The sequence below is a fragment of the Lepisma saccharinum genome, chromosome 2 (genome assembly GCF_977018435.1).
Source record: "Lepisma saccharinum chromosome 2, izLepSacc3.1, whole genome shotgun sequence".
NCBI lineage: Eukaryota > Metazoa > Arthropoda > Insecta > Zygentoma > Lepismatidae > Lepisma > Lepisma saccharinum.
The window spans coordinates 84995031-85249690 of NC_139230.1; the positions used below are offsets into that span (position 1 = coordinate 84995031).

General features: G+C 37.6%; 2 protein-coding genes across 2 annotated transcripts; one reads left to right on the top strand and one right to left on the bottom strand.

Annotated features, from left to right (window-relative positions):
* Positions 1-16263: 16263 nt before the first annotated feature.
* On the top strand, positions 16264-17658 carry LOC145982865 (uncharacterized). The gene has a single exon (XM_083116222.1). The coding sequence runs from the start codon at positions 16264-16266 to the stop codon at positions 17656-17658; it is 1395 nt and encodes a 464-aa protein (XP_082972348.1).
* Positions 17659-47297: 29639 nt separating this feature from the next.
* wls (Wnt ligand secretion mediator) lies at positions 47298-173372 on the bottom strand. Its single transcript, XM_083117468.1, has 11 exons — positions 173171-173372; positions 152560-152729; positions 136841-136946; positions 118393-118514; positions 116873-117016; positions 101469-101646; positions 86228-86355; positions 68212-68373; positions 62667-62894; positions 58361-58511; positions 47298-55893 (listed from the first exon to the last, which is right to left on the bottom strand). Exons 1-11 carry the CDS (start codon positions 173274-173276, stop codon positions 55787-55789), a joined length of 1602 nt encoding a protein of 533 aa, XP_082973594.1. The 5' UTR covers positions 173277-173372; the 3' UTR covers positions 47298-55786.
* Positions 173373-254660: the final 81288 nt, after the last annotated feature.

Below are 254660 nucleotides of genomic sequence, written 5' to 3' on the forward strand. Positions count from 1 at the left end.
TATATATATATATATATATATATAAAGGAGAAAAATCAAACAGGCCAGAAACGACTCGTTCCAAACATGTACAAGGGCAAAGTGAAACTATAATGAATGACTGATTTGTAATACAAATTCCGATGTGAGTACGTACTTTTCAATAGCACCAGTGAAATACGAAAATAATCTCATCTCACAGGAACGATAGTAGAGCATTTTGTGCAATATCGATTTAATGCCAGAATATAATCTATATCAAGGTATTTAATGCTCTAGTAATAATCACAAAACTGTAATATCTGCATTATGCCTAATTTAAAATAACATTTTCTTCTGATTTTACAATTGCAAAGAATTATGAACTTCCTTTGTAAGGAAAAAATGCGTGCTGCGTTGAAAATGTAGACACTTCGAAGCGATATTCTCACAGAAATTATATCGGAAGGTATTTCCTGAACATATAAATAAATCATACATTCTGCATCACTCTTGCATATTGCAAACGTTTTGCTTTTGATGGATTAAGCAACAAGTATTTAAATATAAGACTTACCTTTCCGTTTTTTCCGATGTTTCCTTCTTCCAACATTTACTGGATTGGAATAGATTTAATGTGAGATCCCCGAATTTTGTGCAAGTTCTGGACAACGTTCTGTTATCTTCTTTCACAGAATCAGGTCAGAAAACCGGTTTCGTAAGTTGTATAAAACTCTTCGGTTTTCTCGTACTTTCATAATTTTGAACGCCTTGTAATAGTAGTGCAGCATTTCCAATAAATTCAAGCTTCATGTATTTAAAGTGTAAAGTCCTAACAGTCTACCAAACAATAGTTTGCGTGTTTACTGAGAATGTACAAATTTGTATAGATTAGGAAAGTTTACTAGTTTGCATATTTTACAAGTGCAAAGCCAATCATTTATTTGTGGGTAAGATTGATTGATTTTCAGAGAAATCATAATCTGTCCGGATAATGTTACGAATATTTGATTCAATAACCTACTGAAGTCCAAATCATATTTAACATGCACTGTAAAGATAGATCTGAATCTGAGCTGATTTAGTGAATCAAACCTTTAATAATTCTGTTATAACAGGACCACTACGTTAACAATGATGGTGTAGTTTAGATTAATTATATTCACATCCACTTACACAACATCTCTAAGTTGTTTTCATTTTATTATTAACTCAACTTGTCTCAGGTTGTATCAATGTAATGAATTTTTTTTTTTCATCTTCGTTAAGTTCATAGTCTCATACAACCATATTAACAATATTTTTATTTGCTCATTTTGCAGATGAACATTTGAGAATCCATTTGATATGTCTTCTAAGAATACCTTGAAATTTGTAAAAAGGACAACAGATTTCACAAACAATGGCAACCCAATACCGTGGAAGTTTGTGGATATGCTTCTATGGAATGAAAATCGTCTTTGTGGATTGTTTGACCTATACGCAATTTGGAGAATGGTGATGGTTTCCAAGATATCAAGAGTCCGAAATATACTCAAGAAATTATGTTGCAAGACTTCTTAATATCAGGTTGCAAGTAGTCAGCAATTGGGAACGGTATATTAGAGAAACTGAAAATAATGGGAATGGTATAACGTGCTTGTCTTGTCTGTCAAGTTATAGCACACACATTCCTTGAAATTTTTGCTAGTTCCAATTTTTAAGGGTATTTGCCCATCATTGCTTTCTGAATGGGATGATGATTACAAGACAGCAAGAAGCATACGTATCTATTAAAGAACGACATAATGTTTTGCAGGATGAGCAAAAAGGAGAATGAAGTTACATTGAAACAAAAATGTTAATGTGAATTTATACGTATATCCCGAATATATAGTTTTTGTAGTCCTTTCATGCAATGATTTTTGAATGATTTGAATTTTATTCTAACGGTAATTATTACCATATTGTATCTTAGAAAACTTCTCTTACAATTCTTATCTGAGTAATGCTGAACTCTAAGATATCAACAGTGTTTGGAAAGTTACTTTTCAAAAGTACAAGGGTCGTTCAAGGTTGACCGGGATTTTCGTACGTAAAAAATCGATGAATAGCCGGATCATGATGAAACGTGCGGGTGACGTAATGTATTCCTTCGCGAGTAACTAGCGCCCGGCATGACGTATTTCGCGCATGCGCAGCAGTTGCAGCGAACATGGCGGCAAACAGTGTGTCTGTGGCTGTGGAGCAGCGGTGTTTAATCAAATTTCTCGTGAAGGAGAAAGTGAAACCAGCTGAGATTTTCAGACGATTGCAAGCACAGTATGGTGAACAAACGATGTCGCGGACAAGAGTGTACGAATGGTGTGAGCAGTTTCGCGAAGGACGGGAGCTGGTGACAAATGAAGCGCATGGACACATTCGCCCGACTGCAGTCACACCAGTGAATAACCCACGTGTTGAGCAAATGATTCTTGAGAACCGGCGAGTAACAGTGCGGGATATTGCTGCCGAGGTGACTATCAGTGTCGGGAGTGTTGAGAAAATCATTCACGACCACTTACGCTTCCGCAAAATCTGTGCAAGGTGGGTTCCCCGCCAGCTGACATTCGATGAGAAGTGGACACGCAGGACGGTCTGTGAACAGCTTCTGAATCGGTTTCGAGCAGAAGGTGATGAATTGTTGCAATCCATCATCACGTGTGATGAAACATTGTTGCACAATTCAACCCCAGAGACCAAAAGACGCAGCATGGAGTGGCGGCATAAAGGTTCCCCGCCCCCCAATAAAAGCAAAACGCAGCCGTCCGCTGGAAAGATCATGGCAAGTGCCTTCTGGGACATGAAGGGCGTTATCCCTGTGGATTTTCTGGACAAAGGGAGCACGATTAATGCCCAGTATTACTCCACTTTGTTGAGTGGTGCTGTACGAAAGTCCATTCGCAAGAAAAGACCTGGGATGTTGTCTGGAAATGTCATTCTTCTCCATGACAATGCCCGCCCTTACACGGCCAATGTGACAACAACAACTCTGGCCGACATGCGCTGGGAAGTTCTGCCCCATCCCCCCTACAGTTCGGATTTAGCCCCCAGTGATTATCATTTGTTTGCACCCCTTAAAGACCATCTGGGAGGGAAGAAATTCACGACAGACGAAGCACTGCGGAGCGATGTCCTCCAGTGGCTACGACAACAACCAAGTTCTTTCTACGCCAAAGGAATTCGGGAGCTGCCAGAACGATGGCAACGGTGCCTCGGCGCGCACGGAGAATACTTTGAAAAACTGACATAGTTTGGTGTTTCTTCTGCTACCTATTTCCTCTGCAGAAATAAAAGTCCCGGTCAACCTTGAACGACCCTTGTAATTCAAAGTTAATCACTTGAGAAATTAATTCAGTTATAATTACTGTTGCTTTAAAAAGTATCTAATTTAGTTACTATTATAATACAATAATTGTAATTATTACTTTATTCTAGATTAGTTGTATATTTTAAGACATGGTTCAGAACGTGAAATGCAAGCGCACTATTAATTTCATCACAGATGATCACCAACAACTTGGCATTAAGTTTCATATATAATTATAACTGCTGGTCTCCGTGTTGGAGTGGTTAGAACAGCGAGTTACGACGCTAGGAGTCTCTGGTTTGAATCCCGGCATGGATATTCTTTGTATGTGATCCTTCATAAGTTTCATCATATTATCACTCGTTCTCATCTTTGCGATTAGACAAAAATGGCAGAAAAGCGCAGTAAAATAAACTAAATCAATCAACCATATAATTATAACTAAGTTAATATATTTTATATGTAAATGCAGAGGAAATAAAATCCACATATTTTACTTAAAGATGAAAAAATAATATTTTGTTGTATTTTTGTTGAGCAAACAATATATTATTCAGAATTACTGTTGAACTGTGCTATACCAAGGGGGATTGTTGGAGATTATATAGTCTTTTGTCGAAATTATTCTAATTAAAATACGCTTGGAAGAGATACATTCTGGTCCTTGGCAATAATTAAGATTGTGATCATTGTCTCAGGATTTCAATCCATTGTTTCAGGCGAGGATATGATTCAACAAATTGTAAAAATGGAACAAAGGAAAATTCCTTTCTATGCGAAAAAAGTAGTAATTGTACACTTCTGTTCAGATCAATTGGTACATACTTCAACTGTTCGACCCTATAAAGAGTGACACTTTATGTGAACAGGAGTGTACAACTAACTTTCAATTTAGTTACTATTTAGGTGGAAAAATAACTGAATTTCAGGTACTAATTTCATAAAGTAAGTAGTTTACAGTTACTGTTATACGAAAATGTTACTGTTACTTCTAAAGACAGCTGCAGAACAAACCAGTATAATTCGTGAAGAACTGTGAAACAGGACTTTGGACATTGTGCGGAGACAACCTGTGTAAAATTGTACTTAAGTATTATGAAACGAACAAATAATCACTCTGCTTCTCGTTTACCTTTATTCCCGGTTTTCAAATAAAAGCCTCCCCGATGGCGTAGTGGCAACGTCGTCGCCTTGTACTCAAGAGGTTCGATACATGGTGGAGGTGCATTACACAGTGGTTCGGATCCCACTTTAAACTGTAGGTCCAGTCCTGATTAGCCTATATGTGCATAAAAAGGACTTAAAACATCAATTCAAGGTTTTCAAATAAATAATTTTCTTATAGTATAGTAATTTGAGCTTTAATTTCCATTGTAACACTGTTAAGCCTTGTTTCCATGTTAATATAACATTAAAATGCTGACCAAGGAAAACTTTTATAGTATAAAAAAATATGCATAAAAACGTAACGTTACCGCCCTCAATTGTGAATATTCGTCTGAAGAAGACCCTGTTAGAGGATGGAAACGTTACGTTTTTATGTATATATTTTTTTATACTATAAAAGTATAAAAAGTCATGATTTTAATGTTTTTTGAATTTTCATCTTCAGTTTTCTTACAATATTGCGAATAAGTACTTTTGCAGGTTTTAATATATTATAAAATATTATAAACTAAAAGATTGTTTGGTCTTATCGTCATCCTTAGAAAATGGAACACTTTTTTGTATCAATTGGAATTCTTCAAGGAAAATACATTAAGAAACTGAAATTTACGGCCTTATGGAAAAATTAACATTACTACTTTTAAGCATTTTTCAACAATATTTATAATTGAAAAAATTGAAAATGTGCTTTACATTTAATTTTATTTTACTAATACAGGGTGCAGAAAATGACGTTTCAACAATGAAAGCATGGTGCGTTGCGTTGCGTTCTACCCAAGAATATTTTGAACGGTCACTCCATACACAAGAAAGGAACTTCGCTGGAGGAAACGAACGAAAACAAGTCTCTGCGCAAGTAGTGACGCGAGACGGCTCTACCAATGAACACGTGAGAGGGAACGGGATTGCGTGGAACGGGTGAAAGCGGCTGTAGTTACTTTACTAGCTTTCGCAGCATCGTGCACTGCTTCGCTCTGCCCACTCGACCCCCCCCCCCCTTCTGCCGCTATGTGCAGCCTTGCTGCAGCAGAGATAGTCGGGACAGAGTATAAAGTCTCCAATCAATGGAAGAAAGTACTGTAATACAAAATGAAGTGTACAGTCAACGCAGGCACGTATCCAGAAATTCCTTTCGAGGTAGGCTGAACAATATATTTTTAAGGGGTATAGATATAAACTCACAAGTGTATGTTTAAGGCCAGCGGTGCCCTTTGGTGGCAAAACGGGGGGGGGGGGGGAGGGCAAGGAAAGTTTACTTTCTCTCGGCAGACAAGGCCTAGCATTAAGAGGCCATAGTGTGGAGGCAAATAAATGGGAAGCAACTGTCCCCTAAATAGTAGCCACCGTTTAAGGCTGCCATTTTTATCACAACGTGTTTGTCCGTTTCTTCTCATCAGGCATCAAAACATCTTTGTTGTCTGAGTGTTTTCACGAAGCTGTTACACAATGGATGGACAATCCACTCGACAATGCGAGATTCAAACCGTGGGCTGCGAACTGGACGCAGACAGTTTTCGAATATTTCTCCCTGATTCGAGCCTGAACACCACTATTGTGTCTTGTCTTCCCATGTTTGCAGCTCTTATACAAGCTGAAACCCACCAAATTGTGCATATTCAGGCCTAAGCACTCGTAAGTGTTCGAAATTGTCCGTCACAGCTTCCGCAGTCTTGTCATATATCGGCACGAAACAAAGGAAGTCTTCTCGAATACAGCTGGATCGAGAAACAATTAATGCACAGTGAAAACCCTTCCGTTCCCAACACATCTTATCTTCCAATATGATAAAATGCTCACTCATTTATCTCCAGTGGCGTGCCCAAGGGATTGAGTGTTGGTGGGGGTCATAACCCTCCTTTGGCCAAGTATTTCTAAAAAAATGAAGGTATAAAGCAGAGAAAGATGGTAAAATGAGGACTGACTAACGAAAAGAGTATACGTACTCCCCCTCCGTTCGAAAATCCTGGGTATGCCAGTATAGCAACGGCACGATATACCAGAGACCCTAGTTCGGGTCCTGGCAGAGCCTGAAAATTCCGCTAAAATATCTACATATGCAACATCTTCCTGCTTTCTCTTCTTGACATTAATAAAATTTTCGGCTGTCCCTTTGTAGTAGTTAAGTGTTTGAGTGTGTGTCAAACCCAGTTGGTGATGATGATATGTTGTTTTAAGTCCACTTTATGCACAGTAAGGCTAATCGGGACTGGACCTACAGTTTAAAGTGGGATCCGAACCACTTGTGCCTCCACCGGGTATCGAACCCGGGACCCCTTGATTACAAGGCGACGACGCTACAACTGCACCATCGGGGAGACCCCACAAACCCAGTTGGCTTAAATAAAAGTCCCTTTTATCCCATGAAAGTCTTGGACTGCATACACGAAATTTGGCCCGGGCACAAATAAAATTACAGTTGATCTGTGCAACTTATTTATGTCTTAATAAACCGTTCCAATATCCGGTACTCGTGAAATGTTCACTTTAGAGACCTTCGATCTCTTAGGCTCATGCCCCGAACTAGCACTACACTGAGGCTCCTAGTCGGCAATATCTTCAACTTTGGACACGAACTGGAACTAGAAGTAGACTTCCGTAGTTTACAGGAAATTGCGTCACTAGTCCTCTTCATTTTCGAATTACTAACAGATTCTGTTGTACTGATCAAACGGGAAATTGAAACCGGGTATTTATTTATGTCTTCATTATATTCTAGAATGTTCCGCAGATAAAACGTATCGTTAATGTTACCAGTAGTTCGACTCCACCTCTTACTTAAGAATGTTTCTTTTTCCGCTTTCCAAAGAATAAATAATACAAAGAATCGTCCTTCTCGTGGCAGGCTTTGTTGTGCAGCTTCTAAATGAGGACAAATCTTTACACAATGATCGCGCTCGCTGCGACAACAACAATGAAAGCGCAATAAAAGTTTACGTGCAATATTGTCAACAAAAGGGTTATAGAACATTCTCCGTCTTGCCTCGATAATTATTTCTCTCCTTAAATTATCGTCGTATTTTTCAAGAAACCAAAAACCTAATTTATCTATTGTAAACTGAAAGATTTCCCGGTGGGGGGAGGGTCGACACCCCCCCCTGATCCCCACCTTGGATACGTGCTATTATCAATAACAGGGTTATAGAACATTCTCCCTCTTGCCTCGATAATTATTTCTCTCCATCGTCACATTATTCAAGAAGCCAAAAACCTAATTTTATCAAGTGTAAACTGAAAGATTTCCCTGGGGAGGGGCTCGACCTCCCTGATCCCCATCTTGGATACATGCTATTATTAATAAAATAGTTATAGAACATTTTCTGTCTTGCCTAGATAATTATTACTCTCCTCAAATTATCGTCAGACTATTCAAGAAGCCAAAAACCTACTTTATCTAGTGTAAACTGAAATATTTCCTGAGGGTGGGCTCGAACCCCCTTATCCCCACCTTGAATACGTGCTATTATCAATTATAGGGTTATAGAAAAATTTATCTTGCCTCGATAATTATTTCTCTTCTTAAATTTTCGTCACATTATTTTATTTCACCCACAAGAAACCAAAAAGACCCATTTTATCTAGTGTAAACCCAAAACTTACGTGGGGGCTCGAGGCCCCCCATTGGATACGTGCCTGAGTCAACGCAGCATTTGTTTCAAACGAATTCACAAAATGTTTTCAATTATTTCAATTACTGTCCTCACTTGGCCAGTTTCGTGTTTGAATAAACTACACTTATAATTGTATTTTCTTCTCTGCGTTCTAAATATTAAGACAAATACTGAATATAATACAACGGATTTTATATTAATATTTAACTACACTTATTATTGCATTTTCTTCTCTGCGTTCTAAATATTAAAAAAAAATACTTAATATAAAACAACGGATTTTATATTAATATTTCGACTATTACTACCTTCCACTGAAGATATATTGCTTATTTCTCTAATAATAAACATATAACTAAAATCTTATGATTATCAATTTCCCTGATTTACTACTATTTCTTTTTAATCCACTAACTCACCTCTAACCAATATGGCTTCATCTCACATCGAGTACCCTTATCGACCAACCTGTATGTATCTGCCTTGATTACGCGGAGATCTGGCAACATGGCCCTCGGTTGCCATGGCAAACGGTGCTGCCATCTGTTATCGAAAAATTACCACAAAATTGCCTTTAGTACGGCCTTAAAACATCGTAACAATTAGTCACGGTGCTTATTTGTGACGGTTCACTGCTGGTCCAAATACATGTGATAATACGTATCGATTACCCAGTATGCATGGAAGTGATGCTGTTGTGTCCTGAATTTGACTTGCTTGCTTATTTTAAAACCTTGAAATTTCTGCCACACCGAAAGTTATTAAAATTGTAGAACATATAGATGAAATGGACATAAAAGATATAAACTGACCATAATTTTACTTGAAAATAACGTTAAAGGAAAGGGGGGGGGGGTTGCTGCCTCTGCGTGCGCCCCTTAAAAAAATAGTCTCGAGTGATTTGTCAATTAAAGTTAATTAATTATAATCAACACTGTCACAAGATAATTATTGAAATTGCCGTAGATTGTGATTAAATTGTTCTAAATAGCATTAAATTTATCTAAAACTCGCTCAAGTTATGAAGAATAACAGAGGAAATAACCCTTGGTGTTATATATAAAGATGCAGTGATTCTAATAGTGTTGCCGTTTATAAGCATTCTTTCGTGCATGTATTAATGCTCCCTTTGCGTGGACGCAAGATCTTGTCATAAAGACAGTTCTCGGAATTTGAACATTAAAATTGGCAACACTTTTAAAATCTGGCACCATTGTGCCACCTAAAGAATTTCCTGAATTGTGTTTTCGTCCCGTGTCTTGCTGTTGAGAAAGTACATGTCTCCCGAGACTGAAATTATCCGCTTGTCGGTACGTAATCCGATGCGCGGAGAGCAAGGAATATAGCGCGGAGAGCGCGAGTTCTGCCTTTTGAACGAAGGCAGGTTTTTCGTTCCGTGGCTGCGCCGACAATTCCCGAAGATGCCCGATCGTTCCCGTCCCAGTGCGGGCGGAAAGTTGGCTAGGAGGAGAGAAAAAAATCTCGCGGGAGGGCAAGGTGGGAAATTCGCTTCGTCGCCGCCGTGCTGAGGTTTGATTGTCGGTTTTAGATTGCTGCTTTCGGCTACACACGCAGAAATTTTAAACCTGTTTATACTCCAGTAGCGTACGCAGGATTTCATCAAGGGGGGTGTTATTTCGAAAACTTTCTACAAATTCACATTACCATTGTTTTATTATACTTTAATTAATAATAATAATAATAATTATAATTAATTAATTAGTTTAATTACTACTAATGCAGCTGCTATTTATGAAAGAAAAAGAACAAAATTACATTTCTTTTGTTTCTTTGTTACAAAATAATTGTCTAGTCAACGGTTATTTGTATATGATAAGTGAGACATTTTAAGTGTGAAGAAAATCCATAAAAACAAGCAAATATATTAAATGTACTGAAATAATCGAAATATGAAACTCATTCAAGGAGCCGCGCTGATCTCGTCTGACAACTTCGTGGGATATCCGGGTTCGATTCCCGGAATTGGTTGGAATTTATCCAGCTTTGTCTCCGCACCTCATAGCAATGGGTACCTGAGAGCAACCCTGGGGGGGATGAAGGCTGCCGGAGCATGGTGCTGATCACATCACCTGCAAAATAGTTCGAGATCGAGAATCTTTGCGGTCCACCACACCACTACGTGTGCCTTCATGGCACGGTGCTATATGCACGGGGGAATTTACATTACCTTTACCTATGGAACTCGCCCAGGATGATGATGAAGCGCGAGAATACAAGTTGCTAAATTCCACTGAGTTTATGTTTTCGTTCAAAAGTAAGTTTATAGACATTCCAACACATTTATCACTTCTAGGTGATTCACAAAGCACTTCTTCAACATTATTTAATGATGTGGATGTAGACTCAGCATCACTTGAGAGTTCACAAGGGGATGTGAAATCAGTACCGGGAAGAACGTTTGCAATAAGGTCGGCACACTGCGACGAAGCAAGGAATTTTCACAATTCTCGCGAGAGTCACTGCGCGAGTTTTTGCAAAAAAATTGCAAAATTGAACTTTGCGGCCGCTTAGATTGTGTTTGGAATGTTGTGTTTTTCTTCATGCTGCATGGGAGTAATAATTCAAATTATTATTATTATTATTATTATTATTATTATTACTGTCGCAGATCTTTGACGGTGATAAATTAGCCATTTTTAATCTTTTTTCTACAGCATTTTCCATATTTCAAAAGCTCAAGGGGGGGGTTTAAACCCGGTAACCCCCCCCCCTTCCGTACGCCACTGTTATACTCAATGCCTGTCTTTTAAATTGAAACGTTTTAAACTTTTGATTCCGGCGACGTTGCGTGTCTCGAGGCGAGTGATAAAGCTTCAACCCGGAGCCATGGTTTATTTAACAATTACCAGGTAGGCAGTCTATGTAGGACGAAGATGTTCTTAAGACGGGAGATTTTCTTTCAGTCTGAAAGGTCGTCTTAAGTGTCGTGATTGATAAAACTAATTTTTATTTTTACTGGGGAAGAATTATTATTGCTATTCTCTCTGTTACAAGAATTATTTTGGATTTCATCGTGTGAAGCGGGTGATTCCTTGCTGGGGATAGGTACTTGGGCACTTGCTATTTTGCTTGCACGGGTGGGGGGGATGGGAAGTGAAGTGGTTTGCGTGTATTGTACACATGTGCTGGGGTTGGATTCCCTTACTAAAACTTCTTCATTGCATTGTACAGTGTCTCTCAAAAGTTTTAGGACAACGACATTTTAAACTAGGCAACCCAATTTACACAAGGTGTTGGTGGGTTGCGTGTAGAGTTAGGCTCAATTTCAGGGTTGCCACATGCACAATAAATATTTATAAAATACGCGAAAGAAATAAAAACAAGTATTAGTGTATAAAAAGTATTAAAAATATCAATATTATATCGCAAGTGACAAAATTCTTTCTGAAAGAAAAATAATAGGTTTTCTAGCATTTCATCGCTGATGAGTCTACAGAAAGGAGAAGAGGTGAGAGAAAACGAGAGGTGACAAATGACAGGAGAAAGAGAAAGCGAGAGGAGAAGAGGAAAAGTAGAGGAGAGAAGAAAGAGAGGATAGACGAGGAGAGGAGATGTAGTGAGGAGAATGGAAAAAGATTCTAGGAGAGATGAGGAAAATGGAGCAAAGAAGAGAAAAGAGAAGGAAAACGAGATGAGAGAAGAGTGGAGAGTAGAGTAAAGGAGAGAAAAAGAGAAGAACGAAAAGAAGAGGAGAAAAGTGCGTGGAGTCGGAAATCTAAGACAGGAAAGGAGATACGAGGAGTGGAGATGAGTGGGATGGAGATAAGATGCGAGAAAAGTAGGGAAGGCGATATGAGATAAAAGCAGAGCAGAAGGAGGGGAAAGAAGAAGGAGAAGGAGAAGAGAAGAACAGAAGGGACTGAAGAGAAGAGGTAGTTGCAGAAAATATCGTCTCAACGTCAAGAATTGATGCATTGGTCAAATTATCGACATGAAACATTCAATAACATTTTGAAATGTATTGGAGAATGTATTAAATCGGTGCGAAATGCCTTTTGGCTTAGTTCAGAGCAAGGTAAAATCTTCCATGTAAGATCTTTGATTTTACCTGCGATTATACCACTAAAACATGAATGTAATTTTAATATTTATAAGAATTATCCAATTTTTGTCCAATTCTCGGTTCGTTGAAATGGAGATTTTGTAATTTAATATTTCCCCTCCCCCCATCGTTAATTCCAAACTGAATCATTCCGTCTCACAAGGGGTGAACAATGAACACAATGGGATAGGTCTAAAACTTACGAGAATGTTCTGCCACCGGAAGGGTTTGAACCTACGACCATCAGATTGACAGTTCTGAACGTTAAACACTACACTACAAGCTTTCGCTCCTGAAAGTAAGTAGAAGGAGCTGACCAATGTGAAATGTAGATGCAACTCTCCTCCTACATGTAATGTGCAAACAATACTTGTTTGTAACAAAGAAAACGAAGGTAGTACGACTCGGAGAAAACATTTCATGGAGAATTGCACATGATGAGAACTTTTCATTCGATATTTGCGGAGGTATCCTTGCATTGAACTCGAGTGGGAAAAGGGGTAAAATTAGTATGTCCTAAATTGCCACAAATATAAATAGTTATTTCATTAATATTTGTCAATGTCTTTAAAGCAGTACACAATTATCGTTAAAGTATTATAATTCACGATCTTATACTTAAAAATATCCCTTTGAACCTGTGTCAATTCATTTATTTGTTTATTTTTTTATAAATTCCATTTGCAGAACAATGTAGCTACTATACACTGCTATTACAATTAATGTTACCATGCTCTTGTTTGTAATAAAAGGAGAATTAAAAAAAGAACACCTCCTAAGGAGGATCGAACCTGGGACCACAATCAATGCTTTCAAGAACTCTAACCACTACATCACGCCCTTACTTTCGATTGAAACAACAATTTTTAAGTATTCTGTCTCTCCAATATTGTAAATGAAGTTGGGTATACATGTGGTTGAACTTTTACTTTAATTTTGGATTGCTTTCTTGTAGTATAGCAGATATATTCGAGAAATAATTTTCGAAGTGATGAAGAAAAACGAGAATATTGGTAGTTGTGAAAATGCGAGTTATTTCTTCTAACTTATTATTGTGATTAGACATTATTAATGAAAAATATCTAGAGGCTTGAACATTGCAGGACGATGTTCTTTTCCTGTGATACTGCAACAGACGAAATGCTTGTTTACTGAGGCAAGTCTGGTGTTCAGAACAGTCTTATGAAATGTATTTGCTGTTGCGTAAGGTAACACGAAATAATTACACCGTTGGCGAACTACCAAATCTGCGCAACGTTAGACGTAAACAGGCGGAAAATTTTATTCTTCACACTTGACAGTATTAGTCAAGAGAGACTCGTGGGACACTGTGTTAAGGTGCTGGAGTAAATCCTTCTTATTTTTCTTCCTCGAAGGACAACAATTTCTATAGTAGAGCAACAGTAGTTCCGCTCTTTCTTATTTCTTTTAAATTCTTCCACATTCCTTTCATTGGGTTAAATATAAATAAAAGTATTGCTTGCATTTCTGTCATTGACGTAGACCAGGCCAGTACGCAGGATTTCTTTGAGGGAGTGGCCAGACCATAATATATATGTGTGTGTGTGTGTGTGTGTGTGTGGGTGTGTGTGTGTGTGTGTGTGTGTGTGTGTGTATAGATAGATAGATAGATAGATAAGAGAGAGAGAGAGACAGATATTACAAAATAGTTCAAATAGTGCGATCGCGATTCAAAAGTCATGATAATTCTATGTTTAGAAAATAATATATTTATAAATTAAATGTTGCGTAAAAGGAATTATTATTACAATAAAGAACATGTCTAATTGTGAGTTAAGAAAACAACAATAACAAAGAGACATTCTCGCATCACGATTGCAGTTCGAAAAAGTCGGGCCAGGGATTGAAAGTAGCGCACTGTCCTGACTAAATCGGTGAATCGGACGTCTGCTAGCCTTGCATTATAAAACTAAAACCATCCAATATGCAGCCTGAAGACTTTTCCGCAAGAAACAGATTCATTTATGTAAGAACAAAATTGAAATGTTTACACATTTCTAAAATCGACGATGTTATTTTCGTAGTTATTGATAGGTTCTAGTGTTGCCCACGGGACGAGACGGGACAGGCTTTTAAAAATTCGAGACGAGACGAGATTGACCATGTGTCATAAGACAAACGAATATTTTCGAGACGAGACAGCATTTCCACGAGGCTCCACGAGACGAGACAGGCCAAAGTCTCGTCTCGTGGGCAACACTGATAGGTTCACATTTAAATATTTCAGGGTTCGAGGGGGGTATGGCCCCCATGCCCCCCCCCCTGGATACTTGCCTGACGTTAGTGACGTAGACAGTGGGACAGAAATTTTGGAGAATCTTTGTATTAAATTTATTATTTACATCCACCTTATGCTCAGATAGGTTTATTGACAATCGTGAACTTTTCGTTTAATAGATAATATTTGGTTTTAAACGACGGGAGAACATTGGTCTAATTTTCTTTCTTGCTCTTTTGTGAGAATATATACTTCTACAATAGCAAACGCGTTCGGAAACGGTGAAAAAAAAATGACTGGGTTTTCAAAGGCAGACAACCTTGATAGCGTAGCTTGCTCGCGTTCAAGTGACTCACTCACGCTATTCAAGGCCGCTTCTTATCGCAAAACATTGTCCGTCGATGCACCCAGCAAGTTACGAGTGAGCAGAGTCGAATTTTAAAGAGAATCTGAAGAATGATAGATTTCATCAGAGGCGGCTAGGTGGGCACTATACTGGATCCGCGCTTAGAAGGAACTGTACCGTAAACAAATGCACGTGTATGAATACAGTGTTGCCAACCAATAACTACAGAATATAGCGAAAAGCGAATTCTTACAGTGTGTAGGGTTCTACATTATATTGTAGAAATGCTTTTTATGACTTAAAAGGAACTGTACTGTAAACAAATGCACGTGTATGAATACAGTGTTGCCAACCAATAACTGCAGCATATAGCGAAAAGCGAATTCTCACAGTGTGTAGGGTTCTACATTATATTGTAGAAATGCTTTTTATGGATAATCTCCATAATCACAATGTGGACATGTCATACCCTATTTGTTGCTAGTTTTCATAGAATAAAGAATACAAATTTTCCTCCTCACTTCCCTCACAATAAAAGCCATTTTTTGAATGGCCAGTTCCTTCCGAGTGTTATCTTTGTATATCCGTAGGTTTATGAAATATATATATGTAGTATAAACATATTCACATAACTAGAGTAGTTTTGCATACATTTTTAGAGTTTTCCAAATTTCACGTAAATTGGACAAAAATTGTAAGAGAATTTGAAAAAAAATCCAATATCGTGGATCTGCGATTTTCTCTTTTTATGCTATCAAAAAATGAAATAGACCCTGTCTTGCAATGGACGTAGAGAATAGGTGTGCAGAATTTCGACTAATTTACTCAAAAATCGTAAGAGGTATGACGAATCGAAAATTACCAACGAAATGGATGTTCAGCCACTATATTTCTTCCATTTTTCAAAATTTTGAAAATCTAGCATCATATTTGCAAACAGCGACGTAGAGAACGTTCGATTGATTGATTGATTTAATTTATTTTACTTCGCGTTTTATGCCTCTTGGCTAATTTGCGAAGATGGGGATGAGTGATGAAATTATGAAAGTGATGAATGGACATTCACAAACAACCAAGCCCGACCGGGATTCGAACCCGGGACCCTTGGCGTCGCAGCGCGATGTGATAACCACTCGGCCACAGGGTCGGGCAGAGAACGTTCGAATAGGAACATCTGCAACAATACCACAAGGATTAACACTGCTGTTAAAGAATATCTGAAAGCCATTATTGTCACCAATGCAGGGCCAAAATGTTCAAAACAGCTAATTTTAGCAAAAGAATAGGCGGATTGGCAACACTTCTCGTTGAGTCTGCTTGAACAACAGACCCTGCCATGCGCAACAAAATATAGTCCACTTTCTAACTTGTAAAAATAGAACATTCCTTCAACACAATTGTAATTATCGTACTCTAGAATTATCATAACCAATATTTAGTATGTAAATGAACTCCAGGTTGTCATAAATACACAAGACGTGACAATTTTTACTCTGGGTACAACACGCATGCGTAAAGGCTGGGCAGGCGGGAGGGAATTTCAGTTTGTGCGAGATGGATGTTGGCTACGTTAAACACTGCAGCGGGAAACCGTTGAAGAGCGGCGAGAAACAAATTGTATTGAATGTGTTCGCAAAGTTTTGCGAGAAATATCCCACTATGCTTATCCAGGACGTGATGAAATTGACATCTGAGTTTACTGGTGTGTCTGTTAAGAGTGTAAAATCTGCGCGCAGTGAGGTTCTAAATAAGGGCATTTTAACAACACCAGGGAAAAAGCGTCAACGTCAAAAGCCTGTGTTACAAGTTCAGTGTGATGAGTTTGCGAGAAGTGCCATCTGTCGTAAGGTTCATCACTTTTTTGAGAGGAACGAAGCGCCAACAATAAATAAAGTGTTGGTGAGTGTGAATAGTGATCCGGATCTGCCGAACCTTAAGAAAACAAGTTTCCACAAACTTCTGAAAGAAATCGGCTTCGAGTTTGTGCAACGCAACAGAAAAAATATTATTGTTGACCGAGAAGACATATTGTTGTGGCGTCGGAACTACCTGAGGAAAATACGCGAATACAGGGGGGAGGGGCGAAAGTTGTATTTCCTTGATGAAACGTGGGTGAATGAAGGTCATACTGTTTCTAAGGTGTGGGTAGATTCTGCTGTAAAATCTAAAAAACAGGCTTTCCTCTCAGGATTAACCACAGGACTAAGAAACCCGACCGGCAAAGGCAGACGCCTTATTGTATTGCATATTGGAAGTGAAGATGGATTTTTAGAGGGTGGGGAATTCATTATGGAATCTAAAAAAACTGTAGATTACCATGAAGAAATGACAGGTGACGTTTTTAAAAACTGGTTAAAGAAAATTTTACCTCTCCTTTCACAGAACAGTGTGATCATATTAGATAATGCATCCTATCACTGTGTTAAGTTGGAACGTATTCCTAACAAGCAGTGGCTTAAACATGATATTATTGAATGGATGGATGCAAAAGGTATGGAACGCAGGCCAAACATGGTGAAAGATGAACTCATAAACGAGATAAAAGAGGCGAACATTCACCACGTTTATGATAAGTTTGTTGTGGATTCAATGGCTGAGCAGGAAGGCCACACGGTGTTAAGACTCCCTCCTTATCATTGTGTCCTGAATCCTATAGAGCACGTTTGGAGCCAGGTAAAGGGTCATGTTGCTCGGAACAATAAAACATTCAAATTGAATGACGTCAGAACTTTGCTTCATGATGGTATTAGGCTGGTAACTGCTGAAATGTGGAAATCGTTTATACGCCATGTGGAGAAAGAAGAGGAACGCTTCTGGGAATCAGATTACATGTGCGACACGGTTGTTGACCGACTTGTTATCAATCCAGCTGATAGCAGTAGCGGCGGCACCAGCAGTGAAGGGGAGGAATCTATGGAAGGAATCGACTTTCTATCTGACTCTGCTTAGGCAAGTAAAATACTTTTATATCTTCAAATTATATTCTTAAGTACAGAAGTTCAGCTTATCTTGTGAATAGTTATAGTTTTCCTTTTTATTTAATTTATCGTAGCTTGTAACATTGCTTTCGCGCCAACTTTCTCTCACACGTGGTGGAAGCAGCAGAAGCTTTACGATCATCCAATCGCTGAAGCCTGGCGGAGTAATACCTTTGCCCTTGTGTTTACAGTGCAGTCCCTTCTAAGCGCGGAAAAAGTATAGCTCAACATGCAATAGTTTAAGTGATAATTTCTGACAACCAAGAAACCTTATTGAATAAGTATTGGGATAGTAATACGCGTACCCGCTCCTTTTTAACAATGTAAGCTCGAAGACAATCTGTATTCCATTTGTTTGTATTGGCAACTTGGTCAACCTGAGGTTATTATAAGGAACTACAGGGTCATCCGTTTGGGATGTCAGAAAAGTAAAACGCTATTAACTAGAAACTATGAACATTTATTGGTTGTAAACGGTACAGACATGTGTAAGAGAGTCGGGAGTTTATGTCACAGCACATTAGCACTCAACGTGTCCACCATCGCGCATGCGGCACAAATCATACCGGGAATCCATAACGTGCCACGTGGCACGCAGCATTTCTGGAGTGATTTGCTGAAAGGCAGCTGTAATCATCCTCCGTAGGTCAGCAAGATTCTGTGGTCTTTGTGCATACACGATTGACTTGACGTAGCCCCATACAAAAAAAATCTGGAGGGGTTAGGTCAGGGCTATTGGGAGGCCATGGGATAGTTCCACCACGGCCTCTATACATGCCATCTGCTGATTGCACTATGAACTACTGCTGCGTTGTCTCGCGGAAGTCATTGTTGCAAACTCCCATCTTTGCCATGTACATTACCGCAAATTGCATCGATACATATATATTAACATAAAAGCTACAGCGTTATACCTTTCTGACATCCCAAACGGATGACCCTGTATTTCCTAGATGTTCATGTAACCGTTATAAAATTACAAATAAAATATATTCACAAGCTTAGATATACTAACAACGAAGAAATAAATTCAGAGTTAATTTTCAAATGCATGTGTATAGAGTAATTCTAGAAGTACAGAGCTATATCCGAGTACTGAACTTCTTTTTGCAGGATAACGTTTACAATATTGACGCGACAGAATAATTAAGAACTGTTTCTCCAAGGGAAGCAAAGGGCGTAGTGTATTGGTTAGAGTTCTTGAAAGCATTGATTGTGGTCCCAGGTTCGATCCTCCTTAGGAGGTGTTCTTTTTTTAATTCTCCTTTTATTACAAACAAGAGCATGGTAACATTAATTGTAATAGCAGTGTATAGTAGCTACATTGTTCTGCAAATGGAATTTATAAAAAAATAAACAAATAAATGAATTGACACAGGTTCAAAGGGATATTTTTAAGTATAAGATCGTGAATTATAATACTTTAACGATAATTGTGTACTGCTTTAAAGACATTGACAAATATTAATGAAATAACTATTTATATTTGTGGCAATTTAGGACATACTAATTTTACCCCTTTTCCCACTCGAGTTCAATGCAAGGATACCTCCGCAAATATCGAATGAAAAGTTCTCATCATGTGCAATTCTCCATGAAATGTTTTCTCCGAGTCGTACTACCTTCGTTTTCTTTGTTACAAACAAGTATTGTTTGCACATTACATGTAGGAGGAGAGTTGCATCTACATTTCACATTGGTCAGCTCCTTCTACTTACTTTCAGGAGCGAAAGCTTGTAGTGTAGTGTTTAACGTTCAGAACTGTCAATCTGATGGTCGTAGGTTCAAACCCTTCCGGTGGCAGAACATTCTCGTAAGTTTTAGACCTATCCCATTGTGTTCATTGTTCACCCCTTGTGAGACGGAATGATTCAGTTTGGAATTAACGATGGGGGGAGGGGAAATATAAATTACAAAATCTCCATTTCAACGAACCGAGAATTGGACAAAAATTGGATAATTCTTATAAATATTAAAATTACATTCATGTTTTAGTGGTATAATCGCAGGTAAAATCAAAGATCTTACATGGAAGATTTTACCTTGCTCTGAACTAAGCCAAAAGGCATTTCGCACCGATTTAATACATTCTCCAATACATTTCAAAATGTTATTGAATGTTTCATGTCGATAATTTGACCAATGCATCAATTCTTGACGTTGAGACGATATTTTCTGCAACTACCTCTTCTCTTCAGTCCCTTCTGTTCTTCTCTTCTCCTTCTCCTTCTTCTTTCCCCTCCTTCTGCTCTGCTTTTATCTCATATCGCCTTCCCTACTTTTCTCGCATCTTATCTCCATCCCACTCATCTCCACTCCTCGTATCTCCTTTCCTGTCTTAGATTTCCGACTCCACGCACTTTTCTCCTCTTCTTTTCGTTCTTCTCTTTTTCTCTCCTTTACTCTACTCTCCACTCTTCTCTCATCTCGTTTTCCTTCTCTTTTCTCTTCTTTGCTCCATTTTCCTCATCTCTCCTAGAATCTTTTTCCATTCTCCTCACTACATCTCCTCTCCTCGTCTATCCTCTCTTTCTTCTCTCCTCTACTTTTCCTCTTCTCCTCTCGCTTTCTCTTTCTCCTGTCATTTGTCACCTCTCGTTTTCTCTCACCTCTTCTCCTTTCTGTAGACTCATCAGCGATGAAATGCTAGAAAACCTATTATTTTTCTTTCAGAAAGAATTTTGTCACTTGCGATATAATATTGATATTTTTAATACTTTTTATACACTAATACTTGTTTTTATTTCTTTCGCGTATTTTATAAATATTTATTGTGCATGTGGCAACCCTGAAATTGAGCCTAACTCTACACGCAACCCACCAACACCTTGTGTAAATTGGGTTGCCTAGTTTAAAATGTCGTTGTCCTAAACTTTTGAGAGACACTGTACAAGGGGTAACTGGATTCGCTACTATTTTCGCATATGAATTGATCTGAATTTGCTCTAATAATCGCCGTTAGTGTCGGCGAGTTTTCTTTTTGTCCTGACTGTACAAAAGAAAGGGGAGGGGGTACATTGACATAAAGCTGGACTGAAAGTTCCAGAGTTGTATTTACGTTTTCGTACAAATGTTCTACTAAAGAAAAGTCATTATTTAGGTTGGTTAAATCTATGTCTTCGTTACTTTCCTTCTTCGTTAAAACAGGCCTGGTGCTTCTGCAATGAAAATAGCATGTTATCATAAATAAAATGAGGCAAAAGATGAAAACGGCTAAAATTAATCCCATCAAGATATTATGGGGATATTTAAAAGATTCTTTTAACAATTCTAGGAATGATAAGGCTTCAACATCTAACAGAAAACAATTTATGATTAATAAAAATCCTAAAATTTGCATTGTTACTTGGTAACTGAGCTGTTTCGCTACTAACTAAATGTTATTGCGGCCGCCTTACTTTTGTACCTAAACTTTACAGTTCGATGTTTACGAAGTATTGGTACGGGTTTATGGGGAGGTGAAAAACTTATTTGAGCTCGCCCATCTGAAAAGTAAAAGAAAAAATGTTCTATAGTTATGCGATGATTACTAATGTCACAAAAAATTGAGAATGTGTTCTCTCTTGTCATTTTTAGATATGCTTAGCACACTATGTTGGTTGTAAAATTATAACTAAAAACAATAGTGGTTTAAACTTCATCAAACTTTTCTATTTTTGGGTCGTCACTCAAAATCGAAAATTCGTATTGTTAACGCCTGCGATTATTGTCGTTTCTTTCTCGTATTCTTGTTTTCCATGGAAAATACATTATAAATACCTTGGCGCTTCTTCTTCTTTCCTCTTTTCCTGTAAACTAGAGAATTTTGTGACATAATCTTATGCTGGTGCTTTTTATACCGCTGGGGGTGTATTTCATTGCATTTAGAGTAATTTGATTACCTTTTGGTAAATAAAAGCCGCACAAAAAAAAAATATTTTAAGCACTTTTGAGGTTATAATTTGAGACCTGTTGTTCGAGCGTTATTCTTCTTATCTTAATGAACTGCTTCTTCCTGTATATTCTCGTCTTCCTCTTTTTCTTCAACGTTCTCGTTCTCTTCGCCTGATTCGTCATCCGGGGGGTAATACTTCTTTAGGCGTTGAATCGCTATAGAGTCAATAATGGTTTTGCCTAGTTTATTTTTAAACTGGATCCTGTATGTATTGGGATTTTCCTGTTCAAGGATCGTCCCTGGCCCCTTGAAAAGTCCACTGAAGCACTTAGCGGTCCCGATTCTTTGATTGGCATCGCATATCAACACCTTGTCTCCTGGAGCGAAATGGATATTCTTCCTTTTCCTGTCATAGTATTTTTTTAAGAATCTGGCGTCTCTTCTGTAGATTTTCGGCTGCTGCTGTTCTGGCTTTTTCCAGTACTCGAAATCGAACTTCGTTTGCTACGTTCTGGCATGGGCTGTTGTTATGTAAAGCCTGTTCCCATGGTAATCTTGATTCAAAGCCGTGCAACAAGTAGAATGAAGAAAAACGAAAGTTTTGATTTTTCGTGACGTTATAGCTGTATACACTTGGTTGTAAGTAGTCCGACCAATTCGTGTAATTTGAGCTAACATAGTGCTTTATCATACTTTGTAAAGCGACATTATTTACCTCCTGTAGGCCTAATAAATTATGCTGTGCAACAGGAGCAAACTTGACCTTTATACCCAATTTGTCATTTAATTCCTGGAATAGTTTTGAGGTGAAACCGGATCCTCTGTCCGTATATATCTCACTTACAGTACCATAGCGTAGTATTATTTCGTCGCATAAAAATCCTGCTGCTGTACTAGCTGATGTATCCGCTACAGCCGTTGCTATCATGTATCGGGTGCCAAAATCTGTGGCGGCGATAATATAACGGTGGCGTAATTCTCCCGATGCTCGAAAAGTTCCTGAAAAATCTATTGCAATGCTCTGGAATGGCCTTTGTGGCGGAAATGTACACAATTCTCCATAAGATTCGTTTATTTTGCTGATAAGTGATGCATTCTCTTATCTTCTTTTGGATGAATCGCTTCTTATCCGGGAAATACACTCTTCCTAGAGCGGTGCTGTATGTTTTGCTAAAACCTAAATGTGCTCCTCCAATTGACGAACTGTGCATGGTTTCGATGATTTGGTCTCGCAATGATTTTGGAATACACAAGAGCTTCTTTGTACTGCCACCTAGTCTGTGCTGTCTGTACAATAGTCCGTCTTCCAATAAATGAAGATAGGCTTGTCTTTGAACTGAGGGGGGTTCGTTCCCCTCCTCCCCATTTTCCTGGTCTTCCAAAACTCTGATTATTGGGCCGAAAAAGGAGTCATCGCGCTGGTGTTTGGCCACATCTACAGTGTCGTCCCAATGTAGTAGTGTCCTGGGTTCGGGCGGCTGTTCTTCAGTGTCGTTTTCTTCAGGCCTGGTTCTACACTCCCTGCTTAGTGGGTCCGCTATGTTCTGCGTTGTCTTCATGTAGTTAGGAGTAAATTAAAACTCTTCCAGCAAAATTTTCCACCTAATTAATTTCGAACTGAGATTTGTAGTTGATTTAATGTATGTTATAGCTTGGTTGTCTGTGTGAAGATCGACGTGAGATCCTATCAAAAAGAAACGAAAGGATTTGAAAGCGTATAAAATAGCTGTCAATTCCTGTTCGATGACACTTAGTTTTTTCTCGCTTTCACTAAGTACTCTGCTACAATAGCAGACTGGCTGGTATTCTCCTTGTGCATTAGGCTGCATGAGCACGCCACTGACCGCATGTGAACTCGCATCCGTAAACACTTTGGTATTCTTTTCCGCACTGTAAGGAAGTAGGACAGGAGCTGAAATTAATGCTTCTTATAGTTTTTCAAAAGCTGCTTGTTGTTCCGGGCCTGACGTGAACGTTTTGCCTTTGCCGACCAATTTCTGTAAGGGCATAGCGATGTCTGAAAAATGTTTGATGTATTTCCTTACGTATGAACATAGTAAAAGGAACATTCTAATTTTCTTGGTAGTAGTTGGAGTCCTGTAGTTTTTTATTGATGATATTATCTTATCTGAAATTCGATATCCCTGGCGTCCCACATTGTGGCCAAGCGCTACTACCTTGCTGTAGGCAAAACTACACTTCTCGTAATTTAACTTTAAACCTGCCTTCTGTAAGCAAATGAACATTTGTTCTAGTCATTAGCGTTTCTTCAAACGTGGTAGAAAATGTAAATAAGTCATCTACATAAAAGGCGAAATTACTTGTATCTAAGCCGAAGCACGCGAGCTGTACACATCTTGTCATTGCGGCTGGTGACGTAACGTGACCCATGGGACAGACGTTCATGACAAATTGACCTTTGGATAGTATAGTGAAAGCGGTATACTGCTTGGAATCGTCCGATAATGGTATCTGAAAGTAGCCCGATTTTAAATCTGCCGTACAGTAATACCGTTTGCTACCCATATTGTGAAGAATTTCGGAAATATTCGGTAACGCTATGGCATCGAACACAGACCTTGCATTAAGAGCCCTAAGGTCCTGCACCATTCTATATTTATCGTTCTTCTTCTTAACAAGTATGACGGGAGAGTTAAAAGGTGACGTAGCAGGACTTATAACGCAATTTTTCAAAAGAGTGTATATTTGTTCATTTATTTTTGAGTGCAAGTGTACTGGAATTGGGTATGCTGGAACATGAAATTCGGAATCGTCTTTAAGTCTTATTTTATGGGTGTAATTTGTGGCACCTGATCTGCCCAAGCAAAAACATTTCTGTAATTTTCTAATAACTTTAAAAGTTTCTGCTTCTGATGAGGCTCCAGTGCTGGATTTATATCCAGTTTACTTATGTCTGGCATTGTACTGGGTTCGGTTCCGGATTCTCTGACTACATTAACCTGAGCACTTTCATCATTTCATTTCTTTCCTCACTTGAATTGGGGCTTTCCCAATTTTCAGCTGTACAAATGCGTGCCCCTTTTTTGATCATGACATTATAATTATTAGGCTTCGTGATCCAAATTAAAGATGATTCTGTATTCATGACAGCTCTGAGCACTAATAACCCTGTTTTTGCCTGTAATTGCTAATCTGGTTCTAGAAAGCTTAATTTCTTGTCATTTTAATTTACAAGTTCTACTGGTACACACAAGTGAGTCCTGGGTTTGAGTCTAATTTTCTTAAAAGCGATATATTCCGGCAATAGAGCAGTACTCATCAGATTCGCAACTTTTACAGACACATCGAAGATTTTCTTGTCTTCAGTTCTAATCTGGTTTCGCGGAGGCGTTCCAAATCGCCGTAAAGTGAGTCGATTTTCATTAAAATCTAATGTTGCCTTTTGGCCCCTTAAAAAATCATTGCCCAGTATGATCCCGTGTTCAAAATTTGGAACAACGCGAAAAGCATGTTTAAAATTGTGACCATTTATGGAAAAGGTGATGATAACAATTTGTATTATGGCGAGATGATGATTTGACACCCCCCGAATCGCTGTGGAAATTTTGAAATGTTTTGCCTCTGGACGTATACCCTTATCGCTGCAAACACTGATTTCCGATCCACTATCCACAAGAAATCTTCGATTCTGCCCACTTACACGTGCATTTTTGTATATTAGATCTTGTTGGGGAAAGATAGAGACCGTTATTTGTTTGCTATTGGCCACTACGCATTCGTCTCTGTAATGCGAAGTTACGATTGGTTTAAATTGTCCCTATTTTGCAAAAACGTATCTTCTGTGTGATTTGGATAATCACACACCCTGCAGCGCAGCGTTTCAGCTGTGGCATGTATGTTCCGCCGGAAGGAAAAAATAAACTCTCCTTCTGAGTGTCGCATGCAATTTCTTGCAGTTTACGTTGCCTCATTAAATATTGAGCCTTCTCGAACGCTTTTAAATCTGTGAGCAATTCGGGCACCCTTGTTATATGTTTGCATTATGTAATCAGGTAACAAACCCTGATTATATGTTTTATATGCTTATGCATTGGCATATTAGGATTTAATTTTACAAGCAGTAGTTGTTTGTCTCTAACATAATTAGGAACTGGCTCGTTCTCACGATGTAGTCTGTATCTAATTTGCTCCTCTAATTGGAGTTTGTCTAACGACCCAGTGAATTCCTCGCGAAGTTTTGGTCTTTACAATGTCATAAGTCCTATTTTGATTTTCCTGTACTTGAGACCAAACTTCATGCCATCTTAAAGCTGGTCCACCCAACAAAGCTGGTAACATTTCTAATTTCTTTGCGTTGTCCCAGCCACTTAAAATGGCTAGGCTCTCAAATTTGTTCAAAAATTTAGAAATATCTTCAACTGCTACACCCTGAAATTGCATACTTTCTAGCATCATAGGGTGAACAAAGTGTGAAAGAGCCATGTTTCTAATTGGGTTTGGGGATAAATTACGATCTAAGGTTCTTGTCTCAGGGCTGATTCCGGGAGACACAATTGGGGGTGAGTTATCTTTGTATTTATAAAATTTCTGTTCTAAAAGCTTGGTGCGTTGTGTGTTTCATCCGTTCTTGTCCTGATTAAGCGTAACTGAGCAAGCGTAAATAAATTTAAAAAATGTATGGCTGAAATCCTGGTTCTAGATTCTTAATTTTCATTTATTTCAAATTGAAATGAATGAAAATTCCAGCACCTCCATCCACGTAACGAACTGTGAGGTTCGCGGGATCTTACTAAGAATCTTAACCATTATGCTTGGGTGATGTAGCTTTGTCATTCATTCATCCTCACTGGTGAGCACTCGCACTTGGCAGATAACTTGATGGTAATGGGCGAGAGGTTACTTTTGACGTGAAATGGCACAACACTAAGAATTTGGGTTTATATCTTCTAGTTTAGATCAACATAGTTAGTCAACTTTTCGGAATGCCAAGCAGTCGGGAAATACCGAGTAGTGATTTTAAAAAGTCGTCAATTCTCGACGTTTTCTGCATTGTAAATGTCTGGAACGTATCGGAAATTGTTAGTTTTTGTACCAGAAGTGCAAAAACAAGCACTTAAGATGGAAATTACGTGTAGAATTAGATATTTCAAGAGCTTTGGGAAATTTCGAACATATCGCGTCCCAAAAATTTCCCGAATTTATCGGGAAATTGAGAATTTTCCCCGGTCCGAATGTCGGGATTTAAAGAATTTCCCATCCCGACCCAAAAAATTCTGTTCCGCACACTCCTATCATGCAGTATGGTAAACCTTATCTCCAAAGGGAAATAAACTGTCCTTGCCGCCACTGTACTCATAAAAATGAGTATTTTTTCTTTAACGACTTTAACTATAATTTACTGGGAAAAGGTTGACTTTTTTTGTTTAAAACCTGTTTTTTTTTAACTCATGCTTAAAACTATGTTTAAAACAAAAAACAGTTTGTTTTGTTCTTTTTTTTATAAAAAGAGACAAATTTTGCCAACCCTGATTTCCAGCTTCCTCCAGTCTCAAACTTACAGGACGGTAGGAAACAAGGAACTGAGAAGTTTCGATTTCTAGAATAAAGCCCGCATAACACGGAACTGGATTTCCAGTACCTACCTGGATTTCCATGCCCTAAGTTGGCGCTGGACTTGCTATCAATTTGCTAGTTTTCGCCTCACACGATACTTATCAGCGTACTTGTCGATAGACTTTTGTTCCCATGCGAGGGAAGTTGTAATGGCGGCCACGTGAGAAGTAAACAATGTATCACTTCACACTTTTAAAAGCCGATAACTTTTCAACCTGAGAGGAATAACGTTTCGTATAAAAAGGTTATTAGATAGAAAACAATGGCGCTGCTTAAATACATACTTTACAACGTTTATGGTACACGTATGGAAGCATATTTTAGTTGTTTCAAATGTAAACACCGCGCACTCGGCATAGATGGTATAATGCCCCTATCACACGGAACTGGATTTCTATTTGGAATGCTCTAGTTGACGCTGGACTGGCTACCCATTTGCTAGTTTTCGCCTCACACGGTACTTGTTATACCGTACTTGTCGATAGTCTTTCGTTCCCATAATGGCGACCGCGCGAGATGTAAACAACGTATCCCTTCACACTTTTGAAATACGATAACTATCCAACCGAGAGGAATATCTCATCGCATTAAATGGTTTTAGGTAGAGAAGAACGGCGCTGATAAAATACGTACTTTACAACGTTTAATATACACGTATGGAAGAATATTTTAGCTTTTTCAATTGTAAACATGCCTTTCGTGTTGTATGCACTCGGAAGCCACAGACAAAAAAAGGCTACTTTACAAACTCACAGAATATCTTCACATGGCCAAACTTTGCTCTGATTGGCTGTTCCACAGAATCTAGTCGAAGAAGTTAGTAGCAATTAGAACATGTCCTATTCCTCAAAACCAGTCAAGCAGTCAGCCAGGCGGCCATGATTACTACCCAGAAAGTCAGTTCATCGCCAACTAGGGCATTCCAACTAGAAATCCAGTTCCGTGTGATAGGGGCTTAACTCAACGCGCCTTTCATGCTATATACGTTATAAATTGCTGGAGTAACACTCGGAAACCACAAACAAAAACGCTCCTTTGCACACTCACAGATTATCTTCACGTGGCGAAACTTTGCTTTGATTGGCTGTTCCACAGAATCCAGTCGAGGAAAGCAAGTAGCAATTAGAACATGTCCTATTCCTCCAAACCAGTCAAGCAGTCAGCCAGGCGGCCATGATTGCTACCTAGAAAGTTAGTTCAGCGGCAACTAGGGCATTCCAACTAGAAATCCAGTTCCGTGTGATAGGGGCTTAAAGCACGGGTCTTTCTTGTCGCACAACAATTTGCTACCTTGCACATACATAGATAGCCTGCCTAACCTAACAACGTAGGCATTTAGCCTAAAATTAAAAAGCTTTTCCCGTGACGTCAGAACATAAGATTGCTCAAGTGTTGTGAGATAAGTGAGACCCGTAAAGCACGGATTAATTGACAGAGATTCAATGAAAAAACAGGGTTGCCAAACAAAAAAATTATCACAGACTATAAAATATCAACCACCAAAATGTGTTTTAAACACTTGTAAAAAAACATGTTTAAAACACTTTGTTTTAAACGTGTAAAAAACAAAGCCGTGTGTTTTAAACGTTTAAAAAAAGTGTTTTAAACATGCCAACCCTGATTATAGCGTTTCTGATTCTAAGATTTTAAAAAGTTTCAATGGCTAATAGTATCAAATAACAAGACGGTCGCCAACAAGGAAAACAGTCACAAGCTTCTGATTCACTCAGGCCTCAGGCGTAAAACACACGAACTGAAAATGATGTGCATAGCTACTGTCTATGCTAAGTATATATAAGGAACGGGTTTTCCCGGTTGAGCTAAGTAGGATTTACTCGATTTTAGTCTCGATTGTATTGTACCGTTTAGTAAGACTAAATCGAAATTTTCTGATTCTAAGAAAAATATTAAATCACTAAATATAACAAGTAAATAAGTTTAGAAACGCTAATGCTTCAATGCAATTACTGTTTCAATTCCAAGATAGATAAAGTATAAAAAAGTATACACAACGGGAATACTATGACAATTTTCTAGGGGTGTGCGGGACAGAATTTTTTGGGTCGGGACGGGAAAAATTCGTAATTTCCCGACGAAGTCGGTAAATTTTCGGGATGGGAAATGTTCAAAATTTCCCGAACCTCTGGAAATCTCGAATTCTACACGTGATTTTCACTTTAAGTGATTGTTTTCGCATTTCTGGTACAAAAACGAACAATTTTCGACAAGTTCTAGACATTTACAATGCAGAAAGCGTAGAGAATTAACGACTTTTAAAAATGACCATTCGGTATTTCCCTACTGCTCGGGATCCCGAGAATTCATTTCCCGAACTCGGGATGGGGACGGCAAATTTTTTTCCCATCCTGGTCTCGACTTTTCGGGGTCCCGCACACCCCTTTTCTAATATTAGAAACATATCCTATTTATGTTCATTGTTGGATAACAGGTTCTGCATCAGCTCTAGATATGTATTAGATATCCAGAATTGTATGCATTTTGGATATCCAGTTTTGGACAAGATCTGGATATGTTTTGGATATCCAGAATTGGATGTCTTTTGGATATTCAGTTTTGAAAGAGATCTGGCCACATATTGGATATTCGGAATTGGACAATGTTTCTTACGCACGTTTAGGCTGTGTATTAGATATCAAGAATTTGTCGAGTTTTAGATGTCCAGTTCTGGATATCCTATACACGTCCAATGGAGTTCTGGATATCCTATACACGTTCAATGGATATCCAGAAATGGATATCTAATGCACATCCAATGGATATCCATAATATCCATGGATCTGATCTGGACATGTGGATATCCAATGGATATCCCTGGGAGAAACTCATAATAAGTACCAGCGGCAGGCTTCTGTACACATTGATATGTATAAAATTGTAAAGGAATCTGTGGATTTTTTTATTATATCTGCTTTGTATTTAAGAGCATAACTGGCTTCATATTCAACAACTGGGATTCTTAGCTCCATAGTCTGAATAATGCATTTGCCTTCATCAGGTAGGGTATTGGGCAGAGCTTCCCCTGTAGAGTTTAATGTGCTGTACCTCATCAAAGCATTATTATCATTGGCAGCTCTTCTAAATGTGATTCTTAAACCACCCTTCCACATAATATCTTTGTAATCTGAGAAGAATCCTGGCAACAGGCGCATAGGGAACAGCACTGTGTGGCTCTTGGATAATATTTTATCACCAGCCTCAAATCCACCTATTTTGTAGTAAGAAGCCTCGGTTTTGGATAATTTTAGTGTGGCCAAAGCTGTGGAGGTAATGCCGGGATAATCCACTCTGTTTATAACAACACCATGCTTTCTGATTTCAATTTCAGAGAACAGATGCGGCACAAAATTATCCACCAATCTTATATTTGAATTTGCCGGATAATCTGTTCCATCGAGCTTTGCAACATCAAATTTGATGTATAGATCTGCTCTGTGAGGGTGTGTAAAGCCATCCCCTACATCAAGATCAACCTCAATCTCTGTGTTGGGTTGATTTAAATTTGCAAATGTCCTCCTGTTTGGGGGGAATGATTGTAGCTCATAACTCTCAATATTTTCCATTTTTTTTGTATGTATTTTTATTTAAATATTAATCTCTATGATTGCAGTTGTTGTGGCTCCAGCAAAATCAACTAATTCTTCATTTTCATTAGTGACCATCAATTCAATATTATCTATTCTATTATGGCACACAGGAAAATATAATGTTGGGGATGGAGTGTAGATGATTGGCTCCATAAATTCAGAATTAGGTTTGAATGTTGCAATGATGCCAGTTTGTTTGTGAGTGCCTATGCCATTTGATTTGGTGATCATACCCTCAGCCACATTACAGTGAATATTCAGAGTCTCTATGGCTAAGAATAGCAGTGTGTTTGATGGCCGGTTCAAGTTTTGTGTTGTTCTCAAAGCCTAACAGCTCTCCTATAGTACCCAGATCCACTGTCTCTGTAGCAGATACAATCTCTACTCTGTGAGTGACAGAATTTTGAGTTAATGCTATACCTCTGGGTAATTGAGCATTTAGAGTGGACAGATTATATTGCCCTGGAGTGATGACAATTTTTTGATCCCCTACTGCAATTGTGTTGTTGTGGTGAGTAATATTAGGGATCAAGTACATGCCATAAAATGCTCTGAGAGCTATTGTTTTGGGATACACTATATCATCATGTAATTTGAGTTTCAATATTGAATTTTGGCTGGTGAGATGGAATACCCCCATGATGTTTCAGATACCACAAGGCCTTTTGAAAATTTTCAATTGATGGTTTATTTATTTGAGACATATATCTAAGAACAGATAAACACAAATGTCCACAATTAACATCTTTGAAATTTTGAACACGGGCATTATTGTAATAAAGATTAGCTGATTTTAGATATTTTATTAAATTTTCAGGTGGAACACCTCCAAATGAATCAAACACAAATGCCTCATTGTTTAAATATTTAAGATAACAAATCCAGTGAGTGCCCTGATTTTTGTACTTATCCAAATTAACAATGCCACACTCTTTGTTGAGTGGTTGTTCTGGCAAAGAATCAGACATGTACACACCTCTAAAATTTTTGATGCCCAGTGGCTTGATTAAAGCTTCAATATCTTGGTTTGTAAGCGGCTCTTGTTTTTTTAAACTTATTCATGGCTCTCTTAACACCTTTGCCTTGTTTCTCCATGGCCAGGTTATGGCGCTTCAATTCATCTAATTCTGCCCTATTTTTCTTGCCATCTATTACTGTTTTTGCTATGGCAGCTGATCCCCCAGCCAAGCTCCCAACAGCCCCGAGTGCTGCTAAGATGGCCGGGATAGTAAATATGAAACCCCCCACATGTGATTTTTTTCTGGATTGTTGTAATTTTTTTTAATTGGGGGGTACTAAGCAACAATTTCATACCATGGCCCTTGGCAATACAAGAATTTTTTTTTCTTGCGCTGCTTTTTGGTTAAAAGGCTGTCAATAGTTTTAAGAGATTTAAGACCTGCATAAGGTATTTGATACATAACACCCTTGGCCTTCATCCTAGGTTTATTATATACATATTCACAGCCCCCACCCCAGTTTTTGTTTGGTGTTCATAGCTATGGTGGTTCCCAATGCTGCTATTTTTTCACTTAAAGAAGCATCTTTGCTTACAAATCTACCAAATGCAGCCTCTTCTAATTTTTTGTCTGCAACATGTCTCTTGTCTAGATCAGAATGTGTGTTGTATGCTATGTCATGGTCTCTACAAGCAGCATCTAGGGGATTAACACCAGGGTCCCCTCTGTTTAATCTATGGTCCAATTTTGTACCGGGACCACAATACTGATAGCCTGGAATGTGTAGTTCAAATGGCAGCTTGTTTATAATGTCATTAACTAACCCCCGACCCTCAGAAATATTCCAAAATTTAGGTGGTAGAGTATTAATAATTTTTATAAGATATCCAATCCCCTTAGTGTCATTCACTATAAAATTAGACAATTTTGTGCTTATCATGTCCATAATTCCAACCTTTTCATTGTAAAAATTGTGGTTGCCAGCATTTTCCTCCCCAGCTATCACCAATAACCTATCTACAAGTTTCCTGACATCATCAACCCACACAAATTCTTTAGGCAGGGTGTTGTGTTGTTTGATTCCACTGCCTGTCTTGATTTGTGACCATATGGGCTTGATTAAGTTGTTGTATTTTGCTCCACTGCTAGACTTGACTCTTTTTTGTGTGGGATCATTGTTCTGGTATAGAGCATCTGATTTTATTAATATTTCTTTGTAATGTTCATAATCTTGATCTGTATAGCTGCCAGGCCTTTTCCTAGTCATCAGTTCCCACAATCCAGGTGTGCCGAGATACTTAACAAAAGCACCTCTTTCTCCAAGATGAGATTCTGAATATACAATTATATCATCTCCCATAAATGTTACTCTGAAATTGCAAATTCTATGTATGATGCTACCATCACGCTCTGTGTCAGCATATAAGCCAAAGACCTCATCTTTGTTGTCTTTAGGTGTGCTTAAATATTTTTGAGCAAGAAGACCCAATTCAATAGGATCCTGAGTAGCTTCAATTCTTCGAGGAGCAACAGGACTAGGTGTATGAATACTGGAAAGTGGGGTGATTGGATAATCTAATATGTTCCTTGCAGCTACAGGTACAAGCTCTGTGATCAAATTTTGATTTTGCTCTGTAACAGTTTTGATATTTTTACCTAATTCACTAATAGCATCAATAATAGGCTGTTCTGTTTGTTTGTGTTGTTCATAAATTCCTCGGTTCTGTGATTTCCATCCCTTAAATCTTTTTACAAGATAATCTCTTAATTTAAGATCATCAATGATTGGCCTTTTCATGGTTATTTATATATGTTTCAATGTCTAGAAAATTGTTGATTTTATTTCTGTATTTGCCACTATTGGGTTTTGTTGTCATATCAATTGTGACAAACCCATAACTGTCCTGGTTCCAGCACCTACTGCAAAACTTGGAAAAATCATTGTAGCTCAAGTCCCCACCTACATATTCATCATGTATGTGTTTGAGGTTGGTATGATCTTGATGAAACACACATATAAAATTGCTGTTGTCTCGGATCAGCTGCTTCGGTATTTTAGAAAAAGTCTGTGCCAGGTAGAAGCAATCAATGTTTTTGTGTCGGCCCTGTGTAAAGAAATTTCTAACCTTGTTTTGATTATCCAGTATAATGTCATCAAACACAACAACAGAGTTATCAAGACATTCATGGAGTGGCTTAACATCTGATTCAAAAGTGGCAATATCCAATCCATCATATAGTTTCATCAGCTGCTGATATTTTAATTGTTCCAAGCTCTTAGAGAAAACATACAAGTGCCTGTTTTTCCAGTCTAACCAGTTAGGTGCCAATAAAAAATTATCAATCATTAGTGTAGTTTTACCACAAGCCGATGGCCCAACAATAAGACATCTAATATTTTCAGGCAGCAACTTGCCATTTCTCTTAATCTGCTGTTCAGGTTCTGGCAGCCTTTTTATAACATCCCAGGTGCTCATATTATCACTTTGTCTGCATCGATCCAGCTGTGTTCTGGGAGTCCTAGCCATTTGACAAATAACTTGTTGCCTTTTCTGCGGATGATTTTTTCTATGAGATATGTGTCAGGCTGTTTAGTTTTGCTGAGTTCTTCTTCATAGAATCTGCCTTTGAGAATTTCTCCTCGGTGATCTTTTATTATATATGTGTTAAGGGTCCCAGGTTTAACTTGAACCACTGTAAATAATTCAGTGCTCCAGTTTCTTGTAAAGCCTCTTTTGAATAAGTGCTTATATTTGCTGATTCTTACTTGATCACCCACCTTGTATTTGGCCTTTCTTGTTGTTGGCTGGTATCTAGGATAATAAACAGTCCTGATCAATTTTTGCTCATCAGATGGAGTTACTTCAGAGGGTTTCATGTTGATTGTGGAATGGACCGAGTTGTTATATTTATGTAGAAGTTCTGGAAGAATATTAAGCCATTTATAATTACCTTGAAGTGTAAATTGTTTATACATAAGATTTTTTAGGGTTTTGTTGAATCTCTCTACAATTGAGGCTTTGAGATCACTGTAACTCGAGTAATGTTTTATTGACTGGCTTTTAATAAATTGTTGGAACACAGAATTATAAAATTCTTTGCCATTATCTGTTTGCAAATAGCGCGGTGATCTTCCACTCTGATTGATGATTGTCCTGATGGCTTCTGTAACACATTTTCCAGTCTTGGATTTGAGTGGCACAGCCCAGGAAAATTTTGAAAATGTGTCTATTACAGTAAGTAGATACTTGTAGCCCTTGTTGATTTTGTCTAAGTTTTTCAGCTGTCCACTTGCCATCTCAATCAAGTCGCTCTGCCATAAATCATCTATGCCTTTTGTGACTACTGGCAGTCTCTTAAAATTATGTCTGGCTTGTCTGTGTAATTCATCAACAATAATTTGTCTAGACATAATATGTAAACAAGAATATTGCAACTATAGGGTGTTCAGCAGCTGATAATGCAGGATTTTCTAAATATAATTTGTCCCCTATTTGTATTTTAAATTCCAGAGAGCCATCATCTTCAGCATAGGCTGTTTCTAATGTATTGGGGGTCTGTAAAATCATCTAACTCTACACTGGTGATTTTTGGTTTGTTGTCAGCATTTGTTATTGATAAGGTAGGGTAGTGGTGTGCCTGTGGTTGAAGCCAATATTTGATCTTGATTGGTCTAAGTGTGCCCCCAACAAAAAACTGGTAATAAAATTGTGCAGGGGACAGCATATATATTTTGCCACCTGGTGTAAATGGTGAATCATATTCTTTGTTGGGGATGCTGTACAATTCAAGAATTACTGTATGTTTTGGATTCTCGATTATGCCTGTTATTTCTTTTTCTGCTGTAAGCAATCTGCTTGTTACAGATTCAAGATGCTCATTGATGGTCCTAACAACATCATCATGGCCTGGCTTGATTTTTATGTCCACAATAAGTTTCTTGTATTGTTGCACAATCTCTTGAAGCTGGGTGGCAAAAACAGACAGAGCATTTGCTTGATTGGATTCCATGGTCCCTAGCTGTTGCTTGATATTAGCTACAATTTGTTGCAAATTTTCAATAACTGCCAATTTTGAATTTTGAGCAGTAAGATCATGGACCTGTCTTCTGATATCCTCAAACAGGGCATGCAGTTCATTAATATGTTGATTAGTTGGTAGAGTGGCCACTGTTTGAGTGAGTTGTTTGATCTCTGTCTGGATATTCTTGATATCTTCTGATTTCAATATGCGATTCACTGCCCTCTTAATATTTTTAAGTTCCTGTGATGTAGGCAGATTTGATACAGTATTTTGCAAAGATTCAAGTGCCAATTTCATATTATTTAATTCAGAAGCATCAGCCACATTTTGCATAGCATTTTGGAGCAGGGCTATATCTGCCTGAGTGGGTGTTGATTGTTGTAAAATTTCAAGCTTTGTTTGGATATCATCAATCAAGTGATGAAAATGAGATAGCTCAGATTCAGTGTTGAGGTTTTCAAGCTTTGTGATCTGTTCCTGGACACTAACAAGGGTATCTACAATACCGGGCAGGCGGGATTCTAGAGATTCTTGTATATTTGTCAAATCACTTTGCACTGCTGCTATTGTACCCTCAAGATGGGTTATGGTACTTTGAATTTTTCCAAAATCTTCATATGTTTCAAGTTGCAGCTTAATGTTTGCAACACTCCGAGTTATTGCACTCAAAGCATCAGAAGATGGCAAGTTGTTCATAAAATTTTCAAGTGTCTCAATTTTTTCTTTAACCTCGGCTATGGAATTGTTCAGAGGGTCCAGATTAGGTATCTGTAATGATTGAATCTGTTCCTTTAGAGTGGAAATCACTAGATCAAAATCTTCTTGTGATTTTATGCTTTTGACAATTGTTTGGAGCTGTGTCTGGACATTATTTATCTGCTCTTCCAATTGCTGTTTCAATTGCTCAGAGTTGGTGGCCTGGGTCTTAAATTTGGCTTGAAGAGCTGCTACAGCTTCTTCTAAATTTTGAAAATTATCTAATGTGGCCAGGTCAGTATATTTCTGAAGCAATAACTTGAGTTCAGAATCAATTTTAAGAAGAGGGTCCATGCATTGTGATTGCAAATTTGTAATTTCTAATTGAAGACTGGCATTGAGTGTGGTTTGTAAAGCTTGTAAATCACTTCTTAATTTCTTGACTCTGACATCAAGCATCAAAATCTCATCACTGTGATCTTCATGTCTTGTATGGCCAAATATATCATTAGGCATTTTTGTTTTAGTGGTTATTTATTATTTAATATCTAATTCTTAATTCTATAAAAAAGGGTATAAGCTTGTCATAGGATCCAGGGACCTCAATATATAAGCAGTCACCAGCAGAAACAGTATATACAGTGCCAGAAATCATGTTTGAGTGCTTAATTCTATAAATATTTCTCCCTACTGAAATCTTGACATCACCCTCAGGGGTTGTAATAAATTGCAATTGACCACCTACAGGTAATTGGTAATGATTTAAATTATTGTTAAATATGTACAATGTTTTACCCGTTTCATCATCAACATCTGTAAGTATGCTGTTCAGATGAATAATTAACAAAGCACTTAGTTTAGATATCATATCAGAAGAGGGTTGTGGTGTTGGCAGGTCCATAATAGCCTGTTTTTTGAACCCAAATAAGTTCATAGGCATGTTTATTTATTTCAAATCATGCTCTGTAATTGGGCATTGATTGCTACTTCTCAAATCACAATGCCCCCATGGTAGAGTATGTATGCCACATGATAAAATACATCTCTTATCATCATGTGGGTCCAGAGCCACTTTTCTTACAATATTGCTAGTCAACAAGTGATCCACACTCTGAATTCTGGATTCTGATGTTCTGATTGTGCTACATGATTTGAGACAATTTTTGTAATCCTCAAATTCAAGCTCTTTGTCAACAGTTACTCTGCCAATGCCCTTGGCCTTTTTGGCAACAACACCACTACATGTTTCAAAACTGTACATCTTGGCCCTTAACCCAGCAAATGCCACAATAACATCACCAAGTGTCTCATCTTTTAACTTGCCAGGCACCTTTTTGTTGTGGGGTTGAATTTTTGAATGTTCACTGGTATCAAAATATTCAAGCAATGCAGGCTGTGCAATATCTTGATAAACATCTTCTGTTTGAATATCAAGAACAAAACTATCAGTGTCCATGTACATCAATTTTACACAATCACCATAAAAAGGTTTCAGCACATCATAATACAATTTTAACATGTGTAATTTGGCCAATTCCAATATCACAGCCCCCACATAAATAGGCTTATCAAATTTGATCTTTGTTTTTTTCATGTTGAAAAGTGCCATATTTTCATCATAAATTCTTCTGTAATTGAAGTTGGGCTTTGCAATCAATTTTTTGCTCCGGCTGGGGTCAGTAATTATTTTAACATCAATATGTTTTCTGACATTTTCAATTGTTTTGCCATACACTGAATTGACCATCAATTTAAACAAGGTCTTATCAAATTGGCTCATTGCAGATGTTCGAAGCTCTGTGTTTGTATCAATATATGGCTTCAACCATGTTGAGTGCCTGAACCTCAAAACTTTTCCAACTTTGATCACTTGAACACCATGATGCATCAGGAACTGGAGGTTTTTGTAATATATGACATAATCCTGTTTCGGCTCTAGAGTCATCATCAATTTCTTGTGTTTAGAGCCAGGTGAGCACTCAACCTCGGGAATTGGGGGCAGATCAGAAAATGTGTTGTGTAAATCATCAGGAATTGTCAGATCAACCTCTAAGAACAGGCCATAGTTACTGTCATCAAAGTCCTTAAGATCTTCAATATTGAAATTTTCAACCCACTCAAGCCCTGCATATGGCAATTTATCCATCATAGCATAACCATAGAGGCTGTTGGCATCTACATACAGTATATAATTTGATGGCAGTGCTGGATCATAATCAGGAATATATTTGTTATTTGCTCTGGCATATCTCTGAGAACATTGCACCATGCCTCCTCTTATACATTGCTCCATAAACAAGTACATATCTTGATCTTGGATCAGATCCAATTGCATTTTAGTGTTCAAAAACATTGCAGACCATGCTAGGCCCGGAGCACTGTAAAAATACATTGGATCCAGCTTATAATTTTGCATGGAAGATTTTCTGAATGCCTGCAGTATATCAGCTAAGAGGGTCACATCAAGTTTCAAATATGCCATGTGATAATCACCAAATGTCTGGCATTTTAAATTTTTCCACATCAACTGGGCATGGTGATAATCATCATCAGTGATTCCAGATCCTCTGATTTTGCTGTAAAACTGTTGTTTTGGTGGCAGAGCACACTCATCAAATTTAGAAAAATCTGTAACATAGTCATATGGATATACACCCTTCCGCCTAATTAATTTCAGGTCCTGATTTGGAAACAAAGCACATGTGATTTTGAATTGATCATCAGATAATTGAGTGGCCAGTGTAGCCAGGCTAGCCGATAAAATTCTGTATGAATCAAGAAATCTTAAGTGAATAGGAACACCATTAACTTTAATTATTTTGCTAATAGCAATATATTTCTCATCATTTTCAGCTAAAATATTTAAATTCTGCTTGTCAAACCCCTCGTACCTGATCAAATGATGAAAATCATAATTGGATGCTCCATGGCAAAATATGGGGACAAATTTTGGTCTCTGGATCTTAATATTACAGCTATTACACAGGGCCATTAAGAATTTACCATCTGTATGAGAATGGTGATGAACCTTGATATTTGCATCTGAAAATTCAGAATCACATACCGGGCATTTTTCTGCATTGTTGAAATCTTCAATCTGTTTCTCTGTTAAAGGCAACATGGGTTTTGATTTTAATAAGACATTAGATGCTATGTCATGGCACTCATTTTCTATTCTATGTGCAAATTCTTTGATGGCATCTGCTCCCATGTATAAATATTCTTTACTAACAACACCATCCTGTACAACCACATAATAAAAGCTGGAAGGTTCATGTAACTGGTATGGTGTAACTGAAGATTCCTCAGGGTCTGGGCTGCAGAATGCAAGAGGTTTGAGGTTTGATTCAAAATCACAGACTATATATGCTGGGTGTTCCAACAAGGCTTCAAACTTTTTGAATTTTGCATTTTCACTTGGCATTGGCATCACCATATGAACAGGTTTAGGTTGCCACAGTATTTCAGATGCTCAATTAACTTGTTTTTAGCAATTTCTGCATTTTCTTCCCGAACCCCTTTCACCATTTTTTGACCATCAAATACAGACAAACATCTTCTGCACAACTTGAATATTCTATTGGATTTGCCTTGTTGTGTTCTCACTAAAGCTTCAAGACTGTGTATCAGAGTGTAATGATATGTGCCATCCCCTTCAATTAAGAGCAGATCAATCGGAATAGCAGAATCATCATCAAATGTACTGATTCTGAGAGGATCTATCAAGCAATTGCCACGGCCAGTGGAACAAGTAAATACATTAATAGATAATTTTTTACCATTAATATCCCGGGCCTTTTTTTCAAATTTATCAATATTCTGAACAGACATTGGATATTCTAAACCCTCCATTGCTTCATTAAAAATGTGTTCATGCTGTTTATAATAAGTTATTCTCTGAGGATTCCTTAAAACTGGAAACAAAGCAGCTAAAATACACCACAAAAAGCATTTCTGGTCGGTATTTTCAATATTGACCACGGCTCTTTTGTTTTTAATATTGAGAGGTAATGGCAGATATGTAGATCCTTGTAATGGGCTGAATTCAGAAATATTAATATATAACTTGTGTGGAGATCCGCAAAAGGCTCCATCCAGACTCTTTTGCTGCAAATTCAGAGTGTTTAATATTCAATTGATCTATCAAATTGCTTATTATTTTGTCTGAATTTGCATTTGAGTATACAGGTACAGTTTCTGTTATGTGGGGCTGTGTAAATTTTGTGCCATTTGGCTTCTTATATTGTGTAAACAATTTGAGGGACAGCTTATAAGACCCATTTTGTGCATTTAGAATTGCCTGCACATCTGGATTTATACTGTTCAAAAAATTCTTAATACCACATTTTTGCTCTGATACAAACCGGTAATCCCTTAATTGGCCGTTAAAACTGCTATGGATGGGTTCATAGCGTGGCTGCTTTGCCGGTGAAGCATTAACAGGTGTTTCATGCTTCCTTTTCAGACCAGATGTAGATGGTTGTGGGGGCAATGTTGATGACTGTGCAGAGCAAGTATCTTTATGTGTATATGTGAAGTATTGCATGCAATATTCTCTATGGCATTTTGGGCATATTTTTGTGGGAGTTCTGTATTTGTCTGGATTACAAATCTTTTGATGCTTAGCCCAATTGGGGCTGGATATATTCTTATTGCATTGATTACAATGTTTTTGATTTGGCATTTTTGTTGTTGTTTATTATATACAATTTCTTGGGGTTCAAATCAAAATTCTATGCTTAATAAAAAAATATCAGTTGGGTTCAGCAGTGTGTTTTGTATATTTAGTGTGTGTATGTATGTATGTGTGTTAATATTTTTGGCTTTGGTATTTATAAAAAATTTCTTGGGAATCAAATCAAAATTCTATGCTTAATAAAAAATATCAGTTGGGTTCAGTGCAGACAAAAAAACTGCATAGCTCTATGTCAATTAGTTCTTGAGATATTAATTATTTTGTATTTAGGAACCACTTTGGCCCCCCTGCCAAAAATTGGCTTTTATTGTATCAGTGTATATTGTTTCTATGACCTTACTTGGGTTATTCCGCCAAATTATATGCTTCAAGTCTCCTATACTTTGGTGGAGCCTGTTCAGGTTCTATCCCTCGCGATGTGGGTTCCACTGCCGATCCAGCAATGGTGAAGAATCTGCACTGTGCTCTGGCTTATATAGATTTATAGAGCCAATAGAAACCCTGCTTATTTAAACCAATCAGAAAACACCACATCATCACATTATGTCATAACCAATTAATCAGAAAACAACACATGCCTAATAATTTGTTGCAAAACATGATGCAATATAAATAAACCAGAAATAGGCCACAAGTGGACCGGAAGTAGGCAAACCGGAAGTGGACCGGAAGTGAACCGGAAGTAAATATGTGTGGGTGTAGGTGGGTGTGGGTGTGTGTGTGTGGGGGGGGGTAGCTCTTATGAGCATCTTGGCTTAGTTTTAAGTGTAGCCAAAAAAAATATCAAGAGGGGCTTATTTTTAACAAATTTATGGACAACAATCTGGCAGATGTGCCTTTTATAAGTGTAGGCAAATCAATCTGAGGGGGGTCATACTTTCCGGAAAATTCCCGAGGGTATTTTTACAAAAATCTTGGATTAGACGGGGTTCCACACTTGAGCAAAAAGCTCATATGGGCATGTTGAGCTAGTTTTAAGTGTAGGCAAATCTGCCTGAGGGGGGTTCATACTTTCCTGAGTTTATAATAGGTCAAATCATACTATTTGCAATTTTCATACATCCTTCCTCCTCTCAGTCTACTTCTACATTCACACCGTTTGGGAGTTCACAAACACCTTTTTTCATTTCCATTCTTTCACTACATTTGCACTGCTACCCGAGTGATTCCTAAATTTTCTTCGATTTATTTATTTATTTAGTAGCACCCTTTCACACATTTTCGCTATCCCCACTGAGCTTCTTTGCTCTCTTTGCCCAGACCACTGTAGAGTACGGACGTGTCTTTCGAGTGGTGCTATTTGCGATGTTACCGGGTGACAGCTCTTAAGATTGGGATGGAGCTTGCTGTGTGGAGAGCACGTGTGAGGCGATGGAACGACCGTAGATGCTGAAGTGCTAGGAAATCATTCGACGTGTACACATTTGTGCCATCCTGCTTACCATGCTGCTAGTGATAGGCGGTGTGAAGTTGAACCTGGGTCCAAACTCTAGGGCAAGCTTAAAGCTCTGGACAGTGTACCGTCGTCTATCCAAAATATTAATGACAAATTGGGAACACTACAAGAGGTGTACGAGAAGACTGCGAATATCGAGATGGGGTTAGCATCAATTGGAAGGAGGCTAGAGGAGCTCGAGAGAGAGAACCACTCTCTCCGGGAGGAGAATGAAGATCTGTGGCGTACACTTTGTGCAACGGAGTGAATCATCGGTCAGTCAAAAAGGAACAACCTCATTTTCGATGGCGTGGAAGAAGCGGGCCGTGAGACCTGGCAGCAGTGCGAGGACAAAATCAGGAAGCTGGTGAGGGAGAAGATAGGGGGGTCTAGAGCTCGAGCACGAGGCTGTCGAGAGAGCTCACAGGCTTAATTACAGAGTGCCAGGCTGCAGACCCATTATAGTGAAGCTGCACCATTAAAAAAAGAAGGAGCAGATATTGGCGAATCGGAGGAAACTACACGGCACATCCGTGTACATAAGAGAAGATTTTTCGCCTAGAATTGCGCATCAGCGACAAGTGCTCACCGGACACATGTTAGAAGCCAGGAGGAAAGTGAGACGCACTACTATCATACGACAAGCTGATTGTATACGAATATGTGTACAAGACAAATGATGATGGCTCGGACATTATTTGTGTGGGACAACGGATAGGACACGATGATCTGCGTGGTGCTGACGGAGAGGGGAGGAGATATGGCAACAGCGCAAACGGAAGGGACAATGGAGCCTCCGGAAGTGACAGGGTGTCTTGTGGACAAGAGGACAACGGCATGGGAGAAAGGCACCTCCAGGAGACAAACTCCGTCGGGGGTAGTGGTGCTTGAGTGAACCGGAAAGCACAAGAACATTTCCAGGAATTCAACTCAAGAAGAGATCCCATGTTGCCGAGTTGAAGCAGAGGAGGCCTGCAGTGACCTTTGTACCCAGCTGCAAACGAGGGGAGCATCAGGCAGGCATCAGATTTTTAGTGCCTATAAATCCGCACCTGGAGGAGGAAAGGGCCCAACGAGAACAACAAGTGCATCCTAGGAATTCAGTTTTAGGATTGAGTATTAAATTTAAGGTGTGATTTTAAGCTCTTGATAAAATGTTAAATCTTAGATTGTCAACGGATTTCTGTAGTGGAGAGAGAGTTCGTACATTAAATTTTGGAGATCGTATTTAGCAATATGGTATCCACCCGTTTTCAACCCCGAACGTGCCAAAAGAGAAGCTGGAAAAGACTAAATATTTCTGGATCCTAAGAAAGTATTGACACGCCATTAAATTCATATTCTTGAAAGCCTGCAAAGAAAAGGATGCAAATTTTTTTTTGCTCGCAATATTATATCTTGCGAGAATGCCTGTTTGGCACCTTACTGAAGTGAATGTGAAGTTTTATACTCCATCTGCAGTAAAGGACTGTAAGTGATATTCTCGATATACATCGCCGTATTATATTATCGGCCTGGGCTTAAGAATTTCTAGCTAGCGTTCTGTAATGTCTCGTGAAACAATAATTGAATCGGTCATACGGCTGGAGCATGGTATTTGGTTTGACAAGGTTGAATTTCCTATCTTTATCTTAAGTTGTGTAACAATTTGTTAAATACTCAAATTGTGAGTTTTACGTATAAACCCACTCACAAACAATATTTATATGAATATTTACATAATTTAATTTATTACATTTAACCAATCAACGTGCTAGCTTTAAGTTTTCTTTTGAAAATCAATTAATTAAAAAATATGGACAGTTGAACATGGTATTTCATTGAAATAGACATCAATTATTACGTATTCATCCAAACTATTTTGGGGGATTATGATGAACGATCTTAGGGGTGGTCTTGAGTGATGGGCACCCCTGTTTAGAGAGGAGGGGCAGATTAAGCATAGTGTTCAGTAAGGCTAAGAAAAAAGTTACTTTCGGTAGGCACACTGTCGTAATTAAATACTTTGTGGTGATTACGGTATGGTTTGAGGGCACGAATGATATGATTTGGGGGGGATGCACCATTGGCCTTGGGGGGGGGGATGGGAACCTATGGAACACCCATCCCGGGAATCGAACCCGGATCTCCCGCATGGCAGTCAGACAAGCTACTGACTACACCACTGCAGCATACATACTACATATTACTATATATATTGTATGTTTGTATGTATGTATGCATGTATGTGTGTATGTATGTGGGAGCAAGAAATGAAATTACTGTTGATCTGTTTAATTAATAATGTGCATTACAGCACAAAGGTGATTTTGACATTTCAAGAAGTGTGAAGCCCCATCTCGGAAGAACTTCGAACTGTATTCTTATTATATGCTGGTTGTGCAACAATTGCGACAGATAAGGTTCACAGAGTGACATTCTAGAACATTTTCTTTGCAAACTGATAATACACATCCCACTAGTGCGGGATGCTTCCACAACATAAGCAATTTCAACAGGAGTCCACAGCACCATAATTCAGTGGAACAATAAAATGAAAAAGAACTAATATTAACTCCAAAACTCAAGATTCCAAATACATTGCATTTGAAAAATGTTAGAATATTCCTACTGTCTGAAATTACAAAATAAAATGTGTCCCATCAATACGGTCCATCCTGTATAGTGTGTTGTTGGGGAGGGCCGAGGGACCAAATATGGGGCAAGCTGGACTTCAACTCAAACGAGTGTGCCAGTTTCTGTGAACAGAAGTGTACAATCAATTGGTACATTTAATTTGATTTTTTTTTTCATATATAGCTATTTTGACTTTGTTGCACATTTATTGTACCAGTTAATTTTGAATGTCAGGACTTACATGACAATTGTGAATCTCATTTTGTTCATGCAGTGGCGTAACAAAATTGTCAGGTATGCACATGCCTTCAAAAACCATATTTGGGTCACCTATGCACAGTCAGATTCTTCCAAAAAAATGAAGTGATTACTTTGAATGTCTCGTTCGAGCTACAGTTACATTATAATAATTATACAAATTGAACCTCTACCTGCGAGTTTTCATAGATTACAACTTATCCTTATTCTTTTTCCATGTACCTTCTCTGTGTAATTTCCACCTTAATGTCATAAATTTTGATCATTGTTCATTTCTTATGCATATTTACCTCACCATGACAAAGTAAAATTTCATTTATTTTTCACCAACCAATGCTGTTATTAAATTTCAACAATGGGAGGAACTGACCCAAATCACTGACGAGTAATTTTTAAATGCCATTTGCTCAGCTTGTATGAGGTTATAACCAATTCGATATTATTATATACAGGGTGTTTCAGAGCAACCCAGACACTACCTTTTTCTCGAGAACGGGAGATCGTATCAAGTTGAAACAAAAAATGCACGACTAAGTTGGGCTCAAAGAATCCGTAGAAAGTATTTGCAACAGCCACCGAAAGCCACCCTTTTTGGTTTTAGTGGGGAGCACATGCCCCGTTCGTGCGATTTTCAAATGGGAAGGGTATGTTTGGAATGCAGATTCGGAAAGGCGGGGAAAAAAATATGATTGTCATATGAAACATTTGTCTGTACCACCTACCGTTTTCCGTGTAGAAAATGGTTTTGCAAAAAAAGGAAGGTGAGCCAAATCGAGTATACCGAGCTTAACAATTAAGATAAGTGCAGCACCATAACAGTTTCAGAAAGTGCAGGACACAAGCTTCCCAACGATATGCCACATGATGACAGCGGGACTAAAAAAGGATGAAACCACGTGACCCAAAAAAGGGGGTCTAAAGTAAGGGAAGAACTCGAAAATTTCAAATAGCAAGGGGGGTCGAGTAATACCTCGTTTTAAAGGTCACAGAAAAGGTGAAAAGGATGCGAACATGATTTTGTAATCCACGGACCAGTTTCAAAATGGCGACTAAAAGAATTCCGACCGCTGAAGTTGGTGTTCCAAAGTGAGGAATTACATACGTTAATAGCAAAACACAAACAATCGGAAATATTTTCTTTTACTTGCAGTTGTGCAGCCAGGAGGGGGGAGGTACTTCCTGTGGTCAAATATGTAGTGCATGATTTTTTATTTTTAAAAAAACAATTGGGTTACATTTATATACGCACACATATTTTTAAAAAAATACTGTTTTGGAGAATTGATTAAGGGATAGTAAATAGTTCTTTTTTGGACTTAAGTAGGTTAGGCTTCATTCCCAAAGTCATCATCATCTTTGCTACGCGAGGCCAAGATTTAATGGAAAGTCATGCACATTCGCCTACTATCATTGGCTAGTCTTACAGCCACATGTATGCCATTATTATTGAAAAAAATATGATTTACATTAACATTAAGCTCGGAAAATAACATCTTGCAAATGACATTTCAACAATGAAAGCACGGTGTGTTGCGTTCCATGGCGACTGAAATTGCAGCTAGTGAGGAGTGGAATCTCTACCACCTCCCCCTCCCATGATCCCACCATGTGACACAATGCAATAACAAAACAACAATCAGCAGGTTTTATTCCCCAGAAAAGAGAAGTTTCAGCAACAAACTCCAGCAGTGTATGGACCAAAATGGGCACCATTTGCAAGATGTTATTTTCCGCACTTAATGTTGGCGATTTTTTATATAATAATAATGGCATAAATATGGCTGTAAGGCTAGAACATGAATAAAGACTAACTCTTTTTATTTACTGTGTTATAATAAGGGCACTTACAATTATGTTTCATAAAACACAAAGTATACAGTTAATCGAAGTTTATTTCACCATTACACACAAATGACACTACTGAACTGACAATTAGTGTAAAAATATTTTATCACAAAACAACAGTAAAATGTAATTATACATTAAAAGTAAAATAAAAATTATACAATTGTATCAAATATATAGAACAACTATTCCTAATGTTATGTTTTATAAATGACATCCTACTTAGAAAAGATTCCACTGCCTTTTACTATCACAAGCAGTTTTTACTTTCTTTAAAACATATATAAAGTATTTGTTTAAAAGACTTTTGTGTTACATATTAAACATTCTTAAGACTGGAGTCAGGAATAGAAAGCACCACTTGAAGAAGTCTTAATTGATATGAAAAATATGTTTAATTATTTACACTAGTTCATGCTTACAATGTTTTTCATTAATTACTTTACTGTTCATCTTATATGATGAGATGTAGGTCTGATCTAATTGGCATGAAATGTCATAACATGTAATTTATATTGATATTTGTTATTATTGCAAACAAGAGCAAGAAAAGAACAAGGAACAACATAAACAATTACATATGTAAGTTTAGGATGACAACTCCTTCAATATTTATTTGTCTCTCAATGGAATTCCTAAAAATCTTGCAAGCTTTGACCATGAAAACATTTCCCTAATTTTACAATACTTCAATTTTTTTATGTATAAAATTTCAGACACATGAATGCCAATATTTTAATGACACTTTCATTTCACAGTGAGAGCCAAATGCAGGTTTCTGCTGTTCCTCCTTCAGAGTTACTTGAAAATCAAAATAAGGAATACAATGGAATCACTATTTAGACACGAAACCTCCATCACATTCATATATACATGGATTGGGAGTTAATGTTAGATGTATATAAAATGTTAGGTCATCCTTACACACATCTGTTGATTTCAAAAGCCTTGATTTGGTTTTCATTTATACATTTAAAAAAGGCTGCTCCTACGGGAAATTTCCAACATTGTGCAAAATATAGTACAGTTGAAATATGCTTATACATTTTGAATATGAATGTTTAGATCAACATATTTATAACATATATTATTATATTTTAACATGCAGCTATTACAAAGGTAGAATTAAAACTGATTTAAAATATTTGAAAGGGCATTTCTCAATATGCAAAGGCTAATTCATTTCTTTTAAGGACATATACTAGAAATAATGGAAAACAACATTGCTACAATAAAATTATGCGGTGACAATTTTAAAAGGAGCGGGTAAAAGCAATATAATTGGAACCGCAATTAACAGACCCAGCCTCTAATCAATTGGGGGTGAAGACAGCCAGATCATGTACTGATCACATCACCTCCATTGTGGCAGAGATCAAGAATGTGAGAGACCTCATCCCGTCCAACACACACCCTATGTGTAACCATGACATAGTGAAGTGCACATTTACCATTGGAAATGGAAGACAACAATATAATTAATAATGTTTTAACAGATTAATTGTATCCAGAGCTGTTCAGCATGATATAATGACTCAATACAGATCTTGATCCATCATTTCAAGTACTATGCTAATTTTTCCATACACTAGAGAAACTATGCCACATTCACACATAAATTTTGTTTGTGTAATATTTTATTTAAAGAATAGATCCAGAAATATATGTTGATGCAATTAGTTAATGGTCCACCAGATGTTAAAATCCGTAAATTAAGTAAATTATAATGCAATTCATGCAACTTTAACTACTATAAATATGAATAGTATAGAAAAAATAACTAAATATAAAAAGTTTCAAGCAATTTCTTCTAATATTCTTGGTCTACCATATCCACCATCTTTCAAAAGCACATATACCTTATTTATAATTCCATTTTATCTTATTAGGTTATTGTACATACAGAAGAACTGTAACTTATCAGTTCTGCATCACTAAACAAGGATGACAATTTTCTGGTCCCTGTCTTACAGATATTAACTTGGGTTTTATGGACCAACATAAGTCAAAGATAAATTATGTTAAATGAAAGAAGTATAAGGATTCCACAAAAATATTTGAAAATTACAGAAACCTAGTGAATTCTTGGATAAAATTTGGATGTAGAAACAAAAAATATGTATGAATAGTCATAAATGCCACAGTACTTGCTTCAGAACAACAGCTCTATTGTTGAATGATACACTTGATACTTGTATAATTACCCAGACTTGTTTCTGGATTCATTTATTTACACAAGCAAACAATTACATTATCAAAATCTTGCAATGCATATTTTTTGTAACAGCTCGAGAGTTCATAATTGATTTCTTGAAAACTATTAGAATTTACTTGGGACATTTGGAATTTTAAAGTCCCCGAATGGGAAAACTTATATTTTATTGCGATTCCATGATGCCATTATAGCAGAATATTGCTCAGATATTATTCAGGATTTAATTTTTAAAGGAGGCCATTTTGGCAAAGCATGCACGAGACCTTGGTAAAGCATGCATTTTCACCAGGTGTACATTCTTAAAACGCATTAATTCTCATTGCACTTTAGCATCTACATAATACTGATTTTGTGCACAACTGTAATGCAACATTTTTCTTCCTGTTTTGTTTTCTGCATAGTAGTCCAAATTTTCATTTTAAATTTACATATATTTATTAGAAACATTACCTTCACATAGATATTTTACACCATTCACAATGTTTCTTAAATTTCATGTTAGACTAACAAGAAATACAAACTTCGTATAACATTTTATTAAAAAAGAAAAAAAAAAGTTTTATTTTTTCAAATCTATTTGAAAGCATTAAAGTTTGCACTTTCAAATGTACAGTTACGTGCACAAAATATTGCAGGTGGAGTCACGGAGTTAAGTTAGTTTCAATTTTTTGGGAGAAAATAGGCAAAATTTCGACATCCTCAACAAAAAAAAAAGAAAGAAAATTTTAACACAAAAATTATCTTTTAGTGGCCCCCACAAATGACTAAACATGGATGGAAAAAGTAAGATGTAGCACTGCTCTATGTCTACAATCGTTGAAAGACATGATAAATCTAGTTGGATGAAATATCCTTAAAAAATGCAATACTAAGGAAACAGTTTAGCTGCTTTATTCTCTGAAGAGAGACATTGTATTATTGTGACAACTGACTGATGAACAAATGAAAATCGTGGTGGCACCATTTTCAATATCACTCTACACCGCACTGGCCCGGCATTAGGTTACGAATCAAGGAATGTTGAAGATACAATGCAAGGAATACAGTCTTACATTTCCATGTAAGTGTGCGAGCAAGAAAATTTACGTGGAGAGATGAATGTCAGTCCTGGAAGATTTAATCAGTACTCTCTATGGCTACCAGACACCTGAATAATTTACATGCTGATGCCGAGGAAGCCAAAGAGCGGTTTCTACCATTGAGGTTATGCAAGCTAGACACTTGCTTAGAATAAAAAAGATTGGGGCACGTTAACTTTCTTCCTGAATTACCGCAGGGCAAGAAAAAATGGCTTGCAGCTGTAGTGTGCATTTATATGTACCTGCATTCTTCAAAATTACATTAAAAATGCATTGCAAAATGTAGGGAAAAGGGCAATTTTGAGCTATAAAACAGCACTGGTATTCTGGTACATACTTCCTTTTACAGGTGTAAATATTGCTTCTTGTAGGTACATCTGTGTTCTGCAAATGTATTTTCATGGCCTGGTGATAATTAGGGGACAAGCATGGCAGGGCCACTTTTCAGAATTATTTCACGAAAAGCAATATTTTGATATTCCACTTCTAGCTCTCGCCAAGTAGCTCTGCTTATTAGTATTACATTTTTTTTTTAAGAACTATTGGACAATTTTCAACAAGAATTTATCTGAATATAGATAGATAAAAGAATGATACACCTCTCAATTTTTCTATTCATTTTGGGGGCCACAGTGAATAACAGGATGAGAACTTTTAATGTGAAACTTTCACATCCTATGAAAGCCCAACTTGACCTCTACTTATTTGATAAATACAGTGGAACCTTGATGTTACATTTTTCAGGAGACCATGGTGAAAACTTGAAATGCAGGAAAATGTAAAATCCAGGAACGTAAAATTGGGGGTTGACTGTAGCTCTTTTATGATTTGTTTACATCTGCATATTATAGAAACATGAGCTTGAAAACTTCCCATCCTGAGAAGATCCCATCCACTAAAAGTAAATGTATTCTACAGAGCAAGTGGCATGAGAAGGCATTTCATTTCTCATGGCATGAAATTAACTTTTAAATAAAATGATAATGGAACCACAAAACAAATACACAAATAAATGTCATCATATTAACAGTTAGTGTACTTAAATATATTTTCGTATGCAACATGAAAATTTTATGAGATTTCTCTCACTCTCTCTCTTACACACACACACATGCATACATAATTACCTGCCAACCTCTTAAAGTGAAAAATTACCTTCTGGACATGGTAAAGAAATCTTAAACCTCAAGAAAGGAACATAAGCCATATTTTAAAATACCAGTACAGAACACTTAACAGCAATTAAAATATTCCCACACATATCAAACATAACACTCATTAGAAGTCCTGTGTGATCAACATATTATGTATTTAATAAAGAACTGCATGCCCAATAAAAAGTAAACTCAGAAAAGTAACTGTAAATATAAGACTGCTGTATAAAGAAAACACGAAGACATAAATGAAATCCTACTGGCCTATAAAAGAATAATACCAACAATAAGTACTTCATTCTTTCCTATTTCATATTTGCACGTCAAAAATAATATGAACCTATGAATAAAATGCCATGGGAGTGTTCGTTTTGACAAAATCTCCATACATTTATGACAAACATTAAGCATAAATTTGATACAACCTTGAAATTCTTGTAATGCTAAAAGATTTTAACTAATCAATAAAGAATTTAAAACTAAAATTCCATATCTAAAACTTTGAATAATACCTTAATGAGGACAACATTATTGCCTTTATTGTCATAGATTGAAATTTAAATTTAGAAACTTAGAACAGTATGCCAAAACAAGTTTCTGGAGAAAAAAAACTTTATGCCGCATATCAGAATGCACAATTACCACTATATATTTTGTATAATTTTCACTGAATTACTCACAAATAATGTTCTTGAAATTGTGATCTAGATGTTTGGTGACCAAATGTTATTAAATGCATAAGAAGTCCACAGATTGACTGGTAATTGTTCAATTATGAGATAACGTGCATAGATAATACATATTTCAAGAGACTTACTGAATTTCTGCATTTGTACTGAACTTCTATGCTAACAAAAGTTGAGCTGATTTTGTTATTACTGGGTTGCTAATATAAGAGCTTTTAGATGTATAATATAAAATGCACGGAAAAATAAGAAGCAGAAACAACATAAGAAATAGAAATACGCATGTAACTGTTCAACCATGGCAAAATTTAACAAATTTTAGTTTCTATAATTATTGTATTCTACAGAATATTAAAATGCTACCTGATATTACTGAAATATCTATTTTGTCAATTAGATCTTTAGGATAAATAGTTTTTACTATGCAACTTAAGATCTCACCTTGGGCTATTTTCTATAGCAAGTTGGAAAGCATCACTAGAATATGCCAAGATAGGCATGATCCTTCGTTCACCTTTCATTTAATTACTAAAATGTGTTATTACTATGATGCATTGATTTTACATAATGTACATAGTCCTTAAACCCAAATCAAAACGAGAGAATAAAATACTACACAATGTAGTTGTTTAGATCTTAATGCTTACCCCCCCCCCCCTTAGAAATGGAACCATAAACAATCACCATTGAAAATGTAGCAATGGGCACAATGGAAAGTTCACAAGAGACGAAGTATCTAGTATATCTCATCATGTTCTGGAATTATATATAGAAGTCATTTTCCTAGCCCAAAAAACTGAACACTATGTCACAAAATAAAATGAATTTTTCAGAATCACCTGGCGATACTATATTAGGGGTCACACACAGCAAAATGTTGCTTTAATTCCAAATTATGTAAATATGACTGTACAGTTTTAAATTAATTCTGAGCTTGAGGTTTCTTTTAAGTCAACTTGATGCACAGATAGGCTAATTTGAACTTGATCTCCAGTTCAAAGTGGGATCTGAACCATTGTGTACCTTTACCAGGTATCAAACATAGGATCTCTTGGCTAAAAAGCAATGATGTTACCACTATGTTTAAATGAATTCTGAATGACTGAAATGTGTCCCGATTAGAATCAAATCTGACACAACAAGGCAAATTGTTAAACACAAGCAAGGTATAAATACATGTATGTAAAGAAAGGTCTTTTTTTGGAAATATGATCAATGCTGAGACTTTTTCAACATAAAGGGAAAGATGAGCACATGAAATTCCCGTAATAGTAGCGGATGAGGAATATAAGACAATTTCAACTGTAGCCACCTGAACTGGAATAAAGAGTAAAGAGAGCAAATCAACTATTGTATGCTGCCTTTAATTACTTCTGACAGTGCAATACCATCAACCCACCCTTTGTCATTCTATTTGATATCACTCACTCCTAAGCTGGATGGCATCAACCAGATTTCTATCTCTTATGCAGAACAACTATGTCAGCAACATATTGTTCTGCGAGTTATATATAATGTGAGTACATTGTACTCCTGAAGTTTGAGCTGAAGATAATTTCATATTGTTTGTGCTTTTTCTTCAGATAAATGAAAATTACTACATACATACACATTAATATGACAATGATTTATTTGAAGTTCTGTACTAGAGAAATAGAACAGTTGAAGGTGTGGAAATAAATAAGCTACATCCATCTATTATGTCAACTCTACACATCAGGCAGTTGGTATTATTATTATTATTACAAGCAATTATCAGTTGAACTGTTACATTTAATCACTGATCCTATCATGAATCCTGCTAATACAGACTTTCAACATGTCATGTTTATATTTATAATTCTAAACAAATATTTATGCACTTGCTTTGGCATTCTGTGGCACTGTTTCCAAATCAAACCTAATACAATTTTGTATTAATAATTCACACACATTATAAAAGAATGAGATCATTACATTTCATAAAAAATAAAAATAAAAGTAAAGTGCTCCCCTGTGCTATGCACCATGCCATGAAGGCGTATAGGGAGTGTGGGGTTAGGGCCCCGCACTTTCTTGATCAGGGCCGAAAGTGGGGGTGATGTGATCAGCACCATGCCTTTACCCTTTAGTTTCCTCCAGGTACCCACTTTATATGATGCTGGGTGGGTGCCAGAGCCACTTGAACAGATGCAAAAATCTTGGTTCTCCCCCGCTAGGGATCAAACCCGGGTCTCTCCCATGGTAGTCAGATGCCCTAACGACTGAGCTACCGCGGCTAGTGGATTGGAGCATCTTTTGAAAGCTGTAGGATCTTCTTTCTTACTCTATGGTGATACTCTTCATTTAGCAGCATATCATGGCTTTGGTTACCATTGTTTACAAATATAAATATAAAAGATGATACAGGAAAAACGCCATTTGATTTGGCTGCTGCAAAAGGACACAAACAGTGTGTACAATTGTTGCTTTGATGTGGTGCCTTAGTTTATGTGCATGATAATGTAACTCAGAGAACACCAGTTCATGCTGCTGTGATAGATGGTCATAAAGACTGTTTGCTTTCATTGCTACAGAATTCTGAAGTGTAGTGTAGATTTTAACTGCAACTCAGCACTTTTGCTTCTGGATAAAATTGGTGACGTCAAAGTTGTAAATATGATGAATTCTGAACTGAAAACGCCTCTGCACCTTGCAGCAAGGACTGGCATGGTAACAGTGATCCAAGTGTTGCTACAGAAGGGTGCCTTGGTACTTGCTGTGGACTCCCACAGAATGACACCTGCTTTATCCTGCGTACCAAATCATGATGTCGCCCAATGTTTAGCTATTATTTTATCAGTTCATTACATTTCATGAAGATGCAATTTGAATTTTTTCAATGAACATGATCAATATACTACAAAATAAGCTTAACACATCAAAACAGCCACTATAATTTAAAAGTTACATTTCACTTAGAACTATATGTATGTACAGTCTGATCAACATTAAAATAGCAAGTTGACACAAGTCTTAGATCTATTTCATTGATATTTTAAGTTGCTGCAAAAAACAAAGCAGTCTTCTTAAATTTACAAGTAGAAATACAAAAATAAAATGCTTGATTAAAGAATGCTGCTCTTACAAGACAATCCATCTCAACTATAAACAGGAGTTACAAAATAATACTGAATTAAAAATCATTACAGAATACAGCATTATTACAAATTGAATTCTATTGAAAAATATAATCATAAGAAAATAATGTTTAAATAAACATCTAAGAAGACATTTGACATCTTGTAAATTCAATACATTAAGATATACATGCAGAAAAAGAGCTACAAAATCATTAAACATACAAAATCATGGCCGATTAATACTTCATTTTCTAGAGATTCTGATGAAAATGTCTGATATTGTTTAATCTATAGCAGACTTCCGTGTGAATGAAGTAAGGGAAGAAATTTCACTTGGTTCTGTAGGTAGGCGACTAAATTCGATTTCTTCATTTAAGCAACTGTGGTGTTCTGTGAATGAAAATAAAATGTTTATTTCTACTTTTTTGTCCATGTTACTGCACTCTTCTGCTATAACAATAAAACATAGTTACAGAGCGTAATGTGGGTAATGCTTGATGTCCTATGTGCTTTGACCTTGATAAAAGAAGTATTTGTCAGGAATAAAATTAATGTAACCTTACATTAATAAAGGTTTATGACTTTCATTAGTTCCTTATCACCTTTCCCCCTAAAATTAGCATTCTGAAGAAAATCACTCTGACTTGAGCCATCCATTAATTTCTAGAATTTCCTGTAGAATGAACTGTTGATGAAAAATATTTAAAAATATATCAACAGATGAAGCTTCATAATACAGAAAACCCAGGCAAACATCTCTCCAGTTTTCATGTTAGAAGTGATCAAAGTTAGGGTTGTGTGACATTTAAAAACCACTGTTATAAAGCAATTATTTGAAATAAAGAAATGAATCTGTATGTAGAACAAAATGAATTTTGAAAAAAAAAAAACACACACTATGGATGCAAATGACATTTTAAGTAGCATATTACATATGCTACCACAGAAACTTTCAAAGAAAAATGCCACAATTAAGTTGTAAGAATAATTTACTTTCCTTTCATAATAAATACTGGAGAATTCTAAAACATCAACCACTGTGTTGCCTTACCAGCAACTTTAAATGGGAATATGGAAGTTCTCATGCCACAGGAAATTGATAATTTTGCAAGTGAATTGTTGTGTGACAATAGTGTAAGTAAGATGCAAGACTTATTTTTGTTCAGTAAGTTTCGGCTTTATTTATTTATTGTTAATTTAGGTTAGGTATTTTCAGTTAGTTTTTTTTTTTTTTTTCAGCAGCAGCTCTCACCTGTTTGAACAGTTTCATATGTCGTTAATGAAATTTCAGGAAGTAATTTTCCATTATTTCCAGAACCTGAAGTGGAAAATGTTAACTTGGGGGAAGTTTGGATAAGCCTTTGGGTTAGCTGGTCACATGCCAATGTTATGGCTCCTGTGTGATGGTAGGTGAGCAATTAATCTTGCCAGAACCGCAACACAAAACATTCCAATAGAAGGTGAAAAATTGTGCAAAAAAAAAAAATAAAAAAAAAATGTAAGGTTTCATGTAGCTGTAGGAATTATTCTACATATAAGTGTAGAGCTATATGGTGTTCTTGAGCTAAAATTTTGGAAAAAGTGCATGTTACACACACAAATATGGTAAGTTTGGACACAATATAAAAATAATAAAACTCCACTCTCAATTTCCAAGTGAAAACTTTCCTGGCTTTGTCAGCTAACAGAATGGCACTAGTTTGCCAGGCATGTCATCCACTCATGAAAGCTATATAGCTGACCTGAAAGTGGGGGAGGAACAAATGAAAGGTTTGTTCATGTTTTATTCCGCTTCCTTCTCATCTTGCTGTGCAGCAAGCTTGAGTACAGTTAGTGAAAGCAGAGCAGATCTGATGATATGCTGTAGCTCTTGCCAGTTCAATGACAGTCAATTTGTATAATTGGTAATGCAAACACCCAGCCTTGCTTACCTTGCCCTGCACTGATCTAATTTGGTAATATTTCACATAAAGATTCACTTTGTGAATAAAATTCATGAACATTTAATCACTGGGAATGCCATTACTTGCAAAATAGTTACATTCGTTCTTCACATTTTATGTTTTCATGCATTGCGACCCTATCTATCATATATTATAGAATATATGACTTGACGTCAGATGTAATACTATTTAGAAACTTAATTTAAAGTTTATATGTCCATTCAGATTGAACAAATAACCTCTTACATATAACTGAACGCTCCAATAGCAATAAACTTCAAAATACCAAGAGTTCTATGAGGGTGGATCAAATTAAAACAGAACAGTGGGTGTATTGGGTTATATTTATGTGTGTGTGTGGCAACAAACCTGTGTAGAGGTAGAGCAGGAGGTAAGGAAGTAAACTCCTACTGCATAACTCACTCACCCTAGATAGTCGCACGTGAGCACGTGATATGCATAGGTGGTCGGCCAACAGTATCGTCTGAGCAGCAATCAAGGCCTCTTGTCCTCTGAAGTGGTTTTGCTGCATGACAACGAGTGGTCACATATGTCAGCTGTTACAAAGAACACGTTGGCGACGTTTGGGTGGACAGTGTTGGAACACCCACCGTATAGCCCTAATCTAGCACCATGTGACTTCCTATCTTTGGTCCTTTGGAAAAGGCATTGAAGGGTCAGTGCTTCCACTCAGACAATGAAGTCATGGACAATGTTCACAACTGGTTCCGATCTCAGCCAAAGGAGTTCTAGGAGCAGGGCATTCACCACTTGGTGAAACAGTGGGACAAGTGCATGTGTAACTTTGGAGATTACATTTGAAATAAACCTTGTTGATTTCATTCTGTGGTCCCTGTTCAGTTTTCATTTGATCCACCCTAATACAATAAACAGAAAAATAACTAAATAATTACCTGATTCAGATGGCCATTGTTTGTGTGATGGTGCATAAAGAACTATGAGGGCAAAGATGTAAATATTCCACATTCCATACACTCCAGTGAAAAAAGCAGATGTGTATTCTAGTTCAATGTCATCGTCCCATTTCCACCGACCTTCTGACACCTGTAATCATAATATATGCATATTATATACATATTAATTGGCCTCTTAGTGTAAAATACACCATGCTCATATAAGAAAAAAAAAATAGGTTGCATCGCAAACTTTAGCAATATATAATAAAAATCTACATCATGGTACAACAAAAACTAAGTTCATATCTTCCCTTCTCTCAAATTATTTTCACAATAGTTTCATCTATAAGCTTAGTTAATTCTACTCAAAATATGGTATTTGAGATTTAAAATAATAAATAGGTTTACAAGGTAACTGCATGTAATTCAATATCTACAATAGCTACCTATTTTTCAGGTGAAAATTTTTCTCTTGTTGACTGAATTAAATCCAGCATACATTGCTTGCTTTCAGTATGCTCCAATTGTTTCAGTGCAAGCAGACAGGAGCTTCTCCAAATGTTTACTAGCAGACATCAGATAATCATTTTGCATGAAAATCTCTGGCAACTGTTTATTGCTCATTTTAATTCAGATATATTGTGAAAAGTCCCCAATTTTGTTTTAAAAAACAATACACAATAACATTATTTTGTGTAAATTGATTTTTTTAAAACTGTACAGATTTGCCAGTTCTGCAAAAATCTGCGTGCTTCTTGCAAGGAGTGTCCAGGAGGAATTACCTACCTTCTCGAACACATTACAGTAAATTTAAACATTTTGCACTGTTATCCATTCAACTGCTGTCTAAAATGAACTTTACCTGTATGAACTTCTAATAAGGAAATGTTAAAAATATATACAGGTATTGCTCATTTTTTAGTAATTGTAGGTCATTAAATGCCTTGCTCTACACATGTTGTGCAATTGGCACAACTCACTCTTGTGAGAAGTGTGAATCACTGCCCTTCAGTTGCTTGCTACACACCATGAGGTCAGGTTGGGCGTTGGTCATTGGAAAGTCAACTGCATCATTGAAATATCCACACACACTAGCAGCAAAGTAATGCAGAATATGTTTTATTATGTCTAGAAAGTCTTATCACTGGAAGTCTGAAGTGTATTCTATTTTTGATACTAAGTTTAGTTACCTTTCTCCACTTTCTTTTATGAAGAAATGGAACATAGGCACAATTAAAGGGTAAAGCAGCATTCGGCAGCCAATACTCTTGACAGTGAAGGCTGTACAATAAGGAATGTAACTAAAAACTAAAGATGTCTCAGTCAACCAGGTACAGGAAATGAAGTAGGAAATGTCATGTCACAAACAAAGCTGAAGATAAGTGCAATAAAACAACTGCAAGGAGATTTTTAAAAGGAGACATGGCACAGTCCTAGGACTGTGAAGCACCATAGGGAGGCCAACCTATGGGCAGGGTTGTTGTGAAGAAACTTTTGTTGAGAACTGTCTACAAATGGAAAAAGACTCAAAGGAGTTGTTTTCCACAAATGTGAATGACAGACTGGAAACATGTGTTGTGGACTGACAAATCCAAGTTCAAAATATTTGGTCAAAGGTCTCAGCCTATAGTCATGCATCGCCAACATAAAAAAATGCATTCTGTCTGTGTTGTTTCAACAGTTATGCCTGGTGGTGGCTCAGTAATTCTCTGTGGATATTTCTCATTCAGTGAAGTTGGGGAACTGCACAAAATAAAGAGCATCGTCAGACAGGAGGACTGTATCCTTTCCAGTTGTGAGCTTCCATCGTGTAGGTGTTATTGGATGTGGGTTATTTTGCAACAAAACAATAACCCTCAATACATGTTGAAGTTCTGTGAAGAAAAAAGCAGGAGAGCTCTAACTTAACACATTGGGGTCTCACAACGGGCATAGCCTGCAGGGCACTTAAAGTCGATGTGGACGAACAGCGGGCATAGCCCATCCTGCAGTATGCAATCGCTTTGCCGATTAACTACGGGCCATGTTCGTACTTCGTCTCATGTGCGTGTTCATTCAAGCCGCTCTGTTGAAATTCCGACCACTAGGTGACTCATGTGCTATTTTTATCTCGCACCTGGGACTGTTTGTGTTCGGGTTGATGTACGTTGCATTGTTCAGAATGGCGTTGTTAGATCCAGAATGCATAGCGGAAATTCCGCCCCAGAGTTCGAAGTTAGCGACGATTTTGATGATGCAGATGAATTTGAAGATTTGGAAGGTAGGTTATATTCGTAATAATTAATTGTTGACAATATAAACAGTGTTGCAAACTCTAGTATTTTATGAATGAAGTGAGAAGAGGTAATTTTTTGGGTCTATTCATCTTGCCTCTTGCTTGATTCTCCTACATGCACTGATGTATTTTTAGTTTTTCCATTTATTATTTTGTATAGTGTATGTCAAATGAAAATGTATTTTATTTATTTAGTTTATTTATTTGTTTCATTTTTACAGATGACGCAGAACCAACTGGTACATCGACTGGTCCTGTCCTGCAGCCACTTTTTCATACAAAAGCTAATTACCTGTAATTTGTAATTATTTTTTGTTATGTGCACATAAGAAGTATTCTTATGCAAGATTCAAAAGATGTATTGATAGTTTATGTAGTTAATTATTGAAATTTTCAGATTACGAACTTAAAATATCTCTATATTAACATTTGTTACAATGTACTTTTTTCTTCTTCACAAAACATTGCTGAAAAAGATATTCAAAAATGTCTGAAAATGAAAATAAAATTTAACACATTTTTGTTCATTGAAAAGAGGAAGTTTTGTAGATTTAAGAAATGTGTGGTAGATAAAAACAAATTAAAAATATTTTTTCTACGATTTTTTGAAAAACAACGAAAAACCACAGTCCAGAGGTAAAAATGCTGTATTATGACGCCAGACCCGAATGTGTTAAACCCCACAGAGCTTCCGTGCGAAGAACTAGATCATGTGCAGAGAAAATGTCCAACAGTATGGAATATTCTTCACACTGCCCAAAGTGAAAGTACTTCACAAGTTTTGGTAAAACTAGTCGAGAAAATGCCACGGGTCATCAATAGCATGATTTCCATGAATCAGTTATCTTCCTCCTTATCTTGTTGTGCAGCTGCACGGTGGTGGTGTGAAGTTGTGTTGCAACCCTTGGAAGTTTGATGCATGACAGCTGTGATGTAGATTGGAGGGTGTGGAAACAGAAATGCTATCTGATATTCATATCTTACATCACAAATCTGCAATGCAAATACGCAGCCTCAATTGTGGTGTTTCTGATTTATTTTTGTAATATTTTAAAAAAAAATACTTTCACTTTGTGTTACTTTACAAAATAAAATTCATGTATATTTCATTACTAGAAATGCCATTACTTGCAGGGTCCTGAAAATTGCAATGATTCTTCACATTTCATGTTTTGATATATCGTGAAAATCCAATGTCCTTATGAATCGGTATCAGAAAGTATCAGTTGGAATTTAATCATGGGTACCTTTCAATATTTGTGTGTCTTTTGGAGTCCTCTCAGTATCAGTGGGAATTGGTAAGAGTATCGGCAGTGGTATGTTAATGGTTCAATGTGGTACCTACTCAGCCCTATTAAAAAGTGTATTTTTTTCTTCCATTTAGCAAGAATGAATTACAGCTCTAGATTTAATATCGAGATCTTGTGTATTTTAAGTCAGATTATTTATGTATCTCTGTGAAAAATCATATGAAAATCTGGAATAGATATTTCAAAAATTGAAAATTTTAAGAACTTGTGCACACTTGAAAATAATAATTGCAATTTGCAAATGATGTTGAACAAATGGACAGATGATAGTATCATATGAACATGTCCTGAGTCATGCACATAGTAAGATAATTATGTGGAAATCAACTTCCCAAAGAAGTGCAGGTTGATAGGACACATACTGGGACAAGAGGCAATAATGAAAACCATAACTAAAGCAAGTACAGAAGGGAAAAGGGGTTAGGACACATTGGTAGGTCTGGTATCAATTATCACCAAACTAATTGCAAACAATATAAATTATGAGAGTTACAGAGAAATAAAGATCTTAGCAGAAAACCAAAAGAAATGGAGTAGCGCAACAGGATAGAAAATGATGATAGAAACCTGTACCATGGTCTTCCTTCCATAAAGAGAAAAGAGAAAAAAGAAGTGAAGAAAGGCCAGAGAAAAAACCACGGAGGAAGAAGTATGTTTTTGATCAAAACCAACCTCATAGTTAAGCACTTACGAAGAAACCATGGCAATGTTTTCTTACCTGTCCAAGAATGAACCCGATAACTGTCATTGCTGCACACACTAATGTAGCCAACATCAAAAATTTGAATCTGTATATAACACCTTCATAATGCTGCCTTCGCATACTGGACATACTTGGCAAAGCTGCTCTTTTTGTGCTGATGTTGCAGAAAACCTTCCAAATCATGTATGACAGGAAGAAAAAGTATACACCTGCAGATATACCAGCCAAAATGATGAATGATAACTATACAAAATTAAGGAATAATTCTATATACAGTTGATGAACATACACAACATAATTAAAAGTACTCCCCTCTATTTGTTACTGAAAATATTTTTTTTTGGACATTTTCTTACCACTAGAGCATGGATTTCTATGCACTAAAAACTGCACAAAATAGGCATGCCAAAAAAACAACAATAAAACTGATGGGAGGGGAGGCAAGATTGATTGATTTTTAAGTCCACTTTATGCACAGGAAGGCTAATTGGGCCTGGGCCTACAGTTTCAAGTGGGATCCAAACCACTGCACCATGTGCCTCCACTGGGTATCAAACCTGGCGGGGAGGCAAGATAATGGGCCTTTAGCATATAGGCAGTCCTTTTTGGGAACACTATCTCAGAATGGCTGGTCACAATAATAACCAATACCACGTGATGTGACCTAACACATAATTTCTCCAAAAACAAATATCATATTTCAATTCTGTCTTGTTAATTTATATATACACAAAGGTATGACTCACTCAAATTTTTATTTATTTCTTTTCACTTATTCATTTTTAAGTCAATATTTTTTTCAGAAAGTATATAGTCTTATGGAAATCATAATATATGAATAGATCATAACTTTTTGATTGCTTGCCAATATGTTTTACTTATTATATACATGCTACAACAGAAAAAAATGGGTAAAAAATGTTAGCAAGGTACATACTGTATTTTACAGATATAATTGAACATGTAAACAAAGTATTTTCTTTAAAATTTTATAAATATGAACTATGACACTTGAAATTGTTTCTGTGGATAGAAAATTACATATTACATTCACATTGACTGATCTCGGTCACTGAAGGATTATTTTGTATAGAGTATTGATTGATTTGCTTTATTTTACTTCACTTTTTGTGCCACTTTTGGTTAATTTGCGAAGATGGGGATGAGTGATGACATGATGAAATTGATGAATGGGCACTCACAAACATCCATGCTCACACTGGGATTTGAACCTGGGATCCCTGGAGTCATAACATGATGTGCTAACCACGCCGCCATGGGGGCCAGCTTGTATACAGTAAGATGCCATTTGAGCTTACATGGTGCCAGATGTGATTGGGTTTCCAAAGACGAATGAAGGAAGATTTTGCTTGGCAACAAGACACTGCTAGCACTTATCTTTGCAGGTGAGCCATGAGAAACCAAATACAGATATTTTATCATTAGCAACCCTTTCTCAAAATAGAAAAGTGGTGGGAGGGGGGTCATTTGGTGTGTTCGTGTAAAGGAAAGAAAAAGATTGGTTTTGGAAAAAAATCTCTTCTGCTGAAAGTTTATGGCATGCAGATCCCTGAAGTGGAGTTTTGACATTTTCAGAGGGGCAGAGCTAGGAGCAGAGCTGGGGAGGGGAGAGAACCTTGTCTTTGTTCTGCATGTGGGAACAACTTTTTCAGTTGGCAAGTTCTTTGAAGAGCCTTTTCCTGAAATATGAAGAACACATTGAAGGAACACAAAATTTTACAAGGTATGGGTCACAAATATAGTTTGGTTCAATCCCGTCATGTGCATCAGCATCAGATGTTCTAGCTCAGAAGCCACTTTGTGAATTAGTTTCAAACTGGCAACTTAAAAATTACTCATAATTGAAAGATATTAATAAAAATAACAAATAAAAAAAGTGGGATGTTAGTAATATGTCATCAAACATGGTCATCTCTTATGCTTCCCTGCAAATTTCAAGTGTTCACTTTTCATAGGACAAATGCTAAAAATCCAGAAAAGAATTTCTCTGCTTGGAAATATTACTTTTTTCTTTTCTAGCTGCAGATCCTTTATTTTTGACCATCTGGCAATGAAAATTTGGTCAGTTTTAGTTATGTGTAACACCTACAAGACCTGGCAGTTTTCTTGTCCTGTCCAAAAATTGATCAGAAGCCAGCGAGATATGCCCAAATTCCAAAATTTCCTGAAAAAATTAATTTAAAAATGCCACTTAATTTTCCCAAAATATGTGGATGGTACTAATATGTCATCCAATTATCCACAACGGTATTTTGTTATGTTTCAATGTAGATTTCAAGTGGTCAGTAATCATAGGACTGATGATGAAAGCAAATTCCCAAAACATCATATATGAGCTTGGATTTGATTGATTTTGTTTATTTTACATTGCTTTTCTGCCACTTTTGGCTAATTGAAAAGGTGAAGCTGAGTGATGATATGGAATTGATGAAGGGACATTCACAAAGAATTGCTTGCCCTTTATTATTGACGGACTGGCAATAAAATTGGTCAATTGTAGGTACATATATGTACTATAACACGGAACTGTTTTTTTTTTTCCCCTGTGAGACAACTGGAGGCTCAGCAGGACAATTTACAAAAATTCATGAAAAAATTAAACTTTTATAATTACTAAAATTCTCCAGTTTTTTTAAAAAAACATGGGACACTACTATATGACGCACAGTTTTAGAAGCGATACCGGGCGGAGCTACAGAGAGCGTGTCATTGGCGACCAGCCAATAGCAGTTAGGAAACTGCGGCACGCAAGTTAGATGCAGTGTTCTGTATTTTTCTTGCATGCAAGAAGTTTTCATAAAACTCGCCACTTTAAGGTTCATCATACGATGGGGCACGACATTTTGAATCTGTCTGTCCAAGTCCCATGAATTTCCCTCGCCTACAGCCGGAGTTATCATTTGTTGAAGAAACACGGGGAAAAAATGTCTCTCTACACACACACAATGACCCTTTCGTTTTCCTTCCGTGTTCAGTCGTTGCTACCATGTTGATCCCACTGAGTTGTGTCTTGGTAAAGCTATGGGTGTCAAATTTGGCTGAATATATACAATGGCCCTTCATTGTCGTGGGCTTTCACGAACATTGCGAGTCTGAGTCACTTTCAGTTCAGCATTTTCGTAACAAGGACGGTGTAAGATAATTTTACTCGTAGGCCACGAAGAACAGTTGTGAGAGGATTCAATACAGCCCTTATTGATTGATTTGATTTATTTTACTTTGCTTTTCTGCCACTTATGGCTAATCGCAAAGATGAGGATGGGTGATGATATGATAAATTTGATGAATGGATACTTACAAACACCCATTCCCAGTCGGAATTCGAATCCGGGACCTCTGGCATCGTAGCGCACTGTGCAATACAGCCCTTATGTTCGATAGTTGTGCAAGAGTGTGTATTCCAATGAGTGTTATTTAATATTGTTGCGCCGGCCCCTATGGTGGAGTGGTTAGCATATCGCGCTACGACGCTAGGGGTCCCGGATTTGAACCCCGGCCTGGACATAGATTCATCAATTTCATTACATCATCACTCATTCCCATCTTCGCAATTAGCCAAAAGTGACAGAAAAGTGAATTAAAATAAAGCAAAACAAATCAAATTATTAATGTCGCTCTCGAAACCTAGTACTAGCAGTACAGGAAGCAAGGGTAAAATATTATGTTCACAAGACAGAAATCTTATTTTTGAAGCAGTGGCGGCAATTGGGTTCCAAAGTGCCAGAATTGGGGCAAAGAAAATATATTTCCCTTTGTAGATAAGGTTTAGCATAGTGCGGGCACCAAAGTGGCGAGAAACTGCCCCCCCCCCCCCCCCAATCGCCACCACTGTTTTGAAATGTATTCTTACTTCAAGGAATTGGTGTCAGAAGAAGTGCATGCTGAAACAGTGTTTTCTCTTAGTCGAGAACTTACAGCTAAAGCGTGTGGTGTATGGTGCATACTGTGTTGCGTATTATAAAACAGGTTAAAGTATCTACCACAGAAATCGGTGAACCCCTATTCAAATCTCCTTGGGAAACCTGCCAGAAATCAGAAACGAGAGCGATGATGATGATGGCCTTGCAGTTCCTCTACAATAAATAAAATACCATCAAACTTCTTTCAGGTATGAGTTTCTATTATATGCCGCAGTGCTATGATATGATACAATCCTGTGTAGAATTCTTTACTATATATTTCATTGTAGCCTACTCATATATCACGTGCATGCATTATATATAAAAAAGTTGAATATTGGACAACAAATTATTTGTGTTTCTCTTCCGCTAGCAGTTGGTTTGGCAACAGCGTGACAGCACTGGCTGCGTATTGGCTGAACTCATGTTCCTTCTGAAAGCGTATGCCGTATAACATGATATGGCCATATTAACCTGCTGAACAAGAATTTCTATAAAATTTATTTTCTTCTATTTTGAAGAAGAATTTCTATAAAATTTATTTTCTTTTATTTTTAACTTTTATTATTTGGAGGGAAAATGTATTAACTTCAATTCTCATGAGTGTCTTGTGGATCAGTAAAAAAAAACTACCTCTATGCAATAATTAATTTTCCTTCTCTTTTTATCAGCACTGCACATTTGAAAGGTGAGCACTTGAAAACCTCCCATCCTGAGGGGTTTATTATTGGGAGAGCTTCCAGTCTGCTAAAGATTAAAACATAAAATGCACTACAGTATAATAGGCATTAACTTTTAACCTTTAGCAGATGGAGCATTGCCTCCTCTTGTTTTTGGAGCAAATCAATTCAAAACTGAATGTCAAATACTCCTCAAAATGTATTTCTACTCAGTAAAACAATGAGAAGTATGTAAAGCATGGTTAAATAATATGCTCCATGATGTCTATTTAATTTCTTATAGTGACATTACAGCTACAAATAATGTTATAATTTTTCTGAAGATATAATCAGATAAATGGGCATTATGTCAAGTGGTTTACATGTGGGAAAGTATGTACCTAAAATATTAACCCCTTTTTTCCTGTAGTTACCAGAAAACCTTTCCCAAGTATGACCTAATTACTGAGTGCACTATAAAAGGGGTACACATCCTCCTTTGGGAGGAGAAACCGATGAGAAGGCAAGCAGGCTGCCAAGTAGGTCAGGGATCCAAGCAGAGTCATGAGAGGGTGACTGCTGCCGGCTGCGGAGAGTTCACTGCAGGGCCGTCAGAAGCCATGGGGCCCAAGCTGGGCCCTGTCCAGAGGCGAGACCCTTCAGGCCACCCAGTGGGACCAGCACCCAGCAGCCAACCATTCCAGCATCGAGATAAGTACCTGCCCTTTTAAGGTGATATTCCATCTGCCCCTAACTTATCCCATTTATAGTCAACTGGAGTGATGTAATTAACAACAGGTCAACGGGTCCTACCCTCCAAGAGAGGGGGTGAAATCTGGTACGACTAAGGTTTTAACCTCCCCCCCCCCCCATTGTGTTTCCAGGCACCAGCCCTGGGACAGAACCTTAGCTCGTAACACTGTTGCTAGCATCAAGAATTGTAATTTTGCAAATTTAACCTTACAACTATAAAAAGGATACTGCCAAGTTTGTTCCTATATCAGTAACCCAAATGGAATAGAATGGGTTTCTTAGTTGTATCCCACGTTCACACATGTCAAAAACAAACAGTAACATGCACCCAGCTGCAACAGCACTCAGATGTTTCCAGTATGCTTTCAGCGTGTTTCGTTCAAGATCATCCTGAAATGAAGAGACAGTATACATTAATTAATTTACTTATTTAGATAATTAACAAAAAACAGAAAGAGAAAGAATTAAAAACACAGGAAGCGAAAGATACTTTTCCAGAGAAGCCTCTTGTTTTGTTTCCAGTAACTGCATCATTCTGTATGAGAAGACAAGTGTTGTACTTTGTATATTTGGTTATTTTACATAGTTTTTCCAACATCTTTAGATTATTGTGCAAATAATGTTTTATGTTTTTGCATTGCAAATAGAATTGTTTTCTCTTTTAATTTTGAAGGACCACTGCCTACATTAACAGAGGTTACGGCATTCAGGATGGAGATGGTAGTGTCTCACCTACTTTGTTCCTGGCCAATGCTGGTGCGTGATTTTAGACTTTGTCATCTGCTGGAGATGTTCTGGTTTTCATTGTCTGGCAGTGTTGTAGGGTGGTGATTGGCAGGATGGGCTGTCTGCTGCATTGTATTGCTTGGTGCAGAGGTGGAAGGGGGTTGTATGGAAGGTCCACACTTTTCTTGCTGTCTGGTATTTTTTTGAAGTCCCTTATAAACCAGTGTCAACTTAGGCAATGGAAAAGCACACCCAACCTTGAACCCTGTACTCAAAAAAATCCAAGACAGCAACAAAAAATGCAGACATCTCATACAACACCCTTCCACCTACCCATGGAGCATGAACCATGATGCCAGATGGCAGAGCAGATGACACAAGCCAAGAAACACATACCAGCACTTCCAGATGGGAGAAAATGGAATACCACTGCAGGGAACTAAGCAGTGATGCAGTACCATCTCCATTCCAGATGCCATAACCTCTATAAATGAAGGCCAGCAAAATTAATCAGAAAAAAAAACAACAATTCTATTTGCAACACGAAAACACAAAACATTACTTGTGCAATATTAAAACTGTGTTTACTGCACCAACCATGAAATCTTTAGGTTAGTAGGGCTGTTCATTGCCGATAGCGGCACCACCCCTGATATGTCCCTAAATAATTTTGTTCGTCATTTGGTTGCCCTAAGCTTTACATTGGAGTGCGATGGGATGGCTATTCAATGAAGGTAAGAATTTTTCTCATGTAAATCGATAATAAAAATTGGTTTAGCAAAGCTTGAACATTATGTAGCTAGTCATAAGTTTCTGAAAATTACATTCTCCTGAACCTAAGAATTAATATATTAAAGCACAATGGCAAAGTTGTGCAAATGGGCTAAATATTGTATGTTTGTGCACAAAGAGCACTAAACTTGACGTAATTTGGGTCATCCCTAGCTGCCATGGTTTCATAATACAAAAATTTAGATTTTTACACTACGCTTTATGTTTTTGTTTTTTTCTGGTTGCGAAAATGTGTAATTCAATGGCAGGAATAGGAATCAGAGAAACTCCCAAAATTATAAAGAAAAATGTATTAAGTGCATAAGTACATGATATTTATTATTATATACTATGACACTATGGCCTATCTAATAACTTAATATGAACGTATGTTTTCATTGTATTAAGCAGGCATTTTCCCCTCATATTTTTGTCCTTTGTTTTCTTTTTCTGGCAACAAAAATTTTAAAAAACCGTAGTGGTTGCGAGACATGAAACAGAAGATAAAATATTATTTGTAATAACAATTCTTCTCAATAAATGTGTGTGGGTAAAACAAAGGACCGTATTTACTAGCCACATTAAAAAGTATGATATGATGTGAAAAAAAGTCAAGTTATTAATAACAACTATAAAAATAAAAGTACAGTCGCATGGAATTATTATGTATTATTCTTTACCGGATTCACAACAATAAAGCACTTCAATTGTGAAAATTGCAAGTGACGTTAACAAGCTCTGTTCAAATTTTAAGGCTTTCTTGAGTTCTGATATCTTTTCTGTTGTTGACAATCGACTTTTCAAAAATCTTAGTTTTACAGCACTGATTATTATTCATCTATCATGTTCAACATAATTTCTGAGGTTAAGATAAAATTAAACTTGCAAATTAATGTATTAGCAGCACAATAAGTATCAAATTCCCCATGTATTTAAATGGGAGAATAATTGTCCATCAAAAGTGTGGGGACACAACAGGGGTGCTGCCACCTACAATAGTTTGCTTTGGCCAGGCCCATTGGGGAAATAAGAATGAGTGATGTTAGATGAAATACAATTAAACATCCATGTCTTCCTGGATTCAAACTCTACTATGAAGAGTAGTACACCACCATGTATGTCCTGTTAATAGCTCACGCTCTAATTGACACAAAAATCAATGGACAAATTATGCGCTTCCCACATGAATTGAACATAGGCAGTGGACACACACACCACACCTGGATTCCTTTACTGCAGACCACAAAACAACAGTGCACCTAGCAGCATGCCACAAAGCTAAAATCAACAGCTTACTAAACCTTTACAAGTGCCTGAGAGGATGTTGGCAGTGGCCAGCAAAATTAATAGATAAAAAAAAAACAATTCCGCCAATAAGTACTTCATTTCAGTATATATATTTGTATCATGCCTTTATTTCTCCAAAGCATGAATTAGTAATTTTAATTAAGCAAAATTAGAAAGATACACAATGACACATCTGAATGTTCCTTCTCTTTAACGCTAGAACACTACCGTGTTCCAATATTACAGTATAACTACCCCTACGTAAATTTTATGTACATGAAGAAATCTATTTTTAAAACAACCTCTACATCATGAAAACAAATTTTAGAGAAAGCTCATCAGAATCACAACGGAATAGTTAAAATGAAGTTGTTATTGCATGCAAGATATTGGTGGCCTGGCATAGACAAGTGCATTGAAGATCATGTAAAATCATGCAACGTATGTAATGCCGTACAACCCGATACCAAAAAGAAAGAATACAAAGATTGGAATGAAGTAACTAAGCCGTGGGAGAGAGTACACATGGAAAAGTGTTGCTTCTCGTTGTTTTTGATGCATTTACTAAATGTGCAGAATGTGAAGTTGTATCATCTACATCATTCAAAGATATAAAAGGATTCATGTTGAGGCTAATTTCAAGATATAATCAGCCATACACGTAAGTTACGGATAATGGTCTGCCTTTCCAATCTGCAGAATACAAGAAATATTGTGAAGATCAAGGGATTGCATTGATTCATTCACCAGCTTATCATCCGGCCAGTAATGGACAGACTGAGAGACACATTTGAATTATTAAAAGTGCTCTAAGATGCAAATTATACGAAACTCGAAGAGATGACAAGCATTTTGATTTGAATAGTGCTTTGCTAGATGTGCTACGTAGTATTCAAATGGATCCAAACACCGTTAATTTGAAATCTCCTGCTAAAATGATGTATGCATTTGAGCCAAGGCTGAAAGATGATATAGATCCGTTACAGGATGTTCATGACGAAAACAAACGTGAGGATACCACAGGAAGTGTCAAAGTTTGTGAAACTTGTCAACTGAGATTCCAGTGGTGCATCCTATGTTCAAGGTGAAGTTGTCCAGAGAGCAGGGACTTATACTTGGTATGTTACAGTTGGTAAAGATGTTAAGTGGATGCATGGAAACCAAATAGTAGAGGAGTATAGTTCAAAATGAGAAAGGAACTAGTAGTAATAAAACAGGCAATAAGAATAAGGATGCATCTCCAGAAATCCACGAAGGAAGATTTTCAGACGAGAATCATGCGTTTAAGGAATACAAGAGAGGAGGCAATCATGAAGTGTTGGAAGAATCTGCAAGAGGGAACATGAATTTGGATAGACATGAAGCAGAATTCACACTGAAGCGACACTTGTTTCTTTGCTCAATTCGCATTTTCGTACCGATATAATTACTGTGGCTCAGTCGGTAACGCATCTCACTACCATGCTCAAGGTCCCGGGTTCGATCCCCAGCCGGTTCAAATCTGGGAACTTTTCTAACGTTGGAAGTGGCCCCGGCACCCACCCAGCATCGAATGACATGGGTACCTGAGGGGTAAAGGCAGTCAGGGGCATGATGCTGATCACATCACCCCCACTCATGACCGGATCACGAAAGTGTGGGGCGTTACCCCCATACTCCCTACACGCCTTCATGGCATGGTGCTAAGCACAGGGGAGCACTTTACTTTTTTTTTTTTTTACTTTTTTATAATTGCATTAATCACTTTATTAGTCCCTCGAAAAAATGTAAAAAGACACACTGTTACATGTAAATCGCCTTTTAAAATTTGTGCAAGTTATTGAAACTCGGGAGAGGCATGTTGTGCATGAGAAACGGAGAAATAATATGCACTGACCTCAAACTGTATACGCTATACTTTCCAGCCTGGATAAAGCGAAGACAAACACTAGAGAAATGGTTCTCAAGCTTCATGAAACTATGTCCCGCTATTTTCTTTCTGCTTTTTTTTTTTAAAAAAAAGTCAATGCCCTTAGCCCAATAATTTTCCTCGTAAATACCTTTCCAGTATTTAAGATTTTATGCATGAATTAACATGTACTGATGAAATTAAATATTGATAAATAAATTCTGGCATAATCAAAAAGAGTAATAATACGTAGTTGGATTATGTGTAGGATTATTGACAAATATAAAAATATGGATGATGAAGCAGTAACGTCATCTCCTTGTAATTAAGTGATCCTGGGTTCGATACCCGGTGGAGGCACATAGTGGTGTGGGTCCCACTTTAAACTTTAGGTCCAGTCCTGATTAGTCTATTTCTGCATAAAATGGACTTAAAAAATGAAAACTCACAACTGAACTATGATATTGGGATTGTGTTATTTGTCAACCAATTTCATCAGAACCTTTCGCAGCTCAGTATAGTTGATACGAGAGCATGGCAGTTGAGAAACAATGCATTAGAGTACCTTACCATGTTGACTGATCTATTTTGGATTAAAGTGCTCATGTGCTGGCTTTTAAAAATAAAAGCAGTCATGCCCTAAATGGCCAAAACATGGACTCACTAAATGATGTTGAAGGCAAATTACAGCCGATAACTGTATCAAAAAGCTTGATAAAGCAAAAAGAACATTGTGTTTAAATCTTAAAACATTGTATATATCGATTACTTTAATATATCAACAAATTAGAGGTTCAAAGATGTTGTTACGGCCTCCGGTTTGGATCTCTTAAAATAGCTCATTGGGGTGAAGTATTCACTATGCATATGCGAACAACAAACTGAGGCAACACTATGCACAGTATTGAGAAAACGGCAGAGTCCGCAAGTGACATGTGCAGCTTGTCGTGTCTCTTCAGTTCGAAAGATTCAATTGATTACTGAGTGTTCGCTTGTCTTTTTGGTGTGAATTCTCCCTTAAGGAGAAGTCAGAGGCAAAGAAAACCCCTGACAAATTAGATTTGAGTGATTATGGTAAAAAGAAGTAGATAAAATACATTAATTTTGTGCATGCAAAATTTCATCGACGCGGGGGAATGTTGTGTGTGGTCTGCGTATGTAAATCAACTGTACAGTTTATAAGACCTTCGGGATTGTTAATATGTTTGTGGTATCAAATTGTGTTTTGTCTTCTAAACATAGAGTTTGTTGTAAATTCTTAAGCGGTAGTTTGACGTTAAATAAATAATGTTGGATTATGTGGTGCATATCTTTTGAAATCAACTCGACACCTTGAGTGCAATCTGCGTGTGTTTGAATACACAGCAGGAAGTAGGGGCAAAGACCCAAATTTCAAAATCAGGGTGGCTACAAACAGAAATGAAATTCCCTGACTTTTCTAGGTTTTCCAGGACACATTTTGCATTTTTTTGCTGACATTTTTGAACTAAATCCACGTATTTGTACATGGAAAATAAACTCATACAGCTTTCAGGTATAGACTGTATTAAGTATCTATATTAGCTTACAACAAATTTACTTAATTTTTCTGATTTATATTTGTTCTGAAAAATAGTGATTTGAAAAATTATTACAATTCACAAGCTAGGGAGGGACTTTTACAGGGCTTTTCTCATTTGCAAGCAGGCTTAAATAAAATATTTGATTACTTTTAAAGTTATGACTAAATGAGATTAGAGTAAATTAGTTGTTTTTAATCCTGTGCAGGGTTGCTAGTCCCCCATCAGGTGTCTCCCTAGGTGGCGGATAAGGGAACGCTCTCTAGATATGGAGGGTACTGGGTAACCGGGACGGACCAAAACTAGCAAAAGAAGGGCAGACCAGGCTCAAGAGCTGTGGTGAAAGCAACTGGACTAATGGAAGGAAACCCTAATCAAATGACATGGGGAGATGGCCCCATAGCCTTGGTAGGCGACCATCTAGGGGAGTAAACCCCAACAGAAAAACCCCGCCAAGGGTTAAATGGTTGAGCGTTAGGCTGACAACTTCACCTCGTAAAAAATCAACTTGTTAAGAAACCTGCACATCAGCCTCGGATAAGGATGGGAAACACAGATGACGAAACAGGCAAGAACAAGGTATATGATTGGTCCATAGCAACATGGAACGTCCAAACAATGTTAATACCAGGTAAAATGCAAGAAATTGCCAATGTAATCACACATGTGCAAAATTGATATTGTAGCACTGCAAGAAATCAGATGGCAGGGGCATGGTAAAATAGACAAAAAATACTACAGTGTATACTATAATGGAACAACAGTGAAAACAGGACAATGTGGAACAGGGTTCATAATAACAAAAAAACTAAGAGATAGAGTTTTATCATTCGAACCAATTAATGAGAGGATATGTAAAATAAGAATTAAGGGTAAATTCCAAAATATTAGTATACTGTCAGTACATGCTCCAACTAATGAAAAATAAGATGTAGAACACTCCTATGATCAACTAGAAAGAACAATAGAAAATATAGCAAAATATGATATCATAATAATTGCAGGTGATTACAACGCAAAAATAGGAGTGAGAAATAGTGATACAGATATAATTGGTAACCATTCCCTACACAAAAGCAGTAATGAAAATGGCTTACTTCTGACACAATTTGCAATAAGAAATAGGTTGGTAATTAAAAGCACCTACTTTCCACATAAGAAGATACATTTGGGCACATGGAAATCACCAGACGATAATACAGTAAATCAAATAGATCATGTTTTAATACAAGGCGTATTCGTAAAGTAAGTACCATTTGCAAATATTGCCGCAGTAATGATGCAGTCGCGACCGTGCGAGTTCTCGCTGAAATCCTTCATCCATTAGCTAGCCACAGGCATGCGTGGGAGCAGATCATGCTTTTTCTTCGTAGTTTTCTGAAGGTTTGAAATGTTCAAGAAAATCAATCGGCCCGCCGACTGTGAAATCCGGTTTGTGATTTGTTTTCTCAATGCAAGAATGGTTGAATTCTTGCCTAGAGGACAGACCACCAACAAAGATGCCTGCTGTGACACATTAATCCGGCTGCTTCGTGCAATTCAAAACAAAAGACGTGGAATGCTTAGCGAAGGCATTGTGTTGCTTCACGACAATGCTCGTCCGCATACAGCTCGACAAACTCAAAATGTCATCATGTCATTCGGCTGGGAACAAGGCAGACATTTATTTTATTATAAAAAATAAACTAAACTTAACGTTTCAACCTTCTAGCAAGGTCTTCTTCAGACTCTGCACCAAGTACAAATGTAACAAGGTACAAAATAGGACGATATATATACACAAAAATTACTCCCCTCCAGACTATTAGAAAGTTGTTCTGGAACATTCTAGCAGGTGGCTTTCCCTTGTCAACTGTACTTTTCACCAGAAAGGCTAAATATTTTCTTCCATCTGGAATGTGGTTGGACACTTTATCTCACGCTCTTTTTCCTTCATTCTTCTCTCCTCTTTCTCTCTTGTCCTTTCCACTCTTCCTAACACCTTCTTCCATTCTTTGTTTATCTTCAGTCTCCCATTCCAGTTCATTGTGTCTTCTTCACCTTTCTTCTCTATTTCCTTGGTCTCCTTCCATTTTCTCACTAGTATTCTCTTCTCCCTTCCTATCTGCTTAGCCTCAACCCACTCTATGTCATGTCCTGTTTCTCTCGTGTGTTTAAATATCGCAGATGGACAGAATACTTCCAAGAACTATACAATGAAATGTACAGAGAAGAACAAACAGAAGATAATGACAAACAAAATACAGAAGGAACACCAACAAGAGAAGAAATTGAGAAGATAATAAAAAATCTAAAAAACAATAAATCACCAGGAAAAGATGAAATAACAGCAGAAATACTAAAATATTCTGGACCAAATATGATAGAAGAAATATACAAACTGATAAAAACAAATCTGGCAAGAACAACACATACCAGAAGCATGGAATAATGGAATATTGTGCCCAATACACAAGAAAGGTGACAAAACAGAATGTAGTAATTATAGAGGTATCATGTTACTTAATACAACTTACAAATTATTGACTAGCATTATACATAGAAGATTAACAGCAATAATAGAAAACATAATAGGAGAATACCAAGCAGGCTTTAGACAAGGAAGAAGCACCATAGATCAATTATTCACAATAAGACAAATAATGGAAAAACATTATGAACATAATACAAATCTCTACATGTTATTCATAGACTTTCGTAGTGCTTTTGATAGTATTAAAAGGTATAAATTAATGCAAACTATGACAGAATTACAAATACCTAAGAAATTGATTAGACTAACAAACATGACACTGCAACGCACATATTTCAAGGTCAAAATATGGAGCGATATTGGTGAACTAACAGAATATAATACAGGAGTAAAACAAGGAGATGGACTACCTACATGCTTCTTTAACATAGCACTACATGGAATAATAAGCAAAATAGACAAAAGAGGAACAATATTTACGAAACTTAGCCAAATTAATGCACATGCCGACCACGTAGTTATAACATCCAGAACAGAAGAAGAATTAAAGAGAACATACAGAATATTAGAAGAAGCAGCAAATAAAATTGGGTTACAGACAAACATGAACAAGACCAAATTCATACTACTGACACCAAAACAAGGTAAAAAACGTTACCACCAATTTACAATAGATGACAATAAATTCAAAGCAGTAACAAACTTCAAGTATCTTGGAATGACGATAAATGACCAAAATAATATGCATGATACAAATAGAGAAAAAATAAATGCAGGGAACAAAGCATGTTATGCCAATGTACAATTACTAAGAAGCAAGTTCATTAGCAGATATACAAAACTATTGATTTACAAGACACTTATAAGACCGGTAATAACTTACAGTGCTGAGGTATGGACAATGAGTTTAAAAGATGAACAACAATTAAGGAAAACAGAAAGAAGAAAAATATATGGATCAATCAAGGATGGAGATAAATTTTGAAGAGATAAATTCCATCTTAAACCAAGAGGATATAGTAAGATTTATTAAAGCCAGAAGAATTAGTTGGATGGGTCACATAGAACGTATGAATAAGGATAGAATGCCGCGAAGAATCGTGTATGAGAGAATGTATTCCACAAGAAGAAGAGGCAGACCCAAACTAAGATGGTGGGATAGTGTCATACAAGATCTACAAAGAATGGGAGTCCATGGATGGAAGGAGAAGATATTGGACTGAGATGCTTGGAGGCTGATAGCACAGGAGGCCAAAGCTCACCTAGAACTGTAGAGCCAGTTGGTAAGGTAAGTAAGTTGTTTTTAATGAAGAAATTTTGTAATTTCTCATTCTTCTAAGCCTTTCTCATTATTAAATGTTGATATTTCGCCTGCTGTTTCACCACAAGTTTCTTTGTAAGTAAAAGTTTCAACAGCGGTTCACTGCCATAAAGATGGGTCCCGTGCCAGGAGTTAGCTAGGTTAATTGATTTGCTTTATTTTGCTTCACTTTTTGTGCCACATTTGGCTAATTTACAACGATGGGGATGAGTGATGACGTGATGAAATTGATGGAACATCCAGGCTGGGATTTGAACCAGTGACCCCTGGTTTTGTAGCACGATGTGCTCTCCACTCTGCCATGGGGGCCGGCAGGAGTTGGCTGGCTGAACTCTATGAGAAAGATGGTAGTTCTCATATACCGACTGTGTGCTGTAATCAGATTTTTGCACACTCAGAAGCAGATGCCAGCAGAGATCCACCAGAACTTGTGAGAGGTGTAAGGACTGGATGCCATACAGTCAGATGATGGTGCAGACAATTCATGGAAGGCAGATCCATTGTGCATGACCCCACACACCTGACCGCAAGTGGGCTCTTTTGCATCACTTTAAGTGGGAGCCCCGACCTTACATGCTATGACTTCTCTTCTTTCAGCTGAAGCAGTTTATGGCATGTCATACGTTTTGACAGTAACACTGCTGTACAGACGGTTCCGCTTTTTGGAAGCAGACACATGATATGGGCATACAAAATTTAGTGTCACACTACAACAAATACCTGAAGAACGGTGGTGAATATGTCAAAAAGTAAGTTATGGGTCACAGTAATTAAGACAATAAAATGTCAATTATTACCAAAGTTTGTGCTTTAAATTATGGCTAATTGGAATGTACATTCTGGACCGTCCTCAGATAAAGCTTCAGCCTGTTAAATTCAATAACAATAGACGAAAAGTGAACATTCTGTAGAGCAGGCAGAGGAACATTGATTATCCTGACGAAAATTATATGTTTTTAGGATTAAGAGCCTGAAAGTTTGCCCAACAAAATGTCGTACTACATCCGACAAAAAAAATCGGATGCATAAGAGTGCCATGAATGCGTTTTTATGCCGGAGTGAGATATTTTGTCGCAATTCGACATTAGTCAGATTCAGGGATGGCGCACAGTGCAATTGCCCACCCAGAAATTACTCTGCCCACCAGATTGCCCACCCAAACATAATCATGAATAAACATAGGCCCATATTATTTATTGCCTCAGTAAATATGTGTATTCTGATTTGAATTCATGAATATTTTTCTTACGAATGCTGTCGATTGTATAAATGTTCCCAAATCCCACAGTCAGCATCCCTGTCCTTCGACACAAAATAATAGTTCACAGAGTTACGTTACGAAAATTGTAGTAAATGTTACGATGCTTAAAACATGCAAAATGAAATCAGTTTTAGCTTTACTTTCAACTTCCTTCATTTTATTATCAGTAAGCAAAGCAGAAAGTATTTTCAATAAATTTAAAACACTAGACAGAATTTGTGATTCAGTCAATACTTGCGTGGATAGAAGCAGTACCTTATCAATCAAGGGACAAGAAGCTGTAGTCAGGATGCAGGTTTTCTTGAGGTCGTGACAAAAATTATCCACAAGCAAACAAATAAATGAAATTTTTTTCTCGCATTGCTCCCTATTAGCATATGAAAACTTAAAAACTGTTTCATTCACCTAATAAAATATAGCAAACGCTCTTCTTCGATGAATGGTACAATGCATATTTACCTATGTAACAGAGCAAGAGCCAGCAGAAAATGAAGTACACCTTGAATTGTTGAAAGAGACTGCGAGACCAAGTAAGGGAAAGAGAAAAACAAAATGCATTCATTTTTGATTAATTGATTTTTTATATTTTATTTCGCTTCTCTGCCACTTTTGACTAATTGCAAAGATGAGGTTGTGTGAATTGATTAAAGGACACTCACAAGGAACACCCATGCCAATGCCGGGATTCTAGCATGAAACCCCTGGCTTCGTAGCACGTTCGTTGTGCTAGCCAGTTCGCCACGGAGTTCGGCACAAACACTTTCTTATTGCAAATTTAGAGATTAGATGAAATGATACAGGTATATTCAGGGGGCTTGAAGAGGACCTGATAGGGTTGGGTTTTACAGAATTTTTCAGCCTTTTTCTGATGAGAGAAATAGAGAATGATGTTCAGAAAATCAATTAAGAGGATGAACTGAAGAACGGAGTGAGGGAAGGTTTGGGGAGTAACATGGCAAGAGAAAGAATGGCAGACATAACTAAATAAGAAGATATGGATGGAGAATGGAAAAGAAATACGAAGAAAATCAGTAGCTACAAAGGTAGGAGAATGTTTTTGAAACTAATATAATGTCCACTATACCTGCCCACCCTAATTTATCAATATATAGCTGCTGCCCAACCGATCAAAAGTTTCTAGCACCACCCCTGGTCAGATTTAAGTGTATCTTGAAGCTTTCCTGGCGACGAATGATGAAATGACTGTCAGGCTATTGCCGAGAGAATCTTTTCATTAGTCAGATATATCCGACAAAAATCATATGCATCAATGGAGCCTAAATATCCGGCTGATGAAATGCCATTCCACAGCATACGACAAAAAATTCAGGTTGGATAAAAACCCTCATTCGTTTCAATGTTCCTTCAGTATGTTGGTGTTGGACATCTGTCAGATGGTGCCAGAGTGGGTGCACCCTTCTGGTCGACAGGTCTGACCCCTTATAGCTCCCATAGACAAGGAAAAAAATATGTCAATACATTTTAAATGTGACATTTAGAGGTTCACCAAATGTGTCTGCCTCTCTGGAGATTTCTTCTCCCCCAACTTCTTCCATCACTTGTTTCTGGCACCGTGGTTGTGTCCAATACATAATAGAAATCTACAAGTTTACACCAAAGGCTGGCAAGATGATTTCCCATTTAAGTGCAGCACTTATTACGACCATCAAAATCAAATGTGTGGCAGGTTCATTGCAACACATTGCATCTACAGTTCAACAAACAAACATTTGTCAATCAAGACAAAATTCCATGACTTTTTTTGACCTTTCCAATTCCCGGACTTTTCCAGGTCTGTTGCCACCCTGGAAGTTTTCCGTGATTATGCAAAATTTTTGAACCCCGTAATTTTCGGTATTTTTCAAAGTTGTGGCACGTGCATTACATATCCTCATAGAGTGGTCTTTTGTTGTGTGTGCCACGAAGTTTGGTCCATCCAGCATCCATAGGGCTGATGCTAAAAGCAAAATTCCAGACATTGTCATGAAGCTGGCAACACTGCCACTTTATATAATGTTTTTATTTTTACTCAAAAAGTATTAGTCTGATGTCAACAAAACTTTGCACAGTAGTAGAAATGTACCACTGCTACAGGACACATTTTTTTCATTCACTTTGGTCTATTGAAGGGGGCACAGGGGCCATTGTTTTTAAAATTCAATTTTCTTCTTCTTCATTTAACACTAATTATTGGGAGGCACAATGTTTTACACAAATTTTACCTCCACTAAAATTGCTCTCGTTTGAAAGAAAACAAATCCAATTTCATCTGTTTATGTCAATTAGTCCTCGAGTTAACGATATGTTTTGTACTTTGTGGTAAGTTTGAAAAGCCCGCGCTTGAAATGGCTCCAGTGTAAATATAAATACAGGCACCCGAGAAGTCTGGTGGATAAAGGTTAAAAGTTTTTCTCAGCCACTTGTGGTGCAGTATGGAGTAGAATTGCTGTCTGTGGAGTTGTTCCTGTCATTTCCACCTCTAACATTGCTATTATCTCCAAACATTTTTACAAGTTATTGTAATGCTCTAACACATTGACTGCCACAATAAAACAATGGGGCCATGATGTTTTATTATGAGAATATAATAAAAACATTAAAAGCAATATGTTTCTTGATGATTAGATGATAAATTGTTATTTTTTATTATTTTATTTTATGTGCATGCATCATATGCAACTCATGCAGTGTTAGAATAAATTATTATGCTGTACCCCATGTGTTATATTTGGCTCGCAGCATTTTTTTTCCGGAGCATTGAATCTTTTGTTATTTATAAAATGACTCTGCCATATACTATTGTATCTATATCGTTCAAGTAGCGTGGCCAGCAATAATTCAAGGCGAAACGCACAATCGGAAAAACTTGAAAACAGTGCATGAGTGAAAATGTTGTTTGTTTACTTCTTTAAGTAAAACTTAAGAGGCAAAAATAAATATGAAAGAAGTTAATGAATGTACATCTATTTATTTTAATCACACTTTTTAAATTGTTTGTATTAATTATAACATTAACAACATCACTAAATAAGATTTTCATGAACCATCTGCAAAAGTTTGTCCACGGGGGTCACTCTTCACGTAACATGTGTGTTATAGTGTTATAGCATGGTACTGTGAGTTGTCTGTGCACCATGAGGCTTCCAAGGTAGTAAAGAGAGACACGAGTAAAATACACTTTACGAGGCTCCAGGGCATAAAACTGGTGAGAGTTAATACAACTCATGTGCCAGTTAACGTGTTAATGGTGCAAACTTCCCAACTGCACAATTTTTTGTCAAAATATTAACGAAAATCTAATGGGGCACTTATTATAACAGACTTGTGAGTGCACACACATTCACATATCATAATTGAACAAAATGTTAAGTCATAAATTGTTCAATTATAATACATAATATGAAAATTTTAAATTATACAGAGAAGCATGCTTTACAGATTATCATTTTCTTACAATCTACAAAACACAATACTTGTTCATGCACACCAACTATTTTACAAATTTTACGAAATACATCAGAGAAAAGTGAATGAGATAGAAGTGTAACACATATTTTAATGATATATTCCAGGCTAGTTTTGAAAAATAAACAGCCTTACCTGTATCTATATCATTCCGCAATATCATGAAAAGAAAAACAAATTTCCCAATTAGATCGATATACAAAAAAAATAATTCTTTCCAACAATGGAAATCTATAAATTCAAAAGCAAATATGAAAAAAATTACTACATGTCAAATTAATATGAGAATAAAATACCACAAAACCTCATTATATAAACAATGAATCTTATTATATTCGAGGAGCCTTCAGTCAAGAATATCTTATCAATTTCAGTGTTAAGATCTCGCACAATAACCGGAATAAAAGCTAACCAAACAATACAATATTATAATGAGGAGGACTGCATATATTACATGGGTATGCAACATAATTATTTTCAAATCAACTACAATCACACCATGCAATGTTAATTGGACATCATCAATTGTTTAGTGCTTCTGCTACTTATGACAATTGCAACACTGCATTTTGAGAAGTATGTAGCTCAAAGAATCAGTCTACATAGGTATGGTTCATCCAGTGTAGAATTCAAGCAAAGATGGTCCCTTTTCAGAAAGTAGAAATACTAACTTCAATGGACCAAAAAGTAGTATAGATTTCCAGGGAAACACCGTGAAATGGTTGTTTAGCATATCAAATTTATAGTAAAATCACAGATCTGTCATAGATTCAATTCCCCAAAAGAAATTGTTTACCTTAAAATGAGACAAGAGGTGCTCTCTCTCTTGAAACTTAGTGTTACAATAGGTATAAGTACAGGGTGTCCCATGAATGGCGGAACTGGGAATTAAGAGTGGCGTTACTTTGTAACCAAAACCTGTACATACATAAGTCATACACCAAATGTTAGCCCTGTCCAAGTAGATATTTTGAAACATAGAAACAACAAACGGGGTGCAGTGTTGTTCATGCAGTGTTGCCAAATGTAAGTGAAAGTGTAAATTTATTTTTCCACAAAGCATGGAAAATTGCATGTCAAACATTTGTATGGAAATTTGGATGTCAATTTCCACCTTGGGTAGGTGGACTATTTCGCCATCTATAGTTCAGAGAAGAAAACCGATCGTTTTCGCGTATAGCCAATCCTGAAATGCCTTGTAAAGGCGTACTGGTCCAAATGAGTGTTTTAAAAAAAATATGAGGTACAGTGGCAACACTGTTGATGTTTGAAGGCAACAAAAGGTGTGTTTAGTGATGGTCTATGACATGGAAATACTGGAAACAGGAAAAAAAGAAAATGAAAATTATGGTGAAAAAAGTGTTACTTACCTACTCCTGGCAACCATGCAATGCACGTAACAGGCAGTGTAGCTTTACAAAAGATGTTGAAAATGACAACCATTTTCCCTGAGGCATTCATCAACACGTTTTATCATGGAAGCAACTTTATGCAAGGTTGATTGGTTTATATTGTTAATGGCTGTGCAAATGTTTATTTTTAGATCATCAAGTGTTCTTGGGTTATTAATGTAAACTGTTTGTTTCAAATAACCCCACAGAAAAAAATCTGGAGACGTCAGATCCGGGGAGTGACTGGGCCATAAGTTTTTGCTTATAATGTGATCGCCAAAAAAGTCTGCCAACATGTCTAAAGTTTCATTAGATGTGGGACATGTTGCGAAGTCTTGTTGAAACCAACAATCACGTTCATCACGTTCCAACAGAGAAATAAACTTTGTGATAAGGTCACGATAAACTATTCCGTCAACTGTTGTGTTGAAAAAGAATGGACCGATTATTTTTCTCCGCGAAATCGCGCACCACACACCGATCTTTTGTGGATGAAGTGATTGTTCATGTAACAAATGGGGATTGTTACAGTGTCGAGAATTTTGACTGTTGACATATCTATTTAAGTGGAACCATGCTTCATCCGTGAAAAAAACCTTATCCAAAATATTCACACCATTGTCTCTAATAAAATTTCTAAACCACTGGCAGTATCTTACACGTGCACCTTTGTCTGCTTCCATCAGTTCTTGCACAGCCTGTACCTTGTATGCACGTAGGTGCAATTGTTTTAACGCTCGGTGAGTTGTTGTTTTTGATACACCTGACTGTGCAGCAAGTTTACGAACAGATTTCCTGGGAGATTGTGATATTCTCTGCTCCACATCTTGCAGCACACCTTGTGTCAAAACTGGTGGTTGTCTGTGGTAGGGTTTGTCATTAACTGATCCTGTTTCACGAAATCTGGAAACAAGTCGATATATCGTCGAATTTTCTGGAACACTGTTATTCAGATATTTCTTGCGAAACACAGTTTTTACACTAGCGTACGATTTTGAACAAAAATAATGGTCCACAATGAACCTCCTCTCTTCCAAAGAGTACTTCATTTCACAGAACAATTCTAATCTTCCCCTACGAACAATGCGAAATGCACGGCTCAAACAGTTCTGAGTACACAACTAACTGATTCTTTTGTTCTCGTTCGGTGGGCGCTCTTATCGCATTGCATGGTTGCCAGGAGTAGGTAAGTAACACTTTTTTCACCATAATTTTCATTTTCTTTTTTTCCTGTTTCCAGTATTTCCATGTCATAGACCATCACTAAACACACCTTTTGTTGCCTTCAAACATCAACAGTGTTGCCACTGTACCTCATATTTTTTTTAAAACACCCATTTGGACCGGTACGCCTTTACAAGGCATTTCAGGATTGGCTATACGCGAAAACGATCGGTTTTCTTCTCTGAACTATAGATGGCGAAATAGTCCACCTACCCAAGGTGGAAATTGACATCCAAATTTCCATACAAATGTTTGACATGCAATTTTCCATGCTTTGTGGAAAAATAAATTTACACTTTCACTTACATTTGGCAACACTGCATGAACAACACTGCACCCCCTTTGTTGTTTCTATGTTTAAAAATATCTACTTGGACAGGGCTAACATTTGGTGTATGACTTTTGTATGTACAGGTTTCGGTTACAAAGTAACGCCACTCTTAATTCCCAGTTGCGCTGTTCGTGGGACACCCTGTAGTATAAGCACTAGACAATGGATAATGTCTCAAGCCAATAAAAAGTCATTGTCACCAACATTCAGATAGCTATTACAGTCACAATTCTTGCAATTTAGGATAGTGAAGCATACAAAAATATCTCGTGACACCATACAATGGTTAGAAAAAATAAAATCAAGATTCCACTGTACATCATGGCACTACAATCCATTATTGAATCTTGGCCAACTAACCCTATGATGTCACCATGGGTCTTGATTACCGGTTATCATTCTCCAATTTCTACGCTGAAGTGTCTGTGTATCTTCATCTACCCATCTTAACCTTGACTGATATCTTTGTCTCTATGCACCTGATTATCAAATAATATTCTCTTAGAAAATTCATGCATATATCACAATATCATGTACATTTACTTACCATTAAATGTTCTCCAGCAAAGACAAGCCAAAAGGATAATAATGCAGCATAGAATATGCCTTGTCGAATATCTCCCAGAAGTAACATATAGGGCATGTCAAAAGCCAGTGTCAAATACTCGAGAGGCACTGAAAAAGAAAATTAAAAATTAACTTTGACATCAACATTACAATCTGCCCACAAATAAAATTATTTCATTAACAAAACTGGAATTTAAATACAAATACAAACATAAACACCACAAATTGAAGTCAAAGAAGCATTTCACATCCATGTAGGGTTGACTTCCAGTGGATTCTTTTCATTTCTGTCATGGATGCTTAGTAAAAGTGTCTCTGTGGGGCTCACCTAGTATAGTGGAACCACAGGCAAAAGCCTGCACAATACACTCTTGAGCATTAAACTCCCATGTGGAAGGGAGGGGCAGAGTGGAGCATGCTACCTTTTGGCCAGAGTTGAACCGAAAGAGGGGAAGGTTCTTTTCCCTGTGGTTGCTCTACAGTAGAGGAAAGTACCTAAATATGGAAGAGTACGATATCTCTCCTGTATGGCACTATAACCTGGGTTTGGGGGACAGGAAACAATAAACAAGCTGTACGGTAGTGCATAGATATTCAGCCTGTTATGAAACATGTGTGGAATTTGCAATTGATGTATTATCGGAGGTGAGTTGTTTTTGATGTAGTTCTTTTTTCTAATGTAATATACAAGTAATGATGGTTATTTTGATATAAAGGTGTGTGTTTGTAGTAGGGATGGCCAAACGGATCCGGCCAGATCCAAAAGTTACAGATCTGGATCCAGGTCCAAAAGTTTCGGATCTGGATCCATATCCGAAAGTTCCGGCCGGATCCGGATCCGAGAGTTTCGTATGTGAATCCCATCCCATTATAATATTACCACACCTTAAAAGGTATTATGATCTTCGATTACAAAGAAATTTTTCATTAGTTAGTCCTACAATAATTTTTTTCAAGTGTTGTTCCTAAAATACTTTGCTACCCATCGGCTAACACACTCGTGCACAAAAATAATCTTACTTGTTTAACATAAAATGTCAGATGTGATTTTGTAAATGCCATTGAAACGAATATGTATTCATTCGAATGTATTGGAAATGGAAACACAAATAAATGTGAGACATTTCATTCCAGGATGAAACCTTTAACACATTACAAGATAGAAATGTTATACAAAAATTATACAATTTTTCTACAGTTACAGTTTTACAAATTAAAATAAAACATTATAATATATGCAGTGTTATATAATTGCAAAGTGTAAGACTAACAAGGGAGGATATCTAAGTGTCCCCCTCCAATTTCCATGAAACTTGGCAGGTGTATAGTGGGGCCCAATGGAAGAAATAAGTGTTTTTTTGTTTCAGCTAAAAAACGGTTTTAGGGGGCAAAAACCCCTCAAATGTCAAGATGAGGACAAATTGAAGTGAGGATCTGACCCCTGTGTCCCCCTCCGATTTCCATGATACTTGGCAGGTGTGTGTATAAACAGGCCCAAAGGAAGAAATGTGTGTTTTTTTGTTTCGGCTAAAAAACTGTTTTAGGGGGGCAACCTCCCCTCAAATGTCAAGATGAGGACAAATTGAAGTGGGGATGTGACCCCTGAGTTCCCCTCAAATTTCCATGAAATGTGGCAGGTGTATAGAGGGGCCCAAAGGAAGAAATACGTGTTTTTTTGTTTCAGCTAAAAACTGTTTTAGGGGGCAAAATCCCCTCAAATGTCAAGATGAGGACAAATTGAAGTAAGGATCTGACCCCTGTGTCCCCCTCCGATTTTCATGAAACTTCGTAGGTGTATAGAGGGGCCCAAAGGAGGAAATACGTGTTTTTTTTTGTTTTGGTTAAAAAAACTGTTTTAGGGGGCAAAACCCACCTCAAATGTCAAGATGAGGACAAATTGACGTGGGAATCATCTGACCCCGCCAGGATCCGGATCTGGCCATCCCTAGTTTGTAGTGTAGGCATTGTGAAGTTTGAATGACTCAGTCATTAGCTTAAGTCCAACTTTTGTGGATATGAAAACAAACATGGCCAGGTTCATAATATGGAATACCATAGAGGGTATTCCTTACCATTATTTTCGTTATCTTTTTACAGATGAGTAAGAAATTACAGGTATGGAATAAACAAAATATAATGGATGCAATTAAAGAATTAATTTTAAAAAAATGGTGTTCCTAAAGGACGCAAATGTATCCAGAAAAACTTTATTTCATTTAGTTGAATCAAACCAGACAAACCACAGGATGTGGTATTGCAGAAGCCAGAAAGGAAACCATTTTTTTTCATCTGAGTTGGAGGAACAATTGTTGCAGGATCTTGTTACGGGCAGCCAAAGTTTTCGGTTGGCACCTCTGGAACACCTCTTGCCCTGTCCCATCTACCTCTGATGCTTGTGCTCCAACCTCTGCCCACCATGATTTCACTTCAAAGTTACCTACACCTACTACATCTGGCAAAGAAAATAACTCCATTGACAGTTTCTCTTGTGCCATTTGTCCCAAAAATTTGGAGGGTTCAAATCCCCCTGTGTAAATCCTGTAGCAGGGTTCACACGTGAATCTGAAATGTATTTTCCCTGAGTTTTCCAGAATCTTCGATATTCTTCCAGAGTAGTCAATACACAGTGCAATATTGTTTTATTTTGCAATAGCATCAATTTCCCCTCATAGCCATAACACCACCACCTTATTATTATTATTATTATTATTATTATTAGAGATGAGATGGACTAGCTGATTGATTTACTGACTGACTGATTTAAAATCTTTGGGTGCTTCAGCTTGTGTGGCCATTTTGCACCTTCTAAGGATATGGGGAAATCCCCTTATCTAAAATTTTTAAAAAGTTAAAAAGGGTGTAAAGAGACCTTTGAGAAAGGTTAAAAAAACATGTTGTAAAGGGACTTCCACAGGACAAACATGAAATTTAAAAAAGCAAGGTTAGTCTAAAAACTTCATCAGAAACAGTGTAAAAGGCCCGATCTTCTCAAAAAGATAAAAACGTTTGGTCTGTCATCATCTCCCAACATGGATGGATAAATCGTTGGGGCTGTCTGAGAAAACTAAACACTTAAAACAACGTTACAGGTATGGCACAGCAAATGACAATGTGTGAGATGGTTGTGTCTGATTCGAAGCAGAGTTAAGATGACTTCTTCTCCACAGGAGGGATGGGATAAGGAATGGCAAACATCAGTGATGGGCCTGATAGCATGAAGCTTGTTCCCTGTTACCTCATCCCACTCTACCTGCCACATGTCAAGAAGAGAACAATGATAAACATTCTGCAGGTCCCTAGCTGGCAGAAGATGGACAAGAATGTCGCCATCTGCATCAGCAGACTTGGCGGTAGTCCTTCATTCTCCTTGATGCCTACATGACTGGGGACCAGCAGAAGCAGACTAATTGTTGCTCTACAATACCAGGTGTGCCGGTTAATAATTCTTAATTATGTTAACATTAAGCAGATAACATATGAACTAAAGCCACACCAATAAAAAATATGTTAAATTTGTGTATTCTACTCCATTGATATGATTGAAAGTAATTTCCGTCTCTTCCCTAGGCACCTGTAAGTGAGAAACAATAGATTTTTCTGCAAAGTTGTCAAAATAGTATGTAAAATGTAGGGGGAGCTTCGTATATCAGACCAAATTTTATTTGATGTGGGACCAATTTATTTCTGCTATATCAATAGAGGAATATCAGTTTGAGATTTTCAGCAGCTTGGCATATGAATATAAAAGTGCAATTCATTTTTCCTTTTCGTGAAAAAAAAATGTAACTATCAAATTTATTGCTTTATTCGGATTATTTATGAAATACATGTCATTTTATGACATACTGGAGAACAAGTTACTTTTGTAACTAGTTGTATATCCTTATCAGTAAAAACATTCATTTAAGTACTATACATCCAGAATGTAAGTGCACGGTGGCTGTGGTCACTGCAGGAGCTAATGCTTAGGAATGAAAAATTGTTTGGATCTTGTAACAATGACACTTCGAATTTACACAACAGATGAGATATGACACATTAGAGTCGACAGGTGAGAATAAGTTAACACAGAAGTCTAAGTCCGAGTTCCATATATTACAGTCTATTCCAGCTTGTAAAGTAAAATAGACGGAAAGAGCAGGTAGGTTAATAATAAACTTTCACACACTTGTGACTATTAAGACAAAACTTCAAATCTGCTAATTCAATAAGAAAGGAGGAAAAGTGATAAGAAGCTGGCTCAGTTGTCTGAAAATTGCAGATTCGAATCTCTTGCAGAACAGATATATTTTTTTCTTTCTTTGGGGGTGAGGGGTAGTAGGATTTGTCAACATTTATTAGACAAAATATGAAAACTATTCTTTTGGTACCTCTAATTACTCATTGGAGTCACTTTGGATTTGTTTTTCCACATAACTTCTCTAATACATGGTTTCCACACACCTGGAAAACCTGCAGAACCTGGAAATTTTAGGGAATTATCAAAAATAAAACTCTTGGGAATCTCAGGGAAAATCATCTAATTGCTCAAACAGTCCCAATGAAGTGCATCTGAAGGACTAGAATATGCCCCTGTCTGTTGATAATAACATTTACAATAGACACCAATAGTTAGAACTTCAGTAATTTGATTTACATAAACTGCTTTGAAGATATAGGCTTTATATATGTGTTTATTTTGCATTACAGATTAATTATTATTGTGTCCAACTGTAAACTTCATTTCTCAAAAGCGTGAAAATATTTGGCACAAAGTTCAGATTGTTTAACTCAGAATTATGGTACACAGGCATCTCTTACATGGTTCGGTGTCTATTTATGTCTGTTAACACATACTTCCGAGTTTTGTCTTGACAAAGATTTTTCCTTGCCATAGATTTGTATGTATGAGTATGGAAATGATTTGATTATGGCATTCCTAGATATAAACCAGGCATATGATAGCATGGACAGAACAAAGATTTGGAAGGCTCTACGGGAGAAAGGAGTTGAAGAAGAGATAGAGTGTAGAGTGCAGAGCACATACAAGGCCAACCAGAGCTATGTGAAGACACCAGTGGGAAGAACAGAGTGGTTCAGTATAAGTAATGGACTAAAACAGGGAAGTGCTCTCTTCCCACTGCTATTCATAATTACAATGGATGCAATTAACAAAGAGGTGGGGAAGAAGATAGGAGAGGAAGAGATGAAGACCCCACAAATATCTGCAACCTTAGTCCTTAATTATATTCACACAGGCATGCCATTTTATTCTTGAATTAGTTTTGTTGTTAGTATCAGAAAGTGATCTTATCCTTAGTCCATTGATTTAAAAAAAGCATATTATTCGGTCAAAAGAGATAAATTATATAATATATTAGTAGAGTTTGGAATACCTAAGAAGCTTGTTAGTATGATAAAAGTATGCACCAGTGAAACAGAAAGTAAAATTTGTGTGGGTATTAACGTGTCTGACAAATTTACAATTCATGATGGGTTAAAACAAGGAGATGCATTATCTCCATTGCTCTTTAATTTTGCCTTAGAATATGCTGTTAGGAAGGTAAAAGAAACTAACGAAGGACTAAAATTAAATGGTATGACTCAGTTGTTAGCATATGCAGATGATGAAGACTTATTAGGGGATGATATAAATACAATTAAGAATATAGCTAAAATATTTTTCAAAACTGCTAAAGAGATAGGTTTGGAAGTTAACAAAGAGAAAACTAAATATATGCTTACAGGCCGAAACCAAGTGTTAGGTAATAACCAAAATTTAATTATTGATAACTCGTTTGAACCAGTTTCCAAATTCAAATACTTAGGAGTAATATTAACAAATGAAAATGATATTAAAGAGAAAATAAAAAAAACAGGCTTAATTCAGGAAATGCATGTTACTTCTCTCTTCATAAACTTTTGTCTTATCGTTTAATATCTAAGAAACTAAAAGTTAATATATACAAAACAGTAATTTTGCCTGTAGTATTACGTATATGGGTGCGAAACTTGGTCCCTTACATTGAAAGAGGAACATAAATTGAGAGTATTTGAAAATAAAATCCTTAGGAAAATATTTGGACCTAAAAGGGATGAGGAGACAGGTGAGTGGAGAAGGTTACATAATTTGTATTCATGTCCAGATATTATTAGAATCATTAAATCAAGAAGACTTAGGTTGGCAGGCCATGTGGCACGAATGGATGAGGAAAGAAAAGTTTACAGGATTCTTGTTGGGAAACCTGATGGCAAGAGACCTGTAGGAAGGCCAAGACGAAGATGGAGGGACAACGTTGAGATGGATTTAAAGGAAATCGGTAGGGATGGAAAAGAGTATATAGATCTTGCTCAAGATAGGGACAGATGGAAGGCCTTTGTTGCTGCAGCCATGAACCTTCGGGTTTAAGAAGGCTAGAGAGTTAGTTAGTTAGTATCAGAAAGTGAACGGATATGACATTTTTAAAGATAACCAAAAATCAACTGGTTCTTTCACCTCCTCAATGAGTGTGTGTTACAAAGTGATTCAATGAGTTTAGTCTTAAATGATACGCATTTACTTTACAAAACCATGACATACGAATTGTATGATAGGTAAGGACACTGAAATTTTGCAAATGCATTAAACGCGAAATTACTTTAAGTGTGCATAATTATGTTTTGAGTCGCGTGGATGTGAGTTATGACCATTTTCGGCTCCAATTTATTCACAAAGTTCTGCGAAATACAAATCAAGATGTGAAATTAAATTAAAAGTGTCGAAGTTCACAAAATAACATCAAAATTCAGTTATCAAAACAAACAAAAAAACAACAACATTATCTTCTTTCATAATAAAACATTGGAATGTTATTTTGCTCGTGAAAGTTCAACATTTCATTACAGGTGACAAAGACTGCGTAAAGTAGTTTTACATCATCCAAAGTGCGACGCCGCACAGTTCAAACGGTGTTGGTGATTAAGTATTTAGCCTCTTTCTTCTCAGTTCGTTCATTTTTCCATTCCTGCAACTCAGGCTATATCGCGCCAACGGAATGCGTAAATATGTTGCTGTCATGCATAAAATACTGAAATTAGTTTTCTGCTGTTAATGTTATGTTCTTGTAGCTAAAACGCAAATGTTATAGTAGTATTTTTTTTTTCAGCCAAAGTTTGAGGTCCAGGAAGTTCCAATCAAAGGCCTACAGAAGGTCGTGTGTAGTCTGTCTCTCCATTACGCGACAAACAAAAATACGAGTTTCAAGGATTTTTGTGTCCGTGCTTCTTGTGCGCTCGTTCATAGTTTCTTTGGCGAATTACAATGCCCAAAGTTATTTCAGTATTTGAACATGCTCGAGAGTTCAAGGAAGAAGGATTCTATGTCTCAGACAAGTTTAAAAAAAATACTGATGTGCCAATACTGCAATCAACGAATTGACTGGTCACGGCGAGATACATGCGTAAAACAATGCACTAGTAGCAATGCACACAAAGAGAAAAATGCTTCAGAAGTCAAAATTGGTAACAAGAGGAAGGCAACTCTGACAGAATGTGTGGATAGACCAGGTCCATCAAAAGCAGCTAAATCGGATAAGAAGGACTTCGTGCTATCAATCACAAACAATGGTTGGATGAACATGTTGAAAGTAGGTAAAACAATTTTCATTTTTTAAATCCTTTTTTCTTTTCTTGGGTTTTCCGACGAAGATGAACTCACCTTTGCACTTTTTTTTCTTTTCTTTTTTGCGAGGTGGTATGGGGAGAGTGGCGACATAGTTTTCGAGGTGCAAAAATGAATAGTGAGGAAACTATACATGTCTGATATTGGGACAAAACATTGTTTTTCAAGCGTTTACGTCATGATTTTTTTGATCCTTTCTTTCTGTGTTACCTGGTGGTGTGTGGAACATATAAGCAAAGACTTTACCTCAAGTGCAATTAGGTTAGGTTAGGTATATCAGGCTTTGTTGGCATAGTAATGTAAATTATGCACACATGAATTACCATGACTTAGCAAACTAGACCTGCCTGATCTAACCTAACCTAATGGTATGTAAGGTAAATAGTGTGTGTATACTTGAAAACCTATATATTTTCTTTCTTTATTTTGAAGGGTGCTGTTGAGAATATTCCATTTCAGCTTAGTAAAATACTTCATGTTGAAGCAGTCATTTCTATTTTTTAATTATTTTTTTTTCAGGTGCTGGTGATTTACCAAAACGTACAACTCTCAGGCAGCTATATGTACCTGAGGAGGATGCTGATGATAAAAGCAAAATTAAGAGGGAAAAGGTTGCTGTATACTGTGATGAAACAACAGACCAAAAAGGACAATGTGTGTTCATAATTTTGTTCAAAACTTTTGTGTTGAGAACCTGAACTATTTGTTCTGGTGTGAAAGTGTTAAATAGTGCAACAGCAACAGAATGTGCATGAACATTAATGGATTGCTTCCACAAATATGAAATAGCTTACAAGGACAGTGTGTGCATTGTTAGTGACAGTGCACGTTATATGACGAAGTGTGTAGACTCCCTGAAGGTGTTGCTCTCTCAGGAATTTATTCACGTTCAATGTTGGGACCATAAACTGAACCTTGTACAGTCACAGTGGGCTTCAGCATTACCTGAACTGAATGAGTGTATTTCCAAATGTATGCTAGCTTTTAAAAATACTATCAAAAGAAAACATAATTATGTTACTTTCTTAAGGGAGAAGTATCCTAATGGTAAAAAATCTCCCAATATGTTTCCATCCCCAGTTTTAACAAGATGAAATTCCTGGTATCATGCTGTTAAATATATTGAAGTATATCTTACAGATTTGGTTCAATACTTTTGCTCACTTTATGGTGAAAGTTCTAGTGCAATTGATCATTTCAGGAATCTTAACTCACACTGAAATTCCATAGAATGCCAAGCCATTTTTTGGAAGAACATTTTCAGCAGTTTGCTGCAACCATTACAGAATTTGAAACATTCAAGAAGCCAATGTGTCACAGACTTGTGAGTGAGGATGGCAAGTTAAAAAATACAGCCCAGTTTGTGGCTGATGGTGTGTTAGGAGAAAGAACATCAAAGGTTCTAAAGAAAAATTCTACGCTGAAAGCAGCAGCTCTAAAAGGGCAATTTAAGATGTTAGGCAACAAGGCTTGTACAAAATTAAATGACTTGCTCCGCGAAGATCCAGGAAAGAATTTTTTAGAAAATGTTAATATTTTATTCAGTATGTGAAACGTTGCAAGAAATATTGTCAATGAGGACTTGCATGACATTTGCAAGAATGTGCCTATTCTATTGGGTTCGTGCGAATGAAAAGTCCGCTTTGACATCTGGTGGGAAACTCACCTCAACAACACAACACAGGAATTGACTGAGGTCACAGGTCTAACGTCATAAACTCTGTATACATCCAGCAAATAGGCTGGAGCACCCAGACAGTCAGGAGGCAGTGTGTTGCTGAACAGGGCTGTCTGAAAGTGCACCATGGAGAACACACAATTGTCTTTACAAATTCAAACTGGGACATTCTGCTCAGCAAGCCGCCAAAAACAATAACAGTGCATTTTGGCCAGGAATGGTAAATGAACGAACCATTCACCTCTGGTTTGCCATCGTGATCAGCGTCCAGGGCAGTTTCCGAAACCACCTTTCCACCCACGGAAGGCATTGTTGCTGATTTGGTGGTCTATGGTGGGTGTGATCCATCATGTATTTCTCAAGCGAGGTGAAACCATCAATGCAGATCGTTCCAGTGCTGAACTCCATGGAATGCACTGCAAACCTCTCAAGAAGCATCCAGCAATGATCCACAGACATGCTGTCCTCGTGTTGAACGACAACGCTCATCCACATGTCGCGCAAAGGATGGTGCAGGCTCTCCATGAGTTACAATATGAAACCCTTTCTCATTCAGCATATTCTCCTGACCTCTCTTCCACTGACTCTTCCAGCATTTCGATCACTTCCTGACAGGGAAGACCTTCGCTGATGATCAGGCGGTGCAACATGCCGTTGTGATCTTTGCGTCGCAGACCCCGGACTTCTTTCGCCATGGAATCCAATTGTTGGCTGAGCGATGACAAAAGTGTGTGGCTGCAGACGGCGACTATTTTGATTAACCAGGTACTGTAGTTTTGATTTTTTTGGCCTTTGGCAATCATGCACCTGGGCCAGACATTTCATTCGCACCAACCCAATAAAAGCATGTTCACAATTATATTTTTCGAGAGGGTACAAAGCTTTTCAGGATATGGTAAAGAGTGATATGAAAGAGGCACGTGCATCTTTGAATTTAATTAATATGCTGCTAGCACTTAAAGAAGATCACGAAAGCTTTGTGTCACTAGTTGTGCAAGTGTTAGGGTTTCCTGTTAGTTATGTTGACTGTGAGCATGCTTTTTCAGCTTATGGTAATATAATGACTGTTCATAACATAATGGCAGAATATTACACTAAATTACAGATTACTTCTTGGTAAAATTAACACTAGTCTTTATTACTGATACACTGATATGCCGATACCTTCAGAGTAACAATTAATATGTCCCATCTCTAATAATAATAACCAGAGGTCCCAGATTCAAATCCTGGCCTCAGCGTGCATGTTGCTTGTGAGTGTCCCTTCATCAATATCACCATTATCACTTGTCCTTCTCATTGTGATTAGCCAACAGTGGCAGAAAAGCAATTATAAATAACAAAAAACATATCAAATCAGATCTAATAATATTAATAATAAACAGAAGTTGAGGGTGGTATGATTGCAAGGGGAAATGTAGGCTATTGTACAATAAATTTAAAATAGTATTGCACTGTGTATTGAGTAATCTGGAAAGAAATGGAAGATTCTGGAAATCTCAGGGAAAACACATTTCAAGTTCACATTGGAACCCTGTAAAACTACATTAGTTCCTACAGAAACAGATACTGGTGGAAATTGTAGCCTTGTTTTTCCCAGAATTGTTACTTTTATAACAGAATGTCAGGTGAAAGTAAGATGCGAGATGGACTGTTTACAAAAAGTAGAAGCCATAGCAGTCTTCTATGTTCCTATGCCTTCTTTACAAATTCATGGGCATGCCACTACTAGAGGCATGCATATTTCGTTTTTGACGAAAAAACGAAATTTGAAAAAAACATATTGTAGTGTTAATTTTTCATGTTTTTGAAAGGTGTGAGATGCTTTTTGTGACCATATTTTGTCACGAAATAATGCGAAATGAACTGCAAAAAGCGAAATTAACTCTTAAACACGAAATTCAGGGTTTATTCACAGACGCGACACCTTCTGAGGTCTGAATTATCCTGAGAGTTATGCAATTCCCGGAAAATTGATTAATTCTGCTGTTAATATTGGAGAAGCAAAATTGGACCCCTTTACACAGAAATAAACTTAATACTATGATAACTACATAAATGTGCTATTAGAAGTGAAATGTTAATTCTGTGGAATAAGTGTAGTTTCTAAATCAAATTTAGGATTATATTCACCATTTTAAAACCAATATGTCTTTTTATATACCACTTTTCATCCACTTACACAGGCCTGCGATGAAAAAAATACAAGGGAAGTGATAGGTGAACTTTATGTATTTTGTGGTGCGTGGAATATCTTCCCTACCTGCCTGACCATCATTCTACCATGGTGAAACGATACCCCTCTGTGACTCCCCCACATCGACGTCCCTCCCTCCTTGCCGCAATCGCTCTCGGCCAATAGCGTCGCGCAAATCCTTATCTTGGTTCGCCTACTGCGCAGGAATGCTCGCTAAGCCAGCGTAATCGGCAGTCACCTTCCAGTTGTGTCCAGCTTTATCTGGATTGATCCTGAATGTGTTATTCGTAAGACTGAATTCTCGCGACTTGTCTGGAGGCAGCAGAAACGATATAAAACAGATGTCCTCATGAGGGACTCAGTTTATCGCTCTTTAACCCAGCAGATCATGTACTTACCACGTTCGTAGTAAGATAAAAGACATGGAAATTTGTAAGTTCATCTCAATTTGTCTTTCATGTGTAGTGTTGTGCGTGCGCTGATACAGTGACAAGTGGAAACTGCATCACAAAAACAATTGTAACTGGTGCTTTCCTCTGTGTGTTTCATGAACCATGGCTTTGAGTTCGAGACGTTGTGAAAATGTGCCAGATAACTTTTGTTACATATGCGGCGAATATAGTGTTCTTAAACATCGCATGAGGAGCATTACAAACTATGTAAGAAAACTTTATCTTGCGTATTTTGGCATGAAACTCTGAGACCAGGACAAATCGTGGGCTCCTCATAAAGTGTGTGTGCAGTGTCTCAATGATCTACGCTTATGGCTCAACGGAAAGAAGACTGCTTTACTCTTTGGAATTCCTATGACATGGAGGGAGCCAAGAAACCGCTGTGATGATTGTTACTTTTGTGCCTGCCATGTCCATGTCTATGTGGAATAACCGAAAAAATCACAAGCTAATCTCTTATCCTGAGAACATTCTATCGGATGTTTATCGATGTCTATCGGAAAATTACAAGGATCATGACTATAAAGCAAATGTTATGAATATGCTGGATAAATTTCAAGCGTTGCGTTGCTCCATGAGTGTCAAACTACATTTCCTTCACTCACATGTGGACTATTTCCCCGAAAATTTAGGAGCAGTCAGCGAAGAACAGGGTGAAAGGTTCCACCAAGATATTAAAGATATGGAGCGCAAATATCAAGGACGATGGGACAAGAACGTGCTCGCCGACTACTGTTGGATGTTAACACGAGAGAGGCCTGAGATTGCGCATAAAAGAAGAACGTCAAAAAGAAGTTTCAAAGGCAAAAGGGTATATACGTAAATATAAACTTTCTTTGTGTTTGGTTTTGTTGTTTGTTCAGTTTACAATTTGTGTCAAACGTTCATGTACACATACATTGATTTGATTGATTTGTTGTTTTAAGTCCACTTTATGCACAGGAAGGCTAATTGGGACTGGACCTACAGTTTAAAGTGGAATCCGAACCACTGTGCCATGTGCCTCCACCGGGTATCAAACCCGGGACCCATTGATTACAAGGCGACGACGTTGCCTCTACGCCATCGGGGAGGCCCGTACACATACATTGCTCCTTGTGGTTAATCATCTATTATATGTACGTTACCTTAATAAACACAAATGAACATAATACGTTGGTGCTTTTTTTCTAGAAACTTCACCATAATGGGATGTTAAAAGTGTAAACTCAAGGGAACTTTGTGTTTTTCTCTCGACCAGAGGCGGCTCATGCGATCTGGCAACAGTGGTTTTCTTCCATTTAAACCTATAAATAAAATCAATTGCTAATAAATCAATTTGCATCACCAAGCATCGATTTTACATAGAATTAAATGGATCAAAACCACTGTTGCCAGATAGTGCATGCAAAATTGTTCGCGAAAATTCCTTTTCACATAGGATTTTAGCAAAAATATCGATATCGATTGTACAAAAAATTCTGACGTGATGAAAAAAATGGAGGTCATTTTCGAAATCAGCACACCCAATAACATAAAACTCAGCGAACACGTCTCTTGTATTTTTCAACAGCTTCAATTTCGCAGGCCTGTGTTATTTATTACACATTCGAGAACAATCGCTTTCTTTAAATAATATTTTACTCAATACCAAATTACTTTAAATTAAATAAGGTATAAATGAAACAAGTGTGTAATTTAAAGCTTGTGTTTATATAGAATGGTTTCTAAATGGAATTGTTCAAGATCGCTTCAAAAATACAATTTTAATTGAATTTCCACTTTGTAATGTAAAAAGCAGAAAGAGAAAACAGAGTATCAAATGTCACATTATTATTCAATACAAGCTGTTCAAAATGGTTCAGATGTTAACATAACTTGTGCATGAATAATAGACAATGGCGTAAAGAAGTCCTGGTTAACCTTACAGTGTTGATACAGTGTTTTGAAAAATAATAAATATTTGATTAATTCCTACATCCAGGATTCAAGAATAATTCTATTAGTAATATTTATTTGCACATTGATAGAAAAATTATTGAACATACTATGTTTATTATGTACAGTAAGTAATTTTTTTTAAAAATATAAACTTAGGGGAACGAACTTGAAACAATCTCAAATATAGAAGACCAAAATAGTACACACTTTCAGTTAATGTGACAGCAGACTTCATCTAAGAGCACTCGGATTCTGCTTCACATATATAGGATGATATTCCAACATGTATTAGTTCTTTATCATAAGAAATTTGAGATGCTTCAAAAATTTATGTATGTGAAATCATTTAATAAAAAAAATCACAAGTATAACTTGAGCATTAGATATTTTTCTAGTTATGTAAAATAAAATAAATAGTTACTTGTTGAGGTGCAGGTTCAAACACACGCATGTTGAACCTTGCATTATCAAGTGAAGCGAACAACTACTTCCTCTTAGGGGAGGGGGAGGGGTCATCAAACATGCATCCTTCAGATCGTGAATTTGTGGCACTAATCACTCACCTACAGTTTCTACTTTACAGGATAGCAAATCATGTTACATTCTTTGAGTGTTTCCTCATTGGTGAAGGGTATTCTTTCCCTGTTTCTCTTTCAGATGTGATTCATTATGAGACTGCTATAACCTTGCACTTTATGCTGCCTACAAAGATCTTTCCAGCAGACATCATTTAGACATCACCTCCAGGAAAGGCAATATGTATATGACTTTCCATACAATTGAAGTGGGAATAATTTTCACTCACACCACCATCAACTGACCATTTACTTCTTGGATATAAAGTTGTTGTTTTCATTTAACTGAATGCAGGGGTGGGCAAATAAGACATTTTGCAAATACCAATAAAGTACAGATATAAATTTAATGCAAATATTCCATGAACAAGTTATGTTTCAATAGGTTTTGCCTTAGAAAGAGAAACATTTGCTTCACAAAAGCTGATTATATGAATTATACTATTATATTAATTGATGAAAAAATAACAGTGGCAGAATTTAGCTGTAAAATTACAGGATATTTATAGAAACACTAGTTTGGTAAAATTTCAGCAGTTTTACCAGTAAACCAACACACTAATTTTTTCATGCAGATATCAATTAATTAGTTGCATCACTAATTAAATATAAATTCAAATTACAAAAAAAATATGTAAGAACCAAATATAAATTGTTTAGTACTATTAACAAAAGACAATTAAGTGCATGATAAGTGATTACAGATACTTTTATCTAGCTACATCTGAATGAATAAAAGTTACTACTCTGTTATACTCACAATTTAATAATGTTAAAGCACTACCCAGAAACATCAGCATGTATTCAAGAAGTGCTGGAGGCCTTGGAAGTTGATGGACACGATTCCAAAACCAAATCATTATTGCAACTATAAATGGGAAGAAAACTGTCTTCAATGACACCCAAACCTTAGTAAAACCTCCATTCTGAATAATGGCCTGCAAAATAAAAACAATTTAAACTAAGCTAAAATTTGATAATATTACTTGAAAATATGTTTTTATTCAACATGCTAAACTCTGCTCTCATTTACATACTAGACTACATTAATAATGCCACTGTTGAAATATATATACTCCTATGATACTTGTCTGAACACTATATACTTTGTTGAATACCTTAAGGTATATTCCAATCTGTTCCCAATTCCTTAATCAGTGTCCAAAATATCATGCTAACATTAAAAAAAATAGGAAATAGAAGGGTCATATACATACTTAAAGCACAAGTAGGATAACCAAACCAGAACTTAGTTTCAAGTTTAACCTTGAGCTGCTCGAACCGTTTTACACATACAAGTCTTTATTGCCAGAAATTTTCAGGCACGTTTTTATTCAAACATGCAGTGATGTACAAAAATATCACATGACAAATATTTATCATAGACAATTGGGGATCATTGTAAAATTTTGGAATCCCCTTCTCATTAAGCACAGTCAGAAGGAGAAGACAAAGTAAAAAATCTCAATTTTACACAAAAATTTCTCTTCATCCAACACCCGTGGCTCACAAAATAAACCAAAATGAATAGAAAAATTCTAAAATGTAGCAATGTTATGAGCCTACAATCATGCTATGTTGAAAACTGAGTGGCTCAGGAGTAAAACCTGATAATCCATTTCAATTAAAATTTGAGATAACTTTAAGCTGTGCGTCAAGTTAACTTTGCAGCAGGTTTTTGCATATGTAGATCCAAAAGCGCATGTACAATAGAGTTCCGCTGAGAAGGGTTCTATTACGACATAACTGCATACTTTCAAGAAAACAGTTATTTAATTTGTAAAATACATACAAATTAATACATCCATTAGCAGGTATGGACTTGATTGGTTGCAATCGCTGTGCAGACAAACTTGGATCCACAGATTCACCAACTGGAATGTCTATTGCGCTGAAAAATTGCTGAAGCTCAAGCGAGACTGAACACGTTGCAGAGAGCGTGGAATCTGTGATACCAGTATTGCACATCCCACTATTTTAACCCTATCTTTATCGTGACTCATACTCATGCTATACAGCAGCGAGAACGGCTGAATCGGCCTCCTGTTCAGCACATGGTTTAACCTGAGTGAAATATTGGACATCATCCGAAGGGAAAATTCCTTCAAAGTCAATCAAGTTGTTTTAAATGCATATTCCTCCTTACAGCAACAAGATCCAAATAAAACAGGGTGTGAGGTGATTTGCCGTCACTGTGTGCATGAACAGTATCATGGGTATTGAATGATTTGCAGTTTGAGTTTAGAAAGAGGAAACGATTGTTTGTTGTTTGACGACAAAATAATCTCCATGGTAATAAAAGATATCGATGTGAGAAGAAGCATGTTTATTATTTGGACATGACGCGCGTCAACTCAGGGGGAGGGGTGGGGGTGTACATTGAATCAAGCATGGAAGGATACCAGCTTGCAAAACCACCACCAGGGCTGAAGCAACTGAAGAGACAGGGGAAGGGTGAGGCTTCATGTTTAACCCACTTGCGGCAATGAAGGCATTGTTAAAGGTGCATGTTTACTGTTCCATGCAAAGAAAAGGGAAGGGTTTTTATCAGCAAGAAATGGACGAACCAAGATTTGAATAATGGTTTAGTGAAGTGATTCATAAATTGAAACCAGAGTTATAGCAGCAGACAATGCACTACATTGTGTATATATCACCAATAACAAATTAAGCTTTTTTTGGTGGTATAAGTTGAAGTGCATGTGTCTTATAGTAGTGGATGTATTGTGAACAAACCAACAAAGTTTTTCATAAATTTATTTATTTCTAACCAAAAAACAATAATTTGTCATTAAATTCAAGAGGGGCCTATCGTTGTTTATTCCTTTGTTGGTTTTTTTTTTTGCTCTAAATACACACACATGCTCTCATGTTTCGAAGATATTTTGTGATTTATATTAAGTAGGACACATTACATAATCTATGCACAGAAAGAACTTTAAAAATTTTATGTTTCAGGAGGCAAAAAGAAGCAAAAAATACATTCTGCTTGACATGCGTGCGGGTTTTGATGTGTTGTGCAGTTGGCAACACTGCAGATTTTCTCAGTGTCTGCGATGTAAGCAGCTCAGCGGTTGAGGCAAGACTGGCACGGAAGATTCTGAGCTCAGTTCTCGCGTGGATTGATACATAAAACCTGCTGCAAAGTTAGCTTGACATGCTTAGGCATTGCTGCTGCACAGTCTCATGTTGCTTACACCTTAGTGAACAAAGTATATTCAGTAGGGGCAGGGCAATTGTTAAAAACACACAGGAACATATGTGTGCATAAGCCACAACACAATGGCCTAACTTTCAACTGTGTTCTTCATACTTTCATGAGTTATCAAGTTTTACTCCCAAACTGCTCAATTATCCAATAAATATTAACTTGTATTATTCATACTAAAACAAGCAGGATTGGTGAGGACAATTACTTGTAGTTGAGCAGTATTCTAGAAACTTGCATTCCACAATCTTGTTCGATTTTAGGTGTATACATAATGAAATCTCGAATTTACATTTTTCTGGGGACCAAGCTGAAAAAACTTAAAATGTGGGAAAAATTTACAATATACTGTACTTTATTGGAACCATTAAGATTGGTTGCATAATGTGGAAACCTAAAATCAGGGAACATATACGTGTTCTACTGTTTTTATTGCGTTAAGTAGGGGTCTTACAAGGGAAGAAGTTTTTACAACTTGTGTATTTTTGCAGGGTCGAGGGGTAACCCAGGGTAAGGTGAAGTGAACATATAACCTTCCCCTTGCCAAGACCACAGTGCATGTTCAAAGAAAACCATCCTTCTCAAGGTGGCCCTGATTTCACTAAACACTGTGGATCTAGACTGGGAAGTTGATAAAAATCCCTGAAGATTGGCAGCAGTTTCTTCAGTACTGGCCTACAGTCCAAGAAGACATCAGTCCAAAAGGGTCTAGAACCAGATAGTCAGAGGCAGAGTTGGAGCAACAGAATGACTGACACTGTGAGGGAGTAAACCCTCCAAACTGGCAGGCCAGAAAGCCATAAGAAGGCAGCCCTTTTATGCGGCTAGCCTGCATGTAGGGTTAATAACCCATGTGGCATTGAAATTCATTGTTATTCAGAGAACACAAAAGGTAGATGCCGGGCAGATTAAATGGAAATGACAAGGCAAGAAAAGGAAAATGATTAGCATGGAATATAACCCCTCTGGCAGGTAAAGAATGTGAGATAATATAAGAAATGGAAAAATACAAGATTAAAATCCTATGCATTAGCAAGCCCAAAAGGAAAAGTTCAGGAGATATGCTGGTGAATAAGGGAACCCTTAACATAATCAGGAGTAGATAAGAAAGCAAGAGCAAAGGAAGGTGTGGGTATAATATCTGAAGAAGAATGTACTAAGAAAATAGTAAATTGGGAATCAATTACATCAAGAATATTAAGAGCAGATATGGAAATGGAGAAGATATCACTTATACAGATATATGGACCTACAGAGGATGCAAATTAATGTGAAAAATGTCTTTTCTATGTCAACCTACAAGAAAATATGAATAAGGCTAAGGATTTTGCGAGACATGTGACCATTATGGGAGACATGAATGACAGAAATGGAAATGAACCAAAGAAGGGGAACGAGTGTATGGGAAAGTATACAGCAGAAACAGTGAAAAATAGCAATGGAGAACAACAATGATTGAATATTGTGGAGAAGGAATGATTGAATATTGTATAGACATTAATTTATTTACAGGAAATACATATAAAATAGTACATAAAATAACATTTGTAGCAGAAAGAAGAAGGGCAAGAAGTGCAATGGATTATTTCACCTACACTAAAAATACAAGATATGAAATTCAAGATGTCAGAGTGTACAGAAGTGAACAAAGCATGGAACATAAATTACTAATAATGAAAACAAGATTCCAGGAACCTAAACGAATACAAAAAGTAAAGTAAAGAGAGAGAGAGTTATATATCCAGAACCAAGATAAAGATGAATTAGAAGAAATATACTAAAAAGAGTACTGATCAAGGCAGCTACAGAAGTTTGTGGTTTAACAACCATAGGAGAAGAAAAGATCACGATGGTAGAATAAAAAAATAGTTAAAAGAAGTAACGAGCATGGAAGAGGTACATGTAAAATAAAATAAAACAGAGGAGAAATTGAATGAGTATGTTCAGAGAAGAAATGAAGCAAAGCAAGCAGTTCGATAAGCAAAGAAAGAATCATGGTAAGGGTTTGAGATAGAAATAGAGAAAAACTACCAAGGGGAATAGTCTAGTTCTGGCAGACAGTAAAACCAATGAAAGGAAAATATGGGAAGAGAATAAGAAATAGAAGATGAATCAGGAAAGATACACACAGAAACTGAAGATATTTTGAAGACATGGAGTAAGTATTATGAATACACATTTAGAGATTAAAATGAGATGAATGAAGATGCAATAGAGAGTGCAAATGTAGAACAGGATGGAAGAGATTAAATACGAATGCAAAAAGTAGAGGATGCAATAAAGAGAGTAAAATTTGGAGGAAAGAAAGTTGTAGAATGGTTGTGGAAGATTTGTAATGAAGCATGGAAGAGAATTAAAATACTCAAAGATTGGGAAAGAAACATGATCATACCAATCCACAAAAAGGGCAGCACAGTAAAATGTGAAAATTATAGAGCAATCTGTCTATCATCAGTAGCTCTAAAAATATACACAAGAATATTAGAAAGAAGGCTAAGAGATGAAGTAGAGGGGGCGTTAGAAGAAAAAAAGCAGCCTTCAGAAGAGGAAGACAAACAAGATTACATTCTCATTCTATGAAAAGTTATAGATAAATTCCTGAGCAGTGAAAAGGAACTGTTTGTAGACCTTTTGGATTTAAAGGCAGCTTCAATACAGTACCACGACAACAACTATCGTCAGCATTACAGAAAATAGAAGCCTCAGAGAAACTAGTAAGAAAAATAGTGTCTATAAGACAGTTTAAGGAATAGTGAGAATAGGAGGTGAGAAACCAAAAGAATATGATATGAATAAACGAGTTAAACAAGGAGATAGACTCATAAACAATGTAGAAAAAGAACTTGAAAATATAAGGTTGGGAATAGGAAACTGGAACCAGATTACATACAAACACTTCTGTATGCAGATGATACAGATTTTAATAACATCAACCAAACAGGAACTACAAGATACAGTAATTGATTGGACCAGCTCAATCCAAGATAGACAAATGATAGTGAACCCAAAGAAGAGTAAAGTAATGCAATGCTATCAAAACAAAGAAATGAAGAGAGATTGGAAATAAAATGGCAAGGTGAACAGCTAGAACAAGTGAATAGATATGAATATTTGGGAACAATAAGAACTGCTGATGGAAAAGTAGAAGAAGAAATAAATAACAGAGTTCTAAAAACAAACAACATATATTACCAAATAAGTAATATAATAGCAGAAAATACCACATTAAGGATTCATAAAACTATAATTATACCAACATCGCTCCATGGCATGGAAAGCTTAATGCTCCAAAATAAGCATAAAAGTAGATTAACAGCAACAGAGATGAAATACCTCAGAACAGTGGTAGGAAGAACCAGACAAGATAGAATCAGGAACACTAAAATTAGGGAACAGCTTCAAGTAGAATCAATTGAAGAGGTAATAGAGAGAACAACACTAGGCTGGTATGTACATGTCATCAGAATGGAAGAAGAAAAAAACAAGTAATGGAAGCCAGACCCGAAGGAAGGAGAAGAAGAGGAAGACCTCGAATAGAATGGGAACAATACCTGTCAGAGATGGTTACTGAAAGAGGGAAAACACTCTTGGAAGTTAAGAGAATGGCATGAGATAGGAAGAGTTTTAATACATGGCTGAAGGACACTTGACACCTAACGAGTGAAAAAAGTCGCTAATCTCCTCTCACAAGAGATAATTAATTTTTTTAGTAGTAGTCAGCCCTAATTTTGCCATCTTTTCCTGCCTACAACGTTCTTTTTTTAGGAATACTTGGCCAAGGGGGAAGGGAGTTTGATTCCCCACCCCCTCTGGGCACACCACTGTGCAGGGCTTTTCACGAAGGAGCCTTCTTAATGCAGCTATCTGCATACAAAATAGTGCTCGTGTGTCCCTTAAAATACAATAATCTTCCCCCTTTCTTTCTGTGACTTGGTTCAGGAATAAGCAAGCTGCTGTCTAAAAAACATGAATGCTGGAGTCCAGCTTTTCTTGTCTTCAACAAGTGCTTTCCTTTCTTTAAAACGCACAGAACATTCTATTCACCACCTGTGCACTGGTGACAGTCTGTCTGGAGGGAGGCTGCTACTGGCGCCAGTGTTATGTCTAGCTCTTCCAAAGCAGTCCCTTGCCTATATCGCTTCTGACAGCAATAACTCATCCAACAACTTATTTTCATTCTTGTCTTGCCTTCTGATAAACAAAACTCTTATCTTGCAGATAACACAAGATTAATCCATTTGAACACTAGAGTCAGTGGCGTGACCAGGATTTTCGCTTCTAGTGACTGCCCTATGGATGCTGGATGGACCAAATTTAAAGGGAAGCACCACTCTATGAGAATATGTAATGCTCGTGCCGCTTCTTTGAAAGAAAGGAAGGGGGGAAAAAATGCAGCGTTTGGAAATTTTTGGGTAATTACAGAATTTTGGTTTCTAGCGTTGGCCCTATGGATGCTGGATGGACTAAACTTTGAGGGAAGCACAACAAAAGACCACTCTATGAGGATATGTAATGCTCGTGCCGCAACTTTTGAAAGAAAAAAAAAAAACAAGAAAAAAAAACTGAAATTACGACGTTTGGGAATTTTGGGTAATTATGGAATTTCGCTTCTAGCGTCGGCCCTATGGACGCTGGATAGACCAAATTTTGAGGGAAACATAACAAAAGACCACTCTATGAGGAAACATAATGCTCCTGTCACAACTTTCAAAATAAATAATAGTACAACAGAATCATGTCATTCAGAAATTTTGCGTAATTACAGAATTTTGCTTCTGGCGTCGGCCCTATGGATGCTGGATGGACCAAATTTTGAGAGAAGGACAACAAAAGACCACTCTCTGAGCATTTGTAATGCTCCTGCCGCAACTTTGAAAAAAGATTGAAATTACGGCATTCAGAAATTTTGCGTAATATGGAAAAATTCGAAATTTGGGATTTTGCCCCCACTTCCCCCTTGGACTCTTTAATTGTCGGAATTTACTTAAAATGTTGCTTTTGTTCATTCTTACATTTAGAATTTAAACTTTAAAAAAAGATGCAGTGGTTGAGCAGTTATAGCCTTTTATCTTCAATTTATCCCATAGTAACAAAAGGGAAAAATTGCTTATTTCAAATGCCGTTTGCAGAAATAAAAAGCCACACTGCTGATAAAAATATATAAATGACTTACGTGAGTGAGTAGAAATGGTTCAAAACGACGTTTCAGAAGTCTGTACTACTTCCTTCATCAGGTAAAAATAAAAAAACTTTAGGTGCCAAACAAGGTACCGCGTTGTCAAATCATAAGTTGAGGATAAAAACTTCGAAGAAAACCTTCACTGGTTAAAAAAGTTAAAAACAAAAACCACACAACTAAAACAAATAAAAATTGACGACCTATTATAGCCCCCTAGTGACTCCCCTCAGAGTTGGGTAGAACACATGGACTGGGAGCGCTCCTGTGCTGCGTTGAAGGGGATAATTTTTCCCCTCCAAAGTTCCCCTCTATGATCGTTTACGTCACCATTCCAACGTGAACTCCCTCTCTTCTTCGACGGCCCTCACAACCTCAGGAGTGACATGAAAACCCATTTTAGTGTCGGTATTTACCGCTTTATCCCACTTTTCAAGAAAAGCGATCCACCCTTCCTCCAGATTACCATCATCTCTGTTAAGCTTATTCCTTTTCCGGTGCATATAAATGCAGCTTCATAAACGTTCCTGTTTAATTTATTCTCCTCCTTCCTAATTACTTCTCTTTTTATAATCCTATGTCCGCTCATTATGATATGTTCGGATAGGCCTGTTTTGGGAACCCCTTCCTTAATATCTTTATCATGTTTATCCCATGAAGTGTGCATTTTTCTCCCCATCTGCCCAACACTGCTTTACTCAAAAACATTCACACATTAAAAATAAGTCAGTGTTCACTAATTCGTTTATTTGCGATTAAGTTTTGCATAATAAAAAGTACTGCAATGTCTGTCTTCAACAACTGTATTATCTTTAAATATGATGGTAATAAGACCCAACAGAACTCCCCCTCCCTTTCTTCAGCTTGTTTGTAATGTTTACGACAGGCTGGGAAGTGTGGCGCCAGTGACTTGTCTGACAACTAGAAAGATTTGAATCCCCGATCTGCTTCAGGCAGATGCGACTTGCCGAAGGCAATGCAAAGAACAAAAGCAGGATTATTTAGCACAGGCCAATCTTGTTCAAGGGTGCATAGCCCCTCCCCTTCTCTCCGATGCAAGCAACAAAAATAGAATTCCAAATCAAGAGTCTGGCCCCATGGTTGCAGCTGATAAGAAAACCTGTATGAGAATGGGTGGCAGATGTTATCATCATGGAAATCTTGAACTCCAAGTGCAGCATTCTCTCGAACAAGTAGAGTTAAAAACGTATAACTGAAGCTTTTTCCTTGTTGGGACTGAACTTGTCGAACGCATAACTGGAAAAATCATATAACTGAAATATAATAGTACACAGCCTTATAAGCATTGGCAGGGACCGCCAGAAAAAAAACATACTATCACGAAACGTATATTTTCAATTTCACTGTACTAAAAAAATATATATTTTTCCTTAAGTATTGTAAATATGAACTATGGCACTTGTTAAGTTTTTTGTGGATAGAAAATCGAAAAATACATTGACCTATCTTCATCTCTGGATGTTAGTAACCCTCATCATGTTTACTAGTGGAATGATGTTAGTCAAGCATCTGCAAAGCAGAGTATGGCTGACTGAATTTGCAGATGTTTGCATCTGAAGTGAACAACACACTTCAAGCTATCGAGCATATGCTTTATTATTCAAAAAAGCCAATGGAACTTTGCTGGATTGTAGGTACATGGACATACCACAAAAGAGGAAATTCATGGTGCGGAAATTAGGAGTCCAGAAATTACAAACTTTCATGAAATTACCTTCATTTTCCAGTTTTTTTTTTTTTTTGGGGGGGGGGGGTTCTATAGCATCAAAAAATGGCCCTTTGTTGTTAGTTTCAGCAAATTTCAAGCATCCAGCTTCCGCAGAGATGATGCTGGAAATTATGTATTATTTTTGGGAAATCTATTCCGTAAGATGGCTACACTGATTTCATTATAACAGTGTTACATACAGTCAACTCTCGATTCTAAGACCCCAGATATAACGACCCTCTCAAAGTAATGACCCTTTTCCCGGGAACAGTGAAACATTTGAAAAAAAAAAAAAAAGTTGAAGAATTCAAGGAAATCGGCCAAAAAATACGTTTCCTGCACCCATTTTATTTGCTGTGTTGCAATTCCCTTCACATGCACTCTGCAGGTCGCAAGTGGGCCTGATCTAAAAATAGACACCACCACACCACACTTGAGTGATATCCAATAGCACTTGACCTCTGTCGTCCCCTCCCCCAAGTGCAGCAACGATCGCTACTTACGCGCCAGGCTTGTTTTGCCATTGTGATTTCGCTTGCTCTTGGATACGCTACCCTCTCTTTGTGCTTGTGCTATTACATCTTGGATTTGTGCATTGTGTTTTGGATTTCGATTTTGGATTTCTCTTGGTTTTGATTACGGCTTCTTTGATGACTTACGCTTTTTTATATTTCGATTTGTTTGTATTTTTGGATTTGATTTCGTGAACGATTTTTGACAATCCACGCTATTTATTACGGATTTGTGATTTCGGCAATATGAGTGGAAAGAGAACATTCTTGATGCTTATAAAGAAGCACGAGATCATCCAGGAAGTGAACGAAAAGAAAATGACAAAGACAGAGATTGCGCGGCAGCATGGTATTCCAAAGTCGCAATATTAAATCCAAAAATTTGAAAACCTGGAAACGGCTATGCTGGAGTGGTTTGGCCAGCATAGAGCTCAAAACGTACCTATTAATGGACCAGAAGAAGGCCAACGACTTTGCTCTGAAGTTGGGGATAGATAACTTTAAATGTTCAAGTGGGTGGCTGGAGCGTTTCAAAGTGCATCATGAAATATCCAGCCACAAAGTCATTGGCAAAAGTGCATTGGTCGATCCGAAATAGCCGAGTGAGTGGCTTCCGTTGGTACAAAACATCCTCAACCGCTCTCTGCCTCAAGGTGTGTACAACGCTGACGAGCTGGGGATATTCTACAACCTGATACCAGATCGCACTCTTTGCCGTGAAAGGGGATAAGTGCAAGGGTGTGAAGAGGAGTAAAGAGCATCTCACGGTCCTTCTGTGCTGCAACATGGACGGCAGGGATAAAATGAAGCCCCTCGTGATCGGAAAGTTCAAGAAACCCCGAGGTTTCAAGTGCAACATCCTGCCTTGTGATTATGACTTTAATAATAAGGCATGGATGACCTCGGGGGTATTTACGAGGTGGCTTCGAGACTTCGAGTCGAGGATGGGTGCGGCAAACAGGAAAGTAGTGCTCTTCGTCGACAATTGCCTTGCACATCCTTCTCTTGACAATCTCCGGAACATCGAGCTGGTTTTCCTACCCAAGAACACCAGCAGCGTGCTTCAGCCTCTGGACCAGGGGATAATCCAACGAGTGAAGGTGAAGTACAGTGAGATGCTTGTGCGGGGTATGGTGTGGAAACTTGACATGGGCCAGGAAGTCAAGAAGTGGGACGTGTTCAGGGCCATGGGAGGAATCGTCGCCAGTTGGAGGGCTGTGAGGCCTGAAGTTATTACTAACCATTTCCGACATGCCCACTTCATCCCACCAGTCGACGAAGAACCTGCCATCGGTGTGCGTTCCGCTGCCACCAAAGACTCAGACAGCCTGCCGCCAGTGGATGCGGAGCCCCAGCCCAATCGATAGTGCCTGCATCTGTCCCCCCCCCCCCCAACTTTCTCTCGTCCCTGCAACGAAGAAACTTGGCAGAGTTTGGCCCCAGGCTGCACGTACGAGCAGTACATAACAGCGGACAATGACATTGCTGTCTGGGGCACCCTCGATGATGCCGATATACTCAGAGGGCAGCAGGAATCTAGCGATGAAGAGGGGGAGGACAAAGTGAAAGACTTTGCAGAACAATCTAAGAAGAAACAGACATCAATAATGGACTTCTTCAGAAAGTAGTGGGGAGGGGGAAACAGTGTGTGTGTGTGGGGGGGGGGGGAAGGGATCAGTGAATTTGATCAAGGACAAACTGACAATTGATGAAAATAAGCCTGAATATTGCCAATGGTGAGTAGACTTATTGATGTTTTGTGTTTATAAAATTACGTGTTTTTGTCAGTTTCATTGTCTAGCAATATTTATTGTTTTGTTTTGGTAATGCGATTTTTTACATGGTTAATATATATGTACATATAAGGAAGTAGAATTATGCATTCATGGCCTCCATTAAAGGTATCATTTCACCATTCGCTTGGACTGACTTATTGGACGATTATATCGCAACTGCAATATTTGCAGACTCCAATTGATTGATTGATTGATTTAGTTTATTTTACTTCGCGTTTTGTGCCTCTTGGCTAATTTGCGAAGATGGGGATGAGTGATGAAATGATGAAATTGATGAATGGACAGTCACAAACAACCAAGCCCGACCAGGATTCGAACCCGGGACCCTTAGCGTCGCAGCGCGATGTGCTAACCACTCGGCCACAGGGTTGGGCTTGCAGACTCCAAGTTCGCTCACTTAGTGAAAATGTTTGAAAAAGGTAAAATTTGATACACAGGGACAAAGAGTACTACATATATATCGTATTTATGCATATACAGTATAAGGCAAGTGCTGGTTTTTATTCAAGTTCTGCATCTGAAACATTGCTCGTGTCTTTATTGACAGCATGGGAATGCGTAAAGCAGTGCTCGATCCACCCTTCTTTTTTTTTTCCTTCTGCAGCTTGCTTGGAAAATTAGCACTTTACTGATAAGACTTCTGTTCTTCAACACGTGCATAGCGATGTCCTTTAAAACTCGTTCAACCACCTGTTACCCCCTCCCTTCCTTTCCAACCAGACTGCTACTGAATGACGCCCGAGTTTTGTCTAGGTGGCAAACATCGCTTGCCCTTATCAATTACGGTAATAACCACAATGACTCATCCAGAGGAAAAACAGCATTGTTTTGAATCTTCAGCTTCACAAGACTGTTTTGCTTTGATGATTATGAAATACGAACACCATACACAAAGCGAGGAGTTAAAAGACAAGCCAGTTTCTTCCGGTCTTCTCCAGCTTTCTGAAAAAAAGAGACCCTACCTCTTATCTTGCGGCGGGGTGGTTCCATCTTCTTCCGCTTGTGTTCGTGGTGGCGCTAGTTGATGCGAGCCTTTTACTTTCTGCCTTTCAGGGAAGAAGGAACCATGCTGCCCGCAGCAAGCGAAGACGACACTACCAGACAGGTGGTGAAATCGATCGCAAATAAATTCTACGTGGAAAAATGAAAAGTGAACTTGCGAAAGTGTCAAAACTTGATTCGAGTTCAGTTTATGCTGTTGGGCTAATTGACACTGGATACCTGTATGCAGTTTAAAGTGCGATATGCATAACTGAAATATAATAGTAGACAACCTTAGGGGAATTGGCGGGGACAGACAAAAAAAAAGCATATGTACTAACATGTTTCCTTTTTCAGGCGGGATTTCGATGCAAGTCGGGGAAGAGGAATGCTCACTTGAATGGGAGGAGGGGATGAATATGAAGTTGGTTGAAGCAAATAAAACATGACTTTTTTTGACGATGTATTTTACACAGCCTAACCAGAACGAAATTTACAGCCCCGCTTTTTTTTTTTTTTACCTGGTGCCAAGAAAGGTTGTGTTGTGTCTCCCAAGAGATTTTATCTTAGCATTTAATCCTGTTACAGACAATGCTCTAGTAGACCTGTATAAAATCCAACATTAATTCTGCCCGATTATATCTCCTGACTTTTGCTTGCGTCAGTGTGACTGGTGTCAAGATTCTTAGAGTTTCGCTTGCAATAAACGATTGTTTTCCTTTTTGTAGATCTCATTGCAAACGGGTTTCTCACGAACTAGAATTGTAAGAATTTCGGGGAAGAGCAACGACTGTGCACAATTAAAAGAAAACAACATTATTTAAAATCCTTCTTTTTAAAAAAAAAAAATGTTTTCGTGTTCTGTTTTCCTTCTCACGACATGCATCCTGTGTATAACAGGTTGTATAACTATGAAGGATAAATGGTGTTACGAATCTTCGTGACTGTTTGAGCTCCGTTGAAGCTAAAAATTGGTGCAAATTCCAATAATGACCCCTTCGAAATAACGACCCTTCTCCCGGGAACCGTGAAAGGTCATTGTATCGAGAGTTGACTGTATCAGACTTTTCATTCACTTTAGTTCATTGCAGTGACCAGAGTGACCTGCGGATGAAGATTTTTTTTCTTAGCAAAATTTGAATTTTCTTCTATCTTGTGGGGGTGTATAATTTCACCACCTCTGAAAGGTCTTTGGGAAGAAAAAGAAACAGATCTCACCTTTCTACAGCAAATAGTTCTCCTATGATTTTCTCATATATTACTGCACATTTGAAAAACGCATGCCATAGAATCTTATGGGCAGGAGATGATGCTACCAAACCATCCTGCACATTACAAAATATTACTTATTATGTAGTGGTTAGATTCAACAAAATAAGAGTGAAGAAAATGTTTATGTACAAGGGTAATTCAGAAAGTAACTGCCATTGTGGCGTGGTGCTAGTAGTAGTGGACAGAGTGCAACCGTTGTTACATCACACAATCTGTGATTCAGTAAGCTTCCAGCTGTGCTAGTGAGAGCATCATAGTGTTGCGTGTGCTGGTTATAACGTCACAAAATGTGTGCTGCCATCGAAAATCCCACCAAATGCAAGGTACGCAAAGTGATAAGATTTCTCTGGGTAAAAAAATCTGTCAGCGGCAGACATTCATCGTGAATTGTGTGCCGTATATGGCCCAAACTTTATGGGTGAAGGTGTTGTGCATCAGTGGATCAGATGTTTCAAAGCAGGAAGAACAAACATTTATGATGACCCTAGGAGTGGTAGGCCTTCTGTAGTGAGTGATGATCTTATCAACAAAATTGACGACAAAGTTCGTGAGAACCGTCGATTCACAATCTTGAACTGAGAAGAACAAACAAAATTTCCGAACATTTCTCGGACTGTGTTACGAGGTTAACACTGGAAAATTAGGCTACCGAAAGTTGTGTGTTCAGTGGGTAGAGAAAAATTTTCACAGAGATCCACAAAACCAGTCCAATGGTCTCTGCCTTAAACTTTCTATCCTGGTACAACATGGAAGGGGAAAAGTTTTTGAACAGAATAGTGACTGGCGACGAGACTTGGGTGGTGTATGTGAACGCTGAGACAAAACAACAGTCACTGGCATGGGCTCATACCAGTTCTCCAAACAAGCCGAGAAAAGCCCGTCAAACTTTGTCAGCGAGGAAGGTTATGGCCACCTTGTTTTGGGATGCTAAGGGAATCTTGCTTGTCAAATTCATGGAACGTGGTAGGACAATCACTTCTGAAGTTTACTGTAACACATTGCAGAAACTGAGAACAACAAACGTCGTGGTCTGCTGACATCTGAGGTGTTTGTGCACGACAACGCTCGCCCTCACACTGCTTGGCAAACACAAGACCTTTTGCGCCAATTCAAATGGAACATTTTTGATCATCCCCATACAGCCCAGACTTGGCTCCTTCTGATTTTCATCTGTTCACTCTCATGAAGAAGTGCCTTGGGGCACAGCACTTCACTGACGATGAGGATCTTCAAAATGCTGCGACAGTTTGGTTGAATTCCCAGGCAGCCAAGTTTTATGCAGAAGGGATTGGTAAGTTGGTGAAACTCTATGACAAGTGCTTGAATTTACATGGTAACTATGTTGAAAAATACAGAACAACTGAACCTTTCAGATGTAAAGTAAAAATTTGTTGCATCTAAGAGGTTTTTTTTATTTACAGCCAAATGGCTGTTACTTTCCGAATGATCCTTGTATGTATGTTGTCAATTTAATCATTCTCTTTACTTACCACAAGATATAAACCATTAAATAAATCATGATGATCTCCCTTCTTCCTAGGAACTCTTATATTGAGCAGATAGAAGTCATGATGCAAAGAACCTAATTCAAATAGTGGGATGATAGAACAATCATAGAAGTATTCAGGCTTAGGCTGTAAGAAAAAAAAGAAAATATTCAAGTGTTTAGTTTCATCAATACAAATCAACTCAATTCAATTGGCATCTTTAATTTTAAGGCAAAAATAATACTGAAATTCAAAGTACACAAACTACATAAAAGTATAAATATTAATGAAAAAAAAATAATAATTACAGACAATACAGATTCCAATCTCTCAATACTAAGGTAAACTTAAGCTGCATCAGTATTGGCCAATATCAATAGTGTCTGTCTGAATTTAGCAATTATCTACATTGAATAACACAGTTCCAAAATCAGAATATACTGCGAGACATGCAAGCAAGCAATACTATACTTTCAGAAAAAGTAAATTAATTGGCATGTTCAAGTTGTATTGTAGGTTTGTAAAAGCACACACTAGGATGGGCCAAAAAAAAGTTCATTTCGTGAACTCCAATATCAAAAAGTTGCCTTTAGAATTCAACAGAGTATATGTACAGTATAAGCAATGTTAAGGCCCAGGAAAGTTTTATTATTGTCTAAGGATAGACAAATGACTAAAGAGGCTTGTTTTCCTCTTTAAATAAAGACTTTTTAAGATCTGGTTATCTGACTTTTCTTTCAAGTTTGCATTAGGGACAAAATCTATGTTCAAAAATCTCTCCAAACTTAATTATCTACTAAACCACTTTGAACTTTTACTGCAATTCAACAGTATACCAACGTGATCATTGCATTTAACATGGTCATATTTTGGGCCTACATCAAGTAGGTCCAGGCTTAGAAGTGCATGAATAAGGGGCAGTAAAATTATTTCCCCATCTCAATGCTTCCTTTCACTTACGTTATTTACACATAAATATTCATTATTTTCACTTACCAGTAATTTGAACAGAGTATACAGCATTAACAAAGAAAAGTAGAGTTTTTACTTCAAATAGACAAAATGTGCTTAACATACACACACATCTTTTTTTCTTGTTAGTGAACAAAATGCATGCAGAATTCACATTTTATTCCTGGTGTCAATAATTCCTGGTTAGTAGACACCCTATAAAATATATTTACACCAGTTTTACATTATAAAACCTTGGTCACTGAGGCATTTCCAATTCTTTACTTTGATGAGCAATATCATTCGGGGGACATACCATTTTTTTAAAAAGTAAAACTCAACAACAACTAAAAGATATATCACAATTCTCTCTGAGGTGTAATTCTGAAATCTGTAACAGATAACATTTTAAACTGTATTTTGCAACCAACTAAGCTTGAGTGAACATCTAGTGTTATGTGTGAATAGAGGTTTTGTGGCCAACATGTATACTAGAAATTTATAATTGGTAAAGGTAGACAAACATAATATTCATAATATAAATAAATGAATAAAAATAAAATGTGATTTACCTTATCAATAGAACAATCCAGTCGTCTTTCTTCATCTGAAAAGGCATACAACTTCCATGCATCTGAAGGATCTCCCTTGTTCCTGTAACCCAGTCTTGATTTCAAAGTAATAATATGATCCACTGGAATAAAAATGAAATTGCCATTTGTACTTTCTCTACTGTAACACAATAAAAATGAAATGTGGTGCTTATACAAATCACACATGAAAGTAAAATTATTAACACTCTTTGTTTATATTTTCTTTCTCTTTGCAGTTAAAAAATGCATTCTAGATATCATGAATAAAGCATACACGTGAAAAAATGTAATAATTAAGCATGAAAAATGATGGTGATTTTCAAGTAGAAATTCCTAGTAAACTACTGAGTCATAACTCGTTTTGATCAGTACAGACTAGGCTACAAGCACAAGTTACTGGAGAACAATTTTGTTCCATCTGATGGAAAAACAACAAAAACAAAGTTAAACATCTGTTTTAAACCACACATTTATGTTATTGTATATTCTGAAGGATAAATACACTAATGCGAAGACTCTTGTAATAGAATCTTACAGGTATGATATCAAAGTTAGTTCTAAGATCATTTTATGCTCATATAGGTTAATCAGGACTGGACCTGCAGTTCAAAGTGGGATCCGAACCACTGTGCACTTCCATTGGGAATTGAACCATGAGTCCTTGAATACAGGGCAACATTGCTTCTACTGCACCATTGGGGAGGGACTATAAAAATTATATGAAAAGGAAGCAAGAGTCTCATATTCTTTCAAGTTGAAAATTCTTGTTTTCTTGTTCTTGTTTCAAGTTACATACACCCTGTCTGGACAAGTCTTGGTCTGTTCTTGAATCGAGACACACTAAGTAAATAAGCTAAAATTGAGAAATTACGCATTAAAAAAGCTTTTTTTTAAAAAAATATTGTGATAATTCCTTTCACAAATCTATCATTATGATACAGACATTGGATCAAATAAATTGGTTTAAATAAAAAGGAATGCTACACCTTAGAATCACTACAAACCCTGCTGGTACAACAAAGAAGTTTCAGCCAGCTTCAAACAGTCTTGAACAAATAAACCATCCCATCATGAGTATTTAATCTAGTCTAATCCTAAGATCACTGTAATACACCTTTCAAAAGAAATTATATAAAGCTCCCAGTTTCCACCTCAAAGAGAACGGAGCACCAGAATAAATTATTGGTCTTCTCTTGCAGTTTATAGCAAGGATAAGCAAGTCTTCTTGCATGTAGGGTCAATATCTACTCAGGTCATATTACATGGTATCCAGTGGCGCAGGAATAGGTGAGGGGTGTACAGGGGTACATTGTACCCCCTCAAATTTTTGAAGGGGGGTACTGTACCCCCTAAATCCGAAAATCCCACTGTACCCCCTGTACCACCCTTAGATAATTTGACAGACGCAAGGTGCTACTGTTAAAGGAACATATTTTCAATTCGCTCAATAAAAAAGGTTTAGGTATATTGTTTATAACTTACAAGCATTATCTAATTTATCTTACTTAGCTACTACAGAAATTCAAACCATTGTAAACTTATTCTACTACATTGTGCATGCTACTATGAAGTTAGTTCATTCACCTGGCTTCTTGGAAACCTCTTTAAGGAGATGATAATTGTGTAAAATTTCTGTGAAACGATGGAATCAGATAAAGTTTACTCTCAGAAAATCACGCTCCAGATGAATGCTCCCTTGCGTAAGGGGGGTACACTTTTCTAAAGAAGTGGTTGCGTCGATTCAAAGATAATATATAAAATATTCATCAGAAGAGTATATGACTGACCTTTTCTGTTGAATTTTTCAAATGGAATTTTCCGAAACGAAATACTTACACAAATGAGACGAGACATTGAGGGTACAATGTATTCCTGTACTTCATAACTTTGTAAGAGGGAAAACTATACTTAAACCTATATATTAAGAGATTTTTGAACATAGAGATGATAGTGAGACAAGAAAAGAATGTGTTTCCTCTCAAATTTCGAAACAAGACTGAAATAAATCTCTGCAAAATCAAAGCGAGGCGATACTTGTTGTCCAAGATGATCTCGTTCGTAACTCGGGTATCATATTTGAAGAAATTGGTAAAAATAAATTTAAATTACTGTGTCTCTTATCAGACATAACAAGCGTTTAAATTTATTGACTTCTTTTTTTCAAAATATCGTGTATTTTGTTTACTGTAATTGCAAAGTTAATGCATTAGTAATAATTGTGAGCCTGTGTTGTCCGGTTTAATCTATTTATAATATAATTCCGTATTTCGATGGTTCATAACATCGAAACAAGATATAAAGCAGAAAAACGTTAGCCTATTAGAAAAGTGTTGCTTTAATGACATATGCATTGTGAAACTTTGAGTGGTGACACAATGTATGTGTTGCTTATACTAAACATTTCGTGGGTCAGGACGAGATATCTCGCCTTGTAATTGAAGGGTCCAACATGCACTGAGCTTTGGATTCCACTTTAAACTTCAGATTCAGTCCCGATTAGCCAATGAAGTGGATATAAAGTATATAGAATAAGTTTTAACAACTTCTGAGTGGACACGGAAACACAAACAAGAACGAGAAGTACCTCAGTACACCGGAGGGCCTCCCCGATGGCGCAGTGGTAGCGTCGTCGCCTTGTAATCAAGGGGTTCCGGGTTCGATACCTGGTGGAGGCACGTGGCACAGTGGTTCTTATCCCGATTAGCCTAACTGTGCATAAAATGGACTTAATACACCAACTTAAACAAACTCAAACTCACCACACAGGAGACTAGATGAGGCTGTGACAATTCTCCTCTCGTCTCATCTCGATGTCATTCCTAGGTCAAATGAAAGGTTCCCCTTTCCTAGACATTACAACAGGGTGCAATTTGTGATTTTATCAGAGGACGACAACTTACTTTTACCTAAGTATTAGATATAGTACTTAGAATTGGACATTAATCGCCTAAAACCTAATTTTGATATCAAATGCAACACAAATACAATGCCATTTGAAGTTAAACCCTAAAGTCAAACTGGAAGAAAATTACATTAGTCAAATGAATGCACGGGATAAATGAGACTCGCTGCAGGTCCTATGGTTTGCCAGTTTGCTTGTTAAGGCCACTGTGTTATCTTCATTCAATTTCTTACAAATTTTTTGGCATGAAAGCAATGCACTGGGGGTATAAGGAAAGTAAAAGTATGTTTAAAACTTCTAAATTATTTTTTCTAATCAGTTAAGGTTAGGTCTATGACATTTCACATTCGGTTGGTAGATATTGGTAGATTTTTGATTGAATTCACAAGGTCTTTGAGCAAGATGGGAATGTTTGATTGAGTGATTTGGTTTATTATACTTCAAATTTCAGCCACTTCTGGCTAATCGCGAAGATGAGGATGAGTGATGGTATGATGAAATTGATGAAGAGACGCTCATAAATAACACCCATGCCCAGGCTGGGATTTGGACCTCTGGCATCATAGAATGCCCCGCCACGGGGGCTGGCAAGGTGGGAATGTGTTTTGGATTTTCTTTGTAGATGCGAAAATATTTAACTTTGACGCGCACATACTTTTGCTTACATTAAAGTTCACCTTTTCACGTAAACGAGGAATTGACAAGTCACCTTAAAACACTACTAAATATGAAAAGAAACCTTGGCCGGCTCTTCATATTATCCACCGAAGATTGGAAAAGAGAAATAAAACAACTTTCGAGCATTTGTCTTTTCCTTGCTTGCTCTGAGATCTTACGGATTTCGGTTTTGTGTATATATAATGATAGTATTTTCAGTGCTTGAAGAACGTTGTTAGGTACAAATAATTATGTTACAAATAAATGCTTTGTCAAATGTTTTACAAACATTCCAAACTTGACCTCTTACGAGTTGATCAGGAACCATCTCAACTCAATATTTTTTTAAAAAAATACAACACCCTATAGATGTCTGAGGAAATACCGAATACATGGCTTCTAAAAGGCATTGGATGTGGTATACATCTGCCATAAATTATTTAAAAATATCTTTATGCTTAGCTATGGGACTTTAAAATTAAAATGAAATGAACTGATGTGGACTCTTATATATGATATATTCAATAATATGGTTTCTATATCCAGTTGGTGAGAGACGATTATTCCTGGTTGGGATGGCTGAAGATAGAGGAGAGGGGGGAATCCTCCTCAGCCCCTTTAATCTCACACTGCATTAAAAATCAATAGCTGTATCTTTGTTCGCAAGTTTCACATTTCGAACTCCTGATATTCCGTTTCGTTAAATTCAAAACAAGCCCATGAACAAGGTCCAGAGCTTTATATTTTTCGGGATTGTTATCTGGTTAAAACCTGTTTTTAAAATGACCATAAATACGAAGGAAAACAAAGAAATAAAAATTATTTATGCCAATTTTTAATTAAAAAAACAGGAAATTCATGTGCTGTTCTAAAATGGAATATTTCAGTTGCCTTCACATTATACCTATAGGTACTACCTTTGAAGTAGTATATGCATAGTATACGTGTATATATATGCGTGCGTGTGTGTGCTCACACACACACACACGTGGATATATGGGAGGCTGAATTTTGTACCCCCCCAAATGAAAAACGTTCCTGCGCCACTGATGGTATTTACACTAAAGTTAAAGCCCCAAAATAAAATAAATATTAAGGTGGGCCAAATATGGTCCAAAGACTGTAGTTTGGGCACTCCTGGCTATGTCCTAATCCTTCATTTTCATTTGTGCTGACATATATGTTGTGTAAGAACTGGAAGCAGCCAATTTCATCATTGTTACTATCGAACGGGCCGAGATCCGGAATCAGAACGTGCTACTTTCTCGGCACCCTGCACCATAAATATTCAAATATCCTCCCCTCCCCCTGGCATAAAGTTGGACAAATGTGATTTAGCTGAACTAAGAAACTAGATAAGGTTAAATAACAGGTGAATTTCTCCCATAAAACATAAATTCATCATACAAATTATCTACATAATTTCCATTTTTCAAATTTTTAATTAAAAAATGGTAACATAATTTGAATTGAAGGTCTTATTTAGAGTATTCAAACTGAAAAAATAAAATTGAATTTGGTTCATAAATATCCAAGAAATGAGCAATTTAAAAATATGAATTGCCATTATGAATCCAATATGGTGGCTAAGCGATCAAAAAGTGAGTCATGTGCAGGGCTCGAAATATCCCGGGGCCTCCCCGATGGCGCAGTGGTAGCGTCTTCTCCTTGTAATCAAGGGGTCCCGGGTTCGATACCCGGTGGAGGCACAAGTGGTTCGGATTCCACTTTAAACTGTAGGTCCAGTCCCGATTAGCCTTACTGTGCATAAAGTGGACTTAACACAACAAATCAATCAATCAATCAATCAATCGAAATATCCCGGTTGCCAGGGCGACTGAAAATTTCAGCCTGGCGACTATGATGTTTTGCTGTAATATTGACTTTTTTTAAAATTTAGTATGTACGAATTTTTTAAGATTCTAAGTTCAAATTGCATTACAGTGTGAGCTAGCAAATGTTTTTTTACAACATTGTGAAAATTACATAGAATCACGAACATTTTCTTACTCTTTGCTCCCCCCCCCCCTCCTTTTCCACTTTCTCTCGGCAAGCATTTCGCTCACGTGATTTAGCGGTCCTGAATAAGGTGATGCTCGGCTTCGTAGTATGCACAATTGCTAGTAGATGACACCACTTGAATGTCAAGAATGGAGTATTAATACATCGGGGGTTCGCGAACCTGACCGAGGTTATTCTTACTGTAAAACCACAATGAAGCACAGAACAAGTTGCCCATCACCAGAAACTCGCGGGGACAAGTTTCAGGTAATTCAACACCATGGAGGGGGAAAACATAGCGGAGCCTCGCTGGCGAGATGTTACCAACCCGGTTTGATCTTGCGTCTTTTTTTCCAAGTGGCAGGCTCTCTGATTGGCCTACTCAAGGTTACTCCCCCTCCCTCTCCTTCAAAGCAACCCTCTTTCGTCTTTTTCACGTTCTACTGTGACATAAATAGGGACTGCAAATGTTTTAATATCAATGAAATAAAAGCTCAATTTGTCAAGGTAAAGAGAGATAAACCTGTGATATATAATAAATTGCATTAAATTAAATACCACCTTGGCAAAAGTTGGAAGCACGTATCTCCACAGGTCGGCAAAAAAATGTTTAAGTGCCCTTTTTTTACTAATATGAAAAGATTCATACAGATCGATATATCCCAACAATATTCCTAATTAATCATCGGGCAATCACATTTTACTCTTACGTTAATTGATAATTAACTTTTAGTTTTAAACATCTTGGGGCCCAGTGTCGAATTCATGCAAATCCAGAGGAGGAGGAAAGGGGCTGCAAGACTTTCTTTCTGCATATTTTAATGTCTTATTGAAGTGTATTCACACGAAATTACACAAATATTCATAACTAATGACAAGTCAATATTCACTGAACATTTTATCTAAAAGAAAATTGTGTAACATGGCGGCTATTGCCACTCAACTTAAAGATCTGGCGGACAGAGATGGGGGAGGGAGTGCCTTGAAGTGTCTGTTTATCGTATCCCAAAATTTTTTATGGCCTGATCTGTCAATGATCAAGGGTCCTTGTGTTGTGCTTTACGGTGTTCTTACCCAAAGCGTGCGTGTGAATGTGAAGTTCAGTGCAGATGTAAAATTATTTGTGTTTTGTGTTTGCACTTTCAAACCTTCGCAACTTTTAGTGGTGTTTGAATACATTATGAAAGACGCAGCAACAAATGAAAAACCACAGAGCTGGAAACAGTCTCGGCTAACAAATTTTTTTGCTGTTCCCTCGAAAAAGAAAGAATCGAGAGTGTGTACTTCATCAGAACAATGTGAGGCAGCGGCTGCAATATTGGGAGTCTAATAACACTTCTCTTGCGACAGAAGCAGTTTCCAGAGGCCAGAAATTTAAGGAAGAATGGTGCAATGAACTAAAGTGGCTCAAATTTGACCCCAGTGTTGGTGTTGCTAGATGTGAAATATGTGCTTCATTTCCCACCATAGCAGACGGAAATTCAAAAGTTGTAAAAGGGTTTACTGGTCAGTTCAAGATGGAAACTTTCAAGAAACATGAAGAATCGTTTCTCCATAAAAGATGCGTTGCTGCAAACAGGGCAGTGACTTCGCCGGAATCAGCCCCTTTGGCAGCATGTGTGAAAACGATGGACGAAAAGATATTTGCACATCTCAAAAGTGTTTTCGCTGTAGCCTCCTATGTGGCAAAAAATAACAAGCCCTTCTCAGATTTTGAAGGCTTGTTAACATTATCAGACAAACTAGGTGTTGAACTGAAAAGTGAGTACAGAAATGACAAGATGTGTGCCGAATTTGTGTCTCATACTGCTAGAGTACTTAGAAAAGAATTAATCAGCGAACTGCAAGAACAAAAGTATGTAAGTATAATGTTGGATGCATTGACAGGTAAATCTTCTGTTGAGGAAGTGGTACTTTATGTACGCTTCATAAAAGACAGTGGGGTGAAGGTCATGTTTCTATCAGCTGCTCCTCTTGAAAATGTTACTGCTGACGATTACTTGCAAACAATTGAAAGTGAATTGAAAAGGTATGGGTTGTCACACTGGCTGAATTCGAACCACCTAATTGGTATTGGAACTGATGGTGCAGCCACTATGATTGGAACAGAAAATGGATTTTTAGAGAAAATTCGGAAAAAGTTGAATCATATTATTAATAGTCACTGTATTGCTCACAGGCTACAATTGAGTGTACTAAGTGCAGTAAGAAATGTAAAATGCATTGATGATATAGATGGTGTACTTAAAAGTTTATACAAGTTTTACCAATGCTCTCCAAAGAGAATGTGTCAGTTACGGGCTGTATCTGATGTACTAGGGAGGCAGATTCTGAAGATTCAGTACCTTCATGCTGTGAGATGGGTTGCCAGCAAAGTTGGTACATTAACTGCTTTGGTAAAAGATTGGAAATGTGTCGTCATTCATCTGGAAGATATTTGAAATTCAGAGAAGGCCAGTCGTTCTGCAGTTGCAAAGGGACTTCTGAGAAAACTCAAAGATTTCAGATTTGTTCACATGATACATTTCCTACTGGATTACCTGATAGTTATCAAAAATCTTTCTCTTCTGTTCCAAAGACAAGATTTGTTTATAAGCACTGTGCAGTATCACGTAAAACTTACAGTAACAGCTCTGACATCATTAAGAGAAGTTCCAGGTATCAACGAGCAGCAGTTTCTTGACAAGACATCTCTGCATGGGAACTTTGATGGTGTGCAGCTACAGGGTTTGACAAAAAGCACTAGCTCTTCTATTCAAGCTGACAAGGATGTCTTGGTGCAAGATGGTGCAAAATATCTAGAGAAAAGGTTTCTAAAGAGTGAGAGCAGCATTGAAATGTGCACCAGAGTGTTCGATACTTTCACCTGGCCAGTAGGGTAGGACCTTGAGAATTTTGGAGTGACGGAAATAGAAACACTGACTTAGCATTTCAAGAACCAACTTCTGGTTTCTAACGTGGACTTTGAGACAATAAAGCATAGTATTTTGAATTAATGGTATGAATTCTAAGTGCTTGCCAAAGGAATGAAGCTAAGTGGTCTTTTGAGTAAGGTTGTGTCAAACAATGATAGATTCCCAATTTTGGGCAAATTGCTTTGCGTGCTACCTGTGTCTAGTGTTTGCTGTGCGATGAGCTTTTCCTTAATGAACTTAATCAAGAAAAATTTGAGGTCATCATTTGGGTCAGACAGCATAAATAATTTGATGTTTATCAACTTGAATGGTCCATCCTTGCAGGATTTTGATTCCACAAAATCAGTAATGATTGGTATTTTAGTGCTAAAACCACAAGGCATGTGCATGGCCACAAGGGGCACATTGCCATTGTGTAGAAAGGGGGTTCACAATTTTGAGATTGGTGAATCCACTTGATTGCCATGTGATCTTTGTAAATAGTGAAATTGTAAATGACATATAATTGGGATCAATATTTTTTTACACGTAAATAGTGAAATTGCAAATGACATTCATTTTGGATCAATATTTTATTTTTTGCTGTGAATATATCAGTGTGACTCCATGTGTGCCCTACAAAAAATTTGGATAAATTGGAAATATTTCTTCAAGAAACTGCAGTTATTACGTCAGTGGATAGCCTCTCAACACTAATGTAAGTTTGTAACTTTTACATTGCAATTTAAAGCTAAAAAAATGTATGCATGTACATGATATTTGGTCTAGGAATTAATTTGTGCGCCTGGACAAGATATGGTGTAACGAGCGTATCGTCCCACAGTTCCGTGTAGCCACACATGCGTTGAAAACTCCTGTCAGCGTGCATCGTTCGTAGTATAGGGCAGTTGATTGACGCGTCAACAACATCATTTTGTAGTCAACTGAACATGGCGCAGTTCGTGCCCCGAAAGTCATCGTATTTTGGTGGAAGTGTATGGTGACCATGCGCTAGCTGAGCGAACGTGTCAGAAGTAGTTTGCACGGTTTAGAAGTGGTGATTTCGGCCTGGAAGACCTGGACAGCCAAAAAATTTGAAAACGAAGAATTGAGAGCATTGCTCGATCAGGATTCATGTCAAACGCAGGAAGAACTTGCAGAAGCATTAGGCGTTGATCAAACAACAGTTTCCAAATGCCTCAACGCCATGGGAATGATTCAAAAGATGTCACATTGGGTTCCACATGAATTCAAAGACAGAGATGTTGAAAGACGAAAAACCATTTGTGAATTGCTGCTTCAAAGACAGAAAAGAAAGGGGTTTTTGCATCGCATTGTTACTGGCGATGAGAAATGGATCCATTACGAGAACCCGAAATGAAAAAAGGCCTGGGTGAAGCCAGGTGAACCAGGTCCATCACAACCGAAATGAGATATTCACTGTGCAAAGGTTATGCTGTGCATATGGTGGGATATGAAAGGTGTGGTGTACTATGAGCTGCTGCAACCGGGTGAAACTATTAATGGAGAATGTTATTGACGACAATTAATGCGTTTGAAGCAAGCTCTGGCCAGGAAACGACCAGAATGGGAGAACAGACATGATAAACTTAATTTTCAACATGATAACGCTCGCCCACATGTCGCAAAACCAGTCAAAACCTATTTAGAAAATGTCGGATGGGAAGTTTTACCCCACCCGCCATATTCACCAGATGTTGCTCCTTCGGACTACTACTTGTTCGATTGCATGAATAACGATTTGATTGGACAGCGGTTCACTTCTTCAGAAGATATCGAAAAATGGGTCTCTGACTGGATCACTTCAAAGGATGAGGACTTCTTTCGCCACGGAATCCGTAACTTGCCTGACAGATGGGCGAAAGTGGTGGCTCGCGATGGACAATATTTTTCTTAAGGTATTTATGTATTTTGTGTTTGAACTACAGCTTCAATGTGTGCATAACAACCGCACGAATTAATTCCTAGACCAAATATATTTGTATTTTCATTAGCCATTGTTTTTTTTTTCCTGGCACCTGGCTCTGAAGAAAATTTTTCAAGCCCTGGTCATCTGACATTTTTTTTCTGCACACTTGGACCCCTATTATAAATCTGTCAAACTGAGGGTACATTTCATCACGCATGAAATGCTATCTCCATGACTATATGCACTCTTGTGAATCTTGCTCAAAACAGATTTTTTAAACCTTGTTTATATCCCTTGTATGGAAAAGTGTCAAAATGAAAGAAAAGGTTTCTAGACAACTTAGACCTTCTCTCTCCAGTGATGCTAACAATGATCAACTTAGAAGTGTCAATTTTGAGATATAGGTCTCTGAAAATGGCTTCAAATTTATGAATTTAATATTTAGGTGTATTTTAAGGATTGATAACTCAATAAATATTTGAGCAGACAGGATACCATTTAAACAGCTTTATGACACTCTCATGGCACATGAACTGGAGAAATTCCAGCCTCTCAAAGCCTTATAATTTATAGGCTAGTTTGAAATCAAGTGGTGATAAACATATTGCTTTCTGAGCTTTGATTACACAATTATGCTTTTGTTTACAGAAAATTGAACTAGGACAGAGAGTTACAATATGGTATTTTTTTTTCTGATATGAGCAATAATATGATGAACTTGATGATTTATTCATATTTAGATTAACATTTGATAGTAAAGATAAAATTATTAGTCCATCAATTGCCATGGCATTGAAAGATTTACCTTCACAGAAGCAGCCCTGGTGCTCTGAACTACTTAACTTTGCAGGTCTCCATGTGGCATATCTATGTCCCTGTAGAAGTTACATCAAATTTGAAGAGGGTCGAGCAGAGAACCACATCTGAATTTAGGCTATTTCACATGGAGTGACCCAACTGTTACTTTCAGTGTGTAATGTCATTCACATTAGAGAATGAAAAAAGCTTATATTAAGCATACTGCATGGGACCACTTTTGCTCGCTTGTACTCATTCAAGCTTCCCACCCTCAAGCATGCTTGAGTGTATAAAATGGATTATTATTTTAATGTGACAATAATCATAGACACATAAATATAAAATATCCACCTTCGTAGTTTCAGCCCACAATCATCTTAATTTTCTATTTCATTTTCATATATAACTGTGTATTGGTTGATAAACTAAACTACATTTTAACATGGAGATGTTGACTATGTTCATTTAAGTTTCAATTTCACTGTGTTTTTCACTTCACAGTCCATATTTGAGGGCCTACTACAACAGACAAATTACAGCTATACGTGTACTACTGGACTTTGAGTGCATACTGCTCAGTTTCCCCTGTTCGACCGTTATTTGTACAAGCAAAGCAGCTCTCAATTCCATATGATATCTAGTGTTGTCCATGCAAACTATTTGGCCCTTGAGCAAAATGCTCTCCCTGCATCACTCTAGCCAAAATGCTTTCCTATTCTAAATATATTAGAATCACAGCATTTCTTTTCTAATGTGTTCCACTTCAGAATGTCTCTTGATCACATTAGGGTTTCAAAACATCTCTTATCCACACTTTTGTTTCAAAATGTGTCTTGTCCAACCATTTCATCTTAATTGCTCAAACACGGTGAGTTGTACAAGCACAACTCTCCGCAATGCAAGGATATTGTTTTCCTAAGTTGCACAAGTGGGAGGGGGTGAGCTTGGTGAAGAATGCTTTTTAATATTTTTATGCCAGACAAAAAAATTAGACCCCTCCAGGTGAACATGGAATGGTTATGTTTGCACCAGCAGTATCCACTATGCGTGGCACTCGCTGCAGTTGATAAGCGAATTGTGAGGTGCAGTATCTGTGCCAGTTGTGGTTCCTGACAAGCATGTGTTTCCCTTGTGCAGGATGGGTCAGACGAAAGACGTTAGTGAGTGGCAAAAGGGGTCATTGCATTTGGACATTGAAAAGGACAGTGTACAGGAAGTGGCGGATTTTGCTGGTGTGTCATAATGAAATGTGTTTGTAGGCAGTGAAAGCAAACACAGTCCACAGGAAATCAGTGTACGAACATTGGTAGAAAGAAAGTGCTCACAAATAGAGATCGCCGACCATCTTGCAATGAGGCAACAATTGCTGCAACTCATCTGTTTGGGATAGATTAGTGTATGTATTATTATTTGTGTTATCCATGTGTGAGAATTTGTATATTTTAAGTGTTCATTTAACATGTCACCACCAGATGGTGGGACTGTGCAGACTCTCTTCTTCGGAGACTGTGCAGGGCATGGTACAAATCAGGAAATACCCATACTGAATGAGAGAATAGCAAGAGACATTGCTACAATGTGGTCGACTCCACTCCAATGTAGTCCAGTGTTGTTAGTGTTAATTAAATAGTGTATATAGTCAGTCCAGTGTTTAATTATGAAACAACATTTTATGGTTCCATATTATGTGCTCAATTGTAGTACTTTCATGTGTCACAGTAGTTATTATGCGTTACATGTAACTTTCAATCACAATGGACGCATGTGGTTTTAACAGACATTCCGTTATCATTTGGACAGTTTTGATCACCTACTACAGAATCCTGCTTACCCGCTGAGTGACGTCATAGCCAACGCCCAGGGAAGCTTCAAGATCAAGGTCAGTAGTTAGCTAGGCTCACACCATATTTTGTTTACACATTTCCTCGCGTATTATTTCCCACACATCTTGCCCTCTTTCCTTCCCGATGGATGGAGAAGAGAAAAGATTGTTGATACACAAGAGAGCTGGGCTTAAGGGCCACTTAACACGAACACAAACATTCATCAATGTCTTTGAAGAAATGGGGCAAGTTCAAGATGTAAGGGTCCGTTTGCAGAATTTAACACCTTTGTTGGAAAAATATGTTGAAGTTCAAACTCGTTTACAAGTAGAAGATACAAACAAGAATTATGAACCTCACAGGGAGGATTTTGAGGAAGTTTACTACAAGGTATGGGGTAAAATGGAAGTCATTATAGAGAAACATAAGCAAACACGAGCTACACCTACAGATGAATCGGATGCTATAAACAATGCTCCATCATTAGGCACAATTGAAACACAATTCATTGTTGCATCCAGATGAAAGTGGTAAATGAGGTGGTCCTTTAAGGCAAGACCAACCAAGGAACAAGTCACCAGATATGAGGAATGAAGCTGCAAGAACAACTTCATTGCAATCTTCATACTGTACATTTAAGAGAAGAAACAAAAATCATATTCCAATCAGAGGAATCAATAATGTTTCATTGAAGCCAAGCACAGTGTAGACATTCAGCTGTGCTCAAGAGTGTCTGACTTCCAGACTTCACTTGTTTGATACTCCCACACATCACAGGGAACATCACCTCCCGGATGGCGCAATGTTAGCGTAGTCGCCTTGTAATAAAGGGGTCCTGGGTTCAATTCCCAGTGGAGGCACATAGTGGTTCGGATCCCACTTTAAATTGTAGGTCCAGTCCCAATTAGCCTTACTGTGCATAAAGTGGACTTAAAACACCAACTCAATCAATCAATCACATAAAGTGGACTTAAAACACCAACTCAATCAATCAATCAATCACAGGGAACAAACATACCTTCTCGAGTTATTCAACACTAACATTGGAACCTATCAACAGAAACTGAGTTAGCAGATCCAGATTTCTACAAACCAGAAGGGATAGAACTACTAATTGGATTGGAACTTTACTTGCACTTACTTCTTCCTGAGACATAAACAAGAGATGACATATATATTGTGTAAGAACTGGAAGCTGCCAATTTCATCATTGTTACTATTGACACTGAATTAGGTTGGATTTTAGCTGGTCGGATGGAACAGCCTACACAACCTAGTACACAGCATGGAGGACAACTTGGATTCTCAATTACAATGCTTCTGGGAGTTGGAAGAAATGTATTAAAAACAAAAAACAGATGAAGTAGCTTGCGAAATCTACTTCAGTCAGCACACCACCAGAGATGAAACAGGACATTTCATTGTTCGTCTCCCATTTCGATCAGATCATACAGAACTAGGAAATTCATACAACCAGGCACTTTTCAGATTACATCAATTAGAGAAGAGGTTTCAACAACAACCAGAGTTGAAAAGGGAATATAGCAGAATACTCGAGGAGTATGAAATGTTGGGACACATGAAACCAGTACAACTAGATCCAAATGAAGCTGAAGACGTATCATACTACTTACAGCATCACCCTATATTCAAACCTAGCAGCAGCAGCAGCACGAAAAACCGAATTGTTTTTGATGCATCAACAAAAACAACAACTGGAGTCTCATTAAATGAAATACTGATGGCTGGTCCAACCACACATGATGATCTTCAGTCTATAGCTCTTTGCTTCAGAACACACAAGATTGTATTTTCGGCAGATGTCGAGAAGATGTTCAGACAAGTTTCGATACATCCAGACGACACTAGGTTTCAATGCATTCTTTAGAGAAAATCTACAGAAATACTAGTACAAATGTTTGAGCTCACAAGAGTCACATTTTGTTTGGCATCATCACCATTTTTGGCAACCAAAACATTGTAGTAGTTAGCTGAAGAGGAAGCAACCAAGTTTTTGAATGCATCCAAAGTTTTGCAATTAGATTGTTACGTTGATGACCTCCTCACTGGAGCCAACAGTATCGAAGAAGCTAAACAATTGCAAAGAGAACTAATCAATTTACTTAATTCAGCAGGATTCACTTTGAAGAAATGCTGTTCTAATCATCCAAATCTTCTTGAAGCTGTCCCAGCTACTTGTAGAGAAATGCAACTACTGTTCCAGTTTGACAAAGGAACAAGCGTTACAGCTTTAGGCCTCACATAGAAACCAACTACAAATAAATTGCAAGCAAATAACAAGGAGATAGTTTCATGTTATGAAGACAACATCACTAAACGACAAGTAGCTTCTATTGTCACATCAATCTTTGATCCTTTGGGACTAGTGAGTCCAATAGTAATTTCTTATAAGATATTTCTACAACAATTATGATTCCAAAACTTGGAGTGGAAAAGTTTGTTTCAACAGTTACCAAACATTAATCAGATTTAAGTTAACAGATTTGTGCTAGTTCAACGAAAAGTGGTTGACATTCAACTCCACGGATTTTCAGATGCATCACAAGTTGCATATGGCTGTTGTTTGTATCTTAGATCAACAAATGAAGATGGTGAAACTACTTCATTACTTCATTCACGTTTGCATGTGGCACCTATAAGAAGGATCACTCTTCCTAGTCTTCAATTATGTGCTGCTTTGTTGTTGGCAAAACTAACACACAAGGTGTTACAACTACTACAATTAGAAGTCAGGAGAATCAATCTATGAACCGATTCAAAGATCTTGCATCTCCTGCAAGACGATGGAAAACCTTTGTAGCAAATAGTTTCACAAATTCAAGAATGCACTAAGCCTCACTACTGGAGCATGTAGTGTCAGCACAAAACCTCGCAGATTTAATTAGCAGAGGGACAAATGTAGGCTCAATACACACCTCTCAAATGTGGTTTTATGGCGCTGATTGGCTATCACTTCCAACAACATGGCTTTCCAAGTCCAACATCGTCAACCGATGATGACTTTGAACTTGTCGAACTTGAAGAACAAAGAACAACTACAGTAAATCTAGTTACAAATGCACCGACCATCAAAGAGTGATTGCATATTGTTTAAGACTTGTACACAATGCGAGGAAGAAACAAGAGAAATGCATAGGATCATTGTCGGCAAGTGACTTGAGGTCAACATTGCATACTTGCATTAGAAGCGTGCAACACGAAGTTTATGGCAAGGAAATTCGAAAATTGTCTTCTAACAGTCAGGTGTCAAAGGATAGTCAACTTTCAGATCTACATCCTTTCCTCGATGACAAACAAGTACTCAGGGTTGGAGGAAGACTTAGACACTCGCAGCTACCATATGACAGCAAACATCAAATGATATTACCACCGAAGCATCATTTAACTGAACTGATCATCCTTTCAGAACATCACAGGCTATTACATGCAGGACTACAAATCCTTATATGTTCAATATGATAGGAGTACTCACGAGAGCTGGTCAGAGCATAAGTGCCTCATTTGTTTCAAATTAAGAGCATCTATTTCCAACCAATTCATGGGACAATTACCACCATACAGAATACAGTCCACTAGACCACTTTTAAACACGGGAGCTGGACCAATTATCATCAAACCGTCAATCACTAGAAGCAAATCAAGGCTGAAAGCATATGTAGCAATATTTGTATGCTTTGCCACAAAGGCCATACACCTAGAATTGGTCAGAGATCTCAGCAGCAAGTTATTTATTTCAGCTTTGCGAAGATTTACAGCATGCAGAAGAAAATGTTTGAACTAGTATAGCAACAATGGAAGGAATTTCGTTGGTGCCAATCATGAATTTCAAGACTTAAAGAATTTATTCCAAACATCAGACTTCAGAAAGTCTATAAAAGAACATGCAGCTCAGGAAGGATTCAAATGGCATTTTCTATCACTCAATAGCCCAAATATGGCTGGAATTTGTGAAGCAGGAGTGAAGTCCACGAAGCATCACCTGAGAAGAATCATAGGGAACTCTGCTCTTACTTGAAACACTCTTAGTTCAAATCGAAGCCTGTCTTAATTCCAAGCCGCTCACATTATTATCACATGACCCTACAGATCCCCTGGCCATTTCCTCACTGGTGCACCTCTAACTAGTTTTCCTGAGCCCAGTCTAACTAACATCAAAGAGTCCAATTTATCCACATGGCAGAGATTGCAGCAAATGTACCAACAACTAGGGGACCATTGGTCAATGGAATTACTTACATTCCCTGCAGCAGAGGATCAAGTGGAATAACCAAACAATGAATTTGAAACCAGGTACAGTGGTCTTGGTGAAGGACCACTCACATGGAAACTTGCAATAGTTGAACAAGTGCATCCTGGTGTGGATGACTAGTGCATGTTGCAACTGTTCGCACTTCCTTCTACTTCTTCTTCTTCTTCTTCTTCGTCGTCGTCGTAGTAGTAGTAAGACGATATCATCCTCGTAAATTATGCAAAAAGGGGGTAGAAGTTGGTGCCAAAGCATTTGTGTTCGAACAAACGATTTCTATTATTTTTCCTCCAAACGGCACAGTAGTTCGGATCCCACTTGAACCTGTAGTTCCAGTCCCGATTAGCCTTTCTGTGCATAAAGTGGACTTAAAACCACAAATCAATCAATCAATTTGACAACATTTTTCATTTAGATAGTTCCTCGCCCAGGGCTGGCTCCCGCCGCCTCCTAGCTATGGTTATAAACTTGATAAGTAAAGCGAGCATAAAAATTTTACAAAAATAATTTTTATTTGCATAAAATGTGAATAGGATTTGGATTAGAAAAAGTTGAAATTTTTCACGTCTACGGAAAAAAATTCAAGTAGAATTCCCGCATAATTCCCGGAGCCAATAATTCACACATAATTCCCGGAATTCCACCCTGGAGAATTTGTATATTTTAAGTGTTCATTTAACATGTCACCGCCAGATGGCAGGACTGTGCAGACTCTCTTCTTCGGAGACTATTCAGGGCATGGTACATATCGGGAAATACCCGTACTGAATGAGAGAACAGCGAGACACATTGCTACATGGTGGCAGACTCCACTCCAATGTAGTCCAGTGTTGTTAGTGTTAATTAAATAGTGTATATACACAACATCATCAACTACGGGTCACATTCCTCAATTTCAGTATACTGCAAAGGGAACTTCACATCATCTGCTTATCTTATCTATTCTTGCTTATCATATGAAGTCCAAATTTTTATTCATCCAACATATTAATAGAGATCATGAAATGAGGAATAATATTTGAGAATATTTATGGTTCTGTATGTTGAAATTAAAACCAGAGAAAATTTTGTGAGGTTGTAAACACAACACTCTGCAAATAATATCCTAAATGATATTTCAACAACAGTATATCAAGGAAGAAGAGTATAACTTACATTTTTTTGATCCAGGAATATACTCTATTTCTGGTTGTAAAATTCCTATCAGGTTTTGTTGCCACCTTGAATAATCCAATTCCACATTATCGCGTGGAAGAGGAATCTGCAAAAATAACATCAAAACATGAATTTCACATAAATAAATGTGGAAATGAGATAGGAACAATCACTTTGAAACTTACAAATTAAAAAAAAAAATCTGACAGCCATGAAATGCAAAATTACTAAAACTACATGATTATATTCCAAAAAGGTTTGGAACCTCAAAGCCACTATGCCATACAACATAATTCTTTGGTGACTCCAAATGTGAGTTGCATTCCAAAGGATATTTGGAAACAGCAGACACATGAATATTAATTATATACTCAATTACAGATTTGAAATAGTATGACACAAGTGCCAATAAAATAAAAATATGTGGCTCATGTGAATAGGTTCCTGTAGGTTTCCTGTAGGTTGTACCAGTACCTTTGAGTAAAAAGTGTTTCATAGAGCAGTGGGTATGGTATTGTTTTATTTGTACAGTTTATTATGTCATAAATCTGTTCTACAATTGCAGACAAATCCACATATTAACATAAGTACAGTATTATTTCGAATTACTATTTTCCAAGGGACCAAAAGACGCACGCCAAGCAACAGTGCAGCAAGTTCCAAAGAGGATGGTGGCAGTGGCCAATGAAATTAATCAAAAAAGAAGGAAAAACAGCTTCGCGGATAAAAGTGAGTACTAGTTTCTCCGTATTTAAGAATCTTTAAATATAACTTATATATTATTTAATGAGTCCTTCTTTGTTTCCTCATTTCAAAGTTTGTAGGATGTAAATATCACAAACCATGGCTTAAGTAGAAAATATCAAAGGACGCACATAAAATGTCGGTGCTTGATAGAGCGGGGAAAGGTGATGCACCAAACCACAATCCTGTCTAAGGGCCTAAAATATCTACCTACAAGCTCTTCGACACAATCGTTTTCAACATCAACAAATCTTAAAATGATAGTCACTTGCCCCATAAGTGTGAAATCTTTGGTGTAATCAATTGATACAGCTAATTTGATTTTTTTAATTAGCAATTTTGACTTTGTTGCACATTAATTGTACCAGTTAACTTTGGATTTTAGGACTTAGATGATAATATTAATTGTTGAGTGAGGATATATACATGAGAGGAGGTACCTATTTTGTTTCTTTTCCTTTCTTAGAGCCAGTTCCTTTTACTTCTCTCTTTCTCTCTAATAACTTAAAAGGGGAAGAAGGTTATTCAGACTAAGGTCTGGACATTCCTATCCCTTCCTCTGCGCATGATGGTGTGTGTTTCTGTAAGTTCTTTCTTCTTGGTAATTTCAGTCATGGGGATAGGATATATTTATTTTTGTCGTTTCAATATGGACCTAGCGAAAGTAGAGAATCTAGGGAGGTGACCTGCTCAGATCCAATGGGTGGGTTTTGTTTCTTCTCCTTTCTTAGAGCCACTGGAGGAAGAAAAACCATGATTGTTTTAAGGGGCCAAAGATATGGGAGTCTGACAGCAAGGAAAAGGGATAACAGTGTAAATAGGAAAAAAAAGTTAAAAAATTGGACAGAAAAATAAGTGATTTTTGATATATCAACTGCCAGTTCGTTTGTGTTTCACTTTCAAAATACAAGACTAGACAGTCTTGCAAAGTCGAGGAAGTGAACCGAGGTCGTTTAGGGTCTTTACGCAGTCTCACTTCGGGAGACCATTCCCACTTGCCACAGACTCCAATTTATAGCTCTCCTTTTTCCTTCTCTAATAATAATAATAATAATAATAAAAATAATTCCACATGAACTTATCTGGAGAGAAGATTAAGTTCTCACGTGCTATTTGATTACAAGGAAGTTCCGAGTGGTAGGTCCACATGCCCCCATTCCCTGATGCCCCCCATTTTTTTCATCGAAGGAGATCCACAACCAATTTTTCCTTTATTTCCCCTTTCCATGCCACTTTATAATTTCTTCCCTTTCTTTAGGGGGAGTGCGGCAGAGATCCACAGTCACTTTCTCCCCTTCTCTACTTTACCTACACCAAACTTTGAATGACAGTACGAGTCTCATTTTGTTCAGGATGGCTATAGACAAGCAGAAATGAAATTCCCTGACTTTTCCAGGACAAATTTTTTCATTTTTTCCCTGACAATTTTGAACTAAATCCACGTATTTGTACATGGAAAATAAACTCATACAGCTTTCAGGCATGGACTGTATTAAGTATCTATATTAGCTTACAAGAAATTGACTTAATTTCTCTATGATTTATATTAGTTCTTAAAAATAGTGAATTTGAAAAAATATTACAATTCACAAGCTAGGAAAGGACTTACAGGGCTTTTCTCATTTGCAAGCAGCCTTAAATAAAATATTTTATTAATTTTCAAGTTATGACTAAATTAGTTTAGAGTAAATTAGTTGTTTTTAATGAAGAAATTTTGTAATTTCTCATTCTTCTAAGCCTCTCTTGTTATTAAATGTTCCTATTTCACCTGCCGCTTGCAAGAACCATGACTACAAACTTATTTTTGAAGCATTAATGCTTCTATCCTACATCTCTTTTCTAAAGGGTGTGGCAACATAACTTCCTTATTTCAGAACGTAATAAAACCCATGTGATGAATTAGAATTGTTTAATGTTTTTTTTACACTGTAGGTACATATCTAAAGTTATGTTTCACACAGTTTTGAAAATCATATCAGGGAGGTGATGCCCCCCTTGTCCATACACAGAAGAAGCCGATTTCTGGCGTTCTTCATGATCCGAACCAGAATATCAGTGGGAATGTTGGCAATTTCTTGACGGTTGTTGGCCTTCAGGTCTTGGAGGGTCCTGACGAGTAACATAAATGCGGGATTTCAAAAAACCCCACAAAAAGAAATCGCAAGGGGCCAAATCGGGGGAGCAGGCTGGCCACTGGCAATAACAGAACATCGGTTCGTAAAGTAGGCCTCGATGGCAAACGCACTCTAATCACTGTTCCAATGCATGATGGTGACTGACCGGGACGCAAACGATAGACTCGTGCCTGTCGAATGAGACCACTCCCACCCCGCTACGACCTCTACAGGCTGCATAGCACGCATTTTAAAAAAGGAAGTTACGCTGTCACACCCTGTATATAAAACAAACAGACAACTTAATCCATGCACACATGATTGATATTGGTATGGTGAATTAGCAGCCTGTTTGATGTGAACATAGCAACACATGGTGTCCGCTTGGCACCCAAATCCCTAACATATCTTAAACCTGCTTCTCGGGACTAAACATTCTGAAGCAATGGAACTGTACAAAATAATGTGGTGCAGTCGCATTGTTGTGAAGGCAGTTGATTTAAGAACAGTGTTATACAGGGCCAAGTTATCTCCTGGCTGTATTCACAGCACAGAACGGTTATTTTGAACAGCGGGTCACTGCCATAAAGACGGGTCCCACACCAGGAGTTAGCTTTGTTGATTGATTGATTGATTTGCTTTATAATACTTTGCTTTTTGTGCCACTTTTGGCTAATTTGAAAAGATGGTGATGAATGATGACATGATGAAATTGATGAATGGACACTCACAAACATCCATGCCAAGGCCGGGACCAGAGACCTGCACAAGACCCAGAAAAAAACCCGTCAGAGAATATGCAACATGCACGTCAAGCCCAGGTGTTCGACATCGCGCGAGCGAGCTTCACGTCACAGTTGTGCACAGGCATCGATGCCTGCCAGGCTTTTCTATTACTCTTAAGAAGACCTGTGAGACTCGATGTAGTTCTTGCAAGTAGAAGCGAGCACTCCTGTCAGTGTTGCCAACGGCCATTATATTTCACTACGCATGGAAATATTTGAATTTCTGCTACGTGCAGCGCAGGTTCCTTGAGGTTGTATAACCATTGGCATAGCAAGGGGTGGGTGAAGTGGGCAACCACCCTGGGCCTTGCACATGTAGGGACCTCCCGTCCCATGAGGTTGATACGAAAAACATAATAAATGGAAGTGAGAAAGATAGAAAAGGCTAATTTTTGTGGGCAATAAAATTAAGACCTTTTTATCTGGCTTTATATTCTAGTTTAACGTTATAATTTGAATGAATATGTCAAATCAGAGGCGGGTGGGAGCTCAAAGCCTAAGGGGCCCCGAAAAAGTCAAAATAATTATCATTTCTCATGTGAAACATAAACGCAAAAATTGCTTGGACATTTTTATCCATTTATTATTTTCTTGAATAAAAAGCCCTTTATCTTGGCTTTTCTTCTGTCTTGTGATCTTGCATAGCCTACCCGATTTTAATATGTTAACGGTAAAGCACCTCAAACTGCCACAGAGCAAAGTATGGGGCATTTAAATGCTTCCGGTGTTTTAAACTGAAGAAGGGTATGGATAATATTAGCAGTTCTTCCTTCGTTCCTACAACTTCAGATGTAGGCAGCTATTGCCCTCTGTAACGGGCACGAAGATTATTTATCTTCCGAATTTCCTGATCCAAGTTCTAAGTTTCAGGAATGTGCTTATCTGAAATCAAGTGCTTTGGGAAAATTTCTTCTCCTTGATAGCCCTACACTAGCTTCCAGTGTTCTCTGTATCCTGTACCGCCTTCTGTTTGGGGGGGAAGGGATAAGTATGTATTTGTATTTTCTTCTTTTGAATACATAAATGTCAAAGAAAGATATGTTGTAATATGTGAAAATTGAGAGTTAGAGCATAGATTTGTATAGTTATTAATGTAAGTGTAGCCACAACCAGCCATTCTAAGTACTTGCATAAATTTCCTGGAAGAATATGACTGTACTTGAGGGACCCAAAATTATTTCTTGCGGACACGTACTTTACGATTTTGTTATGCCAATGTGTCAAATATTTAATATTACAACAAGAACATTAAGACGTAACAACAAAATGAGATTCACAATTATTATTATCATCTAAGTCCTAAAATTCAAAGTTAACTGGTACAATTAATGTGCAACAAAGTCAAAACTGCTAATTTAAAAAAGTCAAATTAGCTGTATCAATTGAATACACCAAAGATTTCACAGTTATGGTGCAAATGACTATCGTTTTAAGATTTGTTGATGTTGGAACCGATTGTGTTGAAAAGCTTGTAGGTAGATACTTTGGACCCCTAGACAGGATTGTGGTTTAGCGCACCCCTTTCCCCCCACTCTATCAAGCACCGACATTTTATGTGCGTCCTTCGATATTTTCTACTTAAGCCATGGTTTGTGACATTTACATCCTACAAACTTTGAAATGAGGAAACAAAGAAGGACTCATTAAATAATATATAGGTTATATTTCAAGACTCTTACTTTGTGTTTCGCTGATTTTTCTTAAAAAAAAGTTTAGCACATTTAAGGATATTTCAGTTGTCTTACTGCCTAAAGAACATCGAGACTGGACCTATAGTTTAAAGTGGGATCCGAACCACCATGTGCTTCCAGCAGGTATCGAACCCGGTACCCCTTGATTACAAGGCGATGACACTACCACTGCACCATAGGGGAGCACCCCCAAAAAAGTATAATGTTGAACTACCACCAGTCACACAAAGTTCCAAAATATTTACAATGGCACTTTTTGCAAGACTTGTTTCGCACTCCTTTACAGGTGACAGCAGTGGCAGCAATTAGGGGCGGGACCGAGAGGGTGCAGTTGCCCCCCCCCCTACTTTTTGCCACTTTTGACCACGCTTTTGACCAAGGGAAATTAAACTGTCCTTGCCCCCCTAGTTTTGGAACCCAATCGCCGCCACTGGGTGTGAGTGATACAAATGTTTTCTAGCAAGGAATAAATGTCAAATTGATAAAAGTGATGAACATTTTAAGTGCTCCTTGACCATTTTAGAATCTAAAGGTTGGCAACAGTGACTGCATGACTCATGTATCTGGAGACGGTGCAAAACCGGAATGAGCATTCGCTGAAGATAAGCGAGCTTCATCTTGCAAGGCCTTCCAGTTACCCATGGGCTTTCGATGCTTGATGGGTCAAAACCCAGGTTTATAGTTTTACTCGCCTGCCCGACCAGCCAGGCGGGCATAGTAAGCAATTCTGGCCGCTTTCCAGCTCTCTGGCCGGGACCCCTGGTGTTGTAGCGCGATGTGCTCACCACTCTGCTACGGGGGCCAGCAGGAGTTAGCTTGGCTTAACTCTGTGAGAAAGATGGCACTTCTCATATACCAACTGCATGCTGTCGGTCAGAAGCAGATTCTAGCAGAGATCTACCGGAACTTGTGAGAGGTGTAAGGACTGGATGCCATAAGTGACAGTATGGTAAGATGATGGTGCAGACAATTCATGGAAGGCAGATACATCATGCATGACCCAACACATCTGACCACAAGTGGGCTCTTTTCCATCACTTCAAGTGGGAATCCCGACCTCACATGCTACGACTTTCATCTGTTCCTTCAGCTGAAGCAGTTTCTGGCAGGTCATACGTTTTGACAGTAATGCTGCTTTACAGATGGTTCTAATTTTTGGAGGCAGACATATGACATGGGCATACAAAATTTAGTGCCACACCACAACAAATACCTGAATAACGGTGATGAATATGTCGAAAAGTAACTTATGGGTCACTGTAATTAAGACAATAAAATGTCAATGATTAACGAACTTTGTGTTTCAATTTATGGCTAATTGGAATGTACTTTCTGGACCATTCTTGTATAAAGCTTCAGCCTGTTAAAATCAATAACAGTAGACAAAATGTGAAAAAATCAGTAGCGCTGGCAGAGGAACATTGGTTACTGACGTAAATTATATGTTTTTAGGATTGAGAGTCTGGAAGTTTGTCCGACGAAATGTCGTACTGCATCAGACAAAAAATGGATGCATAAGAGTGCCCTGCATGCATTTTTATGCCATAGTGAGACATTCTGTTGCAATTCGTTATTAGTCAGGTTTAAGTAGGCCTTGAAGCTTTCCTGGCGAGGAATGGTCAACAGCCCGAGAGAATCTTTTCATTAGTCAGATTTATCTGACAAAAATCACATGCATCAATGGAGCTTAAATATTCAGTGGATCAATCAAATGTCATTCCACAGCATAGGACAAAAAATTCAGGTTGGATAAAAGTCCTCATTCGTTTCAACGTTCCTTCATAATGTCCACATAATGCTGTACTATGTTGTTGGACATCTGTCGGACAGTGCCAGAGTGGGTGCACCCTTCTGGTTGACAGGTTCGACTTCTTATAGATCCCATAGGCAAGAAAAAATATGTCAATACATTTTAAATATGACATTTAGAGGTTCATCAAATGTGTCTGCTCACTGGAAATTTCTCCTCCCCGACCTCCTCACCCTCCCTGACCTCCTCACCTTCCATCACTTGTTTCTGGCACTATGGTTGTGTCCAATGCATAATAGAAACCTAAAAGTTTACGCCAAAGGCTGGCAAGGTGATTTTCCACATAAGTGCAGCGCTTATTACGACTTCTTCAAAATCAAATGTCTGCCAGGTTCATTGCATCACATCATATCTACAGTTCAACAAAGAAACATTTGTCAATGAAGACAAAATTCCCTGCCATTTCCCTGACATTTTTTGACCTCTCCAATTCCCTGACTTTTCCAGGTTTTCCATGTCTGTCACCACCCTGTTTGTTGTTACGTCTTTATGTTCTTGTAATATTAAATATTTGACGCAGTGGTGTAACAAAATCGTAAAGTACGCATCCGCAAGAAACAAATTTGGGTCCCTCAAGTAGTCAGATTCTTCCAGGAAATTTATGTAATTACTTAGAATGGCTGGTTGTGGCTACACTTACATTAGTAATTATACAAATCGATGTTCTACCTCTGAATTTTCACATATTACAACACATATTTCGACTTTTATGTATTCAAAAGAAGAAAATACAAATACTTACTTATCCCCTCCCCTGCCCCTCTTAACAGATGGGTGGATAAAAATAATGATTTTTATTTATAATTTTTGATATTAAATCGATCTTTTTTTGGCACCGTACACACACATAATATTTTATGTAGAAAGCATTTTTTCTGATAAACGGCCCTGTAAAATAATTGAACAGTTTAATTAACCTTTTGCCGCCCAAGGCCTTTTTCACATGTAAGCCCCTCTGTCCCGAGCCAATTTTGAGCAAAATGCAGAGTTTCAATTAAATGAGTATAGATCGGAGACTAATTGCCCTAGAGAGATGAGTGATATACCGTTGTACGCGGAATGAACCAGAGATTCAGACTATATGAAATTTATGCAAATTCGGCGTATATGTGGCGGGGGGGAGGGGGCTAACTCTCAAAATTCCAAAATTTCGGGGAAAAAAATTTGGTTCCCCCACCCTCCCCCCCAAGAAAAAAGTACATGACAGTGTCAACATGCACATGGAAATGATCGCTGACATGTAAGGAACACAAAAATATTTGCATTATTATCATATGACCAATGTAACTTGAGTTGTACCCCCAAAAGGAATGGTCGGCACGCCACTGATTCAAGCTTCAAAATGCAGCGGTACCTTGAAATGACTATAGCTCAGAAACTAAATGCCCTAGAGATATGAAAGATATACCGTTGTACGCAGAATGAATCAGAGATTTAGACGATATATAATTTATGCACATTTGGCGTATATATGGAGGGGGAAAGGGGGGAAATCTCCTGAAAATACTTTTTTCTTAAAAAATGGGGTTTCGTCCCCCCCCCCCCGCCCCCAGAAAAAAAAGATATGAAAAGTTCAAAATTCACATAGAAATTATCGCTGGCATGTAAGAAACAGAAAAATATTTGCATCATTGTCGTATGACCAATGTAACTTTAGTTGTACCCCCAAAGGGAATGGTCGGCACGCCACTGATTCAAGCTTCAAAATGCAGCGGTACCTTGAAATGACTATAGCTCAGAAACTAAATGCCCTAGAGATATGAAAGATATACCGTTGTACGCAGAATGAATAACAGATTCAGACGATATATAATTTATGCACATTCGGCGTACATATGGAGGGGGAAAAGGGGGAAATCCCCTCAAAAATACTTTTCTTAAAAAAATGGTTCCCCCCCCCCATGAAAAAATGTCAAAATGTACAAAATGCAAAATTTATGCAAATTTGGCGTATATATGGAGGGGGAAGGGAGAAAAACCCCAAAAATTATTTTAAAAAATTGTCACTTCACCCAAAAAATATCCTCGCACTTGGGCACAAAATGACACCTACGCACAACATTCACGGACAAAAAGCTAGAACGCAGTGAAAAATGAGCACCGATTCTTGCAGCAGCTTGAAATTCTATTTTTAGACAATGCAGGGTAACCCCTGTCGCAACTTGTGGACACTTGTGCTAAAAAAACAAAGGTTTCCTTCAGCGCGCTTCGAAATTCCATTCTCACAACGCAGATTCAGCAACCAGTCTTCCCCCACCCCCATCCCCTCACGGAAAACTTTTATTTTGACATCGGATACTGATAAACAAGCTTTCTTCGAAAGCAGTTCACAGGCGGGAGTGAAAAGCATTGCTTTAGAACAACAAAGCCGGTGTTCCTTTGTCGGCAAAAATTTGACCTTGAAAAGAGAAGCAAAAGAGAAGTCCCTTTTCCCACCTTTCCCCCTCCATTTTCATGAAGACAAAAAAAATGCAAAAAAACATTTCTCTTAAATACATGTGTTAGGAACAATATAAAAAAAAAATCGAAATTCTAGCCAAAAATAGAAAAGTTATAACGTAAAAACTACGACCTTGACACAGCGTCTCGATCGAGATGCTTGGGGCAGTGAGGGTTACATTTGGGTATCTCGTTCGAGACACTTGGGCAGCGAATTTAAGTCTTATCTCCATCGAGAAAGAATTGCTTTCTAAGCTTCGAGAAGGGGATAAATCCAAATTTTATGAGGCGGTGATCAGCGCATTTCTCTCTAAAGAAAGAAGAATAGAGCTGGAATTCAAATAACTATAAGTAATGAGCAGTTGATTTTTCAAAATTTACTTTTTGGAAGGATAAATGAAGGGTAAGGGGAAAAGCCGGGAATGTGCATGTGCATTTTAGCAATTTTTCAATGAACGGGTCATTCTTATGTCCATGGGTTTTTTTTAAGGCGTGATAGGTAGGAGTTCCACCAACCCCTCTGGTTGCAAACTCGTGCTTTAAAAATAAATTGTATGGCGAAGTATTGAACATTAATTTTCTCGTTTAAACAGTCCTTGCTTCTCCTTACCCTTCAAATATATTAAATTTTAAATGAAGTATTTACTTCATTTAAAATAATTTATGTAATTTAATGTTTTTTTCTCAATATTTCTAAATTTACACCAAAAAGGTACGGAGAAAATTTGTAATACTGGTATTGGTTCACAGAAATGAGAGGGGGAGGGGTTAACATTCCGTCTTTGCCAACGCCTTAATTTCAGGGTCAGGAGATGCCACTGACACACACACACATATTCATGTTTGATTAAGGGTTGCCAACTGACCCATTAACATGTTCACAAATAAGCTAAATTTGTCAAAAGTAGGAAAACTTTTCTCCTGTACCAGTTTCACAATATCTTAAAGTGTCCTTTGCTTTAGAAATCATTGCGGCAAAAGCTATGTTGTGTCAAGATAACTTTTATATTTGCAAGTCAAAAATAAAAACATTACATTTTATTTTAATTGAAATGCATGATCTCTTTTTGTGATTAGTGAGAAATTGTGAGCCTACCTAGAACAATGATATTGCCTGACAAAAAAATATTTCTTACAACAAGTCTTAAAAATAATTACAAAATATAGCGCAAAAATTCAATATTCACCAACTGCCATTTTGTGGCCTGAAAACAAGAACAAATAACTGATTTAGAGAGAAATTTGTCTTGCAATTTTATGCCCCATGTAGTTGTTTAGAGAAGTGTTTACGTTCTATCCCCTTACCAAAAAGGAAAAATTTCTATTTCTGCTGACTTTTCTGACATTCTGGATCACCATGCACTGGTCTCTCCAATAAAAATTGATAATGCCATGCCCACCATTACTCTTGTGACAATCGGAAACAATTTTTCACATATGTCTTAAAATTTGCAACTTCAATACTACAGGACCTGAATAAATCAAATATCAATATATTATTATTCAATATAGTATTAACTATGAGATAAAAACCATCATGTTAAAAAACTTTGTGGGAAGGGGGCAGAATCGAACTTGGGACTTAACTTTGGGGGGGAGGGTCAGAATCAAAGTTGGGACTTAACTTTGAGGGTCAGAATAAACTTGGGACTTAGCTTTGGGGGCATAATCAAGCTTGGCACTAAACTTGGAGAGGGGGGAGGAAGGGGTAGTGAGGCAAAATTAATAAGTTGTCCATCCCATTATATTAGCGCCCACAACTATTTTGCTGAATAGCATACATTTGCACAATCATAAAAAAAATACACTTCAATACTTTGCTACTCAAGTCCCAAGAGGTTAACAAAAGTATCATTAACTTTCCAATTTAGTAGCATGAAAAGTTTGGGAGCCAAATGCCCCCCTCCCTTGCCCCCAAGTTATGCCTATGAGGGCAGCAGAACATTCTGCAGTGGTATCAGTAGTTTAAGGACACTAGTTGCCTGTGTAAATGGAAAAGTATGGGGGAACCAAGCACATCTGATGAAACAATGGAGAGTGAGGCAAAAATAGAGTCCTGCAAGTTGCAAACTTGGAATTCCGCTGCAAACTGTGGGGAAAATTTTTGCAAGGACAGCTATAATTCAAGCCTTACCGTGTGTAGCTCTTGAAACAATTAAAGCGAAAAGATTTTGGCCAGATTGGAATTTTGCATCAGAATGCATGAAGCATTGGAGAACAAACATTTTGTCACCAAATTTTGCAGAGAGATCCAAAAATGCCAAAAAAGTTGGCAAAGATAGAAATTCTTACTTCTCAGTAAGGGAATAGAACATGAATAGTTCTTCAAACAACTAAATGGGACATAAAACTGTCATATAAATTTCTTTCTACATCGATTATTTGTTCTTGTTTCTGGGCTGCAAAATGGTGGTTCATGAAAATTGAATTTTTGCACTATATGTTGTACTTATTTTTAAGACCTATGACAATTATATTGCTGGACAATATAATTGTGCTAAGTAGTGTCAACTTCTCACTAATGCACAGAAACTGAATATAAATTTGAATTAAAATGAAATATGTTTTTATTTTTGACTTGAAAACACAAAAGGTATCTTGAGTTTTACCACTATTTCTCATAAGTATATCTTAAAGTTTTGCGAAACTGGCACAGGTGAAAATTTTTGCTACTTTTGACTAATTTAGCCTATTTGTGAATGCTTACTCTGCTCTTCCAGCCCTGTACCAAATGTGGAGACATTTGTGGGCACTGTGAAAAGGGAGTTCCCTCATTTTGCTATCAGTTGATGCTCAATACATATAGAAGCAGTGAAGTGCAACAGTTATTTACCCACACACCCCAAAATATCCCTAACACCCGCCAAAAATTTAATCAACAACCCTCCCTAAAGATTTTCCAAAAGGCCCAATTTATGGTCATTTTAGCTCTAAATTCTCCTAAATATGAACAAAGAGAGAATATGAAGTCATTACAATCAAAACCAAAAATTTTAGAAGCTTTGAAATTAATAACTGTTCATTACTCTTGTGACATTTTGAAAACCAAGCTAGATATCATGCTCTGCTTTGTAACCACATGAAAAGAACGAACAAAATAGAACACATAATGTGGCCACATGACCAACAGCTTTGCCGCCTCAGAAAGAGTTACATTTTCCTTACAAATTGAACATGAATAGCTTTATTTGTGCATTTCCAATCTATATTTGAAACAAAACCAGATGACACCAGCAACTAAAGTCAGCATTGCATACTCACCAAATTTAAGACATTACAAGCGTTGTCACCAAATGCCATGTATCACCAAGAGGAGTATTGAGGGTTTGGGCAGGAGTAGATTTTATATAATGCATAACATGTTGCACTAACACAATGTGGATAAAGTAGTGCCACAAAGCTTACTTAACAGTATACATGTAATTTACCTTGATCTCTGAATATCATACTAGCACATAGTGAAACACAGCTGACTCTCGTTTCTTTTCCATTATTTGCACACATACAATACTCTGCATAAAGGGAAGGAACAATATTTGCAACTAGTATCAATTGCAATTCCTACTTGCAACACATTTGTGGCACCACTGTGGCACAGTAATTAGTAGTAAATAGTATCATACTTTGAGCATCAAAAAGTTATACACAAACCTATAATTTTTATCTTGTTGTTGGCGAGTGATATTTGGTATTCTTGCAACACCATGTAGACCTCTGTAACTTCAAAAGCATAACTGTTGCATGTTTCTGTTACCCGTTTATTCTTTTCAAATGCAGACTTGAAATGTCTAATCAATCAATACATGGTTCATTTAAAAATAAGTAACTTTGTTCTGAAGCGGTAACATGTTTTACATTGTGTTTCACACATGGTAATCTTACCAAAACAGAACATGAATATCTTGCTTTGCTTTAAAAATATTTCCATTTTTGATTTTTAGCTACTTGTGTCTGTGGGTGACATATGCTATAGTTGAAAAAGTTTCACAAACATGAAATTAACCTGCAAAATTAGCAATTCCTGGATGAGGTTCTCCAGGAACTGGGAGAACATACGTAACTCAGATATTTGTAGGTCATCACCAGAGGGATGTGAAAGTCTACTTGTGAAAACCAATATTTCTCTTCTCTTTATTAACATATACTTGTTACCCTACCATCCGAGGTACTTTTACTTCAATAAATACACTTTAGATGCACATTTGGCAAGCATGTAAACAACTTTGCCTTCCTCCACCCATATATACATAAGAATGTTCTCAAAACTGTCAACTATCAAATTCAATATTAACAACAGTTTCCTAGCAAAAAATTAACTGACAAACATCAAAATCCAAATTAATAATTTAAAAAAAAGTTATGTTATGTTTGTGACACTACATCCGTTAATCTGGTGACACTTTTCATTTTGGTATAGCTGTGTTCCTGGACAAGCACGTTAACCAATTACTTGGCAGGAAGGCACTTAAAATACCACACCTGTCTTGTAGGAACATTTAAATTTAACAAGCCCAAAAATGCATGGAAGTACATTTTTTTTTATACTTGCAACAACATAAAATGTATAATTGTTGGAGGGATACCATGATCAAGCTATTCCAAACATTCCCTAGTGTGAAAATAACCACCCTACTATACACATGCTTCTTCTTGGTGTTACTTCTATGCAGTAACTGAAGATGTGATTGCAAAATCTTAATTTTATGTCAGGGAATACATCTGCTTGACCTTGAGGGTATTGTTTAGTCAGATCCTGGAGCAACTCAAGAAAGGATGGGAGAAATCCGCACATTTTCCTTGTTTGCCTGATCCTACCACAAGCAAGAAACAAACACACAAATGCTTACTGCTTCTGTCTTACCCTGCTGCAAATTAGGCTAAGAGCATGATTCTTCCCCTACTTATCTGCCAGTCACTGCACCAGCTGAGTAGAAAGTCAAGATTTGCAATCGCACACAGAGAAGTAGCACATGCATCAAGGTGTGAAAAGATGCCCATGCCAGGGACCGGCTGGAATCACTTCGGCATGATTTCACATCAATGGCTGATAAAGGGTTAACATGTTTCTAAAGTAAAATATTGCTACACATACCTTCTAAGACATTTGAGATCAACTTGATATGCCCATTTGTAGATATTTTTTGCTACTCTTGCGACTGACTCATGGATACGTTTTTCAGGCATATTTTTAATTAAGTGTTTATCAGCAAATAGGGATATCATTATTGTTTCTCTAAATGTTCATCTTTTCTGAGTAATATGACATAAATTATACCAAGTTTGACTATAAAATCATTCAAATACTGAGGAGTACATTTCAAATGAATGCAAGAAATAAATGTCAAGTTTCAGGTCATTTTAAATTAAAAATATAAATAGGTGAGCATTATAAGTATTACTTCCTTAAAGTTCATAATTTTCACTTTTCAGTTGTAATTTATAAATTTTGCTAAATGTTCTTACTAAAGCTTCATTCCTCATGGAATGTCAATAACTTTTACCACACTGGCCAATGAATATCTCTGAAAATGTATACAAATATGAAATTTGGTGGAAAGAGACCTGTCAAAACTCAGTATGATTGGCATACCAATTTTCTTGACTCAGTACAGACTTTTTCCAATTTAATTAACAACTGAAACTATCCAATACCTACGGATTACTAGAACCTTCTAAGAACAGAAGTTCAAATCTGATGTACTGACAAACCGATCAATGACAAATGTCATGAAACAAACTATTTGATTCACGTATCTGTCAGTTTGTTTGATTCAACAATAAGGCTAGTACAAAAATAAAATGTAAATCATTAATCATCACATGACATATCTCAGAAACTAATACAGCTACAAAGATAAAACTTGTTCCAAATAATCTACAAAATAATAGTGACATAAAAATGCTCCTTCACAGGCAATAAAATCTGTTTTCCTTTGGAGGTCAAAATTGAATCTCAAGTGAAATGTTCATAACTGAAGAGATTCTGTGACAGGCCAAAAAAACTGTTACTTTTATCACCACTAGCATAACCTTAGTAGTTAATTCTGTTGTGATTCAAAGTTAATGAATACATAGCAAGGAGTTTTCAAGACAGCGTTTGTGACCTAATTAGAATGTAGAAATGTTTATAACCTACCTGGAAGGTGAATACATCATTATAATCATCTCCATCCTTCAGATTTTTCAATTGTGATTTATCAGGACAATTTCTTGTCTTTCCTCTTGGAAAATACCACACAGTGTTGTTTATTTCTGTCTCTTTACATGTTGTACCCAAGATGGTATCTGCATTTGCAGGAGCTGGAGCTAATACAAGAAAGAAAAAAAGGAATCTTAATTATCCAAATCATAACACCTATATATAGTTCTAGTAAAACAAGATAATACATGTACCTAATATTGCTGATCACAATTAACATCTTTATGGAATGGTGCACAAGTTTTCATTAATTAGTTGCCTTCTTTCCCTCAATCCTGAATTATAAAATTGTGGAGCACAGCAGTTGAAATGTCTGTGTGTGTGTATATGGTGGTGGAGATTGGAGTGATGAGAGTTCATAATTTATATTCGCCCCATTCAGTATAGCATGAATGAAGATTGAGGGGTGATTGTGACCCTCCGTACATACACACGTGAGAAACTTGAAAATTTTTAGTGGGTTGGGAAAATTGTCATTCGTGTGAATTTTTCATTTTGTTTTGTGTGCGCGTGATAAGCGAATAATTAGCAATTTTGTGTGGTATGATTTATGACATCATGCACAAGGAATAAATGTCTACGTTGTTGCGTTAGGCCTGATGGGTTTGGTTCTCTTAGCATAAATGCACTGTAAATTTATTATTTTTGCTGAGACAACTAAACGTAACAAGCCTAACAACTTAGGCATTTAGCCGAAAAATGAAAGCATTCCCAGTGATGTAGGAATGCAAGATGCATTTTAAAATCACTTTCAGGCATGTTAAAACATCCAAATGTGCTGATTGGAAAGAAAAAGGTTGAAATTTTTGAGGGTGTATGGTCGGTCACCAGCCCAGTTTGAGGATTTAAGTCGAGCATAATCGAAGCACATTAACTGCCTACCTACAGACTTTCACACTTAAAGTATAAACTTTTTCATGACTTTTCTCACACACCCTACAAACACTAACCATGCACAGGGTATCTTTCACACTAAAGACACACGACAACCTTCGAAACAAAAACCAAGTACCGTGTGACATGAACTGAAACATCATCTGCCGTAAATCTCATGCTCCCTGACATAACACCAGGATTGCCAATCTTCAAACTCTGATATTCCCAATACGGCTCCAAGTTACAAAACACAATCACTGTAACATGTCAAATTCAGTTCACATCCATTTTCCATTCTTCCGGCAAACCATAACTTTTAAAACTACTATAACACTACAAGTAATGCATAACATATAATGCCACAGATTTAGTTCATACCACAGGAAGATGGCACCGATTAAAATGACATCATAAATAGTCCACAAAAAAATTTATCACTCCACTATAATACATCTCCGTGAGTCAAAAACAACAGAATTTGTTTGTATGGAACAATCTTCATAAATGATGCAGAAATTATCACCTTCTCACAGGGGTATGGAGGGTTAATGGTACCGACCTGTCAACAATATGCATATACATGTTATATATTCATATAAAAGTCATTGCAACATACTATGAAGGGATATGCAGGGTTTGTGGAGATAGAGCCCCATTTATTAGAGGCTGAGTGAACCCTACAACTGCTCCATGCAGGAATATTATTTGAAAAAGTAACCCACCCCAGGATCTCCATTGTGGCAGTCAGATGCCCTACTGACTGGACCACCATAACTTTTACATATTCATATATATATATATATATATATATATATATATTATTTATATAAAAAGATGTCACCATACAACACGGACAATCTTTCACACAACTGCCAATGACAGTACTCAATTTTCAGTTCCCAAATGACAACTGCTTTAGTGTGTGTAACTAAGTAATGCAAGAGCAGCCTTCTGGAATGCAAATACCTCTGGACATACTCTACTAAATCCTTCTTTAATGCAAAAACATAAAATAGGAAATACTACACATGTAGGAATAGTGACACATGCAAGATTTATGAGGAAGTGGTTGAAACCTTCCAGCATGTCTGCAAGCTTGATAATGTTTCCATGGATACTGTCACCCTAGAATATTTTCAGATAATACAATAATGTCAGTCCCAACAGTGAATCTGACACATATAGAGGATAAACATTTGCCAATGAGCAAAATGTTACTTAGAAAAGTTGATAATCTTGATGTATTCTACCTAATATTAGAAGTTTGTCAGTGTAGTATGGTGATGCCCTGCATGTGTTTTCCCTCAGTCACTTCAAGCAAATGATGTGTAAAATGGTATCTTCAATGACTTCTTTAATGAACATGTGTTTCCATCCACTAACTTAACCCTTGTAGTCCTTCATCACCCTGCCATGGTTAAAGTTATGCTAAAAAAGAATTATGTTAATTAGATCAATCAACCTCGAACAAAGTTTCCTCCCACTCAGGATGAAAACAAAAACAACATAATAATGGTCCAGATCATATTTTCAGTAGTGATTATCCTATCGATGTATAAAGCTGATTTGAAACAAACTTCCTGCTTACTTTCAAGTCCTTGTAAATGCCAATTTATTAATAAAAATAGTAAAACTTACAAATACGGGGGTTGCTGGAAACGTTTCTGCAAACCACCACCAACAGTGGCGCTAGTGTTCTGCTATTATAAAAATCGGAAGAATAGACCTTTTTTATGTTTAAATTATCCTTGATTGTTTGTTTAAGCCTATTTGTTTATTTTTCACAGCAGTTTGAAGAAGCAGTTTCGTGTGGGAAATAGAAATTTCTCATGAACACTTTCGGGCAATGATTTTTTATGATTTCAAATGTAGTTTAACACCGAAATAATGCATCGAGCGACTTCATTTGGCTTTTGGGGATGAAGCACCATCCAACAGGACTGTGTACAATTGGTTTTCCGAATCCCAGCATGGTTGCACATTTCTCAGTGATGAATTTCATGAAGGTCGTCTATCCACGTCTGTTATTGCCAGTAATGTTGATGCTGTGCATGAAATGATTGAGAGGGATCGGCATGTGACATACCGTGAGATTCAGGCATCCTTGAGCATTGATATGAAAGCAATACATATGATTTTGCATGGTCATCTGGATGTATGGAAACTTTCAAGCCATTGGATCCCACACAACTTGACTGAAGATCAAAAACAGGCTCATGTAATTTGGTGTAAAGAAATGATCAAAAAATTCAACCGAGGCAAGTCAAATTTGGTGTACTACATCGTTACAGGGGACGAAACTTGGATCTATTTATATGAACCCAAAACTAAACAGCAATACACTGTTTGGGTGTTTCAAAGTGAGCCGAAAGCAACAAAAGTTGTTCGTTCGAGGAGTGCTGATTGCTTGTTTCTTTGGTTATACCGGACATGTGCCAACAATATCTTTAGAAGATCGAAGGACTGTAAATGCTGAGTGGTATACAAAAATTTGTTTGCCAGAGGTCATCAATGAATTGCGTAAAACAAACCCAAATCGTCACATTATTCTTCACCACGACAACGCCAGTTCCCACTCAGCACACAAACTGTTGTTTTTTTGTCCAGTAAAAATGTCGATTTAATGACTCATTGTCCATCCTCACCTGATTTATCACCTAATGACTTATTTTTGTTCCCACACATGAAAAATAAGATGTATGGTGAGTGATTGTGTCGCCTGAAGCAGCTGTTGACACATTCCGAACAGCAGTTTCTAAGGAATCAGCTTCCGAGTGGAAAAAATGCTTTCAAAATTGTTTTGAGAGTATGCAAAAGTGTATTGATCTTAAGGGTGAATACTTTGAAAACCAATAAAGCCATTCCCAGAATTTCACATGTCTTTTATCATATTGATTGCAGAAACTTTTCCAGCAGCTCTCTTATACATATATATTGTGTTTGATGTATGTGCACTACAATTTCATTTTGGCTTCTTAATGTCAACATCTCAGTTGTTGATTCGAAGCTTTGGGACTTTTAACCCCTTCCAAGCTGCAAATGCAGAACAGCAGGAACATTACGAAAATAACCTCTCTCTACCACAGAAGGAGCATTATTTACATGTAAATCACAGTTCCAAACAAGGGTGCCAACGGGGGAAGTTTACATGGTGAGGAGTCAACATCAAATCATGCATCAAATTGAACTCTGTTATGAATTACTTCCTCAACTCTCCAACTCTCATAGTGGCTGCATTACATACAGCCCAGGAGATAACTGTGTGGCAGATTCTTCCAACAGCATAATAAATTTAATTTATGTTGGAATTTGTGTATAAGTTAGACTTTTTAAAAATTAGTTATGCAGTAATTATATTACAAGTATGCAGGAAATATAACTGCAAGTAGCAACCATAAGTCTGTACCATATGGGTAGATACATACAGGATAGAAAATGTAATTTCTCAAAAGCTTGTAGCATCCTATAAACATTTGTCAAAGCTGACAGTGTTGTATGGCAACCATATGTATGTAAGGATAAAATGATTTGAAATTTTTACCAAAGGTATGAATGTTCCTTTATATAGAGGGTGAGTCAATAGTGCATCCCCTAAAGATCATTAGAAATAACTAAGTAAAAATTATCACAGCACTATCATTGACTGATCCATGTAAAATCACCCAGGCCATGATACCTATCGATTCACATTTCAATTAAACTTGGTGTATTTGTTAATAATAATAAGCAAAATTTCTCTTCTGTAAACCTCATTGTTACTGAGAAACAGGAGGCTAAATTTTCAGAATTTTGCACACATTGGTCATTGCCAAGGTCATGGTGGTAGCCTGCAGTGCATAACATAAAAAGTTATATCTCACAGTCAAATATCATTCATTTAGAAAGTTGTCGCCTAGAAAAAAATTCTTGCATTGTACATAATGTTGATTTTTTTTGTCAACATCTCAAATTACTAAATTTGTATTATCACTACAAAGCAGAGAAGTTACCATTCCATTTATTTTTTCACATTGAAGCTTAATGTATGTTCTGAAAGGCTATGAAATAAAATCAGTGGGATTTGCACTGCTTCTATTAAATCTTCTTTAAAACAAATTTTATGTACATGCATATGGGTCATTCCATGCCAAATCGTCACAAAAAAATTATCTTTTCAACCTGACAATTTTAGATTTTCATAAAATTTGGGAGGATGGTAGAGGACATGTAGTAACTTACAGGTGTAAAATTTCAGCCTTAAGTGATACACAGTATTCATACAACAGGGTTGCCAACATTATACAAAAATGTAAAATTTATTCTTACAAAGTCAAGAAAAACAATTCATAACTTTTCTTTTCATTATGGTATAACTTTCATCTTGGACTTGTTTGAAGGTAAGGGAGCATAGTTTTCATAAAAAATGTTTGGCAAAATACCGAAATTTTAATTTCAAGGTCACATGATGTTACCTTTGATCTTGCATATCTAAAAAATGTACATTCAATTTGAGGGGGAATAAAGTTAAGTTAAACAGTTAAATACAGTCTCCACTCGGTGCAAGTTTCATTTTGAGATGACTTTGGAAACAGGAGTAAAAAAGAACCTGTTTCCCTGAAACACCTTATATCCCAGCCAATGAAGTGTAAAAAAGCAAGTCCTTATTTTTTCGAACAAGTGTTCTTGGGTTACCAGCCAGGTTAAGTCGTCGTTGGCTTTCAACATTTTGAACACATACATTGCTCTCATCATCAGGGAATATGGAAATGGAGACCAGTTACCCTGATGATGAGAGCAATGTATGTGCGCAAAACGTTGGAAGCCAACATCGACTTAACCTGGCTGGTAACCTGAAAACTCTTGTTCAAATCACATCGCCAGGAAAGCTATGTAACTTGTACAATTGTTTTTTTCCTTATTTTTTGTAACAAAGTTTTCAGTATGTTCAGCCACACAAGATTTCTCAATTTTTCAATTAACGCAAATTGTTTTGATCTGAAGAGACCTTATGCATCAATTTGGTGAATTATGCATAATTTCATAATTTTAATGGTAAAATTTCTAGTGATATTTTTTTCTCAGATTTTGACCTCAATTTGTCATTTTTTAAAGGAAATGTCCCTAATTGTTAGTTAATTGTCTGTGACATATTTTTACCAGGCTTGCAGTCAAACAACTTATTAGGGCCACTGTTGCCCACCTGTGTGTGCAACAAGCAGCAAACTTGGAATACCTCTTTCCCAAAGTGACCACCATGGAAACAAGATTTTGTCCACATAAATGTTCTGTGCTGTGAATAGCTGCAGGAAGTTAGCTTGGCATAGGTATAATGTGAACAGCCTTATGTATGAGTTTTCCATAGCATTTGTAAATTGTGAATATATAGCAGTTAATTTTGTTCATGTACATGATTTAATTTTGTCTATTAGAAGAATAACAATTAGTGACTTCTTCATAAACTGCCAGTGCTCGAAAAATTTTCTTCAAAGCTAGGCGCCAGCTCTGAAAATCAGGCGCCAGGAAACTACCTACTAGCAATTGTGCATACTACAGTGTGTTTCAAAAGTTGCACAAGCCAAACTTTGAAAATGTATATCATGAAAACCGTAAGAGATATTTACACCAGGTTTTCTGCACTAAACTAATCATGTACGCTATCACTGGGTTAATAAATTTACGTTAGCATGTATCCAAATAGAAGCAATTACATTATTTTAAAAAAATATTGTTAATTTGCTGAAAACATCTGAGAATTGATTTTCAACATTATAGGGTAAACATGCCAGTGAATGGACAATTAAGAACACTGAAGGAAAAAAATGTCTATAACTGTAATGGGAATGGTAGAAATTTTATTGAAATTTGTTTCTGACATTCCAAATATCACCTTTATTTTGAATAATAGAGACTTTCTTCCCATGGATCTGCTGGAAATTGTTTATGTACAAAAACATAGTAGAGTATAAAAAAGACAAGTAAATGAACACGACATCCCAGTTAATAAACACATGATGACCCAGTAACTGAACAGATTAAGATAATTTGCAAACACTGCAACAAATTAAAGGCCAACTTGATATGAATGGTAAACAAGATACTCAGTATGCAATTGTATATATTTATCACATTTTTAAAACTGCGTTCATGCTAAAAACAATAAAGTGCTGCTGTTCCATAAAACTTTAAGTTAGGCTATATCAATATGAAGATGAACAAAACTGACCAACTAACATTAAAATGTACACACACACACATATATATGTATAAATACAGAAATAATGACTTGTATCAAGCTGAAGAATACTGTTACATAATACACATTTTATCAGCAAAAGTTACAAACAGGTACAAGTTTTTCTTTTAGGAAAAATTCTGAAAAGTTTTTATTTTCCATCTCGGAACTTCGTAATTTCTTGTACAACATATGTTCCAGATGAACGACTTGCTGTTGCTGATATCATTCTAGGAGGGTCAATTCTGCACAAAATGTCCTCAGAATGGTACCATATCTTGTCTTCTTCTGCAGGCCATTCCCAGTGGTTTGGGCCACTTATTTGCATTGTACTTACTTCAAACTGTTTTCTCCTCTTGTTTTTAACAATACCAGGAAAGTACTCTCCTTCGTAATTGACAATCACATAGGAATTAATAACAATGCTTGCCACCGTGGAAGAGTTCTGAGAGTCATCTGACGGACACAAATTTTCGATTCCAATGCTGTCATCAGTATCATGAACAGAAAACTCACTCTCATCTGATGATGTTTCCGAATCTTCCATCATTTGCTTTCTTTTAGAACCTGTTTTGCTTTTCTTGTCTGTGGTGGAGCTACTGGCTGATTGCACGGCTTCTTTTACTTCCTTCTTTTTATGTCTTTCTTCTTTTTCTTGCTTCTGCTTGTGTATAATTTCATGATACTCTTGCCACTTGGTAGAAGTAATTGCAAAAGGCAACTTTCTTGCTCCTCTCTTCCTTTTCTTATCAGCACTTTTATCTTGTTTTGGCCAGTGAAGGTGTTCCTTCCAGACATCATCTGGGGTCTTTGGGTGTTCTTCAGAGCCATCTCTGGTGATTTCTTGGGATAATTGCAGAACAGGCTGAACAACCACCTTTGGGTCTTCATCTGGTATGTTTAAGATGCCATTTTCAGAGCAAGAGTGTTCTTGTTGTATCCTTCCACTCTGTTTCCCTACTCCATTTACCTCATTGGACTCTTCTGAGACTTTTTCCTTGTACTTGTGCCAAATTTTGTAAAGTAGATCATGCTCTGTAGCCATGTTCTCTTCTGATGATCTCACTGCAAATGACTGCAGTACTTCTTCTGGGAGTTCACTTTCCAAAATATTCAGAAACACTGCAGAATAACCATTACTGTGGACAGTAGCAGTTGACTGGGCAATCTCTCGGTGTCGATTTTGAATGCACTTATTATAGTCCACAGCATTTGGATCATATGGAAATAGTCCACTTTTAGCAAATGCTTTCTGTATCATTTCTTGACTGATGCCTGAAGAATCAAAAGCTTCCTTGAAAAGTGGAGAAAAGGTCACTTTTGTAATTGTCTTGTTCTCTTTTTGTTTCCACCCGCTTACACATTTACGCCAGGCTGATTTCAATGATCGGAATATGCCCACATTGCATGGTTGTAATACATGGGTGGCATTTGGAAGGAAACTGAAAAGAAGAATTCTCTGTTCAGAACAAAAGTGACTTAGTTCCAAGTTAATGTGGGATTTGTGACCATCTACTAAGAGAAGAACTGGAAATGTCACATTGCTTGCAACAAGCCATGGGTAGAAGCAGTTTGCAATGTACTCATAGAAAGTTGCTGCCACCATCCACCCACTCTCACTTTTCCCTGTAAAATATTCTTTTGGCACACTCTGAGCTACATCACGTGGAATTCTCTCATATGGAAAGATAATCATAGGGGGAACAACTTTGCCACTTGCCGAGACATTTACTAAGACAGTAATACTTTCTTTCTCATTTCCAGGTGCTACTGAATAAAAGTCTTTGTAGTTTTTTGGACCTAAAACTTTACCAGTCTTAGGACAGGTTTGGACACCTGTCTCATCAGCATTAAAGATCCTGTCACCATCCAACAAAATATCAGGACAGTTTTCTTCTTCCATGTAGTTCTTCAAGTCTTGGAACCATTCACGAACAGACTTCTCAGTTAAAGATGCTTTGCCTTTGGAAATGATTTCAGCATGTCTTTTAGCAATGTTAGGATGGCGTTTCAGAAAAAGTTTCACCCATTTTTCCCCAGGTCTATTTTCTTTAAAAGGATTCTTCCTCCCTGTTTCATCCATTACTTTTTTAACTGCATCTTGAACATCTTCAGGGTGCATAGGAATACCAACTTTTGCCTTACCAATAATCCACGATTCAAGCATAGATTCTTCTTCAGGTTGTAGTACTGGTGGTGGACCCATGCGTCTTCCTTCTATGGTTTTACCTGTCAGCTTATTTGATAAAGTGGCTTTGGGAATATGGAACTATGCAGCTGCCTTGTTCAGAGAAAGTGTGCGAGACCTCACTTGTTCAAGAGCCTGCTGCAGTTGATCAGGGGAGTAGCAGAACCGCTTGTACTTCTTCTTTGTAGTGGCCCTACCAGCTGCAAGCTGATTGTCCTCTTCATAGTCAGCCATCTGAGAACAAAAGCAAGAGTTAGTGAACTACTACTACTCCCACAGTAAGAGAGAGAGAGAGAGAGAGAGAGAGAGAGAGAGAGAGAGAAAGAAAGAAGAAAGTAAACAGATGGAAAAACCAGGAAAGCTTGATTCATAGTATCACTTCTAATAGGATATTTGGGTGTGCATTAAAAATATTAGCCATTTTCTCATATTAGACTAGATAACCAGCACCTTAAATGTATTGGTACTTGTGAAACAATTTGATTTTGTGTGTGAATCTATGCAAAGCTTACTAAATTCAAAACTTCTAACTTCATCCATTTCATTGTGACATTGGTGTGCATAGGTGTATCTGATATTTGGAGTGAATATATCTTTGACCTTGCAATCATGGGTATTTTTATTAATAAATACGATTACACCTGTAAAAAAAACACTACGCCTATCTTGAGCTAAACTGCTTCTTAATGTTCAGCTTGGTAACTTCTTTAACTAATTAGGACTATTTACTGGAGACACAAGTAGCTTAGAATTACTTCAATAACTAAATTTTGTTTGCATCTCCTAAATTTGTAACAAAGTTATTTAAAATCTCAGTTTGTGACCTCTCTGGTAACACTGTTTATTAACTAGATTTTGGTTTTTAGTGAATATGAATGAACACCAGTGAATGAATACCCTTGTTCCATTACTGGCTAGAAAGCTTTTTTTGATGATTCAGTTGGATTAGATCATGTAAAGAGAGCTACAGAGAAACAAAATTCTGGTTTTGCTCGGCAATAACAAACTACATAAAAAAACCAGTTAATGAACAGGTGTTCATTCATTGGGTAGTGTGCATTTTTCATTCCAGAGAACAAACCCCCCCCCTGACCTTGTTCACATTGCTTGAGAAACAATTTTTACAATAATAAACCAAGACCTCACATTTGTATTATAAAATACGGTGTTATAAAGGGTAATACTAACTATATATATATTAGGAATACAGTAAATCTAAAGTAGTGAAGCATAAAACTTACCTTGTTATTTTCTGCTGGGAAAAGCAATCTTACAACACATCAGATCAGTAGGCCATGTTCTTCTTCTGAGATCATTTGACGAGAACAGCCAATCAGGGATAATCTCACTTCCGATAGGCTACCGAAAGGACATATGTTGTTCGTTTTGATTGAAGGGTTTGTAATACCTTATTATTTACAGAAATATGTGCCACGTTCATTCACTGGGGGCTGTTCATTCACTGGCATGATTACCCTATACCAACGTAGAAATTTTCAGCGAAAAATGCAGGTTTGACCAGGACTCAAACACAGGTCTCTGATATACCGTGCCATTGCTCTAACCACTGAGCTACTGAGCCGGTCTGGCCTCACCTGATTTTTCGCTGTCACTGCATGGAATCTTCTCTGCCCGTGCTACCACAACGGGATCTGTTGCCTTTGAAATACAGTAGACTTGGATGTTGCCTGGTTCCTCCCAGTGTAGAGATGTTAATTATTGAAGATCAGGCACACACAGGAAATGTACAACGTAGAAATTTTCAGCGAAAAATGCATTAACATCTCTACACTGGGAGGAACGAGGCAATGTCGAAGTCTACTGTGTTTCAAAGGCAACAGATCCCATTGCGGTAGCAGTGGCAGAGACGATTCTACACAGGTAAAACAGTGACAGCGAGAAATGAGGCAAGGCCAGGCCGGCTCAGTAGCTAAGTGGTTAGAGAAATTGTACGGTATGCCAGAGATCCAGGTTTGAGTCCAGGTTGAGCCTGCATTTTTCGCTGAAAATCTCTACGTAGTACATCTCCTGTGTGTGCATAATCTTCAATAATAATACCAACTCTTAACAATTTGTGGGATCATTTGTTGGTGTTTGACTAGTCGTAAAACAGTTGCTTTGTGAGGTACAGCAGAAGCAGGGGATTTTTCTTGGAAAACCTCTTGCACATGAGTGTAAGAATGAGTAGTAAAATACTCTTCAGCACTGCACACGTGCTGCTCCAAAGAATCCGCCATGCTGAATCAATTAAAAGAACAGGTATAGTAGCGTTGAAAGTGAGCGAAGAGAATTCAGTGTAACCAGAGGCAGACTAGGATTCTCTCAGAGTCCAATTTCGGCACAAAATCTTTTTTATGATTTTTCACGTAAATGTATAGCCAATACTTAGGCACATGTGGTGTGTGTCTGTTGACAATATTTCAACCTGATAGCACTGCCATATATGTCCCAAAAATGACACTTTTTCACTCAACCCATAAAATCGCTTGAGTTGCTGTTTTAAGTCCACCTTATGCACAGTAAGGCTAATCAGGACTGAACCTACAGTTTAAAGTGGGATCTCTGAACCACTTGTGCTTCCACCGGGTATCGAACCCAGGACCCCTTGGTTACAAGGCAATGACGCTACCACTGCACCATCGAGGAGGCCCCAGATGCAAAGGGTTTAAAAAAAAAAAAAAAGAAGGTCGTATTAGTAGGACACCAAATCCTAAGAAAATGTTATTTCACAAATTGAGAAAAATGTTTTCTTTTTACCAATTTTTAAAATCTGAAAATTAAGAATTGTGGTTAAAACCTTTCTGCCTGCACAGTATCAAAATTTCATCATGACCTGACCACGTGTTTTTTTTATTTATGAAATTTCAATTAGAGCGATCATTTGCAAAACTTTAAAAAAATGGCACTTTTTTGTTCTCAGAGCGATAGAACTGCAACACCAAGGGTCCCGGGTTCGAATCCCGCTCGGGCTTGGTTGTTTGTGAATGTCCATTCATCAATTTCATCACTCATCCCAATCTTCACAAGTTAGCCAAGAGGCACAAAACGCAAAGTAAAATAAACTAAATCAATCAATCAATCAACCATAAAATCGCCAAAAACAAAATCCATCAAATATTGCACATGATAAATATTAGTCGCAAATGACATATTGACATGGCATCAGTCATCAAACACTTAATATGACCCTTCGATAATTTCTTACATATTTTTCTCATTCAAAAGTGCATTTCTGAAAAAACTTTAATGCTACCTTCCGCCAGTTATTAATTTATCTAAATTTGCTGTATGGAGATTGATTGATTGATTGATTTAGTTTATTTTACTTCGCGTTTTGTGCCTCTTGGCTAATTTGTGAAGATGGGGATGAGTGATGAAATTGATGAATAGACATTCACAAACAACCAAGTACGAGCGGGATTTGAACCCGGGACCCTTGGCTTCGCAGCGCGATGTGCTAACCACTCGGCCACAGGGTCCGGCTGCTGTATGGAGAAAACTGATAATTTTAAGCATTGAAACATCTCAATTGATGAGACTTTATAATGTAAAAATCTCTTATGGTTTTCATGATATAGATTTTAAAATTTGGGTTGTGCAACTTTTGAAACACTATGTATAGGAAGCTGAGCATCACGGTATTCAAAACATCGCTAAATCATTCGAGAAAAATTGAAATGGGGTGTTGGGTTGGGGGAAAAAAGAGTAAGAAATTATTACTGACACACTGAAATGTTCACAACGTTGATTTAAAATAAAAATCTGCTAACTTACGCTGTACTGCAATTTGAACTTAGAATCATCAAAATTTCATACATGTTACAGCAAAAGATCAGAGTCGCCAGGCTGAAACTTTTAGTCGCCATGGCGACCAGGATTTTTCGAGCCCTGTAAACTGCTATAAATAGGTTTATATATTTATATATATATATATATATGAGGTTTGGCTAGAAAAAAACCGGACTGATGCTATGAAATCTTTTATTCGGTTTTTTGTACAACAGGAACTTTATCTCCTTCAAAGTACTCCCCTGCACGATCTGTACACTGTTCCATACGAATTTTCCATTGCTGGAAGCAGTGTTGCCAGTCATTTTCGGAGATCATGTTCATTACATCCTTCGCTTTTCTTTGCACAGCTTCTACTGTCTCAAATCTGGTTCCTTTTAGGGTGGACTTCACTCTGGGGAATAAAAAGAAGTCACAGGGAGCAAGGTCCGGTGAATACGGTGGATGTTCTAACACTGGGATGCCATATTTAGCCAAAAATGTCTTCACTGACAGGGCCATATGGACAGGAGCATTGTCTTGGTGCAGAATCCATGACTTCCGTTGCCACAAATCAGGTCGTCGTCTTCTTACTCGCTCACGAAGGGTTTTCAGCACATTAATGTAATGATGTTGGTTTACAGTTTGACCCTCGGGTACCCAATGAACGTACAACATGCCTCGAATGTCGAAAAAGACATCATCATGGCTTTGAATTTGGACTTGCTCATGCGAGCTTTCTTGTGACGTGGCGAACTCGGGGTCTTCCAATGCATTGATTGGCGCTTTGTGGCAGGGTCATACGTGAAAAACCACGATTCATCACAGGTTACCACTCTCTCTAAGAATGTAGGGTCTGTTTCAATGTTCTTCAAAGTGTCCGTACAAATGTTCACTCGAGCTTCCTTCTGTTCCAATGTCAGGTTTCTTGGCACGAGTTTTGAACACACTTTACTCATGTTCAAATTCTCGTGTTAAATTTGTCGAACACTTTCTTTGTCTATTCCTGTGATTTCAGCAACTGTTCTAATGGTCAATTGACGATTTTTTCGAATCACATCACTCACTTTTTGAATGTTTGTTTCCGTTTTCGACGTGCATGGTCGTAATGAACGTGGGTTGTCTTGGATCATTTCCTGTCCTTCTTTAAACCATTTAAACCACTCAAACACTTGCGTGCGTGATAAACACTCATCCCCGTACACAGATTTTAACATGTCGTACGCTTCTGTTGCTGATTTCCCCAGTTTGTAAAGGAACTTCATATTGACACGCTGTTCCATTTTAATACTCAGCATTTTTCCGACGGAGCACAGACGCACGTTCCGCTTTGTCCAAGTGACACAGCAAAACTGAGAAGCCTGCACCCAGGGCAATTAGTCATTCTGTAGACAGGGTATGGTAGTATAGAATCATGCATTGCTCAACCTTCGCACATTCGTTGTTTGCCAATACCAACATCAATCCGGTTTTTTTCTAGCCAAACCTCATATATATATATATATATATAAAAATTGGAATATTGGAATTGCATTGCTCAACCTTCGCACATTCGTTGTTTGCCAATAGCAACATCAATCCGGTTTTTTTCTAGCCAAACCTCATATATATATATATATATATAAAAATTGGAATATTATTATGTCAGGCAATAGGTGATAGGCACGGTGGCATATGTCGGCGAAAAGACGAGAACTTTCTCCAGACAGATACCAAATGATGATGCATTCCAAGACCGTGTCTATCATCTATTGTCTGATGTAACAATATTACAAAATTTTTGTGAGTAGTATATATACATATATTGTCATGAGAAGGCGAACAAGCACCAAAAGCCTAAAGTAAAATCCAAGTTATCTCGAGCACACTGACCCAATCAAAGTGGCAACAATAACAAAATTCCTCTGGCTAGACAGAATCCAGCTTGCAACTACCGGGTCGGTCTTCCTGATCGTTAACAGGGAAGTAGTGGCACGGTAGCTTGCAAGCTCATCTGAAATACGGCACGTGGCGAGTCGGATAAGTAACCTCGTAAAAACATTGTCATGCAACAATATAGATATTTTTAATGCATAACTTCTAACTAGGAAGAGACCGTTGTTCCCTCTACAAACTGACGCTATCATACACTGTCAACTAACATCATGAAAGAGTTTTTGTTTTCCCACCTACACAAGATAAAAAACATTGTTTGCATTTCACAAAGTGTGTTACTTATCTATGCTATACAAGATACGAGTATCTATATACACACACGTGCACATTCACTGTGTGGGTCAGATTCTGAACAAATATATTTGAACAGGCATGACAGCTATGTACATAAAAGATGATTGCTTACAACCAAAGGTAAATGTGTGATGAGAAGTGAACAATGTGTACATTCAACAAATATTAAAACAGAACAAAGACCGAATACAATGGTCAACAAATTTCCAATGATTGATTGTTATAGTGAGGAGAATGGGTTGCTGAACATGAAAATGATGCTTCAATCAACTAGAGTGCGCATCAAATCTCCTGCATATGGCCTTGAAAGGCTGAACAGCACCAGCGAATCACAGACGTGCGGTGTTGCCTAGTTCAGAACCTGTTTCACCTCGCTACTGAATCGTGTACCTGGCGCTCGGATATAAATAGATTATTTCAAGTGTCAATAGTTCAAAATATTGAAAGATAATGAATTTGCGAGTATGTACGAAAAACAAGCGTGATTGTAGCTTATACCGTTCCTTCTGTAGAAGCAATGTTATTATAAACGTATTTGCATTGTATCGTTTTTGCTCTCCCTTCGTTCCTGCTGCATTCCGAAACTTTCCGATTAGCGAGGGGAACAGGGTACATTCGTTCCCGGTGATGGTAGAGGAAGTTGACGAAGAGGATACCGCCACTGATAGTTTTTCCGTGTGTTTAGTGGGTGTTTGCAGCATGTCATTGAGTAAACCAAGTGGTAGTGGTAGCGAGAGAAGAGAGAAAAAGTACAGTGTTGTACGAAGCCAGGCACGACAGGTGATTTTTTAGGTGTACAATTTTTTTAAAAAATGTTCGAGTGAAGAAGAGAGAAGTAAAATTGACTTTAAGAAGTGCCAGGCTCTAACAGCTCAAGCGTGTGGTGTCAATCAAGCTACCGTTTCTCGGATATGTTCGGGGGCAAAACAATGTGGATCGGGGCCTGCTCCAATGTTTCAATCACCTAGAAAGCACATTAACGTACCGAAAAGAACGACAAACTTAGATGACTTTGAAAAAGACGTAGTTCATAGAACTGTTTTTGAATTTTACAATCGTGGCGAATTTCCTACTGCCAAAAAGATAACGTACTCTTTACGGGACAAAATATCTTACAAAGGCTCTACAACTTCCACCTTGAGAATATTGAAACAATTAGGCTTCAAGTACAGGAAAACCAACGACTGTCGTAAATTTCTGATGGAGAGAAGTGACATTGTTACGTCAAGGGTAAAATTCCTTCGTACAATGCACGAAATTCGAGTGTGTGGTGATTCGAGACCAATCTTTTACCTTGATGAGACTTGGGTAAATCAAAACCACACATTAAAAAGTATTTGGCAAGATACCTCAAGAAATGGTGGGTTAAAGGTACCCGTAGGGAAAGGTAGCCGTCTTATCGTGTGTCATGTAGGTACAGCGAAAACGGGATTCTTACCAGAGAGTAAGTGGGTATTTTGATCAAAATTGACATCAGATTATCACAATGAAATGACAGCTTATACATTTAAAGACTCGTTTCTGAACAGGTTCATTACTTACTTGGAAGAAGGAAGCATAATTATTATGGATAATGCAAGTTATCATTCCGTAATAGTTAACAAAATTCCGAACACCTCTACTCGCAAAACTGACATTCAACAATGGTTACAGCAACGCGGAATAAATTTTTCACAAACAGAAACTAAAGCAGAATTATTACAACGTGTTCTGCCGTTTAAAAATCAGGACAAAATATATGAGCTCGATCAACTTGCTAATGAAAGGGGGCATCAGATTATACGACTGCCGCCATACCATTGTCAGTATAATGCAATTGAGCTTGTGTGGGCTCAAGTAAAGTGTCAGGTTGCCAATAGAAACAGTACATTCAAAATTGTGGATGTTGAAAGACTTGTTAACGAAGAACTTGACAATGTAACACAAGAACAATGGGCCGCTTGTGTTAAACACGCACAACAATTACAGGAAAACGATTTTGTAAAGGAGATATGTCGGGATGAAATTTTGGACCCAATTATAATAAATTTGAAGGACAGTGACACAGAGGGCGAAAGTAGTGCGGTCAGTGATGACGAGGACAACGACGGCAGTTGTTGGAGTGACGAGGAGCTCCTGGCAGTCCCTCTGGCATAATCAGGTATGTTTTTTTCTCCCATTAAGTTTATTATATGTTATATTATCTAATGTTCCGTGCTCTCCGTGACAAAGCGTTTCGCTCAACCACGCTGTCTCTTTTCCGTGTGAGATTTCGACATGGCACTGCCGCAGTGCGCTGCTATTGGCTATCGCCATATGCAGGAGATTTGACGCGCACTATAATTGGCTCTTAATTTTGAAATAATAGCACTTTAACAGTTATATTTACAAAATATATGCTAGGTATGCAGTAATAAATTATGAATTAAAAATTAGCTACACTAACAACATCTGGTATATTAACCTTTAGTGACAAGAGTGTATTCCCATTGAAGATGGAGGCTTTTCAAATTCATTTAACTATGTTTGCCTAACCTAACCTTACGTAATGTTTCTTGGGGCTATCGTGAATGGTTCAACGGATTTTAACTATGTTTGTATTTTTGGTTGGAAACACTGCATACCCAATGAACATCGACTAAACACAAGCACAACGTGCGATGATCTAGGAAGGTGTACTCGTCAAAGGCTATTGTGTGTCAGAGAATTAATTTCCAACAAAAAACATGAATTTCCACTATGATATATTCCCACATGACAGAAAACACCTTCCAGGTGTTAGCCAATGCTACAGGAACTTATTACCATAAGTAGTTTCTTCTGTAAAAATGAAGAAATCTGTTTGGGTGATAGTAAATATTTACTGTTATAAGTTTACAGGTTTGTAGTGACATATTTTACAACTAGCTAAAAAAAATTGCATGATGTAACTAACAGTCAAGAGACAGATATTGGCCAATCCCAGTGGACACTTATTTCATAGTGTTCAGATACAATTTGAACCCTAGCTTGCATAGGGGATGATTGAATGCATCTCATTCAATACACTCATGCCAGTGACAGTGTACAATTGGTTGGTAATGATGGTAATTATTGTAATCATTATATTTAATAAAAGACCACACTTCTAGAAAAAAGCATTAATAAAAAATTGTTATGGATTTTGTGAGTTTCAGTGAATCGTGCAATAATTGGTTATTATATATTTATTAATGATAGTAATTTTTGTAATTATTATAATTAATAAATAACTACACATATACAAGCAGCAAAGAAAGCAGTGATTCAATAATAAAATGGTTTCTTGAATTTTAGTGATAAAAAAAAGTGTGGGCCTGTGAGCCGATCCCTGGTATGTAAGTTACTTGTACGGCACAGGTAAGCAAGGGTTAAAAGTAAATGTGTAGAACTGATGACCACATCTGACCACGAAATGGACTTAAAACAAGCTACTACATGTTTGTCTCAATTTAAATGTTGATGTCATAAAATATTAAACAAATGTTAATATCAAAACATTCAATGTTTCGGGACAATTAAAAATCTTTACTGATCACAACACATGCAGAAGTATACGAATTACGTGAATGTGTGTGTGTATATATATCCTATTTAACGGAACTTTGAGACAGAAGCGACACGTGGTTCTTGTAAACCAACCCTTAGAAGTAAAGGTAACAGTATGGTATAAGGAAAACACATTTCACTCATTCAATTAGTTATTTTTTACATTCGTACTTACCTATTATGCATTGCGAAATATTGTTTAAGGTGGGATTTCGATTTTCTCATGAAAATAGCTTCAATTTTCCACATATCGAGTAATTATTGTTCGTTCCTCTCACACACAATATGGCGGAGAAATCTTGACTAGCGTTGTCGATGATCAGTGGGTTTGCAGTGTTGCAACCTTCTTCACCGAAAAATGCCTACTTTAGTGTTCGAAAACCCCACAAACCATGCAAGTGTAGCCCCACAAACCAATCATAAATACAAAAACCATTCATAAATAGCCCCATGAACCATGTACGCAAGGTTAGGTTAGGTTCTGTGAGGTTAGGCAAACATAGTTAAAAATGTCATGTTCTGGCAAAACAATGGCGAGTTTGGAAACACTGACTAGGGGTTACATCATTGAACACACGGAGCATTTGGTTCACGTAGTCGAACATAATGGAGGCAAGAGCTTTTGTGCATCGGAGAGACATTAATATCGAAAAATACATGATTTACCGGCCGAATAAGTTGAACGAAGGGAGAAAACACTTCCACGAGCTTTCAAAAGTCTACAGCAACTCAGTTCCATAAGTATTTTTTCCTGTAAATTTTAAGAAATGTGTTTTCCCTATACCATACTGTTACCGAAGTAAATGCAACCTTTTGAACCAAAGCAACATAAGCTGCAAGTGTAATACTTCCACGATAATTTTCAGTATTCTAAATTACTTCCTAGTACTACTTTTAAAGTTGCGAAAAATCATTAAACATTCGGTACTGTTACCAGTCTTTCAAATGAAACATGAGATCTTCTCAGTTCCTGGGAAATATTATTTCCACACACTTTTTTTTCACTATAAAGGAATATTGGCCTCATTTCTTTGGCTGTTGAATGTATTTGTAAAATGAAACCATCTTTTTGTATTCTCGTATTTTTCTTTTTTCAAGAATTATATTCTTTCATTCCTTATACTGTGTATTCCGAAATAAAAGTAAAAAAACGGCCTAAAAATTAATACTTAACATGTAGTATAAGAACAAGTACGAATTTTACGATTTCAGATTTGGGAGCCATCTCGAGTCTATTTAATATTTATAATAAATCTATACATTAATACAATCAACGCTGTTGTCCATTTTGTGTATCAGATCTTTACATGGATATACAATTTCGAAATTTTAAATCTTTTTCCAAAATGAAGCTTCATATTGAAAAACATGTGACCTTTTTTTGTTCCAAAAATCGTCCATTTTTTTGTTTAAATAAAAGTAAAGATATTTCCGTCTTTGCTAGTTGTCAAACAGTTCTGTGAAATTACAAAAAATATTTAATGACTTTTCGCGAGGACAATTCAACTGAGAATTCTCAGACCACACAATAATAGATAAAGGACGTAACACCTTACAAGTTAGCGTACATATCAAACATGCATACGGAAAAGTATACAGCATCACATATTTGTAATTTTCTGGTTTTTTAAATAATAGGCTCCTTCTTTAAATGCAGTTAGATAATGTGTAATAGAATTGCACTGAAAGATATAGCAAAAATTAAAAGCAAAAACTCTTTATTTACTCACCTACAAGCCCACCTAGCAGAAAACAAACTATCTGACATATAAACAATATGCTCACAAGAATTGCTAGTTTTCTACCACTCAGGTTTTCCAATATAGCTCCAGCCATTTCTTTCAAATTTAATAAGAAAAATCACATCACACGATGTAACACTCCCTTGCTCCTTTATTTACTGCCTTGTCTTGTCTTTGTCTTGTTGGCTCCTTCCGCCGGGATGAAGGCAGTCTCAGCCACGGATCTCCCTTATCGCACCACACTTGAACAACATTGCATCCAGACGTCACCGGGCAGATCTTTCTAATGTTAGGCTAAATGACTAAGTTGTTGATCTAGGTTAGTTAGGTATAGTCATCTTAGCATAGATATTAATCTTTCAGTATATCTATGCTAACAGAACCAAATCTAACAGTCTAAATCTATTAAACGCAGGTATTTCTCATCTGACGTCAGAACACAAGGTTGCTCAAGTGTTGTGCAATAAAAGAGACCCCTCAGTCATTGGGTCTGGGAATGGTTGCCATCCTCTTATTTTCTCGCAAAAAGAAGAAAGGCGAATGAGGCTGTTTATTGCCAAACTTTTTCGTTAGAGGCCTAAAGAATTTCGTTTGTCATCTGGTTGCCCTAAGCTTTACATTGAAGCGCCACAAGATGGCTATTCAAACGTTATTTTCAATGAAGGTAAGAATTTCTCATATAAATCGATAACAAAAATACGTTTAGCACATCTTTAAGATGATGAAACAAGTCATAAGTTTCAGAAAATTACATTCATCTGAACCTACGAGTTAATAAAATAAAGCGCAACGGCAGGGTAGCTAAGATGGGCTAAATATAGTAATAGTGGTCCCGGGTTTGATACGCGGTGGAGGCACATAGTGGTTCGGATCCCACTTTAAACTGTAGGTCCAGTCCCGATTAGCCTTACTGTGCATAAAGTGGACTTCAGGGACGTCGGAACCGGGGGGCAGAGGGCATCATGCCCCCCACTCATCGTCGAGGAGGGCAACATGGTATTTTTGCCCCTCCCCCCCCCCCCGTCGCGCCATAAAATATTGTACTATCTCTTTCTGCTAATTTTTGGTTCTAAAGATAATTTGAAAATATAATTTTCCACTCGTCAAATGAACGTGGGCTGAAGTTTCCGCTAACAGCAAGAACAAGAATAGAAGTACTTGACTGACAGATTCTGGAGATTAGGAATGGCAGTTTCGTCTTTTCAAAGCAAGTGCAATCGTGAATTGTCCCTCCTAGGAATTCGCTCTTCCTGTTCCACCAGGTTTTCTACAAATGCCCTAGCTCGTAACAATACTCCAGGGAGTGGGACAGGTCGGTGCACTCAAATAAGAACGGTCTGTAGTTCCGAAATAGATCCAAGGAGGCATATTTCCGCGAAACAGGTGTTTCCTTTGAAGAATTCCTGGCCTCGCTCTCTCTGCATCCCTCCTGCTGTTGCATGTCCACAACCTCCTTGTCAGGAAAACTTTGTCCAGATGGGCGCTTTGTCTCGAATCCACGACTTTTGCGACACCGTCGTATGCGACTCTGGCATTTCTGCCGTCATATGCGACACTGTATGGAAAATATATTCCATGACAGTTGCGACACCGTCATCTGCGACACAAAGTGTAAATAGCTTCCCGTCACATTTTATCCAGGCTTAGGACTGGCAGCATCATGGAAGCTGGTGTGTTTTTTAAAACCTTTATTAGTTTTCCTTCACACTGGCATCATGGAAGCTGGGTGTTTAAATGCTGGATGTATTTATCCTTTGTCAATGACGGATTGTTTAGATCCCTTGTCAGTAGCTATAGGAGCAGACTGCAATCCCTTGTCAATGTAGAAATGTAGAATGCGTCGTTTTTCTTGTAGTTGAACCAACATCTTACTATTTTCATTCTAATTTCTGAACGTACGCCATTCTCCTCAAAAAGCGCTTAAGATCTCTATGCATTTCATAGTCGGCAAACGCTATTTGTATTCTCTCATCTAATGTAATGTACTGACATCGTCTAAGTTTCCCTTTAAGATTCACATAAGTAGTTGTTGTACACAGCTTCTAATCTTAAAGTCTTCACTAATTGGTACACATTAGGACTTGAATTTTCTCTCAATACATTAACTGTATGGTTCCATCCCTCGACTGCATTGTTAGTCCTGTGCCGCTGTTGGGAGCAGTTCCACATAGAAATGTCGAAAACAGAGTTGTTCATCCACTGTTTAACGAAATAATCCAAAAATTTTCTCAATATGTCGTGGTTTGGCGCATCTTCCATCACACACAGCCATCCATCATCGACGTCAGCCACAGGAAGGTAAGCCAGAGCCGAACACATTCTTATACACAGACGCACGTCTGGATCTGTTTTGTAATAGTTTGTCAGTCCCAACTCCTGCACCTTTCGCCATAAACATTGGTTAAAGTGATAATTGCAACCACTGATCTGAGCCTCGGGAAATACTACCATAGAGGAGTTAAGGAGTAGAGGATTACCCCACATTTAAACCTCGCTGCGCTTTGAAATTGCATTTCCATCGGTGGCCAGTAGATGGCGCGGCCGTCTTCTTTTGCTGCTCGCAGTAAATAGGGGGGGAGATTCATTGTCCCACTGGAGTGTCCTTCACCACAGAAAGGACAGGGGTGGGTTGTGAAACAGGTTTTCTCAAAACGAGGGGGGAATATATGTCTTTTTCTGATTTCATGCAGTTCGTGAATTTACGGAATGAGGACTTTGCCAGGCAGCTACATACCCTACCAGGGCGCGAAATCATTGAAGATTGATTTTTTTTGGGGGGGGGAAGAAGATTGTGGTCTACACAGACATACACAAACTATACATATATATTATGTATGTGCATGAAACTTTTCAAATTTTCTACCAAGCAACTGACAAGAAAGAGCCTATATGATTAATATTTATAATGTTATTAAATATAAAAGTAAATTACTAAACATGTAAAAATACATTAGTATTTAATACATATAAGGGAATTTATTTGATATTTTTTATGTATCAGATATTTATAACTGCCCTTCTCGATTGCGCCGTGAATAAGTTTTCGCCTTGCAATCAAGGAGTCCCGGGTTCGATACCTGGTGGAGGCACATAGTGGTTCGGATCCCACTTTAAACTATCGTTTGATTGACTTGTTATTGATTTTTAGTTTTGGTTATTATGTATAGGTTTTCTACCTACCTGTGGGTGATCGCGGTGATAGGGTTGAAGTAAAACATTATCTCTTATGCCTTTAGAATCGGTTTGGATGGAAGGGGGAAGGGTGCGTGGTATTCGCATTAACACAAGGTTAGTCGAGCAACTGTGCAGATTAAGGTTGACTAACAATGGCAGTGAGCCTAAAATATCCAAAGTAAACATATATTGCTTAAATACAGGGTGCTCGGAAATTCCCCTTACAAACTCCTAGGGCTAGTAGAGGGGACTGAGTTGACAATATTTGGAATAGGAACCCAGGTCCGGAAACGTACCGTTTCTGTGCTACAACCATGACAATGTAGACAATGACGTCTACAAATTGTTGCGTTCCACTGTCGACACAGGTGTTGATTAATGAATAGTAAGTTTCTTTTTTGTTCCCTTGGCATTGTTACCAAATAAATGTGTTTGTATTATGGACTGAGTCACACGTCATTCACTTCCGTACCTTACGTAACACCTCATTTGACATGGTTGTAATAAATGATTACACTTTAGGTCATCAGGTGATCTTCTGACGTCATATACTGCCTACCCGGTTGCATACCAACACAGGCACATCCGACACATTGTCATGGTTGTAGCACGGAAACGGTACGTTTCCGGACATGGGTTCCTATTCCAAATATTGTCTACTCAGTCCCCTCTACTAGCCCTAGGAGTTTGTAAGGGGAATTTCCGAGCACCCTGTATGTCTGCATTATACAGTGACTCAACTACAGGGGGGACAGGGGCTAATGCGAGCAATTACCCCTTCGATTTCAAATTTTATGCAAATAAAAATTCATTTTGTAAAATTTTCTTGCTTGTTTCGCTCGCATTATCTGCTATTCTTTTTTTAATCAAGTTCAGAGGGGCGGCGGGAGCCAGCTATTGGGCACGAATGATCTAAAAAAAAGTTGTAAAAGAGAGAATGCCATGGCGTCCAGGGAAATTAATTGCGCACTAATAAATCAATATTGTTTTCAATTGCACAAATTGGATCTAAAATTTTTTGAGGTATCTATGTGCATTTTTCCGGACCTTCTCATCGGACTAAAATGTATGATATAAAGTAATCCCCTCACATTAGCCTTCTAATACTAATAGTAACTAATGTATTCAACAATGTGCTCATTTCTGTTTTGGGGGTTGAACTGGACCTCTAGATTTCCAGTGTTAACCCAGCATCACAAGTTCAATTGGAATCTAGTAGACGGAAATATGGAGGACTCCAGCTTTGAAAGACGGGTAATAGGTGTGACGTTTTTCCTGCGCGATTTATACTAAAGAAGTATTACGTCATATTTCGCGTAGGAAAGCCCTCACATTTCCTCCTTTCGTAGTACGCTTTGCGTCATGCTTGCTTTGTTGGTTGTGCCATACGACGCTAGGTGTCTCCACCTATCTTTGCCCTGAGCTGTATTCACGAACGTGTAAGCTGAATCAGTTCCGATCCGACCGACTCCCACGTAACAGCCAGGTTCTCGCAAAAAAACGAGCGAGAAAAAGGAGGATGACGTGCGATTAGTGTGGAACGGTGTCTCGCTGGACGAGACTTGCATTTTTTTGGATCCTAATTGCACGTGCTCGTTTTAGACTAGATCTCCATACTTCGTATAATTACCGGAAAGTGGATTGTACTCGCAAACTTCGGATTTTGAAGTTAAGTAGTGGAAAGAGTACATTTCTTGTGAGGAATCAAATACGCGTGTTCCGAGTCCAGTTTGACGTGTGCACGGACTGTTTGCCGAATTGTACAGGACACACGTTACCACTACTTCTATGGAACGTCTTCATGGAAACCTGATTGTGAGGAAAGCTGAGTTTCGCAATACCAATGTGAGGGAAAAGACGACCGCATGAGAAAGAAGCCAAATCCTATTAGATTCTCCAGTTGCAGAGTTCGATTGGCCAGACGGGATGGTTTTGAGTGAACTATTGAGGTATGTACTGTATCAAATCCTTCCTTTTGCGACATATCAAATATAGTGAAGTGCATCGGGTTGAAATACTTTGAATCTCTAGTTCGAATAATTGAGAGCATGAAGATATGAGTGTCGGGTTGTTGGATCCATGAAAAATTGAATTAATCACGTAATTGTTTGAACTGGGCATCGTCGTCACTATTCGTCGTATACAAAATAGTAAAGGATAATTTCTAATTTTCTTAATGAAATTGAGCAAGGCGTACGTTAGGGTAATTTGTTATTGCGTCTCAAGGGGGTTACAGAATACAATGAGAGATAATGTTTGTCTGGCACGAAAATAATAGTATAAAGTAAGAAGAGAGCATCAAAGTGAAATAAGGGGACAAATTGTTACAAGAAGGAATGAGAGCCTTTTATTGCGATGTATTGTTGAGAAATTTAACTTGTTAAAGATATTTGATATTACATGATTCCATGGTTTGGTTGAATACATTCTTGTTCGCTGTCGTAATTGTAACGACCTAATGTAAGAAACTATGGAGTAAACGGAAGGGAGAAAATAATTGTTGAACCTATTTTTGGAAATAATCTTGTGCGATTTAAAAGACGTGGTTTCTTGTTAATAATTGCTTTGATGTACATGTTTTCTTGTTGGGACGTTAATCATTCTTCGCTGCGAGATTAACGCAATAAATTCTGACTTAAGGTCACAAATGAACTTTACGCTCTCTCTCCTTTTCCTTTTTTTTTTTTTGTTTTTGGAACCTTGCTTGTTAATGAAGAACGAGAGATTACTAGTGTTAAGTGAAAAGATGAATTGATTGATCAGAGTGATAAGCATATCTCTTTGTGACGTTCTGTATGCACTCCCGTACATGAATATACGCATGTATACATATATATATAAATTGAAAGGTTGACATAGTGTGAAATTTTCCACGATATACTGTGACTATATATATATATTTATTCTAGACTTTGATTTGCTTAGCGTTTCGGGAGGGTCTCATATATTTAAACACGTGTATCCTTTCCCCTTTTATTCATTGGTTCTCAATAGAGACTGAGGCGGTAGCGATAAACGCTGGCCATTAACCTCAACACTTTTGTGACTTTCGTAACTGGTTTGTTGTTATTCGTTTCTACGAACGTACGATAATTGATCCCGGACCTATTGCACGTTTCCGTAAATAACTTACGCTATCTTTTGTTACGTACGCAACAACCACGTTACAAAGTTCCTGGTATCAGAGCAGGTTATTTTTTTTTTTTTATAACTTATCCAGTCGAAATATTGCAAAATTTTTTTTCCCTTTCTGATATTACTATTTTTGGTAATCTTGGTGTTACGATAACTCTGGTTTATACCTGTTTTCCTAGCATAACAATTTTTTTTTTTGCTTTGCTAATTTTTACCCCCCCCCTCCTTTTTTTTTGCGTTCCTTCCGTGTAAAATTTTTGAGAAAGCGTTGCCACATAGGAATTTTTTGGGTTTACTGTTTCTACTTATCTCACTGGATATTTTGATGTTGCACTTTTGCAATGTCTTGTCAATTGGATACTATTGGCTTTTCTTTTGTTCGGGCTATTCCCTTGTGGACATTTTGGATATCCTAGCCAAGTGATAAATATAATGTCGCTTCCTCCCCAAGGCCATTTGCATGGGATTGGGTCGGTTTCTTTTCCCTTCCCGCCCGGGAGCAGAATCCTCACTGTTCTTCCCGCCCATTTCAACCATTATACTGTAACTTTTGCCGCCGACCTGCACACTCTGCTTCACATTGCCGACGTCGTCCCCCTACCACCCATTACTCTTCTCATGACCCAGTTCCTCGCATCTAAGAAATGCATGGAATACCACAACTTTGGATTTTGTATTTTGCTTTGGTATTTGACTTAGAATCTTAACAACATTGAAGATATATATATTTTATGCAATTTTGGTGTATGCATGATTTCTATGTTAATTTTTTTTGTTATATTGTAATTTAGCTTATGGTACTATTTTGTCTTTTTTTTGCTTAATGTTTCTTGTCAGATCTAAAATCATGATTCATTGGTAAATAATTCTTATTGCATATTACTTAAGGCAAATTTTGGTATATATGTAGGATGACTGTTTTAATCACCAATTGTAATTGATGCTCCTATCTCTCATTGTATTCCCCTCTGTTTATGTTTCCTATCCTTTTTTTTCTTCTCTTCCATTATTCTCTTCTAATTCGCCTTTTTTCTTTTTATTTTTCATGTTTATTGAGGAAACATAAATATCGAGTGTGCCATCTTGGAATCATCATTTGACGCATTAAAATGGAAACACTACTACCATATTACTCTCTAGGAGTACTGATTTGATTGTAAAACGTCTTCTCCTTTTTTTTGAGAAATTCTCCACATTATAGTGTTTATTTGGACCTTCGTTTTCTACTTACAGGTGTTGTTTAACGGGTATCTTTGTATTGAGTGTATTGTGAAACCTGCATGTTTAATTTGATGTAATGCCCTTTTAAATGGCACATATACTCAGGTATCAGGTAAAGAATATTCTTATTTGTAATGTTAACTTTTCATCCTGTATGGTCATTTCATTATTACGATTGCAATCGACGTTTCATGCTTACCTTTTTCGTAATCATTTTTTATAGACTATTTATTCATCTTATTATCTATTGTGTCTAAATTGGTTACCAACATTGTGCATATTTATGTCATTCGTCAATCTAGTCTTAATCTAATCCATTTGTGTGGGATATTTATATCTATATATATTTTTAGGTACTTGTTTGCATATATTCTCACATGGTATCTGTGTTCTCTATTTATTATGTGTCTTTATGGTTCTTTAAATCACATACATTTGGGTATTTCTTCTTTGATTAAGGGGAATTTCTTTATATAGATATTAGATGCTCTCGAAATGGTATATTTGTGTCTGGTTAGTTCATGTGCCTTTCTTGCCAAATAATTATGGTTGTAGTTATTATATATATTTGTTCTCTTATATTTGTTAGCCGGGGGAGTTTGTGACGTTTTTCCTGCGCGATTTATACTAAAGAAGTATTACGTCATATTTCGCGTAGGAAAGCCCTCACATTTCCTCCTTTCGTAGTACGCTTTGCGTCATGCTTGCTTTGTTGGTTGTGCCATACGACGCTAGGTGTCTCCACCTATCTTTGCCCTGAGCTGTATTCACGAACGTGTAAGCTGAATCAGTTCCGATCCGACCGACTCCCACGTAACAGCCAGGTTCTCGCAAAAAAACGAGCGAGAAAAAGGAGGATGACGTGCGATTAGTGTGGAACGGTGTCTCGCTGGACGAGACTTGCATTTTTTTGGATCCTAATTGCACGTGCTCGTTTTAGACTAGATCTCCATACTTCGTATAATTACCGGAAAGTGGATTGTACTCGCAAACTTCGGATTTTGAAGTTAAGTAGTGGAAAGAGTACATTTCTTGTGAGGAATCAAATACGCGTGTTCCGAGTCCAGTTTGACGTGTGCACGGACTGTTTGCCGAATTGTACAGGACACACGTTACCACTACTTCTATGGAACGTCTTCATGGAAACCTGATTGTGAGGAAAGCTGAGTTTCGCAATACCAATGTGAGGGAAAAGACGACCGCATGAGAAAGAAGCCAAATCCTATTAGATTCTCCAGTTGCAGAGTTCGATTGGCCAGACGGGATGGTTTTGAGTGAACTATTGAGGTATGTACTGTATCAAATCCTTCCTTTTGCGACATATCAAATATAGTGAAGTGCATCGGGTTGAAATACTTTGAATCTCTAGTTCGAATAATTGAGAGCATGAAGATATGAGTGTCGGGTTGTTGGATCCATGAAAAATTGAATTAATCACGTAATTGTTTGAACTGGGCATCGTCGTCACTATTCGTCGTATACAAAATAGTAAAGGATAATTTCTAATTTTCTTAATGAAATTGAGCAAGGCGTACGTTAGGGTAATTTGTTATTGCGTCTCAAGGGGGTTACAGAATACAATGAGAGATAATGTTTGTCTGGCACGAAAATAATAGTATAAAGTAAGAAGAGAGCATCAAAGTGAAATAAGGGGACAAATTGTTACAAGAAGGAATGAGAGCCTTTTATTGCGATGTATTGTTGAGAAATTTAACTTGTTAAAGATATTTGATATTACATGATTCCATGGTTTGGTTGAATACATTCTTGTTCGCTGTCGTAATTGTAACGACCTAATGTAAGAAACTATGGAGTAAACGGAAGGGAGAAAATAATTGTTGAACCTATTTTTGGAAATAATCTTGTGCGATTTAAAAGACGTGGTTTCTTGTTAATAATTGCTTTGATGTACATGTTTTCTTGTTGGGACGTTAATCATTCTTCGCTGCGAGATTAACGCAATAAATTCTGACTTAAGGTCACAAATGAACTTTACGCTCTCTCTCCTTTTCCTTTTTTTTTTTTTGTTTTTGGAACCTTGCTTGTTAATGAAGAACGAGAGATTACTAGTGTTAAGTGAAAAGATGAATTGATTGATCAGAGTGATAAGCATATCTCTTTGTGACGTTCTGTATGCACTCCCGTACATGAATATACGCATGTATACATATATATATAAATTGAAAGGTTGACATAGTGTGAAATTTTCCACGATATACTGTGACTATATATATATATTTATTCTAGACTTTGATTTGCTTAGCGTTTCGGGAGGGTCTCATATATTTAAACACGTGTATCCTTTCCCCTTTTATTCATTGGTTCTCAATAGAGACTGAGGCGGTAGCGATAAACGCTGGCCATTAACCTCAACACTTTTGTGACTTTCGTAACTGGTTTGTTGTTATTCGTTTCTACGAACGTACGATAATTGATCCCGGACCTATTGCACGTTTCCGTAAATAACTTACGCTATCTTTTGTTACGTACGCAACAACCACGTTACATAGGGCGGTGCTGGGACTTCATTCACTGAAAATTCGTCACTCAATGAAAGTCGATCGGAAAGACTGAATTCCGAAAAGGATTTCAATTTTAATAATAGTGGACATTATTAATAATAATTTCAACAATAGCATTTCTTTTCGATATATTTCATGAAACAAGACCTTTTTATATTAATAATAGATCGTCAGTGCTGGAGTTGTGGGTGTGGAGAAGGAGTGCAGAGGGGTGCTTTTCCCCCAGTTATGTACATTTCCATTAACCATCCCCTCCTGCTAGGATAATTTGCATAAGCATCCCCCACTTCTTCATTGTCTCCATGCTGATCTACACAAAGACCCTCCTCGACCAAGAGGCCTCCCCGATGGCGCAGTGGTAGCGTCGTCGCCTTGTAATCAAGGGGTCCCGGTTTCGATACCCGGTGGAGGCACAAGTGGTTCGGATCCCACTTTAAACTGTAGGTCCAGTCCCGATTAGCCTTACTGTGCATAATGTGGACTTAAAACACCAAATCAATCCAATCCTCCTCGACCAAGCATACCAGCTATAGGAGTATCCACTTCGAGCACTGTAGATCATAAAATAAAAACACACTGGAAAGAAGGAAATGTCCACAGAATTTCAATATGGAAGAAAAATGAACTTCACAAAATGCCCCCAAATAATGGTAACATTTAACCCATACGCTCAGAACCCTTAGGGCAAAGGGATAATTCGACTCCACATCAAACTGAGTTTTCGGACCACTTTGAAGTAACATGGAACAGGTGTAAACTATTTTAGAGTTTTTTCAGCTCTTATTTGAATATAAAAAGGCTTAGAGCCATCTTGAAAATATTTGATGTGAAGTTACATTCAAATACCACACGTAAAATTAAAATTAGTGATAAAAGTTCATGATTTATCAAATTTAATTCTTTATATTGTGCAGCAACAAAGCAACGACTGGTTGAGTAACTGGATCTTTCTATACTGGATTAATGCAAGAAATAATAAGTTATGTCAGCGTTTCGTTAAAAAACGCAACAAAAGTTCTTTAGTGCCTAAAAACCTATTTTGCTTGTTAGAACCTATTTTAGGTTCCACTGTTACCTGTGCAATACAAAGTGGTCTGATCTGTGTGGTCTTGCTCACTTTCGCGTCACTTCCATGCTTTGTGGCATTCACGCCTTGCAAACGAACATTTCAGCATTGAAGTTTGCACCACTCACTATATTTTTGTTGTAAGATTTTCAGAATATAAGATGATCCTCACAAACAAAATTGCGGAGTTTCACTGTGGATAACATGAAAACAGATTGGTGCCTAAACTATACGGCGATGAGTGGAATTTGATAGCAAATTTCCAATGTTGAGTTCTGCCATCGCCGTAGGGTTAGGCAACACACATAACGTTATGCAAGATAGTGCATATTTCAGGATATATGTGTCTCATTTTCATTGCCGGTGACTATACCTAATCAGCAGTATTCAGAAATTTTGAACTATTTTAAGTTTTTTTTAACCTACTTCAGGATTTTTCGAGTCTAACTTAAGATTTTAGGACCTATTTCAGGATTTTTAGAACCTATTTTAGGGTTTTTCGAACCTATTTTAGGATTTTTCGAGCCTAACTTAAGATTTTTAGGACCTATTTCAGGATTTTTAGCATCTAAAAATCCGAGGTCTAGTTATGAGATATGGGATTTTTCCTATAGATGTCCACCTGCGAGCAAGGAAGTTAATTCTGCATTTCGGAGGGGACACATATGTTAAGTTAGCCGGGCCCCTCTGGCCGAACCAGAACGCCCCTGCTTATTATCGAAGATGTCGTATCATATGTTACTGGAAACCAGATTTCTGTCTTGTAAATTAAATTATTTCATAAGCGACACTTCCTGTTGAATTTTTGAGCTATATAAAATTTCAGAAGCAGAGAGAGAGAAAGAATATTGCGGGGCTGGTTCTACACCTCGCCACACCCTGCATTGCCGGGCGGCCACTACGCCACTGTCTCTAATTATCATGATCAATTGAGCTTTCGTGGCTCCCTTCAGTAGCTGTTATGTCAATTTTCGCAGGTTTCAGATTCAAATCTTCTGTGGAAAAATAGCGACGCATTGGCTTCGAGGAGGAGGGGGGGGATAACCTTGAGTTAGGACTCACTCACTGTCGTAATGTTCCCAAGTTTACGACCGCAACCATTACCCCGATGCCCAAACTGCTCGCGGATCTGATTCAGGTTTGGCCCGCTTTTGAAGGTCCTACAGGCATTTTCTTCCCCCAACTCTCGTGTTTACAATCCCGCCAGAGCCAGTTTCTCTGTGACGCAGGCCCGTAGCCAGAATTTTTAGTAGGGGGGCGAAGTCAATCCTAGAGGGGGCAAATTTTTAATATATTGTGTTGCATTGGAAGATGCCCCTCCCCCTCCTCCAAAAGTGATAAGTAACAGGAAAGGGATGATATCTTGAAACTCCAACGAACAAAAAAAGTTCGAGCAACATCAAATAACAATATTTCGATAATGACATTTTCGGACTACCAAAGAATACAAAGATAAAGTTTAACATATATAGGCTAATCGGGACTGTATCTACGTTATATTTACAGGTCAATAATGTTAATAGACGATTAATATGTACCAACAGCTTTGAGCTTCTCTGCAGAACTGATTAAGGAAGACGTTTATAAATCGTGCTTCATAATGTTTTCCTCTAGTTTCCAGTATGCAAGATTTTTACGCACAAAGGAATCTAACGAGAATCCAAGAACACCATTGTGTTGTGTTAGGCAAGAAAAATAGAATTAATTAAATAATAATGGTTACATATTATCTACACTTTGATGAATTGTGTAAACATTTACATTTTTTTAGGCCTACTTGCTAAAACATTAAAATGGGTCCCTTACTCCACCATGGATTCTATTTGCTTCAAATGAAAGACTCTTGCATCACTTCAGACAATCTTTGCCTACGTTAACCATTTTGCAAAATATTGTGTTGACACCTTACAAACAAATAGGAATCCCTTGATTGATCAGCGACTTCTTGGATTACACTGTCATCATTAATATTTCATGTTTTATCAAGTTTTATCGAGGGAAATGCTGTATCCTCTTTACATTTTGAAAAATACCTTCCTTAATGACTATGGTACGAAACCGAAAGATATAAGGGGCCACCTTCGCTTTACCCCATTTCCGCGGCACGAAGTCTCTGAGCAGCTTATCGTCACCACTTTTTGAGCAGAAGAGTACAAACCCCAAATATCAGGGATTTTTATTCTGATACTAATTTTTACCAGTCACACAAAGGCTTAAGATATATGAATAAAATTAGGAGAATCCACTACATAGCAGAAGAGTTGACATAATTATTTGTCAAAAAATTAGGTTGTGCCTGAGGTAGGTTTAACAGACAACTTCTGCTACAGACACAATTTATTATTATAAATATAAGAAAATAAATAGAATGTAATTTGAGAGATTTTCAATCGTATTTATTTCACTGCAGCTTTTTTCTACTTGTCATTTTCTTGAACCTACATTCATAAGGTGCCGCCTGATAACATTGACAACTTTCACAGTGTGTGAAGGACATCAAGGCAAGCAACTTTTCTCAGTCACTATTTGCGCCTCTAATTCATCTTTCGATGTTACAAGCAATCAAAATAGGCATTAATGGATGCAATCCCATTGTAAGCTTCGTAGTTGCAAATGTCATTTATTTTTACTGCCGATTAAAATTCTGAGAGCAATATATAACATGCTATTGAAACGATATCATGCAAACAGTCAGGGTTAAAACTTAACTTTTCCTTTATAAAATGGATATCATAACACACACCTATGTTGCTTACCATATTTGATGCGTTTGCATAGAGAAATGATTCATAAGATTTGAAATTGATATTTACACTCCATAAGATGCTTAGTGTAACCCTATCGAACTACAAATTTTATCGCTTTCTAACCGAAATAATAATTGTGAAACACTATCACATTTTCATCGTGTTTGATAATAATTTGAGCCAGTAAGCTGTCCTACATCTTTCACTAGCCGACCTACATGGTAGGATGGTTACATAACACACTGCGAAGCCAGGGGTTCCAGGTTCGAGCCTGGGCATGAGTCTTCTTTGTGAGCAGAGGCGAAACCACAATTTTTTATCTGGAGAGGGGGTCAAGTACCAGGACAAACGTGCCAATAATAATAATAGTAATATAGTGCTGGTAATGGTAGTAATAATAGTAGCATTACAAGACGTTATTATCGTCGTAAATCATGCAAAAGGGGATAGAAGTCGGTGCTAAAGCATTTGTGTTTGAACAAATTATTTGAAATATTTTTCCAACACGTTCAATTTCATATTAGCTAATAATGGAAAACAAGCACACAAACCGTATTTTTCAAGGACAGAATAATGACGAACATTATTATTTTGTACATATGACAAGTATAACTTTCATGCATACAACATATATTTTAAACATATGTAACATAGAGCGACATAAAATAGCAAAACACATATGCAACATGTTAACGCTAAATTGTGTACATATTCAAAGTTTCTTTAATATATATATATATATATATATATAATTTAAATACATTACATGGTCAATTCATCCGCCAAATTGTCTCTCAAATGTGAACGCTCCATTTCCTCAAAAGAATTGTTCATGCATTTAAGCAGCAACAGTCTGAAGTATTTATATATCTGGCATTACCTCTCTCTCGGGTAATTTAGAATGCATTACAGAAATAATCATATTGGGATCGAAGCGAGCAGGAAAATCTTTAGTATCAAATGTTTGCAAACTGAAAACAATATTTATTTAATAGGGCGCAACAAATTTCACGGGGAACATGGCATTCTCTTTAACATTTTTTTTTATTTAGATCGTTTTGGCCCCCAGGGCTGACTCCCGCCGCCCCCTAGCTATAGCTCTGAACGTGGGACTATAAGAATATCAGATATTGATCTTGCGAGCGAAGCGAGCAAGAAAATTTTACGAAATGTACTTTTATTTGTAAAAAAAAATTGAAATCGAGGGAGCAATTGCCCCTCTTTGTCCCCTGCAAGTGCCCTAAGCCGTCTGGAGGAAAATAGCAAGAAACACTTGAAAACTAATTCCAACTTGAGTAACCATTTTGTTCTACTATTCTTAGATTCTGCTAGTCATGTTTCTTTACTTCAATGTTTGCCCCCGCACAGATTGGACTTCCGTTCAAGTTTGGGGGGGGGGGACAATGCCCCTACCCCCTGTGGTTGCAGCACAGTTTGTGATTGTCTCTTCATCAATTTCACGTCACTCCCTCTCTCTATCACATGAATCGCTATTACCAAAAGGTAGACTTGGGAAACAAAAAATTATGCTGTTCAAACTTCTTAGCAACACGTCCAAGAAAAACATCCAAATACATTAGGCACTTTTAATACAAGACTACTCAAAATATCACAACTGTTCTACATACTGAAAATTGATAAATCATTTCCCGAAGTTTGAATCTGGAAGAGATTTTATTCCCCAAATCCTGATGCGACATTATACGGAATCCCACACACCTTCATAAATCACAAAATCAATAAATGTCTTTGTTATGTTGCTAGAGTAATACAGGATCAAATTGTAAAGATTAGTGAGAATTCCAGGTAGATATTTATTCTGTACTTTTTACAGGGGGGGCAGTTGCCCCTCTGCCCCCTATAGCTACAGGCCTGCTGTGACGTCACCTACGTAGGTGAAACTTCTTCCGAGGGTCGCCATTTCAGCAACGAAAACATGTTGATTTGAAGAAGGGGGGCGTATGTCAGGCTCACACAAAGCATTTGTGGGGGGGGGGGGGCAGATTCGAAAGTGTTGAATGCTCAATTGATTGAATTAGGTTATTTACGTCGTTTTCTGCCACTTTGGCTAATCACAGCGATGAGGATGAGTGATGATATGATGAAATTCATATGAGAACATTCACAATGAACATCCATGCCCAGGCCGGGCATCGAAATACACGTAGAACGAAACAATTTAATAATGATTGACTACTATAAATGTGGAGCTGAAAAAAAGGAAGGGGTGGGCTGACATCTGATTGGTGTCGTTCTGTCCGAGTCACTAAATAGCTATCCAGGTTCTTTACTCTGGTGGTGAGAAATTGGAATTTCAATAATATTACATCCTTTGTAATGTGATAACTAGGGCTAGGATTTTGATGCAAATGCATATTTTTTTTGGTAAGGCAGAAACATTGCATAAGTAGATAGGAACGTATTTTACACGTAAGTGAATAAATGGGAACGCCTTTGTTTGGGCATTTTTTTGCAATTCTTTGAACCTTTTTGAAGTAAATGTAAGTTTTTAGACTTTTTAAACCGTTTGTCATTTTTCGGCCATTTTTTAAGTCATTTTATGAATTTTCTACATTTTGGTGAAAGAAGGGACATTTTACATGCAAATGTAACCCTTTGAAGGAGAGAGGTTCCCGACTCTCGTCTCATTGTCTTCAGCGCAGTTCTGAATGACTGTGTTTGAAGAAAAAAAGAAATTCTGTGCATAATTGTTGACACAAGGTGTTGTATAACAATTCAGCTCAAACAATGTGATTTCCCCTATATCAGTAAATATATTGTCGCCAGACGGATTATTGTAAAAAAAAACAAAGGGTACAAAGTTTTGTGTTCTGTATCGGATATTTTGTCAGGGAGCAATTTGCACTCTATGGAATTGAAAGTGACTTAACAGGAAGTGATATTGTTCATTTCAAGTAAGCTACTCTTGTGTAGGTGGAAGTCGAGAAAAAAATTTCCGTGTACAAGGCTCTCTTGTCCAAAAACCGACAATCATTCGTTGTGTACTGCAACTCAGTACTTAAAGTGTAAAAGATGACAAAAAGTGAACTTTCTTACTTGTACAGTGGGATCCATGAGTATTAACGTGCAAATTATCCATCACCATGTTCGTACACTTTATTTGACCCAGTAAGAGCTTTAAGAATTAGAAGAAAACACAAAACAAGCTGTTGACAACTTCTGCACCATCATGCATAAAAATCCATCGCTTAAAAACGCATCGCATGTAAGAGAAAAGTTAATGAAAATAGTCATGGACAATTTGCACGGTAATACTCAAGGATCCCACTGTACTACCATCATACGCAATGAGCATGTGCTAGATACTGTAACGTTGATTTGTAATTTGAATTTCTCTTGGTAGTTTATAAATTTGTTTTAAAAATCTTTCAGAATTTTTAGGTCATTTTTCTAAGTTTATAGGGCATTTTCTTGCATGTATTAGGTCATAAATGCATTTACAATGTACTTAAACCTGAGTTGAAGAAATAAAGATGAATAAAAAATAATAGAAAAATTGGTATTCTAGGCAATATTATATAATATGGGCAGGCCCGTACCCAGGGGAGGGGCCAGGGGGGGCATGCCCCTCCTCGAACTATGAAATATTTAAATGTGAACTTACAATAAGCTACGAAAATAACATCGACGATTTTTCAAATTTGTAAAATTCCAATTTTCTTCTTGCAAAAATGAATGTGTTTGTTGTGTAGAGAGGCAGACATCAGAAGTTTGCAGTCTGCAATATTGTGTATTTTTAGTTCTATTTTACAATCATTGATGCAAGGGGGGATTCTCTTCGAGATTCAGACTTCGGGAAATGATTTCGCAATTTTCAATATCTAGAACAGTTGTGGCATTTTGAGTAGTGTTGTATTAAAGTTCCCTAATGTGTTCGGATGTTTTTCTTTGATGTGTTGGTATGAACTTCGAACTGCTTAAATTTTTGATTCCCAAGTCTACCTTTTGGTAATATTGATTCATATCATATGAATCATATGGTAGAGAGAGGGAGTAGATATTTAATTTTTGTTACTTAGCTTTGCTTTTGTGCAACTTCTAGCTAATCGCAAAAATGAGTGATGACATGAAATTGATAAAGAGACACTCACAAACAGTGCCACAAGTACAGGGGTGAAGGGGGCATTGTCCATCCCCCCTCCCCGACCTTGGATTGAGTTCATTCTAGGGGAAGCAAACATTGAGGAAGAAAGAAAAACAAGGACAAATGGATACTCAAGATGGAATTAGTTTTCACGTGTTCCATGCATTTATCTTTCAGACGGCCGAGGGCACTTGCAGGAGGGCACAGAGTGGAAATTGCCCCCTGGATTTCAAATATAATAAAAATAAGAATACATTTCGTAAAATTTTCTTGATCGCTTCGCTCGCAATATCTTCGCACTTATAGTACAAATTCAGAGCCATACCATGGGGCGGCGGGAGTCGGCCTTGGGAGCCAAATGATCTATGTGGGGGAAAAAATGTTAAAGAGAATGACATGGAGCCCCGTAAAATTATTTGCACCCTTTTAATTAAATGTCTCTCTATGAAATTTCATATGAAATATTAATGATGCCACTGTAATCCAAGAAGTAACTGATCAATCAAGGGATTCCAATTTGTTTGTTGGGTGTCAAACACATTTATTTCAACAATAAAATAACAAAATTCACACAACATTTTGCAAAATGATTAACGTAACCAGGAGGCAAACATTGTCTGTTGTGATGCAAGAGTCTCTGCCCTTTGAAGGAAATAGAAACCGTGGTGGACTAAGGGACCCATGTTTTAGCAAGTAGAAAAAAAATATTACAAAGTTTTACATAATTTATCATCAAAGTGTAGATAATATGTAACCATTATTATTTAATTAATTCGATTTTTCTTGCATAACACAACACAATGGTGTTGTTGGTTTCTCGTTAGATTCCTTTGTGAGTAAAAATCTTACATACTGGAAACTAGTGGGAAACATTATGAAGCACGATTTATAAAGGACTCCGTTAATCAGCTCTGCAGAGAGGCCCAAAGCTGGTGTTTTTCTGGCTTTGATTCTCGGGATGGGTTATCTAAGGTTGGTACTTTTCCGGCCTTGTGCCTCCAAGGTTCACCCACCCTTATATCAATGGGTACCCGAGAGTAAATCAACGTGGTAAAGGCTGCCGAAGCGTAGTGATCACATCACCTCCAAAATGGTCGAGATCGAGAATGTGTGGGCCCCACCCTTGCATATGCCATCATGGCACGGTTATAGGAGCCGACTCCATGGGGCTTGGGGGGCTCGAGCCCCCCCCCCCAATGTTAATGATATGGGAGAAGAGACCCTCAAATAATTTTGCTTAAGAGAATCTAATGTATTATTTTGCTTCTCTTGTAAAGTTTACTCTGAATTGTGCAACATGAACTTAACTTAAAATACACATTTGAAATGTTCTAGACCATCAAATTTGGGGGCTGAGACCGCTAAACCATCAACTTTTGGGGGGGTGGGCTATGAGCGGAGACAGCAAAACACGTGACTTATTACTATATACTAAGTATATAATTATGAGTATTGATAATATTTTTACTAAAAAGAGTTTCAAAATAACGAGGTGATATGACAATTATACCAGTATGTTGTTTAGTTAAATCGGAACAATTTGAGGTCGTAAACACGACTTTCAGGCAATATTGATATGTACGATATTTAGTTATCCTCGAAATCTCTTCCTCTAGTCCAAAGAATAGGGGGAAAATAATTCTAAAGTCTTTGAGTTTATTTAACACTGGCTTGCAGTAAAGTACGCAAGGAAAGCTTATGAAAAGTCTGTATTGCGAAAGCGGGAAGGGCTGTGATCAAAGGCATTATTGCTAAAGCACGGCGTGCTATGTGTTTATTTATTATTGCAAAATTAAATTAAAAAAGTAAAATATTGTAGCAAGAACAAAAAAGTAAAACTATTTGCCTGCGATTTGTGTTAGCATTTATGTAAATAATTAAATAAAACTGTTAAATATTGTAAATATTCGCTATTTTTATGGGTACGTCAACACTAAGGTTCTTTGCACCCGTCACATGTCCTTTCTTTACAAATCTGTTGCGGACATTAAAACACACCCATGCCCTCGCCGGGACTCGAATCCGACACCTCCGGATCAAAGCGAGTTGAGCCGACCACCCAACACGCTCGGCTACCGAGGCCGGCATAAAACTGTTATGTTGGCCTCTTAATGTAAATACATAGCCTACTTTTAAATAAAAATGTTAATTGTTATCTAAAAAACAAATGAGCAGACACACGTTTTTCATGTTACATTTCATTTGCATGAGGAATATAATAGCTGCTTAAATCTGCTATACGAAGACGTAATTTTTATTTTTAAAAAAGGGAGGGAGTGAGTCATTCATTCATTTATTTCAGTGATCAGAGCCACCCCAATAATTTTGACAAGTCGGCGCCCCTGGGCACGGTGTTATATGCACGGGAAAATTTACATTACCTTTACCTATGGAACTCACCAGAATACATGTTGCTAAATTCCACTGAGTCTATTTTTGCGTTCACAAGTAAATTTAAAAAAATTGCAACGCATTAATCACTTCTAGGCTATTCAGAAAGCACTTCATCAACATTATTTACTGATGTAGATGTATATTCAGTACCACTTGAGAGTTCACAAGGGGATACGAAATCAATACCGGGAAGAACGTTCGCAATAACGACGACCCAATGCGACGAGGAAAGGAATTTTCACAATTCTGGCAAGAGTCACCGCGTGACTTTTTTTGGGGGACGGGGAGCGGGAATGCAAAATTGAATTTTGCGGTGGCGGTAGCTTACATGGTTTAGACATATCGAAAGTTCTCAAACGACACTGTAAAGATTCGTGATAAACCTCCAATACCGCTCTCCAAATTTTCCATTATATAATCAAAGCTCAAGAATGGGTTTAAACTCGGTACACTCAGTACACTCCACTGATGTTCACTCCACGTGAACACATCACAGGAAGGCAAGTTCTTCGAGCCGATGTGACGATGACGTCACAGAATTTTCAGACCGCGAGGGTTGACAAAATCCCATTCATTCTCTTAGCAAAAGGGGATGAGGCCTTGCTCGAAAAAGGTTTTATATCCCTGCAAAAGGGGACCTTCAGGCAGTGGGCAGAGAACACAACGTAACTTGACTGCGGGACAGAAGAGATGCCTTCTTGCGAGGCATAGAGGACCAGTCGTCCTTGAGCGAGGGAAGGTTTGGGGAGAGACGAATCCATTGACCATAGTTTGATGTCGTGCGTAAACGATTTCTTTAAAAACAACCCGCAAACTCCGTGCTGTGACTTCCTGCGTGATGTAGGCTTTGTCTTGGTTGGGACCAGAGGCGCAAACACGAATTTTTGTCTGGGGGGGGGGGGAGGCAAGTACCAGGATAATCGTACCAATAATAATAATAATAATGTTAATAATAATAATGTTAATAAAATAATGTTAATAATAATGTTGCTAATAATGTTATTGTAACATTATTATTATTATTATTGATTTACTTTATTTTACTTCTCTTCTTGTGCCGATCACCACTACTAATTAGCAGTCTTAAAAATATTCCCGAATCAAACGATAGTATTATATATATTGTAATATTGGGCAATGTTTGTTAGAAGTTTTAATTTAAATTTTAGATTAACTGAATACTTAAGAAGAAATGATGCCTCTCGCTCGAGCGCGTTCGTCTCCCGAGTTTTTCCCATTTACTTCTGAAAGAAGTAATCAATTCCACTTCTGCGTAACTATTGGACTTACGACCTTCAAATTTTTATGGGACACTTTTCAAAGGTTTATTTCATAATCTATTCATTCAAATTTTCATTATCACAAATGGTTTGATATTTGGTTTTATTTACATTAAATTTGGCAATGTTCATTCCAAATGCCATAAACAGGCGAAGTCAAAATCGACCCTTTACACGGAACGGGGTCTTTCCCGGCGGTTGGAGTTTTCCCCCCTCATTTCGGCAGGACCGCGAAGGAAGGGAGGGGTGCTGCTAATGGCCCGCCTGCTTTTGACCACAGAATGCTTGAACCTCCTTTCAGTGTGTTTTACGAAGCAACGGGAGTTTGTGTTATTTGTAACAAGTGCCAAACCTTCGTTGGAAGAGTAAACCTTCAAGAAATGGAAGATCGAAGAGAGAAAAGGCGCAGAACACCATATTCAAAGGTTCCAAAGAATAAATCTCGGCAGGGTGCTCTTCTTCGGAATTAATGGAAAAACCACCATTCATCTCTTTTCATTTAGATCGTTCGGCGCCCAAGGCAGACTCTCGCCACCCCCAGCTACGGTTCGGAACTTGATAATACTAAGAAAATCAGGTACTGCTAGCGAAGCGAGGAAGAAAATTTTACGAAAAGTATTTTTATTTACATAAAATTTCACAATATTTGTTATTAGCTTTATTTTTGCTTCAACTTTTGTTCACTTTTTGGCTAATTTGCGAAGACGGGGATGAGTGATTATATGATGAAATTGATGAATGGACACTCACAAACATCCATGCCCAGGCCGGGAACCCGAGACCCCTGGCGTTGGAGCGCAATGTGCTAACCACTCCGCCACGGGAGCCGGCTGAGTTCACAATGAAAATTGTTTGCATGTCCGGGTAAAAACAAATATTTAATTTCGATTTTGTGGTTCGATTGAATTGGTTTATTTTATTTGCTTTTCTGCCACTTTTAGCTAATCGTGAAGATGAGGATGATTGATGTTCTGATGAACCGACACTCACAAAGAACAACCATGCAAAGCCCTGGCTTCGAACCTTGCATCCCTGGCATTGTTGCGCACAGTGCTAACCACAGCGTCATGTAGGTCGGCGATTTGGTGTATTAAAAATAAACAGAGAATCCTTGTGTATTAAATCATTCTTAAGCGAAGTGATAGCAAGGGACACCAGATCACCAAAAATAAAAAAAAATAAAGACAAAATGAAATAAAAATAAAGAATACTGCTTCGGTAGTCTACTCGGTAGGGCGTCTGACTGCCACGTGGGAGACACAGTTTCGATTCTGGAGGTGGGCCTTGTCCCCTCATAAAGCGGCTCTGAGGCTCACCTAGCCTCTAATCAATGTGTATCTGGGGGCAACCCTTGGGAATATCAGAATATCAGAAACAAAGACAGACTTTATCCAGCAAAGTACAGGCCTCCATGTTCAATTACCTTCACCCACCTCTGCGACAACAGTTCAATCTGATGGCGATACCAGGTGGCAGGTTTAGAATTGAAAACCTCACGACAAGCAGAATTTACCTCATCATATGAACTGAAGTGCCGACCACACAGGAAATGAGAGAGAGCGAAACAAACCGTAATCCGATGGTGCAACTTCCCAACTATAGGCGGGATGAGGTAACAACTCAAATCCGTCAAGCTCAGCTAGTGTGTTGGCCACTCTTCGAGACCGGTGACTGGGAGCATTGTCATTTTGCAGCAGTAACCTCTTCCTCCTCGTTAATGCCGGGTATTTCCCGTCCAGAATGGCATACGCTCGGCGTAATTGTTCAGAATACATTTCACCTGTTACAGCATGGTCTTCTGGAACAAACTCATAATGGACAATCCCGTCAATATTCCACCACACACTCAGCATGAGCTTTTTCCCAAATCTGTCCTGTTTCACATGGGCGATGACCTCCTGCCTTCTTTTCACCCACTGTTTACGTGTATCGGGGTTTTCAGAAACACATACTTCTCGTCTCCTGTCACAATTCTCCTCCAAAAACGAAGATCATGCGGGTTTTGTAGCAATGTCTGGCAAATTGCAACTCTGCGCTGGGCCTGCACCTCTGTCAGCTCGTGTGGACTTTGTCGAGACTGTGTATTGGTGTAATCCATGTCATGCAAGCGAAGTTTTACTGTCGATTTGGATGCCCCAACCCCTCTGGCTAACACGTGTGCTGGATTGTGGTGTAGCATGCACAGCATCCTGCAGAGACTCGTTAATGTCCATCGGAGGTCACCCCGTGCGGGCCTTGTCCGCGAGGCGTAGTTCACCCGAAGCGAATTTTTTAAACCAACGGGAAGCTGTCCATCGATTCACCACTTCTTCGTTCTCCACACGACAAATTTCCTCCGCTGCCGCTTTTGCTGTTAGACATTTTTTCCATAAAAAAAAGCTAGCACTGCACGAAGTGCAATTTGGTCCTCACTCATCGTGCCCACTTTAATTTCAAAGGAACACTGGCTACACATGCTGCGCGTGCCTTCACTTGATCCCACGAACCTGTCCTCTATGCCTGCCAACAGCCTTTCACCGGTGGCGCCACCTACCCTCGCAAACTTCATCTCTTGGGGCTCAGTGTGCTGATGGTGCAGGACTTCTGGGACAGCCTGGTATTAGTGTTGAACTAGTGTTTATTGACTAAATTATATATTTTACGCATGTACATATTTGTTGTGTGTATATGATAGGACAGGGTTTCGCCGATAAGCTGTCATTCTTCTGCTGGCTTCCTGCTTAATTGACTTCTATAGTGAGTACAGTTTTAATTAAAATTATTGATTTGATTTGCTTTCTTTTACTTCGCTTTTTGTGCCATTTTTGTCTAATTTGCGAGGATGGTGATGAGGAATGATATGATGAAATTGATAAATGGACACTCACAAACATCCATGCCCAGGCCGGAATTCGAGCCCAGGACCCCTGTCGTCGTAGCGCGATGTGCTAAGCACTCCGCCACGGGGGCCGGCAGTTTTAATTACACAATTAAAATCAATCAATTTAATAACACAATAATCAATTTTATACGGAATAATATTATATATTTTTTATCAGAAAGGGGTTTGTCAATAATAATGAACAGAAATTAATTTAATGATGATGGCTTGAGGAACTTATATGCTATAATATTGCATTGCTCCAGTGATTGGTAACTAATTTAAATTTATATTTGTCAGTCTTTATGATTATACCACACTTTCCAATTGTTAGTATAAACTATAAAAAAAATGAAAAGTATTTACGAATAAATTTGTTGGGATTGGGCATCGTCCTATAAAATAAAAAAATACTAGGCCGAGGTCTCGAAAAGGTTGAGAACCACTGGGATAGAGTAACCAACCTACCATCTGCTCTGTGTTCCTATGGACACAAGCAAGTGGAGAATAGAAGCTGCTGCGAATTTTGTCACGCTGCCCCTGCCCATGGGTATAGTAAAAGGCCGAGGCTATTTATTCTGGAGGAGGCAGTTCACTCCCCCCTCCCCTCTCTCTCAATCCCTCCCATCGGGCGAAACACTAGAAACCACTGCCCGCTCGGTCCCGTCGATTCTCGAAACCTGTTTTGTTTACCCTCGGAATCGGAAAGTGAGAAGCCGAACATTTAGTGAGGCAATTGTACGCTGTTACCAAACTCAATATAATTAAAATCAAGTATGAAATCATTATTGCTACAGAGAATTTGAGTGAATAGATTATGAAATAAACCTTTAAAAAGTGTCCCATAAAAATATGAAGGTCGTAAGTCCAATAGTTACCGAGGAGTGGAATTGATTACTTCTTTTACAAATAAACGGGGAAAACTCGTCTTTCTAGGAAAGGGAGGGGCAGACGGTCGCGCTCGGGCAAGGGGCATGATTTCCTCTTAAAATACTATTTTTATATTTATAAAGTTACTGGACAAATGACAGTTATACAAAATTTTATTGCTTGAGACCTCAATTCGAGATGTTGGAATGAGCTCTAATTTATATGACTGAAAATGTAAGAACATAACCATCAACAAAATTTTCAATATGCAGTTATTCTCACAAAATACTTTAAAAATGAGTATTTCACAAAATAATCGTTTATTTTTTAAAAATAGATTTATTGATTTAGTGTGAAAGTTTATACTATTTGGAGCACTTCTGAGAAAACCAGACATTCATAGGCGTCACCGTTCCCGAGAAATATCAAACCAAAATAAATCTAATACGGTGGACTATTTTGAACATGGGAGGCATCGGCACGCACATAGCGATTGGCTCCTCGACTGAAAATTCCTTAAATGGCATAACAATTATACTACCAAGTCTCTTGCTTTTATCAAAAAGTGTAACAATTCGTCAATCATTAGGGACTTAGCCGCTGGACAGTGATCAAGATTGTGGGTACGAGTCCTCTATTTGGAGACACATCTTATGGCGATTCTTTGATTAAATACATTAAAAGTTATATCAGTTTAACGCTTATAAATTAGGCTATAATTTTTATTCCAAATAATATTCTGTCGCATAATTTATCTGATAGTTACAATCGAGAAAATTCTAAAAGTACAGGAAGACTTGTCTCTATTTTACAGGGGAAGACAAGACTTGTCTTTATTTTAAAAGATGATTTCTTACATAACGTGAAAACCACTTACATTCGTATCATTGCCTATCCTTCCAATTTTCATTTATTTCGAATTGAAATAAATGAATATCCCACATCTATCACCACGTGGGATCGTACTACGGGTAATGTAGCTCATTCATCATTCATCACCCCCAACTATTGGCATACTCGCTGTTCATGGCAAACCTGATGGTAAGGTGCAAGTGGTACTGACTAAACACATACGTGTGGCTAGGGTTAGCACTTAGCAGATCGCTGTAAGGGAAATGTAGGACATGCTATCCAAAATGTAGGTAGGACACAAAACATTCTCAATAAATAATAGATATTTCTATAGAACACTTTAGAAAGTAGTTGAAAAGTGACACTTTTCAGTTTTAAAAAAATTAATTCTTAATGAATTTTTAAATGCAAAATTTCAAAACTTGCAATCATACTAATCAATGCACCTCTCACTACATGATTTAAGCGGTACTTCTCAGAGGAGACAATCTTTATCAAAATTTCAGGTTTAGCCAAACTATATTTATGTTAGAGTGGACAGTCAAACTCTTTGAAATTATAGGGACCAGTACCAAACAAACATTTTACAGAATTCATGAAAAAATAATTTCTCTCGTGAGTCTGTTGTGCTGATGGTAATGAAAGTACTCTCTCAACATTTGAATTATGACCTGTAATGGCAAACAAATATTCAGCAGTTACCGTAATTGAAAATGGTTCGAGAAGTTTCATCTTGAGTAGTGTCCAGGGTGTCTACCAAAATAACACATCCAGAATTCTTGACTTTTTCTGGACTTTTCTATACCTTTTTCCGTTTTTCTTAATGTCTATTTATTCGACCGCTACTTAGGTAAAGTTGAAAATTAGAAATTAAGAAAATAAATATTTATTTAATGAAAAACCGTACTAAAGAGCCTGAACTGTGTTTGGCAGATAAGCGAGGCTTTGGTGTCTACTCATGTGGGGGCTTGTGTCGGTTGTCCCTATATGTTTGTGACTGTCTCTTCATCCATCTTATCTTACCACCATTCATCCTCATCTTCGCGATTAGCCAAAGGGACAGAAAAAAGTGAAGTAAAATAAACTAAATCAACCAATCAGTCATTATGATAGCAAAACTTCTTGACCACAAGAATAATTTATTGCCTTTTTATTGACTTCTTGACCTACTTGTTAATATATTTACTTTTTCTTGACTACCATGACTTCCTTGACTGGCAGACACCATGAATAATTTTGTTATCTATACCCCTGCTTTACAATCAAATTGTATTGAATATTGAATCAGAATGGGCAAGACCTTGTTCCATCAGTATAAACCCTAAGGCAAGAAATTCTGCTCAGGCATTGAACAGTGACGTTATCAGAAAGTGGTCCCAAAACTTTGTTCATTAAGTGCTTCCGTTTTCCTGTTTGTTTAATAGCAGGACAAACTTTTGGGAGGGGGGGCAATGACTCATTTCCGCGTTCACCAACTCCGATTATTTCGAAGTTCAGATGAACGAGATCGCCCGACCCTGTGGCCGAGTGGTTAGCACATCGCGCTGCGACGCCAAGGGTCCCGGGTTCGAATCCCGGTCGGGCTTGGTTGTTTGTGAATGTCCATTCATCAATTTCATCATTTCATCACTCATCCCCATCTTCGCAAATTAGCCAAGAGGCACAAAACGCGAAGTAAAATAAACTAAATCAAAATAAATCAAGATGAACGAGATCAATTTTAATCCACAATAAATGAACTTGGTTTAAGGATTTGCATTGCACCAACGATCAGGAGGTTCCGTTCAACTGATCCGAGATTAATTTGTAAGGCTATACCTGATTGGTTGGCTAACACAAATCACAACCAAGAACTCCATAGAGTAATGTGATGTGGTAAAGTATCAACATGTAGGAGAAGAAGATAATTCGGGCTGCAAACTTCTCTGAATTTGAGAGATGTACTAATCAACCTTGTCAATATGTACAAGGATGTAGTGGAGTGTAAAGAAATAATGATATTAAAAAAGAACTGACGGCACAACACAAAAGGAGGAGAAAGCATGGAACCTTCTTCTACGGGACTTTAATGCCTTACGAAATACATTCGATTTTGAGAGAACAGTGTACGCTGAACCTCGCCCGCAATAAAGATATATTATTATTATTATTTCTATTATTACTGTACTGTGGTAACTATTTGAATTTTTCATTTCTTAATTCTTATATATTTATATTGTCGTGTCGTGTAAATAGCCAGTAACATGTATTTTCGTAAATTTATACAATCATATTTCCAACACCATGTAGCAATATCGTAAACATTGCTGTGTTCTAATTTACCTTGCGCGTAATATATGACATTTATATATGTTTTGTGTTCTGGGATAGAAAGTACAGTATTTATAAATATTACAACTTTGCACCACAGAACCACAAATTATTATTATTATTTTAACAGTTTTTAGTTTACATAGTTCTCGAATTATTAGTATTGTACATCCAACATCTCTAGCGTTTGCACGCCCTCGATATCACTTTCCGCTCTTTTTATATTAAAAAACAACTGCCTGCAGTCGAAGCGTCAGTATCGTGAACCAGGATCAGACACCAAAACGGTCGCGAATGGCCGATCAGAAGGTAAACAAGTGTTGAACCGTCTTCGTGCAATGGAATTTTCCAGTGATCCTTTCCCGATCCGAGTTTAAAATTTGATCTTCGTTCGTGCACACGGACATCAATGACTGAAGCAAAATAAATTTCACTATTGAGTTTGGAAGCGTAGTCCATAGACTTGTAACTAGCATGATTTCTTTCTGTTACCTATTTTCCTAATTAATATTTTGTGACGCTCAAAATGTAGAACTTTTATGATATTTTTCAAATTCCTCCCGGACGCCGGACATAAGGCTAAAATGTAGGACATGTCCGGGAAAAACCGGACGTCTGGTAACCCTACGTGTGGCAAGACACACCACTTGAGTTTTAAACCCCCAAAGACTGGATCAACATGGCTTATTGGAAAGGGTATACTTGTCTCTGCACTACTGAAGATATGCGATGAGAGGTTACGCTCGAGACTATACAAAGAGTCTGACTTGCGACTCGTCTCGACACGGTCTTCCCAATGCGTCCTCTTATCTCTCTTCGTAATCCTCGTACTCGCTCCTCGATTGACTGACTTAGAACTGACCACTGACCCCTCTCCTTCCAGACATTTATTCCAATCGAATTTACTCAGTAATGCCGACTCAGTTATCTGTAGACTCTTACTTGATTGCGATCGTTTACACCTGTTTGCAACGACGACGATCAAGGAAGCTCGGCAATGTCTAACAAGACATTCCTTAGATGGTTCTAGCAATTTCCTGATTTGGAAAGTGATGGCTAAATGTCTGGGATTTTAGAGTTCGTTGTACGTTACATTTAAAAGATTCTACAGATCGTTACGATGCCCCTCTCCGGAAAATAATTCCTTTGAATTCGTCTTTATATGTGATCCAATCTTATAGGGGTATCGTTCATTACCAAAACATAAAATCCTACAGATCGTTACGCATTATTGAACAACGAAACATTACCTTTTCTTCAGTCTATCTAATGAGGATCAAAAGTTTAATAGAAAAATAACTGCTTAGATATAAGCCAGTAACTAAGAGTCTGTGAATCCGATGCTTGAGGGGAAGCACAGGGGAGAAGGACGTGAACTTTTGAGATTTTTTTCTTCTAGTAGAGGTCTAACAACTGACCAAAATCCATCTTTTACGGAATCATTCCCAACGTTCGTCGTTTTCAACTTAATTTTTTTTTTTGGCTAACACACAAGTTTTCACAACACTCCCACATCTCGTCCCCATGAACGCGGCTAAAAATATGAAAACAGTAACGTATAAATTAGCAATTACAGCACAAAATAAAGGCTATTATCAAGAGGAATATCATCTGTCCCTGAACAGTACGTATGTATATCCTCTAGCGCGACACAAATGAAAAGTCTCATTATAGCTCAGTTCATTGCTGATGCAGGACAAATTTCAAATTCATTTTTCTCTCTTATATAAAAAAAAAAAAACCTTCATAAAACTTTATTAGTATGAAGAGGAAGGATGGTAGTTAAAAATATTCAAAAATGAGAAAAATCGATGAGGGGATGTTTTGAGCTGTTCAAACTTGAAATTTGAACATTTGAACAGTGTGTTCAAATTTTACAAAGTTTCAACATTTTATCATCTCATAACATGCAACCGTTTTTCCCCTTTACAACGAGCTCAAGAACGCTTCTGTATCTTCGTTCGTTCCCGAGATATACTTAATTGAAAAGAGCATGATGCTCAAAACTGACATTTTGAACAACCCTCATATAATTTGTAATAATCATATTTCAGCAAAATCCTTTCACAGGTTTTGGAGCAAAGCAAAGCTGTGTCCGAAATATCATCAACATCGTGACTATGAGGGTCAACTCCTGCCTGATTTGACATGGAATGAATGACCCGACCCATATTTATATATATAATGTCATTAAATGTCTCAAATTATTTTATAATATATACAATATATTATATCGACTGTCTTTCATTCAAAATGTATAATTGCAAATAGATGAACAATGATGTGCATAAGGGAGGAGGGATAAAATATAAGATATATTAAGATGATATAGTTTCATGTATAAAATTCACATATAAATGCTATTACGTGTTTTATTAATATATCTATGTACTTCGTGGTTGCTAACGAAAGACGATGAGAAATGGAGAAGAAGTAACAAGTCGGTCCAATTTCTGTGTTCTGGGGATTGCTGGGTTTAGTGTCCTTAGAGGTGAGGCTCTTTGTTGTCCGTTCTTTTTGTATGTTCTCGATATTATTCCAGTCATGTATATTCGAATCTCAAACTAATTGTTTATATTTGTTGTTAAAACAAAAACTCTTCCCCCCTTGGAAGAATTTTTGTGGGGGGAGGGGGGAATTTCAAGACAAGATCGTTGGTGGGAGGAATTCCCCCGTCCCCCCGGGATTCCGCACCTTGGTTTGGAACATTTATGTTACATATTATGCTGTTCATTAAATCACATTTTTGTAATCTGTAATTTTAAGGCAGTATATTGTTTGAAATAAAATATGCCAAACCATTTCAAAGGTAGAATTACAAGTATTGTCAACTGACCCCGAACATATCGTCAACTCACTCCACATACAGGTTGAATTGACAATTGTCACTCTTCAAAAAAAAAAAAAAAAAAAAAAAAAAAAAAAAAAAAAAAAAAAAAAGCAATAATTTTACAAGTTTTTTGGAGCATGGTGAATTAAAAATTTGTAGTGGTTGAGGAAAATACAAATATTGCTCGTAGGATTTCATCAATAGTATATCTTAATTTTTAAAAGCTGCAAAAATTTAAACATAAAATCATGGTCAAGTACGATTTGATGTTGCTCTTAAAGTAGGGTGACCATAATATTTTGACCCAAAGGTCACTTTACTCCCTCCTGAAAAATTGGTTAGGCCTAATTAGCTATAAAATTATTGTCATTAACGTATTATTATTATTATTTATAGTAACCGCTGTCGCTCAGTCGGTGGTCGGCCTCCGTGGAGGAGTGGTTAGCATAGTGGTCCCGGGTTCGAATCCCGGCTAGGACTTGGATGTTTGTGTTGTCCGTAAATTTAGAAAACCGAGAATATAGAGAAAAACTGATATGTACGAATGTTGAGAAAATGTGTGTGAATGACGGGGGATACCACCGAATAGGGGAATTTCTTTATTTTATATATAAAAAAGTCGGTATGGCGTCTGACTACCATGCGAGAGGCCCGGGTTCGATCCCCGGCTGAGAGAACCGGGACTTTTTCCACCTGTTTATGCGGCTCCGGCGCTCGCCCAGTGTTGTATAAAGTGGATACCTGGAGGAAACTCTGGGAGGTAAATGCGGCCAGGGGCGTGGTGCTGATCATATCACTCCAAGCTTCGGCCGAGATACGCCTTCATGGCGTGGTGCAAAGCACAGGGGAGCACTTTACCTTTTTTATTATTTATTATAGTATGGATCACATAAATGATACATCATGAACAATATCTATGTAAAATATGATCTCTCGTTGTCAAGAGCTATTAATTTTTATAATCTCGGTATGACTACTATGCCAGAAGTATTTTGCAGAAGGACCAATCTTCTTGAGAACAACTTTATTCTTTACTAACCGTTAATAAAGCTCCCCGAAAAAGTTGCATCACATATTAATATCTAACACAAAACGCGGGATTTGACATTTGAATTTCCGCCAAGACACAGAAAGTCATTCTTTTTAAGAATCTCTCAAATTTAGACTTGGTTTTCAAGCTAATTCCTAGACTTTTAAAAAACGGGACAAATAGTGTTTCTTGTATAATATCGACGGGACAACTGGGACACGCCTATGAAACGGGACTCTCCCGGTCAAAACGAGACGAATGGTCACCCTATCTTAAAGAAACGATTTTATTTCGAGCAAAGTGAAACAAAAATTATTTGAATTTCACGCTATTCAGTTCATTTTCATTTCTTGTGCGGCAAGGCCGAGTAAAGATTGTTGCAGTCAAGAAATGATTGTTGCGCGGGTGCATGGAATTCGCCGCCCCCCGTTTGTACTTCAGTTATGAGCTATTATTTTTTTCTTTTTGCTCAGGCCAATCGGGACTAGACCTACAGTTTAAAGTGGGATCCGAACCACTTGTAGCTCCACCGAGTATCGAACCCGGAACCCCTTGATTACAAGGCGACGACGCTACCACTGAGCCATCGGGGAGGCCCACACACTGTACTCGTTATTTCAAAAGTGGTAATGAAAATTTCCACAAGCGAAGTTGAAATATTTTTTAAAAAAAGTTTTTTGAGAACTGAATTTGAAAATTCAGGCGCCAGTTGAAAATGCCTACATTTTACATTCCCAATTTCGCCTTCAAATAAACACTCAAAGAATCTGTTAATTGCATAGGAAAGGCAACCTTACTTTCGAGTAAAAGATTCCGAAGAACTTTGCGGTGGCGGAAACGCATCACCCATCCCATCTCTTCACCCCACCCCTAACAGCGGTGCTTGGAAGGGAACCAGCGAAAAAGGAAGCCCTTGCCATTGGTAACAGCCTTGATGGGATACAAGAGATCTGACCAATAAGGACGTTTGAAACCCACGTGACTGTCACCGAAAGAGCTCTCCCCCCAATTTGTGCTGGAAACAGCAAAAGAAGACGGCCGCGCCATCTACTGGCCACCGATGGAAATGCAATTTCAAAGCGCAGCGAGGTTTAAATGTGGGGTAATCCTCTACTCCTTAACTCCTCTATGATACTACTTCCTTCAGAGACGCTATTGCTGCTGCACGTACGCAAATGTCGCTAATTCTGGTAAACAAATTAGAAATCGTAGGGAAAAATCCAAGCAGTGTCGCTTATGACAGGAAAAAATCAGTTTTTGCCTTAGTGTCGCAAATGACGGTGTCGGAAATGTCGTAACTCCCTTTGTCTCGAACTTTTCAGTTGAAGTTTGGTGTTGGGTTGGCCCATCCATAAACCACACTAAAGTGAGAATCATAGAACTTAAGACCTTCTGTAAACAAAAGCACGTGTACCCTAACAGTGTTGCAAACTTATGGAAAAGAAATAATCCACATAGCCTACAAAGTGTAAAAACATTCTATTTGTCAACAGATGCGGAATAAGCAGTGTATCACTGAGTGATGACCTGTTGAAAGTTATTGAATGTATGTTAAAAAAAAAAAAGTTTAAAAAATGTATATCTTGCCTGGTGGTCGACTTTCAGACTCATCGCCGAAGTTCCCTGGCTCGAATCCCGTCATGGGTGTTATTTGTGAGTGTCCCTTCATCAATTTCATCTGACGATCACTCATTCTCATCGTCGGGATTAGCCAAAAGTGGAAGAAAAGCAACGCTAAATTAAAAAAATAAAATACAAAATGTACATCTTATCCCCCAGAAGTAAGACGGTTCCGTACCAAAGGATTAATTTTCTCTCATATTTTACTAAAAAAACATTGCTAGAAGAATGTGACACATGAGATAAATTACGTTTTGAAACCGTGGTTTCTTCATTAAATTTATTTGATGTTGGAAAGTGTTATGATTTATTATTATAGATAATGAAAGTAAGCTAATACATATGATTTGATTGACTAAATTAATAATTATGCAGCAAAGACACCAAGGGAAACTAAAACGCCAACTTAGAGAAGCATAAAAGTGGGGAAAGAAGACTGTAGAATACAGAAATATTTCGAGGCAGTCACATTTTATTGTACGCTACATGTAAAATAAAATGTATATTTGGGGGTGAATTTTTAAATATTGTCATATTTTTCTTCTCTCTTGTTGTGAGGTGTTCATTTTAAATCAACTTCCCTCACCCTACGGCCTGCCCTCCTTCACCCGCAAGAGTATTCCGGAGTGTGAGGATGTCACCATCCGGATGGTGAACATCTCTGGATTATAGATCGACTCCTGCGTCCCACCCCCTTCCCCATCCCCGGAGGATCGTCACTGACCATGTGAAATCATTCTATCATATGCCGACAATCGACATACCACTTCCGTTTCTGTACTTGACTTAGTGAGAAGTATTGTGGTTGGCAACAGCCTAATAACGGATTTCTTCCGCATCATGTAGTCCGTTCTATGAAAGTACGCTAATGGAAGAAAAACGTGTAAATTACATTGGATTATACATTTTAAAATATATTTTCATTAAAGGTTTATGTTTATAATAATAATACGTGATTATTGTATAAATTACAATCGATCACGTGAACAGCAAGAAAATAGCGCCAGTTTCGCAGGAAGGTCTCCCGTGTTTTCAGTGTCTTTCGGAAATACAGCCGTTTGAAAAGTGGCAAGAAGCAGGTTGTTCTTAACGTTTATGTGACGTTGTGTCGGTGCTATCTTGAGCAAGCAGTGAAGTTGGTGTCCAAGTGTAATTCTGTGTCTGCGTCTTTGTGTTTTCGTTGTGGTGAAAGAAAGGAAAACGACCGGTCAAGTTGTGAGTCCCGCGAAAAAAAAACACGTTGTTGCTCGTATAAACAAGTACACCGATTTTGAGATAGATGCAATACAACGCCAGGTGCTTTCGTATTCTTTCAATCAATGAGTCGTCCTGTCCACTGTGGAGAAGATGTTGATAGTGATGATTGATGATGATCTCCCCAATTTTAGCAGTCGACGTTAAATCGCCTCTTGTGCCACGTTGAGTTCCTTTTTGGCAAGCAAATTTGACAGACCGTACTCTGACAGGATGATGTCTAGCGCCGAAAATGCCTCAAGTTCAAAAAGGAAGTACTGAATCAAGGTAAGAGAATACATTACTTGCATGAGACGTGCGTAAATAATGTGCTTATTATCGTCTTCTTGTTTTCTAGTGCACGAGAAACCGAGAGAAAGATAAACAATCTCTTTTCATTCCCCGGCTTATCTTTGTTTAGCTTCTGCTAAAACTGGCGGTATATTCATTGCACAAAGGAGAAAACAATGCTTCACATATCAACAATGTTGGGCATTAATTTGGTGAATTACTGAAACGAATCTCTCTCTCTCTCTCTCTTGTATAACTTTGGCGCTGTCATACCATAGAGGAGTTAAGGAGTAGAGGATTACCCCACATTTAAACCTCGCTGCGCTTTGAAATTGCATTTCCATCGGTGGCCAGTAGATGGCGCGGCCGTCTTCTTTTGCTGCTCGCAGTAAATAGGGGGGGAGATTCATTGTCCCACTGGAGTGTCCTTCACCACAGAAAGGACAGGGGTGGGTTGTGAAACAGGTTTTCTCAAAACGAGGGGGGAATATATGTCTTTTTCTGATTTCATGCAGTTCGTGAATTTACGGAATGAGGACTTTGCCAGGCAGCTACATACCCTACCAGGGCGCGAAATCATTGAAGATTGATTTTTTTTGGGGGGGGGAAGAAGATTGTGGTCTACACAGACATACACAAACTATACATATATATTATGTATGTGCATGAAACTTTTCAAATTTTCTACCAAGCAACTGACAAGAAAGAGCCTATATGATTAATATTTATAATGTTATTAAATATAAAAGTAAATTACTAAACATGTAAAAATACATTAGTATTTAATACATATAAGGGAATTTATTTGATATTTTTTATGTATCAGATATTTATAACTGCCTTCTCGATTGCGCCGTGAATAAGTTTTCGCCTTGCAACCAAGGAGTCCCGGGTTCGATACCTGGTGGAGGCACATAGTGGTTCGGATCCCACTTTAAACTATCGTTTGATTGACTTGTTATTGATTTTTAGTTTTGGTTATTATGTATAGGTTTTCTACCTACCTGTGGGTGATCGCGGCGATAGGGTTGAAGTAAAACATTATCTCTTATGCCTTTAGAATCGGTTTGGATGGAAGGGGGAAGGGTGCGTGGTATTCGCATTAACACAAGGTTAGTCGAGCAACTGTGCAGATTAAGGTTGACTAACAATGGCAGTGAGCCTAAAGTATCCAAAGTAAACATATATTGCTTAAATACAGGGTGCTCGGAAATTCCCCTTACAAACTCCTAGGGCTAGTAGAGGGGACTGAGTAGACAATATTTGGAATAGGAACCCAGGTCCGGAAACGTACCGTTTCTGTGCTACAACCATGACAATGTAGACAATGACGTCTACAAATTGTTGCGTTCCACTGTCGACACAGGTGTTGATTAATGAATAGTAAGTTTCTTTTTTGTTCCCTTGGCATTGTTACCAAATAAATTTGTTTGTATTATGGACTGAGTCACACGTCATTCACTTCTGTACCTTACGTAACACCTCATTTGACATGGTTGTAATAAATGATTACACTTTAGGTCATCAGGTGATCTTCTGACGTCATATACTGCCTACCCGGTTGCATACCAACACAGGCACATCCGACACATTGTCATGGTTGTAGCACGGAAACGGTACGTTTCCGGACATGGGTTCCTATTCCACATATTGTCTACTCAGTCCCCTCTACTAGCCCTAGGAGTTTGTAAGGGGAATTTCCGAGCACCCTGTATGTCTGCATTATACAGTGACTCAACTACAGGGGGGACAGGAGCTAATGCGAGCAATTACCCCTTCGATTTCAAATTTTATGCAAATAAAAATTCATTTTGTAAAATTTTCTTGCTTGTTTCGCTCGCATTATCTGCTATTCTTTTTTTAATCAAGTTCAGAGGGGCGGCGGGAGCCAGCTATTGGGCACGAATGATCTAAAAAAAAGTTGTAAAAGAGAGAATGCCATGGCGTCCAGGGAAATTAATTGCGCACTAATAAATCAATATTGTTTCCAATTGCACAAATTGGATCTAAAAATTTTTGAGGTATCTATTTGCATTTTTCCGGACCTTCTCATCGGACTAAAATGTATGATATAAAGTAATCCCCTCACATTAGCCTTCTAATACTAATAGTAACTAATGTATTCAACAAAGTGCTCATTTCTGTTTTGGGGGTTGAACTGGACCTCTAGATTTCCAGTGTTAATCCAGCATCACAAGATCAATTGGAATCTAGTAGAAGGAAATATGGCGGACTCCAGCCTTGAAAGACGGGTAATAGGGCGGTGATGGGATTCATTCACTGAAAATTCGTCACTCAATGAAAGTCGATCGGAAAGACTGAATTCCGAAAAGGATTTCAATTTTAATAATAGTGGACATTATTAATAATAATTTCAACAATAGCATTTCTTTTCGATATATTTCATGAAACAAGACCTTTTTATATTAATAATAGATCATCAGTGCTGGAGTTGTGGGTGTGGAGAAGGAGTGCAGAGGGGTGCTTTTCCCCCAGTTATGTACATTTCCATTAACCATCCCCTCCTGCTAGGATAATTTGCATAAGCATCCCCCACTTCTTCATTGTCTCCATGCTGATCTACACAAAGACCCTCCTCGACCAAGAGGCCTCCCCGATGGCGCAGTGGTAGCGTCGTCGCCTTGTAATCAAGGGGTCCCGGTTTCGATACCCGGTGGAGGCACAAGTGGTTCGGATCCCACTTTAAACTGTAGGTCCAGTCCCGATTAGCCTTACTGTGCATAATGTGGACTTAAAACACCAAATCAATCCAATCCTCCTCGACCAAGCATACCAGCTATAGGAGTATCCACTTCGAGCACTGTAGATCATAAAATAAAAACACACTGGAAAGAAGGAAATGTCCACAGAATTTCAATATGGAAGAAAAATGAACTTCACAAAATGCCCCCAAATAATGGTAACATTTAACCCATACGCTCAGAACCCTTAGGGCAAAGGGATAATTCGACTCCACATCAAACTGAGTTTTCGGACCACTTTGAAGTAACATGGAACAGGTGTAAACTATTTTAGAGTTTTTTCAGCTCTTATTTGAATATAAAAAGGCTTAGAGCCATCTTGAAAATATTTGATGTGAAGTTACATTCAAATACCACACGTAAAATTAAAATTAGTGATAAAAGTTCATGATTTATCAAATTTAATTCTTTATATTGTGCAGCAACAAAGCAACGACTGGTTGAGTAACTGGATCTTTCTATACTGGATTAATGCAAGAAATAATAAGTTATGTCAGCGTTTCGTTAAAAAACGCAACAAAAGTTCTTTAGTGCCTAAAAACCTATTTTGCTTGTTAGAACCTATTTTAGGTTCCACTGTTACCTGTGCAATACAAAGTGGTCTGATCTGTGTGGTCTTGCTCACTTTCGCGTCACTTCCATGCTTTGTGGCATTCACGCCTTGCAAACGAACATTTCAGCATTGAAGTTTGCACCACTCACTATATTTTTGTTGTAAGATTTTCAGAATATAAGATGATCCTCACAGACAAAATTGCGGAGTTTTACTGTGGATAACATGAAAACAGATTGGTGCCTAAACTATACGGCGATGAGTGGAATTTAATAGCAAATTTCCAATGTTGAGTTCTGCCATCGCCGTAGGGTTAGGCAACACACATAACGTTATGCAAGATAGTGCATATTTCAGGATATATGTGTCCCATTTTCATTGCCGGTGACTATACCTAATCAGCAGTATTCAGAAATTTTGAACTATTTTAAGTTTTTTTTAACCTACTTCAGGATTTTTCGAGTCTAACTTAAGATTTTTAGGACCTATTTCAGGATTTTTAGAACCTATTTTAGGGTTTTTCGAACCTATTTTAGGATTTTTCGAGCCTAACTTAAGATTTTTAGGACCTATTTCAGGATTTTTAGCATCTAAAAATCCGAGGTCTAGTTATGAGATATGGGATTTTTCCTATAGATGTCCACCTGCGAGCAAGGAAGTTAATTCTGCATTTCGGAGGGGACACATATGTTAAGTTAGCCGGGCCCCTCTGGCCGAACCAGAACGCCCCTGCTTATTATCGAAGATGTCGTATCATATGTTACTGGAAACCAGATTTCTGTCTTGTAAATTAAATTATTTCATAAGCGACACTTCCTGTTGAATTTTTGAGCTATATAAAATTTCAGAAGCAGAGAGAGAGAAAGAATATTGCGGGGCTGGTTCTACACCTCGCCACACCCTGCATTGCCGGGCGGCCACTACGCCACTGTCTCTCTAATTATCATGATCAATTAAGCTTTCGTGGCTCCCTTCAGTAGCTGTTATGACAATCTTCGCAGGTTTCAGATTCAAATCTTCTGTGGAAAAATAGCGACGCATTGGCTTCGAGGAGGAGGGGGGGGGGGATAACCTTGAGTTAGGACTCACTCACTGTCGTAATGTTCCCAAGTTTACGACCGCAACCATTACCCCGATGCCCAAACTGCTCGCGGATCTGATTCAGGTTTGGCCCGCTTTTGAAGGTCCTACAGGCATTTTCTTCCCCCAACTCTCGTGTTTACAATCCCGCCAGAGCCAGTTTCTCTGTGACGCAGGCCCGTAGCCAGAATTTTTAGTAGGGGGGCGAAGTCAATCCTAGAGGGGGCAAATTTTTAATATATTGTGTTGCATTGGAAGATGCCCCCTCCCCCTCCTCCAAAAGTGATAAGTAACAGGAAAGGGATGATATCTTGAAACTCCAATGAACAAAAAAAGTTCGAGCAACATCAAATAACAATATTTCGATAATGACATTTTCGGACTACCAAAGAATACAAAGATAAAGTTTAACATAAATAGGCTAATCGGGACTGTATCTACGTTATATTTACAGGTCAATAATGTTAATAGACGATTAATATGTACCAACAGCTTTGAGCTTCTCTGCAGAACTGATTAAGGAAGACGTTTATAAATCGTGCTTCATAATGTTTTCTAGTTTCCAGTATGCAAGATTTTTACGCACAAAGGAATCTAACGAGAATCCAAGAACACCATTGTGTTGTGTTAGGCAAGAAAAATAGAATTAATTAAATAATAATGGTTACATATTATCTACACTTTCATGAATTATGTAAACATTTACATTTTTTTAGGCCTACTTGCTAAAACATTAAAATGGGTCCCTTACTCCACCATGGATTCTATTTGCTTCAAATGAAAGACTCTTGCATCACTTCAGACAATCTTTGCCTACGTTAACCATTTTGCAAAATATTGTGTTGACACCTTACAAACAAATAGGAATCCCTTGATTGATCAGCGACTTCTTGGATTACACTGTCATCATTAATATTTCATGTTTTATCAAGTTTTATCGAGGGAAATGCTGTATCCTCTTTACATTTTGAAAAATACCTTCCTTAATGACTATGGTACGAAACCGAAAGATATAAGGGGCCACCTTCGCTTTACCCCATTTCCGCGGCACGAAGTCTCTGAGCAGCTTATCGTCACCACTTTTTGAGCAGAAGAGTACAAACCCCAAATATCAGGGATTTTTATTCTGATACTAATTTTTACCAGTCACACAAAGGCTTAAGATATATGAATAAAATTAGGAGAATCCACTACATAGCAGAAGAGTTGACATAATTATTTGTCAAAAAATTAGGTTGTGCCTGAGGTAGGTTTAACAGACAACTTCTGCTACAGACACAATTTATTATTATAAATATAAGAAAATAAATAGAATGTAATTTGAGAGATTTTCAATCGTATTTATTTCACTGCAGCTTTTTTCTACTTGTCATTTTCTTGAACCTACATTCATAAGGTGCCGCCTGATAACATTGACAACTTTCACAGTGTGTGAAGGACATCAAGGCAAGCAACTTTTCTCAGTCACTATTTGCGCCTCTAATTCATCTTTCGATGTTACAAGCAATCAAAATAGGCATTAATGGATGCAATCCCATTGTAAGCTTCGTAGTTGCAAATGTCATTTATTTTTACTGCCGATTAAAATTCTGAGAGCAATATATAACATGCTATTGAAACGATATCATGCAAACAGTCAGGGTTAAAACTTAACTTTTCCTTTATAAAATGGATATCATAACACACACCTATGTTGCTTACCATATTTGATGCGTTTGCATAGAGAAATGATTCATAAGATTTGAAATTGATATTTACACTCCATAAGATGCTTAGTGTAACCCTATCGAACTACAAATTTTATCGCTTTCTAACCGAAATAATAATTGTGAAACACTATCACATTTTCATCGTGTTTGATAATAATTTGAGCCAGTAAGCTGTCCTACATCTTTCACTAGCCGACCTACATGGTAGGATGGTTACATAACACACTGCGAAGCCAGGGGTTCCAGGTTCGAGCCTGGGCATGAGTCTTCTTTGTGAGCAGAGGCGAAACCACAATTTTTTATCTGGAGAGGGGGTCAAGTACCAGGATATATGTGCCAATAATAATAATAGTAGTGATGGTAGTGGTAGTAATAATAGTAGAATTAAAAGACATTATCATCGTGGTAAATCATGCAAAAGGGGGTAGAAGTCGGTGCTAAAGCATTTGTGTTTGAACAAATTATTTGAAATATTTTTCCAACACGTTCAATTTCATATTAGCTAATAATGGAAAACAAGCACACAAACCGTATTTTTCAAGGACAGAATAATGACGAACATTATTATTTTGTACATATGACAAGTATAACTTTCATGTATACAACATATATTTTAAACATATGTAACATAGAGCGACATAAAATAAGAAAACACATATGCAACATGTTAACGCTAAATTGTGTACGTATTCAAAGTTTCTTTAATATATATATATATATATAATTTAAATACATTACATGGTCAATTCATCCGCCAAATTGTCTCTCAAATGTGAACGCTCCATTTCCTCAAAAGAATTGTTCATGCATTTAAGCAGCAACAGTCTGAAGTATTTATATATCTGGCCTTACCTCTCTCTCTCGGGTAATTTAGAATGCATTACAGAAATAATCATATTGGGATCGAAGCGAGCAGGAAAATCTTTAGTATCAAATGTTTGCAAACTGAAAACAATATTTATTAAATAGGGCGCAACAAATTTCACGGGGAACATGGCATTCTCTTTAACATTTTTTTTTATTTAGATCGTTTTGGCTCCCAGGGCTGACTCCCGCCGCCCCCTAGCTATAGCTCTGAACGTGGGACTATAAGAATATCAGATATTGATCTTGCGAGCGAAGCGAGCAAGAAAATTTTACGAAATGTACTTTTATTTGTAAAAAAAAATTGAAATCGAGGGAGCAATTGCCCCTCTTTGTCCCCTGCAAGTGCCCTTAGCCGTCTGGAGGAAAATAGCAAGAAACACTTGAAAACTAATTCCAACTTGAGTAACCATTTTGTTCTACTATTCTTAGATTCTGCTAGTCATGTTTCTTTACTTCAATGTTTGCCCCCTCCCAGATTGGACTTCCGTTCAAGATTGGGGGGGTGGACAATGCCCCTACCCCCTGTGGTTGCAGCACTGTTTGTGATTGTCTCTTCATCAATTTCACGTCACTCCCTCTCTCTATCACATGAATCGCTATTACCAAAAGGTAGACTTGGGAAACAAAAAATTATGCTGTTCAAACTTCTTAGCAACACATCCAAGAAAAACATCCAAATACATTAGGCACTTTTAATACAAGACTACTCAAAATATCACAACTGTTCTACATACTGAAAATTGATAAATCATTTCCCGAAGTTTGAATCTGGAAGAGATGTTATTCCCCAAATCCTGATGCGACATTATACGGAATCCCACACACCTTCATAAATCACAAAATCAATAAATGTCTTTGTTATGTTGCTAGAGTAATACAGGATCAAATTGTAAAGATTAGTGAGAATTCCAGGTAGATATGTATTCTGTACTTTTTACAGGGGGGGCAGTTGCCCCTCTGCCCCCTATAGCTACAGGCCTGCTGTGACGTCACCTACGTAGGTGAAACTTCTTCCGAGGGTCGCCATTTCAGCAACGAAAACATATTGATTTGAAGAAGGGGGTCGTATGTCAGGCTCACACAAAGTATTTGTGGGGGGGGGGGGCAGATTCGAAAGTGTTGAATGCTCAATTGATTGAATTAGGTTATTTACGTCGTTTTCTGCCACTTTGGCTAATCACGGCGATGAGGATGAGTGATGATATGATGAAATTCATATGAGAACATTCACAATGAACATCCATGCCCGGGCCGGGCATCGAAATACACGTAGAACGAAACAATTTAATAATGATTGACTACTATAAATGTGGAGCTGAAAAAAAGGAAGGGGTGGGCTGACATCTGATTGGTGTCGTTCTGTCCGAGTCACTAAATAGCTATCCAGGTTCTTTACTCTGGTGGTGAGAAATTGGAATTTCAATAATATTACATCCTTTGTAATGTGATAACTAGGGCTAGGATTTTGATGCAAATGCATATTTTTTTTAGTAAAGCAGAAACATTGCATAAGTAGATAGGAACGTATTTTACACGTAAGTGAATAAATGGGAACGCCATTGTTTGGGCATTTTTTTGCAATTCTTTGAACCTTTTTGAAGTAAATGTAATTTTTTAGACTTTTTAAACCGTTTGTCATTTTTCGGCCATTTTTTAAGTCATTTTATGAATTTTCTACATTTTGGTGAAAGAAGGGACATTTTACATGCAAATGTAACCCTTTGAAGGAGAGAGGTTCCCGACTCTCGTCTCATTGTCTTCAGCGCAGTTCTGAATGACTGTGTTTGAAGAAAAATAGAAATTCTGTGCATAATTGTTGACACAAGGTGTTGTATAACAATTCAGCTCAAACAATGTGATTTCCCCTATATCAGTAAATATATTGTCGCCAGACGGATTATTGTAAAAAAAAACAAAGGGTACAAAGTTTTGTGTTCTGTATCGGATATTTTGTCAGGGAGCAATTTGCACTCTATGGAATTGAAAGTGACTTAACAGGAAATGATATTGTTCATTTCAAGTAAGCTACTCTTGTGTAGGTGGAAGTCGAGAAAAAAATTTCCGTGTACAAGGCTCTCTTGTCCAAAAACCGACAATCATTCGTGGTGTACTGTAACTCAGTACTTAAAGTGTAAAAGATGACAAAAAGTGAACTTTCTTACTTGTACTACCACCATACGCAATGAGCATGTGCTAGATACTGTAATGTTGATTTGTAATTTGATTTTCTCTTGGTAGTTTATAAATTTGTTTTAAAAATCTTTCAGAATTTTTAGGTCATTTTTCTAAGTTTATAGGGCATTTTCTTGCATGTATTAGGTCATAAATGCATTTACAATGTACTTAAACCTGAGTTGAAGAAATAAAGATGAATAAAAAATAATAGAAAAATTGGTATTCTAGGCAATATTATATAATATGGGCAGGCCCGTACCCAGGGGAGGGGCCAGGGGGGGCATGCCCCTCCTCGAACTATGAAATATTTAAATGTGAACTTACAATAAGCTACGAAAATAACATCGACGATTTTTCAAATTTGTAAAATTCCAATTTTCTTCTTGCAAAAATGAATGTGTTTGTTGTGTAGAGAGGCAGACATCAGAAGTTTGCAGTCTGCAATATTGTGTATTTTTAGTTCTATTTTACAATCATTGATGCAAGGGGGGATTCTCTTCGAGATTCAGACTTCGGGAAATGATTTCGCAATTTTCAATATCTAGAACAGTTGTGGCATTTTGAGTAGTGTTGTATTAAAGTTCCCTAATGTGTTCGGATGTTTTTCTTTGATGTGTTGGTATGAACTTCGAACTGCTTCAATTTTTGATTCCCAAGTCTACCTTTTGGTAATATTGATTCATATCATATGAATCATATGGTAGAGAGAGGGAGTAGATATTTAATTTTTGTTACTTAGCTTTGCTTTTGTGCAACTTCTAGCTAATCGCAAAAATGAGTGATGACATGAAATTGATAAAGAGACACTCACAAACAGTGCCACAAGTACAGGGGTGAAGGGGGCATTGTCCATCCCCCTCCCCGACCTTGGATTGAGTTCATTCTAGGGGAAGCAAACATTGAGGAAGAAAGAAAAACAAGGACAAATGGATACTCAAGATGGAATTAGTTTTCACGTGTTCCATGCATTTATCTTTCAGACGGCCGAGGGCACTTGCAGGAGGGCACAGAGTGGAAATTGCCCCCTGGATTTCAAATATTATACAAATAAGAATACATTTCGTAAAATTTTCTTGATCGCTTCGCTCGCAATATCTTCGCACTTATAGTACAAATTCAGAGCCATACTATGGGGCGGCGGGAGTCGGCCTTGGGAGCCAAATGATCTATGTGGGGGAAAAAATGTTAAAGAGAATGCCATGGAGCCCCGTAAAATTATTTGCACCCTTTTAATTAAATTTCTCTCTATGAAACTTCATATGAAATATTAATGATGCCACTGTAATCCAAGAAGTAACTGATCAATCAAGGGATTCCAATTTGTTTGTTGGGTGTCAAACACATTTATTTCAACAATAAAATAACAAAATTCACACAACATTTTGCAAAATGATTAACGTAACCAGGAGGCAAACATTGTCTGTTGTGATGCAAGAGTCTCTGCCCTTTGAAGGAAATAGAAACCGTGGTGGACTAAGGGACCCATGTTTTAGCAAGTAGAAAAAAAATATTACAAAGTTTTACATAATTTATCATCAAAGTGTAGATAATATGTAACCATTATTATTTAATTAATTCGATTTTTCTTGCATAACACAACACAATGGTGTTGTTGGTTTCTCGTTAGATTCCTTTGTGAGTAAAAATCTTACATACTGGAAACTAGTGGGAAACATTATGAAGCACGATTTATAAAGGACTCCGTTAATCAGCTCTGCAGAGAGGCCCAAAGCTGGTGTTTTTCTGGCTTTGATTCTCGGGATGGGTTATCTAAGGTTGGTACTTTTCCGGCCTTGTGCCTCCAAGATTCACCCACCCTTATATCAATGGGTACCCGAGAGTAAATCAACGTGGTAAAGGCTGCCGGAGCGTAGTGATCACATCACCTCCAAAATGGTCGAGATCGAGAATGTGTGGGCCCCACCCTTGCATATGCCATCATGGCACGATCATAGGAGCCGACTCCATGGGGCTTGGGGGGCTCGAGCCCCCCCCCCCAATGTTAATGATATGGGAGAAGAGACCCTCAAATAATTTTGCTTAAGAGAATCTAATGTATTATTTTGCTTCTCTTGTAAAGTTTACTCTGAATTGTGCAACATGAACTTAACTTAAAATACACATTTGAAATGTTCTAGACCATCAAATTTGGGGGCTGAGACCGCTAAACCATCAACTTTTGGGGGTGTGGGCTATGAGCGGAGACAGCAAAACACGTGACTTATTACTATATACTAAGTATATAATTATGAGTATTGATAATATTTTTACTAAAAAGAGTTTCAAAATAACGAGGTGATATGACAATTATACCAGTATGTTGTTTAGTTAAATCGGAACAATTTGAGGTCGTAAACACGACTTTCAGGCAATATTGATATGTACGATATTTAGTTATCCTCGAAATCTCTTCCTCTAGTCCAAAGAATAAGGGGAAAATAATTCTAAAGTCTTTGAGTTTATTTAACACTGGCTTGCAGTAAAGTACGCAAGGAAAGCTTATGAAAAGTCTGTATTGCGAAAGCGGGAAGGGCTGTGATCAAAGGCATTATTGCTAAAGCACGGCGTGCTATGTGTTTATTTATTATTGCAAAATTAAATTTAAAAAGTAAAATATTGTAGCAAGAACAAAAAAGTAAAACTATCTGCCTGCGATTTGTGTTAGCATTTATGTAAATAATTAAATAAAACTGTTAAATATTGTAAATATTCGCTATTTTTATGGGTACGTCAACACTAAGGTTCTTTGCACCCGTCACATGTCCTTTCTTTACAAGTCTGTTGCGGACATTAAAACACACCCATGCCCTCGCCGGGACTCGAATCCGACACCTCCGGATCAAAGCGAGTTGAGCCGACCACCCAACACGCTCGGCTACCGAGGCCGGCATAAAACTGTTATGTTGGCCTCTTAATGTAAATAAAGGGTTTTCCAATAAGGGCAGGTCGATGTTGAAATAGAATAAAACAAGCTGTGTGTGAGGTATGAACGAAATTCTTTTTTTATTTGAAAGGCCCATGTATGCCATTATGTATGGAATATAACATCGTTCAAATGTCCGCCGCGGCTTCTCAAGGTGGCACTTATCCGAGTGGTCCAATTTTCAATGACACTGCCGCATAGATCCGGCTGAATTTGAGCGATGGCCAGGGTGATGTTGACTTTAAGGGCATCGGTCGATTGCGGCTTATTGGCATAGACCTGCGACTTCAGGAAACCCCACAAGAAAAACTCTAGCGAGGTCAAATCGCACGATCTTGGTGGCCAATTCACGTCACCTCTGCGAGAGATAACCATACCTTCAAATCGTTCATGCAGAATGTCCATCGTGTCGTCCGCTGTGTGGCACGTAGCGCCGTCCTGCTGGAACCACATGTCGTCTACGTCCATATCGTTCAATTTGGGCCAAAAGAAATCGGTTATCATCGTTCTGTAGCGCTCGCCGTTGACGGTGATGGCCTCACCAACGTCGTTTTCAAAAAAGTACGGACCAATGATGGATGCCGCCGGCCCAAAATCCGCACCAAACAGTAACTTTTTGTGGATGCAATGCCACCTGGTGAACCTCGTGTGGGTTGGAGTCGTCCCATATAAGGCAATTTTGCTTATTTACATAGCCATTCATCCAAAAATGCGCCTCGTCGCTAAAGATGATTTTTCGGCCAAAATTGGGGTCCTCTTCCAAACGCTCCGAAGACCAGTCAGCGAACAAACGGCGTTGTCTATGGTCATTAACTTTGAGCTCCTGGGTCAGTTGGATCTTGTACGGGTGTATGCCCAATTCCCGACGCAAAATTAGCCAAGTTGAAGTCTGCGAAAGGCCGAGTTCTTGTGCACGGCGAGGAATTGACTGCCTCGGGTTCTCCTGCACACTTGCACAGACCGCGGCGATGTTCTCAGCCGATCTGGCGTTCCCAAGGAATATAGAAGTACGGGTGTTGGCTGATTGGTTACCGAACCGGTCGTCTCGAATTTGGCCACCAAACGTTGGAGAGTCGACTTTCAAGAGCCACCGCGTCTGCCGTAAAATGGGCGCAACGCGCGCAACGTTTGCACTAACGAACACTCATTTTCAGTGGCGTACGCAAGGGGGGGGGTTACCGGGTTTAAACCCCCCCCCCTTGAGCTTTTGAAACATTATGGAAAATGCTGTAGAGAAAAAAATTAAAAATCGCTAATTTATCACAGTCAAAGATCTGCGACAGTAATAATAATAATAATAATAATTTGAATTATTATTCCCATGCAGAATGAAGAAAAACACAACATTCCAAACACAATCTAAGCGGCCGCAAAGTTCAATTTTGCAATTTTTTTTTGCAAAAAGTCGCGCAGTGACTCTCGCGAGAATTGTGAAAATTCCTTGCTTCGTCGCAGTGTGCCGACCTTATTGCAAACGTTCTTCTCGGTACTGATTTCACATACCCTTGTGAACTCTCAAGTAATGCTGAGTCTACATCCACATCATTAAATAATGTTGAAGAAGTGTTTTGTGAATCACCTAGAAGTGATAAATGTGTTGGAATGTCTATAAACTTACTTTTCAACGAAAACATAGACTCAGTGGAATTTAGCAACATGTATTCTCGCGCTTCATCATTATCCTGGGCGAGTTCCATAGGTAAAGGTAATGTAAATTCCCCCGTGCATAGAGCACCGTACTATGAAGGCACACGTAGTGGTGTGGTGGGTCCCAAAGATTCTCGATCTGTAACTATTTTGCAGTTGATGTGATCAGCACCATTCTCCGGCAGCCTTCATCCCCCAGGGTTGCTCTCAGGTACCCATTGCTATGAGGCTGGATGCAGAGACAAGCTGGATAAATTCCAACCAATTCCGGGAATCGAAACCGGATCTCCCACGAAGTTGTCAGACTAGACCAGCGCGGCTCCTTGAATGTGTTTCATATTTCGATTATTTCAATAAATGTAATATATTTGCTTGTTTTTATGGATTTTCTTCACACTTAAAATGTCTCACTTATCATATATAAATAACCGTTGACTAGGCAATTATTTTTTAACAAGGAAACAAAAAAAATGTAATTTTGTTCTATTTCTTTCATAAATATGCATTAGTAGTAATTATTAGTAGTAATTAAACTAATTAATTATAAGAATTATTAATTAATTTATTATTAATAATAATTAATTAAAGTATAATAAAACAATGGTACTGTGAATTTGTAGAAAGTTTTCGAAATAACACCCCCCTTGATGAAATCCTGCGTACGCTACTGCTCATTTTGATAATAAAGTTTTATCATTTGGACGCGCTGCTCAATCGTGTAACTTGCCATAGTGATTTGGCATCAGTGCCTGAAAAGGAAACAACAGATTAGACAGACGCCACCAAAACAACATGGCCGCCACAAGCTGCCAACATCGACCCGCCCTTATTGGAAAACCCTTTACATAGTCTACTTTTAAATAAAAATGTTAATTGTTATCTAAAAAACAAATGAGCAGACACACGTTTTTCATGTTACATTTCATTTGCATGAGGAATATAATAGCTGCTTAAATCTGCTATACGAAGACGTAATTTTTATTTTTAAAAAAGGGAGGGAGTGAGTCATTCATTAATTTATTTCAGTGATCAGAGCCACCACAATAATTTTGACAAGTCGGCGCCCCTGGGCACGGTGTTATATGCACGGGAAAATTTACATTACCTTTACCTATGGAACTCACCAGAATACATGTTGGTAAATTCCACTGAGTCTATTTTTGCGTTCAAAATTAAATTTTAAAAAATTGCAACGCATTAATCACTTCTAGGCTATTCAGAAAGCACTTCATCAACATTATTTACTGATGTAGATGTAGATTCAGTACCACTTGAGAGTTCACAAGGGGATACGAAATCAATACCGGGAAGAACGTTCGCAATAACGACGACCCAATGCGACGAGGAAAGGAATTTTCACAATTCTGGCAAGAGTCACCGCGTGACTTTTTTTGGGGGGCGGGGAGCGGGAATGCAAAATTGAATTTTGCGGTGGCGGTAGCTTACATGGTTTAGACATATCGAAAGTTCTCAAACGACACTGTAAAGATTCGTGATAAACCTCCAATACCGCTCTCCAAATTTTCCATTATATAATCAAAGCTCAAGAATGGGTTTAAACTCGGTACACTCAGTACACTCCACTGATGTTCACTCCACGTGAACACATCACAGGAAGGCAAGTTCTTCGAGCCGATGTGACGATGACGTCACAGAATTTTCAGACCGCGAGGGTTGACAAAATCCCATCCATTCTCTTTGCAAAAGGGGATGAGGCCTTGCTCGAAAAAGGTTTTATACCCCTGCAAAAGGGGACCTTCAGGCAGTGGGCAGAGAACACAACGTAACTTGACTGCGGAACAGAAGGGATGCCTTCTTGCGAGGCATAGAGGACCAGTCGTCCTTGAGCGAGGGAAGGTTGGGGGAGAGACGAATCCATTGACCATAGTTTGATGTCGTGCGTAAACGATTTCTTTAAAAACAACCCGCAAACTCCGTGCTGTGACTTCCTGCGTGATGTAGGCTTTGTCTTGGTTGGGACCAGAGGCGCAAACACGAATTTTTGTCTGGGGGGGGGGAGGCAAGTACCAGGATAATCGTACCAATAATAATAATAATAATAGTGTTAATAAAATAATGTTAATAATAATGTTGCTAATAATGTTATTGTAACATTATTATTATTATTGTTATTATTGATTTACTTTATTTTACTTCTCTTCTTGTGCCGATCACCACTACTAATTAGCAGTCTTAAAAATATTCCCGAATCAAACGATAGTATTATATATATTGTAATATTGGGCAATGTTTGTTAGAAGTTTTAATTTAAATTTTAGATTAACTGAATACTTAAGAAGAAATGATGCCTCTCGCTCGAGCGCGTTCGTCTCCCGAGTTTTTCCCATTTACTTCTGAAAGAAGTAATCAATTCCACTTCTGCGTAACTATTGGACTTACGACCTTCAAATTTTTATGGGACACTTTTCAAAGGTTTATTTCATAATCTATTCATTCAAATTTTCATTATCACAAATGGTTTGATATTTGGTTTTATTTACATTAAATTTGGCAATGTTCATTCCAAATGCCATAAACAGGCGAAGTCAAAATCGACCCTTTACACGGAACGGGGTCTTTCCCGGCGGTTGGAGTTTTCCCCCCTCATTTCGGCAGGACCGCGAAGGAAGGGAGGGGTGCTGCTAATGGCCCGCCTGCTTTTGACCACAGAATGCTTGAACCTCCTTTCAGTGTGTTTTACGAAGCAACGGGAGTTTGTGTTATTTGTAACAAGTGCCAAACCTTCGTTGGAAGAGTAAACCTTCAAGAAATGGAAGATCGAAGAGAGAAAAGGCGCAGAACACCATATTCAAAGGTTCCAAAGAATAAATCTCGGCAGGGTGCTCTTCTTCGGAATTAATGGAAAAACCACCATTCATCTCTTTTCATTTAGATCGTTCGGCGCCCAAGGCAGACTCTCGCCACCCCCAGCTACGGTTCGGAACTTGATAATACTAAGAAAATCAGGTACTGCTAGCGAAGCGAGGAAGAAAATTTTACGAAAAGTATTTTTATTTACATAAAATTTCACAATATTTTTTATTAGCTTTATTTTTACTTCAACTTTTGTTCACTTTTTGGCTAATTTGCGAAGACGGGGATGAGTGATTATATGTTGAAATTGATGAATGGACACTCACAAACATCCATGCACAGGCCGGGAACCCGAGACCCCTGGCGTTGGAGCGCAATGTGCTAACCACTCCGCCACGGGAGCCGGCTGAGTTCACAATGAAAATTGTTTGCATGTCCGGGTAAAAACAAATATTTAATTTCGATTTTGTGGTTTGATTGAATTGGTTTATTTTATTTGCTTTTCTGCCACTTTTAGCTAATCGTGAAGATGAGGATGATTGATGTTCTGATGAACCGACACTTACAAAGAACAACCATGCAAAGCCCTGGCTTCGAACCTTGCATCCCTGGCATTGTTGCGCACAGTGCTAACCACAGCGTCATGTAGGTCGGCGATTTGGTGTATTAAAAATAAACAGAGAATCCTTGTGTATTAAATCATTCTTAAGCGAAGTGATAGCAAGGGACACCAGATCACCAAAAATAAAAAAAAATAAAGACAAAATGAAATAAAAATAAAGAATACTGCTTCGGTAGTCTACTCGGTAGGGCGTCTGACTGCCACGTGGGAGACACAGTTTCGATTCTGGAGGTGGGCCTTGTTCCCTCATAAAGCGGCTCTGAGGCTCACCTAGCCTCTAATCAATGTGTATCTGGGGGCAACCCTTGGGATAAAGGCGGCCGGATCGTGGTGCTGATCACATGACCGAGGCCGAGAATGTGTGGGGCCCTACCTCACATCCCCTAAATGTGTGTTATGGCACGGTGAACTTTGCTTTACCTTACCTGTGAAAGGAATGACGTCCTATACAGAAATTTATCCACGCACCCCTAACGACTACAAAATTTCTCAACTCTCACCAAAAGTTTTTCACTGAAGTCAAATTTATGATTATTTCGGCTCTAAATTTACCCTTACACTTCTGTAAAATTCTAGGTTGACCCCTGGTCATATAAAATCAGTATCGTTCGGCTTGCAATTGCAAAACAGTGATAGACTTTTTGCTAGCTTCCTAGTAATACAAACTTTCTAGTATAACCATATGAAATTCTTACATATTATACTTGGAAAATATTTCTACTTAGTAACAACTTTTCTCCCGAAAATTTTGGCCAGGATATGAGGTCGGAGGCCACTCACCATCGTGAGCAAATTGGGGAGCTACGAACGATTAGCGTAATCAGGTCATGGAAACCTATAACAACAACTGAGGGTTCGTCGTGCTAATCACACGTCATCCCGTAACTGGTAGCATGACAGAGGCGGAACCACGAATTTTTTAAATTTTTGTCTGGGGGCGGGGCAAGTACCATAATAAACGTACCAATAATAATAATAATGTTATTATTATTGATTTTCTTCATTTTACTTTGCTTCTTGTGCCACTTTTGACTTATTTGCGAAGATGGGGATGAATGATATGATGAAATTGATGAATTGACACTCAAGCCGGGATTCGAACCCGGGACCAACATTATTATTATTATTATTATTATTTGTAGTAGTAGTAGTAGCGGTAGTATCAAAGACGTTATGACCCTCGTAAATTATGCAAAAAGGGGTAGAAGTTGGTGAAGTATTTGTTTTCGATCAAACGATCTAAATTATTTTTCAACACGTTCAATTTCACATTAATAATGGAAAACAAGTACTCAAACTATTTTTGAAAGATAGTAATGCTTGATAAATGCATTCCAAATATAATTCCCTTTTACATTAACATGTATAACTCATGCACGATATATGTTTCGCACATATGCAACACTAAATTGTGTACGTATTCAAAGTTTCTTTGCAGAGCCGCTTAATGCATATTATATACAATATAATATATTATTTAAATACATTACACAATAAATTCATCCATCTCACAATAAACCAACAGCAAAAATTACATAAATTGTGCACGCTCCTTTTCCTCAACAATTGCTCATACATTTAAAACAAAATCAATTAATAAAAGTGTTACTCTCTCTCTGGTAATTTACAATGCATTACAGAAAACAACCTGCGAGCAAGAATATTTTTAGATCCATTTTTTTTTAATTTAATAGGGGGCAAATAATTTCACGGGACGCCAACGCATTCTCTCTTTTACAACTTTTTAGCTTCCCCAATGGCGTAGTGGTAACGTCGTCACCTTTTGATGGAGTCCCGGGCTCGATACCCGGCGGAGGCACATGACAGTGCTTCGGATCCCACTTTAAACTGTATGTCCAGTCCCTATTAGCCTTTCTGTGCATAAAGTGGACTTAAAACCACAATTCATCTCTTTTCATTTAGATCGTTCGGCGCCCAAGGCCGACTTTCGCCATTCCCAGATATGTTTCGGGACTTGATAATACTAAGAAAAGCAGGTACTGCAAGCGAAGCGAGGAAGAAAATTTTACGAAAAGCATTTTTATTTACATAAAATTTGAAGTTGTGGGCGGTAATTGCCCCTTGCAGATGCACTTGGCCGTCAATGTTCCCCCCCCCAGAACTCATTTCCGTCCAAGGTTGGTGGGGGGCAATGCCCCCCTGTAGTTGCGCCACTGTTGCATGATCTCCCTCTGCTGAGGCATGTGGGAGTGATGCCGGCAGTATCTTGACCTGCTTGGACCTTTGCGCCATGGGTTATAATTATAATTATTGTTTACACGGAGAGAGAAATTGTATTGTATACGCTTCATCATCCTCATAGTCGCGATTAAGCTAAGAATTATAAAAGCAACGAAAATAATAAATACAGTCAGTTTATGTGAATTATAAGACTGTGTTTTCCATAAAGACCTCGTATGCTTTCTTTCAATTTTCTTTATCTTGAAACTTTTTCCCATCAAAGTTGATCTAACGGTGAGGTGAATGAATATAACTGTAATAAACTTAAATATATTGCTCTTTATATCATTAGATTAAGAAAGACGAGATGGAGGAATAAAAATATGAAACTGGGAGGAAGAGCCTCCATTATGGTTGCATCTTAGAATTTATCCGGAGTGATTAAGTACAAACTGATACACGTACCTATATTTTCTACATTTAATGGACAGCCTCAGTGGCCAAATGATTTGAGTTATCGACTCAAAATCTCACCGCCGAAGATTCCAGGTTCGAACTTCGCCCTGGGTAATGTACACGTTTTCTTGAAAATTCTATTAATGTTTGAATTAGTAAGATTTTCGGACAGATTTCATTAGTGTATATCCCACGACATATATTGATCGCTGATCATATAAATTATAAACTATCTGTTGAAAATATAAATTACAAATTTGCGCTGTCTGGATGTCGTTCAATTTGTCTTTCGAACATGGATTCGTATAAAGTGTAAGCAATTGAGGCTTTTCAAATCTCATTTCACAGTGGATGTTTTTTATGTGGAAGCAATTCTGTGAAGACTGAACTAAATATAATCTAAAAACTAATTTCTGACATAAGCACAGAAATAAGCATAATATTTCTAATGACGCCTTCTTTGACGAGATCCCAAGAGAAGAAATGGAGGACCTCTTCAACCTGGACATTAACGATAGGTTAATTATCATCTCTTAAACATGTAATTCAATTTCTGTAACAGTGCATTAATTATTATAATAGGCCCGAACCCGAAGTGACATTGGAACATGCTCTTCACAGGAATATTAGAAAATGGAATCCAAGAAGTTAAATGAAGATAGAAGTGTTTTAGTGTTCCAAGGTAAAAACCTGCAATTTTGTGACTGTCTTCATTTGGATATCACTTTAATTCATTCCTGAATTAACAAACTTACGGACAGAAAACGGCAGCAAAAGTTTCACTAGAATAACTTACAAAAAAAGAAGCTCAGTTGTAATAAAATAAGCCAACTATTTTTTCAGCGAGTTTGCAGATTCAAAATAAAATACCAGGCTGTTCCAGAAGACCTGCACCATACTAGAACGAAAACGAAACACAGAATATCAGAAACAAAGACAGACTTTATTCAGCAAAGTACAGGCCTCCATGTTCAGTTACCTTCACCCACCCCTGCGACAACAGTTCAATCTGATGGCGATACCAGGTGGCAGGTTTAGAATTGAAAACCTCACGACAGGCAGAATTTACCTCATCATATGAACTGAAGTGCCGACCACACAGGAAATGAGAGAGAGCGAAACAAACCGTAATCCGATGGTGCAACTTCCAGACTATAGGCGGGATGAGGTAACAACTCAAATCCGTCAAGCTCAGCTAGTGTGTTGGTCACTCTTCGAGACCGGTGACTGGGAGCATTGTCATTTTGCAGCAGTAACCTCTTCCTCCTCGTTAATGCCGGGTATTTCCCGTCCAGAATGGCATACGCTCGGCGTAATTGTTCAGAATACATTTCACCTGTTACAGCATGGTCTTCTGGAACAAACTCATAATGGACAATCCCGTCAATATTCCACCACACACTCAGCATGAGCTTTTTCCCAAATCTGTCCTGTTTCACATGGGCGATGGCCTCCTGCCTTCTTTTCACCCACTGTTTACGTGTATCGGGGTTTTCAGAAACACATACTTCTCGTCTCCTGTCACAATTCTCCTCCAAAAACGAAGATCATGCGGGTTTTGTAGCAATGTCTGGCAAATTGCAACTCTGCGCTGGGCCTGCACCTCTGTCAGCTCGTGTGGACTTTGTCGAGACTGTGTATTGGTGTAATCCATGTCATGCAAGCGAAGTTTTACTGTCGATTTGGATGCCCCAACCCCTCTGGCTAACACGTGTGCTGGATTGTGGTGTAGCATGCACAGCATCCTGCAGAGACTCGTTAATGTCCATCGGAGGTCACCCCGTGCAAGCCTTGTCCGCGAGGCGTAGATGACCCGAAGCGAATTTTTTAAACCAACGGGAAGCTGTCCATCGATTCACCACTTCCTCGTTCTCCACACGACAAATTTCCTCCGCTGCCGCTTTTGCTGTTAGACATTTTTTCCATAAAAAAAAGCTAGCACTGCACGAAGTGCAATTTGGTCCTCACTCATCGTGCCCACTTTAATTTCAAAGGAACACTGGCTACACATGCTGCGCGTGCCTTCACTTGATCCCACGAACCTGTCCTCTATGCCTGCCAACAGCCTTTCACCGGTGGCGCCACCTACCCTCGCAAACTTCATCTCTTGGGGCTCAGTGTGCTGATGGTGCAGGACTTCTGGGACAGCCTGGTATTAGTGTTGAACTAGTGTTTATTGACTAAATTATATATTTTACGCATGTACATATTTGTTGTGTGTATATGGTAGGACAGGGTTTCGCCGATAAGCTGTCATTCTTCTGCTGGCTTCCTGCTTAATTGACTTCTATAGTGAGTACAGTTTTAATTAAAATTATTGATTTGATTTGCTTTCTTTTACTTCGCTTTTTGTGCCATTTTTGTCTAATTTGCGAGGATGGTGATGAGGAATGATATGATGAAATTGATAAATGGACACTCACAAACATCCATGCCCAGGCCGGAATTCGAGCCCAGGACCCCTGTCGTCGTAGCGCGATGTGCTAAGCACTCCGCCACGGGGGCCGGCAGTTTTAATTACACAATTAAAATCAATCAATTTAATAAAACAATAATCAATTTTATACGGAATAATATTATATATTTTTTATCAGAAAGGGGTTTGTCAATAATAATGAACAGAAATTAATTTAATGATGATGGCTTGAGGAACTTATATGCTATAATATTGCATTGCTCCAGTGATTGGTAACTAATTTAAATTTATATTTGTCAGTCTTTATGATTATACCACACTTTCCAATTGTTAGTATAAACTATAAAAAAAATGAAAGGTATTTACGAATAAATTTGTTGGGATTGGGCATCGTCCTATAAAATAAAAAAATACTAGGCCGAGGTCTCGAAAAGGTTGAGAACCACTGGGATGGAGTAACCAACCTACCATCTGCTCTGTGTTCCTATGGACACAAGCAAGTGGAGAATAGAAGCTGCTGCGAATTTTGTCACGCTGCCCCTGCCCATGGCTATAGTAAAAGGCCGAGGCTATTTATTCTGGAGGAGGCAGTTCACCCCCCCCCTCCCCTCTCTCTCAATCCCTCCCATCGGGCGAAACACTAGAAACCACTGCCCGCTCGGTCCCGTCGATTCTCGAAACCTGTTTTGTTTACCCTCGGAATCGGAAAGTGAGAAGCCGACCATTTAGTGAGGCAATTGTATGCTGTTACCAAACTCAATATAATTAAAATCAAGTATGAAATCATTATTGCTACAGAGAATTTGAGTGAATAGATTATGAAATAAACCTTTAAAAAGTGTCCCATAAAAATATGAAGGTCGTAAGTCCAATAGTTACCGAGGAGTGGAATTGATTACTTCTTTTACAAATAAACGGGGAAAACTCGTCTTTCTAGGAAAGGGAGGGGGAGACGGTCGCGCTCGGGCAAGGGGCATGATTTCCTCTTAAAATACTATTTTTATATTTATAAAGTTACTGGACAAATGACAGTTATACAAAATTTTATTGCTTGAGACCTCAATTCGAGATGTTGGAATGAGCTCTAATTTATATGACTGAAAATGTAAGAATATAACCATCAACAAAATTTTCAATATGCAGTTATTCTCACAAAATGCTTTAAAAATAAGTATTTCACAAACGTTTATTTTTTAAAAATAGATTTATTGATTTAGTGTGAAAGTTTATACTATTTGGAGCACTTCTGAGAAAACCAGACATTCATAGGCGTCACCGTTCCCGAGAAATATCAAACCAAAATAAATCTAATACGGTGGACTATTTTGAACATGGGAGGCATCGGCATGCACATAGCGATTGGCTCCTCGACTGAAAATTCCTTAAATGGCATAACAATTATACTACCAAGTCTCTTGCTTTTATCAAAAAGTGTAACAATTCGTCAATCATTAGGGACTTAGCCGCTGGACAGTGATCAAGATTGTGGGTACGAGTCCTCTATTTGGAGACACATCTTATGGCGATTCTTTGATTAAATACATTAAAAGTTATATCAGTTTAACGCTTATAAATTAGGCTATAATTTTTATTCCAAATAATATTCTGTCGCATAATTTATCTGATAGTTACAATCGAGAAAATTCTGAAAGTACAGGAAGACTTGTCTCTATTTTACAGGGGAAGACAAGACTTGTCTTTATTTTAAAAGATGATTTCTTACATAACGTGAAAACCACTTACATTCGTATCATTGCCTATCCTTCCAATTTTCATTTATTTCGAATTGAAATAAATGAATATCCCACATCTATCACCACGTGGGATCGTACTACGGGTAATGTAGCTCATTCATCATTCATCACCCCCAACTATTGGCATACTCGCTGTTCATGACAAACCTGATGGTAAGGTGCAAGTGGTACTGACTAAACACATACGTGTGGCTAGGGTTAGCACTTAGCAGATCGCTGTAAGGGAAATGTAGGACATGCTATCCAAAATGTAGGTAGGACACAAAACATTCTCAATAAATAATAGATATTTCTATAGAACACTTTAGAAAGTAGTTGAAAAGTGACACTTTTCAGTTTTAAAAAAATTAATTCTTAATGAATTTTTAAATGCAAAATTTCAAAACTTGCAATCATACTAATCAATGCACCTCTCACTACATGATTTAAGCGGTACTTCTCAGAGGAGACAATCTTTATCAAAATTTCAGGTTTAGCCAAACTATATTTATGTTAGAGTGGACAGTCAAACTCTTTGAAATTATAGGGACCAGTACCAAACAAACATTTTACAGACTTCATGAAAAAATAATTTCTCTCGTGAATCTGTTGTGCTGATGGTAATGAAAGTACTCTCTCAACATTTGAATTATGACCTGTAATGGCAAACAAATATTCAGCAGTTACCGTAATTGAAAATGGTTCGAGAAGTTTCATCTTGAGTAGTGTCCAGGGTGTCTACCAAAATAACACATCCAGAATTCTTGACTTTTTCTGGACTTTTCTATACCTTTTTCCGTTTTTCTTAATGTCTATTTATTCGACCGCTACTTAGGTAAAGTTGAAAATTAGAAATTAAGAAAATAAATATTTATTTAATGAAAAACCCTACTAAAGAGCCTGAACTGTGTTTGGCAGATAAGCGAGGCTTTGGTGTCTACTCATGTGGGGGCTTGTGTCGGTTGTCCCTATATGTTTGCGACTGTCTCTTCATCCATCTTATCTTACCACCATTCATCCTCATCTTCGCGATTAGCCAAAGGGACAGAAAAAAGTGAAGTAAAATAAACTAAATCAACCAATCAGTCATTATGATAGCAAAACTTCTTGACCACAAGAATAATTTATTGCCTTTTTATTGACTTCTTGACCTACTTGTTAATATATTTACTTTTTCTTGACTACCATGACTTTTTTGACTGGCAGACACCATGAATAATTTTGTTATCTATACCCCTGCTTTACAATCAAATTGTATTGAATATTGAATCAGAATGGGCAAGACCTTGTTCCATCAGTATAAACCCTAAGGCAAGAAATTCTGCTAAGGATTGAACAGTGACGTTATCAGAAAGTGGTCCCAAAACTTTGTTCATTAAGTGCTTCCGTTTTCCTGTTTGTTTAATAGCAGGACAAACTTTTTTTTTGGGGGGGGGGGCAATGACTCATGGCCGCGTTCACCAACTCCGATTATTTCGAAGTTCAGATGAACGAGATCAATTTTAATCCACAATAAATGAACTTGGTTTAAGGATTTGCATTGCACCAACGAAAAACGACGTTCAGGAGGTTCCGTTCAACTGATCCGAGATTAATTTGTAAAGCTATACCTGATTGGTTGGCTAACACAAATCACAACCAAGAACTCCATAGAGTAATGTGATGTGGTAAAGTATCAACATGTAGGAGAAGAAGATAATTCGGGCTGCAAACTTCTCTGAATTTGAGAGATGTACTAATCAACCTTGTCAATATGTACAAGGATGTAGTGGAGTGTAAAGAAATAATGATATTAAAAAAGAACTGACGGCACAACACAAAAGGAGGAGAAAGCATGGAACCTTCTTCTACGGGACTTTAATGCCTTACGAAATACATTCGATTTTGAGAGAACAGTGTACGCTGAACCTCGCCCGCAATAATGATATATTATTAATATTATTTCTATTATTACTGTACTGTGGTAACTATTTGAATTTTTCATTTCTTAATTCTTATATATTTATATTGTCGTGTCGTGTAAATAGCCAGTAACATGTATTTTCGTAAATTTATACAATCATATTTCCAACACCATGTAGCAATATCGTAAACATTGCTGTGTTCTAATTTACCTTGCGCGTAATATATGACATTTATATATGTTTTGTGTTCTGGGATAGAAAGTACAGTATTTATAAATATTACAACTTTGCACCACAGAACCACAAATTATTATTATTATTTTAACAGTTTTTATTTTACATAGTTCTCGAATTATTAGCATTGTACATCCAACATCTCTAGCGTTTGCACGCCCTCGATATCACTTTCCGCTCTTTTTATATTAAAAAACAACTGCCTGCAGTCGAAGCGTCAGTATCGTGAACCAGGATCACACACCAAAACGGTCGCGAATGGCCGATCAGAAGGTAAACAAGTGTTGAACCGTCTTCGTGCAATGGAATTTTCCAGTGATCCTTTCCCGATCCGAGTTTAAAATTTGATCTTCGTTCGTGCACACGGACATCAATGACTGAAGCAAAATAAATTTCACTATTGAGTTTGGAAGCGTAGTCCATAGACTTGTAACTAGCATGATTTCTTTCTGTTACCTATTTTCCTAATTAATATTTTGTGACGCTCAAAATGTAGGACTTTTATGATATTTTTCAAATTCCTCCCGGACGCCGGACATAAGGCTAAAATGTAGGACATGTCCGGGAAAAACCGGACGTCTGGTAACCCTACGTGTGGCAAGACACACCACTTGAGTTTTAAACCCCCAAAGACTGGATCAACATGGCTTATTGGAAAGGGTATACTTGTCTCTGCACTACAGCTGAAGATATGCGATGAGAGGTTACGCTCGAGACTATACAAAGAGTCTGACTTGCGACTCGTCTCGACACGGTCTTCCCAAGGCGTCCTCTTATCCCTCTTCGTAATCCTCGTACTCGCTCCTCGATTGACTGACTTAGAACTGACCACGGACCTCTCTCCTTCCAGACATTTATTCCAATCGAATTTACTCAGTAATGCCGACTCAGTTATCTGTAGACTCTTCCTTGATTGCGATCGTTTACACCTGTTTGCAACGACGGCGATCAAGGAAGCTCGGCAATGTCTAACAAGACATTCCTTAGATGGTTCTAGCAATTTCCTGATTTGGAAAGTGATGGCTAAATGTCTGGGATTTTAGAGTTCGTTGTACGTTACATTTAAAAGATTCTACAGATCGTTACGATGCCCCTCTCCGGAAAATAATTCCTTTGAATTCGTCTTTATATGTGATCCAATCTTATAGGGGTATCGTTCATTACCAAAACATAAAATCCTACAGATCGTTACGCATTATTGAACAACGAAACATTACCTTTTCTTCAGTCTATCTAATGAGGATCAAAAGTTTAATAGAAAAATAACTGCTTAGATATAAGCCAGTAACTAAGAGTCTGTGAATCCGATGCTTGAGGGGAAGCACAGGGGAGAAGGACGTGAACTTTTGAGATTTTTTCTTCTAGTAGAGGTCTAACAACTGACCAAAATCCATCTTTTACGGAATCATTCCCAACATTCGTCGTTTTCAACTTAATTTTTTTTTTTTTGGCTAACACACAAGTTTTCACAACACTCCCACATCTCGTCCCCATGAACGCGGCTAAAAATATGAAAACAGTAACGTATAAATTAGCAATAACAGCACAAAATAAAGGCTATTATCAAGAGGAATATCATCTGTCCCTGAACAGTACGTATGTATATCCTCTAGCGCGACACAAATGAAAAGTCTCATTATAGCTCAGTTCATTGCTGATGCAGGACAAATTTCAAATTCATTTTTCTCTCTTATATAAAAAAAAAACCTTCATAAAACTTTATTAGTATGAAGAGGAAGGATGGTAGTTAAAAATATTCAAAAATGAGAAAAATCGATGAGGATATGTTTTGAGCTGTTCAAACTTGAAATTTGAACATTTGAACAGTGTGTTCAAATTTTACAAAGTTTCAACATTTTATCATCTCATAACATGCAACCGTTTTTCCCCTTTACAACGAGCTCAAGAACGCTTCTGTATCTTCGTTCGTTCCCGAGATATACTTAATTGAAAAGAGCATGATGCTCAAAACTGACATTTTGAACAACCCTCATATAATTCGTAATAATCATATTTCAGCAAAATCCTTTCACAGGTTTTGGAGCAAGGCAAAGCTGTGTCCGAAATATCATCAACTTCGTGACTGTGAGGGTCAACTCCTGCCTGATTTGACATGGAATGAATGACCCGACCCATATTTATATATATAATGTCATTAAATGTCTCAAATTATTTTATAATATATACAATATATTATATCGACTGTCTTTCATTCAAAATGTATAATTGCAAATAGATGAACAATGATGTGCATAAGGGAGGAGGGATAAAAAATAAGATATATTAAGATGATATAGTTTCATGTATAAAATTCACATATAAATGCTGTTACGTGTCTTATTAATATATCTATATACTTCGTGGTTGCTAACGAAAGACGATGAGAAATGGAGAAGAAGTAACAAGTCGGTCCAATTTCTGTGTTCTGGGGATTGCTGGGTTTAGTGTCCTTAGAGGTGAGGCTCTTTGTTGTCCGTTCTTTTTTGTATGTTCTCGATATTATTCCAGTCATGTATATTCGAATCTCAAACTAATTGTTTATATTTGTCGTTAAAACAAAAACTCTTTCCCCCTTGGAAGAATTTTTGTGGGGGGAGGGGGGAATTTCAAGACAAGATCGTTGGTGGGAGGAATTCCCCCGTCCCCCCGGGATTCCGCACCTTGGTTTGGAACATTTATGTTACATATTATGCTGTTCATTAAATCACATTTTTGTAATCTGTAATTTTAAGGCAGTATATTGTTTGAAATAAAATATGCCAAACCATTTCAAAGGTAGAATTACAAGTATTGTCAACTGACCCCGAACATATCGTCAACTCACTCCACATACAGGTTGAATTGACAATTGTCACTCTTCAAAAAAAAAAAAAATAAAAAAAAAAAAAAATAACAAAATAAAAAAGCAATAATTTTACAAGTTTTTTGGAGCATGGTGAATTAAAAATTTGTAGTGGTTGAGGAAAATACAAATATTGCTCGTAGGATTTCATCAATAGTATATCTTAATTTTTAAAAGCTGCAAAAATTTAAACATAAAAACATGGTCAGGTACGATTTGATGTTGCTCTTAAAGTAGGGTGACCATAATATTTTGACCCAAAGGTCACTTTACTCCCTCCTGAAAAATTGGTTAGGCCTAATTAGCTATAAAATTATTGTCATTAACGTATTATTATTATTATTTATAGTAACCGCTGTCGCTCAGTCGGTGGTCGGCCTCCGTGGAGGAGTGGTTAGCATAGTGGTCCCGGGTTCGAATCCCGGCTAGGACTTGGATGTTTGTGTTGTCCGTAAATTTAGAAAACCGAGAATATAGAGAAAAACTGATATGTACGAATGTTGAGAAAATGTGTGTGAATGACGGGGGATACCACCGAATAGGGGAATTTCTTTATTTTATATATAAAAAAGTCGGTATGGCGTCTGACTACCATGCGAGAGGCCCGGGTTCGATCCCCGGCTGAGAGAACCGGGACTTTTTCCACCTGTTTATGCGGCTCCGGCGCTCGCCCAGTGTTGTATAAAGTGGATACCTGGAGGAAACTCTGGGAGGTAAATGCGGCCAGGGGCGTGGTGCTGATCACATCACTCCAAGCTTCGGCCGAGATACGCCTTCATGGCGTGGTGCAAAGCACAGGGGAGCACTTTACCTTTTTTATTATTTATTATAGTATGGATCACATAAATGATACATCATGAACAATATCTACTATGTAAAATATGATCTCTCGTTGTCAAGAGCTATTAATTTTTATAATCTCGGTATGACTACTATGCCAGAAGTATTTTGCAGAAGGACCAATCTTCTTGAGAACAACTTTATTCTTTACTAACCGTTAATAAAGCTCCCCGAAAAAGTTGCATCACATATTAATATCTAACACAAAACGCGGGATTTGACATTTGAATTTCCGCCAAGACACAGAAAGTCATTCTTTTTAAGAATCTCTCAAATTTAGACTTGGTTTTCAAGCTAATTCCTAGACTTTTAAAAAACGGGACAAATAGTGTTTCTTGTATAATATCGACGGGACAACTGGGACACGCCTATGAAACGGGACTCTCCCGGTCAAAACGAGACGAATGGTCACCCTATCTTAAATAAACGATTTTATTTCGAGCAAAGTGAAACAAAAATTATTTGAATTTCACGCTATTCAGTTCACTTTCATTTCTTGTGCGGCAAGGCCGAGTAAAGATTGTTGCAGTCAAGAAATGATTGTTGCGCCGGTGCATGGAATTCGCCGCCCCCCGTTTGTACTTCAGTTATGAGCTATTATTTTTTTCTTTTTGCTCAGGCCAATCGGGACTAGACCTACAGTTTAAAGTGGGATCCGAACCACTTGTAGCTCCACCGAGTATCGAACCCGGAACCCCTTGATTACAAGGCGACGACGCTACCACTGAGCCATCGGGGTGGCCCACACACTGTACTCGTTATTTCAAAAGTGGTAATGAAAATTTCCACAAGCGAAGTTGAAATATTTTTAAAAAAAAGTTTTTTGAGAACTGAATTTGAAAATTCTGGCGCCAGTTGAAAATGCCTACATTTTACATTCCCAATTTCGCCTTCAAATAAACACTCAAAGAATCTGTTAATTGCATAGGAAAGGCAACCTTACTTTCGAGTAAAAGATTCCGAAGAACTTTGCGGTGGCGGAAACGCATCACCCATCCCATCTCTTCACCCCACCCCTAACAGCGGTGCTTGGAAGGGAACCAGCGAAAAAGGAAGCCCTTGCCATTGGTAACAGCCTTGATGGGATACAAGAGATCTGACCAATAAGGACGTTTGAAACCCACGTGACTGTCACCGAAAGAGCTCTCCCCCCAATTTGTGCTGGAAACAGCAAAAGAAGACGGCCGCGCCATCTACTGGCCACCGATGGAAATGCAATTTCAAAGCGCAGCGAGGTTTAAATGTGGGGTAATCCTCTACTCCTTAACTCCTCTATGGTCATACTGATAAAGGAGGGGGGAAGGGGGATCTGTTAACCCAGTGTCAGATAAATTGAACTTTTGGCGTAGAAAAATATGTTCATTCTTGAACAAGAACACGTATTTAATAACTTGTAAAAAAATTACTATACTTCAATGTGTAGATTATCAGTTAAAATAAGAATACGTTTTTACATGTTACGTAAAACTAAAGATTGCGAGTGAGCAGCAAATGATGGCCGCACCATTCACGAACAGCTGGCGCGGAGTGATACGTTACTCGAAGTGAGACGGTTGTTTACAGAAGGTCGGAAGGTTCGTGATTCTTACTTTAGTCAGTAGTCAGTTATCGGGCGCATCGAAAACTTGTGAATAACAATGAGTACATTGACCACCGCGTCCTGTCATCATTAACATGTCAAATGTGTTTCTGAAAATTTGGTTGCAGGCAGGGGAAGAGTGAAGGAACAACCAGCACAAAAGACGTCTTTTTGGAGGTAAGCAGTAAAATAAAATTATTCTTGATCATTTACATGAGAGGAATCTGTTGTGCCAAAATTAAAAACTTAACAACAAGGTGTTCGATTTCCGAGGAAGCACATATATGATTCCTCTTCATTCATGACTATCATCATCAGTGGCGATTTCTCTGGGTGTGTAAGTCGTGTTTCAACGCCCCAAGAAACATGAAATAAAGAAGAAAGTATCTGTACTTTTATAAATTACGATTTTGAGCGTTTTTCTTTAATTTTCAGTTTCGAGTGCCCGGTAATTTTCAAACGCGGCGCAGCGCGCAGTGGTTGGCAGACAGGCAGATCTGTCCGAGACGGGCAGGACGTTGGCGAGGAAATCCAACGTCTTACCACTGCCAAAACAGGATGACCGCGCATGCGCACCCTGCCACCCACCACCATGGTTATCTTCTCGAGGCGTTGTATTTGTTCCCAACGGTTTGGCTTTTATTCACCCCGCGTTCCGCGTTGTTTTGCTAATGATTGTTGTGCATTATTTTTTAAACGTGTGGTGTGAAGTGATGTGATTATTTTAAGATGGAGAATAGTGAAAGTGTTGAAACAACACTTAACAAAAGTATTTAAATAATTCCCTTTCTTCGTTTTCGTATTGAGAGAAGAAACAAGTGATTGACAATGGTCGACCATATCCGAATTTCACAATGTCAACATGTGTTAAAGGAGAAAGTGGTGCTGGAAAAGGTTTTGAGATACATTTTCGAAAAGAACTCTATGAAATTTCAGACTTGGTTTGCGGGTGTGATGTGGTGAATAAATTTTACTGTTGGACATGTTTATTATTCTCGACTAAAAAAAGTGTTTGGAATTATCAAGGGTATGCGGATTCGAATCATCTCAGTACTGCAGTGAAAAAACACAGTGAGTCTGAATTGCATCTTTCTAGGTTCTTTAAATTTAGTAGTTTTGTTGATACCCCTACTAGAATTGACGTTCTTTTGGATACTCAACGAAAAGCTGAAATAAAGCTACACAATGAAAAAGTAAAAAAGAACAGGGAAATATTAAAGAGGTTGATTAACGCTGTCTGTAAGAACTGCCTTTCCGAGGCCATGAGGAAAATGCAGCATCTCTAAGTAAGGGCAATTACATGAAATTCCTTATTGCAAGTGTCGAGTTTGATCCCTCATTAAAATAACAATTATTAAATTCTACAGTTTTTCGCGGTACTTCGGCAGGCATTCAAAATGATTTAATAAATTCAGTTTCGGATGTTCTGAGATGAAATCTACAATGAAATTCAAAACACAGACTTTGTGGCTATCATGGTCGATGAAACATCAGACATTAGCAATAAATTTCAGGTGTCAACCGTGTTACGGCCTCATAGAAAGTCATTGAAAGATTTATTGGATTTCATGACATGAGCGCCGATTAAACAGCAGGAGCTCTTTTTAGTCACGTGACTGAAATAATGGATAAGTGTGGGGATAAATTAATTGCCCAGACATACGATAGATCTTCGGTAGGCCTTCAAAGCAAAGTTTTGGAAAAGTATCCGAAAGCTTTTTTTACGCATTGTAATGCTCAAGTCATGAACTTGGTGCTGCAACAATCGTTAGAATGTCACAAAGAGCTTAAGGTGTTCTTTTATGGTCTTAAATCACTGCCTACGTTTTTCTCTCATTCTCCAAAGAGGTTACACGAACTTTCCAGAAAGCTCCCGTCATTAGCTCCTACCAGATAGAATTTTACCTCTAGGCTAGTGTGGACATTCAATGACAACATAGAAGCACTGCTTATGTTTTTTGAACATGCTAGTGAAAATTGAAAGTGGAGACTTCGACCATTTGACTGCAATGACTTCAAGAGAATTTTCTAGCTTCCTGAAGGATTTCGAAAATAAATATTTTTAATAAAGGCTTTATACAACTTGCTTGCCTTTTCAGACGTATTATTCAGTATATTGCAGTCTAAAAATGTTGATATTTTGTATTGCAGTAATAAAATAACTGAATTTCAACAACAGATGAAAAAGGAAAGTGAGAATTTCGAACACTATGGAATTCTATAACTGGCGCAGTAGAAGAGGAAGAGGTTGTTGAAATGAAAAGGAGGCGACTGAACAACGAATCGCAGAAAGACCACTGCCGGAGGCTTTACTTTGAAATCATTGATAATATCAGCAACCAGATAACAATTAGATTGGCATCATTTGAAAAATTGTCATATTTTGATTTACTAAATCCCACAAAACGGGGATAATTCAATAAAAGAGAAAACTTTCCTCGCCATCTCTTACATAAATTGCAGGAAATTTATGACAGTCTGTTTAATTTAACCAAACTACAGAATGAACTTTATGTTTGGTATGCTTCCAATGAACAATCAGAGAAAACACCAATTGAGATTGAAAATTATCTACTGGACACGAATCTAGTGGGTGGGTTTACGGAAATACGGATCGCAACAATTCCTTCCACGACGTCATCTGTCGAGAGATCGTTCTCATCACTGAAGAGGATCCACACATTCTGCCGCTCTACTCAAACTCAGAACCGGATGACGAATTTCAGTCTTAACTCCATCGAGAAAGAATTACATATTTTCTAAGCTGCGAGAAGGGGATAAATCCAAATTTTATGAGGCGGTGATCAGCGCATTTCTCTCTAAGAATGAAGAATAGAGCTGGAATTCAAGTAACTAAGTGAGTCCCTGTCGCTTGCGCTGAGTCATTTGCGCTGAGAGTTCTTATCGGTTCATTTCTGCCGCGACATATGTCAAGACCTTCCTTGGTGGGTTTTCCCACAATAGGGAGTGTCATTACCGCCGCTTGCATGTGTGCTTATGACGTTGCCCAGCTCCAGCTGTGTTTATCTTCGATTGAAAAGGAAGGTCATTGGTAAATGAATGTAAGATGAAAGTATATATGAGGGATCTACATTGGGAAATTAGTATTTATGTAAAACTGAGACTTGAGAGAGACGACAAGATGGCTGAGAATATGGAAATGATAGAAACAACGCGTGGAATACCTGCGAGCATTTGCATACCTACTAGAATTCAAATAACGTTTGTATTGTTGTTGTGCAAGTGTATGGAAATATTGTGTTTATATATACGTAGCTTTACGTATATAATGTTTGCCAAAACTTACACTGTATTTATAATGTTTTTGACGATTTTATGTAGTGTATAACAATTAAGTGTAATAGACTGGCACATTTATGTTGCTTCCAAAGTGTACATTTACGTAATAGTATTCGTAGAATGCTTTCAATATTTTAACAATACTGTATTTACAATGTCTTTTTGACGATTAACGATAAATGTTTAATAGTTAATAGGCTGATACTGATTTATGTATTTGCTGTTGTGGTATAAAATTGATACAAGTAATCCTGTGTAACGTATTTTGAAATAAGTAAAGAAAAGTCATATTTGACTCTCTGGAAAGGTTTAACTTTTCAGTGTAAACACAGCTGTGAAACGTCATAAACACACGTTTGATTTTATGTTTGAAGGCCAGTTTATGCATTACACGTGCGCGCGGCGGTGATGACACTCTGAATTGTGGGAAAACCAGCCAAGGAAGGTCTTGACATATGTCGCGGCGGAAATGAACTGATAAGAAGCCTCGGCGCAAATGACTCGGCGCAAACGACACGACACCACTGTAAGTAAGGAGCAGTTGATCTTTCAAAATTTACTTTTTGGAAGGATAAATGAAGGGTAAGGGGAAAATCCGGGAATGTGCATGTGATTTTGCAATGACCGGGTCATTCTTATGTCTAGGGTGTTTTTGTAGGGGGTGATGGGAGTTTAGCAACCCCTCTGGTTGCAAACTTTTAGCCAAAGTGGGTTGTTAAATATATAATACAGACAATATCCCAAGTTACTAGAATTTCTCCCCCACTATGTCTACATACGTTAATATCATTGAAACTCGTGCTTTAAAAATTAATTGTATAGCGAAGTATTGAACATTAATTTTCTGGTTTAAACTGTTCTTTGGCAGTCCTTGTTTCTCCTTACCCTTCAAATATATTAATATCTTAAATGAAGTATTTACTTCATTTAAATTAATTTATGTAATTTAATGTTTTTCTAAATTTACACCAAAAATGTTCTGTGAAAATTTGTGATATTTGTTCACAGAAATGAGAGGGGGGGGGGTTATCATTCCTTCTTTGCCAACGCCTTAAGAGCCCGTATCACCGCTGGTGACGATACCTAAAAAATAGGTTCTTGCGTCGACCTTCTGTGCTCGAACAGTCAAGTGTGTGGCATTTAAATTTTACCGAGTTAAAGATCAAATATGAAATTAGTTATGTCGCGAAGCCTTTTTTAAAATACATTATTTATTACGTAGTTTTCCTTATCTCAATTTCGTAAAATTCACTTGCTCGCCAATTGTATGTAATAACCTAAATCACCATTTTATAGCACAAGAAAGCTTCAACTGTTCTTCTAAAGCAAAGAAATGAAACTGATCTTACATAATTTTCTTTAGAATGTCTGTAGTTTTTCGACGTACAGAGCAATGTATGTAAATTTTAACTTCGACTTTTCTAAGCTTGTCGCGCTAGCCGTTTCCCCCTCTGTACCGCTCGCGCTCAACCCCGCCACCCTCCACACTCCTCCGCCGTCCCTTTTTTCTTTCACAATCGGCCAGTCTTCCAAGAAAACCGCATGCTGAGAGCTAAGAAAAGAAAAAAGAAGGCAGGGAAAGGTTTTGGGGGAGAATCAATGGTTTGCGCGATGCTTGTAAACAGTTCTTCACTACGCGATATCCTAATACTAAATCACGATGGGGTTGTAGTGCAATGACAACAGTGAAGGACGGGGGATTTCCCCAGTATATTGTTCACAAATGGGAAGGGCTGGTTGCACAGACTGAAGTACCCCTTTACCTGCTAAAGAAAAATTGTGCCAAATTATAACTTTTTTTTGTGAGAACACGAAATGGATTTTTTTTAGGGGGAAGGTGACTTTACCCAAAGTTTTTTGGTAAATATTGTGTAAATTCTATTTGGTGGTGGATTATCAACCAGACATGCAAATGAATGACTTTTTAGCTGTCGATCATAAATAAGTTCAATGAACGTTCATTGTCAGTTTGAGATATTTCTGAGGGTCAATGGTAAGAAATACTTGATGATCTGTTATGGAAATAGTGCTATTTTTGAACATTTTGAACGTCCGTTCAATTTAATTTCGAATTTTACTCCTTTCATGATTTGTAAGTAGGGGGATAAAATATATTTACTTAATACTTTACTGCGTTATTTTATCACCAATTACACATATATATATATTACAGTCAGACCCAAAGAAATCACAACATAAGATAGTTCTGTGTCATCATAGTATACAAAAATACTTTTAGGCATAGGACTTATGTAAAATAAAATACATTAAGTATATGTTGTTTTTTTCTTTTCCAAGGACATTATTTAGTGGAATAATATGACAGACTTACTATTGATAATGACCATACAAAACACACCATAAAAATTTCATTCACTTTCAACTTTCTGGGGCCGGGCACCGTAGGGGAGTGGTAAGCACATCGCACTACGACGCCAGGGGTCCCGGGTTCGAATTCCGGCTTGGCCGCGGATGTTTGTGAGTGTCCATTCATCAATTTCATCATATCATCACTCATCCCCATCTTCGCAAATTGGCCAAAAGTGGCACAAAAAGCGAAGTAAAATAAAGCAAATCAATCAACTTTCTGGATATACGACAAATAACACTATTTCTGTATAAGGAATTTTAGGCGTGCTCAGATCCTCCGATTATGGGGAGTAAGGGCCTTGATAAAAGTTCAGCTGACGAAATAAAACCCTCATTCCATCTCACTGTTTTTATTACATTGAGGGGAACAAAACAGGATCTTGTGTGTCCCGACCCACCTAAAATCACTTTATTAGATGAATTTCAACTTCAGTGGCACCATTGTTCTCTGCTGGCGCTTTATTTTCCATCTCTGTCGTTCAAAGACTAATGTACGTATAAACGTGGTTTAGTACCGCAAATTCAAAAGAACTACACATAATTTATTAATGTGCAATATATGGGCAATTTATTCTGCAGACACATACAGATAATACAACTAAAGAATAAAATATGTGGAGGTGTTAATAAGAAATTTGCTAGTGGGAGAGTCCAATTACTTAGGAAGTAATACACTACCCTTTCCTTACGTAGTTACTTGGAACTTTCGTAGGTTTGAAAATAGTATTTACTTTTATTTCTATAAAAGCATAATGTTGTTTAAGAACGGTTATTAGATTCCTCTGCACTAAATTTCTAAGTGAGACTATTAAGGGGCAACTTCTCCCTTCCCCCCATTTACTCACCGTATGCAAAGAGCGTGAATACTTTTTTGCTGAAATGGGAAAATGAACCACAGCAAGAAACTAATAAAATACGTCTGTTTTTATGAACAGCTTCAGAATTATCTACAAACTTGTTGAAATTCACAGTTTTGCTAGCTTGTACTCATTGGAGGAAATACATACAGCCAGGGACGGCGCTACAAGGAGGTTAGGGGGGGATGAAACCCCAACAACAGATCTAAGCTCCCTGTAGCCCCCAGATTTTTATAGTACGGTAGACGCCTTGCGATCGAAAATTAAAGCAGTAGAAGCTATCTTACGTAATATTTTCCATTATAAAACTTCCCTTAGGGCAAGGCCATTGCAATGTTCAAGTACATTTCCTGCTTTTATAAGATCGCAAGATTATTACAACGTGTTGTACGTAAAATCGTGGTTGGAGGTGGCAGCTGCAGATCTGCATGGATCAACAACGGACATTGATTATTTAATACGTACTAAGTAATTGTTAAATCACAAGTCTCCAAACTTGCCAAAAAAAATTTACAGATACTCTGCTGCCTATCTGATAGGTGGATGTGTTCAGTGGCTGTGGGATTGCTGTTTGGTTGTTGGAGGGTCAAACGATGATGATAATACGATGCCTACGAAGCTAAATGTTAACAATTATTATCCTATGTAAATTATGTCACTATTTTTGGAACGAGTGTTAAAAATTAATTTTTATAAGTTGGAGGATGTTACCAATTGTATTGTGAAGGTAACACTGAGAGAACAAACATATTTTCTACTGCAAATTCACCTACACTAGGAGACAAAAGCATTGACTATCAATATCATTGACATAAATCAATGGATACAGTTGCAGCTCTCGCACCGGGCAGATGTAATTAGTAGTGAAAATAACTACCAATAGTTTTATATGTGTTTCACATCTGATTCTTCTCCATGGAATAGAAATTGGCCACTCGGCATAAATTATTTTCCAACGTCATAAATAATAATTTATTAACATGTAGACCTAGGCTTACAAGGAATAAAACTGCCCAAGCTTGCTGATTTTTGCACTAAATTGCAATGTTTAGTTGCACAAAGGCTAATCGGGACAAAACCTACAGCCTATAGTGGAATCCGAGCCACTTAATTAAATGTGCCTAACCGTGGAACGAACTCGTGACCCCTCGATTACAAAGCATCATTATTACAGCTAACCGAAGCGGGAAGGTTAACTTATAATCTTTCTAATTATTAACATTTAAGAGTTAGTTAGTTTCTGTATTCTTTTAATTCCTTAATGTCGTATTTTTGCCTCTCGGATGTTCTCAATAACAAAAATAGATATAACGATGAAAGGATTGAGAAAACATCGCTGACAATTATGTTCATTGCAAATACTCGAATGAGAAACTACAATCAGAAAAGCTGCCCCCGTGGCGGAGTGATTAGCACATCGCGCTACGACACCAGAGGTCCTGGGTTCGAATCCCAGCTTGGGTATGGGTGTGCATTCATCAATTTCATCATATCATCACTCATCTCCCATATTCGCAATTAGCCAAAAGTGACAGAAAAGCCATGTAAAGTAAACTAAATCAATCAATCAATCACTACAAACAGAAAATAAACTTGACGGTTCTTGATATGTTGAACGTCCTCCAACTTTCAAAAATTCATTTTTCACCCCTATTCCGGAAATTGGAAACACCATTTGTAGAGGATAATAATTTTACACATTTAACTCTATGTATAACCTATAGAACCAAATAACAATCTCACAGCCACTGAATAAATCCACCTACCAGGTAGGCAGCAGAATATCATGTCAATTTCGTGACAAGTTTGGCGACTCATGATTTAACAAATTCTTAGTATCAAATGATCAGTGGCCGTTGTTGATCCAGGCAGATAAGCAGTTGCCCTGCCCTTTCACGATTTTAGAACACATCGTAATAAGGTAACATCTTCCTGAAGTAGAAAATGTACTTGAGCATTGTAATGATCTTTTATGAAAGTTTTAAAATGAAAAAAAAAAAAACTTGTTTCGGTCGAAATGCGTCTACTGTACAATACAAATCTGGGGGCTAAGAACTATTTTGACGGACGGACTCCAACCCTCACTACCCCCTTTAGCGCCATTCCCGAAGTTCAAAAGTCCTCTTAGAATTTATTAAAGGAATATGAACCTTCCAAATAACTGCATCACACACACACACAAACAGGTCTTCACTACTTATATGTATAATTAAAAAAAAGAAAGAGCATATCTGAAAAACATCGGCACACATTTATTTCTTATTCATTTACAACATGTGCTTTGGAAATAAAAATTAACCTCGTACAGTCTTCCTCATTTCAGCCAGTATATCTACACAAAGGTCATATTATATTACAGTTACACTAACATATCGTGCTGTAAGTAATATTGTCCACAAAAATTTACACATCCAAAAAAGTTTAATTTCTTTGTTGCAATGTTTCCTCCTAGAAAAACTAAAGTACAACACTCGAGATTATTCCCTTATTAATTAAATAATTTACAATTAAGTCTCACGGATAAAGTTAGCACATTTGTGTATTTAATACGCTACCGCGTCTTCTATTCCCCAAACAGAATTCTTGCATTACGTTGAGAAATATTCTCAATTCTTTATCAGACACTGGAACACATACACAAATTTACAGTACAACTAAAATTTATGAAAGCAATGGCATTTATTAATAACTGCTAACTACAATCCCTGGTATTGTGCAGCAAATTATACATACATAATTAATTCATTATTCACATCAACAACATTTGCTAACATTAGGGTGGATTTGCTATATTTGCTTATAAACATTATTGAATTTTAAATCAATGTACAAGTGAGTTTATAGTTTACATATTACTACATTTCCTTTCTTGTTATGAGCTTCACCACATCAGTACCGTACATACAGTAGCGCAGGAACGTTTTTCATTTTGGGGGTACAAAATTCAAAATTCAAAATTGTATATATATATATACACACACTCGCGCGCGCGCATATGTATACTACGCATATAGTACTAATTCAAAGGTAGTACCTATAGGTATAATGTGAAGGCATCGGAAATATTCCATTTTAGAACAGCACACGAATTTCCTGTTGTTTTTTTTTAAATTAAAAATTGGCATAAATAATTTTTATTTCTTTGTTTTCCATAGTATTTATTGTCATTTTAAAAACAGATTTTAGCCAGATAACAATCCCGAAAAATATAAAGCTCTGGACCTTCTTCATGGGCTTGTTTTGAATTTAACGAAACGGAATATCAGGAGTTCGAAATGTGAAAATTGCGAACAAAGATACAGCCATTAAAGGGGCTGAGGAGGATTCCCCCCTCTCCTCTATCTTCAGCCATCCCAACCAGGAATAATCGTCTCTCACCAACTGGATATAGAAACCATATTATGGAATATATTATACTTATAGAGTCCACATCAGTTCATTTAATTTTAATTTTAAAGTCCCATAGCTAAGCATAAAGATATTTTTAAATAATTTATGGCAGATGTGTACCACATCCAATGCCTTTTAGAAGCCATGTATTCGGTATTTCCTCAGACATCTATAGGGTGTTGTATTTTTTAAAAAAAATGTTGAGTTGAGGTGGTTCCCGATCAACTCGTAAGAGGTCTAAGTTTGGAATGTTTGTAAAACATTTGACAAAGTATTTATTTGTAACATAATTATGTGTGCCTAACGACGTTCTTCAAGCACTGAAAATACTATCATTATATATACAAAACCGAAATCCTTCAGATCTCAGAGCAAGCAAGGAAAAGCCAAACGCTCGAAAGTTGTTTTATTTCTCTTTTCAATCTTCGGTGGATAATTTGAAGAGCCGGCCAAGGTTTCTTTTCGTATTTAGTAGTATTAAATGCATATACATGCATGTTTTAAGGTGACTTGTCAATTCCTCGTTTTCGTGAAAAGGTGAACTTTAATGTAAGCAAAAGCATGTGCGCGTCACAGTTAAATATTTTCGCATATACAAAGAAAATTTAAAACACATTCCCACCTCGCCAGCCTCCGTGGCGGAGTGATTAACATATCGTTCTACGACGCCAGAGTTCCCCGGTTCGAATCCCGACCTGGGCATGGGTGTTATTTGTAAGTGTCCCTTCATCAATTTAATCATACCATCACTCATCCTCATCTTCGCGATTAACCAGAAGTGGCTGAAATTTGAAGTATAATAAACCAAATCACTCAATCAAACATTCCCATCTTGCTCAAAGACCTTGTGAATTCAATCAAAAATCTACCAATATCTACCAACCGAATGTGAAATGTCATAGACCTAACCTTAACTGATTAGAAAAATAATTTAGAAGTTTTAAACATACTTTTACTTTCCTTATACCCCCAGTGCATTGCTTTCATGCAGAAATATTTGCAAGAAATTGAATGAAGATAACACAGTGGCCTTGACAAGCCAACTGGCAAACCATAGGACCTGCAGCGAGTCTTATTTATCCCGTGCATTCATTTGACTAATGTAATTTTCTTCCAGTTTGACTTTAGGGTTTAACTTCAAATGGCGTTGTATTTGTGTTGCATTCGATATCAAAATTAGGTTTTAGGCGATTAATGTCCAATTCTAAGTACTATATCTAATACTTAGGTAAAAATAAGTTGTCGTCCTCTGAGAAAATCACAAATTGCACCCTGTTCTAATGTCTAGGAAAGGGGAACCTTTCATTTGACCTAGGAATGACATCGAGATGAGACGAGTCGAGAATTGTCACAGCCTCATCTCGTCTCCTGTGTGGTGAGTTTGAGTTTGTTTAAGTTGGTGTATTAAGTCCATTTTATGCACAGTTAGGCTAATCGGGATACGAACCACTGTGCCACGTGCATCCACCGGGTATCAAACCCGGAACCCCTTGATTTCAAGGCGACGACGCTACCACTGCGCCATCGGGGAGGCCCTCCGGTGTGCTGAGGTACTTCTCGTTCTTGTTTGTGTACCCGTGTCCACTCAGAAGTTGTTAAAACTTATTCTATGTACTTTATATCCACTTCATGGGCTAGTCGGGACTGAATCTACAGTTTAAAGTGGAATCCAAAGCTCAGTGCATGTTGGACCCTTCAATTACAAGGCGAGATATCTCGTCCTGACCCACGAAATGTTTAGTATAAGCAACACATACATTGTGTCACCACTCAAAGTTTCACAATGCATATGTCATTAAAGCAACACTTTTCTAATAGGCTAACGTTTTTCTGCTTTATATCTTGTTTCGATGTTATGAACCATCGAAATACGGAATTATATTATAAATACATTAAACCGGGCAGCACAGGCTCGCAATTATTACTAATGCATTAACTTTGCAATTACAGTAAACAAAATACAGGACATTTTGAAAAAAAATAAGTAAATAAATTTAAACGCTTGGTATGTCTGATAAGGCACACAGTAATTTAAATTTATTTTTACCAATTTCTTCAAATATGATACCCGAGTTACGAACGAGATCATCTCGGACAACAAGTATCGCCTCGCTTTGATTTTGCAGAGATTTATTTCAGTCTCGTTTCGAAATTTGAGAGGAAACACAGACTTTTCTTGTCTCACTATCATATCTATATTCAAAAATCTCTTAATATATAGGTTTAAGTATAGTTTTCCCTCTTACAAAGTTATGAAGTACAGGAGTACATTGTACTCCCCAATGTCTCGTCTCATTTGTGTAAGTATTTCGTTTCGGAAAATTCCATTTGAAAAAATCAAAAGAAAAAGTCAGTCATATACTCTTCTGATGAAGATTTATATATTATCTTTGAATCGACGCGACCATTTCTTTAGAAAAGTGTAACCCCCCCCCACCTTACGCAAAGGAGCATTCATCTGGAGCGTGATTTTCAGAGTAAACTGTTTCACAGAAATTTACACAATTTTCATCTGCTTAAAGAGGTTTCCAAGAACACAGGTGAATGAACTAACTACATAGTAGCAAGCACAATGTAGTAGAATAAGTTTACAATGGTTTGAATTTCTGTGGTATCTAAGTAAGATAAATTAGATAATGCTTGTAAGTTATAAACAATATACCTAAACCTTTTTTATTGAGCGAATTGAAAATATGTTCCTTTAACAGTAGCACCTTGCGTCTGCCAAATTATCTAAGGGGGGTACAGGGGGTACAACGGGATTTTCGGATTTAGGGGGTACAGTACCCCCTTCAAAAATTTGAGGGGGTACAATGTACCCCTGTACCCCCCCCCCCGTTCCTGCGCCACTGCGTACATATATCTTATTTCCTTTCTTAGAGTCTAATAAAGAGTATTAAAGGATTACGAGGTTAATGTAATTTCACGGAAAGTGATTCTGATATCTACAAAATCCTTATGTACTTCATTCTATAAATTATTTCTGTAAAGTGATTTAAAGCAGTGATTTCTGAATTACTAGGAATTATCACACCGATAATTCCACTTACACATCAGCAGGTCAGTGTGCGCGCAAGACGTGTGAAGTAGGGATGGCCAAACCCAGATTTTTTTTTTTTTTACTATTCGGGAATCCGATGGAAAAATGAGAGAATCTGGATTTCGGAGGTAATCTCCCCATTTCGGAGACAATCCGGATTTCGCTACAACCATAACTAACGTAGAATTTTCAGTGAAAAATGCAGGCTCAACGAGGACTCGAACCCGGGGATGAAAGGATGGAGAGAACATCGCTGACAATTATACGATTGCCAGCAGGCAGGGTTTCGGAGCTAGGTCGCGGTGGTACTAAAGGATCCCTCCGGAGCGGAGTGATTCAGTTCTTTTTCACATGCATGCTCGGATCCGGAGAGATAGTTCGCAACTATGAATAATAGGAGTGAACAGTTAACAGAATCAAGCATATCTGGAAACTAGTAAGCTACATGAAAACTGACATACGTGTATTTCAGGATAACTATGATAGATATGAACAAGAAACTGTATTAGCCTTATCTGCGGATGTTTGAAAAGTCCTGTAGTAAATTTACAAATTCGTCGTTCCGATTCAATATGAGTAATATGCATTGGCTGTAAATAGTTTTAATTGCATCAAAAATGCTAAAAGTACACATTTTACTAACTACACGACTTTCCCAATGATTCCAAATGGCTAACTTGGAGTGACATTCATGTGCATTAGCACTGGCCTCCGTGATGGAGTGGTTAGCACATCCGGGAGTTCGAATCCCGGCATGGATGCTCTTTGTGAGTGTCCGTTCATCAGTTTCATCATATAATTCATCCTCAGGCGGAGCACAAAGCACGACGCCGGCCTTAGGTTGTAAGACACGTTTTTATTATGTTAAGAAAAGAAAGAACATCAAAATCATCTCACCTAGGATAATCCACCAACTGCAGAAAACACAAAAGAATGTCTTCCGCCTGTTCTGCACATGTGTCGCAACAGGCTGAATAGCTATGCACTACTACAAAACATCGTCATTATTTCCCTAGTTTACAGCACCATACAGGAGAGATATCCTGCTACTCGATGTTACAAACTATTCCATATATGTTGGTCATAGGCGTGCGCACGGGCGGGGGGGGGGGAGGAATTGCCCCCTAATCACGGACGTTCGCAGATTTTTCCACAAAGGGACAAGAAAGGTATTTTTTTTTCATCGGGCATATTACCCCGATACTAGTGCTGTCCCCTCAAAAAACACCACTTGAATTTGAAATTATCGCATTCCTGCGTCCCCATTACATAATAATTAATGTAAATTACTATGACTGAAATCTAATTATACTTGTGAAATATATACTTTTAGGTTGACCTTCGTTTTCGAGGTGTAGTCATCCTTGCCCCCCCCCCCTCCAGACGTTCCATGCCCCTATATTATTATACATTCACCTAGAAATTTAGTGGAGAGCAATATTGTCGCTGTTATTAAACTATACTCTAAAAGGAAATGGCGCAACCACAAGGGGACAGGGGGGCATTGCCTTATGCTTTTTTCCAACCATGGACGGAAATCAATTATAAGGGGGGGCATACATTGAAGTAAAAGAAAGCAAGACTAGCAGAATCTACTAGTAGCAGGACAAAAGGATACTCAAGACGGAATTAGTTTTCACGTCC

Bases quoted from the DNA above. Each gene is read 5' to 3' on its own strand.
- LOC145982865 (XM_083116222.1), top strand. From the start codon at position 16,264: ATGGATGTTGGCTACGTTAAACACTGCAGCGGGAAACCGTTGAAGAGC.
- wls (XM_083117468.1), bottom strand. From the start codon at position 173,276: ATGGCTGGAGCTATATTGGAAAACCTGAGTGGTAGAAAACTAGCAATT. The intron at 136,947-152,559 runs GTAGGTTATAAA...TTATTTTTGCAG, and splicing joins ATGATGTATTCACCTTCCAG to ATTCCTCTTCCACGCGATAA. The intron at 118,515-136,840 runs GTAAGTTATACT...TTTTTATTCCAG, and splicing joins TATTCCTGGATCAAAAAAAT to TGGATCATATTATTACTTTG.